At 38.7% G+C, this 287,519-nt stretch overlaps 20 protein-coding genes across 25 annotated transcripts in view; 5 read left to right on the top strand and 15 right to left on the bottom strand.

The window, feature by feature from the left end:
• The window catches only part of LOC144645698 (putative iron/ascorbate oxidoreductase DDB_G0283291), a 7,577-nt gene extending 7,073 nt beyond the window's left edge, over nucleotides 1-504 (bottom strand). The window contains exon 1 of the mRNA XM_078505251.1: nucleotides 500-504. Within this exon, the coding sequence (XP_078361377.1) occupies nucleotides 500-504 (5 nt within the window). The remainder of the gene's footprint in view (nucleotides 1-499) is intronic.
• Nucleotides 505-4,122: 3,618 nt separating this feature from the next.
• LOC144645678 (uncharacterized) lies at nucleotides 4,123-9,194 on the bottom strand. Its single transcript, XM_078505235.1, has 5 exons — nucleotides 9,111-9,194; nucleotides 8,333-8,675; nucleotides 6,139-6,295; nucleotides 5,338-5,585; nucleotides 4,123-4,652 (listed from the first exon to the last, which is right to left on the bottom strand). Exons 1-5 carry the CDS (start codon nucleotides 9,192-9,194, stop codon nucleotides 4,360-4,362), a joined length of 1,125 nt encoding a protein of 374 aa, XP_078361361.1. The 3' UTR covers nucleotides 4,123-4,359.
• Nucleotides 9,195-13,257: 4,063 nt separating this feature from the next.
• On the top strand, nucleotides 13,258-22,206 carry LOC144639725 (putative iron/ascorbate oxidoreductase DDB_G0283291). Of its 2 annotated transcripts, XM_078499055.1 has the most exons (5): nucleotides 13,260-13,641; nucleotides 15,827-16,051; nucleotides 18,527-18,692; nucleotides 19,158-19,405; nucleotides 20,474-22,206. In XM_078499055.1, exons 1-5 carry the CDS (start codon nucleotides 13,593-13,595, stop codon nucleotides 20,749-20,751), a joined length of 966 nt encoding a protein of 321 aa, XP_078355181.1. In that variant the 5' UTR covers nucleotides 13,260-13,592; the 3' UTR covers nucleotides 20,752-22,206. The 2 variants fall into 2 exon arrangements, with proteins under 2 accessions (XP_078355240.1, XP_078355181.1); XM_078499114.1 differs by lacking the exon at nucleotides 15,827-16,051 and having other exon boundaries at nucleotides 13,258-13,641.
• A 1,654-nt stretch (nucleotides 22,207-23,860) lies between these two features.
• On the bottom strand, nucleotides 23,861-33,525 carry LOC144638161 (RAB6A-GEF complex partner protein 2-like). The gene is made up of 7 exons (XM_078497392.1): nucleotides 33,015-33,525; nucleotides 32,814-32,897; nucleotides 30,772-30,921; nucleotides 29,452-29,592; nucleotides 28,358-28,485; nucleotides 26,479-26,662; nucleotides 23,861-25,270 (listed from the first exon to the last, which is right to left on the bottom strand). The coding sequence occupies exons 1-7, from the start codon at nucleotides 33,334-33,336 to the stop codon at nucleotides 25,035-25,037; spliced, it is 1,245 nt and encodes a 414-aa protein (XP_078353518.1). The 5' UTR covers nucleotides 33,337-33,525; the 3' UTR covers nucleotides 23,861-25,034.
• A 4,536-nt stretch (nucleotides 33,526-38,061) lies between these two features.
• On the bottom strand, nucleotides 38,062-40,186 carry LOC144636121 (cyclic GMP-AMP synthase-like receptor). Its single transcript, XM_078495290.1, has one exon. The coding sequence runs from the start codon at nucleotides 39,925-39,927 to the stop codon at nucleotides 38,062-38,064; it is 1,866 nt and encodes a 621-aa protein (XP_078351416.1). The 5' UTR covers nucleotides 39,928-40,186.
• Nucleotides 40,187-44,954: 4,768 nt separating this feature from the next.
• On the bottom strand, nucleotides 44,955-47,347 carry LOC144635859 (cyclic GMP-AMP synthase-like receptor). The gene has a single exon (XM_078495009.1). The coding sequence runs from the start codon at nucleotides 47,271-47,273 to the stop codon at nucleotides 45,378-45,380; it is 1,896 nt and encodes a 631-aa protein (XP_078351135.1). The 5' UTR covers nucleotides 47,274-47,347; the 3' UTR covers nucleotides 44,955-45,377.
• A 3,786-nt stretch (nucleotides 47,348-51,133) lies between these two features.
• LOC144641828 (alpha-ketoglutarate dehydrogenase component 4-like) lies at nucleotides 51,134-53,880 on the bottom strand. The gene is made up of 3 exons (XM_078500854.1): nucleotides 53,754-53,880; nucleotides 53,460-53,665; nucleotides 51,134-51,460 (listed from the first exon to the last, which is right to left on the bottom strand). Exons 1-3 carry the CDS (start codon nucleotides 53,842-53,844, stop codon nucleotides 51,443-51,445), a joined length of 315 nt encoding a protein of 104 aa, XP_078356980.1. The 5' UTR covers nucleotides 53,845-53,880; the 3' UTR covers nucleotides 51,134-51,442.
• Nucleotides 53,881-53,903: 23 nt separating this feature from the next.
• LOC144641621 (partner of Y14 and mago-like) lies at nucleotides 53,904-56,178 on the top strand. The gene has a single exon (XM_078500672.1). The coding sequence runs from the start codon at nucleotides 53,976-53,978 to the stop codon at nucleotides 54,498-54,500; it is 525 nt and encodes a 174-aa protein (XP_078356798.1). The 5' UTR covers nucleotides 53,904-53,975; the 3' UTR covers nucleotides 54,501-56,178.
• Nucleotides 56,179-57,844: 1,666 nt separating this feature from the next.
• On the bottom strand, nucleotides 57,845-69,261 carry LOC144638341 (uncharacterized). 2 transcript variants are annotated; one of them, XM_078497595.1, is made up of 7 exons: nucleotides 68,993-69,261; nucleotides 67,323-67,913; nucleotides 65,664-65,753; nucleotides 60,837-60,961; nucleotides 59,904-59,969; nucleotides 59,161-59,304; nucleotides 57,845-58,601 (listed from the first exon to the last, which is right to left on the bottom strand). In XM_078497595.1, exons 1-7 carry the CDS (start codon nucleotides 69,044-69,046, stop codon nucleotides 58,472-58,474), a joined length of 1,200 nt encoding a protein of 399 aa, XP_078353721.1. In that variant the 5' UTR covers nucleotides 69,047-69,261; the 3' UTR covers nucleotides 57,845-58,471. The 2 variants fall into 2 exon arrangements, with proteins under 2 accessions (XP_078353721.1, XP_078353768.1); XM_078497642.1 differs by lacking the exon at nucleotides 65,664-65,753 and having other exon boundaries at nucleotides 68,993-69,252.
• Nucleotides 69,238-72,022, top strand: LOC144641774 (cytochrome c oxidase subunit 5A, mitochondrial-like). The gene is made up of 4 exons (XM_078500801.1): nucleotides 69,238-69,362; nucleotides 69,732-69,813; nucleotides 70,758-71,035; nucleotides 71,847-72,022. The coding sequence occupies exons 1-3, from the start codon at nucleotides 69,299-69,301 to the stop codon at nucleotides 71,020-71,022; spliced, it is 411 nt and encodes a 136-aa protein (XP_078356927.1). The 5' UTR covers nucleotides 69,238-69,298; the 3' UTR covers nucleotides 71,023-71,035; nucleotides 71,847-72,022.
• A 768-nt stretch (nucleotides 72,023-72,790) lies between these two features.
• Nucleotides 72,791-88,486, bottom strand: LOC144635487 (uncharacterized). Its single transcript, XM_078494615.1, has 20 exons — nucleotides 88,073-88,486; nucleotides 86,537-86,608; nucleotides 85,865-85,936; nucleotides 85,657-85,728; nucleotides 85,371-85,442; nucleotides 84,462-84,533; nucleotides 83,970-84,041; nucleotides 83,634-83,705; nucleotides 82,297-82,368; nucleotides 81,736-81,807; nucleotides 81,310-81,381; nucleotides 80,578-80,649; nucleotides 80,106-80,177; nucleotides 79,386-79,457; nucleotides 78,748-78,953; nucleotides 77,498-77,761; nucleotides 76,280-76,609; nucleotides 75,136-75,243; nucleotides 74,210-74,559; nucleotides 72,791-73,162 (listed from the first exon to the last, which is right to left on the bottom strand). Exons 1-19 carry the CDS (start codon nucleotides 88,300-88,302, stop codon nucleotides 74,489-74,491), a joined length of 2,145 nt encoding a protein of 714 aa, XP_078350741.1. The 5' UTR covers nucleotides 88,303-88,486; the 3' UTR covers nucleotides 72,791-73,162; nucleotides 74,210-74,488.
• Nucleotides 88,487-96,435: 7,949 nt separating this feature from the next.
• On the top strand, nucleotides 96,436-97,944 carry LOC144640906 (uncharacterized). The gene is made up of 2 exons (XM_078500001.1): nucleotides 96,436-96,918; nucleotides 97,540-97,944. The coding sequence occupies exons 1-2, from the start codon at nucleotides 96,453-96,455 to the stop codon at nucleotides 97,899-97,901; spliced, it is 828 nt and encodes a 275-aa protein (XP_078356127.1). The 5' UTR covers nucleotides 96,436-96,452; the 3' UTR covers nucleotides 97,902-97,944.
• Nucleotides 97,945-153,288: 55,344 nt separating this feature from the next.
• On the bottom strand, nucleotides 153,289-159,086 carry LOC144645657 (afadin-like). The gene is made up of 4 exons (XM_078505214.1): nucleotides 158,979-159,086; nucleotides 155,915-156,107; nucleotides 154,679-155,607; nucleotides 153,289-153,603 (listed from the first exon to the last, which is right to left on the bottom strand). Exons 1-4 carry the CDS (start codon nucleotides 159,084-159,086, stop codon nucleotides 153,289-153,291), a joined length of 1,545 nt encoding a protein of 514 aa, XP_078361340.1.
• Nucleotides 159,087-172,220: 13,134 nt separating this feature from the next.
• Nucleotides 172,221-178,248, top strand: LOC144639344 (trace amine-associated receptor 13c-like). Its single transcript, XM_078498684.1, has 2 exons — nucleotides 172,221-172,580; nucleotides 177,065-178,248. Exons 1-2 carry the CDS (start codon nucleotides 172,327-172,329, stop codon nucleotides 177,792-177,794), a joined length of 984 nt encoding a protein of 327 aa, XP_078354810.1. The 5' UTR covers nucleotides 172,221-172,326; the 3' UTR covers nucleotides 177,795-178,248.
• A 397-nt stretch (nucleotides 178,249-178,645) lies between these two features.
• On the bottom strand, nucleotides 178,646-205,978 carry LOC144636207 (BOS complex subunit NCLN-like). The gene is made up of 18 exons (XM_078495397.1): nucleotides 205,699-205,978; nucleotides 193,466-193,659; nucleotides 189,488-189,632; nucleotides 188,627-188,721; nucleotides 187,776-187,859; nucleotides 187,288-187,361; nucleotides 186,578-186,607; nucleotides 186,098-186,186; nucleotides 183,468-183,592; nucleotides 183,227-183,238; nucleotides 182,900-183,084; nucleotides 182,414-182,501; nucleotides 181,971-182,009; nucleotides 181,175-181,282; nucleotides 180,749-180,804; nucleotides 180,520-180,573; nucleotides 179,182-179,260; nucleotides 178,646-178,920 (listed from the first exon to the last, which is right to left on the bottom strand). Exons 1-18 carry the CDS (start codon nucleotides 205,871-205,873, stop codon nucleotides 178,855-178,857), a joined length of 1,698 nt encoding a protein of 565 aa, XP_078351523.1. The 5' UTR covers nucleotides 205,874-205,978; the 3' UTR covers nucleotides 178,646-178,854.
• Nucleotides 197,491-202,744, bottom strand: LOC144627901 (uncharacterized). The gene is made up of 5 exons (XM_078502385.1): nucleotides 202,726-202,744; nucleotides 202,215-202,351; nucleotides 200,813-201,973; nucleotides 199,111-200,104; nucleotides 197,491-198,398 (listed from the first exon to the last, which is right to left on the bottom strand). Exons 3-5 carry the CDS (start codon nucleotides 201,944-201,946, stop codon nucleotides 197,491-197,493), a joined length of 3,036 nt encoding a protein of 1,011 aa, XP_078358511.1. The 5' UTR covers nucleotides 201,947-201,973; nucleotides 202,215-202,351; nucleotides 202,726-202,744.
• A 772-nt stretch (nucleotides 205,979-206,750) lies between the features above and the next one.
• On the bottom strand, nucleotides 206,751-210,713 carry LOC144641840 (RIIa domain-containing protein 1-like). The gene is made up of 4 exons (XM_078500862.1): nucleotides 210,407-210,713; nucleotides 210,239-210,315; nucleotides 207,988-208,034; nucleotides 206,751-207,157 (listed from the first exon to the last, which is right to left on the bottom strand). Exons 1-4 carry the CDS (start codon nucleotides 210,500-210,502, stop codon nucleotides 207,069-207,071), a joined length of 309 nt encoding a protein of 102 aa, XP_078356988.1. The 5' UTR covers nucleotides 210,503-210,713; the 3' UTR covers nucleotides 206,751-207,068.
• A 4,381-nt stretch (nucleotides 210,714-215,094) lies between these two features.
• On the bottom strand, nucleotides 215,095-224,840 carry LOC144637601 (acid phosphatase type 7-like). Of its 2 annotated transcripts, none has more exons than XM_078496694.1 (12): nucleotides 224,471-224,840; nucleotides 223,872-223,982; nucleotides 223,411-223,507; nucleotides 222,887-222,932; nucleotides 220,354-220,420; nucleotides 219,762-219,850; nucleotides 218,599-218,671; nucleotides 218,310-218,357; nucleotides 218,050-218,100; nucleotides 217,532-217,643; nucleotides 216,726-216,885; nucleotides 215,095-215,452 (listed from the first exon to the last, which is right to left on the bottom strand). In XM_078496694.1, exons 1-12 carry the CDS (start codon nucleotides 224,831-224,833, stop codon nucleotides 215,260-215,262), a joined length of 1,410 nt encoding a protein of 469 aa, XP_078352820.1. In that variant the 5' UTR covers nucleotides 224,834-224,840; the 3' UTR covers nucleotides 215,095-215,259. The 2 variants fall into 2 exon arrangements, with proteins under 2 accessions (XP_078352820.1, XP_078352889.1); XM_078496763.1 differs by lacking the exon at nucleotides 216,726-216,885 and adding an exon at nucleotides 216,117-216,273 and having other exon boundaries at nucleotides 224,471-224,838.
• Nucleotides 224,841-229,226: 4,386 nt separating this feature from the next.
• On the bottom strand, nucleotides 229,227-231,628 carry LOC144639900 (adenosine receptor A2b-like). The gene has a single exon (XM_078499199.1). The coding sequence runs from the start codon at nucleotides 230,301-230,303 to the stop codon at nucleotides 229,368-229,370; it is 936 nt and encodes a 311-aa protein (XP_078355325.1). The 5' UTR covers nucleotides 230,304-231,628; the 3' UTR covers nucleotides 229,227-229,367.
• Nucleotides 231,629-235,471: 3,843 nt separating this feature from the next.
• On the bottom strand, nucleotides 235,472-281,101 carry LOC144633479 (C3 and PZP-like alpha-2-macroglobulin domain-containing protein 8). Of its 3 annotated transcripts, none has more exons than XM_078492481.1 (37): nucleotides 280,881-281,101; nucleotides 278,577-278,763; nucleotides 277,522-277,699; nucleotides 276,707-276,759; nucleotides 276,548-276,568; nucleotides 276,197-276,248; nucleotides 275,035-275,108; nucleotides 274,650-274,689; nucleotides 274,126-274,210; nucleotides 272,955-273,060; nucleotides 269,911-270,159; nucleotides 269,074-269,274; nucleotides 267,993-268,094; nucleotides 267,120-267,194; nucleotides 266,699-266,944; nucleotides 265,744-265,893; nucleotides 264,812-264,985; nucleotides 260,221-260,300; nucleotides 258,643-258,825; nucleotides 248,942-249,173; nucleotides 247,642-247,878; nucleotides 247,075-247,126; nucleotides 245,894-245,983; nucleotides 244,849-245,022; nucleotides 244,470-244,551; nucleotides 243,478-243,634; nucleotides 243,070-243,144; nucleotides 242,089-242,248; nucleotides 241,250-241,482; nucleotides 240,882-241,037; nucleotides 239,973-240,044; nucleotides 239,600-239,754; nucleotides 239,008-239,095; nucleotides 238,586-238,660; nucleotides 237,037-237,133; nucleotides 236,899-236,958; nucleotides 235,472-235,811 (listed from the first exon to the last, which is right to left on the bottom strand). In XM_078492481.1, exons 1-37 carry the CDS (start codon nucleotides 280,943-280,945, stop codon nucleotides 235,801-235,803), a joined length of 4,527 nt encoding a protein of 1,508 aa, XP_078348607.1. In that variant the 5' UTR covers nucleotides 280,946-281,101; the 3' UTR covers nucleotides 235,472-235,800. The 3 variants fall into 3 exon arrangements, with proteins under 3 accessions (XP_078348607.1, XP_078348490.1, XP_078348546.1); XM_078492364.1 differs by lacking the exon at nucleotides 258,643-258,825 and adding an exon at nucleotides 255,371-255,581 and having other exon boundaries at nucleotides 260,225-260,300; XM_078492420.1 differs by lacking the exon at nucleotides 258,643-258,825 and adding an exon at nucleotides 249,939-250,134 and having other exon boundaries at nucleotides 260,225-260,300.
• Nucleotides 281,102-287,519: the final 6,418 nt, after the last annotated feature.

The following is a 287,519-nucleotide window of genomic DNA, read 5'->3' as shown; positions in this document are numbered from 1 at the left end:
AACAAGAACCACTTACGTTTGCGCAAAGGCGAAATGTCTATTACTGGCACAGAGCTCATGATCGGAGGTTGAAACTGAATGATTAATATATCGACTGGTGCCTGAAAAATCGTCAAGGGATATTTAATTAAATCCGTTCCCAATCTCTCGAAGGTTTCGCTCGATAGAGATCTGGGAACGAGATTGTTTGGAGTGCTTCGCGTAACGACGCAACAAAACTGCAATAAAAATTTACACGAGACATTGTCTTTACGAGGGGGGTGAATAGGAAAACGGATCGATGGATTTTGATAATATTTTTGCCCGGATTTCGGGTTCAGAGCCAATTTTTTAACGGATTTTCGGATCCTGCAATTGAAGCGGATCGCGGTTTCATCCAATTTTTGGGCCCGGATTTTGGATTTTGCTTTCAATAAAGTTCGGATCGCGGATCTCAACAATCCTCAGAAATGCTTTGCTTTGTTTTACTTTTTGGTTTTTGGTCACGCTCAAGACTTACCGCATGTCACGCAGTACGGAAATTGTAGGATTGTAGGGTTAAAACTAGGCATGAATAGATTGTGCCGGTAAATTCAAGAAAAGTTGCTTCAAAATATACCCAAAAGTTGCTCTAAAGTTGCTTAAATAGCAAAAAGTTGCCACCAAAATTTAGAAAAGTTGCTTGCTCTCTAGAGTGAATTTTGCGTTTTCTAGAAATTGAAGTGCTTGCAGGTTTACTAAGAGTTGCCCCAGCGTCTATTGACTGACTTATGGCCATAAGCCCTAAGTGGGCAAAGGGCCGGACATTCTCCTCCGCCATGCTGCACGGTCGCGGGCAGCCACCGCTGCCTCGTTCCACGAGCCGAAACCCAAAGCCGCTCTTTCTCTTTCAGCAGTTCTTCGCCAAGTCTCCTTCGGTCTGCCACGACTTCGCCTTCCCTCCGGGGCCCATGTTAATGCCGTCTTGGGATGTTTGCTTGGATCCATTCTGAGGATGTGGCCGATGAACTTCCAGCGCCGCCGGAAGATTTGCTCACTGATGGTGCTGATGTTAGCTCGGTTTCGAATCTCCTCGTTTGATATTTTCATAGGCCAATAGATCTTCATAATCCTTCTTAGACTTTTATGCAGAAATACGTCCAGCTTGGTCACATCTCGTTTAGTCATACGCCAAGTTTCACATCCGTATAACAGGACAGATACAACATTGGACTTAAATATCTTCAGCTTAGTTTTTAGTTTCAGCTGGCTGCTCTTCCATATGTTCCTAAGCTTGCTGAATGCTGCTCTGGCTTTTCCAAGTCTGCTTTTGATGTCTTCGTCTGAACCCCCTTCCTGGGTCACTGTTCCTCCTAGATAAACAAATTTTGACACCTCTTCTAGCTCTTTTCCATCGACCTGGACCTTTCTACCTGCGGGGTTGTTCCAGCTCATCATCATGGTCTTTGCTGTATTGATTCTGAGGCCTGTCATTTTTGCATATCGTTCCAGGTTGCTGACTTTGGCCTGGATATGCTTTCCACTGCTTGAGATCAGGGCTAGGTCGTCGGCAAAATCAAGATCTTCTAGGAAGTTGTTGAACTTCCATCTGATGCCTGTGTTTCCATGTTCGGTGGTCTTCCTCATAACCCAGTCCACAACAAGCAGGAAAAGAAACCCAGACATACAGCAACCCTGTTTAACACCGGTCTTGATCTCAAACCAATCATACACACCTGACCCATCCGTTACCGCGCACTCACTTCCACTGTACATCACTTTCACCATCTTCACAATCTTCTCAGGAATGCTGTAGCTTCTCATAATCCTCCACAGTACAGCACGATCTACAGAATCAAATGCTTTCTCAAAGTCAACGAAGCACACATAGAGGTTGGCGTTCCATTCCATCTCTAGAGTGAATTTTGCGTTTTCTAGAAATTGAAGTGCTTGCAGGTTTACTAAGAGTTGCCCCAGCGTCTATTACTCGCACTTTAAATGCCAAGATGGCCGGCGGCAGGCTCTATGATGCAGCGAGTAACCGGTGGATTTAAGCGCCCGTTAGATAGAAAGCCGCTGTCCAGATTTCGCGGGCGTAAAGCAAGTGTTATTTTATCGTCATTTTATTGTATATCCTTAGTTTTAATAAAATCAGTTTTGATAAAACCAGTTTTAATAAAATCCTTCGAAATGAAACGACCTTTTATGGTTTGGATCGGTTTTATATCAATTTGTTGCTCTAAAGTTGCCAAGGAAGGCAAAAGTTGCCCTAGGTTGCTGGTACTACAAAAAGTTGCTCAAAACGCTAAAAGTTGCTCAAAAGTTGCCGAGCACAATCTATTTATGCCTAGTTAAAACAACAGATGTCTAATGTAGAGGTAGTCCCTTTAGTTTATCGTTAATATTGTAAAATGTTGATTGCTTAAAACAACCCCAGATTCGTTTTTTCACAAATCCTAGCAACAAATAAAATTTGGATTCGAAAGTTAGACCTTTTTTTAACGGATCGGCGGATTTGGTCATTAAATCACAACGGATCGACGGATTCGGTCGTTAAATTATGACGGATCGGCGGATTTGAATACCCCTATTCACCCCCCTCCTTTACTATTTCTTTTTCTTTTTCCTTTTGTTATTGATGTTTTTGTTAATGCAGATTAAAGAAATAATGTCTACTTACAGGATTACCTTTGTGTGGGGCAAAGAGCTCCATACGTAAAAGGAGAATCGAACAGGATAGATAGATAAAAAATCTTTTACTCGCATTCAAATCTTCACCGTTTCAGAACATACGTACTAATGACTAATAGCTACTAATACATAAGACGGCCCGCTTTTTTTCAGTTGGCTCGTTTGTTCTTCTTTTAATTTGCTTGTATCTCTCATTGTCCAGTTTTTACTTTTGTAATTTTTTAATCATTTATCAGTTTGTTTTGTTTTATTCTCTCATAAGACCTTCTAAAATTCACTCCGGTGAGAGGAGAGTCTCCTGGCTTTAAATATCATCATCATCATCATCATCATCATCATAATCATCATCATCATCATCATCATCGTAATTGCATGTTCTTCTCGCGCTACAAAGTTACCTGTGGGAAGCTAGGGCAGTATTTTTTGTTACAGACCTGCGGACCGTACCGTTGTGATATCGTAGTTCAGTATTGAAGTTTACAATAAGTTTGACAGGCCCTCCGTTAGCTTGAAGCTCCTACACGTCTCGACGATTTTTCGACAAGCCTTTAAAGTCACCCTCACTAGCCAGAATTTAGTCAAATGGAACGAGTTGTCGGCGGTACCACTTATAAAGTATTCTCCTATTCTCCAAGTTAAACAAGGGATGAGAGAGCTGGTATGTGCATATTAAGTGACATTTTGTGAGCTATCCCGCACAGTTTGCGTTGAGTGGTGCTTTTGACTGAATGAATCGCATGCGTTTGCCCGCTTCAACACCTCGTTCCCAGGCGCCGGTCGGCCGGCCGGTTAAGGCGGTAAGGCGGGAAAGCAGGGAAGGCGGGAGTTCCCGTCCGCATCAGGCCCACAACGCTAAGCAACCGTGCACATCAGTTCCACAACGCCAAGCGAACCGTGCACAACCAAGGAGGAGGACGCCTGGGGACGAGGCAGCCGCTTCGATACCATTTATTACGTTTTCGTTGATGCAAGGCTTTTGTGACCCGTCTTGTTTGTGTTTAACGATATACAGAATAAAAATAGTGAGAAAATGAATTTTATTATACCAACAATGGGTAAACAACCATTAAACAACGCTTGAAATTCTCTAAGTTCCTTCATATACTGTAGACCATAAGATCTTAATTAAATAGGTGGGAAAGCTAAGCGCTTCCTGCTCACTATAGCTGAGGCCATGAAAATTTGTTATCGTCCTTAAAAAAATAAATAGTAACGTCCATTAATTAAACTAAGCTACTATCGAGTATAGTATAGTGTATAGTGTATTGTATTGTGGATAGAGTTCTAATTGGTGAATGTAGAGCTACCCTGTAGAGATGTTTCCAATAAACCATCATCATCATCATCCTATATATATTTATTATTATTATTATTATTATTATTATTATTATTATTATTATCAGCTTGCTTCAAGCTAAACACAACAGAAATAGATCTTCTAGCTGCCCTTCAGGATAGCTCGAACTGGGATCCAACAAAAACACTTATTAATATCAACTAAATTTCTCCAAAAACAATCCACAAGTTTGGCTTGGGATAGCCTGCCTCGCAGACCGTCTAAACCGACATGACCAGCTGCAACATAGCCTGGGCTTGGGCAAGCAAAGGATACAATCCAGTAGCCGGTGGGAAAATACACTAGCTCTAGGCTATTTAATCAGACTTTTTTTGCACACTGTTTAAGTTTTACAAAGTAAATTTATTAAAACTTTATTCTATTTTATTTTGTCTTTTGTACCAGTCATGGCTCTTCCCTAACAGTGTTTTAGCTAAATCACCATAGCGGAATGGCATCTCTATGCCTTTCACAACTTTAGTGAAAGTCAGATTTCTTGTTACGTCGGTCTCGATGGGCTCAATAATGCATCCAGGATTAGGGTTAAAGAAAAATGGCATTGAGTATCGGTCCTTCTTGATGGAACGCCTGACACGATGTGTTGTGGCTCGGTACAATCCTTTGGTCCAAGCCTGAAGGCAGTCTCCCAGGTTAACCACAAATGTGCCTGTTAATGGAAACAAAAACGGGGAATTACTTTATCTCCGGCTGCCATAGTAAAAGGGAAAGGCCCTTTGAAAGTGTAATTGATTCTCTTATTTCTTGTACTTTTATATTCTGCAGTTATTTTGCAGATACCTTGTTTTCTCCATAACATATTTCAGGTTTTTTATTGATTAAAGGGACTTTGTCACGGATTTTAACAATGAACAGCTAAAATTAATATTTGTGTCGTAGGAAACCTGAAAACAATGTCTCATTTCTATTAACAATTGCTATATTAGCGCACTGAAACTATTAACAAGCGTCCTTGCTGCTGCAAGCTAGGATATAAATGGATTACAATTTGAAAATTTGAGGCAAAACTTTTCAAATTGTCTCCGCGCGTCTTCAAAAATAAAATTGATATTTATAGCCGAAGTCTGATTTCTATCTACAAATTAAGGTTAAATGTTTTTTTCAAAGATAGTGTTTTCCATGGGTTAAGTTGTTTACCACTAATTTTAGAACAGCTTAGACCAAAAATCTTTGAAAACCCAGTGACGTATCTCCTTTCAAGGGAGTCCAATTACAATTACAGTCAGTTGAAACTCGGCCAAAACCCAGCCAGCTAACTATGTTGGTCTTAGAGAAGTATCTACCTTACAGGTTACAGTGCTGTCCGCTTAGAGAGAGTTGACTTTACACACTACCTGGTATTGGCTTCACCTCGACCCAGTTTCCCTCTGCTATCTCCACTTCCAAGCCACCAACATCATCTTGCAACAGAAACGTCCACATGCCATAATCTGTATGGGGCCCCACCCCCCAGGAGTCAGTGTCAGCTGGGTGGGGAGGGTAATGCCAAAGGGCTAAAACACATGTTGGAGGGGAGCATTTTTCAACAAAGTAGTCGACTGGAAGCCCTAATCCAAAAGCTATAGCTTTCATCATTGCAAATCTGTTGAAAGATAAAAGTAACCATGCATTTTGTCAGGAGACATTCATAAAACAGTGAAGAATGTTAGGATCTTACATACAGCTATAGTGAAAATATTTAAGGTGAAAATACAAAAACAAAGCTTTTGCTAATTAACGGTAATTACAAGTTTCGCAAATGATATGTCATCTTGTGTATAAATCATCGATTCACGATTGATTCAGTTTCCAGAGTTTCATCATCTGAAGAAAGTCATTTACTTTACTGATGGCTAGCGAGAGGTCCTTCTTTCATGATTTCGAAAAAATACTTCAGCAATATCGCGGCTAATCTTAAAGCTTCGTCAGATTTTTCTGCCCGATATCAGGCATGTTGTTGGAGAGGTATAATTTATAGTAAAAATGGGAGAAAACTAGGAATGGGACCTTTCTTAGCCTGTGTACAGCCGTCCCACTCCGCTCAAGAAAATTCGGGAGGGGTCCCTTCCGCGATTTTCTTGAGCGGAGCGGGACGGCTGTACACAGGCGAGACCTTTCTATACGGTGTCCGCTTCATACAGGTGTGATTGTCTTACCCTAATTCTGTGAGCTGAGCTTGATAAGCTTTCACAGCTTTAGCAAAGCCTGGTAAGTCACTCTCTTCTGGAAAATAATCATCCTCTTGTGGCCGAAATTTCTGCTCAAAATATATCCCTTCCCTGATATCTACAACATTTTTTGTTCTCTCAGCACCTAAAACGTAACAAAGCCTTGATCAGCCTTAAAAACAGTAACTTGGGTCAAAGTATATCTTTCAAAAATTTTCCATAGTAACAGGAATGCTCATTAGTTGCCTAAATTATTGTCTTTTTTGCTATTAGAAATGTAAGCTGCAAAAGCTGTAGGAAATGCGATGTGATTGGGAGTAGTCTTGTACATATGACCCCGGTTTCTGTAGCATCAAGCTTCTATGGGTATACCCTATGGGTATTTCTACTCCCCCTGGCTTTTTTTTACGATCACTTTCATAACAATTTGAAGGTGGTTTTCCCTTTTTAAGGGCTTCATTAAAAATCTTATAAACCGCTTGACAGTTTTAACTGTTTGAATAAACGTTTTCTTGTTGTCTCGACAAGTTCCTCTCTTTTTTTTTTGTGTTCGTCGCGTTAATTTTATTCATTTTATAATGTTACCCCCCTTCCCCCCCCCCCCCTTTTTGGGAAGTAATTTTTCCTTCAATTCGCGCTTCCTCTCTTGCTTAATTTAAGTCACGTTAATTTCAAATACCTTAATTAACACAAGCGTTAATTTCCTATAATAAGGTATATACCACCAGGAACAAGAAAGCCAGGCAGTGCCAAAAGACCCTCACTCTCGGCAAAGAGGATGAGTGAGAGAGGAAGATTGCGTAACGAGCCAAAGAACGCAGTCGTGTTATAGTTGGGTGAATTTGACAGGATAAATTGAAATTTGTCTTTTATTAGAAGGGGCTCAGCAAACTGCGAATAAAATTGTAGATTGCAGCAGTAGAGCAAACTGAACTCATTCTTGGCGCTTTCGTGTGACATTCACAAAGCATAAACAAAGCTACAAATGGACGAGCAACTTATGTAATAATCATTCTCATTTCCCTTACTCCAAATGGAAGAGAATTATTACGTACTCGAAAAATAATTATTTATTTCACTCGAGTTGTTATCGCTTGGTACTGACTAATTCTAAAACTGCACAGAATTCTAAAAATACTTTATCTTCATACACGCAATCAATGATCTCTTCTGTACGGGATATTATCCCGGCGCTGGTCGCAATCAAACAGAGGACTGTATCTATCTAACAATATTCAGTTTATTTCAACGTTCCACTCGTACACTTCCACAATCTAATCTATTCTGTCCGTACTTTTACAATGCTGTTTCATTTACTTAGATTACTAACATCACGTGATTACAACTGTCAATGAAATGTCAATTTACTTCGTTTATTCTTCAACACTCTTCGTCAAAACCTCAAAGATTTCTGCGAATAACAATATGTCACAAACTCAAGGAGGTAATAAAACAATTTTGAACCTTACTTTTTTAACCTTATTCTACCCGCTCTTTCGCATGAATTGCTGACAATTTGTAAATTTAGTTGTAACCGTATTGCATTACAAAAACACGCTTGTTGAGTTACAAAGCTACGAATCTACCTGCTCGATTTCCACTCGGTATGCATAACGCTGTAATATTATCCATGATGTATGTGCCATTTTTTAAGCACAAAACGTTCTACCATCACATTATCCCGCCATTTTGTTTTGCATGAGATCGAAGCCATGGTCGGCCAACCAGCCAGCCAGTCCAACATGGCGGCGAAAAAGCTTAAAAACGTCTGACACCGGATCGAGACCCGCGGGACTGATTTCGGAAAAACGACACGATAAGTATGCGTTCTCCCTCGTCGAACGATCAAACATACATCTTTTTTTTAATCTTTTACATTTGATTTGCAGTACACCATTGTTTCAGAGACTGGTCTTAGTTTTTTTTTTTACAAAAAGTCTGATTTGCGTGGAATCAAGTTTTACTGATTTCGTGTTTTTTTGTTTATCGTTGCCATGGAAATATCGATTTCCCTAAAATATATATTGTATAAATCTTCAATCCAAGATCAAATCTGGTGTAAATTTCATATTGATCTGAGTTTGGGCAGACTGCTAAACGACCAATTGAAAATGTTTAGTATGATCCATAACTATTAGATTTCCCTTCAAGTAAGCACATATCTAAAGAACCGATCAAATACCTGATTTAATGTATCCATTATAGAATGGGTTCTTGTCAATGCTGATGGCAGTTTTCTTCTCCAGTGGAAGAGCGAAAAACCCCTGTGTATAGCTGAAAAACAAGTCCAGGGTTGATTGTTCCACTCCGTGACCAGTTATATAAAAGAATCCAATATCTTTACAAGCTTCGTGAATTTGTTGATACACTTGATTTATAGCTTTCTGGTCCACTGAGTTGCTATCTGTGTTATAAATAAGAGGAATGGTGAAGCACACTGAAAGTTGTATGCTCCATGTATCCTTGTCCCGCAATCCACCCTCACACTGAAGAAGAGCTATGGCCGAAACGTTTGTGTTTGTGACCTGAACAAAATGACACATTTGTACATTTTTATCATTTTTCAGCATTTTTATATTTTCGAAAGTTAAATATATGATTTTTCCCTTGTTTAGGGGAATGCAAGTTATCCTTGGCTCTCTTGTGCTCCTTAGTCTAACCTGCGATCAGGCGGTTTTTTGCCTTGCAAAGATGAGAGGGGAGTGGTAAGTAGCGTGGGAGGGCATGATCTCAGGTTATTCCTAGTCTGGTTCCCAGATCTTCCCTAGAATGAGGCTTTAAAGGTAAAAAAAAACACAAATACAAGAAATGCTTACATAAAAACATACTACAAATGAAAGACCTCTGATCGAAGTTTACTACGGAAAGCATTCCTTATTTAAGTGCACGCAAACACTCCTTGCACATGGCATATAAGGAGCATTACTTCTATATTCTATCTGTAAATACCTAATAACTACTGTAAAAACGACAACTTCAAACTCGGACGGCATATCTGTCGCTTTGTGTCCAAGCAGGTCAAGAGCTAATGAAAGGCTCCGCATATTGAAGCTTTATTTTGGTTGCATGATTCTGCCAACGAGAAATGCTATAATCTGAAAATCGAAGCGAGTCGAAGTCTCGATTTTAAGCCGGTCATGACACCCACAAGACAAAACGCCCCCGACATAACACCCCGGCCCAGGAATTTTACGTAAAATATGTCTGCTTTTCTTCATGAATTAATTATTTTCTATGCACTTTATTTTTACAAAACGCCCCATTAAATGGCGCGTTTTGTCTTGAGGGGCGTTTTGACCAGTTACCTAAGTCTCAAATAAAAAGAAAGAAACCTAATCCCTGGAAATATACGGTATATATAGAAAGGACTGCATCAATATAGAGTTCTTATTATCATTAAGTATAACAGGGACCACTTACTTTTGCACAGAGGCGAAATATCTATTACTGGTACAGAATCCATAATCAGAGCTTGAAGCCAAAAGATGAATATTGAATACCTAGAAAAAAATAATCAAGAAATATTGTTATACCCTTAACCGAAATGCAATTTTCTATTGGACTATAACGTAACACGTGACACACGTCAAATCTGTCCAACTTCCAAGGGCGAACAAAACTCACGACAACAGCTTGAACCAGACTCGTTCCCAATCCCTACTTATTTGTTCCTCAAAGGTGTTGAAAGACTGGGGATAAATGACGTCATGTTGAAGGTAGCGGGGCAGGCTGGGAAGGGCGAAGAAAAGTAGATGTAAAATCAGTCTCAGGAGAAACTGGAAACGAGTCTGAGCTTGAACCTTGGACTTGCACGTGATCAGAACTTGCGGCTCGAAACCATATATGGTATTAACGCAAAGCAATTCGGAGTCGTGGACAAAGGCTAAGTGTTTATTCTTATTTTGTTCGTACTCGGTCTACCGACGAAAACCGACCAGAGTGATTCGAACTGCGTTAAGTATCTCTTGTAAGTCAAATTGGTTTTCAGGTTAAATCTGTTTTCAATCGATTTTAACCTAGGTTTATCTGTTTCAACCTGAAAATAACACTCTTTAAATATCATAAAACAATTTGCAATCATTTATTAGGAATTTTTTCGTGAATTCAAATGGTTTTTACAAAACAATTCTCATCTGCTTATGAGCAAAAGCGAAATACAATTACAATTTGTCTTTTTTTTGGAATTTGTATTCAAGCAAGTGTGATTAGTCATTTGATCAGTCACCACTTAATGAACAATCCAATTAAACGCTCTCGTTAGCTTTTTCAGTTTGGCTGGGCCAAAAGCTCCTAAAGACAAATTCTTATTTAAAATTCCCGTTAAATGAAGCCAAGTAACAACTACTCAGTAAACGAAGATGTTTTCAAGCCAACGTTGACGAACAAAATTTTCAAGCAGATGTGTCATTGTCTCCCGCGCGTTCTCGGCCTAACCCAACCTAAGACACCACCAGACATTTGAACCCATGCAAGAGCACTCCAGGTTGTCAGGGGCACTGACTGGTGTCCGTCTACTAATTTTTAACTTTGAATTTTAATTTTAAAATCATATCAAATCTTCAATATTTCTAACCGTATTTCTCTAAATTGTAATAATCCTTTGAGAAAAACTATCTCCTCCCAAACATACCCAAAAATCACCAATACATCGGTTCGTGTAATGAGCAGAGAGATTTTGAATTGCTTAAAACGCGATCGAGATAATAAGTCGATCGGTGGATAAACGACCTTCAGGTGTACCCCCGCCTTTAGTTTTCCGTCGTTATTTAAAAAGATACATTTTAAAAAAATATATATTTTTTTGTATTCACCTTGCCAAGTTTACAAATTCATTTAGTTTCCGACCGTGACAACGGCGGCTGCCTTTACAAGAATTCAGAATTAACGTGGCCGCTTGATCATAAATTTTCATATTATATACGCATATAGGTTATAAAATAGAAATGGATCATGTTTTCTCTCTCTTCTCTTTTTTTTAATTCTGGAAACGCGATTCATGTTTGATAATTAAAACGGAAATTCTTTTATTAAAGTGTCGAGCGAACAAATTACACGGGTATGAGTAATTGTGATTCACAAATTAACCACCTCCTGAAGTAAAATAACAGCCCAGCTGGTGTTACAAGAAGCGAATAACTGACGTAACTTCTTCTGCATCTGTGTATGTGGCGTCTGAAGGAGAGCGTTCAAAATTTCACTCCAGCGGTTTCTAGTATCGATTAATAACAACTGTAAAAAACACTACTTCCAAATTCTAATTCAGGATGGGGAAAACACGTCCACACAAGCTTCTGTGAGCTTTAAAAGACAACCGTGTTCAAGTAAAGGTAAGGTGACGTGAGAGAAAATTTCTGTTACACCATCAAGGATTTAGAGTAAACGATGAAAATTGATTTAAATAAAAACTGAGACACCCAAAAGATATCTTTTTAAATTTAAATTGCCCATCGGTTTTCGCATTTTCCACCATTGGAATTATTTACAGTTGGGTCGGCGACCTCATATGCCACTTTAAGGCCGTGCAAAGAATTGAAAACTAACTTTAGGTCTCAGGCTAATCCTACCTGGCGTAAGTGATCTTGGGGACGATTATTTGAATCGAGATGATAGTGGGGGATATGCTAAAACGTGGTCTTTCTATAATACTTATTGAAAACATCTCGAATTAGGTTATTGGTTGCCTAAGGGATCGGGTAGCAGCCCTCGCACGGTCTCACATGAATGGCTCGTTCCCTTCAAGAGAACAATAGAACAAATTACAGAAACAATGCCCCTAGCACCAGAAATTTACAATATAGCAACTGCTACACTAGAGGACTAGTAAAATAACGCTTCCGAGAGCTGCATGCTACACCACGTTTCCGCATTGCTTGTTTTTTTTTTTTCGACAATTCGTTAACATACCGACGAAGACCGACCAAAGTGATTCGAACTTCCTGAACTTCGTTCATTCACGATCCGAACTTCCTGACAGAGAGTTCGGAATCCTGGCAAAGATTCTCAGCTAATCCGCGATCCGCTGTACTTTCAAAATCCACGCATCCGCCCAATTTATCGCAAAAAATTCACAACCCGTGCTCTCTTAAGGCTCTCTTAGTTAAGCAGTACATCGATGTGTGAAGTTTACAATAAGTGCGTCAGGCCCTCCGTTAGCTAGAATTTTCACGTCTTGACGATTTTTCGACCTGCCCTAAAAATTCCCCACACTAGCTAGAACGCGATGTCGGCAGTACCAATGATAATAAATTCTCTAGGCCTCTTTGTAAAAGTAATGGTAAGTGCATATTAAGTGACACTTTGTGAGCTATAGCGCAGAGCTGAATTTGGGTTGTGCATTTACGTGGTAAGGCGTGAAAACAGGGAGCGCGGGGTTGATGGTTAGGGAGCGTTTTCCCGTCCGCATCCGTCCCACAACGCCAAGCGAACCGTGCACGACCAAGGTGGAGGACGCCTGGGAACGAGACAGCCACATCGATACCATTTAGAGTGGTTTTCACTTGAGTGTCGAAAGTAATTCGTATTTGCTTTGGTTTTGCATTACTACGCTTAGTGATTGGTTTAGAAAATCTCGCGCCACTTTCTTAACCAAACAGAGGTTGCACCAGGCATTGTGTTTGGCTTGCTATTAGTTTTATTTCTTTGTTATTTTCTTGTTATTTAACTCAGATAAACAAAGTAGTGTGGACTTACAGGATTTTTGTTGTTATTGTTGTTGCATGTTGTTGCTGTTGTTGATGTTGTTGACTCGCATAAACGAGCTAGTTACACCCGATTTCAGTGTTACATGCAAAGCGGCTATCTTTCGACATGCTAAACAAACACGACGGATTGAAATCCACCGAACACAGCCCACTAGCATGACCTTCTGAACTTGTGGCTCATTTGTATGAAACAAACACCAGAAAACATCGGTTTTGATTGGCTTATTTCAAACAGCACCTAAAAAGATAGATGTTGAAAGACAGCTGCTATGCACGTATTACAATGAAAGCGGGTGTAATATCGGCTTGCAGGATTCCTATAAGTGCGGCAAAGTCTCTACAGGCGGAGAAACAGGGAAATCCATGCGTGAAAGGAGAAAAGAATATGATAAAGGACATATGCTTTGCTCTTACTCAAACCTCCGCCCTTCAGTTTCAGAAGAGATTAATACATGAGTCCGCCCGCTTTTCGGATTGTAGGAAGGATATCAGTTGGCTCAGAACTCTCTGCTCGTAGATTTGAAAGAGCTTACGTGTTTCTTTGCCCGCGGGAAGAGCAGATGTTTTGTCATGGGTCCGTGGAGCGTAACATTGTAATATTGAAGCTCAGCAGTGATGTGTAAAGTTTATAGCCAGTGTGACAGGCCCTCCGTTGCTAAGCACTTTCTACACGACTTAATGACTTTTCGACTAGCCCTAAGTTTTTTCCGCACAAGCTAAAATTCAGCCAAATACAAGGAGATGTCGGCAGTACCAGTCATAAATATTTCCCCTCTATGCAAAAGCAATGGTAAGTGTGTGCTGAGTGGAGTTAAACAAGAACTGTAGTGTACTGATAAGTGCCTAGTAAGCAAACCATCACGGTTCGTGTCGATGTCAAGTTGCATGCATTTGCCTTCTTTTATGTTATCGATTACTCTTTCATCGCGAGCAGGCCTTTTTGTGTCCCTTCTTGGGTAATCAGGGCCGAAACTAGCAAGAGGTAAGACGACGCACTTGCTTCGTCTAGATTAGGTTTTATTGGGGAAATAATCCCCAGTTGAACAAGTTTGATTTTTCTCAAGAAATACCTCATGAAAAATGTATCTGAAAGAGTTTCAGAGCTTCTAGATTTCAAAATTTTCTGAAGGACATGCTCCCTGAGCCCCTTAGCAAGGTCTTGCCTCGTCTATGGCAAATGTCTGGTTACGTTCTTGGTAGTGTTTTAACAATACGCTTGCAGCCTATTTAATATACAGAAATGGCGGGAACATTAATTATATTATACCGACATTGGATAAGGAGCATTCTCTCAAACTTTGATGTTTATAGTGTTTTTTAACCAGCAAAGGTAAAAGCAAATACGGTAAGCGAGAGAGGATGAGGAGCGAGGTACAATTTACGTGCGACATGTAAATCTCATTATCTAAAAGTAGTTCAGGATTTAAGTTATGCTCAGGGTAAATACGTCAGTGAATGATTCACGCACGCATGCACGCCTGCACACGCCAAGTCTTGTTAAACCGAAATTTAAGGGTTTCCTCAATTTAATAAAAGAGATCCCGAATCTGTCGGTTCTGACTGTGTCAACTACCATAAGGTAGTCGAGTGAGGGTTGTGAAATAGCAAAAAACATGGCCTTAAGTCCCTTAACAACAGGAGCGTGATGAAGACGTAAGTGGTAATGCGTAGCTGGCCCCTTTGAAGCGTGAAAGTCCTTTACATTCGCGGTTTCTGATTGAGTCTTCAATTTCCTATCTTGAGGCATCCCGACGTTTAATCAAACACCATCGAACTCAAACGAACAAGATTGGACAAACGAACTCAATCTACCATTGATAGGTACGATTTATCGAACCCAGTCCTCAGATTGCATACAGCCTGAACTGTCATTGTTCGCCGATTAGTTTGATTGATCAAACTTATGATTGCGATCGATTACCGAATAAGTAATTGACTCGCTGACAGGTACTTGTGTCACGAATAGGGCCTGTTTACATGATTCCGGAATAAAAAACTCGTTTGAAACCTAAGGCGTTTCACGTGCGTGGCTTTCGCGCGTAGGCTTTTATAGATTGTGCTAGCATAATTTTTGGCATAATTGGAGCTAAAAAGCATAATTTGTGAAACGAGCACTGCCACGGCATAATTAGCAATTTTTAGCACTTTTTGGAGCATAAATTCATAAAATGTAGTAAATATCGGTGTACTTTCTACAGAAATAAATGAAATTTAGGTAGTTTGTTCTTGCAATGCGTGTTTTAGCTATACAATTGTGATTGTTAAGTCGTTGGAGGCATTTTACAAACGATTTAGAGATGCGAGCAGCTAATTTGGACAGCTGACGGCCGTGATAAACTGCCATAAACACAAATAAATTTACAACAACAGTTTATTTAAAAAACATCATAATTTGGTGTCGTTATTGCGCACCTCTATGTATAGAATCTACGTCATTTTGTGAGCATAATTTCGGAAATCAGAAGCATAATTTGGGAATTCTGGCATAATTTTTGCATAATTTGGCAAAATTTTGAGCACTGCTAGTAGCATAATATGCCACTTTTAGGAGCACAATCTATAAAATGCCTATTCGCGCGAGATCAAAAACAAAGATGGCGCATATTTTGCAATTTTAAAGAGCAATTTGACCATAGGGCTGCTTCTTTGGGCTAAACAGAAAATGCTATTACGTTTTTTCGCACTGAGTTCAAACTGTGGCCTCCGTATGCGGTTTCAAAAGATGCAGTATCATCTCGTAACGAAATTTGCGTTGTGTTTACATGATACCAGAATGAAATGTCATTCCACAACGAAAATTTCATTCCGGAATGAAAACCGGAATGAAATTATTCCGAAATGACTTGAATTTCGTCTCGGCGTCATGTAAACAGATACAGAGAAATATATGGGGATGGAATGAACTTGTTCCGGAATGAAAGTCATTCTGGAATCATGTAAACAGGCCCTAAGCTAGTTATCTTGCATTCGTACAGATTGTGATTTCATGGACCAACAAGCTACTCAAGTGATTCAAGAAATTTACCAAGCTTGTAAAGATGTTGGATTTTTTTACATCACTGGTCACGGAGTGGATCAATCAACCCTGGACTTGCTTTTCAGTGATGCACTGGAGTTTTTTAGTCTCCCTCTGGAAAAGAAAAATGCCTTCAGCTTAATTCAAAATGCCAAATCACAAAACACTGGATATGTTGAAAAAAGTACGGTATCGATTATTCATATTTTTACACAGTTAATTAACACATAATATAGAGCGGTTTTCACTTGACTGTCGAAAGTAATTTGCCTTTACTTTAGTTTTACATTACTACGCTCATTGATTGGCTCAAAAATCGATCTCGCGCCACTTTCTCAGCCAATGAGAAGTACAGTGGAACCCCGATATAACGATATGCCAGGGGAGCAGCAAAATTATATCGTTATCATCAGGGTTATATCGAGGAATCGTAATATCGAAACTTCCGATATTTAACAATTATCGTGCGAAATCGCGCGGAATATCGCCTGATACTTAGCCGACGAGGCTGTAGGCCGAGATGGCTAAAATCAGTCGATATTCCGCAAGATTGAGCAGGATAATTGTTTTATTATTCAACAAATTGTCAACAAAACACGTTTTGCAGATGGATAAACTTTAATTATGCAGCGCTTTACCAGACTTCGGACGAATTTTCGCGACCTACCTTATTGTTACTTATTTTCGCGGGCACTTAATTTCGCGAAAATAGAACAGGAATATTTCGCGTGACTTAATTTTCGCGATTTGGCCAAAAATACGTAATTAGCATAAAAAATACAATAGAAACCGTTTAGAATTAATTTTCGCGGGTCTTTAATTTCGCGATTTTCAAAAAATCGCGAAAATCGCGAAAATTAAGTCCCGCGAAAATAAGTAACAAAAAGGTACGTATATCGCAGGATATCTGTTATGTGCGGATGATAGATATCAATACCATTTTGACATATATGGGCAGCGCGCCATTTGTTTAATAATAAAACGATATGGCCGTAAAATAATCAAAAATATCGTTATATCGGGGTAAACCTAGCATGTGCTTTTTTACGGGATAAAGAACCTTAGAATACAGTTTTTGTATATCATCGTTTAAAGCTGTTGTCAGAAACGTTAGAGATTACTCGATGGAGTATATTATTAAATTCAATGTTTTGCTTAAGTTGTTACTGTGTACTGATAATATCGTTATATCGGGGAAGATTTTACGTTCGGTCCGCTAAATTCTCATCCGCCCATATCGGGAATATCGTTATATCGAAGATCGTTATATCGGGGTTCTGTCCCATACATTATACTGTACCTTTTGTTGGGACATAGAATATTCATCGTTATACCGGGACGATATCGTTATATCGAGGATCGTTATATCGGGGTTCCACTGTAAACCAAAACCAATTGTGAGTTTACTCACCTACGTTTTGGTACGCTTCGTGGCGACTATAACCACTATATGTAATTTATATTTCGAGTTTTGATTGGTTATTAAATTGTAAGTGTCTCTTGTGATTGGTCAAATTGGCTTTGGTTATACGACACTCACCTGAAAACCGCTCTATAGACTTGTTCTGATATCAAACTGGAAAATCTTATCCCATATATATTTTTTTTACCACCAAAGTGTTTGACTGACTGACTGTCGAAAGAACGTGTTTGGTTCTTTGCAAGAGAGATTCCTCTTGCTTCATTTTGTTTCAATCAATCAAATGAATCAATCATGATCGACTAACTTTGCAGTGCTCTTTATCAAGTAGAGCGTACAACTGGCTCTTTCTTTTTAAACGCAAACAAACCCAAACCCGAATCGTGACTTTTTGGGTACGTGTGTTTGTCCTGACTTGAAATTATTAGACATATTTTTGCTTTGAGATTTGATTGGTTTATTGCTTCCTACTGAGATTGGACAAAGTGACTATATCGGCTTTGGTTTTGGTTTTACGATAGAGCTACTTTTAGATCGGAGTACAAGATTGAGTACGTGTCCAACTTTTTAAACCTAGTGCTTATATATACTTTCGATTATCACGTTTCTCACTATTCAACGACTTCAACTGTCTCAACTGGTCAGTAACAAGAACAGGAGGGAGGACTCTGGGATCCTAACTGGATTGACATTCAAAAGTTGTACTTGTTCTCAATCTTGTACTCGTAATGCCTGTCGTAAAACCAAAACCAGGGGAATTACATCTAGCCATCGAAACCGATCAGAATTTAAACGGAGAAAGCATGCAAGCAACTGGTATCAAGCACGGGAAGACGCTTACAGAGCACAATGCACGACCGGAACTGCGTTGAGTTAATCCACAGTACGGAATAATCCTCAGTTAACACACGAAAACCCTAGGAACGCTTAAAAACGCACATTAATATTCTAAAAAGTTCAAACCTAACACACACAATTTTGTTAGGCAGGGACGAATTTTGCAAAAACATTGTTTTTCAATGTGTTCGATAAAACGAACAGCCGCCATTTATTTCCTTACGATGGATTCAGGTAGGATCCGCAACGTCAGTTACAATTCGCACTAGATGTTGGAGATAAAATGCACAGATTGAAAATTACTCGTACTCTTTAAAAAGGCTATCGCCACAGTCAATAACCACCTAGCTAACGTACGGTATAGCAAGATTCATAAGTCACTCCACTGTGTTCTCATTGCAGAATCTGAGAGCACGGGTGGAAGTAAAAATATCCGAGAGGCGATTTACTTTGGACCTGCAGATGAAAGTCCATCAAAGGAAGGCACGGACACATTCCCAGAGCCAAATGGAGTTCCTGATTTCGGAGATACTGTGAGAAACTACATGGAACAAACTAAAAACATTGGGTATGGCTTCTTAAAATGATCATTTTCTTCTATGATGAATTAGTTGAGGCATTTGTCTCAATTAACTTTGAGTCTGACAAATTTTTTAGAAAACATAAAAAACTGGATGGATATGAACAGAAAGGAGATTGTTTAAATTACAATTTATGACAACTGTTCTCCAAATGGCTTAAAAAAAACTCCGTAATGTACTTGAATGAAATAAAAACAGAAATAGTGTAAAGGTATTAGAGAACATAAATACTGCATGCGGAACATGCTTTTACAAGTGTGGTCTGGCGTTTCTTCAGCCACGTATATAAGAAAAGAAAGATTTTCGAAGGCAAGAAGGCTTTTTTTGTACGAGTTTATGTGTCACTGTCGCTATTTAGCTGGCCTTCTTGTAAGGCGATGCAAAGGGACATGAAAAGCCTCCGGTATTGACCAAATTTCACCTGTTAATTTTTTGTGACGCATCTTCTGTAGGTTTATCCTGATGAAAGCTCTTGCGGTTAGCCTGGGTCTGCACAAGGACTTCTTTAACGACAGCTGCTCTTCACCGTTAAACACGTTAGGGATCTTTCATTATCCACCCCACCCTGATGATAATGATTCCTGGGGGGTGGGGACACATACTGATTTTGGCTTAGTTACGATTTTGTTGCAAGACAGCATTGGTGGCCTGGAAGTTGAGATAAATCAGGGAGAATGGGTTCCAGTCAAACCAATACCAGGTAACAATAACTGAAGTAGTCAAAAAGGGAACATTAAATTACTTTCAGAATTGTTTTAAATTAGAGGAAAATCCTTACAACCGAACAAGATGATGGTACATGTAAGGGACATTATCATAAATGTTACCGTACCCAAATTCGCAGTTAGCCAATCAGAAGCCAGGTCTCCTGTCCCCCCCTGTTTTCCCGGAAATTGGCCGAATATGAGAACGAAAAATACAGCCTTAATTACCTTTCTGGTACGCTTCGGCGCCATCTTGTGACGTATCAATTTGATAACGGACCCCGGACTGATGATGCTTGCTTGGTCTCGTCATGGGTATTTTGGCGAGACGCAGTCAAGGCAAATACGAACTTTGGCTCAATAGCACTTCTTCGAATGGAAATCTACTTTTCAATACAAACAAAGAAGCTGATGGCTAGACTACTTTGCTTACAGAAATCTTACTTGGAACATCTCAACCCGGCCGCAATCATTGCAATTATGCTGTATTTCAACCAATCAGGAGTAGGGAAAGTAGAACACAAACCATTAAGCTTACTTGCGATTTCCCGCGCTTGGCGCCGGTTGCACGTTTTGCTACGAGTTCTGATTGGTTAATTTTGTTATTTGCGTTGTTGTGATTGGCGCTGGTTGAGTCGTACTCAACAGTCATAAGAACATATAGCGCTTTTTATTTGTTCGGAGAAACCAGTTGTTCCAGTGAAAAATTTAATGGAACGGTCCTTCCCACTGGAAAATTTTAAGAAAAAAAAATGGAATACCTTCAGAAGCATTTGTCTTCTTTTTTTGTTTTTACCGGAATTCGAATGCTCAGAATATAACTGCATCATTTTGCTTTACGTTTTTGCTCCTCGATGAACTACGCGGCTGTTAAGAGAGGATGTCCTCTCTTGTGGTAGGCTAACATAGTCCAGTCCCTGAACTCTCTCTTCGCGCGCCTGGGTTCAACCCTTTTAAAGGGCGCGCGGAGGAGAAAGTTCAGGGACTGGACTAAGGCTAAAATAGTACAACCGTGAATGAACGATATTGATTGGTCATGGTGTTTTTCTGTGTTATCCAATCAGGTTCGTTTGTGATAAACATCGGGGACTGTCTGGAAGTGTGGACCAAGGGTTTGTATCGAGCTACAAGGCACCGTGTGAAGAACTCGGTCGCAAAAGACAGATATTCAGCGGCGTTCTTCTTCAACCCTGATGCAAAGTGTATCATACAGCCACTGGAAATCGAAATGACCCAAAAGATGAGTTTCAAGACAAGCGTAAATGGAATGCAGATGCCTTTCCTATTCGGCGATTACAAGAATTACCTGGTCAATAAAGGCCTGGCGTCGAAGGAAGATTAGAACACAGTCGGTATCGACAGGGCCTTTTGGTATCGACAAGTTATGGAATAGCGGCCACAGAACAGTTTAATATTGATTAAAAGTACAAGTAACTGTGTTGAACTCTATCTTGCAATTTCTAAGTTCAGTCTTTTGCATATTCCTACCATGCACAAAAATAACGGCAGAAGGACTAACTGAAAAAATAGTCCTGCACCATTTTAGCTTTCATGCAAAGTTATAGCCTGCGTTGCAGACGAACAAAACCCCGGTATAATCTAATGGTGGATTTCCACTGACGCGTAAATTTTTACGTGCGTGTGAAAATTTAGAGACAATGTATGAACGACTAATAAAAAAAAAAAATTAATAATAATCTTTATTTCAACACGGTAAAAATCATCAGGACGAAAACGTGTACGCAAGCCGTTCATACATTGTCTCTATTTTTTTCACGCACGTAAAAAATTATGCGTCAGTGGAAATCCACCTTTAGACTACATGTATACCGGGATTTTGACGTCTGCAACGCAGGCTAGCAAAGTTACTACATTGTCCTTCTATTCACCCGTAGTTAAACTTGTTGTTGTTGTTGTCGTTATTGTTGACGTCTTTTCAGTTCAGTCTGTTATCTTATCCTCCGAAGATGATCCCAGGAAAAAAAATATATAAAAGGGACAGACATTGACGTTAACGACTAGACACAAAAGAAGAATATTACGGAGCTGGGTTCTGCCCGCAAAATTGCATTCTGGCGTGCCGATAACAGAACTACGGTAGTGGTCAAAATGGAACAGCGAGGGAGTATTAGCATAGAAAAATGTGTATTCTAATTGACTGAAACACAGAGATATGATTTTTCTATTAAAAGGAAACTAAACCAACGAAACTTGCCAAATTTTGGTTTGGTTTAGTCCAAAGAGTAATACTACGTTACACGTTGCAAAGAATTATATAGGATGTTTGAAAGATCGAGAAATGCTCTGGTTTCGATATCTGTTTCAAGGTCTTCTAATCTTAAGTCAAATCTACAGTCCTTCTATAGTCCAGTCCCCGATTTCTCCCTACCGCGCCCAATATACATAGTTGCCCCTGACATCAGTTTTTAAAATTCCCTAAAAATAAAATAGAATGATAAAAATAAAATTTCCCTGACCAACTAAATGCAAATTGTCGTAGTGACCTGAAATGCCTTTTTCCAGCTTCAATAGTATTAAATCAGAGGTGTTATAATTTTAATTTTCCCCAAGTCAAAATAAAATTTCCCGACCTTGAATTTTTTTTCCTGACCATTTCGTGAGCTGTGGCAATCCTGTATACATGTATTGGGGTTGAACCCAAGCGAAGGGAGACTCTTTCTTCTTGCAATGGGGGCAAGCCCCACACGAGAGAGTTCAGGGACTGGACTACTCCCGCCTTCTGGTGCTCTATAGCAAAAACAAGGAACCAAATCCTTTCTTTTCGTTTGTGATAGAAACGGTCAAAATAGTTTCCCAGCATAATATCCCTGCTTATCTCATAAAAAATCTACAGAAACACGGAAATGCTTCTCTAGTCGTTGAACCATTAATTAAAATCCTTTATCGTAATACCAACGGCTGCTTCATAAAATACTGTCATTTATTCTAGAATATAGTATTGTTTGTTACAGGTTATCTTCATAATACATACATGTATATAATTGTCAACAAGAACTCGTGTTATGGATTTCACTGGACAATTATATTAATAGTAAATTGCTTATTACCTGTACATACCGGTATGTATTTATTTACAAACAAACTCATACAGAAATGTCTCAATAATTTCCCTCACCACTTCGTGTACTATACATAAAACTTTTTTACATTGATTCAAAGAAACCTTGCAGTAATGATGAAAAAAATTCCCATTAGTTTAAAATCAGTAGTTTGACCAATCAAAGAACACAATCATCTCACCTTAAGAGGTGAAGTCAAATTATTTTATGTCATTCTGTCACGTATAAAAGTGACTGGTCTTAAAACCAGAAAATAATAATTTTTAACTGTAGAAAACAGAAAAGAAATGCAGTGCAACTAAAAAGGAGTGCATGTAATCAAACTAAAATAGATTGAGTTGATTTCTCTCATGCCATCTTTCCCTTCCCCAACAAAACATTTCCCTGTGGCACCCAAGTCATACTAAAGACGAACGTCTTCACAACCATGCAACAGTATGTTCCCAACTGCCTCCAAGAAGGCGAAGCAATAGTTCAAGTACAAACGTTTAACAAAAAGTCTATTATCAATAATAGTGGCCTTTTTTACTGTAAAAACTGCCATTTTAAAAGTTAGGCAGAGAGGGTAAACTACAATGTTTGCAAAGAAATTTACAAAATTGATGATGAATGCAACATTATTTAACTTCCAATGCATTTACCAACTTACTATAAACTCGAGAGTTTGCTGATCAACTTTAGGAATGTAGCCAGGCACACCACAAACACATCACTAAGGCTTAACAGTGCACAGAAAAAAAAACAATTATGCACATTTACCAGCATATGCACAGATCTCAAATTTCATCAGTAACATTTCTTGAGTTCACTAAGGCTTAACAGTGCACAGAAAAAAAAAAAACAATTATGCACATTTACCAGCAATATGCACAGATCTCAAATTTCATCAGTAACATTTCTTGAGTTCAGACCATGAATATATTTCAGAAATAATTATTAACTTTATGTAATTTATTACTACAAAATTAATACTGATGTTTTGCATTATGCTTATCACAATTTCAAAATGGCAGAATTTACTGTAAAAATGGCTCTGGAGCTCGCATTAAACAAACTAAAATGACATTCTTTAACTAGGCGCTTTCGAGAACGTTTACAGATAATACAAGTACATTAGTGTATATGCAATGTGACACATATCCCTAAAAATAGTTTACATGTATTAATAAAAAGACCTGACTGGAGAAATTCAAAACTTATGTATTAATTGAAATGGAAATCTTATTTAAATATAAATATACCAAGCAAGTGTGGAAAAAGAACTTTATATAATTCTATTATTAAACAAAGATTTGTCTCAAATAAGCCCCCCCCCCCCTGACATCTCTAAAATAAACCCCGACCACATAAAAGAACACAATTACACTCAAAAAGGTTTCTCAGGGTATATTTTAAGAAAATATACACTAACAGTTTAAAAAGTTTTGGTAAAATCTCAAGGAACAAACTTTGTGATATAAAAACAACTGTCTAGTATATAAAATAACCCATGAACCCAGGTTAGTCAAGTGTATAGCCAGAAAGCTGTCTGGGTATTCTGTGCATAAAGGTGTCTGGTGTCCTGTGAATGCCCATGTTTGAAGATGACTGTGGAAAATACCACTAACTAAAGATGTTTAATTAAAATAATATGATGGTGATTTCAGGGTTTGTTATAAGTTGAGAGAAGCACAATAGACAAGTTAGAGAACTAGACGAAAACAACAGCAAGCATAAAACTACAGCAAGACATGTGGATTTCCACTGGCTGAGGAACGAAAGAAGCCAATAACATTTTTCTCAAACACTGCTGGGAGTCTGGGTTCTAGTGTGCGTGCATGTGGGGAGGGGGTATAAGGTCACATGGCTCAGTGCTGGGTTCAGTTTTTTTTTTTTTTTGCCATCCGCCATTGCCTAACCTGCCCAGCCCACCCACCAGCCACAAAGAACTTGCCAGCCCAGTCCACCCACCCTTGTGTGTGTTAGTTCAAGTTTTTTGAGAAGTTGTAATATGCTTAAGGTGTCGCAAGTTCTTCATTCTTGTGAGCCTTTGTTGGGTTATAAGCTTTCTGCCAGTTTGCCCAAGTTTTTTATGTAAGGAATTTTTTCCAGTTATTTGCCCGATTGTAATGTTTTATTACAATGTTAGTATTAACAAAGGTCAGGAAGTGTGGTTCGGCTTGGCATGGCTCCCAGTAGTGTGTGAGAAAGGGTGTTTCTTCCTCAAGAGAACACTGATTGCACTGTAAGACAGCTGGTCTGTTATCTTATCTTGAATTATAATTAACGAACCCACTGGAACGCTTTCCACTGGATAAATCACTATCCAGTGGATAGCACAGTATGTTTTGTCAGCACTTATCCACTTGTTGGCAATTTATCTGTTGGAGAGTGTTATCCACCCTTTTAACAACCGGCACCAAATGGATACCCTCATTTCAAACTAAGCCATAGAAGAGTTGGAAATAATAACATACAGGGTAGTGTTTACAGTAGCTAATATTGCCAGAATTCTAATAATTTACAACATTCTAAACCCCTTCAAATTTGTCTCAATCATGATATCTTAAAAAACCATTGTACTACTTGTCCTGTGCATTGAACTTGAAGATGCATGCAGTGGATTGGTAGCGATAACTTTGACTGGCAGGTCCCATGTCATGGTTTCTGCATCTATGTCAGGGGGACCCTGCCATGTGGCAATGTCTGTATAAGGAGTCGTAAGCTGCACTGGGCTAGCTCCTGCTGGTAATGGTGATGATGCAAGAGTAAATTCAAAGTGAAGTCTCCATTTTAAGCAAACTGTGAAATAAAGAAATGGTTGCAAGTTTAATGTGTAAACTCAACCATTGCAATCTCCTGACTTGAGTCTACTTTTCTTTGATCAACCAAGAACATGGACTCGGGCCAGTTCCAAATTGATTTGAAGGTCCACGATTCACAATTTACAAACTTCTGCTTGAATATGATTGGCTGATAATGAACAAGCACTGCGCATGCTCAAAAAATTGGAACGGCCAGAGTCTGTGTTATTGGTGCTGACCCAGGGGTTTCATTAAGGGCCAACCACCAGGCAAATTGACCAGCTGTGAATACAACTTTGCCTGGCTGTTTATAACATCTGAACTGACTCCAGTTTACCAATAAGAAGGTAGGGCCTTGCTGATACTTTGCCCTTAATAAATTCCCTGCTGACCAAATGGAAAGCAGGCTCTGGAGATGTGATGTTTCTTAAGAAGAACTGTGAGTCACATTAAAAGAAATAAGGAAAATTGACATATTTTTGAGTTTGGGGCTAAAAGGGTAAAGGAGCTTATTTGAGAAAGGGATTTGCTTGTGACAAGAGGGACCAGTTTAGGTAAGGTTAAGGTAAAGTGTGCATTGAGCCTAGTGGCCCATACAGGCCAGAGCTTATCCTAGTTTCTGTAGCATGAAGCGACTAGGAGTATTTCTACTTCCTCTGTATGGGATGCTAGTCCATCGCATTAGTTCGCCGGTACCCATTTACACACTTGGGTGGATAGAGACATTATGAGTGTAAAGTGCCTTGCCTAAGAACACAATACAATGACCCAGGCTAGGGCTGAAACCCGAACCACTCGATCCTGACCAGATCCAGATCGTGAGACTCACGGTTTTCACTTCAATCTCACGACGAGAAACAGAAATCTCACGGTAAACAGAGTAACAAGTCATTTGATTAGCGCCTGGTTTTAGGACTCTTTTAGCTATTTTTGTCCGTCAGTTGATCAATCTCCCGGTTTTTACTGAAATCTCCAGATTTTTTTACCTCAATCTCCAGATTTCCAGTGCTTTGAGGTTGAGAGGTCTGCAGATCAGTGTAAGGTATCTTATAGCAGACTAGTAGGTAGATTTATATTTGAGGTAGATGTCACAAGGAAATACCAATGAAGATCAGTACAAGGTTCATACTTATTTCCTTGTTAAATCTACCTTAAAAATAAATCTACCTACTATTCTGCCGTAAGATATTAAAAGCCCTGGCTTACCTAAATCAGAAACAAATTCTGGACAGGCAGTATACGGTATTGGTAAAACTAGATGTGTTTTCTTGGTATGCAGACAGTTTTCTTGAACAGAAGTGAATGATGAGTATGTAATCTCTGGTGCCTGCTTCAATGGATTGCGGGAATCTTCAGGAATGTGTTCTTCACTTTGCAGGACAGCAGAAAACTGTGAAATACACAAAATAACAAAATATTATAATTGTGACCATAAAGCTCTGTGTTACTGATTTGGATTTTCTTTGCATGAAAACTATTAAGCAAATACATGTATTTTGTTTTGGTATATATGTCACTTACTGTCCCTTGAATCTTTTGTTTTACGACATTACTGTTGATTGCATCTACCTGTGAACGCACGCGCTAAAAACATGTTTTCAAATGGCGTCAAACTTCAGCGTTTCAGGTGCCAAACTTTGAAGTTTAGCAAATCGTAACGCAAACTTTTGCACCCAAAATACTCACGATAAACACTGAGTATGGGCGAAACTTTACACTAGAAATGATTCAAGTGAACCTACATGTATGTATGCATATCAACACAGATCAGCATCAGTTTCTCAGAAGAAGTCTCTATATCTAATCTTTCTGCCATTTCAAAAGCGGAATGTGTTAAACTTTCGGTGCGAAAGTTTCCGTTACGGTCTGCTAAACTTCAAAGTTTGACACCTGAAACGCTGACGTTTGACGCCATTTGAAAACATGTTTTTAGTGCGTGCGTTCACAGGTAGATGCAATCAACGGTAGTGAAATTTTTGTAACACAGAAATTGGCCCGCACAGTTACTGGCCTGCACATCAGGCTAATTTAGAAGGAGGCTGGGGAGATTTTGCCCTCCCCTCCACTAAAAATTAAAATCAATCATTTAAATCGTTATCTTTGCATTAAGACCCTGTAGCAATTTTCTGGGAGGTGCACTCGCAGCCTCCCTAAGTTTTCACGTCAACTGCAACAGTCCTGTTCCTGAATTTCCTGGACCCACTCCTGCTGGTGGCTATTGAATCAGGCTCATATGTCTACCTCTGCTATGTGTTACAAACACAGATTTGAAGGTTTACATAGGTACTAGCATAATAACTATTGAATCAGGCTCATATGTCTACCTCTGCTATGTGTTACAAATACAGATTTGAAGGTTTACATAGGTACTAGTATAATAACTATTGAATCAGGCTCATATGTCTACCTCTGCTATGTGTTACAAATACAGATTTGAAGGTTTACATAGGTACTAGCATAATAACTATTGAATCAGGCTCATATGTCTACCTCTGCTATGTGTTACAAATACAGATTTGAAGGTTTACATAGGTACTAGCATAATAACTATTGAATCAGGCTCATATGTCTACCTCTGCTATGTGTTACAAATACAGATTTGAAGGTTTACATAGGTACTAGTATAATAACTATTGAATCAGGCTCATATGTCTACCTCTGCTATGTGTTACAAATACAGATTTGAAGGTTTACATAGGTACTAGCATAATAACTATTGAATCAGGCTCATATGTCTACCTCTGCTATGTGTTACAAATACAGATTTGAAGGTTTACATAGGTACTAGTATAATAACTATTGAATCAGGCTCATATGTCTACCTCTGCTATGTGTTACAAATACAGATTTGAAGGTTTACATAGGTACTAGTATAATAACTATTGAATCAGGCTCATATGTCTACCTCTGCTATGTGTTACAAATACAGATTTGAAGGTTTACATAGGTACTAGTATAATAACTATTGAATCTGGCTCACAAAGAGCACAGTTGAGACAATTCACTATTCACAATAATGATAATTAAAGATCATTAGCGCAATTAACACAAGGGCTTGTCCAAAAAATCCAAACAAGATGTTTACCTTGAGACAAATAATAAGGGAATCAGAAAAGTCAAAAGATCCTACAATTTCTTCACCAATCCTGTATGCTGACTTGAAGAGGCAAAATTTTCCCACAGTTCCTCTGTTACTGACAATATTATATACATCTGCAGAAACCAAACCAAAAATATTTGGAAACCAAACCAGCAATATATGCAAAGTGGATTGAGCTTTTATAATAAACAATTATTACTATTAGACTACAAGCCCAAGTTTTTATGAGTGAGTTGACTATCACAGTCACTCATAGAAAATAAGGGCGAGTAGTCCAATTGTTTTAGTAGATACTCTTAAAAGAGAAAATTATTTTTGATTTTTGGCTTAAATATACAAAAAATTTGTTGGCTGTGGACTGCAATCTTGGGCAACATGTGCATTACTGTGTTCTATCACCAAACAGAAAACAGTGGGAGAACCAATCAGATTCGCAGATTTCCAAAAGAACATGCTGACAGTTAGCCTAAGAATACAGTCGCCTCTCTAGGCTCTGACCCGCTTAAGTGGGTTAGAGTGCGGAGAAGCGGCTGTATTCGCAGGCTAGCTGACAGTCTACTAAAATGTGAATTGAATTTTCCCTTGATACATTAAAGCATACCCCCTTCTTGGCTGTCATTCCAGGCTACTCTGTATATTTTTGTATACACAATTAGATGGAGTCTAGTTTCAGCTTGTTAGGCTGTAAAGATTTGTTTTAGTTCTCCTTTAAATGATTAACATTGTATGTCCATAGTTAGAGTGGTAACGACTGCAAAATGTCAGGGTTTTAACAACATCACACAAAATAATCAAGAGATCAGAGATAGCAGTAATCAAAAGAGAAAACAAAATAAACAATTAACAACTCTTCCCATATAACCAAAGGTTTCTTATGGTAAATTTAAAATGAAATCAATTTAATTAGTCTCACAAAAAATTTTCAGGCCTAACCTGTGGTAATTGGCAGGAGTAAGGTATCGAGAAGAAAAAATCAGGGGAGAAAGTAGAGGAAAAGAGCCCAGCTTTTTGTGGCACCAACAACTGGAATATAGTCAAATGCCTTGCAACATCATCATCTATGTACAGTGCATACTTACGAGAATTTCTTCTAGATGTGATTGTTGTTAAAACATCCACTGCTAAATCTAATAGAGAGGTTTTTGGACTGGAATCTTCTAAAAATGGATTATGCAAATTATTTTCTTGCTTGCTAAAAAAATGTTCGATTCCTCCAAGTCCTGAAACATAAATAAAATGATTTAGATAATGTAAGGTTTAAGTCCATAATTCTAATCCAAGGTTGCTACAACAAGATGGACAAATCACCCCAAATCACTGTAAAGACAAGTATTTCCAGCACTTTCCTTTATGTTTGAAAGATTTGGTGACCTGTGTGGGAGACTGAGAGAATTGAGTTTTCTTTGAACATTGAAATAACTATTTACTTCAAGAATGGAATATTAAAGCAAAGAAAAAAAAATCCAATTTCCAGTAATCAATTCATTAACTCATCCATGGTAGGAATGTTTGAGCTGTTTCAACTGTGTTGGTTCTTGCCATACCTATTGGTTACACCTGAGTAGAAATAGGCTGTTACTCAATAACAATAAACTTTCCTTCCCATGAGAGCACCCTGAAAGAACAATGGCTGGGCTCGGAAGCTAACTGCAGGCAATTCTTTTGGGATATGATCTTGGGAATTTGTAACCCAATTTGTCAGATGGTCTGAGTTGTTTGCTCCCTCGTTTCTCCCTCCTCTAGACAAGGCAGCTAGCTAGTGGACAACTTCAGTCTATCTTACATTATATACCTGGTATTTGATATAGGTGGTTACAGCAAGGCGCCCAAAAGTGTGACCACTTTTAATTTATTCACATTCTTTCGTGCAGATTTAATCCAATCAGAAGTCAACTGCAAGCTATCCACGGCTTTTATTGATTGGATTAAATCTGCACGAAAGAATGTGAAGCAATTAAAAGTGGTCACACTTTTGGACGCCTTGCTGTAATAGAGCAGGGGGCTTATTAAAAATCATGGTTCTCAAAGTTCTAAAGACAGCTATACATGTATCATATCAGTAGTAATAATACCAAATTTATTCGATATTTTAGCGCCCAACCTCAAATACAGTGTAAGCGCCCACCTCGAATAAGCGCCCATTCTGAAGGTAAGAAAAGTTAATAAGCGCCCAGCCTTGAATAAGCGCCCACCTCCAATAAGCACCCACTCTCAAAGCCCAAAAATTTAATAAGTGGCAGTGCCCAGATCGAAAAAATACGGTAAACAGACAGGAGGATTATAAAGAGTTACAATGTTGTAATCATGGTAGGATTCTCATTACCTGCCTGCTTGCAGACTATAATTTGATACATGACATTGTAATTGAAAAGAGTAATCTTGATTCACAGCATACCAACCTTGTAACACCAGTATTCTAATAGGTAATCTCAGAAGCTTGGATTGTCCTTGAACTCTGCTGGTGCCCACAGTGATCTTGTATGAATATTTCACTGCATGTCCTTTGTATGATGGAACTCCATCAAACGGGATTGTGTCACTATAAAAATCTAAAAGGAAACGAAACTTTGTGTCATGAAATGACTACTAATAACAGTAACTTGTAAAACTGTGATCTACTAGTATACTTATAATGCAAATGCTGCAGTTTTACTGGTTGAGCTATCATATACTATATTAGCCATAAATGTGCAGTGGCCAGCTGAAGGTCATCTACAAAATGAAGACAGTTTTGGAGGAAGTTAGGAAATTAATGTTTTCTTGCTTTCTAGGAAGGCTAAACAAGGGACAGTTACTGTTAAGCGAGGGTAAACAATGTCAAAACTAAAAGTTTTAAATGGCATGCGTGCATGTACATTGTGTAATTTCACTGAAGCGTGGAGTTCTATACTACATGTAGTTCATTTGTAGAGAAATTATTTCAATTGATTATAAAGAAGAAGTTGATTTAGAATTCTATTAAAACAATTATTAATAAAGGAGCTCCCAGCGACCTGTAGAGCAGAGCCCCATACACACAGAAAATTAACAGAACCATGCTTTTGGTTTTTCATGGTCAACATGGCTACAAACAATGTTTGCGGGCAAGTGTGTTGTATGACGCACGTACATCGCCCCAACATGGCAGCCATACTCCAGAAATAAGTTAAAATGTCAGCTTACATCTTTGATATTGGACATCCATGTTATGGTCAATTGACAGTTGTCGAAACAAGGTATCAGCTGACCAGTATCACATGACCATATCTTGGGTTCAGATTTAGAACTCACCGAGGTTGAATAGGTTTTTGGAGTTTACCGCTGACCAAGTCAGTGTTTGCATTGGATCGCGGGCGCAAGTGCATTATTATTCTGTCAATGGTCAGTTAATTCAGATTTACAAAAAGGCAATGTATATAACCGGGGAGCTCCGCTTTTAGCCTTGGCTAAGTCTATTTAATATTATTTGCTCTCAATTTCTATGTGATAGTTGATTCAGCCTTCAGTACTATTGCGTACCTCACAGAAATCTTGAGCTTATAATTTAAATATTGTTTATAAGTACAATGTAGCTTACATGTTTGTGATAATTGTCAGTTGTTGGTATAACAATTTGGGTCAGTCTATTTGAGACCGTAGCCGTGAGTCTTAATGAAAAAAAAATAGCGATTCTGTAGTCTGCTCAAGTGCGGAAATTTCTTCAAGTAAAAAACAAAATTAATTTTAGAATTGGTTGGCATTTTAAAAAAAGATTGAATACTCTTAAGAGATTTGAAAAATAATTTCTGTTGAAAAACTTAAAACTTCTGACTGCTAGGCATTTTAGCCTGTTTAGTCCCTAGTTGTCAGAAATATAGACACCATGCATACTAAAATCCCCTTCCTATAAACAATCTACTGCGCATGCTTGCCTACAAATGCATTTTTGTCTTCTATTTATGTATTGCTGTAGTTACTGTAATAGGAAAACTTTCTGCTTTCTAGTAGATTATACAACTTTTTATATACTATCATTTTCGACTCTTAACAGACTGGTAAACGAATTACAATTTCCATTCGTCCTTGAGTGCACACGCAGTACTTAATTATTTTGGCAACATGGATAATTCAAAACAGCTGGTCGACAAATTGAAAAATTATTGCCATTGATTAAAATTTTTAAGCTAAATGACCACGACGACTTAACGCATCACTGACAATGTAAACTAAGCACTTTTCTGGAACTAATTCACGAAATTCTTTGTTTTTCCGTTTGAATAATCAAAAACTCTGATACGAGCTATTTAAAGACAAAATGCACAGAAATGTATGCAATGCAATTAAACAGAATTTTAAAAACAACATAAGGACTAATATCAAAAGTGCTGGCTTGATATTCACAATACATCTTACGGCTTCAGTAGTCTTAAAAATAGCGCCGTAAGTTAAAAACAATTACGCCAAGGACCCGATGTACACTTACAGGTTCTAGATTCGCCCGGAGCAAGCCCCAAATCGCAAAACAGTATCTTCGGCTGTGTAGAAAGCAAACAGCGGCCCTCCTCACCTGCGACGGACACGACACAAATAAATGAAGATCAATTATTCACCATTTGTCTCCCGATAATAGCATACCAGTAAAATCCAAACATTATTCATACCAAAGAAGCGTTTGTACTCTAACCTCTTGACGGAATGAAGCTTGTACATGATGCATTTGAGTCTGTGGAGATTAGGTTCTGTGTTCGATCCATTCTCGAATTCGACACCAGGATTTTCACGCGGGATTCGTTTACCGTACATTGACAATGTATTTGCGCGCTCGCCCAAGCGAGCCTATCGATTTCGTAGCTCTGATTTGAACACTCATCGTTTGTATGATTACATGTCTGACTGCAAGTCTCTTTCTTGCCATCTGCGACGTTTGTAAAAGTAATTTCACACTCGATACATTCGCCAGCGAAGAAGACAGAACCACGAAGCAAGCGCGCCTTCACTTCGATCATCGTAAAAGCAATCAACAAACGGTTCCCTTCTTACATATATGTTCTGCGTTCATTTTAAATGCTATCAACAAACCACTTGCGATAGTCTTGGTGTATTTATACAACCCGATTTTTGGAACCATTCCCGAGGAAATGTACTGTCTGTTGCATCCGCCATAATGAAGCAGCCGACCTCTCTCAGAAGAAGCAGCTGACCCCATTGTTTGCAGACACAACTTCCAATGTTTTGGCGGGGACCCGTGGTGAACAGATGTGTTCAAGAAGAAACAAAGGAATGCAAATTCAGACCAAAACTGAACCTATTTAACAGATTTATGACCAAAAAGTCGACTTCTATACCCCATTTCACACAAAAAACAGCTTACAAATCATACTATTTGAAGCGGTACGTACATACTAGTTATGCAACGCTTTCGAGTGGTATACTATGGAATATCCCACGAGTCACTTGTATTTTCTCGGTATACATACGAGCCTTCAGGCGAGTGTGTATACCAAGAAAATACAAGTGACAAGTGGGATATTCCATAGTATACCACGAGAAAGTGTTGTGTAACTATTTTATACCATGCCATAGAAAATACGCTCACTAAATTTCATCGAGAATAAGATCGCAGCGCACGATGGGAAGGTTGGGTTGAATACCGTCGAATATACAACGGCTTTCCTGTATTCTGATTGGCTGTATTTTCTATGGCATGGTATAAATGAAGGTAGCATATACCGTATTTTCTCGATTAAACGTCGGGTCTCCAAGGTGGAGTTAAAAATAGTCCCCTCGAGCCATCAGGTATTTATTTGAGGTATAACAAGCTGCAGGCATATAAGCAAGATACAATTTTTTCAAAAATAATGAATAAAAACCCTTGCTTAATGAACATCAGGCTCAAATAAACTGCAGGAGTCAAATAAACACCGGGTCCACCAGGCCAAGTTTGAAATAAACGCCGGGTGCGTTTATAAAAGAAAATACGGTAAATAAGCTGATAAGGAGTAGGCTGAAAAGAACACTTACGCCAACAACAAATGCATACCTGCCAACTCTCCAGATTTCCCCGGGAGTCTCCAAGTTTTTCACCAAATCTCCCGGTCTGATTTTCGTAAACTATTCATACATTGTCTTAAATGATATCCTTACCATGCAAAGATTTCTAGACATCTCCAGATTTTTGTACTCTGGGGGTTGGCAGGTATGCAAATGGTTGTGCTGCAGACCGCTCTTTCCTGAGGGTGCAAACTTCAGGCGTGAGACGGAGCAAAAAAGAAAATTTATTTGCTCACGGAAACTGGAAGACGACTGTTGCACAGGTTAACAACAAAATGTTTTTAAAAGCGCTTGAAATTCAACAAACTAAAATGGTTTATCTCATCATTACAATATTTTATTTCGTTTTTACAGTTTAAATTACTACTAGCTAGACTGTGTACAGCCGCACGCTCTCCTAATAGGAACGTAAAAAAGGTCAAAATAAATTCAAGTGACGCGATGACGAAAGGCCATGAAAGTCTGGGCTGAAAGCCTGGGCACACAGCTGTCTACACGAACAATACGATATGGGATGTGTTTTGCATTGCTCTTCATTGCGGCGCGCCTGGCACTAACGGAAGTACGCCGGCTGCGTCCCCCCCCCCCCCCCCGCTCCTCCTCTCTCCCCGCGTCCTCCCCCAAAAGACCCAAGAGACATGTAGTGACGGCTGAAATTCAGGCTAGGCTTCCACTGATCTTAAAGACTGAAGTTTTCTGACGATACTGCTGTTTATCGGCTGGAAGAGATTTTTCGGTTAATATTTTGGAGCTCTGACATAATATAAATGTGAGTACAGAATATAACCAGGGGTGTTACAAAGTCAAGATATAAAGAGAAAGAGTAGTATACCATTAATTGAAATACCATTGTTAGCACTGAAACTTTGGATTGCCGAATTTTGTCAAATCATTCCACAGATGTAAAAAACAGGTCATGTATTGTACGATGCATTTCACCAATGTTAATTTTAAAACAATTTTTTTAATTACACGACCTTACACTGCACTACATTATACAATAAAGAAACCAGCCGTTCTTTTTTTACAGTTAAAAACTATTTTCTTAGTTTACTGAAAGTTTATTCAGTAATATTTCAATATCCTCTTTAAAGATAATGCAGAGGAAATGCAACAACTTTGCAAGTTCACAGGCTTCAAACGGCTGCAATGAAAAGTTGAAACTTGGTAAATTTACAGGACCTTTCATTCTTTCAGAAGCAATTTCCGTGAAAAGCTCTATTCTTTCCTTCACACTAACCGTTTCTGACAGAGTTTCAGGTTCAGGAAGAATTAGCTTTACTTCTACAGCAATTTTATCAAGTAAAGCTTGAATGTAGACGCTACAGAAATGCTCTTTTCTCTTGTCTTTGTTCAATGATTTGCTTGATATTACTTTATCTAAATCGTGACTAAAAACGTCTAATAGTGCTGCAAGCAAGAAATTATACAACTTCACTTTCTGACAAATCCATTTCAGACCTTTCACGACATTTTCAAGGCATTCTTCAAAGTTGTATTCTTTTCCACCATCTCTGATTGTTAATAGCAAGCTCAGAAGAATGGTTATTCTTCCAATAAAGGCTGTGTTATAAAAAGAGCGGACAAAAACACAGGGAAAGATTTTGTAGTCTCTGTAGAAAAAGCTGCTCAGCTTGTCATTTGCAGAAAGACGAAGGTTTCTAAGTATGTTCAAGAGGCGTTCACTCAGATTTCTTCCGGTCCACTGCTCATCTGCCGGGTTTTGCTCCCATTCAAATAACACCAGGGTTTTAAGAGCATAGGAAGAAATCCATTTGCTGCCACTGAACTGATCAATAGTACAGCCTGTGTAATTATGAGCGTGTCTCATCCAAGCACGAATCATCGACTGATCAGCCTCGCTTTTGTCATTTAAAAACTCAGCTAGAAAGCTGAGTTTCGTCATTATAAACAAAACGCTCTCTTTCAATGAATGGAAACATCATGTCACGCAACACCTTGAGCACCCTTAGACACACAGTTGGTCCACCGTCTGAGCCAAAATGGCGGAACAATGCCTGTTCGAGGCATGATTGGGAACAACGTAGACAGACATTATCGACACTAAGCTCCGTTACTGTGCCATCTAAGGCTAATGACCTCGCTAATGCTTTATATTCAGTGAACAATTCGGACGGTGTTTTAGGTCGACCATCAAACAAATGATTATACCTACTAACAGCAAAGAAATATGGCAAGGAATCTAGACAGGTCTTTATCACTTTACCAGCCGGAGTCTCCAAGTCCACATCCAGTGTCGAGGAGCGACAGTTAATCTTCACACACCCTCTTCACAGCTAAGGACAAATCGACACTGATCTTTAACCCTCTGTGGCGTTCTCCACCTGTCCATATGAGCTCCAAACAATAAGCAGGCCCGTGCCTTTGCAATGCCCTAGAGAGCACTTTCATTCCGTATGCCTCAAACCCCTTAGCTTTGGTGTCAAGTGTTCTAACAAATGGTGCCTTAACACTTTCCTTCCAGTCAAACCCCCAGCGTAAAGAAACTAGTTCTTTAGGCAGTTTTCTAAAACCTGACTCGCTGGGGATCACAATCGCATCACAATCACAGTAGAACGCGGTAGCTCATCAAATCGAATGTCGGCTGGTTCAGAGAAATTATCAAGCTGAACAAAGTAGTCGAATTCATCTGGCTGTCCAACTTTCGTTCCTTCATAGAAACTGCCACTGTTGATGAGCGTGGACTTTAAAAATGGATGTACCTTCTCTTCTTCAAGCAACAGAGATTTTAGAAGGTTTTCAACACTTGTTTGAATATCCGTGACTTCTTGGCAACAAACTATCTTGCCTTTCCTTTCGTCCAAGTCTCGTATAAAGAGATCCAGAGAAGACATTGAATCATCGACTGTCTTGTCTGATCTAGTGCGGTTCTGTCTAATCTCTTTCAGAGTGGCTTAATTAATAACTCTTCTAATCGAAAGCTGTTGAAATTTTTGGGCTGAACCACTTCCGCTTTCACTTTCGATCGAACTAGTATCCCACAATGCACCCCATGACGACACACAAAAGCCCCAGCTCTTCCGGTAAGAAATCCCATCTTACTGCGATTTGTTGCGATATTTTTGGAACTTTTTTTAGTAAGGGAATCCACAGCAACCAACCATAGGATCTCTGTTAGATTTAAAAACAAATATTTTTTAAATAAAATTTTCAGGTTTGCAGCTCATTCATGTTGGCAACTCTGGATTGACGAGGCCCTAAACTGCCAAAACTGACCTATCCTTACACATATCCATTTCATAATTATTTCATTTACTTTCGTACATAGACTAAACAAGGACTGATGCCCTGGTACCTTCACCCAGTCTGACTGGGGGTTCAATTTTACTTTTACTAAGCCTATACTCAAACATGATCCTTCTTGGTATTATTCACTGTGGATGCAAGTCTGAATAGTCAACAATACTCGGACGAAAGACACCAAGTCAAGTGAGACTACCTTAATACACAAAATTTAAGCAACATCAAATATTCCTGTTTTCGCGACTTTTTTATATCGCGAAAATTTCATGTCGCGAGAAAAAAGAAAGTAGCTTATTTAATAATAAAAATAATAATAACAATAATAATAACAATAATAAAAAAAATTAAGTGTCGCTCTTCCAAGATTAAATTGTCCCGAAAATTTCCTGTAATGAAGTATCTACCATATTTTTTGTTTAACAATCTGTTAGTTCACGACCTTCACGTAATAAAATTTTAATGTCTTCCTGAAAATGATCGAAAAGAAATTTCAGTAGTTTCTTTGGTTTGTCAGTTGTGTACTCGTAGACTGACCCTTCAAGCCTCCAATGCTCCTGAGACCAAAGACTGTAGCTCGGTAGAATGGCTTGACTCGCTGCCATTCTCCGTCGCGCAATTTTCTTGAATAGCTGTCCTGCTTGATTCAAACATTTGGCATCTTTCACATTAGTACTGGTCAAGATTAACGTCTCTTCTGGAGCGATTTCATCGAGCAAAGCTTGAACGTAGATGCCGAAAAATCTATTTTTCCCGTCAGTCTCTTCTATCACACTAGTAGCTCCCGGCTCCATCTCTTCCTTCTTATATTCGTCTGAGTAAATTTTTCCCAGGCCTTCCTTCCTCAGTGATTCCTCCACTGCTTTTTTCAAATAAGAATCATCAAAAAGAGTTTCCCAAAATCCAGCCAGCAATAGGGAGGTAAAACTCTTTTTCCGGTAGACAATCGTAGAGTCCCCTTTGATTTTCTTCATGCATTCTTCAAAGTTGTAATATTCGTTCATGTTTTTTGCGATGGACAACAATCCGTTTAAAAGAATAGAGATTATGCTGGCAGCATTTAAAAAATCCATTTCTTGTGTGATTGAAGATGGAAATATGTTGTAGTCAGCGTAAAAAAAGCTTCGCAACTTTCTTTGCTTCAAGTGAGCAACAAGGCTACGGAGTATACTGAGCAAGCGTTGACTCAGGTTGTTTCCGGACCACAGCTCATCAGCGGGATTCTGCTGCCATTCAAATAACACCAGCGTTTTGAGGACGTAAGAGGAAACTAATTTGCCAATGTTCTTTAGACAATCTGCTGCCCTGTCAACGTTGAATTGCCAAAAGCCACTATTGTTCGAGTTCCGTTTGATCTCAATTTCAGTATCAGGAAACACAATGTCACGCAACACTTTAAGTAATCTTAGACACTTGGATTGCCCGCTGTCTGGGCTAAATTCGTGGCGAAATAATGTCTGCTCAAAGCACGACTGCGAACAACGGAGACAAAAATTACTCAGTTGCAATCTGGTGTCAGTATATTTTGCAAAGTAATTTGGGTGGACTTCAGTGAGCACATTCCTGTTCGAGCCAACAGCAAAGTAGTATGGCATATTATCAAATAAAGATTTGAGTACTCTACCGGCTGGAGATTCAAACTCCAAATCGACATTGTTTGGTCGGTAGTTTATTTTCACAGCTAATGCTAAATCTACGCTAATTCTTAGCCCTTTGTATTGTTCTCCGCCGTTCCATTCTAAAAGTAAAGTAAATGCGGGTCCGTGCTCCGCTAATGGCGGTGATGATGGCTCGGTGTCGGTTGCTTCATGTCGTAATACTACCTTCATTTCGAATGCCTCAAACCCTTCAGCTTTCTTGTTAAAAATCTCATAAAAAGGTGTCTTGATAGAGTTTCTCCATTTAAAAGCGTCGACGTACAACCGGCCCCAATATGGCCAACCATCAGGGAACTGAAACTGCATCTTTCCGATAGTAGATTTGCTTGGACCGACTAATAATGTAGAACAAGGATGTTCTTCAAAGAGAATATCCCTTGGAGTAGAAAACCTGTCAAGCTGTACGAGATAGTCGAACTCATCCGGCTGTCCGACCTTCGTTCCTTCATAGAAACTACCACTGTTAATGAGCGTTGACTTCAAAAAAGGATTTTCTTTTTCTACTTCCAGTAACAAAGCCTTTACAATCTTTTCAACACTTATCCGAATATCCGCGACTTCTTGGCAACAAGCTATCTTGCCTTTTCTCTTATCCAAGTCTCGTATAAAGAGATCTAGAGAAGGCATTGACTCGATTACTTGACTGACCCGTGTCTCCTATTAAACTTGGCTTAGAACCCCTAAATTCATGTTAGATTCTTTAACGGCCCAGCCAAACCGTCTTTAACAACTTTCACTGTCGTGTGCGCTGCAAAATCACTTCCAGGAACATTCCCAGAGCCGCTTGCGTCTCTTAGCGGTTGTGTGACGATCGAAATGACGAAAGGTCCAGCCACGGGCCTTCCAGCTTTACTTTTCATCGGTGATGTACCGATCAAACCCTCTCTCCTCCGCAGCGGCCTCTTTCGTGTTTCTTGCGCTTTCGTTTCGATTCTTTCCAGGCTCCGCGCGTTAACTTTTCACCTCTTCCCATTTCCCAGCCCGTAAGAAACACGAAAGAGGCCTCTGCAGAGAAGAGAGATATTTCAATATCTTCATTTAAGATAATGACTTTGCTAGCTTGGACGATTTTTAAAACGGCTGCAATGAAAAGTTGAAACTTGGTAAATTTACAAGACCTTTCATTCCGTTAGAAGCAATTTCCGTAAACGTTATATTGCTTTCAAATCTCTAACATTCCTAACAGCTTTTGCCCGAGATTCAGGTTCAGGAACAATTAGCTTTGCTTCTACGACAATTTTATCAAGTAGGGCTTGAATGTACGGGGAGGCTCCGCCCCGAAGTCCAACCCCTTACCTTTTTTATACCATTTTGACATAAAAGGAAACCCTTTTGTATACCTATTACTGAGAAAAGGCACCCTTTCATATACCGAAAAGACAAGACACATGCCAAAAACAGAAAGTCTTGATGCCATTTTGATGTCGCGTTTAATAAATTTGAATGATACAGCCATAAGGTGCGTCAGTTCGAAGTATTCTAATTGAAAACCCATTTAAATACCTAAAGACCGATATCCCTACCCTTTCATGTACCTAAACTTGTGAAATCCCTACCCTTTTTTATACCTGAAGCTTGACAAGGTACCCATTTCGGGCGGAGCCTTCCCGTATGGGCCAAAGGTCTGATAGAGTGTGAAGCAAAAAATTATACAACTTCACTTTCTGACAAGTCTACTTTAGGTCTTTCACGACATTATTGCTAATATCACACTGAGAAGGATGGTTATTCTTCCAACCTTATGGCATGAATACACGGGATGAAACTTGATATAAATTATGTTTGTCAGTTGTTTGCTATTTCTATCTTCTACCGTCATTTGTTTTGTTTTCTTATTATCAGCCTATCACGTACCGGTTTGTCATCTTAGTTTATTTAAATTTTGTAACCGTTAATTTCCATATTCACTTAGCATTGTATGCCCCTAATGAAGGTTGGTTTTGTTCAACCGAAATATTGGTCCTTAGCAGTTTGATCAGCCCTGCATCTAAAGTTTGTTTATTCTTCCAATGACATCCGTTTTCAGCATGTTGCCCCAGCCAGAACGTGGGGATGTTTTGTAATCTCTGTAAAAAAAGCTGGACAACTTGTCATTATTTAAAGAAAGACAAAAGTTTATAGATCTTTATGATATCTGTGGAGCATGCAAACAACTTATATCTTATATCATGTACTGAGCCTCTGAGCACACTTCTTCTCCTAATGTTTTTGGACCTTTTTTTTTTCTTTTCATCGACCGACCAACCCAAAATCAGAGAACGCATTCGACGATAAACGAAGAAAAAAAGGGGATGGCCTTAAATATATTCAAGCCATGATGACGAAGGGTAAAGGATAGCCTGGGCTCCCACGGCTTTTAAAGACTGAATTTTTGTAACGCAGATTCTGTTAAAAAATTGTTTTGTTGGGAAACTTGGCTGTTTAATTGTTTGGGAGCTCTGATATGAAGGTGGGGACAAACATTCAACCAGGAGTGTAGTGTAACTGGATCAACTGAAAGAGAAAGAGTAAAAGTACTATTGAAATACCAATACTATAAATCAACCTCGTCCCCAGGGTCTTCTCGGCGACGAGTTTTCAAAATGGCGGTCTCGTCGTCTTGAAAGCGGAGTAGACCCTGGGAACGAGGTTCGCTATAAAATTAAAACTATGGAATTTGATGGAATATGGAAGTCAAAGAACAAATACGGCAGTAGGTAGCAGTGTTTTTTAGCTATCCCTTAGAAAAAGGATAAGGGATAAATTATTTTCACACGAAGTGTCATATTTTTCAGTTATTGTTGATTTTTTGGGTACAATTAAATACATAGAGGATATTACATGGTTGCGCGGAGATATGAAATTTATCTTCGAGTGTTCAAATCGATATCTCACAAGTGAGCGCAGCGAACGAGTGGGATATTGATTTGAACACGAGAAGATAAATTTCATATCTCCAAGCAACCATGTTATATTCTGTTTATTATATAAACCTACTAATTACGATGTTTTTGACGATTTTCCGAAGATTTCCGACCATTTTCCGAAGATTTCCGAAGATTTTCAAAATGTTGTCCGAAGGTCGTACGAATGTTTCCGAACATTTCCGAAATTTCCCGAAAATTCCCGAAGATATCCGAAGGTTGCCGAGGAAGATCCAAGGATGTTTCGACTTAATATCGATTTTCTTTGGCTCATTAAGCATTGAAACAGGGCAAACTTGCCAGAAAATGTTCCGAAATCGATATCTTCACATGTGAAAATAACATGTTATTTTCACGTGTGAAGATATGATTGTTTCGTGCGAAAGATTCCCTGGTATTTCACTGATGTTTATATAATAAAACATGTTATTTATTTTAACAATACATTCTACTAATATTTTCAAATATATTTTCTTTTTGTCGGTACTACACTGCAAATAGTCATTAGGTATTAGCATGTCATTCGCAGACTCGCAGTCCTTTTTGAAATACCAACTGCTCTTTTTTTGCAGTCAAAAATTACTTTCATAGTTTATTGAAAGTTCATTCATTAATATTTCAATGTCTTCTTTAAAAATACCACAAAGAAACTGCAACAACATAGCTAGCTCATGGGCTTCAAACGCCCGCAACGAAACGGTAAAACTTGGTAAATTTTTAAAACCTTCCATTCTTTTGGAAGCGATTCCCGTGAAAAGCTCTATTGCTTCCCTCGCTCTAACCTCTTCTGCCAAAATTTCAGGTTCAGGAAGAATTAGCTTTACTTCTGCAGCAATTTTATCAAGTAGAGATTGAATGTAGATGCTACAGAAATGTTGTTTGGCCAAAGAATTGCTTGGTATTACTTTACCTAACTCATTGCTAAAAAGGTCTAATAAAGCAGCAAGCAAGAAGTTATACAGGTTCATTTTATGACAAGTCCATTTTAGGTCTTTCACGACATTTCCAAGGCATTCTTTAAATTTGTATTCTTGTTCAGCATCTCTAGTTGCTGACAACACGCTGAGAAGGATAGTTATTCTTTTACTGATGACCTCGCCAAGCCAGCCTAACCGTGAAGATACTTTGAAGTCTCTGTAGAAAAAGCTGCACAGCTGGCCGTGGTTTGAAGTGACACGAAGATTTCTGACTATGTTGAACAAACGTTCGCTCAGATTGCTGCCAGCCCATTGCTCAGCCGCCGGGTTTTGCTGCCATTCAAGGAACACTAGGGTTTTCAGTGTGTATGAGGAAACGAAATCGTTGCCACTATACAGCCCAACGAAAGTATCTAACCCACTGCCAGATTTACTCATCCATTTATCCATTTGTTTACGGAACAACTCACAGTCCCCGACTACTCCAAACTCAGCTAGAAAACTCCAATGATTCATGACGATATTATTTGCATCACTACAAACCTCAAAAGTCTTTTCTTCTAACAGCATGTCACGCAACACCTTAAGCACCCTTAGACACACACTTGGCCCACTCTCTGAGCCAAAATGGCGGAACAATGCCTGTTCAAGACATGATTGGGAGCAACGTAGAGAAACATCTTCCTTCTTAGCTGAACCGCCTAAGTCTGACGCCTTAAATTTATTAAACAAGTCAGATGGCGTTTTAGGACAACCATCATACGCACTAACGGCAAAGAAATATGGCAAAGTATCCAAACAAGACTTAATCACTTTACCAGCCGGACCCTCCGCCAAGTTCACATCCATGGTAGAGGAATGAGTGTTAATCTTCACAGCTAACGATAAATCGACACTGATCTTTAATCCTCTATAACGTTGTCCACCTGTCCATTTGAGCTCTAAACAGTAAGCAGGTCCGTGCGTTTTCGCCGCCGAAGATATAACTTTCATTCCGTATGCCTCAAACCCCTTCGCTTTGACGTTGAGCGTTCTAACAAATGGCGTCTTAACGCATATTTTCCAATCGAAACCAGGTCTCAACGAGACTAACCGAAGTTTTCTCAGCTTTTTGTATCCCAATACGCTGGGAATCACTATCACGGTGGAACAAGGCAGCTCGTGACACAGAACAGCGTCTGGTTCAGAGAAATAATCGAGTTGAACAAAATAGTCGAACTCATCCGGCTGTCCGACCTTCGTTCCTTCATAGAAACTACCACTGTTGATGAGCGTTGTCTTCAAAAAAGGATACACTTTTTTTACTTCCAGTAATAAAGCTTTTAGAATCTTTTCAACACTTGTTTGTATATCCGTGACTTCTTGGCAACGAGGTATCTTGCCTTTTCTTTTGTCCAAGTCTCGTATAAACAGATCCAGATGAGACATGGACTCGCATCTTTCCTTACCTTTAGATTGATCCAGTGGAATTGAGTTATCTAGGATTTCAGAGTGGTTTGAATCCTCTAAATTCATGTTTTATCAATATACCCGGCTCTGTCGTTTGAAGTGTTTTTCCGCATAATCACTTCCGCTTTCAGGCTCGCCCTCGGTGTAAAAAACCTGTGACGTAAAACAAAGAACGACCAAGACAACAAAGAACCTCGAAACAATAAAGAGCAGGAAAACAATGGCTTCGAAACAAAGAAAGTTTTCACACTGGGGTAAATCCCGCTTTCGCTTTCGATTGCACCCTGTAACGACACACATCAAAAGGCCCAGCTTTCCACTGGTAAAAAGTGATAAATGAGATTTGATACGCGATTATTCAGGAGTCCTCCCTTAGGCTTGAAAAATAAGGTTGTCTAAGTTTGCATTTCATGCGTTAATGTGAAACCAAGCAGCCAGGATTACGCCTGGAACCTTGAATTCTTTTTGGGCAGGGGAACACGCGCCACCAGAGAAATTAAATTCCACATCAGGGATTTATTGCACAATCAAACTAGGACCAGAGATGCCAAAATTCTATATTAAAGGGAGGGCAAAATTACCCAGTAGGTCGGGTTTCAAACTATTTTACAGTGACGTGTTTTTCGGCCATTACAGGATCACTAATCGTCTTGATGCAAGTATTCGTTGAAGAAAGTAACTCGCGGCTCACTTTAAACATTTATACATCTTGTATAGAGTCAACAAAAGTTATTGTTCTGTTGTTCCCTAAAAATTGCAACAAGCAACAAGCTAAGAGATCCTCTCTTGAATGCTACAATGTTTTAGATCAACAATCTGTGAGTTCATGTAATAGAATATTAATGTCTTCTCGAAAATGGGCAAAGAGAAAATTCATTAGTTTTCTTGGCTCGTCAGTTGTGTACTTGTAAACTGACCCTTCAAGGCTCCAGTGCTCCTGAGACCAAAGACTGTAGCTCGGTAGAATGGCTTGACTCGCTGCCATTCTCCGTCGGGCAATTTTCTTGAACATCTTTCCTGCTTGACTCAAAGATTTTGTATCTTTCTCATTAGAACTGGTCAAAATTAAAGACTCTTCTGGAGCGATTTCATCGAGCAAAGCTTCAACGTAAATGTTGTAAAATCTGTGTGTCTCTAAATACTCTTTCAACACTTTTAATCCTACCGAAAGCAGGTCTCTAGATCTGTACGCGTTTGAGTATATTTCTCCCAGGCCTTCCTTCCTGAGTGATTCCTCCGCTGCTTTCTTTAAATAAAAATCATCAAAAAAAGTATTCTGAAATTCGGCCATTAATAGGGAGGTAAAACTCTTTTTCCGGTAGACAACCACAGAGTCCTCTTTGATTTTCTTCATGCATTCGTCAAAGTTGTATTCGTTCATGTTTTTCGCGATGGACAACAATCCATCTAGAAGAATGGAGATTATGCTGGCAGCATTAAAAAAGTCCATTTCTTGACTAAATTCCTTGTGTAATATGTTGTAGTCAGCGTAAAAAAAGCTTCGCAACTTTCTTTGCTTCAAGTGAGCAAAAAGGCTACGGAGTATACTGAGCAAGCGTTGACTCAGGTTGTTTGCGGACCACAGCTCATCTGCGTGATTCTGCTGCCATTCAAATAACACCAGCGTCTTGAGGACGTAAGAGGAAATCAGTTTGCCAGTGTTCTTTAAACTATCAGCCGCCCGTTCAGCGAAGAAACACCAATAGCCACTATCGTTTGAGTTGGGTTTAATCTCAATTTCAGCCCGGTCAGGAAACACAACGTCACGCAACACTTTAAGCAGTCTTAGACACTTGGATTGCCCGCTGTTTGGACCAAATTCGTGGAGAAATAATGCCTGCTCAAAGCACGACTGCGAACAACGCAGACAAAAATTACACGGTCGAAAACTGGTGTCAGTATTTCCTGGCATTCCTGCAAAGAAATCCGGATGGACTTCAGTGAGCGCATTTCTGTACGAGCCAACTGCAAAGTAACATGCCATATTATCAAATAAAGATTTGAGCACTCTTCCGGTCGAAGATTCAAACTCCAAATCGACGTTGTTTGGTCGAGAGTTTATTTTCACAGCTAATGCCAAATCTACGCTAATTCTTAGCCCTTTGTATTGTTCTCCACCATTCCATTCCAGAAGTAAGGTATATGCGGGTCCGTGCGTCGCTAGTGGCGGTCGCGAACAAGTGGTGTCGTGTCCTTCATATGGCAGCACTACCTTCATCCCGTACGCCTCGAAACCTTCAGCCTTCTCGTTAAAAATCTTAAAGAATGGTGTCTTGACAGTCTTTTTCCATTCAAAACCGCCGAACGAGAGGTCAAAATCAGGGAAATAAAACCTCAGGTTTTCGGTGGCTGATTTGCTTGGAACCACTGCTAAAGTAGAACAAGGAAGTTCGTCAAAGAGAATATCCTCTGAAGTAGAGAACTCGTCAAGCTGTATGAGGTAGTCAAACTCGTCGGGCTGTCCGACTTTCGTTCCTTCATAAAAGCTGCCGCTATTGGCTAACGTTGTCCTAAAGAAGGGATTTTCTCTCCTCACTTCCAGCAGTATACTCCTTATAACTTTTCTAACACGGCTTTGGATTAGTCTGACTTCTTCGCAGGAAGAGATTTTCCCGTTTCTTTCGTCCAAGTCTAATAGAAACAGGTCTAAAGGGCCGGACGTTACGATACCACCTTGATTGTATTTAGCTATAGAAAGCGCCATTTAAGTCATTGTTTAAGTGAACCTGGGATGATCTAAGAATTTATCTTTCTACCCCGGTATTCTGTCTCAGTTCTGGTGAGATGACAAGATATTTTTTTAGAGGTGATTGTTCCTGGGAGCTGGGACGAGTCCTATTGTTCTATGCGGTTGTGGGGAAAAAATTGGGGAAATATGATGTCAACTTCTTGGTCATGATGTGTTGGCGCTGATCAGGCATAAAGACATATTTTAGGAGTGAGAGAAAATAGCCACATTCAGACTGGTTTTAAGTAAAATTTTATGACGAGCACCACCATCCCCGGAGCAATATTAATGGCGTCTGCATCACTCCCATGTCGGGAGTTCCCCTCCCCCTCCTCCTCTGGAAGTTTAATGACCGCTGGCCCTGGTCGGCGAAATCGAAAGTAATTCTGCTGGGGGATTTGTCCCTTTAGGCCTTTACTTGTGATTCAGATTGTCCCCTGTTGAGTTTGTCTTGACTACTACCGGTAGTCAGATCATTTCACTTTCCGTTTATAGGACAAAGTCTCTTTTGCATGTAGATGTACCCAGACTCTATTGAAAGCGGAAGTGATTCATTGCAACACGGCGAAGCTTGTTTTCGCTTCAAACATGAATTTACAGGAGTCATTTCAGGCTATAAAAGACGTTCAGCATGATGACCTGTTAACAAGTGAGTACATGTCTCCTCTGGATCTGTTTATACGAGAGTTGGATGAAAGAAAAGGCAAGATACCTTGTTGCCAAGAAGTCACAGATATTCAAAGAAGTGTTGAAAACGTTCTTAAAGATTTGTTGCTGGGAGTGGAAAGAGAAAATCCTTTCTTCAAGACAACGCTAATCAACAGTGGCAGTTTCTATGAAGGAACGAAAGTTGGGCAGCCGGATGAGTTCGACTATTTTGTTCAGCTTGATTATTTCTCTGAACCAGACGCTGTTGTGTTTGATGAGCTACCTCGTTCTATTGTGATGGTGACTCCTAGCGAGTTAAGTATCAAAAAACTGTTAAAACTAACACCTTCCAAATTTAACCACTACTTTTGTATAGACAAGGATTTTCATTGGAAGACATGGATTAAAGCACCATTCGTTGAAATATTAAGTGACAAAGCTAAGGGGTTTGAGGCATACGGAATGAAAGTGCTCTCTAGGGCATTGGCAAGGCACGGGCCTGCTTACTGTTTAGAGCTTATATGGACAGGTGGAGAACGTTACAGAGGATTAAAGATCAGTGTCGATTTATCGTTAGCTGTGAAGATTAACACTCGCTCCCTGACCCTGGATGTGGACTTGGAGGGCCCGACTGGTGAAGTGATCAAGTCTTGTTTGGATTCTTTGCCATATTTCTTTGCTGTTAGCGCTTATAGAGACAGAGAATTTGAGGCCCCACTGGGTTGTGTAGATAGATTTCGCCTACGTTGCTCCCAGTCATGCCTTGAACAGGCATTGTTCCGCCATTTTGGCCCAGACAGTGGACAAAGTGTGTGTCTAAGGGCGCTCAAGGTGTTGCGTGACATAAGCTTTCTTGGTGATGATGATATTGACATGTTCCGTGACGAGAGTATAGCTGATTTTAAATCGATTCCAGTTCCTTTGACAAATGTTCCTTCTTTTAATCCTCAGTTAGACTTGTTTAAAGTTCTCTTGGAAGTATTACCCTTTATGGAAAAAAGCAATTTATTTAGCAAGTGGATTTCTTCCTATGCCCTTAAAACTTTGGTGTTATTTGAATGGGAACAAAACCCAGCCGATGAGCAGTGGGCTGGCAGCAATCTGAATGAGCGCCTCTTGAACATCCTGAATACCCTTCGCCTCTGTTTAAATCAGGGAGGGTTGAGCAGCTTCTTTTACAACGACTACAATGTACTACCAAACAAAGATGATAAGAATTTTAAGATACACAATTTTAATAGAGTAACCATCTTGCACCATTGCATATTGTCAATAAGAAATGCAACTACGTACAGATTTGAAGATTGCCTTGAAAATATCTTGCAAGAGGTGAAATGGACTTGTCAGAAAATGAAGTTGACACATCTTTTGTGCAATGGACTAGCAGACACTTTTCATCACGAGTTAGACAGAGGTTATCACAACAACGACTGAAGAAGAAGTATGACTTACTGATGAGTTTCAACAAATTCATTTTTTGTGACATCTACATTCAAGCTTTGCTTAAGAAAATTGCTCCAGAAGAGAAGTTGATCCTCATAGACCTCAAAAAGCTGAACAAACCACAAACAAGCTTGAGGAAAGCATTAGAGCTATTCAAGGACATTGCTGGCAAAAGAATGAAAGGACTTGAAAATTTACCCAGCTACAAGCTTTGGTCCCAGGGGTTCAAATCTGCCAGTAATAAAATAACCAAGTTGTTGGAGGTTCTCTTTGATGCCTTTAAAAAAGATATCGAAATATTACTGAATAAACTTCAGCAATATAGACTTGAGCAATCTTAAAGAGGCTTTGTCACGAGAGTTAACAATTTTTGAACAGCCAAAATATGTATTAGAGTTGTAGGAAAACCTAAAAATAATGGTCCATTTTTTTAAAAATATATATATATATGTACTATTCCTTAATTAGAGCACTGAAACTGTAAACAAGTCCCTTTGGCCTGTGGATGAAAATGGATTACAACTTTAAAAAAATTAAGGCTAAACTTTTCAAGTTGTTTCTGTGTCTTCAAAAAAGGATATTTCTAACCCTGGTTTGATATATCCTCCTTTATGTGGTTCCCGCCGTATTTTACGTGGTAAAGGGCGGCTGCGTACACGTTCGCGGCCGTCATACTTTCTCTAATTTTTTCACACACGTAAATACCCGTCAGTGGAAATCCACTATTAGATGTTCAAAGATTTTTTCATGGGTTAAGTTGCCTACCACTAATTTCAGAAATCTAACATGGTTGCCAAAGACATCAGTTTTCCCTGACTTTTCTTCAATATGTCAAATTCCCCTGACTCAAAATAAAATTCCCCGACTTTTCCCTGACCTTCAAAAATCTTTATTCCCCCCCTTCGCCCACCCCAACCCTTTAACAAAAAACCCATTTCTTGATCATCTCATGAATTTGAACTGTAAAATAGGAACAATTCAAGTGCTGTCCCAACATTGAAGAAATGAAGTTTTTTCCTTTCTCTTAGAAGTTTTTATTTTTTCACCACTCTTCAGCCCCCTCAAGCCGTGGCCAGGGCCATTATGTTCTGTTCTCGGACAAGAAAATTTACTCTTATAGTGCCTCTCTCCACCTACCAGAAGTTGTATAAATGGTTACTGGCAAACTAATGCTAGGGGTAACCCTGCTATGGACTAGCATCCCAGCCAGGGAGGAGTAGAAATACTTCTAGACACTTAATGCTACAGATTATAATAAAAAACAAACACAAAAAAACCAGACCCGACAAACCCTTACAAACTGGGATAAGCACCAGCGGTAACAAAAAAAAAAAAAAGAAAAAACCCCTAATAGACCTTTGAGAGTAGACACATGTATGCATCACAAACCTGGGTCGGGTAATCAACAGTAATCCAAGATTACTTGAGAAATTACATAGAAAACTGTCAATCTGGGATTAGCAATTGACAACCTGTTCTACCGCAAGGAACCCAAAAGTGTGACAACATGGATGCTACAGCCATAACTGAATTAAAAATCGCCACAGCGATTCAAACATGTATGGTCTACAAAATACTGTGGGGTGGTACTTCTTTTCAAGAAGGTGGATCGAAAATTGATCAGCATTTTAAAAGCATTTTTCGTACTCTAGTGGAACAGTTCGTTGTTCTGAAATGCACAACAGCAACTACAAGCCAACAAGGCCTGGTTGGATTATGGATTATACAAAATACTGGAGTGGAACTTAAAAGATTAAACTTTATTTAACATTTTTGTAATATCTTTGTAAAAAAACCAATGCATGTCTGATGTGATTTCAACAGTTCTGGTCAATATTAACATTGAACCATGAATAAATGTTACAGTACTTCTCATATAAAAGTGAATCTCCAATAATGTTCCATAAATGACTTGTCAGAAATTAAATAATCAAGGAATGACATGTTTCATAACATCCAGTGAATCTTTTTTTCCTTGAATATGGTTCCAACAGCCTTGTCACATGTTAAATAATTCACAATACAAAACATTTTCCAGCCAGCTGGGAGGTCATTTATTCTGGTCCACCTCTCTAAAAGTGAAGAATAGTTAAAAAAAACCATCAGTATCAACATTTGCATTTACAGCAATCAATCTGGAAATTTAACAATGTCTATGGTGGCTGATGTTCGACATATTGAAATGCAAACACCAATCCCAGCAAATAAATAAATAAATAAATAAATAAAAATAAATGTAATGTAATGTAATGAAATGTAATGTAAATACTTGACAACAGTCTTGCAGCCATACCCTGTATAGGACAGATTGAGGCCCTGTTTAGGACAGAGGAGCTTGAAATTATATGTACCTGTTCAGGGCCGGAGGAGTCAAAAACCATACCCTATCCAGCTGCACGTCCCCGTATAGGCCATATAGGGGAGTGCCCCCCCCCCCCCCCCCCCCAGGGTTATATCATATTTTGCCAATGGTACTTTTGGTTTTGGGAGATTTCAGAGCAGGTTCAGTTTAAAGGACACTTGATTCCACAACTTCCACATATGCAAAAGTATAAATTATTTGCATTTTGCACTCAAAATAAATAATAATAAATAGAGGCATAACAGGTTGGCGTGTGACCAACAGGCCTTCTTTACACTGTGTTATAGCAGTTATATATTTCACAGCTGTAATACTAGCAATGCTCCACACAGGTGTAACAGGTTTAATACAGGATTAACACATCTGTTAGTAACCGGCCGTTTCGCCTACAGGTCATTTCACTGATGGCCAGTTTGTTAACGCTTAATATATACTAATGAAAGTTTAATATTAACAACAGTATATTGCAATAAGTCGACTACCAAACTTTTAATTAATATTTTTTTTTATTTAGTGTTTTAAGAACAGAAAGTGAGAACCCTGAATATTTCTCATTCTTTAAGCGTGAGCAACTAGAGACTTTGTTTAATAGCAAACTGGCTATTAGGGAAACAGCTTGTAGGCGAAACATCTGTAAGTTGATCTGTCAATCTGTCAGTGTGACTGTAAATACCCAGCCTGCAGACTGCGAGTTGCAGACTGGTTTTACAATGTGCTCAAGCCTAAAAATCGTCACTGCCCACCACATATGTAGAAGTTTCAAATTTCTGCTTACAAGTCAGTATAATTTTGCTCACAACACTGGCTGCGGTCACATCTATGACATAACTAAAATTTAACTATAGTTATAGTCTCAAGTTACGTGATGTCATACCTAACTATAGTTCTAAAGTGCTTTCAGTCGTCTAAGCGGTCACACCAATGCAGTTAACTATAGTTAGTTCTGATTAGCTTTTGAATGATTTAAAATTTAAATTAGTTCATGACAGCCCTTGTTGTTGATCTGTGTCAAGTTGTTCCTCTATTTTTTTCAATTTTTGCATGGCATCTCGGCGTTGAAGAAAATAAAATGAAGTAAGGATGCTAGACACTGAAGAATTCAAGCATTATTTTTGCTTAAAACATTGGTGATATGTAATTTCTTGGCATGTTGTTTTTCTTTTTTTCCTTCCCTTCACGCTTTGTTTTGCGTATTTATGTTCATCTCTCACGTGCGAAAAGAATTGTCGTATTCTGATTGGTTTTTCATTTGTAAACTTAAGACTAACCCATGAACCTTGCTTGGCTATAACTATAGTTAGTATGTATTTTTTTGGATCAGCGAGGCGTAAATTTTCAAACTATAGTTAGGGTGAACAGGGAAGCGGTCGCATTAACGAAATAGCTAACTATAGTAAACGGGGTCTTAACTGTAGTTTAATAGTAGTCTAGATGTGACCGCAGCCACTGTCTTCATAAATTTAATGTCTATTAATTTCCATTGATAATCGATTAATTAACTATTACTGCTATCGAGTGATATTAATATTGATTGCCATTGATTATCATCAATAATCAATTTCATCCACAGGATATGCCAGGTTGTTAGTGATTAGCTTTGTTTTGAGGGTTCCGTTAAAGGGGATAGGGGGGGGGGGGGATTATTTTAACGAACTCCTCATCAAGTATTGGACGATGTTTGATCAACGATCAACTAATAAGTTACTAACCTCAATATATTCAATTTCATCTTGTGTTAAAGGCCGTCTTCTGTATCTTGCTGGTAAACTATCATAACTCTGTGCATCGTCTGAATAAGAAGCTGTTCTAGAAGAGGAGACACTTGTAGTTCGAGCCGCTGATCCTGTAGGTGATAATCTTCTACTGATCGCAGACAGAGTGGACGAAATCTCTGGAGTTCTTTCTGACGGACCGGCTACAGACGATGATAATAAAACAGATAGGCTGCGCTTAAGATTACATCTCCTTAACGATCAATAAGAGAGTCAGTTATGCTTACTTACATTCCGTCTGCTGTTTTATTCTCGCTGGAAACCTTATACTGGGTATATGTTTTCTGACTTGTTGTAAAACTCTACCGGTCGCAGACGCCATTTTGACTCGCAAATTACGCAAGGTGTTCTGGGATGTCGTAAGCTCGACGTTAACCGATTACCGCCCGAGTCAACGAATCGATTCCGAAGGATTCCGAAGTGTTACGACTGAGAGTCTCACAAGTTTTCAAAATGGCGGACGGCACTGGCGCTGGAGAAACGTGGATTCCTGCTTCGAGAAGACCTGATGGCACATGGCGCAAGGCTCGCAGAGTAAAGGAAGGTTATGTGCCGCCAGATGAAGTATCGAAATACGAGAGTAAAGGAAAAAAGTGGGTAGACAGTATTCCAAAATTACCACCGGGTGTACATGAAGAAGAAACTAAACAGCTTTCAAAGAATCAGAAAAAACGGAAGAACAAAAAGAAAGATGGAAGTGATAATCAAAGATGCGAGGTCGAAGAAGTAACAGAAAAAATGCAAAGCGCTAAAGTTTCTAATGCTGCGACGGCGGCGGGAACTGTGTACACAAGTAACCCTGACGATTTGAAATTGAAACGTGTTAAGAATCTCAGGAAGAAATTGCGACAAATCCAAGACTTGCAAGCTAAAATTGACTCCGGCGAGTTAGTGAACCCAGAATCTACACAATTAGAAAAGTTATCGAAAAGGGAAGAGGTAGAAAAAGAACTCGAAGAATTGGAGGCTGAAGGTTGAAACAGGATGTGAAACATTGTTTTTATTGTTTTAGTACCCCAATCAGACCAACGTTACAAGTGAATAATGATTTAAAAGTGAGTGTCCTGTGGTGCTGTGTCGAAGTTAAAATTAAGTGTTTAACCCATCATCAGACCTCTCAAGTCTCACGATTTTGTCGTGAGACTCACGGTTTGCACTTCAATCTCACGACGAGAAACAGAAAACTCACGGTAAACAGAATAACAAGTCATTTGATTAGCGCCTGGTTTTAGGACTTTTTAAGTTATTTTTGTCTGTCAGTTGATCAATCTCCCGGTTTTTACTAAAACCTCCAGATTTTTTGCCCTCAATCTCCAGATTTTCAGTGCTTTGAGGTTGAGAGGTCTGCATCATCATCATCATCATTTCTCTTTGCACCAGTAGCCCTGTAAAGCCACTACTAACCCGATGTTAATTTTAAAAGTAGTGTAATTGCTTTTCAGCACAAAGCATTGGCTTATCTAGTAAGCATAGAATATCAAGTGAACTGTTTGGCTGGCTATTAGGGAACAACTGTAAGGTAGCAAAGTGTCTAGCGCCTGTATCATGAATACCTTTCACTGGTTCACTGCAAAACAGTGGTTAATTTGCATCAGATTGGAATATGCAACCTCTGAATAGCCTGCAAAAGAGTTCTGTGTGACATGAGAAAAGGAAAAAAATTAGACCAAGACGTGTAAAAATAGGGCAAAAATTAGACTGATGTGTAAAAATAACCAGAAAAGAGACATTATTCGTGAATTCTGCTGTTTCAAGTATATGTAACAAGTGAATTTGGTTAAAATTTGTGTGTGAAACAGGATCACAATCCCTTTGCTACCATCTGAATAACATTCTGAAAAGAATGAATACATGGCATACAGTTTTTAATACCACAAGTGCAAGTTTCATTTGTAAATATAAGTACTGTTTGCCTCCTACTAGCTTCTAGCTTCTAGAAATTGTTTAGCAGTCTATGGATCCGGAGACAGATATGTACTGAACATGCTAACTTTCAGGTCACCAAATCTTCCATTTGGAGATTGGCATTTTTGCACTGTACATGCAGTTAAGGTCCTGCACACATGGGGACATGGAACGTCTTGGCAATAAGCAATAATTTTATTAAAATCCATTTTTAAAAATGATAGTGAAATTTAAATATAAAACTTTGAAACAAATAATCTCAATAAACTATATTTCTACACTGTATATTAGTTATCATTATCAATCCCCCTGTAATTCTCTTGCATACAGAATTTGCCTTTAAACTGTTTTCTACATTTTTGTCTTTTGCCATTCTTCTAAGCGGAGAACTCTCAGACTGAAAACTCCTGGATAAACTGTCCACAGCCCTCTTTTTTTTTGTATTTTTTCCATCGAAAGAGAGGCTGTGGACAGTCTAACTCCTGGAAATCTACATAGTACTGCCACTTCTATTCCACAGCTTATTGTTCAGAGGGTATAAATTCAGAGGGGGTACAGCTTTGTCAGAATGGAATAATTTGTTAAGAAAAACCTGGAAATGAAAACTATACACAGACAGCCCAGTTTGGAGCTTGTCACAAAATTCTAACAAGAAGAGATAGCGAATTAAAAGTTTTAAATTATTGTTCTGCATCTACGAAAATCTCCAATTTATTCTAAGAATAAAAAACATTATTTCATTATAGAGAATAACTATGTTCTTTCTATGTTTTCTAAATTCTCTTTTGTTTTCTATCACTGATCACAATAATATTCTATTGCAAAGGGTCATCACAAATTGTGAGGCAGCAAGGCCTGCAATTCATTCTGGTTAGCCTACATAGCACTCCCACCAAAACCCTGGTCAGCCTACGGTTTAAGGTAGCTTTAAGGTAGCTTTTTTATTTGGAGAAGGGATTTCTGCCTCGCATGCCTTGCTGCCTTGTCTAGCACGCCTTGCTGCCTCACACATTTGTAAATAATTTTCATTTCCAAGGTAAAAGAGCATTTTCAATCAACCAGTGTATTAACATAAGTGTGTGAACTGTGTGTGAACTAATTATGATATTGTTTTTCTATGAAAATAAATTTTCTCTATTGTAGTCAAACTTCAGTGATGCTTCCAAATTCTAATGATAAACTAAAGGTGATCAACAATATTTCAACACTGGTCTTGCAAAAAAAAGATAAATTTATGTGTCATTGTATTTCTTAAAATTTTAACTACCAGAGATATAATATTATTATAATCTCACAATCAACAACTTTATTAATGTGTCAGTACAGTTCTAGCCGAGTGTGAAACACTCTCTACTAATAGGGGACACATAAAATAATGAAAAGACTTAAAATTGATATTTACAATAAAACAGACTAAAATTTAACTACGCTATTTACAAATAATTTCAATAACAATTTTAAAATAAGTTAATTCGTATTTAAAATAAATCATGTTCTACATAAAACGCAGTTGTCACATCCATGTTCAATTTTCAGTGAAAGGTTATTTAATTAGTGATCTGTTTTTTTAAAGATTGCAGAGACGGTAAGTTTTTTAAGTTACGGTAGTTGGGAGTCGATTCCACAGCATAGGCCCGATATATCTTATCGAGTGTTTCCCATAGGTGACAGTATTAAATCTGGGAATGTGGAAATCTGCACCTCTAAGGTTGTAAGTAGAACTTTTCAATGAAAACAAATTTTTGACATTCGGGGGGCACAGATCATGCTTCACTTTGAACATCATACAGGCTATATCCTGTAGCCTTCTTTCATAAAGAGATTTTAAGTTAGCTTTCTTCAGTAGTTGCTCATATGTAGATTTGCTGTCTCTGAAGACTGCACGCAAACCTCTCTCCTTGGTGCGTTCGAGCTTTCTCTTGTCACTTGCTCGGCAGAAATGCCAGGTAAGATGGCAATAAGTGAGGTACGGAAGAATTGCACTTTAAAAAGGTGTAGTTTCGCAACGGTGGGTACTAAGTTCTCACACTTCTTTGAAACAGATAATTTTCATAATATGATTGGTACAATACTAGGCCTTATTCACAATAACCACCATGTTTGTTTGTATCCACAAAAATGTTTCATGAAAATGGGGCACATGATTTCTGAGGGGGGAAACGCGTAAAAAGCAATAAATGTTAACTAGGCTTTAGTATTTCTGATGCATTTTTAGTAGCTATGCTATGCTTTCAGTATTGTGGTCAAAAAAATTCTCAGTTTTAGACAATTTCGATTCAGCACTTTTATAAAAAAAAAATGACTTGCATAGTTAAGAAGTAAAAACTTTGAGTACCGTAATGATCGATGCGCCCGGTGGGCTCTTTGGCACCTCAGGGAGGGCCCGGCCGGGCGCTTCGGGACGGGCGCTATAATTTTTTGAGAAACAACCAAATGTTCAAAACAAAACTTTATAAACTTTATAAACTAACAATAACAGAAACTGTAACAGTAACAAATTGTTGAAATTTCATTTACTTTTGAAAGAATCGTTCCTTTTTGCAGTTAATATATACATGTATGGTACGGTGAATGTTCATAAGTTTATCTATTCGACATTGATGACTTCAGTATGGGCAGTTATCCACACTAGAGGCGCTTATTAGATAGGGGCGCTTTTAAGAATGGGGGCGCTTATTAGAATGGGGGCGCTAAATTGAATCATTACGGTAACTTTTCCAAACTAACCATAATTATAGTGCAATCAATATTCTACAATTTGGCTCTAAAAATATTAAATAAATGTGATTTTGGCACCGTCTCTTGACTTGATTTTCTGAGAACTGTCCTGTTTCTGATTTTTGCCCCTCCTGGCAGACTACATAGCTAATATAATTTGGATTACCGTATAAATTATGTGAAAACCATCACGCATGGTGGCTACTGTGAACACGGTCTACTGGGGCAGATGAATAACATGTCCAAAAAAGCACACTGATTGAGTGTTGCCCTTTGAATATAACTTACTACAGATAATTCAAAATAAATATCTCATTTCATTTGTTCTATTTATCTGTTTGATTTCCAGCTTGGAGTGATTGAAGGGAGAGTGGGGGAGGCAGTGCATCATGGGATAGTTGCTGGACTGTCCTATCAGCGCTCTCGTAAGTTAAACCTCCCTTTGCTTCCATTTCTCTGAAAATTAAAAGCAAACAAAATAAATGAGAGAAACATCTATTCATGGCAATATTACATTTGGTAGAAAAAATGTTGGTCAAGCAATGAATGGACAAAGAAAGTTGTGTCAAACATGCAGTGACGGTACTAATAACACTCCACAGTGAACTCACACTGACTTTTAACATACACAATTCCTTGCACACATTTTTATATTAAAGTCTAAAGTCTGTGTTAAGCCTAGTGGCCCATCAGGCTGGAGGTTATCCTGGTTACATGTAAATAGCACGAAGCGGCAAGGAGTATTTCTACTCCCGCCTGGATGGGATGCTAGTCCATTGCAGGGTTACCTCCCAGAAATTAAATTTACCAGTACCCATTTATACACCTGGGTGAAGAAAGGCACTATGAGAGTAACTTAGTGTCTTGCCCAAAAACACAACACAGTGACCCTGGCCAGAACTCGAACCCGGACTGTTCAATCTGGAGTCCAGCACACTAACCTTTAGGCCACCACGCCTCCCCAATTATAAACTAATTACATCAATGATATAAAGATGTGTTAACCAGCAATCACCTTGTAAATTCATCATGATTATCAATGCCATCCACTTCAGGAACTTGTGAATTTGGACGTGGTGTCAACTTTCCTGTGTCATCTTCACTGTCGTCATTGTCCTCTGTGGGTACTGTTGAGCGCCTTTGCTCCTTTGGTGAAGACCTGTTCAAAATTAATTATGTACATGATTGCTGCTAAATGGCTTAGGGGCAACCTTAAAGACCTCTGCTTGGGGCACCTTGTGGTTTGCATTTGCATTCACATGCGCCTGCTTGCTTGCCTTTAGCCTGCGTAGCAGGTGCCGTAGTTTGTGCACGCATATGGGAAATGCAAAAGATGCGAGGGGACCATGCGAGGAAAAAATCGATTTTTTTTTTTCCTCACATGGCCTCGCAATCGCGCACTCGTTAAAACGCATTAAAAAAAGTAAACAGACACCTGCTACACAGGCTAGCTTGCCTTCAAGTAAAGCCATTTTTACTGCCGGATTATCAAGCTTTTTCCCTCTCCACCCTCCCTTTGGCAAGTGTCAGGTTTGGTAAGTATCATATATTCCACTGACTGTGTGACGGTGCCTCTGATGGTGACAGCTTGCCAGGTTGCCATGGATACCTCCTTCCTATTGCTCTTTCCTTGTGCCTCCCGAGCTCCACCAAACTCTAAGACACAAGCTCCCAAACTCATCTATTGTCATAATGTTCTGTTATACAGTTAAATATCTAATGCATCTCTGTACAAACCACAGTGCAAGTTTCACTTACTTTTCCCAAAATCCCTGAATTCCAGACCTCAAAGAAGCTTGCAGTGATGCAAACAATCCTGATTTCCTAAGAGAATTCAAGGAAACAAATTCAGTGGGGGAAATCATTTATTCAAACTGCCCGTGGAAGTGAAAATTTGTCCTTATTAAAAAAAAAAGCGAAACTTGTCCTATATGGTAATATTAGCATTCTCCTGTTCAAAACCCATTGAGAACGACAGAATTTGATATTTAATATAGAATTAAGAATTTATTAATACAGTTAACAATAAATACAAGCGAAAATAATGAATGACGTTTCGGTGACATCCTGGCACCATTTTCAAGTTAAAATTCATATGCGAAAGAAAGTTATTTATACTAAGATAAAGGTGTGATAATGAATAAATTAATTAAGATAAAAATAACTGTTCAATGTTCATGTTCATTAATGAGAACAATGTCCGTTCAAGCCTAAACAAATACCTTCGCGCGAATTGAGTCCGACTGAGTGTTAGGGCTCGGTTTCTTCATGCGAATCCACAACATTTCGTGGATCAAGCAATCAAACTTTCCCTGACATTTCTTTAAGATCTTAAAATTGTTGGTCAGTTCGCCAACTTTATCAATTCGGTGTTCATTTTGAAGGTGTTTTCCAATGGCTGAAAATCGGTGTTCCTCAATGCGCTTTATAAAGGTGACGGCTGGTGTAACCGACGTATTAATTTTTTCATTATCACACCTTTATCTTAGTATAAATAACTTTCTTTTGCATATGAATTTTAACTTGAAAATGGTGCCAAGATGTCACCAAAACGTTGTTCATTATTTTTGCTTGTATTTATTGTTCAACCCCAACACCCATTGAGAACAACAGTATTTCTAAATTTAATCTAAATTAAGAATTTATTAGCTACTATATGTTAATTATATAAAATGTCTAATGTCTAGTAACCTTTCTGTTTTGTCCTTTGGTTTATTGTCTTTGTTTAACTGCTGACTTTCTCTTGTCTCCTCGTCATGATCAGATTCCTGACTTTCTGATTTCTGAGACAGCAGCTTCCTCTCTTCTGCCTTGGCCTGACAAAAAGAAGTTGTCATGTGAAGTCTGAAAATTAAATCCCAAGTAATTACTGTGTTTTTTGCTGCCATCAATTATATACTGTCTGTATAATAATTATGGGGACAGCCAACGAACCTTGAAAAACAGAAACAAAAAAATGGATTGAAATCTTCCAATCACAACCAACAGACTTGACCTTTTGAACCGGTTGAAGTGAACGTCTGCTTCTTGAGAGCCCAGGGGGGGTACTCTGGCTTGTAAATGACGGGGATGATCGAATGGAGGCAAAAATTTAGGACCCAAAAAAATCTCTTAGTCTTCCGACATTACCCAAAAAAATCCCTGGACCAAAATATAACCCCCCAAAAAATCCCTTGTCAAATTACCCCTAAATTGCCAGGAGGGGCAATAATATAACACAATCAAAGAAAATCATAAAAAATTGAACGCTCGTGTTTTTTTATTCAACATACCATAAATACTCCAAGGCCGTGCCAAGGCACTTTAGTTCGTTTTTAATACCCCAAAAAAATCCCCTATTCAAATCAAGTCACCCAAAAAAATACTTGCCAAATTTTCAAACCCAAAAAAATGCTTCGATCATCCCCGTCATTTACAAGCCAGAGTACCCCCCTGGGCTTGAGAGGTCTGCTTATAGATGATTGACAGCAGCGAAAATTGTAACTGCTGACTTCAACCATTGATTACAGAACAACTGCAGAAAGGCACAGTAACAACAAGTATACACCCAGGAGTAAAGGTGTTGGTACCAGTAAAAGTTGGGTCTACCTAAATTGGAAATTCACTGCGACGCAAAGGAAACTCACAAAGGTGGAGCTGTAGCAATCATTTATCACTGCTACAGAAAGTCTCATGCCTTATGCAAGGTCAGCTTAAATCATTGCTGATTGATCACAAGATATCCCTTTGGACTACTTGAGAACACAGTGGATGGCAGGAAGTGGATGAATGCTTAAGGACGTTCGCGCCAAAGTTTTCTACTCGATAGATTTTTTCAATATTTATATTGCAGCCAGATAATGAGTAACTTGTGTCAGAAATTTTAAAAAAAGTTGGGGTCACCGACTTTGTTTTAGAGATAAAGCGTGTGGAAAACTACCCTGATTTCGAAAAATTGGTGCGTGTAATTCAGCAGTGTTTACAAGGCTTGTAGTTAAAAATATCGAAGATTAGTGAACGGAGGCAAACGATCTTAGTCACATTTTGTAGAAGGGCATCTGTTACGTAAATAATTCCTAGTGTCGATATCCTTTTTGTAAGACTTAGCCCTGAAAAAAGGCATTAAAAACTCTTGTACGGCAAAACGAAAAGCTCAAAAAGCGGAATTCAAACGTCAGTCGGACAATAAAAACAAACTTCCACTCGATAGATTTTTTTCATTTTCTCGCAAAACGTAGATATTAATTAACAAAAGAAATCCGTTAAGAAAAAAGTAGGGGTCACCGACCATTTAATAGAGCAAACTCCAAACGAAGTGAGTGGAACGGCCACCCTTCCTATATGTGCTTAGAAACTTTTGTTTTAGTTGAAACGCTAAGGATTGCGTCCAAAACCTACAATATTGTGCACTTTAAAGACAAAATCAGAAAATTCCGCTTGAGCTACGGCGCGCGCTGTTTTCTTCGGCGATGAAATCAGTGGGAACCAATCAGATTCGCGTATTTCCAATAGAACACAGCTGAGTTTCTACTAAATGTGCTTAGAAACTTTTCACAGCGCGCGCCGCTCAATGTATGGCGTGGCACGACGTTGCAACATGAATTACGTGTGCAGTAAGGATGCACATGAACAATTGGTGCAAACGTCCTTAAATACAGGAATTGCTCCAAACGAAATATAGTACTCTGGCTGACTTGAATTGCACTCCAGTTTGCCTTAATAGCGCTGACTTGGTTTTGGACATTTGACTCCGACTTGGACTTGACTTCGGCTCAAATTTTATTTGAACCAGGGTGCATTTTGCATTTTTTGTTAACTACTCTATTTCCTTAATAAAGCATTAATTTTTTTGGAAATAACTCCTGACAAATTTAAATTTAAAAAATTCAAGATTCTGAGATGCAAATTAATTCTGAGATTCTGATACTGTTTGAAAGCATTCAATATTTGAGACTTGGCTAAAAATTTACCAAGGGTCCCCCGGGGGTGCGGGCCCCCCCCCCCGGGGGGGTGGGAATTGCCCAAACCCGCCCCGGCCCGGCCCGACCCGGGCCCCGGCGGCGCAAACCACCCCCCCCCAAAAAAATTTACCAAATTTACCACAATTTTGTATATGGACTATTGTAAACCTCTTATCCAAATAAAATCTGTTGCCATGTTGTGGAATAATACTATGGCAATATTTTTTGCAAATTAAATTTGAATTTTTCTTTTAAGTTTGAACTTAAACACAATAATATTGGAAGTGACAGGATTAAATTATTTAAAAATATTTTCATAATCAGTGGATACAAACTGGATTTAAAATTAAGATTTTCATGATTTGTAGACTGCAACAAAAACATTACACTTGTCTAAAGAACAAAATCACATGATTGATTTTTAGTTCTTAATTTTACAGACCATTTCTTTAAAATTATTTGGGGCTTTCTGAATGATCTTCAGATACATAAAGAAGTGATTTACTTTTTTTTAAAAAATAATAATAATAATATGTTTAAGAAAATCACTGGTATCCATAGGATTAGATTTATTCTATGAAAAATGTTCAGAGTTCAGAACTATATCACATATATCTTTTTTTTTTTATTTTTTTTTTTTTTTTTTTTTTTTTTTTTTTTTTTTTTTTTTTTTTTTTTTTTTTTTTTTTTTATTTATGGGGTGGGGTTTGGGTTTTTATATTTTATATTAAAAAAATTGTTTGGCCCCCCTTTCTTCGGGGGGGGGGGGAGAAGGGGGGGGAAAAAGGGAAAAAAAGGAAAAAAAAAAAAAAAAAAAAAAAAAAAAAAGAGAGGGGGGAAAAAAAAAAAAAAAAAAGGGGGGGGGGGGTTTTGGGGGGGGGGGGGGGGGGGGGGGGATATTAAAATAGGGGGGGGGGTTTTTTTTTTCTATATATTAAACTAAAAAAAAAAAAAATAAATAAAAAAAAAAATTAACTGAGATCAAAAATTAACTGCAACATATCCATTTACATAAACTGAAAAAAAAAAGAAATTTCTTGGTCTACAAAAATAATAAAAATAAAAAAATTATAATCCTGCTACAAACAGCTGAAAGATAGTTATCTTATAAATTGCCGTATTCACTTTGCAACTTCATTGTACCTAAAATCACATTTCTCACACTCAGAGTTTACATTCAATATTGAACATCTAATCAACGAATATTCATAATTTTTCTGAGCAAAATTCTCTACAGCAAGATTATCAATACAGAAAATACTGGCTGCCCCACAAACAGTTTTTCTAATAAAAAAAAATAGATAAAAGAATTTAATGAGAGGCAGAAAGTGTAATCCAAAAGGCTAGACAATAACAAAAGAAAACAAAATGGTTGATTTCAACCTACCAGCCGTGATGACATTGTCTCTGAAATGGACGATCCAACGGTTAAACGTATATGATTTCAATTTTCACTCAATTAGAATTTTTACATTTCAGGCCACAATAAAATTCTATAACCAATTCCCAATAGTTCTCCTTGATGAGATTTTTTCGAGCTTGAAATTTTTAATTGCAGAATGTTTTGATGCAGACTGGACACATTGCCCATCTGGTCATAATAATGACTGTTATTCAAGCTGATACATAAATTACTGTTCAACAAACAGAAATGTGTTTTCTGCAGCAACTCGATCTGCCTGAATTATGAATACTAAGTATTGAAATTTTTGTCAGGTATCAAAAAGCATATTTGCCAGCTCATGCAGTATTTGTTTAAAGGTTATTATGATTTTAATGAAAAAGGGGCAGACCAATCAAATTGTGGCAAGCCCTCCTTTGTCGTTTGACCAAACGTCAATATATTGGTTTTATGAATTTGCATGTCTTTTGAGCCTACTAACAGTGATAGCTAAATTTAAGATAACAATGTTTGCTTGTGAAATTCAAGGCCTTTAGGTAGTGTTATAAATAAAACTGAGTTCATTCAACCATCGCTTTTACAAGTTTGAACAAAATAAAGCAGAATTTTTTTTCGTACACATGTATCATCCTATCACAGTTTTACAAAATTTTATTTATTGTATTTGTCATGAAATCAAATAACAGATTTTTTTTATTGATAACCCAGAAATGCACTGCCAAAAAATATTTATTATTAATTACTCCAACAGCCAAATAGTAAACTAGCAAATAAGATTTTAAAATGTGAAAACTGACACTGTTCTGTACTGACATATTTGTACATGTGCAAAATTTTCTATAAAATTTCAAGCCATGTGAAGTACTGCAAAAATTAATAATCTTTGACACTGGATTGAACAAAATTTTACTCAGTTATATTAATTTTTAATAACTGAGTTTTACAGTGACACTAATAAATCTTTCATGCATAAGCTAACCTTGTCATAAGAAATTCATTCACATTAGGACTGTAGGACTGTAAAAAATTTTCAAATCAGTTAGATTTTTAAATTTAAATTGTTTCATATTCATTATCATAATCTGACACAAAGAAAAAAAAATCAAACTGGTTTGAAATTTTTTTTACACCAAATATAAATTTAAACCACAACATATATAATTATATGTTTTGTACCTTCAGTTTGTTGTGTTGACATTCAATCACATACAGTTCATGTTTTAGTTTTTCATCCAATTCAGCCATTTTGGCATTGAACTTCTTCAGCTGCAAGACAAAAATATTTTATAATTTGATACAAAAATTTATACACTCAAGTTGTGCTTGAGCTCATTGTTCCACGAGAGCTGAATGACACAAAACAAATTAATGTGTTACAAGTGGTTTAAAATAAATATCAGGTCAGGTCAGGTCAAAATAACTTCAGAATAAATTGATTCATGTTCTTCTTTGTTCTAGATTTATTATGGCAACCATTACCCTTAAACAAAGAAAAATAAAATACAATATTTGTTTGAATTATTCAAACTAATTTGAAATCATGTTGACCTGAAATTTATTTCACACTACAACAGACTCATGATTTATAACCAAGAGATTTGGTTTTTATACCAAATGACTACCGGTAAATAAATAGACTTGTAAATAAATTAAATAAATAGAATAACAGGAATTTACAGTAGCACATCCACAGTGTGGTTCTTCATCCACTGTTTCCAGATCAAATGGAATTTAGAAGTGTTGTTTTTTTGGAGAGAGAAGCCCCCCCCCCCCCCCCCCCAAAGAAAAACTCTTGGAGCAAGGACAAGAACCAACAACAAACTCAAGCCACATATGATGCCGGGTCTGGTAATCAAACCTAGGCCAAACTGGTGGGAGGCAAGCGCTCTCACCGCTGTGCCATCCCTGCTCCCCTAAAGTTTCATCTCGGGATAATCTGTTAAATATGTACGCATCTTTAAACCAAGCATGAGTGCTATACTGGGAGAGTTACAACTGGAGGTCTTGACACCTGGGGGGTGGGGGTGTGCCGCTGGGAATTTGAAACCCTTACTCTATAACAGACCATGTTCAGCTGATTTTGCAACCCTATACTACACAGATCAGTTTCCCTGCAAATACTACCCTTTTCTAGACCAAAACTCTCTCGTTTCTATACCCTATCCCAGCCTAAACTGCTTGAAAGCCATACCCTTCACAGCGGCACATTACCTATATAGCTCATATATGGGAGTGCCCCCCCCCCCCCCCCCCCCCCCCCGGTCTTGACAGTACAGACCAAGCAAAGGGAAGTCCATACAGAAATGACCGATATGGGTCAATTAATATTTATTCATGAGAATCATTCGAGGCAATACCCGGTCAAATATTTAACAGATTGGGCTAGCAATAATGCAATCTGATTGGTTAATTTAGTCATTGGCCATCTGAATACTTAAGTTATGTAAAAAAATCCAATATGCTAATAAGAAATGACAAATCATATCAAGCAGTCATGAGTCTACTCTCCACGATTGAGCCCTTGCCAGGTTGTTGTGGATATAGTGTTCTTGGGCAAGAAAAATCACTCTGACTTACAGCATTAACAACGTCAATTGACTTTAAGGTTCTTAGCAAACTGTTTAGGTCAACTTTACCAAACAAATTGCTGGCAGGTAACCTGTGTTGGTCTTGCACCCATCCAGAAAGAGCTGCAATACTTCAAGTATTGCTACTCCAAGCATGCTTGGAGTTACATGGCCAGTTACATGTACATGACTGAAATGCAGCACTAATGACCTACTGTATGACTTTAAAACAGATTAAAAATATATAAATTATGTGACATGCCAATACCTTGATTTCACTAGAAAACACAAGCCCATTTGAAGAAACATAAAATCCATTCCTCAGCTTGCCAAAACCGCTGTATATAGGATCTGGCTTGTTGACTGTTTTCTTACTGGGATCATCTAAAACATCCAACACAGAACATTTCTTGCTTGTCACAAACCCTTCCTCGTCCAATTCTTTCTCTGCTGTATCCAAGGGATTAGTCCTCAAGGAAAACAAATCAAAAAAGTGTCTTCTCCACTTTACCCCACTAAGTTCAATGGATTTCTTTTGAAAAAAGCTACGTTGCAACGCTTCCCACAGATGAACACTCTCTTGCTTTGCGCAACTTACGCAAGTACTTTCAGGGATGGAGTTGTCAGAAATAAGTTCACTTCGTGAAGCACAAGGTTCAATGTTACAAAGAATTGTTGCCAAACATGGCACACTAATAACTGTTTCCAGTAAAGGCAGTTCCTTGCATTTCATTTCTTTTTCAACTTCCTGATCTGGGAAAGCATCGCCAATCAGTGATTTAACAACGCTATGGTTAAGTCTTGTCCCAATCGCACTGTGTCGATAGTATAGTTTAAATGGAGACCACTGTAGTTTTGGCTATAGAAATAAAACAAAATATATAATAAGTCAACTTAAGAAGCCTGAACTGATAATTCACTTCATATTATTACATACAAAATTCAACAGGAAACTGCTCACCCCACACACAACTGTAATATGTAACCAACCCATAGATGCCTGTTTTTTTTTTTATCATTTTTGTAAACAAAGCCTGTAATTTGATACTATAGATGTCTATTTATTCTAGGGATTGCAGCCAAACTGTCAATAGCTTAATTTGAAGATGGAAAACATACAGCTGTAGGCCGTTTTACGGATATGGCGGCCATAATGATTTTGCCCCCTTGGCTTCCTATAATGCTCATTAAAATGATTTATTCTTTTATTGTGATAATTCCCCATTTACCATAATATAAGAAAAATATATACATGTATTATAGGATGCTCTGGGGGCAAAGTCGATATCTGTAAACGGCCTATTTCCTTCTTCTTCAAAGCAAGTCTGTAAGTTGTTGGTAATTTGTTTGGTAGCAACTGTCAATGATCTGTTGGCTGACAGTTGACCAATGGTCAGTGGAAGCCTGGGAGTTGTTCCCCACAACGGCTGCCACAATAACCCAATGTCAGGCTTTTAGTTTATTTTTTTATTTGTTTCTTTCTTTTTTTTTCTCACTGTCTAATGTGGCTTAGCTGGCATTGCAGTCAGTTAACACCTTGACCTTGAAACTTGAATTATGTAAAACGGATTTTGTTGTCCACAGACGTTACCAGAACATAGCCCAACCATCCGTTCATACCCTTCCTCCGAGAAACAACCGTCTGACTCTGTGCCTAAAGAAGCCCAGATCGAAGATCCATCCACCCCGCCTTCAATCCATTGCTTAAACTTCTGAAATCTTTCTTTTTGTTTTTTTGTAACCACTTTAAAAAGTCTTTGTAAAGTGCAATTAATGCCTTTGATTTTCTGTCTACCTAGTGTTTAGGATAATACAAAGTGATACGAAACAAATCTAGGTCAATAAATACAAAAAACAAAGCGTATGCGTAATCAGAAACAAAGCAAATCAATTTTACCGGGGTCATGATCAAATGTCATGCATTTGTAATGTACTTACTTCTTCGCATATGTCATCGCCGTCAAACTCATTTTCTCCTTCGGTAATGCTCATTTAAACCTTCGTAGCGTTTTCTTGGGAGTTATGCTACATCCTGACCAGCTGGAGACGCTAAAATTCTTCATAAAAACCAAATCTAATCCGGTTCTTGTCAACTTTTCGAAATGTCTCGAAATGTCACGTCCGTCCCTGCGTCTGCGAGTCTATGTTTTCTGTTCCAGCGGTTTCACACAGCTCGCAAGGACTGATGGGTACTAGCGTCTGGTCGCCATTTTGAGATTACAGCAAAAGGGAAAGTTGGAGAAAATGCTTCGTTGTGCAGCTCGACGATTGTTGTCTCCCTCTTTAAGAGGAGCTTCTTCCATGTTGGGTATGTCTCTTGTTTCTTTTTCTTTTATTCGTGGGACATTTAGTGGTGTTTGAATGATAAGGGCTAACCTTTCGTCATGCCGGCAGATATGACGCGTGCCTCAGTAGATATGAGACTTCCTTGAAGATATTTTAGATTGGTTGAAAGTTACCTGCATATTAGTTGTACTCGTAAAGTGTTTAAAAGTTTGTTTCTTTTCAAATGAACTTGAAAGAATAAAAAGAAGTTAACTTATGTTTATAACGTGAAAGCAATTACATGGATATTGATATTTCATAATCCACGATCAATAGTGTCAGATGCATACTTCCTGAAACTCTCCTCTGGTATTTCTTTTTTTAATGGTCATAAATTGCTTTTCAATATCAGGTGTTGCATCTCGAAAGATGAGTAGCAAACCAAAAGAATCAGATGAAGTTTTTGATGCAAGGTGGCAAGCTTATTTCTCAAGGCAAGTTTAACTACATTTAGCTTACACTGAGTGGTTTAAATAGCATAATAAATATTAATGCTAACGTTAATTTTCTGTATTGTAGTGATGGTTAATGGGAACTAAATTTCAGACTTGCAAAATAGCGAGACTAATAATAATATTTTCAACAACCCAGAGAGTCATATAGATGGCATTTGAAAAACTTTGAGATGGCAATACCCATGTAGCCTGAGTACAGCCAATCACTCCTCAACCAATCAGTACAGCCGCTCACTTTCTGCAACCAATCAGGACATTTTCCACACGTTCCAGGAAAAATTACATGGCTTTGAACATTGGCCACCAACTGCTCAAGTTTGGCTGCCAGTGAAAAATTATTAGTGGCAAAACCCAGACACCCTTTCTCCTGTATTTTAGCGCCGGGCTGGGGCTAAAATAAAAATACGCCATTCCAATAAAATGGTCTTAAATTGGAGGGTTGTTTTAACAATTTTTCTTGAGGAGAGTGGGCAGCGATACACAGGCTAGACCTGTGAAATTTGACCAACATTCTGCCAGAGTATTTTTTGAGGGACCATCACAACCTTAATTTTTTCAAGTATTGAAAATCCAAGGCACTGTGTGAAATGAATGCTCAAGAACATTCATTTAAATGGGTCATGTTAAAATTAGAGCCTGCTTGTAATTAACTAGTGGCATACATGAACCTAACTTGTGAAAAGTACTGTTTGTTCGCTTTTATGGTCACGCACTATGGTTACATCCATATGCTTAAAAGATTGAACCACTTTCACAGCATATTAAACAGCACCACATGAAGGTATTAATCTACAATGGCTTTCATTATAATGGCCTAATACAAGGGTTTTATTCACAGACTTGTGACATTAACCTTGTGGTTTAATAGTGGAAGTGGAGGGTTTTTATTGATGTATATTCATTTATCTACTTTTGTTGATTAGACCTGACATTGATGCTTGGGAGTTGCGTAATGGGTTGAATGAACTTTACGGACATGACTTGGTGCCAGAACCTAAGATCATCATTGCAATGCTACAGGCTTGCCGTCGACTGAATGACTATCCCATGACTGTTAGGGTTCTAGAAGCCATTAATGATAAAGGTGCCGGAAGTAGTGAAATCTACAACTACATTCTGAATGAAATCAAACCCACTATGGAGGAACTGGGGCTGTCTACTCCAGAGGAACTTGGCTTAGCTAAATGATGGTAATCATGAGGTAAAAGTGAATGTTTTTTGTCAAGTTTTTAAGAACTTTTAGAATGGCTTTGTTTATTGGTATTAAAATGCCATACAATCTGTCACTGTTTGTACAGTTTGGCTGTTGTAACCGCCAGTCTGTGGCACAGGTTCTGCCTCTTGCAATGTCTAATATAACAGATAGGTTGCATATAGAACCAAGAGGTGGACGAACCATGGTCACATTGTAGTTCCTAAGCAGATTTGACATTGAGCCTTTTTATCTTTCCTCTTTGACTGAAGATCCTGTTTACCCAAGCTATCTTTCATTCTGACATGAAAGTCATTAATTTTTTATGCAACTGAACCTCAGCTAACATACACCTGCTGTAGGTAGTAGATACTTAAAAAAAATAAAATAAAATAAATAGCCACTAACATTCACTACAATTTGAACCTCCCATATACGACACCTTCCAAGGGGGTTTCTGATGTCGCTCGTTTCCAACCCACCTGTCATCTATATGGTGAGGGAAACGTTATGCTGTCCTTCACCCTTTCGTGCTGTTTGGCTGTTGGTGCTCTGGAAATGTGCTCATTATTAGCTATTTGGAGCAGTCATCTGTTGCCTCCTAAGCCTCTTATACCTCTACTTAGTGGACACTTTTTCACATCCCAAGCGTGTCACACGGGTGTCCATTTAGGTTAGGTTTCACTTTATGGATCAAAATACGGTAGACCCTGAAACTTTTGGCCTCCAATGAATGCAACTCCAGTATGGTAATCCATTCCTTAGTCTTCATATTCAGGTATGGGCGGTGAATTAATTTACTGTATCTTGTTTATTTCAGATCATGTGGTTAAGGTGGTCTCAATACCATGACATTTGATGCATATGTCGCTGTGTTTTAAAAAAGTTTCCATAAGTTGTAAGCTGGATTATCTCAAAATATTGCTGCAGTTATAATATTTTGACGCGATAATAAACTTGACTGTGTAATTTTAACAATTGCATCTAAATCTTTAATTTTTCCTTTAAATAAAAAGAAGTGTGACCAGGACTGCTTTCATGTAGTACTACATGTAACACTTTTATGTTGAATCTGTTAGTATCTCAATTGTCACTTTGGATGCTTAAAAAAGGCAACAGTCTCGTTGCCTGGATATTTATTTCAAACAAAAAACCCGATTTCTCGGCATCTAGACCTCTCAATAGAAAAGGAACAGATACATTTGGCCGTGTTTTATTAAAACAACCAATGGTACATTGTCAACCTTTGATAATTTAATATGTTCACAGCCCCTGTATTTTTCAAGGTAAAGAACGTCAAGCAAAGCGAGCGCACAGCACGATGGGTGGGGGTGGGCCTGAATGGAAGAAGTTATCTGCCCCCACCCTGTCGCGCCTACTGTTTGCGCTGGCGTCCAGTCCTCTCCCGACCCTTTTCCTGCGTTTGACGATCAAAGTAACATATCAGGGACTGTGAACAGCCTGGTTCAATTACGATTACAATGAAGATGATGACCAAGGTGACCAAGATAATGATGACTAAGACCATGATTTAATTTAACTGTCAACTCACAAGAAAACAGTACCACAAGTGAAAACAGTAATACAGCCTAACCCCGCTAACAGGTATACTGCACTTTCCTTGGCGAACACTCGATCTTTACCAACATTTAATTTATATGAATCCTTCTCCACAAACATATCCAGGCGGGACAAGCAGGGTCTGTTGGGAGGATGGCGTGGTCAGGGACCCTTCATGTGATCCCCAAGAAATGTCCACCTATCGCAGGTTCCACTGTTATTAAACTTCATTGACACTTGGAAGAATTGCAAACCCTAGTTGTCTACAAAAACGCATTGAAATATCACAGACAAAAGCTGATTTGAAATGTAACAGCACTCGATATCTTGAGAGTATCATCTACGTCAGTTTCTGTCAAGAACAAGTTCCAGAATTTTGAGAAATAAGGCTTTGACTCCCGAAAAAACATCCGATAACCAAGAATAACACTGAACAACTAATCAGCTAACTTGCCGATGAAAGAAAACTTAGGAAGTTTTAAAGAAGTGCCACAAATTGCTGGTCTCGGTTTCAGAGCGGTGGAGCTTCCAAAGGATTTAAAGGCTGTCCTTCCACTAGTCGCGATTTGCCGCCCACTAAAAGAAAAAAAAAGAAAAAGAGGTCGTTTAAAACTAGAAAAGAAAAAACAGTTTCAACCAATCACAAAAACATGAACTAGTATATCGCTCCTAAAGGATCGCATAGTAGGCAAGGTTGTGTCTCTTGGATTTATCCGGTCAATGTTATGCCCAGGGATATTATCGCCACGCTTGGTAAGTCCCCGTCGGGTAGCCTCGATACACTTTCGGGTGGTCAAATTCTGTTTGCAGTTGATAGTTAAAAGGATCAACGCCCGGGGGGGGGGGGGGGTACTTGGGTCAATCTTAGTCACGTTTGGGTAATGTAATTTTCCGACCCCAACTTAGTCACTTTCTGGGAGCCGTTTGTCAAATATTAAACAACAGCGATATAGGATCACTTTTTCGGCGATCTTTCCTTTATAAATCACAAAAATCCGGGAAAAGTGTGGCCCCTTCTAGTCACCCTACAAAAAATGCTTGAAAGGTGACCCCATTTAAGTCAGTCCAGTCGTAAAAATGCGACCCCATCCAGCAGCACATCCCCATTAGCCCATTTGGTGCCCCCCCCCCGGGGGGACAACAAACGTCGTGTCTAAGACATACATAGCGTTTACGAAAAGATTGAATATCTATTCTCAGGGGGTAATTATTTTTGGGCATTATTAATAGGGGCCGGGTAGCAAATCTCTGACCCAGGGGGGTACTGGGATTTCAATGACAGGGATAATTGAAGAATTTTTAGGGTTTGAGTTAAGGAATGTTTTTGGGTATTAAAAACAATCTGAAGATTAATGGTAGTGTATTGGCTGCGTAGTTCTGCGAATAATGTACAAACAAACGCGTTTTGCTGTTGATTTTTGAGGGGGTAACTTTTGATCTAGGGATTTTTTGGGGTTATGTTGGAATCCCTAGGGATTTTTGGGGGTATTGATTTTTGCCCCCATTCGATCAGCCCCGTCACTTGAAATCCCTAGTACCCCCCTGGGGTCTCTGATAACTTGTGGATATGGTCGCGCATAACTTTTTTAATTTTATGGACGTTCCTTTTGTTCACATATCTACCTAATTCCCATGTCTCAAAACTCCCATCATCACTTTCTCCCCCAGCATGTCCACCACCACTTCCTTTCGGTGTCAGACCCAGGTTTTGTTGACGTCTCGTCACCAGACTCCTCTTGGTCTACGCCGGGTCCTTTGGAAATCGTAGGTCGTTCTCCCCCGCTCCCGCTCCCAGACTCCTGGTCAATTCCCGGTCCTGCGGTTTGGTGAATAGTTGACTTCGTGGGAGTCTCGTCGCCCGAACCTGATCCCTCTGATCCCGTGCCCGAGCCAGAACCAACATCAGGTCCCGAACCTGATCCCGAACCCGAACCCGCCCGTTTCTTCTGTCTCCTTTGTCGTAGTCTTTTTATCTGTGCGACAGAAAAGCAGCTTTTATTATGTACTCACATTTTACCTGTTCTAATGGTTTCGTCACTAAGAGAAACTGAAGAACGCCTGCTACGGTATTTGGGCTTCCCTGCAACTCTATGAACTCTGGCTTGTTCAGTTCTACAATATATAACTTCAAATTTCTTTCTTTTAAAACTTTTGCCCAAACTTGACATGGATTGTAAGTTTTAAATGTGTATTTAAACGATTTACCAGAAGCAACAAGTCAGGAAAAAAGTCTCAGCAATAGTTACAATAAGTAATTGCTTCCTATAACATTTCTTCTCAAACTCATTAATAGTTTATCGTGTTGTTTGGTTTGGATTTTTCCCTCTGTTTATTCCTTTCGCTTAAAATAACGTTAGCTACTAAATATTGAACGCCAGCTAATTGTCTACTTTCCAACTCCAAGAAAGTGTTAAAGCCCCGGTAATCTTTGGTTTGGATGAGTCTAAAGGCCTAATGTGTGAACTTCATAATCTTCGCTCAAATTTACCGTTTAGGACAGCAGAACACATGGTTAGCACATTCATATTTTTGTAATGCAGTGCGCTTACCTTCTACGCATTTGCTTCCTTCTTTGTGAAAGCCCTGTGTACAGATACAGTCGTACTTCACTGCGGTACAAACACCTCCACCTCTACAGCCACGAACACATTTAGCATCTGAAGGGCAATGGTCACTATTTCAGCTGGCGGCTTTTTTCTTTGACTATTTTACGAAACTATTATCTAAGAACTGGGCAGCAACGCCGAAGGGAGTAGTAAGAAAAAAAAAAAAAGGAGAAAGGGACCAACACAGGGTCCGTCTTAAGGAGGTGTCCGTTAAGAGAGAGTTGACTGAAGCTGTCATGTAGCTGGACCGCACCAACAATATTTGCTAGACTAACAAGGCTATCTGCCAGTATGTTAAATCATTTTTGCAAGAGGGGTCCTAACCCCTATTATTATATAAAGGGAATAATTATGGCTTCCTTATTTGATGGAGGCGAAAATTTAGTAATTACGAGGCGGATTTTGCAAGACTAAAAGTTCGTGAAAAATCGTGTTGAAAGCGCAACCCATAATAGAGCCATATGTTACAAGATATTGAACAGAACTTTGACAAAACAGAACTTAAAAAAGGCTTGTATGCTCGTTTGCGACAAAGGTCATCATTTGCTATATGTCTTCTCTGTTGTATGTTTCGGAAAAGGAGAGCGTGGCCATGGCAAAACATGTCAACAGATGCTAAGTTTTAAAATAGAATCTTACAGCATGGTACTAAATTTCGCGTCATCAATTTTCGCGGGAACTTTTTTCGCGAGTCTTTAATTTAGCGATTTTTTCTTTTGCAATTACGAATAAGGTAGCCCGAATGCAAAAGTCATAAGCACCGGGTTTCAAAGAAAGAAGGCTCAACCAACGACTATACGCTTTCTTGTGCCTCTAAACTCCCGCGTAGAACCCGAAAGCTCCCGGGTAAAAAAGCGTCTTCTGGGTTCTAGGCAGCCTTAAAACCTTATGATTGCCTTACACTTGTTACAATGTCGGACATGAGTGCACAGAACATTAAAATGGTTTACATCAAGTGTTTGTTTCTTAACAAGGACACAGGGAAAAGAACTCCTTGTTAAAAATGGGTCAAACCCTAATCTTACTCAGACGGCAAAACCATTGGCATTTCACACAAAGTAACAGTAGATACCAAAAACAAACTTACTCATTTCAACATAAAGACTGACATCATACGAAACTTTTCCAAGCTCATTCTCGGCCGTGCATGTGTAGGTTCCCTCGTCCTCCACGCGAGGGTCAAAAATTACCAGGGACCCCTCCCTTGTGACATGGTACCTCTTGCCCATAAACACCAAGGCACCTTCTATTGTGATGTGGAAGCGTGACTCCTCAGGAGTGCCCAGGATCAGCAGCCCGTCCTTGTACCACTTGATTTCGGGCTTTGGTGATCCTTTCGCTCGACATTTGAATTCCACTGGCTTTTGCGGTTCTCTCGCATCAACAGGCGAGGGGTAGGTCGTGAACAGGGGACGAGCTGAAAATAAACCCAAATACCATAAGTGGGACAAAGATGGATGACTAACTTTGACGCAGATGTCGAAGGTAAACAAGTCCTTTGATATCACCTTTGAGAGGGATTTGACGCGCGTCAAAGTTAGTAAAAGATTTGACGCGGATCAAAGGTACCTTTAACAAGAGTCAAAGTAACATTTCACGGGACTTTTGTCGCATCTTTGATAAACGTCGAAAGCGAACTATCCGTGAATAAAATAAGAGACGGAATTTGCTGCAAAGGCCTTTGACAAAGACGGCCTTTACCCCTAGTCAAGGTATAGGTCAAGCGCAATTTCGAGGCCAGGCCTGGGACATTGACAATGCAATGTAATAAGTCAAAACAATCAATCATAGGCTAAAAAATAAAACAGTCAATCGCTTCCTGCATCCTACCTATCGTGGCTACCAAACGCTGTATCAGTTGTCACAATAAAAATCAAGCTTGCATTGGACTTATGTTTGCATGGGTTCAATTTGTTCTTTCACAACGGCCTTCATAGCATGCATGAATAAGATTTTTCAAGTTTGGTCTACTGGTTCCCGTTTTTGCTAAAAAGAAATGCATTTCCTTCAAAGGAGATGATCTCCCATGTAGACGAAAAACAAAGTTAAGCAGAATCGAGAATCGACTGAGCCTTTGATGTTTTGGCACGTATGTTGCCAATCAACGAGACGACAAGACGTGTTCTTATGGCACCTGTCGTGGCGCCGGCCATGCTGATGACGAAAAAAATCCACCTTACTTGCGACAGTTCGAGTGTCTATTATATTGTATTATTGTAATGTCCTTTACACATGCGCGCTTTCCAACAGGGAACATACTTTGAATTAATTAACTAAATTATTAATCTTTTAATCCCATTCTTACCTCCAACTGTAACCATCGCGTGGCTAGCCCCAACACCAGCCTCATTCTGAGCAACACAAACATACTCTCCTAAGTCCTCCTCGGCCAAACCGTAGATCGTCAACACCCCCAGGGGGTTAGGGACGCGATATTGGTCCGCTTCCAATCTTGTGCCATTCAGAATCCAGTGGTACGTGGCTCCCATATTCGTTTCACAACGAATCTGAACGTTTTCTCCGTAAAGCGCCATGACTTTCTTTGGCTGCACCGATACTTTAAACGGCTCTAAATGAAAAAAAAGGAACGAAAAATTGTGGAGCGCGACTGATTTCAGGAGGTTTAAAAAATATATAATAGAGGTTAATGGGCGAGCGTTTGATGTAGTAGGTTTGAAATGTAGTTTCTTTTCTCTTATGATCCGCTAGAATGCTAAGTAATTTAATGTAATCCTTCTCCCTTAATAAAACAACTCTTGTGTAATGTTCTTGGTTATTGAACTTGAGAAATATAAGTTGTCTTGGATGCTGCAACAAGGGGTGCATGTTCGCCTCGGATTAAGTTCTCGTATGTCTACACTGATTTGACAAAAGGTGGACTCCGCGAACCGTGCTTGAAGGCCGACTAACCAGTCCCGCGAGAAAAATGGAGGGGGCAACGTCACGGAAGGTTGTGCCGGGTAGCTGAGTGGTAGAGCCAGCAGCCCTAGGGAGCCCAGGGTCAGGAGTTGAATTGCTGGCTTGCTAGGCGGTGGGCATAGTGGAGGTTTTTTGTGTCATTTTCACCAGACTTTGCCAGTCACAGCAAGCTCATGGTAGTATTTTAATGATGATTGTCTTGTGTATGTCAGCCATTTGCAGCCGTGTGGCAGCTTGGCTGTCACCGGGCTTGACTAGGCACTCCACCTAGCCCCCTGGTCTAGCCAGGGGACCTCAGGGGGAGGAAGGGTGGCTGTTAGTGAATTTCAAGCCTTTTTGCCAGCCGGCCGGGCACCTTTTGTTGAAACAAGGCAGATATATGCGTTGGTTATTTTTTTCCATTGACGTTTTGATTCGCACCGCAGCACAGCTTCTTGTTTAGCTTTCCAAACCAGAAACGTCAATTTTCCTCACTGGACCCCTTGTAGATAATGCTAATCTTTCTTGGAATCAAAAGTTTACGAGAGGAAAATTGTTGCATGATAGCGTAAATAACCTCTTTCTTCCTTGTTTCGCGTATTATGCATTTAATAACAAGGATCTTTCTTCCTCCTGAAATGAGGTTAAATAACTTACCACAGACAAAGTCCCTTTCCTTCATTTTCGTTACCATGACACCCGTTAACCGGGAAGGAGTGGCACAAGTTATGTCATCCAGATCTCTCTCTAGTAACCAGGCCTTTAACCAGCGCACGTTACAGTCACAATGAAGCGCACTCCCTCTCGTTAAAGTCGCATTGGGCGTCATAGACTGGCGGTAGGCTTCTGGGACATCCCATAATCTGGAAGAGCAAATAGGTTAATGCAAATACATTAATACATTACATTACAGCCAGAATGTTCTCTGAAAATGATGGTTGTAGAGCCTTTTCGTATACTGCCCCAAAAGTATGGACTGTGTCACGGTCGGATCATTGCTGAAAACTTAAGGTAGAAGGTTGGAAGAAGGGTAAAAAAAGTTTAGTCCCCCTCTCCCTTATTGGAACAAACAAGAGATTACCTTCACTCCAACCCTCCATACCCCCCCCCCCCTCATCCTTTGTTTCTGAGACGCAAGAGCCCATTACTACTTCACAACCTCTCTCCGACCATTTGAGCCGCCAATGAATCCATCTCTTCTCAGTTGGTTGTTGTACCTTGTAGCAATCATATTTAAGTCATATTTGATAATGTCCGTAATTCTTGATATTGTGCTTTTTTCCAGCCATACTTACAGTCGTGTTATTCTGCTTAAATGATCGAATGCTCCTTTTCCAACGTATGAAATTCTGTTAAAGTAGAGATGTCTATAAAAGAAAGCGAAACAGCACGTTTAAAAATCATTTTAGGTTTTGATTTATTATGGCTGTAAACAAGATTACAAACATGACACGGTCGGTTCTTAAATGACTTTTTATACATCCGGGTCATTATACATCCGGGTTCTGCGGGAGTGTAACATAGGAGTCTGTGAGATCAACGAGTGGTTTGAAGGGTTTTACCTTGGTGTAAAAACCTGTGATATTTTCCTTTGTTTTGGAGCTATTGTTTCCTGCTCTTTATTGTTTCAAGGTTTTTTGTTGTCTTTGTCGTTCTTTGTTTTACGTCACTGGTGAGTTTCACAGGTTTTTACACCGAGGATGAGCCGGTTTGAAGCTCCTGGAAAAGTACAACCGGTCCTAACAAGGCATAGAAGTGAATAAAACGTTGGGAGAAACACTCATAGAACTATCTCAAACTTTTAACTCTCACTGGCAACACAATGTGTAATATCTCTAGACTGTTCACAGCCCTCTATTTTTTCGTAGTTTTTTCGATCGATGAGCGCGGGAAAAGAACGGCGAGAGTTTGTATTCATTGAAAATTCAGTAGAGATTTAAATTGGGAAGTTAAATTTTACGGCGTGTATGCTTCGTCATGTTTGACCCCGCCGCAAACAAATTAAACTGACTTACAGATCTTTGACACTTGAGAGACCTTCGAACGTCCTTGAATTAAGAAGAGTGAGACGATTTGAGTCGAGATATCTGTGAAGTCAATAACAGCGCCTTTCAGAAACTGTTAGAATATACTGACTTTAGAAACAATTATTAGACAGGGAAACTAATTCAGTAACTAGATAATAACAAAATGGATGGATAATTTGATCTAGAAAATGCATAGGAGAGAAAATAGAGCGTTTTTGATTGTCTCGTAAAACCAAAACCAAAGTTATAACTATGCTTTGGCCAGTCACAAAGGACACAGACAATCTAATTAACCAATCAAAACCCGCTGTAAAGAAGAATATAGTCGCTTGCAATTCAGAAAGAAAGTAAAAAACCGTAAAAAGGAACAGCGCTAGAATAAAAGTAACTCGTAAAAAGATTTGAAAGCACGTGGGAAACAATCTGCAAATAATGCATTTTTCCTTATGAATTAACTTACAAAACGTTAAGATTTCCAAGATGTCGAAAAGCACCGTCCGATATGTACGTAATCGTGTTGAGACCAAGATGACTGTGGACACAAAACCAAGAAATCAGGTTAAATAAGTTAGTTTCCTCTCTTCACAACGCTAAACTCAGCAGCAAATCTCAAAGGAACTTCTCAAGTTTTTTCTATTACACATGTCCTCATTTGTAATATTTGTTCCACAAGCTACAACCTTTGAACAAAACGTGTCCTTGCGAACAAAACATTATTTGTTTAAGTACTTTCCAACCCTTTGAAGGACCCATTCCGTAAGGGAACATCTTCTGTCAAATGACGCATTGACTAGTCCCCAGTCTTCTCTTACGAGAGTGGACGATGGCTCCTTCCTATCAACCCATGTGTCTTGTAATTGTATGTCTTGGGAAGAGTCGGAAAGTCACGTGATGTCAAGGGTACGTTCGCCCTTTACTCTTTTGTCGAGAGCACAGGCCAACATACTCTCTCCACAACTTCCCGGTTATATGCGCGTCTCTCTCTGACCATTAGATAGAGGGGTACGCACATAATGCCAAGTCTGGCCCACCAGGTTGAGGGCTGTGCGTGGGACCAGCAATCCTATCCTGTAAAGTGCTAATAGCTACTAAAACGTGAACCTATTCCGCAAGGCAAAACGTTCTGGGAGAGGGAAGGGCCCACGGGTTTAAAATGTTAAAAAGTCAAATGAAATACTGAAAACATTCTTACAGGACACGGAGAGTTCTCAGATCCTCGAAGATGTTATCTGGAATGAATGTCAATAGGTTGGAATACAAATACCTGAAAAACAACAACAGTTTACACATTGGTTTGTTTGTTAGAATAACAACATATAGACTTGTTTTAACTGTTTTTAACCAAAAACAACACGAGGAATATGTACCTTTTACCCCCAAGAAAACACAAGTTAGAAAAAAAAGAAAAGAAATCCAAAAGCAAAGAAATCCACTTGGCTGCCACTAACAAAGAAAGTACTACAGATTTCAACGTAAACTGCCGGAAATTTAGAGACTTGAGTGTTATTTCTGATGTTTGTGCGCATCTTTTATTGATGCACTTGATCCAGACAGTGGTCACTCACTAATGATCCCTATACCCGATATTTCTTATCAGTCTTGCATACTGCATACTTACAATTGCTGTAATTTCCTGGTGGCTGAGAAGGTCCAAGGTTCAATTTTATTGATTCTATTTCGATGAAGGTAGCTGTAGAGAGAGCATGACTGATTATAGCTTTACTGAGAACGTGATCAAACCTCTAAACTACAAAATAATCATCCCATGATTATACTGTCTCAAATAGGGGACCGAATGTAGATGTAAACGGGCTAAAACAATATATTTTCTCTTGTTGCAATTTTCATAAAGAATAAAGGAAGGGTCCTAAATTACTTAGTTTAGAGAGGAAGCCACATCATTTCTATTGCCGGTTTTCATGCGGGTCCTCTATCCAGATAGAATTGAAATTTGGAAATTTGAGGGGGTTTCAGGAAGGAGGAAAACCAGAGAATATGGAGAAAAACCCTCGGAGCAAGGCGAGAAACAACAACAAACTCAACCCACATATGACAACATGTCTGGGAATCGAACCCGGGCCACATTGGAGGAAGGCGAGCGCTCTCACCACTACAGTATCCCTGCTAAAGGTGATAGGTAGCTTGAAAAGTGGGTTAAGTAGAAATTTCACTGACTTACAGTTCCTCGAGGTTTTCAAGTCCGGCAACAGTTTTCTGAAGAACGGAAGTGATCTTATTGTCAAAAAGTGACCTGTCAAAAATTAACAAATAATTCATTATTTCACCCAACAATACTTTGATTTTGAATCGTAACGCATTCATATTTCTGGGATCGCAGAACAAGTCCGTTTAGCATGTCCAACCAGTTTTACAGATCTTTTTTTTTTCCCTGATCATGCATGGTTTGGCTGGATTGATCGGAAAATGTGCAAACTTTTCTTAAACCTTTCGTCGTCGGACAATTACGAAGGGTGCCTGTAATTCGCCATTCGGGTTTTATAGACACGAATGGCAAAAAGCGAATAGTACGAAAAGCCACGAATAGTGACGAATGAGAGAGATAGTTCCCAGTTCCTCGCAGCAACATGTGATTTTCGCGACTATTCGTGCTATTCTGATTTTCCAGACAACCCAATTACGAACCACCTTCGGAATTTTATGAAGGTGAACAGAAGATCAAGTCTGTCTTGCAGTTGTTTCAGCTGGTCTTGGTACAATTTCCGAAATCCTTTCGGACGATAAATAAACTCACTCTCGACCAATCAGATTTTAGTTCTTCGCTAGGGTCATAAGAACATTCTGATAAAGAAAGATTTAGGCTATATTAACCCTTTCAGTGCTGAATTTCTCCAAAAACTGGGGTTTTTTTTACCGTTAAACTGAATTTTTGATGCTACGATCCTGGATTTCCCTTAACTTTACTTAAAAAGCACTTTTCCACAATGCAGCAAGATTTTGAGGAAGATTCCATTAAAAAATGTACAAAAATGTACTTTGGTGCATGCGCATAAGCCAAAATTTGGACTTGTTTTTTTTTTTTTTTTTTTTTTTTTTTTTTTTGCGAAATCGTTTCCATTTTTTTTCTTGCTCCTTTTCCTTTCGTTTCTCTTGGCTTTGTTATTTCCACTTCTTTCTACTGTATCCGTCCTTCCTTTAGACCAAAAAAGTTTTGATAAAAACATTGGTAAACCCTGTCAAGAGGACCTCGATCTTTTACAGGTGTTTTGGCCTTTTTAAGCACCGATTTTGCACTAAAAAGTGATTGACTTTTTCTCGATTAGCTCTGTTAGGATGCGACCGATACGCAAAGTGAATAGTTCTTTGAAAAGGTCAAACCTAGCTCTATCAGATGCTTATCACCAAAATCTGCTGACTTTCAAATTAATGACGTCACAAGTGGTTCATTGACTGCTCCTCCAAATGTCGACAAAAGTCGACTTTAGCACTGAAAGAGTTAAAGGCGTATGTAAAGATGTTTTGATTATTAAACTGCAGAACACACCAAGAGTTACTTACAGAATTTTGAGATACAGCAATCGAGAAAAGGCGCCTTTCTCAATAACTGAAATTCGATTTCGGTAAAGGTATCTGAAAGAGAGTGAAAAAAAGGAAAAGAAAGAGAATTATTCATCATGGTAGTCAATGAGTATTAAAGAAACTGGTCACCCAGTCTAAAGATAAAATGATTAGTTCCCCTGTTGATATTTTTTAGCAGTTGAAATCTAGCCTGCGTTGCAAACGAACTAAACCCCGGTGTTTTGTTTGTCTACAACCCAGGCTATTGAAATTAAGAAATCATTATTTTAAAGCCGTCGGTATTCATTTACCGTTGTATAAGCCTTCAGTACTTACAAAGAAGTAAGTGAGTATACATCTGCAAACAGGTACGCTCCAATCTTTGAAATCTGGTTTATATTCAGATGTCTGAAACGTAATACAACAGGATAAAATACAGCTCTATCAATGAACTGAAAGTAGAATTGCAAGTTTACATATAGAAGAAGAGTTTTTCTTCTCCTCTCCCTCCCTCCTATATACAGACTCTCTTAGTACAAACAGAAATTGGGATTTCAAGAAATGAATGAAATACCGTTTTTCAAAGCGATTTTTTTCTGAGGAAACTCAATGGCATTTTGTAAAAAAGGGAATTGAAGGGTTTAGTAAACCTTCGTTACAATGTCCGAAGAGTGCACTCACTTTTCGACTCTTATTAGAACTCATGAGCAGAGTGAACGCTCTCACGTCGTCATGGATACTTCACGTTACTTAGCAACTCGATAACAAAAATCGCGGGCTAAATCAAATTTCCACGGAAAATACCGCTGGTCGTGTTGATATACTCACAATGTCTTTAGACGATAGAGACCAAGGAACGATCCGTCTTCTATTTCACTGATCGAGTTCGAACTGAGGTCCCTTGATGAGAAGAAAAACAATCACTGTCGTTATCACTGAGTTGCTATGGAATACAGAGGTTCTAGTTTTTAAATCTTACCGGCCTCTTGTTCGTACAATGAGTGATTAAGAAACAGAATGCCTGAGCCGTAATCAGGTTTCCCACGTTTCTCCTTGATACCAAGCTTAGTGAGAAATAGTACTTTTGTTATAAATAAACACTACCCATCACAGTTACCGTGTCAAATTCACACATTACTAGTGTACGATTTACACGGTACGACTTTCTCGCAAACGGCGAGCTTACGACAGGTCTACGGTGGATTTCCAATGACGCGTAAATTTTTCCGTGCGTGAAAAATTTGGAGACACTATCCGGTGTAAGTCGTTCATACGTTGTCTCTAATTTTTTTCACGCATGCACGTAAAAAAATACGCGTCAGTGGAAATCCACCTTTTGGTCCATTAACACACGCACGCGCCTGTTGTAAGGATGTGGTAGGTTCAGACTCGACTGCAGAGCTCTTTCACGCATGTGCGCTGGGTCAGTCACATGCAAAAGACAAGAGCTTTGGGGTAGGTTCAGCTGATTTACAAGATGTGATTCGTGTTTTAGTCATTGTGTAAGAGTGTTGCATGCGAAAATCCTAGGCAAAATCGTACCGTCTAATTCGCCCCCAATTTTCACAACGTGAAACTGTTTAAGACTGCAGCGACGTTACGCCAAACAGCCTGTAAACACTTTATCTTTCACACGATCTTTATTGCTATAGCAGTAACAGGTTTTGTCACATTTTTCTTCCATGAAGCCGCAAATCCGTTCAACACTTTTCCCAGTGTCCATATGTCTCCACTTACAATTTTTCAAGTTGATCCAGACCATCAAATGCAGCATACTGAAGGCTCGTGAGCTTGTTCTTCGCAAGGTTCCTATAATTGAGCGGAAACCAAGTAATCAATTTTAACCCTTGTACTTGCTGTTGAGAATGATGTCAAAATTTTAAATAGTATTGTGACGTCATCACCACCAGTCATTTTTGTTTTCAACCCAGAGAACGTCCTTTGACCTGAGAACGAGGCTGTTTAGATCATTTGAACCAATCACTATCAGGAAAACAAATGTCATTCGCTGTACTCTACTCACAAAGTTTTAAGCCTTGAACAATTCCTAAATGCTCCAAATGCCACTTCTTCAATGCGATTTCTCTGTAAATACCTTTAATGGTAAAAAACAAAAAAGCATCTGACAAAGTGATTTTGCCTCTCTGAGGTGTTAATGATGACAAACAATCTATACAATAAGACAACAAATAACAGAAAAGAATGCGACTTCACCTTTTTAATCGACTTACAATGTATGAAGAGAAGGGAGATATCCTAAGGATGTCGATCCGATTTTTTTTATTCGGTTTCCTTCAAGGTCCCTGAAAGTAAACGGAAAATGGAAAAAATTTTGAACTGGCACAATTTTTGACACTTTTTCTTTTGGCTTCCAAACTTTTTTAGCCAATGAAAATCCGCAACAACAGCCGTCAAAGGTGGCTGCTTTTCTTCTTCTTAGTTTTTGATCGAGCGAGCATTGGAAGACAGCAACTGGCGAAAAACTCAAGTAATACCAAGAGAATATTATTATTTTCTCTTGGTAATACAGCATGCTTCACAGTATCACATTCGACACAGTCATATGTGAGGTCTTTTTTAGGGCTGTAGGCAGGAGGGCGTCCGCACCCACCCACGGGCCACAAAGGTCCGTCTAATCGGGGAGTGAAGGTTAAAATGACTTTCACAATGCAGGAGATGTGGACTTATAAACTTTATTTTACAAACTTTCTCAGGGGAAAATACCCCCGGACCCCGGGAGACGCTCACGCTTCTGGCGCACGCACGCAGGTCACCCATGCAAGATCCTGCCTACGGCCGTGTTTTTTTAGTTATTTTAAAGTATAAAAAACACTACAACACTTGTAAGGTCGTACAATAAGACAGACAAACACGACTAAGTAAACTCAAACGCAGTCACTTACAAAACCCTTAAGTATATCAGCCCGTTAAAATGCCATCCTTCCAGTCTGGAGATCTTGTTATTCTGAATAAGCCTGGTGAAGCCGACATTAAAAAAAAGAGAAATGTACACATCTTGATCAGTGTAGAGCACACAGATAATCAATTAACGTTTGGATGTAAACTCGTTGTTAAAGGTGGGGGATGGGGTAGGCTGGGGTTATTAGGAAACGGCGAAAACACCAATGAAGTTTAGCCCTTGATTTCAATTTCGTCCCCAGAACTGCGCGTTTTTGGTCAACGGTCTCCAAGCAGAGCGCGCGAGAGACAAAAGATAACCCGCGTAATAATTTTTCCATGTCGTTTCAGCAGATATTTTTTGGCGAGCGAAGAAAGATTGTTTTAGTAACCAAACGAATGTGCATAGGACGTTGTGTGCCACGTGATGGACATACTTTTGGGGGGGGGGGATGGGTAGGCGGGGGGTGGGGGGTGGGGTTGAGTGTCTTGAACAAAAAACGCTTTATACAATGATCGCTTTTACGGTTAATGAAAGGTAGGGTTGTCATTATTCAGGGCCTGCAGTATCGGTTCTGTTGCGTGGTTCCATGCGCTGGTGGTTGCGTGACGAGATTTCACGTTCATATTCTGCTCATGCGTAGTTGTGTCCACTTCCGAGAAAAATGGCAGCTCGTTTTCCAGAGATAAAGAAAAGCGGTTGTATTTGTCTACCAGGCTCGAAAAGCAACGAAAATAAAAAAAAATGGCAATGGAAATTCCTCTTATTGTATTTCGGCAATATCTGAAAGAAAGATAATTGGATGAAGACAAGTTCGTATTATCGAAGGCGAAGTTATGCTTCAGCAAAAAAGTGCGGTTTCGAAGCGGTTTCCGAGGGTACTTGTGCAAAACAAATTCAGTGATCGAATGATAAAACATTTATTAATCTCGGTTTTCGCAAAAAATTGTGATTTGTAACAAATCACGATGTTTTGCTCAACCTCGTCTAGTAATTGTTAATCTGAAAAATTCCGATCTCGACCCTCAACGCTAAAATGAGTTTTCTGGATTGTCCTGTTTTTTATTCCCGATAATGGTTGATATTAAATGGAAAAACAAAGATAAAGAACCAAAAGATATAAGACCTAAATGACTAAACGCTTGTAAAAACATTGATAAGTATTTAAAAATTGAGGTGTTAAGTGTCTTAATTCGCAAAGTTTGCATTGCTGTCATCAAGTCATATTATTTTACTTCGATATACTGTATTTACTCTGAAGTACTTTCTTTATGACATCTAATACAGCGCCCTGAGTATAGGAATAACCTTTTTATGTTCATAAGTCGTTCATCCGCATAGAGTACAAAAGCAAACTGACTTTTCGGTCGTTAATTCGTGCAAATTATTGATATATGAAAGCAATTAATTAATTAAGCAATCTCTCGTTACCCAATCTTGCAAACTGATAAATGTAATCCCTTTAGGAAACGTGCAACGCTCTAAATCATGGCTTCTCTTTGCAAATGAGAAATATATAGGATACAAAGCATTTACTTACAATGTTGTAGTAACTTGAGGAAGCGGCAACGGAAATCTCTTCAGTCTTCTTCCAGAGCAGTTTACTTTAGCTCCGACGCCTTGCGATTCATCGAAAAATTGTTCTTCGCAGACGCATTCCTTCGGACATGGAGTTATGACCTGAGCCAAGCTCAAGGCGCACAAAAGTACGACGACAAACACAATCATAAATGACTTCAAAGCCATGATTCCTGTTCCAGTTTGTCGCATGATTCTATTCTAGACAAAGATTACGGTGAATTATCGTGGTGAAAGTTGGCTCTCCTTCAAATGCTCTGTGGGATGCCGCGCAAATTATGCTTTGACAGGACAAAGATTTCATTCATCCAAGTGTCTCAAACTTGTTTTTTTTCTCGGTTTGGGTGCTGCGTGAATATTTGACCCTGTGGATAAATGGCTTTCCTGTATGAGTCGCGGTTATATTTCACAGATTAACAATTTGACAATGATAAAAAGCAGATAAAACGAGACATATAATAGCAAAACAGACATTCAGTAGAATGATGTGCCCAGTCTGTGCCAGAATCTGCGAACAACGTGAATTGAACTCATTGAGCGCCGAAGGCGCGAGTCGGCGAGCGAAGCGAGCCGCTAGAGTTAAAAAAAAATCGATTTTGTCTAAAGTCCATAATGACGTATTCGGTTTTATTAAAATTTACGGAAAAAAGTAAACAATTCATTTTTTAAAAGTCAATGATAAACTTCATATTTTCGAAGCACAATAGATGAGTCACTTTAATAAAATCATTAAATGGATGATAGCTGACGCCATGGTGTTAACGAGAATTTACAGAATTATTTTAGTGTTTCTTACAACCGTCTGTATATAACACACTAATAGTCATGTTATACTTAGATTTTAAGTGATGGTTACCCTAAAGGCAAAGGTGCCACGTGCCAGAAAACTAGATCGATAATACTTGATTTAAAATGTGCTCTGAAATAACTTAATGGTTTATATATTCCCATATTTGGCATTCTATTACAGCTACACTAATAATGTTGAGGTTAAACTTTTAGTACAACTTTATACAGGCTTTACCAATGAACAATTTTAAGTGACGTGACGTCAAAAATTGTTGCCATAGCAACGTGCAAAGTGGTCAAAGTTATCTTATATTTGACTTTTTAGGCTAAAATCTTAAAAACTAGACGGTGAAAGTTTTGTTTTTCATATATTTTTGTCTAATGGACAAAACAAACAATCTAACATTTTTAAAAAAAAATTCTGTAGGTTGAGTTCAGAGCCACCTTAAATTTATGAAAAAATAACGTAGCTCCGAATCCTGCCTACAGATTTTTTTTAAAAATTGACAAAAATGTTCCTTTTGTCGGTTAGATAAAAATATATCAAAAACAAGTACTTTCACCAATTAGTTTTTGAGTTATTAGCCTCAAAAGGTCCAAAATAGGGTATATTTGACCTCAAATGACGTTACCATGGCAACGAATTTTGACGTCACAATGACCTCAATTTGTTCATTTGTAAAACTTGCACAAGTTTGTACTACAATCGAAGCACTCGTAAGCGGACACCCTCGGGACGCGAAAAAAGTGCCCGGCCCGTAACTGGAGCTGGCCGCTTACGAGAATGGTTCTCCTAAGCAGCCACCAGACGTGTAGCAGATAAATGGCTGCTTAAGGGAGCCTGCCCAGCTAACAATAACCGGACGGACGTGGATAACGACAAAACAAGTACTGAAATATGGTACTGTAATTACTTTAAAATCATTGTGACGAACGGCGATTTTCTTTGGGGTGTCCGTTTACGGGAGCTTAAAAACAAAGAAAAATAGGTCACCAAGGGTGACATGAGTCTAATGCCGTATGGCATAGTGATACAGATTGCGCGGTTTTCGTAAGCCGGTTAAAATTGGTTAGAGGTTTGTGTTCGGGAGTTTAATTTAAAATGCTTATAGCAAGCTAGGGGCATCGTGGATGATTATGGAGGAAAACGAAACAGTCATAAATGTTATATGCTTCACAAAATTTAAAGTATGAACAGGAGTTGATGTTACTTCTTCCGTATTGTCCGTAAAAGCAGAAACGATTAAACATTTGGACAAGATTGCGTGACGATTTACAAAAAGCATGTTCATTACAACAAGGGTTGAAGAACTTCACATCGTTTTCGTTCAGATTTTTCACCATTTTGATGATGACTCTTGAAACAGATTTTGCAATAAAAGCACTTGAAATAGTGACTGTTACTCCATTGTACTGTAAGCACTTAGTGACAGATTTTCCTAAAAACGGGTGTAAATGCTCACGTCAATATAATGATGACCTTTTGAACGCTGGAAACTAGGCAATTATTATCGAGCTACCATACACAGGAGCGAAGACTGTTTATCATGATGTACAAATTTCGCGAATCATCACTTCCATATCAATGTAACCATTTTATGATTTTTCTAGCTGTAAGAAGAACGTAAGATCTCTGAGAGTCGTAAAAGCATGAAATTCGATTTCAGTGTATGGCAAAGGCCGGGACAGTGTAATACTGGAAAGCGGCCAAACAAACGCATTTTGATTTAGTCGCGTAACTTGATTTACATTTGTCCATGTACATCTTTTATTTTTGAAGGTTTTTGTTTGCACTGTAAAGAAAAAATTGGTCAAAATTCGAATGACTTAAATACAAAATACGAGGTAAAGTTTTCTATTCTTTTAAACAAAATAAATATTTGGTCGCATTGTGTAAATAAACGCGAGTCGCCGTCGAAATATTTTTTTCTCAAAGACGTCTTGCTTTTTAAGCAAGACGAAAACACAAGTGCTTAACTGAACTGAAAACGAAGATTTATTTCCACAAAAAGCTTACAAATGTCTTAACAGTCACTGACTGAGAAATCCAGACAGGCAGTCAAAGATGGGGGTCGGCCAATTTGCTTCATACTAACACCATAAATAGGTTAGGTGGACTTATGAATAAATATACTAAACTTGGCTCCTTAATCTTTTTTGTATAGGAGATATGAGGTCCACTATTTATCACCCCCATCAGGGTCTAGATTTACCAGTAAATTTGACCCAAATTTGCAAACCACTATAAACTACAAAATTAAACGAACGGTATTTTTATTTTCTGTGTGGCATAAACAGACATAGATCTACTTGTAAAAATCCAGAAATGTACGAAACAAGCACAGGTGAGTCTACACCGTCCACGTTTTAAACACCTACATTTTACATTTTCGAATGAACAAGATTTTGCCCATTTTCGAGTTCCCGTAGAACACACAACTATAACTGCAGAAATCATTGGATACCACAGATAAATGCTCTTACCTTCCCTCTATCATAAACAGCAATAATCTTTTTGGGCCATTGAAACAGCAAGATTTTAGAGCACCTCAATGTAGTTCATGTAGGCGATATCGTCTTCAACAACACACGAAGCAACCAATGTGTTTTAAACCACTCCTCGAGTCCACTTTGAGTTTTTCCCAGGTTAAATGAATGCAATTGACTGAATTCCTTCCGAAATATATCTTAACCCGTCGATTATTCATTAAACAGTGAAGAAAACGTGAAAAACACGAAGATAACAGAGCGACGCCATTTTGGATTTGACAACTCGCAGGGGCCTGGAATTCAGCTTTTACCAAGGAGGGTAGGGTGGGTGATTGTTTTAACAGGTGTATCACAGGTGGGTTAGAGGGGCTAGCATTGGACCGAATCAACGTTTATGCTATTTACAAAGGGAGTAGCTTGTTTATTTAGTTTTATACTATGACAGCAATTAAAAAATATATTTCAATAAAATAATAAAATTACGAACGAGTTTGAATAAAGTATATGTTGCTTTTTTGTTTTTTGTTTTTGTTTGTTTTCTGTCCATCCGTCTGCTCTGCAGATTCTTCAGTGCCAATTATATTTTTTTACAGCTACTTATTTTGTATTGATAAAGCCGGTTAAATAAATATATATATTTATATTTAACTGCAGACAGTACTGTTTCGGCCTATATATATACCGTGTATATATATTTTTATACATACATCAACGCGTCATACAGGCACCAGGTTTTGCGATGTTATCAACATAGCCGGCTTGAAATATAATGTACGACGGAAAACGAGTTGCTCATTCTCAAATGAAAACAGTGTGTGCGGTGCAACACCATACGCTCCAACCGAGCTTCATGTAATTCCTTTAGAAGCATGTAGCAAGGATTTAACCGAATATCTAACTAAATTCGGTGTCAGTGGAAGCCGTGGTGTTGGTACACAGATCACAGAGAGTGAAGTTATTCTCAATCGCGCTGGATTACATTCCCTGTCAAAGGAAGAGAGAGGAAGGATTACCGTGTGTCCAAAGCACCGATACGAACTGGCAACACATTACCAAAAGTTGTCATCCAGTTGCTGTTACCCATCTCATAGAGGCGAAGCGAAAAAATTGAAAAATCCTCGCCGGGTAAACAAGCAGGTGTCAGAGGAAATCTATGAGGTGTATCATGTTTCAGTGCCAATCGGTTCCGGTAAGTACAACAGTACAATAAAATTATTATTTAGTACAGCTTTTCACATGTTGGATTTTTCATGAAAGATTCACAAGAGAAATAATGAATACTATTATTATATTCGTGCTAATTATTTCATTCTTTTAGTGTGTTTCCATATATAGCTGCTTATCAGTTTGAAAATCTTTGCTAATTAGATTTACACGGTGTTTTGCTTACAGTGTAGAAAGTGTAGCATTCCAATTGAAACCAACATGTTTAGCTTGCCGTCGTGTTTTTCAGAAAACCTTATCAATACGTTTACATCTTTCTTTTTTCAGCACTGTGTAACACATGCCGAAAAGCCCATTCAAAAAGTAATGAAGAGACCAAGGTGAATATTTTGAATTAAAATGACAAGTTTGATAGCACTCGGCAATATAAATAGATTTTGCCAAACATAAAAGCGAAGCTCCTCGGCTATCCACTTAGCCTTTAACTGAGGGTGGGTTTTGCTGCTTCCCTCCCCCAGTCAGAATAGAGGAGTGGGTAATTATTCCCCTTTTATTAACACAAGCCTCCAGGTTTCTTCTTCGCCAACAAAAGCAAAAAATGCTGTGTCAATGTGCACATGTTTTACTTTTTTTTCCTAAAGCTTGGTAAGAAACATCTAGAGTTGTTTGGGAGGTCTCGTCGACAATGACTCTTACACTACTAATATTTTAGTTCCGGGGATCGAAAATGCCACGCCCTTCATACCTAATCCTTTATAATTCTTCACTTGCAAAAAACAGCAGAGTATTTATGGATAAGAGTGCATTCGATGCCGAACTGCACGCGTAAATAGTTTACATATTCTGAATATTACATTGCTATTCGTTTCTTTCAGGGGAAAGTGGAGAACGATGAAAATGAAGGCAGTGCTCTAAGAAAGAATGAGTTTTCAATAAAGGTTAATGGTAGTTTCATCTCAACTGATTAAGACTTTAAAGAGTAAATAAGGAAATGAATTAAATCGAGCGTCTTGTCCCCGGGGGAATGGGGGTACTTCCTATTAAGACCTACACGGCGAGGATCCGCCCGAAGGTCTGAAAGGGTAGGGAAATCTGACGTTAAGGCATTAAGATTTGCTTTTTATAAAATATTTCGAACTGACGCAACTGGCTGTATCATTTTAATTTACTAAGCGCTGTATGAAAATGACACGAAAACTCCCGGTTTTAATTATATGTCATGTCATGTAGGTATATAGAACGGGAACATTTTTCAATAAAAGGTTTACGGAAGAGGTGCCTTTTCTTTCAAAACGGAATATAAAAGGGTAAGGGGTTGGATTTCAGGACGCGGTGCCTCCCCGTATAAAACGTTTTCTAGTTTTGTAGTTTAGTATAGAAGTTTCATATCAACTGATTTAGACTTTGAAGACTAAATAAGGAAAAGAATAAAATTGAGCGTTCAGTCCCCGGGGGAATGGGGGTACTTCCTGTTAAGACCTATACGGCGAGACTCCGCCTGAAAAGTCTGAAAGGGCAGGGAAATCTGACGTTTAGGCATTAAAATTTGCCTTTTATAAAATATTTCGAAGCGCTATATGAAAATGACACGAAAACTTCCTGTTTTAATTATATGTCAAGTCATGTAGGTATATAGAACGGGTATATTTTTTCAATAAAAGGTTTACGAAAGAGGTGCCTTTTCTTTCAAAATGGTATATAATAGGGTAAGGGGTTGGATTTCAGGGCGTGGTGCCTCCCCGTATAAAACGTTTTCTAGTAACGCGCGCCGCGCACACTGTTTATACTTTCTATTGAATATTACATTTTTTTATTCGTGTCTATCCAGGGTAAAGAAGAGAACGCTAGAAATGAAGGCAGTACAGTGACGAAAGACGAGACTCCGGTAAAGGTATATAGTGTGTTCGACTCAACTGATTTGGACTTTGAAGAGAACATTAACTTGTCATTTCCTAACCCTTCCGAGTTTGAATACACATTGGACAGTACTGTTGCCGACAACGAAGAAGACGATGAAGATGTCAGTTTTTGGATCGATGAAGAACAGCGTCAGCATGAAAGACGCGCAGTCTTAAATGAAGCAGTAGGAAATATATCAGATGGAAGGGTTAGTCCGATAGCATCGACACTCAATTCGAATTGGGAAAGTATATCAAGTACACAAAAAGCCTACTATTTGCGGAAAGTCCGTCAAGTTCTCAGTGCTGTTTTGACAACCATTGCACCAGATCAAGAAGAGAAAGTATTTGATGCACTGAAGCATTCTTCAGACCGGGACGAAAACGGCAAATATGACGACAGAAAAGAAGTAAGCAAAGTTGAACTGTCAATTTTGCTGGGGGTGTATAATGAAGCGGAAAGTCGTCAAACTCGATTGCAAATTCTGTCGATGTTTGCTAAGCATTTTTCAAAGAAGGAGCTCAGAGAGATGATACCTGGTCTAAGTAATTGGCAAATAGATCAAGCCCGCAGCCATGCTACTGAAAAAGGACCAGGTCAACCAGTGGTACCAGTACCTATTAAAAGGACACGCCTTGATCCAGCCAAAACAAGCCACTTCGTCAACTTCATTGCAAGACCAAACTTTTTACAGGACGTAGCGTATGGAACTAAGGTGCTGAAGCTTGACTCTGGTGAGAAAATCACCATTCCAAATGTGATAAGAACAATGGTGCCCTCAAGAATAATCAAGCAATACATTGCTTATTGTCAAGAAACAGTGTTTGAGCCAGCCAGCGAAAGAACACTATATAGGATCATCGAAGTGTGTGCTGCGTCAACGCAGAAGTCGCTACAGGGATTAGATTATTTCTTAACGGAAGGGGCACAAGCATTCGAAATTCTCCATAGTGTAGTTACCACACTTGAAGAAGGTGGTGCCTCCCCGATTTGGGGAAAAGAGGCGAAGGTTATCTTGAAAGAAGCCAAGCGCTACCTCAAAACGGACTTTAAGAGCGACGTCGGACCCGATGAAAGATGTGCAGACCACTGCACTAGGTACAGTCTTAGCGATCCTCAAAACGACGCCTTGGCCCATCAATGTGATCACACTCATGATACATCTTGTATCTCATGCTGTCAACTAGATGAAGTTTTATCTGACATCACAAACAAGATCAATTCTCCAAACCTGACTCTTACCGACCTACAGCAAAGTCAAGTCAAGTTTGATATGGCTCATGCAGTGGAAGCAATCGGTAGTTGGAAAGCCCATATGCTTCGCACTGTCAACCAAGAGCAAGCCAAGGAAGACGCTCTTGGTGCACTCAACGATAAAAGCGTTCTCATAACGATGGACTGGGCAATGAAATATCTGCCCCAGCGATATAGAGAGCAAATGAGTGACTTTTACGGAAAACGAGGAAAGAGCTGGCATGTTGCTTGTGTTATACTTAAGTCTGATGAGAACGAATACAACGTGGAAACAGTTGTGCACTTATTTGACAGCTGCACACAGGATTGGTATTCCGTGGCATCCATTCTAGAGCACCTTCTTGTTTCAGTCAAACAAGAGCACCCTGATGTAGAGACGGCTTATCTGAAATCTGACAATGCTGGATGTTACCATAACGCCTCGCTGCTTCTTTCGCTGAAGTCCATTGGAGAGAGGACAGGCATCAGCATTCGAAGGTATGACTTCTCAGATCCACAGTCAGGGAAGGACGTATGTGATAGAAAGATCGCGCCAATGAAAGGTCACATACAAAGATGGGTAAACGAAAAGCACGACGTTGTCACAGTACGGTGGTGTACGTGGGTGTAGGAACGCAGTTGCTGAAGTGGATTTAGCACAGGCGGCTAAAACGATGGAATGGAAAGGAATTAGCGCGCTGTTCAGTTTTGAGTTTCTTGTCTCCGGGATAAGGGCTTGGAAAGCTTATGCTGTGGGGGAAGGTCAGATGTTTCTATACGATGAATTGGTTCTATCCCTCCAAGGTCCGACAGATCTCTGTATTGTCATGCCACTTACTTCTCTAACGCCATTGTCAAAGCCAGGACTTATGGTAAAAAAGCAGCCTTCTAACAGTTTCCAAGACATTTTTGTGTGCGAAGAGGAAGGTTGCGTGGCCACATTTCAGACACAGGCGGATCTTTATGCACACATGGATACTGGGCGGCATATAAGGGTAACTGAGAGGGAGACTGTTTACGACTTGGCACGGAAAGAGTGGGCAGAAAAGGTCACAGGAATACAGTCGTCCCACGTCGCCAGAGAGGCAGTGCACCTACGAGAAAGTACCCACGTAACAACAAGAAAAGAACCACTCCAGGGTTGGGCTTTGAAAGCCCAACGAAAGGGTCAGAGAGCAACCGAAGGCGTTAAGACGTTTCTAGTGGAAAAGTTCAATAGAGGGGTCGAAACAGGTAATAAGTTCACACCTAGGTATGTCTAGTTAGCAATTAACAGTAATGAGTGATCTTTGCGGCGATCTTGAGTAGCTGAAGCGATTACTTCATTCCGGGCTTAAAAGGAAGAAAGTTCCATGACTTATAGAGTAGTTCAAATCGCCTCGCACATTTCTTGTGAAGGGGCAGTTTTTTTTTATTAACCATGAAATAACCGAAGCTGTTATCCAGTATTATTTTGAATTTCATTACCCGCAAAATTATTTTGTTATACCCTAACTAATTATTAAAAAATTTATCCCTAATGCCTAAAATAATATGGTGAATTATCCCTTATTCCTAAACCTCCAAATTATCCTGGTTTTCCTTTCTTTTCAACACTATTAAAAAGTTTATTTTTAAGTGAAAGAAAGATCAATTGCTTTTTGACGTTTTGTCAGCTGCTCACAGTGAATGGGAAAAAACAAACGCACAAATTAACTGAAGGCCGACGACTTTTTTTCAATACTACAATCAGCCCTCTGCAATACTACCGTGATCTTCATTTTTATCACACTGTAAATGACTGTAGTGCGAGGCAAAACAGTTAACTGTACTGTGTTTGAACTATGATATTACGATATGTTTTATTTGATATAGGGAACAAAGAAGATCCAACAAAGGTGGCAAAAGAAATGAGAATCGCAAGGGACGGTGATGGCAAACTTCGCTTTGCCCCAGAAGAATGGCGAACTGCCAAACAAATAAGCAGTTATTTCTCAAGACTGGCAGCAGCGCAGCGTCAGAGTAAAGCACCCACCGCGCTAATTGAAGAAGCTGAAAATATCGATGAGAATGATCTTGAAGCCTGGGAGGCAGAGAAACATCTGCAGGAATTGCAGACAGCAGTGTACGAAGAGGTCGACCTGCGACATCCAATCGAATATAAAGGTCAGGATATCTGTGGTCTAGTTGAACGTGGCATGTTATATAAAAGTCAAAATTTAAGATTGCACAGTTGAAAGAACTTTGTGACCTCTATGGAATGGAGATTGATGGGTCCATTGCCCGAAAGGACTCTTATGTGAGACCAATCGAACATCTCGTAAAAACCTGCAGTTGTTCCAAGGAATGACTTTCTCTAACGTTACAGATCAGTAAATAAAATGAACGGTCGAAGACCACCTTCTTCGAGCGCATGCGTTTAATATCAACAACATGAAAAAATGAAAATGGAGCAGAACGGCAGTGCTTTTTATCATGTACATAAGAGATCAATCAGTCAAAGCAAATTAAAAGTGATGATTTTTTTTTTGGGGGGGGGGGGGGAATTTTCTTGCAATACTTTATTTTTATGCGATTTACTCATAAACAGATGAGCTGAGGTGGAAAACCAATCTTTAACAAACTAAACTAATTTTATTTATACTGAACGGACTGTCCCAACCTTTTGGGATATATATACCATATCAATTGCTTGATTAGGTCTGATAAAGCGCACGTTTTGACTGTAGAATTATTTAAGCTTCAGCCAGTCAAAGTCAAACTCTAATTATTAAATTTGCGCCGGTCAAAACGTAGCATAATTGTCGATTGCCCTTACTTCATGCTTGTTCATTTACTTTGACTGCAGTCTACGAAAAGATCGATCAAAGTATTTATGTAGGAGCAGTTAACTACATGAAAGCAATCTAAAAGGGCGGAATTACGGTAATAAGCTTTGTTTGTTCTTCAGTTTTGTACGGCCAGTGTTATTGGGTATGCAACTGTTGTTATTACAAGCATTGTCGTAAGGAAGTTAACGTAAAATAATAATAAAAAAATACATTTTTGTATTGTATTGTATTGTGAAACGCTTGTTGAAGGTATTTACAATAAAAATGTCACCCACCCTACCCTCCTGGAGAAAAGCTAGATCCCAGGCCCCTGGGAGTTGTCAAATTCAAAATGGCGTCGCTCTGTTATTTTCGTGTTTTTCACGTTTTCTTCACTGTTTAATGAATAATCGACGGGTTGAGATATATTTCGGAAGGAATTCAGTCAATTTCATTTATTTAACCTCGGAAAAACTCAAAGTGGACTCGAGGAGTGGTTTAAAAACACATTGGTTGCTTCGTGTGTTGTTGAAGACGATATCGCCTACATGAACTACATTGAGGTGCTCTAAAATCTTGCTGTTTCAATGGCCCAAAAAGATTATTGCTGTTTATGATAGAGGGAAGGTAAGAGCATTTATCTGTGGTATCCAATGATTTCTGCAGTTATAGTTGTGTGTTCTATGGGAACTCGAAAATGGGCAAAATCTTGTTCATTCGAAAATGTAAAAAGTAGGTGTTCAAAACGTAGACGGTGTAGACTTCCCTGTGCTTATTTCGTACATTTCTGGATTTTTACAAGTAGTTCTATGTCTGTTTATGCCACACAGAAAATAAAAATACCGTTCGTTTAATTTTGTAGTTTATAGTGGTTTTCAAATTTGGGTCAAATTTACTGGCAAATATAGGCCCTGATGGGGTGATAAATAGTGGACCTCATATCTCCTATACAAAAACGATTAAGGAGCCAAGTTTAGTATATTTATTCATAAGTCCACCTAACCTATTTATGGTGTTAGTATGAAGCAAATTGGCCGACCCCCATCTTTCGGTTTTTTGTAAAATTGCCTGGTTTTCTCAGTCAATGACTGTTAACTGGAAAATTATTACGTCCTGTTCAAGTGTTGAATAATCGTGACTTGAGAAAGAACTTTTAATTATGCGTGGGAACACGTGTCGCTGATTGGCTGTTTTTAATTGAAACTAATCGTGCGTGTCCGTACGGAGTCCGTTCTTGCAGCTGATCATTGTTTTCTACATTACAGCGAACGATTATCGATCCCGAACCATTCCCTTGGGATTGCTAACAGCTTTTTTCATATAACAAAGAGTCTAATGCGCATGCGCAAAGCGCACGCAAGCATTAGACTCAAAAAGTCAAAGTCGTAATCTCTGAAAGTGTCCGCGGCCGCCTACGGGAATGTCCGCTTACAAGAATGTAAAAATACAGAGTTTGCATGGGAGTTAAAACGGGGTTTCAAACAAGGCGGCCGTAAGTAGAGCTGTCCGCTTACGAGAGTGTCCGTTAAGAGAGCTCCGACTGTAAAATATTTTCCCAAACATAGCTGCGATAGACGGGTATATCTAATTCTGACTAAACTATTACGAGCCACCTAAAAACTAAAAAACCTGAATGCATGCTTAAATGTCAATGTAATGAACTGTTTGTGGGAGGAATTTTGATTGAGTGCCGACTTTGTTAGCTTCTTAAGCTTCTTGGAGCCAAAATAAAGTTGTCCCGGGTAGGTGAGTTATCCCTAGCAGAGCGTTTACAAGGCGCTAGGGTTACCCTAGGCTCAGTGAATCTTGACGAATATTCCCCTCGACTTCGTCTCGGGAAATATTCGTCGAGATTCACTTCGCCTTCGGCGAATAAGTATTGGTAATCAAATGGTGACGAGTGAAATTAGGAAATAATTTCACGCACGTTACGTCAAATAATTTCCCGAGCGTTTAGGTGAGGGAAATTATTAGCAGATTAAAGGTCAAATGAACAGAAATTTCAAAATGCCATTTTAACCAACCAAACGCTAAAACTATCCATTATTGAGTAAAATTAAGAAAATTTTTTGCTTTCCGAGCCTTAAAGCGTGAATTACAGCAAAAAATACGAAGATTTCCGAAGGCTTCACGAAAACGTTTTTGAATGTCTGCGCACTGAAATGGAAGGAATGGAACGAGTTTGTGACGTCATAATTGGTGTTTTTGAAGACGACCGCAGACCGATTCCGCAGACCGCACCGACGCCAACGTCTGGTGCAAAATGAATTTATATTTTACTTGAGAATCTCGCAGCTTTCGGGACGCATTCTGCTTATTTGTCGCTTTAAGAACTAGCTCCCGCTGAATATTCAAATAAAGCGTTCAACCCCAAATAGAAAAACCAAAATTTAGCCGTCGTGGCTGACATTGTCCAAAATACGCAGAATTTCGTCATTTCACGTTGTTGTTCGGCAGAGAACGGCTTTGAAGTGTACCAAAATTCAAAACGCACGTGCATAGTTAAAGCGCGAGCAGATAATTCTGCTCATTAACGTTAAATGCTAAAAAACAATAGAGATTCCTGATTTGTTTTCATACCAGCGTGCATTCTACCTATGTCTCACATGACATGTAAAACGACAGCAAACAAAACTTTAAGCTATTTTTGAGCTTTAGCTGTTCTATTTAAAACAATGAGCCTCTCTAAATAACAACCAACAATCAATCCACTGAAAAACGGCCGAACAGAACGAAATAACTGCTTGAAATGTCACTAAACACATTTATTTAGATTTTAAGGTGCCGTCTGCGGAATCGGTCTGCGGTCGTCTTCAAAGACACCAATTATGACGTCACAAGTTTTTATTTCCGACAATTTTCCGACAATTTTTCCGAGCACTCCACGATTATGACAGCCTAAAAAAAGAATTTTCCAACTTGCAATATCTCTGCGATGTAATGACCGATTGCTTTGAAACTTTGGGATATGTTTATTTGGCTCTTCTGTTCATTTGACCTTTAAATTTAGAAATACAGTTAACAATAAATACAAGCGAAAATAATGAACGACGTTTCGGTGACATCCTGGCACCATTTTCAAGTTAAAAAATTCATATGCGAAAGAAAGTGAACATTGAAAGAAACATGAACATTGAACAGTTATTTTTATCTTAATTAATTCATTATCACACCTTTATCTTAGTATAAATAACTTTCTTTCGCATATGAATTTTTTAACTTGAAAATGGTGCCAGGATGTCACCGAAACGTGGTTCATTATTTCCGCTTGTATTTATTGTTAAATTATTAGCATTTTGACAAAATGCAAGTGAAATTGTTTCCTAATTTCACTCGTCACCATTTGATTACCAATACTTACCGAAGGCGCAGGGAATCTCGACGAATATTCGTCTCGGAATATTCGCCGAGATTCACTGAGCCTGAGGCGAATAATTGTTTTAGTCTAATTTTCAAAGGTGAATATCAAAAACTATAAAATAAAGAACCAAAACACGGAAACAACAAACACAAGTGCTCGCTTGAATACGTGTAAACAAGTTTAATTTATCAATTGTAAATCAGAATTCACACTTAAGTTTAAGAAATAAAACGAAGCAAAACAAACACTACGAAAAAGACAGATATCTAGAACTTGTGTTTAATCGTTGGCGACTTCTGATCAATTTTGTAAATCCTCTTGAAATGAGTCGAGTAGCTCTGATCTGAAGAAAGCTGAATATTTTTTTGTCAATTGATCTGCCACTGAGTTTCTTTCTTTTGGCCGCGTGCGATCTCCAGAACCACCGTTCTTAGCACCGATTCTAATGCCTTGAGAACTATAACTTGAACGTATTTTCGGTTCAAAAACCTTGGTAGCCGATTTTCAAAATTCCAACTGTTTTGAATACTCTGGACTTGACGTGATTTCTTTCCAATGAACGAAAACTTTATCCAGCAAACACCGCCGTGTTTACTTGCCTGAATGGCAAAGGTGGCGTGGCTTAGTAACCAAGCCCTGAAATGTTATATTCACCTCCAAGCGAGGTGAATACATCGCATTCTTATATTCACCTCTTGAAATTAGACTAATAAAGGATATTCGGAGTTTGAGTAGCCAATCAGCGCGCGCTAAAAACGCTATCTACTGTTTTAGTATATACTAAAAGCTGATATTTGTCATATTTATCGTGGCGCTCTTTGAAAGATCTTAATTAGAACGCAATGATGCGATTCCATGTGTCCAAAAGAGTTATCTCCATAGCCTTTTTATTTTGCTGATTTTAAACAATTAAAATATTTTATTACGTTTTTCACATTTTTACAGACAGCATGTTAGACCCCTAGCTTTTACTAGCTCTGACTTAACATTCTTAAACAGCTTTTTAAAACGACTTTGATCTTATAAGATATAGTATTATGAACTCATTGAAAGAAAGATAGAGTGCATTTGTATTTCAATTCACTTTGACGAAATATGTTTATCATATATTTCAGGCCTTACAATGAAAGGAAAACACTGGCCTCCACTAGTACTACGGTGTAAGACTTCATATAATGTCCCATGCGTTAAGGTTCTTATTTCCTAAAGAAAAGTGTACATTGCTGCAAATAGAATTTTAAATGGTATAAGGCCTATTCGTCGTATAAAATTTGCATATATATACTACATAAGTGTTTATGTAAAAATGAAGCACTAATCATTCAGAACATGACATATACAGTCGAATCTCTCCGAACGGACACCTCTCTAATACGGCCACCTCTCTATTACGGACAATCTCCGATGTCCCAACAAAATTCTCATATATTTTCATTAAAAAAACCTCTATAATACGGACCCTCTCTAATACGGACTCGTAACGGACAGTAAATCTCAGCCCCAGGGAACAAATTCATATCAATTTAACCTCTTCATTTCGGACACTACGGTGATCAGGCAATGATATTTTGTCTTCGTAATGCAATCAGGTTAGTGTTAAATTTTTTACCTGCAGCATTGCGTTGCAGAACATTTCGAGTTACTAAATGAAGTCATAAGTGAAGTCATAGTGATGACCTCTAATACGGACACCTCTCTAATGCGGGCACTTTGCTCTGTCCCTTCGGTGTCCGTATTAGAGACGTTTAACTGTACATGAACAGTAAAGGTCGGGACACACTAGGCGACAAGTCGCTGCAACATGCATGTCGCGGCGACAAGTTGCTGCAACATGTTGCCTCGTGTGACATGGTGCATTTTTGCGACAATCTTTGTAGCTGCCATTAGTCGCACGAATTCATACCAGTTTGAATTCGTGCGACTGATCGCAGCGACAAAATGAGCGAAACATCGTTGTCGCAGCGTGTGCACAAAATATAAATTAACCAATAAAAGAGCGTCATGTAGTTTTTCCATATTGAAGTGGAAAACTAGTCACATTCCTCTCTTCAAAATTCGCTGTGTGTGCAACGAACAAGCGCCTTGTGGCATCGACTTGATTTGCCGAAAGTAGTACACACGGAGCGACTCGTCGCAGAGACCTGTCGCTGCGACTTGTCACCGGTGTCCCGACCTTAATGGCTTGTCCAAACTTATTTTCTCAAAAGTAAACAATTGTAATTTATTTTGGAAAATAAAAACCTGTTTCCAAATTTAAGGCTAAACAGGTTCTTATAAAAAGGGGTCTAATTTGCAAGTTTTAGCCTAACAGGTTCTTAAAAGTTAGGTTATTAGTCGTGAGTTTTAAATGTACCTAACCTAGGAGCTTAATCACTTCATTTGCAATGTAAATGCCATTGTTGAAAATCATAAAATGTTATTGAGCAACCACATACTGCTTTAAATTACTTTAGCAACAATGTAAATTTTTCTTCAGAAAATAAGAACCTATTAAGAACCTTATTAGCTTATGTTTGTGTTAATTACCTTTTCATGAAGGAACTCGTTTAGGCTTACCTGGAAAACTTGGGTTCTTATTCGCGGTTTTTACTGTGTTATTGAATACATTCCTTATTGAAAAATAATCTCTGCGCCTGACGCAAATAACTGTTTTAGTACCGGTATAACTTTCAGAGGCGAATACCAAGAACTGCAAAATGAATAGAAAACACAAGTCCTGGTTGCATGAACCAGTGCACTTCATTGATCGAAAATCAGAATACCCGAACATTTTATTCAGCAAATGCCGCAATGTTAAGCAAAGGCTGCATGACTAAGTAACCAAACCTTGAAATAATATATTCACTGCCTTGTGCGATGAACATTTAACAATTTTCCCATGAGCGCGCGTTGGAGATGAGATGGTAAACAGCCAATGAGGCATTTGTAAAATCTAATTTACATGTAGTTAAAAAAAACAACCTTAAATCATAAACTGTGCTATCCAATAAAGCTTTACAACTTAAATATTCAGATTATTCAGATATTTCTATGGGCAGTTTAACTTTACTTTTCAACACTTAAGGACGAAGGATAACCCGAATAAGTTCATTGTGTCCAACAATTCAGACCACAAATGAAGATCTTGATAAATAGATTGTAATATTTCGGTATAAGCTATACCATCATCAAGCTTCGGTATAAGCTATACCATCATCATCACTCTGATGATAGTATAGCTTATACCGAAATATTACAATCTATTTATCAAGATCTTCATTTGTGTTCTGAATTGTTGGACACAATGAACTTATTCGGGTTATCCTTTGTCCTTTATGTACTGAAACTGTCATCAGGTACTGGGTTTCAACACTTAAGGCTTGGAGCTTCTCTGTAAGCAGAAAACAAAATGACAAATTAGCAAAAACCTACCAAATTGTTACTGCATTATGTAAAACTTAAATTTTAAGCCAAAACAAGGGACTTAATCTTTGGAAATGAGGCATCAGATGAATTGAAATCCTGTATTGATTGTTACTAGTTTGCTAGTTGCAAAATATCTAAATGGCTGCAAAATGGCCGAACACGAAGTGGACTTTAGGTCGAAGAGATATCGAATATTTATTATTTTAATTATGCAAAAGTGTGATCCGTAAGCTTAACTTTCAGGCCTGGATAGACTTCTAAAAAATGTTTGATAAATATATTTGTTACTTTGCAATTTCAATCCAACTTTTTATCTTACAGCTATGCATTGATTCAAAGTGGGATGAAAGGACAATCTAATTTCACTTCAAGGATAAAATTTTAATTGCGGATACATGCATATACATGCATATAATAGTACGGTTAAAATAAATTCGTCGCCGAGTTGTCAAATATGTTATAGATTTGAAACATCCATGGCTAAAAGTCTCCTAGGGAAGACAAAACACCCAGGGATCTCACAGTTCCCATCTCCGTGGAGAGGCCTCGTCGTGGCGTAGATGTTTACTCAGGTCGAAAGTTGGGTAGAAACACCACAACAATTCCTAGCTATACAGGTGCACATGAAGTTCCCCAGGCTAATCACCCATTGATTGGATAACCATAGTTACAGAAACTAACACTACAGATTATGATGTAATGTATATGAAATAATTCATATATGAACTGCGGATGTATATGAAAGTGATATATGATCGTCGCAGTGAATTTCCAATTTAAGCAATTGGAATAAAGAAGCCTGAAAAAAATTCAGGGCTTCCCGTTGAAGCCCTGAATTTTTTTCAGGCTTCTTTATTCCAATTGCTTAAATTGGAAATTCACTGCGACGATCATATATCACTTTCACTACAGATTATATCAGAATGGAGTGAGTGAGCGAGCGAGCGAGCAAGTTATTGAGTGAAGTCGACAGTCACTTTAAAACCTCAATACCATGAGGTAAAAAGGAAATGTCTAAAAAATTATGAGCATCGATAGTACTTTGATCGACAAAGACAGCCTCCTACACCCCATCAGCCATCCTAATCTACATTTTCAGTCCGTCAATGCTTACTGATGTACATAAATACAAGAGTATTTCTACTTTTAATATCTTGACCTTTTAAACAACTCTCATAACATATATAGACAAACCAGTTTTTTGAAAAGCAAGCAGTGATTTTACAGATTTGTATGTTTTTGAAAAAAAATAAAGAACAGTCACTTGTAATTCTGCAAATCCATTAATTATTGAATTTCTTGGTCTTAACGATAACAACTGAACTATTTCAGCTTCACTCAGTTCCCAGTTCAGGAGCTAATGATACGCACGGCAAAATTAATCATTAGCGAACTCCCTCTTTTTATAAAACAGCACAGTAGTTACATTGAAATGCTTTGTCGCTGACTTTTTCATTGTTTTTAGACATCTCTGTTAATACCAACTTGCAGTTGTTAATAAATCTTTCCATGACATGAAGGGCAAGCTAATTCTGACTGTCAAAAATCAGGCACAGTGTACAACAAAATCGGTTGCACTTAGTGAATTTTTGTATCACTAGAGGAAAAACAGCAAGACTATTTAACACTGATTTTGCAGGACACAGAAAAGCGTTTCAAGTTTCACCAAATTCTAAATTTGCTGGCTGCGTGTCCACCATTGAATTAAACCACCACATGGATTCTGAAAACGTTAACTTTAGGACATTCGACTTGAGGTCAATTATCACGAGCCGGAGGGACGTTTCCTTGACGTCTGTCACTCTACGGTAGACCCAAATACTGGAACGATCACATCATAATCACAGAAGCCTACAAATGCACCACACGAGCATAAGACACACCAAAAAAGTTTTTTAATTCACATACCTATCAGTTTCGTAGCCATTAATGACAGCTATGTGGTTAAATTTTCCATGCCATCCAGGCCATAATAACTGGCAGCTTGCTTGGCTACCTGCAAAGTGACATTAGGTCCTGATTTGGCCATAAGCTCACTGACCCTACAAAAAGCAAACAAAGACGTTAAGTTACGGACCAAGTTATTTTTATTAGACGGGCCCAAGCCGCTAGTGGCCTCTGCCCGTCTCTTGCTTTCGTTTTTTTTTTTCTTTGTTTTTTTGTAGGAAAAGGTATTGAAGGTCACGCATTTTGATTGGGTTAGAATAAGTCATCTTTCATCAGCCACTTGAAATTGCCTGGATGGGGGAAGGGGTATGGGACGGAGCTAATATAATCACTTGTTTTTTAGTAAGGGCTTTCTTCGTCATTCAGTCTGTTTGGCTTACTACGGGTGATCTCTCATCGGCCACTTGAAATTGCCTAGATGATAGGGAAGAACGGTTTTATAATAACACATGTAATACGCATTTTGTATGTGTTTGACTCCCGGAGAGGGGGCACTCCCTTATTAGGGCTTAACGGGGACGTGCGGCCCCATAGGGTATGGTTTTCAGGCTTTTTTGTCTTGAACGGGGTATATATTTCACCCCTTTTTGTTCTAAACAGGGTATCTTTGCATGGACCAATGTCAAACAGGATAGGCTTATATGCCTGCAGAGTGTAACAAGCCAAATTTTCACAAATTTTTCCGTATTGCTGACTTACGTTGACTTCGGCATTGATACTTAGCTTAATTCACGATCACATCAAAACCAGTGAGGTGCTTGTTTATGTCTAAGACGGGGTATAAAAAATTGACATTCTGTCTTAAACAGGGTAGGAAAATCAGAGGTTCGTGTCTAAAACAGGGTCAGGGTTTAGGAGGCCGGGCCGCACCTCCCTACCCGAAATTATGTCAAGTACCCCCCCCCCCCCCCCGGGTTTGACTCAACAAGAAATCCTCGCTTAGGCCACAAAACAAAATAGAACCGGGCAATTAGAAATGATATAAACGAAAGAGACACGTTATATTTTACGAGTTTTAGCATTGAATGAAAACAGACATCTCTGACTCTTGATGACATGACCTCATTGACGGACGTGTATCGTATAGCGTATGTCACGCTTCAATATAACACAACTTTCGTTAAACAAAACAAAAGGAAATAATCGGGGGCTGAAGAGGAATCTATTTGTTGTGAGTGTTGTGTTGTGTGAGTGTTGTTGAGTGTTGTGAGTACCAAATATATGTACTACATGACTAAATCTTTATTCAAATCCTGACCTGTAATCAACATTGTCATCACTCATTGGTGACTTAAACATCTACTTATCGGTCAGGAATGAATAGGCCATTTCCGAGTTACCCTTTGCCTCTGTTTTAAAACGACTCTACGTGCGAAACGATTCAAATAAAAATGAGTTTCAAAAATTGTGTAATTGTAGTCAGGTGATGACATAGTTTGTTTGTGGTTTGACGCTGACTTCATTTGCATGAAAATGGACCTGCAGGTGAAACTCATTTTCATATGAATGGTTTCGCAAGTAGACTCGTTTTGAAACGGAGGCAATGGGTAACTCGGAAATGGCCTATTTACTGCAAACCACTTCGTTTGTAAAATTTAGAAACTTAGAACATTTTAAGAACGTGAACATTTTAGGCTCAAATTTTCGAAAAGGTTAAGAGCGTTCACCATCGGGAGAAAATTAGACATTCTTATATATAAAAGAGAGTGCAATGGCCCTTGACGCTACGTATCAGGCACGTCTGTAAAGCCTAAGGGCTTCTTGTTGTTTTTTTTCTGAGCAGAAATGCAATTACAAAAAATAGGATTTATAAGATTAGTTTGGAAAAATAGATCAGTTCCCCTCAGAGATCAGTTTCTTTATTGTCATAACCTGTACAGTTGAATTTTTATCAACATTTTGAGGAGAAATTATATGACGATCTCTGAAGTGAGTGACAGCATCTCCAGTTAAAACACTACTGGTAAACATGGATGGTACAAAAAGTATCTTGCAGAGAGTTATGTTGGTTAAAAAATACCAATGCTGAAGAAAAAAAGATGAGAACGTCAATTCTCACCGAGGAACATACATATTCCTTGGGCCCGGTTGTGACCACATGCCATGCCGCCACTGATTGGTCATGGGTGGATATATATTGAGCTTCCTAGATCAGATGTACTGTCTTTTCGTGAACTGCTGAAAGAATCACACATTGGTGACCCTCCCTCTTCCCCACAGCGATGACCTTCACACATACCTACTTGGAGCCCCCCCCCCCCCCCCCCAGAGTCGCCTCATTCCCACCACACCTTAACAATACCGGGGGTGAATGTGACGAAGAGTACCGATAAAAAATTGTTACAATGCTTTAATATTTCTTCCAGTAAGAAAGTTAAGTAACACACAAGAGAGAAATATTTCAGCGTTTGTTTTTAGGCGCTCATACTCCCAGTCTTACACAGTGCAATGTTTGTGCGTCTTGAGTTGCCTTTGAATTTTTTGTGCCATTAAAAGGAAAGTTGCATTTAACTTTCTTTAGTGTAGCATGGAAATCGTTTGCTTCGTTAGAAAAGTCAACTCATTAATTTATTTTCTACTTTTTGAAAAGCTCCCTACACTGAAAACATTGCGAGAATTCTTCAATAAAAGTTTTGTTACAATGGTGAATGTTCTCGTGCAACTCGTGCCACAACAAAACTGTGAGACACGAAAAACTTGAATGCCAAGTTTAAGAGTGCCTTTAATCGCATCTCAGTTGACATGCAAAAAAATGATCATACACTAACCGCTGTTGTGGAACGCCAACCAAGCTTTCACCATTCAAAGCTAAAACTTGATCTCCTACTTGCAAACGTCCATCCTTAAAGGAAAGTAAAAAGAATATACAGTGAAGGAGAAGAATACCTGATTATTTCGGTCATCACACAAAACTCTTTCAGGAGGAGCATCGCTTGACTATATATCCAATTAATGAGCGTCGACTGCATCGCACAATAATGATATACATATGCACAATTGCTTTCATTAATTTTACTAACCTGTGAGGCAGGCCCGTCTTTTGACAAACTTGTGATGAAAATACCAAGTTGGTCTTGCCCAGCGCCCTGACAATAAATTAAATGCATATCAATCATTCGCTGTTCTTGCATTTACCTTAGGCTTGCAAAACGCTCTAGAATTAAGGGTGTGCCTGTGGTACCCTTGTTCATTAATAAATTCATTACAAAAATTGCGTGGGGGTACTATCTTGGAGGGGGTGGGGCTTGTAAATCTTTGACTCTCTGAATTTTAAACATCTTAAACTTATCAATTATGTTAGGTGATAATGGAATAACATCATGATTGTCGTTTTACTGAGAGATGATGCCCATTTAATTTGCTGTGGTGTTTATTTTAAGCTCTTAGAGATTAAATTGCAGAAAATGGGATCTCGTGTCCAAGTTTTCAGCTAGAATACAAGGGAATGAAAGGACTGCCGGTGTATAACCAAGCGATAAATCATAACTTCTTTGTGTTCTGCCAGAACAAAATTCTCAAATTCAAAAACTGCTAGAAGTTATTGGCTTCTAAGAGAGAACTCTGTACTTTGAAACGTACTATCTTCTTTTTGAAAAGGGAATTTTAAAATTAGCTTTTGCCAAGACACAATATAGTACACCAGGTTTATGTTGCTCGTGATTTTAACTCCTTAAATTTGATATTGGCGAAAAATGCCAATGGACTGAAAACTGCTGGTTTTAAGGCTTCCGAAGACCTTCCAATTGTTTACAACAAAGTGTGGTACAAATGTATATTGATAGCCATGGAACTAATTATGATAATCCACTATGTTCCAGTGTACATGACACAAAGCTGAGAACAATGTATTATTGAACTATAGGACTTTAAGAAATATCCGCTTACACACCGAAATAAAGAATGACCGTTGAACCGTCAAAACGTAAGATTATGTCGGCTATTCGTGTTGACACTTGTACCATACATCGAAGAACATAAAGGATCGGCTATTGGGCTTTACATGAAAGAATTACATGGAAAGGAGCCAGACAACATCGTTAAGAATTTTAAGATTTTAAGGAAATGTAGCATCGGTGGGTAAGAAGGGTCCTGCGCGACCTAAAAGGGTTGTTGTGCGCGGTTAACATGTGACGTCTGCCTTTAGCTAGAGGCAGTATTTTCGAGTACTCCAGGTGCCATTTCACCTTTTATGGTCAGAATAATGCTGTTCGTTTAAAAAACCTACCATTGCAGCACAAAAGCCAATTCCCATGATTCCATATCCTATGTTCAAAGAGACGTCTATGATTTCAGGAGACTGGGACTAAAGAATTTCACAAGGAAGTTAATTGAAGACGGAAGTTATCTAGTTACTCAATAAGGAAGTGCATGACCATCAGGTCAGCTCATACATGTAACTGCAAGTATCAACCTGAGTAGTTCTTGAGATATCACCACGTGAAAGCTCTCTGTTGCGTAACACAAAAACACCCACTTTTATAAAACAACTTTGAAACTCTAACGGTAACTTGCCTGAAAAGAGAAAAAGAATATTAGCAAAAAGCTACTATTAAAAAATTACGTAAAATATAAATATTATTTTAAGCCAAAGCTAGGGACTTAATGAATATGATTGAGGCACAGATGAATATGCAATTTCTGAGTTACCCAATGCCTCTTTTTCAAGGCGAAACTATGTGCGAAACCACTCGAATAAAAACACATTAATTTTGATTTGCACGAAAATGGACCTGTAGGTGAAACTCATTTTCATATGAATGGTTTCGCACATAGACTCGTTCTGAAACAGGGGCAAAGGGTAACTCAAAAATGGCCTATTAGTCCGGCGGCATAGCTGAAAAATTGTGTCATTTTTGTTACTAACGTCATATTTTGCAAAACAATAGAGATATGCATGGTGATTAACTTCTGCTATAGAACCACTCTCAGTTCTTACCGTATTACCTTAGGGCCTGTTTACAAGCAGGTAGGGTAACCCTTGTGCTAGGGTTACCCTAGCAAGAGGGTTAGAAGATAGGCCGGGTTTACAAGCAAAAATTCGCAGGTAGGGTAACCCTACTACCCGGGTCAACTTACACCGGTTACGCTTCAGTTAACCTTGTAAATATAGCATGTAACGGGTAATAATCTTAGCGCCAAAACCGATTTTCGTTTTAGTTACGCACTTCACATATGCAGCACCAAACATTTTACCACAAACTTTGTCGTAAGAAGCTGTTATTCGAAAATAATTCCGTTCCAGTGTAAAAATACGACAAATTGTGAATGAACACGATGTTTCTTCGTCACAATTCGCTGATTTTGTCGGTATTTTTAAACATATTTAGCTTCTTGGAGCCAAAATAAAGTTGTCCCGGGTAGGTGAGTTATCCCTAGCAGAGCGTTTAAAAGGCGCTAGGGTTACCCTGGCGCTAGGGTAACCCTAGCTGCCTTGTAAACACGTCGATGAAAAAAAGAAGAAATGTGGGAGCGCTAGGGTAACCCTCCTGTTAGGGTAACCATAGCACAAGGGTTACCCTACCTGCTTGTAAACAGGCCCTTAGTTCAGTCCCTGAACTCTCTCTTCCGCGCGCCCTTTATAGGGGTTGAACCCAGGCGCGCAAAGAGAGAGTCCAGGATAACCAATCAGAACGAATGGAACGGGCATATAAATACAATAAAAATCTTTAAAAATAAATTTTCACAGGTCTTTAATCTCGCGATTTTTCGAAATTCGCGAAAATTAAGTCCTGCGAAAATAAGTAGCAGTAAGGTAATAAATACTACCAAATTAAAAACGCTGTCGTAGAAAAGAAAGTAAAGTGAAGGAAATACATCGCAGCAGCCAGATGATATTGAAATGCGCGCGAGATGTGGCATTGCTACTACGACTGTAAAGGACAGAAAATCCGTTTCTTTTAGGGAGGCTTAGCCTCTTTGGGCAAGCACCATAGAGCTAGTGTCCCCTATAAAGTGTAAAAAGTGTACAAGTTCTCTATCGCTATTGCCTTTCTTTGGATTGCACTCATTCCGAGGCGTTGATAAGTCACGCTATATAGCCGTAGAGTACGTAAATCCGGGACAAACTGTGGTTGTTGCTTGCGATCAGTCGCTCTTTGCTTTAGCAAAAACAGTCGAGTGGACTCAGAAGGATCGTACATGGGAAGATAACCTGGAAGTCATGCTTGATAGTCTTCACATCGAGCAGGCGGCGCTAAAGGCTCTCGGGACCTGGCTTGCTGCCAGTGGATGGGTTGAAGTTCTGTCACAAGCTAAGATCACTACAGCAGGAAGAGAGCGGAATCGCTTATCAACTGTGCACGTATTACGCGCACTAGGTACGCTCACCAGGAAACTGCAAAAAGTTTATTTATTCTTCAGCATTCAGAAACAGGAATACAGGAAGTATGTAAAATCTGTTCAAAAAGGAGATGAAGCTGATTCGATTTCCACGTGGAGAAGTAAGACAGAAACCACGATCCCTACACAATTTGAACTCATCATAGGGGACGGCGGGGCGATAGGCTTGACAGAGAATTCAAGTGTGTTGCTAAGGTGGATGGTATCTGGGCCTGAACTAGCGAGGTTGGTCAGACAGTTTGAAAATAGTGATGAACACAAGCACGTGCACGCTGCCCCATCACGAGCACTTTCAATGCAAGTAAAACAAGGTTCAAGGATCATGTCAGGCCCCTGGGCCTGAGGAGACCAGTCAATTTGATCTAGGAAAGGAACAGCCGAAATTCAAGTCGTCCCGAACAAATTGTCCATTGTTTTCCAAACGCTATATTGGTTGCCAGAATCGCGGAGGCAACCTCGATAATCAACATCTTTATCTGATAGAGGAACCAAGGTATCGCACCCAGAAGAATGGAACTGGACCTTCAGCGAGGAAACATGGCGACCGACACGGTGCTCACTGCCTGACGCTGCAATGTAAGAGCTCATCCTATGTGGCTGCAAGACCAGCTGTATGTAGCAACAATAGATGCGAGTGCTGTAGAGCTTATTTGCACTTCACTGTGTGTGTGTGCCTGTCATGGAAAATGTATTATAAGATAATAGTTTCCAGACAGCATTTTGATCTAAAAAGACACAATATCTATAGCTATGTGTATGTCACTAGAGCCGCTAGCGGTGATAAGCTATATCATCAACTCACAAGTTATCTAGGTTGCCAACATTGTACCTCTAAAGAGAAGTATTAAACACAACACAACAACAAAACACAACACATTTGCACCCTCAACTAAATTAAATTTATAATACAAGAAGAATTAAAATAAATTAAGTGTATGGCTGCCCAAAATAATCACCATTTGCTAATGATTTCTAAAATGGGTCAGGTACTTAGCACTATAATAAAATACAGCAACACACAGACACAAAGACAAAAAAATAAAAAAATTGACTTAAATAATTTAATAAAAACAAGCTGGAAATAGAGTATAATAATGGACAGATAAACTAACAGAAGAAAAAAATTAAAGCGTGAATGATGAGTGATTTGTTTTTAAATTTCCTGATCTGAACTTGCAAACAATGCATAACTTGCATAAATTAAAATGCCGTTACTATGGCGATAACATTTTATTATGTTGTACATCTCGGCAGGGCAGCTTCTGGCCATCCCTATACGCCTACACATCCATATCTCCTGCTAAACATGCAGAAAATCGCTTGCTTCATTTAGCTCATTTAAATGCAGTTTCCATGGAACAGCGTTTCTGTCGAGGTGGTTCTATAGCTTAAAATGTTTATCTCGATAGTCTCTATCTGTGTGCCAAATTTCAGACTGGTAACAAAAACTGCACAATTCAGCCGAAATTTTGAGCTATGCCGCCGGACTACTTCACACATTATTTGACATATCTGACACGCGCCAAAATAGTTTTCTTTGTAACGCAAACAGAAATTTGAAAACAGCTTTATCCTCTAATGCAACCAGCCGCATACTTTAACAATACCAACCGCAAATATAATATCAAAGCACACACCTAAATAAACATTCACACTCCATGTAACAAACTACCTAATTACTTCCTTTCCTCACGTGAGATCTTTATATAATCAAAACTATGAACAAAAGCAGCATATGGTAGATCAAATCTCCTTATCTCATTTTGCGACATTACAAAAGGCAGTACTTGTGTAATATATCACATTATACACAAACCATTATTTTCTTCAAAAGGGAAGAAAGGAGATTAACAGTACATCCCTTATAATCCAAACATTTACACTACATGTCCCACATGTCTAAATAAACACTTTTAAAACTTGACAAAGAGAAAACGCACAATACGAAGAACCGCATCCTGATGCATCTTATCAGCAAAATGTATATAAATACGAACAAATAAAAAACAGAAAGGCTGACCGTACAGTAAGCTAATAGTGGCTGACTTCATCAGGAAATGAAAAACTAAAGAGAACTTTTAGTTCATTCCTTAGTTGTTGTTTACTTTAAACTTCTTGATAAACTCTTTAGTTCTCTCTTCCCTGATGAAGTCAGGCCATGCTTGACGAAATTTTGGAACGCTGAAAAGAAAACCTCACTCCGTTACCTTACGTGAGTTCTTACACAAAGCACTATCCTGACCGAGCACATCAACACGATATTCTCGTGTTAGGTGACGGTCACGTCGTTTACGACGTGCCCGTCACGTAACACGGGACAAAAATTGAAACTTTACCCCCGGCTACTACTGTAACATCGTTAATCTATAATGTGCTAACAACTAAGATGCGAAAGTACTGCTGTGCCTTAACTACTTACAGTAAGCAAGTTGACTATCAGTTACGTATTTTTGCTTTTAGTCATAACCATATAACAAGCCCGGGTAGGCTAAACGCAAATTAGATGCCAGGCCCCAGACCCTTGTAATGTCATGGTCTAGATTTATTTTAACAAGAAACTTCAGCAGTTTATAACCGTGCGCGGAAAATGTTTGACCACCTCTTTCAGTTCTTTGGCTAGAAAGGCTCGCCGCCACAAAGTAAAAAATCTTTAGAATAGCAGTCACATGAGAAACACACAAGTGTGTTTGCGTGAGTCACGAAGTGTGCGTGAGATGAATTTCTTTTTGTCACGTCATCTGTTGCCCGGCCGGATAAATTCCTGCTTACGCATTCAAATATTTATTTTGTTTAAAATTTTGAATGAAATAAACCCAAACCAGTTCATAAATGGCATCAAAAAGAAGTCTATTTTATGCCAAAATAAAGAGTAGACTAAGGTCATCCCATTGTATTTCTCCGTTTAGCGTTGTCCGGCGAGCTTTTGCAAGTATAAATAGAGCATACATGTACCTGACTGTGTGATTCAGCAGGTAATTTCCCTGGCGCGATGACGTATTTCCCGTGCCTTGACACATTCTTGCTGGACTTGCAATTTTCGTTTGGATTCCCCAAATAACTCAAAACAAAAAGTGGAATATCCAGAAAACAAGTTGTTTCTTGCATATTCAACACGTTCCGGGTAAATTTTACGACTTGTACTCGCTCCAAGCAAAACGCTTGAATAACACAAAAATAAATATTTCACACAAACAGAGCGCAGAGTATTCGTAAATATTTTTAAAATAGGTGAATGATTTAATAGCTACATATCTACAGACGAGCGATCACGTGGGTCCGACGTAGTGGTAGTTTTAAATAGCTTGGACATATCCAAGTGGTCTTTGGTTTCGCGCTGTGTTTATTCAGCCCTTTCTCTGGTAAAGCATTCGAATGAAACAAAATTATACATTTCACTCTAAACAGAGAGCAGAGTGTTCATGTTAAACGAGTGATCGCTAGTAAACATCAAATCTTGCGTGACCGTGACAAAGGAGCCGGCTGGGCCGCATGGGTCTGGAACAATTTACCGACAAAAAAAATTCTGACACAGATTATGAACCGGCTGCGCATGGTTAATAACCTGTTATCAATAGCAACTTCAATTCACATACCTCCCGTTTCTACAGACGACATGATTGTCAGTAGGCCATCCAGGCCATGACAACTGGCAGCTTGCTTGGCAATCTGCAAAGTGACATTAGGTCCTGATTTGGCCATAAGCTCACTGACCCTATGAAAAGCATACAAAGACTTTAAGTTATAGATCATTTTATTACGGTACCTTTTATTTGTGGGGTGGGGGGGAGGTGCAATTGCAAGAAAGACAGAAGGAGGAAAAAATCGTGCACTGGTAAGCATGGGGAAAACACTCAATATCGCCTCTTAAGCTGAATGTTATTAACCTTTTGTCTTTTGAGTCTTTGGACCTCATTGGACAATTTTGGATGTTTCTGTAACGGGCTTTTCACCTTTATGAAATCCTTCTTTAGGGTGCTTTTATACGCGTGAAACAGCATCTTACAATGCTAATTAGTAAAGGTAAACAAAAGGAGACAATGAGAACAGTGTCTAGTACTGTTTGAGAGTAGTAATGGTCAAGTGATTGTATTCGTTTCTGTAAGAAAAATGATAATCTTTTGTAACAACGTATGTTTGTTTTAAAACATCCGAACTACTAGAGCTGGTTAGTTTTATTTTAACAACTGACTTTTCGAAGATGCTGCAAAATTTGCAGGATGTATTCTGGAATAAACTGGTTTTTTTTTACAGTTCACACACACGTGTCGCTTGACTTGCTTGTCATCATTACCCAATCAGAATAAAAGGTTCAATGATCTTACGACATTATTCACCAACCGTCGAACAAAGATTTTATAACACCTCCCAATACTCCGTGCGTCCCACTCCCGAGACTACTAGTGCGCTCATTCGAGTAAATACGGTATTACTAACCGCAAGTTTGGAACGCCAACTACGCTTTCACCATTCAAGGCTAAAAGTTGATCTCCTGCTTGCAAACGTCCATCCTAAGCAAAAAATTAAAAGAAAATTTAGGTCAAGGAAGGAATACATGCCCGATAATTTCACTCGTCACACAACACTTCTTCAGGAGGAGCCTTGCGTGACTATATCCAAATAACAAGAAGCTCTAAGAGCTTAAAATTACGCTGGTCACGTGACCACCCAAGGGGAGCCATGTGGGGAAAATTAAAAAAGCACCCCCTCCCTCATCTCCATTACCCGTGTGAAACAATGTTGCGACTGAAAAACAAAATGGTAAGAAAACACCTTGTGTGACTTTTCATGGTTGACTAGTTCCATCTGCAATTAATTATTTTTCTAAATGCTGGCCAAATTTAATTCCCACGATCCTGATCCGTGAAGCCAACAAATCTATTAAATCAGCATCCAGTGTTGTATCGAATTCCTGTTTAAACATTGAATAATTCGCTCCAAAAATGGAATATTGAAGCAAATAATTAAATCAAATTTGCGAAGAACACTAGAGTTGGTTTTAGCTGAATGGGTATTCCCCCGGGGAATTAATTTACCAATGACGTAAACCTTACAAGTCAGGGCATGTTTGTCTCGATGGTTTTCCTTCAGATTTCTGAAATCCTCTAGATGACACAGCTTCAAAAATACATAACGCTAAAAAATCGAACATTTCACGCTTAACATGCTAGGTTAGAGCCTGTTCGCACTACGCGAAATTTTGTTTGTTTTACAAAAATATCTGTCAATACAAAGCTTTTTTAAGTGCGAACGATTTTTTTCGCCCACCAAAATTTTCGCAAGAGCCACCAAACTTCAAAGATGCCATCGACTAGCTTTGGAGGCTGTGATTTTTTTTGTCTATTGTTCCTTGACAGCTAACCTTCATCGAGTAATCAAATGTCAAAATTGATCCTAAGCAAATCAATGTTTACGCCGCTATTTTATAGCGGTAGCTTACAGAAAATATGAATCTTAGAGGAGAGAAACACCGATTCCTATTCGTTTGTACCGAATGCATCCTAGGCAATTGTTCAACTCTGCTTCAACTATATATATAGCTATCAATTCGGCTCTCCGGCTGACAAGGTACGGTCACAGCATTGTCAGTTCATGCCAGCGAGTTTACGATTGGCCGTTTTTAGCTCATTCTCCAGAATGAGTAATAGAGTGCTACAGATGTTGACGGAAGTCTGCGTGTACAAAAATTGTGTGGACGGAAGTGATACAGATGTTGACGGAAGTGTGCGTGTACAAAAATTGTGTGGACGGAAGTGATACAGATGTTGACGGAAGTGTGCGTGTACAAAAACTGTGTGGACGGAAGTGATACAGATGTTGGCGGAAGTGTGCGTGTACAAAAATTGTGTGGACGGAAGTGATACAGATGTTGACGGAAGTGTGCGTGTACAAAAATTGTGTGGACGGAAGTGATACAGATGTTGACGGAAGTCTGCGTGTACAAAAAATGTGTGGACGGAAGTTGTAGAACGGAAGTAATTTTATATGCTACCCCTGCCCCCTTAGTAACGCCAAAAATAATTTCAGTGAAGCTCCGATGCAAATGTGAAAAGAAAGGAAATCATTGTATAGTGTAATAAATAAATTAACATCAAATCACATTTCGGAACTTTTAAAAAGGGAAACGTGTATCACAAAGTCGAAATGTTGACAACCTGGGGGTTTATTTTATCATGTGCTGACACACGTAATCAAGGTTCATTTTAACGTGCGCTGTTACACGCAATGAAGTTCCGCCAGGCAGCCGGAAGTAAATTTAATACGCTACCCCTCTCCTATTGTTGAGATTCTACATCTACATCTACATCTACATTTAATTTGGTCGGTAAAAATCTAGAGATATCGCGCCAAGATTTGTTCATGGAACTTATTTTTAACTTTTACTATGGAGTTACGCTTGCCATATGACTCGTCTAAATAAACGTTTATAAAGCTCACTGATAAAAACACGACTTCCGAGCAGCACGTTTTTGTCTTCTGTAACGTCATCTCATTTCCCGTGACTCACGTCATCCGTTTCAGTACACGACGTGTTCGTGTGCATCTTTCTCTCAAATTTCATTCGCTGCTCAATCCATGAACAATGATTGTCACTGCCCGGTAGATGCGTGCTGACAGAAAGGTTATTCAAAACGCAATTCAGTAATTTAAAACGGTAACAAATATTCATTTCATTTCTTTTCACATGTGTATCTGAGCTTCGTGGAAGATGTGAACTATTTACACACTATCCAACCAGAAGAAAGCTCGTAACCACAATGTCCACACGTTTTAGCAGTAAAAACATGTTCTTCAAATATCGAAATTATATTTGTCAAGAAGACGAAAAGCTTTGCAGTTTAATTACACAATAGAAATACCAAACGACTGCGATCCTTCTAAGATCGATTAAAACGATGTATTGGTGAAAAATATTGTGAACAGTGCGAAAGCCCTTTCCGTGTTTAATTGTTGAACAGTGCGAAAGCCCTTTCCGTGTTTAATTGTTAACAATTAAACACGGAAAGGGCTTTCGCACTGTTCAGAATATTTACATAACGGTTATGTAAATATTCTAGCTTTTCTGTCTATGTTGTTGTTGACTTTGTACATTTTCCATCAATAATAGCGCTAAGAAGAGCAAACAAGACAGGATGTCTTCGGATGTCTCGTGTTTGCTGACACGGAAGGGTAAAGGAATGTGCATGCATGCAAAAAACTTGACTGTTTCGCAATTCCTCCCCGCGTAATACTGATTCTCGACCTAGGATCTTCTCTTCTTATCATTTATATCTTTATTATGCTTATCGTACCGCGATCCGGAAACGAAATACTATTTCTTTTTTAAATAACTGCTTGTGGACTTTTACGTAGCGGGGAATGGGGCCATGTAAAATTACTTCCGGCTGCCTCAATGGACTTGATCGCTTGTGTCAGCGCGTGTTAAAATACGTGAAAATACGTTTAGGGTTCCTAAGGTCTAAACAGCTCGGCAACTTGATTCACGTTGCACCATTTTTAGAAGTTGTGAAATTGTGATTTCATTTCTTTTCACATGCGTATCTCATTTTGACTTTACAGGGGACTGTACTTGACTTAAGTAGACTGTACCAGTACATTTTCATTACCCACCACCACTCCCAAACCCTACCCCCCCCCCCCCCGAAAAAGGCAGAAGAATGAGCTGGCTCTAAGTGCCCTTTGATTATACTAGAGACGAGTTACCCGTCTGGACGAGTTTCGGCAAAAATTTTGTTGCTCGTCTGGTTATGCGTCTCTAGTATAAAGACGGGCACAAGACGAGTTACCCGTCTAGACGAGTTCCTTTTAAAAATGCGTCTTGAAAGACGGATACCGAAAAGAAGCTCGTCTAGACGACAACAACGTGCAGAGCAAGAACTGCGCAGCGCAGTTAAAAAAATAAACAACGTGCAGAGCAAGAACTGCGCAGCGCAGTTAAAAAATAAACAACGGGCAGAGCAAGAACTGCGCAGCGCAGTAAAAAAAAATAACAAAAAATAGATAAACAATGTGCAGAGCAAGGACTGCGCAGCGCAGTTAAAAAAAATAACAAAAAATAAATAAACAATGTGCAGAGCAAGGACTGCGCAGCGCAGTTAAAAAAAATAAACAACGTGCAGAGCAAGGACTGCGCAGCGCAGTTAATAATAAACAACGTGCAGAGCAAGGACTGCGCAGCGCAGTTAATAATAAACAATGTGCAGAGCAAGAACTGCGCAGTGCAGTTAATAATAAACAACGTGCAGAGCAAGGACTGCGCAGCGCAGTTAATAATAAACAACGTGCAGAGCAAGAACTGCGCAGCACAGTTAATAATAAACAACGTGCAGAGCAAGGACTGCGCAGCACAGTTAATAATAAACAACGTGCAGAGCAAGGACTGCGCAGCGCAGTTAATAATAAACAACGTGCAGAGCAAGGACTGCGCAGCGCAGTTAATAATAAACAACGTGCAGAGCAAGGACTGCGCAGCGCAGTTAATAATAAACAACGTGCAGAGCAAGGACTGCGCAGTACAGTTAATAATAAACAACGTGCAGAGCAAGGACTGCGCAGCACAGTTAATAATAAACAACGTGCAGAGCAAGGACTGCGCAGCGCAGTTAATAATAAACAACGTGCAGAGCAAGAACTGCGCAGCGCAGTTAATAATAAACAACGTGCAGAGCAAGAACTGTGCAGCGCAGTTAATAATAAACAACGTGCAGAGCAAGGACTGCGCAGCGCAGTTAATAATAAACAACGTGCAGAGCAAGAACTGTGCAGCGCAGTTAATAATAAACAACGTGCAGAGCAAGAACTGTGCAGCGCAGTTAAAAATAAACAACGTGCAGAGCAAGGACTGCGCAGCGCAGTTAATAATAAACAACGTGCAGAGCAAGAACTGTGCAGCGCAGTTAATAATAAACAACGTGCAGAGCAAGAACTGCGCAGCACAGTTAAAAAAATAAACAACGTGCAGAGCAAGAACTGTGCAGCGCAGTTAATAATAAACAACGTGCTGAGCAAGAACTGTGCAGCGCAGTTAATAATAAACAACGTGCAGAGCAAGAACTGTGCAGCGCAGTTAATAATAAACAACGTGCAGAGCAAAAACTACGCAGCACAGTTAAAAAAATAAACAACGTGCAGAGCAAGAACTGTGCAGCGCAGTTAATAATAAACAACGTGCAGAGCAAGAACTGCGCAGCGCAGTTAATAATAAACAACGTGCAGTGCAAGAACTGTGCAGCGCAGTTAAAAATAAACAACGTGCAGAGCAAGGACTGCGCAGCGCAGTTAATAATAAACAACGTGCAGAGCAAGAACTGTGCAGCGCAGTTAATAATAAACAACGTGCAGAGCAAGAACTGCGCAGCACAGTTAAAAAAAATAAACAACGTGCAGAGCAAGAACTGTGCAGCGCAGTTAATAATAAACAACGTGCAGAGCAAGAACTGCGCAGCGCAGTTAAAAAAAATAAACAACGTGCAGAGCAAGAACTGCGCAGCACAGTTTAAAAAAATAACAAAAAAATAAACAACGTGCAGAGCAAGAACTGCGCAGCACAGTTAAAAAAAATAACAAAAAAATAAACAACGTGCAGAGCAAGAACTGCACAGCGCAGTTAAAAAAAATAAACAACGTGCAGAGCAAGAACTGCGCAGCGCAGTTAAAAAAAATAAACAACGTGCAGAGCAAGAACTGTGCAGCGCAGTTAATAATAAACAACGTGCAGAGCAAGAACTACGCAGCGCAGTTAATAAGAGTTGACTGCATTACACAATGATATATGCACAATTGCTTTCGTTTTATGTCACTAACCTTTGCAGCAGGCCCATCTTTTACTACCTCTTGAATGAATATACCAACCTTGTCTTGCCCAGCACCCTAAAATAAATTTAAAGCAAATCAATCATTCACTGTTACCACAGTAACCGTAGGGGTTGCAAAACTGTTTTGAAATAAAGTGTTTTTGGCCATGGGTGACTTGTGCCTGGACATGGTTTTGCCTAATCAATGTACAATTTCACCTTATGTGGTCAGAACAATGGTTTTTATCTAAATAACCTACCATTGCAACAACTGCGACAATACCAATGGATCCATTTCCTCTATAGAAAGAGATGTCCATGATTTCAGGAGTCTGGGAATAAAGAAAATCAAAATAAAGTTAGTTGAAGGCGGAAGTTATCTAGTAACTCAATGAGGAGGTGCACTGAAATCTTGCAGAGCTTCTACAACACAGTGACCGTTACGTAAGTTTATAACTGCAAGTATTTACCTGAGAAGATATTGATATACCACCACGCTCTCTGTTGCGTAAGACAATGACATTGCTCAATTGTAAACGATTCAAAGCTGCTAGCTGCTCGTTTAATTTTTCTGAAAAAAGAAAAAATAACAAATTAGCAAATTAGCAAAATGCAACCAAAAGCTCATAGATGGAAATGATTTAGGCAAAACCTGTATTAATCACGACTCGCTTTCCGCACTGAAAAATATCCTAAAATGGTCGTTTTACATGCAAGGTTGATGTAGAGATCAAGTCTTTCATTAGTTTTCTTACACAAAAAGTGTGATCTCTCAGCTCAACTTTCAGACCTGGTTTGACTTCTGAATAAACGCATGCAGAAGCGATGACGTTTTTCAAGGGGGTATTGAATAAAATTATCAGGAAATTTGTCAAAAAAGTCAATGTGAAAGGGCCCTCATCAGCCACGCCTTTGTTTTTGTTTACATACCAGAGTTTCGATATTATATTTTATGCCGCGTACAGTGTATAAACGAAAGAGATAACCATAAAACTGTGTACAGTGTTATAAAATTTTGCTGCACCATACAATTTTCATAATAGTATTATTTCGATGGCATTGAAAATGGGGGAGGCTGACTAGCTGACAACTTGTAGTTACTGATTGTTTAACAAAAGTCGAACTACTACTGAATGTAGTAGAACTCATCCAAATGTCAATCCTTTCTAACTTCCCAGGAATATTTTGTTTTGTGTTTTTTGCAGCAATTTCTTGTTTAACTTGATCACCGCTTGTAGCATTTATTCCTGTAGGTAGTTCCCAGTCTCATTTGATTTTATTGATAGTTCAATCATGTGCAAATCCCCCCCGACCGCATCATGACAATAAAGTTCACTGCAGTGAGTGAATTAAAGACTTGTCATTCTGAAAGAAAATGGGTGATGTCTGAAAATGGCTATTTACTTGTAAATTAGAGTTAACAACTTCGAGCGATACTAGTACATGCTGATATTTTATTCATTTGACATTTGAACCTCACATGGTGGGCTGCCTACAAGTAGTTCTCAGCTGGTCGTCAACACTTGAGCTTTGTACACAAGAGATTGTATTACAGTCTCAAAGAACTGCTAAATGTACTGATAGCTGCGTGTAATGGATACAAAGCTATGGCTTATCACACTCTTAACAACAGTTGCATGTTTTTCTTTATAAACTGCACTAGATATGTATTGTTACATGGTGTAATCGATACAAAGTTTTGCCTTTATCAGGACTTTATACATAGTTGCGTGTTTGCGTGTTCTCAGTTTGTACCACACCTTATGTTGCCGTGTGTTCACAAATTAGTTACCTAGTCTACTGTATTTTGCTTTTCCCACCTCACCCATGCCCTTAATAAATAAAGCTGGAATACAGGTATGGGTGCACACCTGCCACTTAGCGTTGCACGTAGCAGGCTGGGTGGGACCCTGAGCCCACCTTACCCTTAGTCACTAGCTGGGTGTGGCATGCGCCACACTTGTTGGCTCATCCATTACTTGCGGGGTGTGTTGCTGCCACCCCCTCACTTATTACGCTTCAATGCGGGGTGTGTTGCTGCTGTCCCCTCACTTATTACCCTTCATGCGGGGTGTGTTGCTGCTGCCCCCTTCACTTATTACACTTCATGCGGGGTGTGTTGCTGTCACCCCCTTCACTTATTACACTCCATGCGGGGTGTGTTGCTGCCACCCCCTTCACTTATTACCCTTCATGCGGGGTGTGTTGCTGCCACCCCCTTCACTTATTACACTTTATGCGGGGTGTGTTGCTGCCACCCCCCTCACTTATTACACTTTATGCGGGGTGTGTTGCTGCTGCCCCCTTCACTTATTACACTTCATGCGGGGTGTTTTGCTGCTGCCCCCTCACTTATTACACTTCATGCGGGGTGTGTTGCTGCCACCCCCTTCACTTATTACCCTTCATGCGGGGTGTGTTGCTGCCACCCCCTTCACTTATTACACTTCATGCGGGGTGTTTTGCTGCTGCCCCCTCACTTATTACACTTCATGCGGGGTGTGTTGCTGCCACCCCCTTCACTTATTACCCTTCATGCGGGGTGTGTTGCTGCCACCCCCTTCACTTATTACACTTCATGCGGGGTGTTTTGCTGCTGCCCCTTCACTTATTACACCTCATGCGGGGTGTGTTGCTGCCACCCCCTTCACTTATTACACTTCATGCGGGGTGTTTTGCTGCTGCCCCCTCACTTATTACACTTCATGCGGGGTGTGTTGCTGCCACCCCCTTCACTTATTACACTTCATGCGGGGTGTGTTGCTGCCACCCCCTTCACTTATTACACTTCATGCGGGGTGTTTTGCTTTCATCATCCGTTCTTCATATTTTTTAGTCGTGCAGAAACGCGCATCTTTCTCTCGAATTTTATTCGCTGCTTAAAATAACGCTATACGTGCTGGAAGAAAAGTAAACATATTCACAAAACAAATTTACTTAATGCTAATCAAAGGCTCTTCGAGCAACCTCATAGTAATTCGATGACGTGCCGACCTTCGCATTTTTTCCAAATTAGCGTCCAATAATACAACGCAATCTCACTTTATAACTAACATTCATTACTAACGTGACACGAGATGTCGTGACGCGAAACAAAAACGCGCTGCTGTGGATGTCGTGTTAACTAAAACACGTCACATGGCAAGCGTAATAATAATTTATAATAATTTAAGCGTTACTGCGTATAGCTTATGGCTGCTGTCAATAATATCACAATCTCATGTAATTTGCCTTTGAATGTTTTCTTGCGTCAATGGGTCATTGATAGCTTTTTTTTTCAAATAAGCGTCCAATAATGTAAAACAATCTCACTTTGTTTGTGTTTGAATGTTTTATTTTTAGTGCAGAATGCACTATTGTGATGGTTTGGTGGGTTGTCGTCTGCTAAACCCCTAAACCACTAAACCACTAACCCACTAAACCGCTAACGCAGTGTAAACTTTTAATCACCAATTAATTAATTAATATCAATTAATAAATTATTTCTGTTAGGGGGTAGGGAGCACCAGACCGTGTGCCCTTGGTAGAATGGGAATTATATTTACGATACATTTGAAGAGCTCAAAGGTATATATTTGTTTCAGAAAGTAATATGCTCTCCTTGTGGTACTATTCTTTCTGGAAGATAATACTTTGTGCTAAACGCATGCGCAGATTAATAGACGTCATGAACATCGCGTAATTCCTCCTGCGGAAGGATTCCTGTAGACTCCGTGGCGCCAAGTTAAAACTGCAAATTAATTGAATTAGACACTAAGGCGTCATAGCAGTTAATGTGAAATAATTCTTGTTATGGCAATGCTGTTTTCTTAGAATACATTTAGATGATCTGTTGTAGCATCTCATAATTCAGAAAAACCAAATTCTTAAATTAATCGATAATATCTGTGTTAAAAACAACGGTATCATGTTACATTCGTTTTCAAGGAAAAGGAAAATTATCCCGTTTGCTGTTTCAATATCAAACTGAAATTCAAACTAACAGAAATTAAAATAGCAGGGACGTGTTTAGAAATTTTGTATCAAAGCCTAACGTGGTGTGCTTTTCAATGCGGTAGAATTCTTGTAGAATCCGTAGAGTTAATTTAATTAGACTTTAAGGCATCACAGCAGTCTACGAGAAAAACAAAGGTATCATGTTACAAACCTTTGTACGAAAAGCACAAATATCACGTTTGCTGTTTCAATGTCAAGCTGAATTCAAACTAACGAAAATTAAAATAACAGAGACGCGTTTAGAAATTTTGTATCAAAGCCTAACGCGATGAGCTTTTCAATGCCGTAGAATTCTTGTAGAATTCGTTGCGTTAATTTAATTACACTTTAAGGCATAACAGCAGTCTAAGAGAAAAACAAAGGTATCATGTTACAAACCTTTCCACGCAAAGCACAAATATCACGTTTGCTGTTTCAATATCAAACTGAATTCAAACTAACGAAAATTTAAATAACAGAGACCTGTTTAGAAAGTTTGTATCAAAGTCCAACGTGGTGTGCTTTTCAATGCGGTATGATTCTTGTAGAATCCGAGGCGTTAATTTAATTAGACTTAAATTAGACTCATGTTACATAAGTTTGCACGAAAAGTAAAAGTATCACGTTTGCTGCTTAAGTGCGACTTTCTAGAATTATCAACCAGACAGCGGAACAAATACTGTACAAATGGAACAAACGATTTCGCTCATATTTTTCCCATTGATAGGTCCTGGTTAGAAACCAAACGGACCGTAGTTAGTTTTTCCTAATACAGCTTCCTTTCGTAGAAATATGTCAAAAAAGATTTCGCCCCAATTAGGCTCAAAATCCACTTCCAGTTTGACTGATTTTTATGAAAGTTTGATCGCCTCGCGCGTTATACAGCAGCTGTTTGTTGATCATGTAATAATATTTATAATGTAATTAGGTCTTTATTGTATGACTAAGCGAAAAATAAAACAAATCAAGATTAATTTTAGCCTGAAACGGGGATAAATCCAAAGGCAAAATTTGCAAATGAGTAGCGAGCAAAATTATGCAGTAAAACTCTGCCCTTTATTTCAATGTGCGATAACTTAAAATATCGTAAAAACAAATTTTATGGGTTAACTAGACACTTATCTAATAGGATGTCCAAAAAATCTCTGGGGGAAAGGTTTTTAGTGGCCCACTTTGGCCTGTATTTATCACTAATTTTGCCGATAATCTGCCGTTTTTGCGTGACAGCAATTGCGTGACACAGGTAGTAAACAGCGAATGAAATTATCGTTTTCAATGCATGTTTGACGCTCTTGTGAGAATTCAGTCAAACAACCTATGCAAAGAAACAAGTCATGTGGTGAACTATTTAAAAAGGTAAAGGCAATATTAGATTTTTTCCCTTCGTCATTTCTGGAACCTTTGCGTGATCTCTACACGCTCTTGATGACAACATGCTAGATGGTTTAGTTCTGTGTTAATAGTTGTTTTAAGCTGTTGATCATTCGATCATCCACAAAAACCAGTCGTATAAAGGAAAGCATTCTCAGTTCAATTATTTTACGTAATAACGAGTCAATATTGTTTGGTTTATTTCTTTCCGTGATCTCTAGGAAACAGCGCAACAATTAAATTATAAGTATTTGTCGAGTGCGATGATGTTGTCGTTGTTGTTTGTTGATGTGTTGTTGTTTCCGATATTTTTTCCAATTCATGTCCTTTTAAGGAGAAAACTATAAAGCATAAGAAATTATTGGGGAGAATTGTATACGGCCAATAGATATCAACATTGAAGGTAATACTGACGATTTTAAACAATTTTTTGGTATAAGACAGATAAAACATAGCATTGCCTTTTTAAGTTATGTACAAAGTTCTATGTATTTTGTGCCCGAATAGTACGTTTCAAGGAACTGAAGCTTCGAATATGATTAGCGCCAGATTTTAACGCAATATTTGCATCAGTCCTGAATCCAGTGTCTTTGCGACCTGCAAATTGTATAATTAAATTATTTTAATCTTGATAACAAGTCCTTATCCAATTCCACACTTCGATCGGTAAACACGGCTCTTCGCTTTTTGTGGATAAAACAAGATGAATGCTTGTTGTTCTTTTAAAGTCCTCCTTTGAACGCAGCGACAGAAATCAGCCTACGGAGAAAGTCTCCCTATTATCATGCACTGAAAATATAGCACAGCACAAGTCACTCTGGGAGTTTCATGATATGGAGAGTGAAGTAAAGTTGATTCTTGCTCGAGCTACGATTTTTTACACTCCTCAAAGTGTCGACGTAACCCAATGACTGCTAAACCCATGGTCTCGGCTGGACAAGACGAACCTAAAGATGTAGGGTCCCTCAGGAGATACCAAAGCATAAAATCGTCAGTGGAAAATGTCCGAATGCCGAAGGAAGCTTAAGGGATGAACAAAATCTTCTCCAAGTTAATCATGAATGTCTGAATCTTCTTGTCTGAATGCAGGCATTTCGACATACAAATATGTCTGACAGTTTTCCTTCTGTTTCCATAAGGTATGTTGCAGCCCGTGCAGATCACGCAGGGAAATTTTTGCGTTCAATTTCCGAAGATGAGAAGCTGTCAAAATTAGCACCAGAGAACCTGCCTCCACTTGCCGTCGTAAATAACGAGGAGGAAGTAATTGAAATTCAGGATAACAAAAAAATGCAAATAATAGGCCTTTTCTAAAAGTAATTCCATAACGGTCTTAGCAAGTGTTAAGCTGCTTTATTTTGGACAATGGAAACATAACAGACATGCACAGCACCTCGAGGGGGTGGGGGGAGGGTACTTGGGATTTCAAGTAACATGGATAACGGAACCCCCCAAAAAAACCCCGAGGCCTTCCAAAAACACTCTAAAAAAATACCTGGACAAAAAAATTTACCCTGAAAATATCCCATGCCGAATTTCTGTCCATTAGATTTCCAGAAAGGGGCAATGATGGTAACACAAAGAAAAAATGGAAACTCAGGGGGGACGCTCGAGTTTATATGCAAAGCAAAGGACTGGAACACCATCGTTCAAGATTAATCATCAGTAAAAAACATTTGTTTGTACTTTATTCGTGAAACTATACAGCCAATGCACCACCACGAATGTTTAGATTGTTTTTTATTCCCCCCAAAATCCCTTCTTTATTCAGAACACCCATAAAATACTTTTAAAACATTTCCTAGACAAACAATTCCCAGAATTAAAAATTTCAAACCCCCCAAAAATCCTACCATCATTTCTGTCACTTGAAATCACGAGTATCACCCTTGGGCACAGCAAAGGGGTCCTTAAACAAATTTTTGAGAAATGCTCCAGTGACACTTGATGTAAAATGTTATTGTCAGCCCTCGTTATGGGCTCAGCGATAAGCCCTCTCCTCTCCCTACTCCTTTCAGTTTTCTTATCTTCGACAGTTGTTACCTTAACCCCTGCCGGCTCCAGCTATTTTTAGTGCATAATTTCAAGCTTAGCCCTTAAAAACAGGCTTAGAGCATTTAGTGACGTTTCACATTAAAAAAATCACCCTCATGCAACTGAAACCGTTACCTATAGGCAGCAAAAGGGAAACCAAAGAGACAGGGCAAACGAGCGACGAAGAAGGCAGGCTTTTGAATTTCCTTTCCTATATGAGGGGTGGGATACGATAACCCGCAAAAAGCCTTGTATGGATAATTATGAGTGAAAACTTGCAAATAAGTCGTCTGCTCTCCATCCAATATTTGAGCATTGGCAAATTCGTTATACCAGCATTTGGTGGAGACTATTATGTTTATTTAAGTAAGAGCAGTAATCGCATAATTTACATACATGAACTTTGTTGAAAAATTTTAAAATTCCACCCTGCAAGCTCCCCTCCCCCTCCCCCGCCCCCCAACCTTCTCAACCTCCCTTCTGGCCTTTGATTTTTCGCAGTCAGTTGTTGCAATAATCTCACCTCGTTTTGCCGATTTTTAGTGGCACAAACAAAACTATAGCTCTCCATAAAGAGGATAAGATTTTTTGGCAAGCTTAACATTGAAAACAATTTCCTTATTGGCTTATGCAACTGAAACCGCCATCAGTGGCCTGACATCAGAAGGGGAGGTGGGCATTCGCCTTTCGTTTCCTTAAAATGGAGTGGGAGGTGGAGTCTAGTTGGCACTGATTTTAGAACAAAATAGTCAGTTTTGTAACAAAAGATGAAGAACTGGTCGTCTCCGCTGGATTCACCAGTAGACCGAATTACATGTCTAACGATTTAACGTAAATATATCTGAAAATACTAACTTTCAGCGAACTGTACTAGAACAAAAAAAAAAACAGAAAAAAAACATTGTCGTGTTTTGTAATAAGCAGTATTATCACACTCTATTCTTAACTTCAGATCTAGAGCAGTTTCTAATGGCAGCCTGGCAGGCCATTTTTGATCGTTTGGTAATGCTTTATGGTGAATTTGTTGCATGGAACGAGAAAAACTACATTGAAAACATAATATTTAGCGCTCGTAACTAGTGCCAGTCCATGAAGGACCCCCCTAAACTCTGGCGACGTACATCGAAGGGAATTAGTGAGAGGCTCCGGCAATTATTATTATTATTTTTTTTTTTTCAAAAAATGTGCATTATTTTGATAAAAGAAAGAAAATACAAAACAAAATTCAAGTTCACAGCTTGTTTTTTTTTTCTAAATAAAAGGGTAGAAATGGTACCTCATTAGTACTTAATTGCATTGCCCAGCCCCTCACTCTCAGGAGTGTTGGCACGGAGTGGGAAAGGTTAATTTCGCTGTTTCTTAGTTTTTACCTTTTCAACCTTTATTTTTCAGTTATCTGGCTTCAACCTTTCTCCGCCGATGATATTATTAAAAGGGTTATTCACCGGACAATTCTTTCAGACAAAATAAAATAAAAAAGCCATCCAAACAAAATTATTTAATTGAACATCACTGTGAAAATAGGAGGAGTTCGGAATTACAATGGGTGGTCTGATACCACAACATCATTGCCGTGGAGCCTGGAAACAAAATCAATATGATGGCAATAAATATTGAGGAAGACAAGGTCGATGTGGTTGTAAAAATCAAACGAAAACACGGAGAAAAGAAAGAAGAACCGCCATTACTACTATTGAGTGTTAAGAAATGCCATTAATCTGTTGTGTTTGACTACTTCATTATCTTCCTCATAGCTCGTTTTACTTTTTTTAACGTGAAAATTTAAGTCGGTCAGACGACACCGAAGGGAGATAAAGGGTGGAATGGCTCAACACTTAAAAGACAAGCTAAATATCATGAAAATATGTTTAGATGGTTTTTCCCTCACAAAAATGAAGATCAATGACTTGTTAAAAACCGACTAGAGGACTAACAAATGTAACTTCACGTTTCCTTACAACGTGCTTTGCTGCAAATTTGTCGCAATTCTGGTGAGTAGTTAGCTAATAATGTTGAATAACTATGACGATACAAAGCAGGAATAAATTTACACAACGAAATCTTTAACTGTTTTTCCCCAGTTAAAGAAAACGAAAACCAGATTTATGTATGATTGCTAATTCTCATATTAAAGGATTATTACAAAACACGACAATGTGTTATTACAATTTACGACAGCTCGGAGTATTACAAAATACGGCAATGTGTTATTACAATTTGCGATAGGTGCGTTATTACAAATCACGACAATTGTTATTACAATTTACGACAGCTATTACAATTCACGACAACTGTTATTACAATTTACGACAGGTATTACAATTCACGACGTTTATTACAATTCACGACAGTACATACATTGCCTTGTTTTTAATTTCAGCTGAAGAGTAGTAAACAGCACAGCCAGCTCGCAGGGAAAGCAACACCTCAATAATAGGTTAAACATATATTCATTATAGGGTAATATAGCAAGAAAAGGTTTTACTTTAAGTACCCATTTACAACCGGCATGTGACGTCTACTCCTTTTCGTTTATTTTAAATGATTAGATTATTTAAAATACAGAAATTGTGAAACTGTTTACGGGTATTGTGACAAGCCGTGTAACGCAATTGTTTACATTTTAGCTCATTTACGGCAAAATTAGTGATAAACATAGGCCAAAGAGATTTTTCAGAGATTTTTTTGGATATCCTATTAGATAAGTGTCTAGTTAACCCATAAAAATTGTTTTTACGATCTGATTTAAAGTTATCGCACATTGAAATAAAAGGCAGAGTTTTACTGCATAATTTTGCTCGCTACTCATTTGCAAATTTTGCCTTTGGATTTAACCCCATTTCAGGCTAAAAATTAATCTCGATTTGTTTTATTTTTCGCTTAGTCATACAATAAAGACCTAAATTACATTATAAATATTATTGAAATATCAATAAACAGCAGCAGTATAACGCGTGAGGCGATCAAACTTTCAATAAAATCAGTCAAACCGGAAGTGGATTTTGAGCCCAATTGGGGCAAAATCTTTTTTTGCATATTTCTTCGAAAGGAAGCTGTATTAGGAAAAACTAACTGCAGTCCGTTTGGTTTCTCACTAGGTCCTATCTATGGGCAAAATATGAGCGAAATCGATTTTGCCAATTTGTGCCGGTGAAAGGCGATATTAGTTGATTTTTGGAGAAAGTCGCACTTAAAAACTCTCAAATCAACAAAAGTTTACGTAAAAGACAACGGTTCAAATGATTGAAAACTTCCTTTACTAAAAAAAATCGACTCTTAATTGTGTCAACTGGTCGGCCGCGTGTGTGACTTTTCAATAAGGGAAATCTTTCTCCCGGATGAAGGTGTCGCGTGATTTAGTTGTCACGTTTGGTCTTTCAACATCTTACAAGTACACATGAAACAGCGTTTCAGACTGAAAGGTGATCTCATTTGACTTATTCTCAAGCGAAATTACCCTGGAAAATTATTATCATGCTGTCAATTGTTGGCCATATTGCATTCTGCACTGTCCTTTGATCATGAGTCTCTGAGTTCATGAAAGCTGCGGCAGTGATGGTGCGTGCTTTCAGGTTTCGTAGCACGAATTCTATTTTTTCACCACAAACAATATTCAACTTTTCAGCATTAAGTAAATTTGTTTTGTGAATATGTTTACTTTTCTGTCAGCACGTATAGCGTTATTTTGAGCAGGGAATAAAATTTGAGAGAAAGATGTGCGTTTCTGCTCGACTCAAAAAGATGAAAAACGTATGACGTGACACGAGATGACGTGACGCGAAACAAAAACGTGCCATGAATGTCGTATTTACTTAACACGTCAGATGGCAAGCGTAACTGCGTGTAGCTTATAGCTTCCATCAGTAATGCCACAATTCCACTTCATTTGCCTTTGTATGTTTTCTTACGTGAATTGGTCATTGATAGCGTATGCTCTGAGGCTTCTGGTACGGCGAATTCTATTATCTTTTATCACCGGATCAGAGGATATGTGGAACTGATCCTCTTTCGATTTGTTTTGGGAAATTCAACCTTGTTCGCTGGAAGAGGTAGACCCTGGGAACGAGGTTGGAGAATAATTTGGGTTTTGATTGACATATGCTGAATGGCGTTTTAAAGAACCTTTCTGTCAGCACGTTTACTGCTAAATGCATTAATTAATTGAGGTTTAATATCAGAATGGAGTGAGTGAGTGAGTGATCCAATGAGTGAAACACGTGACTTCGAGAATGATCACTACACCTTCATTACCATTCGGTAATAATCAAAGGCTCTTCGAGTAACCTCATGGTAATTCGATGAATGAAGTGCCGACCTCCGCATTTGTTTTCTTAATAAGTGTCCAATAAAGTAAAGCAATCTCACTTTGCTTTATTTTTCCACGTGATATGCGTCATTGATGACTCGTGCTCTCAGGCTTCGTAGCGCTATTCAGTTTTCAAAACCAAAATATTTACCGGTCAGTGTATTATCTTTAATCCTTTTAAGCATTAAGTGAATTTGTTTTGTGAATATGTTTACTTTTCTGTCAGCACGTATAGCGTTATTTTTGAGCAGCGGATAAAATTTGAGAGAAAAGATACGCCCGAGCACTTCGTGTATCTGCTTGACTCAAAAAGATGAAAAACGGATGACGTGACACGAGGTGACGTGGCGCGAAACAAAAGTTAACTAAAACACGTCGCATGGCGAGCGTAATAATTTTTTATAACAATTTAAGCGTAACTATATGTAGTTCATAGCTGCTTTCAGTAATGTCACAATCTCACTTAATTTGCCTTTAATTTTTTTCTTGCGTGAATGTGTCATAGATAGTTTTTTTTTTAAATAAGCGTTCAATAATGTAACACAATCTCACTTTATTTCCCTGTGAATGTTTTATTTTTCCATGGGAATTGCGTCATGATGGTTCGTGCCCTCAGCCTTCGTAGCGCGAATTCTATTTCATCACAAACATATTTAAGTGTAACCTTTGATCCTTTTTAGCGTTAAGTAAATTTGTTTTGTGAATATGTTTACTTTTCTGCCTGCACGTATAGCGTTATTTTGAGCAGCGAATAAAATTTGAGAGAAAGATGCGCGTTTCTGCACGACTCAAAACGATGAAGAACGGATGACGTGACACGAAGATGATGTGACGCGAAACAAAAACGTGCATGAATGTTGTGTTTACTATAACGCGTCTTTGAATGTTTTCTTACGTAAATGGGTCATTGATAGCCTATGCTCTGAGGCTTCGTAGAGCGGATTCTATTCTCTTTTATCACCAGAGGATAAGTGTAACTGATCCTCTTTCGATTTGTTTTGTGAAAATTCAATTCAGTTCCCTGAAAGAGAGAGACCCTGGGAACGAGGTTGGAGAATAATTTGTTTAGACATGCATTGAATGGCGTTTTTATAGAACCTTTCTGACAGCACGTTTACCGTTAAATTCATGAATTAATTGCGGTTTAATATCAGAATGGAGTGAGCGAGTGGTCGAGTGAGGGAAACACGTCACTTCAAGAATGATCACTACACCTCATTACATTCGGTAAAAAGGATCAAAGGTTACACTAAAATATTTTTGTGATGAAATAGAATTCGCGCTACGAAGCCTGAGAGCACGAACCATCAATGACGCAATTCCCATGGAAAAATAAAACATTCACAGGGAAATAAAGTGAGATTGTGTTACATTATTGAACGCTTATTTGAACAAAAAAAAAACTATCAATGACCCATTCACGCAAGAAAACATTCGAAGACAAATTAAGTGAGATTGTGACATTACTGATAGCACCTATGAACTACATATAGTTACGCTTAAACTGTTATAAAAAATTATTACGCTCGCCATGTGACGTGTTTTAGTTAACACCACATCCACGGCACGTTTTTGTTTCGCGTCACGTCACCTCGTGTCACGTCATCCGTTTTTCATCTTTTTGAGTCGAGCAGATACCCGAAGTGCTCGGGCGTATCTTTTCTCTCAATTTTTTTTCGTGCTGACAGAAAAGTAAACATATTCACAAAACAAATTTACTTAATGCTTAAAAGGATCAAAGGTAATACACTAACCGGTAAATATTGTGGTTGTGAAAACTGAATAGCGCTACGACCCCTGAGAGCACGAGCCATCAATGACGCAACTCACGTGGAAAAATAAAGCAAAGTGAGATTGCTTTACTTTATTGGAGACTTATTTAGAAAAAATGCGGAGGTCGGCACTTCATTCATCGAATTACCATGAGGTTGCTCGAAGAGCCTTTGACTACTTAATGGGCCTCTGTTGATAACAGTTTTAAAATTAATGTAAAGCTAATATAGTTACCCTATTAAAGTAAAGGCTAACTTACTTGCTGTCGCCGGATTAACAGCAATTTTAAGTTCATTCAGGCCATCATCACTGGTACCTTGCCTGGCGGTAATTTGAAAACTGAGATTACAGTTTGTACCTTCAGCATGTAGGCGTTCTAATGTGGCCTTAAGCTCTGGCACCCTACAAAAAGCACACAAAAACGTTTAGGTAATGACCATTTCATTGGATGCACAAATTACTATGAAAAAATTCTTGCACAAGAAAAAAAGGGAAGAAAATTGTGCGCTATTGAGCATAGGGAAAAATTCAAGCAAGCTACACTTTGTGAACATGGATGGTACAAAAAAAAAGTTTGTCCAGAGGGTAATGTTGGTAGAAAAAATAATATCAATGCTGAAGAAAAAAATCTTACTCAGAAGAAACTGCCTGACTAAGCTGGGTTTCCAGGCCATCCAGGCCATGACCACTGGCACCTTCCCTGGTAATCGGCAAAGTGGCATTAGCACCTGATCTGGCCATAAGCTCTGGGGTCCTATGAAAAGCACACAAACACGTTAAGTTATGGACCATTTTATTGGATGGGCAATTACAAAAAAAATACTTGCAAAAAAAAAGGAGAAACAAATTGCGCACAAGTGAGCTTGGAGAAAAAGGTCCAGCAAGTCCCACTTGGTAAACATGGATGGATGGTACACTGAAAAATCCAACACTCAAATTTGGCCCAGTTTTGGTCAATCGGTAGAGATTTATCATAAAAGGTTAAATACCCCGAAAAACGTGGGGGTCACCGACCATTTAATAGAAGAAACTACAAGCAAAGTTAACGCAGCGGCTACCCACCCTTTACCACTACCCCTGTGTTCCGCATGATAAACAGTCCATAAACCAGATGAAGAATCTGATTGAAATGTCAGCCTGCACAGATCTGCAACAAAAGCATGTCTGGCTTAGCCAAGAGAAACAAAAGGACTTTGAGTAATAACTTCTTCTCTAGACTGTTCACAGTCTCCTATTTGTCCATGGATTCGTAGAGATCCATCGTTGAGTTTGAGGAGCCTGAACGCGAGCGAAAACTGGGAAGAGTGCAAATCCTGTGGGTAGCGGAACAGAGTGTCCAGCAGCATAGTTGTTTAGAAAAATATGAAAGTACATGTGTAGGAATTTCTGGATTGAAAAAAATAAATAGAAAAATAAGAAACGTTGTCTAAAAGATAGTCAAAAAAGTAGGAGAGTTGATTGTACGTTGATGGACAAAGAGAGCCTTCCTACACTCCATTAGCTATCCCAATCCACCACTTTAGTTTCAAACTTCTTCAGGGAACATTCATTATTTATGCCAGGGGGTGGGCAGGCAAGAATTAAGAGAGGGCAGGTCATGAAAAATTTCAGGTTGTTCTGAGGGGGGTCACCTTCAAATGTTGCAGACATTTGGGCTATCTGTTTCTCATTAACACTTCTCTTCAATTATGATCGTGTTTATTACAGTATTAATGTCAATACAAAAAAAAACAGTCAGTCTTGATTTCGTAAAAATGATGTTGCAATATTGTGTCCAGGTCATGTTTGGCGGAATATAACTGGTACCAGGGGAGTTTCCTCCATATTGTTTTCACTCTCCGAGGACACTGAGCTACTGTGGTGCACAAGGACGATGTCCTCCTCACTGTCACTTTCTCCTTCACTAGTGTTTTCGTCACTAGTTTGTTTTTGGATGCGAGCCTGCTACGCAGGCTATTTTGTTACAAAATAAACACTGGTTGTTAGTAGGCTAGTTCCTGTTGGGGGGGGGGGGGGGGGTCATTATGTTTTTCTTTTGTTTGGAAGGGAGTCAACATATTTTGGTTTTGTCTATAATTAATCTTGCCAGGCCACCCCCTGGCATAAATATTGAATGGTCCCTGACACAGTTCCCATAGTGGTCTTTACATAAACAAATCTGTTTTATCTCAATCTCAGATTAAAGCTAGCACAGACATTTTAGAGAAAGCAATAATATCAATACATTCAACATAAGTCCTATGAGCAATATAGGTCAAATAAAGAAGCTAGTACTCAGCCTAATATGGCAAGTTTGTTACCAGTAATTTAGAACATTCAAGTCATTAGCCAGCTTTATGCAAAATCTATCTCTGTTGCCTGTTTATAGCACCCAGTTTTTGCTTGCATTCAGGAACCAAGATAGCAGCCCCTTGAACTCAACAATCAATCTTTACGTCTTCACGGAAAATAGGGGGCTGTGAACAGTCTACTTCATTTGAGGACTTAACAGTCTGGCTGAACTACACTTCTACATGACGTCAATCTTGCTGACTTTAAAAAGAAGATGTGCTTTTGTTAATGGATTCCTTGCTTAAGGACATTCGCGCAAAAATTTTCTAACATTGCAATTTTTCTTAAACTTTCACCACTGCTAGTTTACAGGTTACTTATGTCAGAAATGTAAAACAAATTGGGGGTCACCGAATTCGTTTACGAGATACGATATCTGAAAGAAGGCGCTTATTTGGATAAATTTGACTTGACTTTTGGCTTCTGGCGACAAAACATTTTAAATGAATTAATGCAGACCTACTTTCTTTGCCCGAGTTTATTTAAGTGGGTCTATTGAACAAATATATTTCGCATTTGAGGCCCTTAAGGTAAAAATTGTCATTAAGAATTGCATTGCGAACATTTAAGACTACAAAATGTGACTGATTGGATCGCGCGCGAGAAGAGAAAATAAAAAAAAATAACAAACTTCCAACATTCAAATTTGGCCCATTTTTTGTCAATCGGTAGAGATTTATCATAAAAGGTGATTTAACCCGAAAAAAGTGGGGGTCACCGACCATTTAATAAAGGAAACTACACGTCATACTTTGAGCGCGCGCCGAGAAAAATTTCTGAGAACATTTAGGTTGTGTTGCCGTTCCGCTAGCTTTGCTTGCAATTTGCTCTTTTAAATGGTCGGTGACCCCTACTTTTTTCTTAACGGATCACGTTTGTTAATTAATATCCAAGTTTTGCGAGAAAATGAAAAAAAACTATCGAGTGGAAGTTTGATTCTTTTTTTTGTCACACTGACGGTTGAATTCCGCTTTTTGAGCTTTCCTTTTGGCCGTACGACATTTGAAAATGCGTTTTTCCAGGGTTTAGTTTTACAAAAAAGATGGCAAAACTTGGAATTATTTGCACAACAGACACACTTCTACAAAATGTGACTAAGATCATTAGCGTCTGTTAACTCATCTTCGATATTTTTAAATATAAACCCTGTAAATCATGCTGAATTACGTGCGCCAATTTTTCAAAATCACAGTAGTTTTACACACACTTTCTTTCTGAAACGAAGTCGGTGACCCCAACTTTTTTTTGCATTTCTGACCCAAGTAACACATTATCTGACCGCAGCAAAAAATTTAAAGAAATCTATCAGGTAGAAAATTTTGGCGCGAACGTCCTTCAGAGCAATTGATGTGTTGTGGTTCAGTTTTAATTACTATTGGCAGAGTTTGGTATTTTTCTTTGTTCGTGGTGTATGTTAATACGATAATAATGTAAAACAAAGGACCAGGGGTAAAATTAGACCACAACATAAAACGTTTCATTGTAGAGATATAAAATTTCGTTATGTAAGTGTCAGTATCCTACAACAACAAATGAAATTAACTAACATGAATTTGAACAACCGTATTTTCTCGATTAAACACTGGACCCCGACCTCATTTTTCAATAAACGCCGGGGGCGTTTGATTGAGGTCCTAGTGCATTTATTTGCAAAAATGACACGCAAAGCATAAGAGGCTTATCATCCAGGGACGAAGAGTTTCTTATCTTAGTCGACGACTGAACATTGCGAAAACAAGTGGAAATCGTATACATCTTATGACGAGCAATAAACAAAAGCGTGAACTTTATTATGCAATACAAGGTAATTCGTTTCGCTAACAAACTTTCAGTTTATTTGTTCCAAAGAGTGGTTAAATAAGGATCAAAAATTGTTTTCTCGAATCGTTGAATTTGACATAATTTGTTACTCGTGGCTTTATGGCCTGGAAATTATTGTTAGTTCATTTTGAATGTTATATTTAAGCCACAAAAAAATAAGCTTGCGCGTTGTCACCACGAACAATGTTATTTCCCCTAGGAAATATATATTCGACTTGAACTTGTGATTTTTTTTAGGACGCAACGGTGTCACACAACAAGAAATTCCCCAGCAAACGCTGTCGTGAGGAACATGGCACAATAAATTAAAAAAAGCCTAATTGTGTAGTCCATCGGTATCCATAGTCAAAGGAGGCAAAAAGGCTCCACTAATCTTAGATTATTGCTGTAAAACAAATTATGAAAGGCGAGGGCAGCTTAGTGAGAACTATTACTAGTTATAAGTTTGAGGGGTACGTTTATAAACGAGGAGGACGTTGGTGACGCCACCGTTCATGAACTGTTTACTTTGTAACCACAAAATTTACTTGCTTCTACAGTGTTCATTTTTGTCACAATTCAAATCTTGATTGCAACATGCATGTGCCGAATGCATTACTGTACCTTCACCCTTGGAGGCCCAGGGACACTATGTCGTCCCGTTTTGACAAACTGCCCCTTGGTCTCCGAGAATTGGTAATACCAGTAAAAATCATGAATTAGGGGAGTGCGTTCGAGTCAATTTTTTGTGCCTTAAATCTGCGCGCTTTATGCAATTGACCTACACACTTGGTATGTGTCAAAATCACACATACTGAAATGGCGCATTACAGCTGCCGAGTCTGAAAACAATTCGATATATTTACAGTGTGGGGCACATGCCGCCAGGCTAAGCAACTCAGTAGATTTCTTTTGTGGAACAATTGCTGCCGAGATAAACAACTCGCTAGATTTGTTTTGTGGTTCAATTGCTGCTGCGTCACGGTCACGGACTGTGGTAACATTTTAATTTTTTTTTTCTCATAAGATATTGTAATCTAGCTATTTTGAAATTTTTAAATATTTTTATTATTTTTTACTTATACTAGTTTATATTGTTTTTATGATGTATTTTAATTATTGTCATGCGCTTTTAACATGAGCCTCTGGCTCAGATATAGATGGCAACCTCATCCCGCGCCATGACATTAATAAATTGATTGATTGACAAAATATATCTACCGGTGGCAAGTATGCCTCAAAACATAACTACCCATTTTTTTTCAGCAACAAGTGTGCCACAAAAGAAATCTAAACCAAGTTTCCTCTTGAGTACAATGGCTGATCAGGACGTGCTTTCTTCGACATGACTCACCAAAACAGCATTACAGACGACAATTTCCCGTTTGATGTATTCACCTGACGTCGCACACACATCCCTAAGACTTTGATAAACCATTTTCAACATTACGAATTGAAAAGAGAGTAAATAAAATTTAATTTACCAACAGAAGGGGTTAACCATACAAATGTCCACATTGATATGTGCGATGCCATGTACGGTAAGTCCACGTGTGTATGCGCATTAAATCGAGGTCGATAACATGAAAGCAAGGCATTTCTGCTAACTCCAAAATCTCCCCTGGTATAATTATGCAGGACACCCAGTATGTGCACAGGACACCACATGAAATTAGGAATGCGTTCTCCTTTGTCGAACACAACTAAATCAACCTTAAAAATTGACAGAAAGTTGCACTTCGTTAATAAACACCCGGGCCCCAACTAAATCGGTGCCGGCTTCAAACAAACGGCGGGTCCACCAAGCCAAGTTTAAAAAAAAAGGCCGGGGAATTTAATTGAAAAAATACGGTACTTAGCACACACAAGCATTTGTAAAATGTTCTATAACAGGTTATAACAGATAATAAAGAAAGTGCAACAAAGGCATAAGTATATAAACTACATCGAGCCCGACCAGAATACAAAAATATGTGGTATTTATGCTTAATTTATACTTACATTTTCCTGCAAGTAAGTTCAAAAATTCCTTCAAACCAGGAGGGACACCGCAGACAGATGCTGCACTACAGAGCCAAAGATCCTCAGGAAGCAAGAAAAGGAGCTGAAGCTGAGGGTCCTCTTTCAGTGTCACCTCTTGACCCTGGTCACCAATGAGCTCGTCTGCCTCTCTGCTTGCCGTAATCTTTCTTCTTTTGAAAATCTTTCCAAAACAATAACATCCTGAAGGGGCTTTGTCATGGATTTTAACATTCTGAGTTTGACAAGCCAAAATGTTCATGTGCGTTATAGGAAACCTAAAAAGTAATTGTCCACTTTTATTTACAGTTGCTTTCATTGTTAGAGCACTGAAGCTGTAAACAAGTATCTTTGGCTGCAGATGGCAAGGACGCAATGTCAATAAATCAATATTCATAGCATTGGTTTTATTTCTTTCCGCAAATAAAGGTAAGTTGTGTACCTTCCTTTAGATGTTAAAGTAGATAATATTTTTAAAGGTTTAAAAGTTCCACTAGTTGGAATCTGGTTACCGGTCACCAATTTCACATTTTCAGTTACCGGTTACCGATTTCTTATTTGCTATCTAAACTTCCATTCTTCGAAAACAAAAATTCCGTATGGGAAGAATTGACAGGGATTTTCCTTATTCAGATACAGCAAACAAAGTGCGAGAACAAAAACAAAATGTATATTTTACATTTGTTGTTTTATAGCTTTTCTTGTCACGTTTTGTTCATTGTGCAGTGTGGTTCATTTGTAGTGTTATAACTTAGAGAAAACTAGGTTAAAAATCCGTTTCTTTTCAGGAGTGGTGGGTTCAAATCCCATGTGGAGCTCAGAATTTTTTTCCGAGTTTCCATTTAATGCTAAAGTCATCATGCTTTATTTCTTCGAAAGACTCATTTGGAGGTTGGATGGTTGCATCTCACGTATGCTTTAATGTGACTGCGCGATGCAGTTATGAGTCATGTGCCTGTCCTTATTTGACTGTGTGACTGCGCGATGCGGTTCTAGTCAATACCCACAATTCGACCTTGTTCACCACAGAGTTTCCAGTAGCTCAGTGTTAGAGCATCCGACTAGATCACGAAAGGTCGTGGGTTCAAATCTCATCTGGGGCTCGGAATTTTTTTTCCGAGTTTCCATTTAATGCTAAAGTCATCATGCTTTAAATATCTCCGGAACTTTAATAGATTTTTGAAAACAGAGAACACCATTTCGAATCTTTTGTCAAATACTCTAAGAAACGCTTAAAATTGCATGGGGTGAAAATTAGATCATACTGTACAGTAGTAGCACTTGAGACCAAAAAATAATTAACGTGCAAAATCAATAAGCAAAACATCACAAATTATTCTTATTTCTTTAGAGAAATTTGTTTCTGCAGCAAATTTATCTAAGTTTGCATGAAAGCAGACCTGTTTTCTGCTTTCTGTGCGTCTGCACATCCAAGGAACATTTTGGGAAACAATGCTTTTAGATCAGAATACTCTTCATTTGTGGGACACAAGGAGGGGGGGGGAGTCAGCACTTTTTTTGACGACATAGCGGTGCCGGGAAACGGTGAAAGTCTATATCAATCAAGCCGTTGCTAAGAAAGACGTCACCTAAAGTTTTGTTTTTCTCAGAAATATTTAAATATCAATGACTGCGTGCGTGTGAAATGCGGATAGTGGCGGTTTTTGCGTTTGATGTTTCATGCCGCTGAGATGTTTTTTGCATTTTCAGCCAAATTTCTAACCTGATGTTTCACGTCTCTGAGAATGTTTTGGCGGCGTGGAATAACAAGCGAAAAATTTGTCACGGTCGACATTTAACAACCAAAAAATGGTAAATCATTTCAGAACCATTGGAGTTATTTTAATTAGTATAATTCGCAAGCCTTACTTTGGCAAAATGGTGACCGTTATCACTGATTGTTGTTTTGATGTACAGCAAACTTCAAAGGAGCAAATAAAATGCATATAACTATTGTGTTTTGTGCACGTCAAGACCAACACATGCGTGGGACACTAAAAAACATGACAAAGCACTTCTTTCTGTACAATGACCAAATTCACAAAAATTAAACCCTGGAGAAAATAACCGCCATTAAGCAGATCAGGTACTTTAGAACAAAAAAATTTGGAGAAAAAATACCTGTCGCCAATATTATTTTAATATTTGATACAAACCTTGGAATAGCGCGTTCATCAGGGGATTGCCTGTAGTTTTGAAGTAGAGCAAGCAGTCGTACCGAGTTCACCTTGTAGCATACTGGCTTTGAAGTGTCAGTATCTGCCTATTATGAAATAAAGAGAAAATACTTAAACTGTAGACACTGCCATATCACTGCTTGATATTAATTTTTCTTCTTCATAAATGATTGTTTCCGGCGTCTGGTTTAAAATTGGGAAAAATATGTGTTGGGGTTAAAGCTTATCTTTGGTTAACATTTTTTCAAACCAGGTTACCACGATTTGCATTGATACGCGACTTCAGAAGTGGGTCGGGGGGCGGGAAGCAAGCGAAAGAAAAATAAAGTATACCGTCCACAGCCTCTCTATTTTTCAACGCAAAAAGGCGAGAGAATCGGCGAGCGAAGTGAGCGCGAGCGCGGGAAGCAAGCGAAGCTCCTCTATTTTTTTCGCATCCCCGCCCCCCACCCCCTTGCTTCTTGCTCTTTCCGTTTTGCGCTGGCGTCCAGTTCTCTCGCCGTTCTCGCCGCGCGCTCATCGATCGAAAAAAAAAAAAAAAAAAAAAAAAAACACGAAAAAATAGAGAGCTGTGGACAGCCTACGTACCAATGCAAACGGTGGTAACTTTTACTTTTTCATTTTCGTATATCCATGACCATTATCAGAAACAAAATAAGATAAAACCCAAACTTCACGTACACGTGACACAGGTATCACGGAAGGAAAATTGGCGTTTTCGTTCCAAGTGAAATTGTGTGCAAACCATCAATGGTAACCCCAATAAAGTATATATTTTCTGAAAACTTATTGAATAAAGATTTTAAAAATTAAAATTTTTGAATTTGTTTTGATCATATAGACCATGATAAGCAACGTCAGCATTTTGTTTGCAATTATGATGTTGCGTAACATTAGGTTTATTTGAGAACACATTTACGTGAGAGCCAAATTCTTTATGTGGAATTTGATCTACATATATTGGTCTAAAAAACGGTGTCTCACATTTTTCATTTCTTGCTCCATTAATTTTCTATGAATTTTTAATCCAAAAGAAGCCCTAAAAACGCCATTTTAAAGTTTAAAAATTTATAAAAAATAATGGAGCAAGAAAAGAAAAATCTGAGACATCCTATATTATTTTCCGCATGACTGGCGCGCTTCAGGGAAAAATTATAGACAGATGTGTGGAAAAATTAAAACGTAACTGAACGCTTTTAGGCGAATAAAAACTTTTGCCAAGCATTTTAACTTTACAGTTCAGAAGCTGTCCAGAATTCAATTTTTGTAAAAGATATTTGCCGTCGGATTCCCATACAAACACTGTAATTTTTAGCCGCTTTGCCTACTCGTCAAGATGGCGTCAAAAACCGTGATAAGGCCTATTGACATGTGATTTTCCTCGGTCGGTGAACTCGCTATGTTGTCAGTGTTGTATTAAAGGTATTTTTTGACATTAAACGTTGTTGGAATCATTCATTTTGCCGTGGTTTATCTGTTTATCTTCTCAAAACGTTTTTTCCAGTCTTATCTTATATATATGTAAGCATTAAAATAAAAAAATAAAAAATAAGTATTACATTGTTAGGAGTATAAACATTGTAATGCAAGTAAAATAGGTACTGTATTGTAAATATTTTGATGTAAATAGTTTAGGCGTCGTGTTGTAAGTAGCGTAAGTATTGTATTGTACTGTAAGCAGAATAAACTTTGTATAGTAAGTAATAATTAGTGAACGTCTGGCTTTGTAAGAACAGTTTTGTGTTTGTGTTGCAATAATAAAAAAAAAATTCCAGTCTTCCATGTGACAAAATCCTCGATCTTATATGACAAACTGCTGAGATTGACACATTTTCGCATTCTAATCATTCTTGAAAAACAGATTTTCAACTTTCAATGCTTTGACAAACTGTTTTGATTGACACATTGTTTGCATTCTGATTGTTCTTGGTGGAGAACAAATTTTCAACTTCCGCTTAGCGCCGGCCTCTTATAAACGCGTCATATGCAAACCACTGGTCACTGTCAAGATTAGGGTTGTGGGCCTCTCTTGGGCCGGCAATTTAGAATGTTATACTAATGCTGTCTACCCAGATTACCAGTGGGTCATATTGTTCATGGTTTATGCTTATTGAAAGGTAAACATGTCTTCAACTAAGAATAAAGTAAGGCACATCTTGCTTGCTAAAACCATTTAGCAACAGGCTCTGAGGGAGATGATAGGAGGATTCTTAAGGGTTAGAAATTTTCAGTACCAGGATTTATTTGGGTAAGAAAATTTGGTAAGTATTTTTAGGTTGGCTTGATTTAAGTAGGAATATTTTGGGTAATAAAAACAATCATAAGATGGCTGGTAGTGCCTTGGCTGCATAGTTCTGCAAATACAGTACAGACAAGATGTGTTTTTCTTATGCTTTTCTTTGTATTATATCATTCCCTCTTTCGGAAATTTTTGGGTCAGAAATTTGATTCAGAAATGGGATTTTCAGGGGGTAATATTTGGTCCAGGGCTTTTTCTTCGGGATTGTTGGAAGCCCTAGAGATTTTTTGGGGTCTTGATTTTTGCCCCCATTCGATCATCCCTATCATGATCACTTAAAATCCCAAGTACCGCTCTGGGGTAACAGGTAGGTTACCCAGGAGTATTTGTCGGTCTTTCACCATAATTTACAGACAGGAAAGACGCCATCTGCATGCAAATGCTAATTTAAATTCCCTGATCTGGAGGGTCTTGTTTTTTGTACCAGCCACACCCAGAAATGTCCGCCCACTGAAGACTGAATTGCAGTTTTATCAACTCACCTGCACTACACGGCACAAGTGACAGTCGGCCGCTAGTAATAGACCACGCTTCTTAGCCCAAGTTTCCACCCTTTCAAGTCTCCTGCTCAGCCTTTGATTCAAGTCTTTGGTGAACAGGCCCAACTGAGGTTGAAGAACCCGCTTGTTGAATATCCACATGATCATATAGTGGAATAACTGGGAAAACACTTTAGCAATTAGAGCTGTATTCACTTCACAATGGTGTAACAATGACATGGCAGAAGACAGTGTGTACAGAATGTCTGAAACCGTGGGTTTGCCAGACCGTTGCCGGCCACCTGAAAGAAGATCATGCGCAATTCTTAGGTAAGTTAATTCGAGTCATAATACTCAGCTTGCAAGTGCAGTCATTTTCAATCTTTAGAACTGAGAACAATACTGTGCTGTTCCACCTGTGTCGACCACTGCATTATAATGTTTAACTATAAGAAGTCAAGATTTCATCACAGACCTAATGCAGAAGTTCAAACAATCAACCCCATGCAGTGGCATATAACTACCCTTCCCCTTATACCAGCTAGCCCAAACCAAAGATAAATAAGACACTTAAGCAAGCTAAGCAAGCTCAAAAACTGGCTGGTATTATCAAAGTAGGTGTTGTCAAGGAAGGTGTAAGACTGGTGGTCGAGTATTGTCTTATTCTTTGCCCCATAGTAAAAACAATGATGATGATGATAATGATGATGATGATGTTGATGATGACGATGTTGATGATGACGATGATGATGATGATGATGATATGCAATCACAAAATAAGGGTATAGGTGGTCAAGAAACTTCCACACGGCAAAAACACTAATTAAAACTATTGAATCAAGACAAATCAAGAATACAACAGCTTGTAGAAGATTAGTCTGCTTGTAGAAGTTTCAAGGCTGTATGGTATTCCATACTCAAGTTATCTATCAAAATGTTCTACAAAAATGTAGTGAGCACAAGACGGAAATGCCAAGTTGGTGCCCACACGAATGGGCCACCACGCCTCCCATGGCCACTTACTTAAAGCAAGAGAGGGGGAAATTCTTTGAAGTCCTTCAAAGATTCTGTGTAGCAAATGGTAATAGGCAGCAAATAATACAAAGGTTTGAACCTGGACTGCTCGATCAGCAGGTCCAAGGCACTGACTATGAGGCCAGCACACATCTCAATACTAAGGCAGATTAAATTGTTTCTAAAGGAGCTATGTCACAGGGGTTTTGAAGATTTTTGGTCTAAACTGTACTGAAATTAGGGGTAAGCAATGTAGTTCTAAAGAACCAGACCTCAAACTTGCCAAATTATGCTGAAAAATGCACTTTTTACACGGTGTTGAATGAATGAATGACTTTATTAACGTGTCTAAAGTGTTTAGCTGAGGGGAAAAGTCCCCTCTACTAATTGTGGACACCTGACTAAGAAAAAACTTTAAAAAACTTAAACCTATCATTATACAACTATTAATAATTTAAAGTTAAAATAAGTTAAAAAAGAAGCTATTTACATAATAAAAACGGGTAAAAAAGTAAATCTATTTATGTGATAAAAAAGACTATATACAGGGCTAGTATTAATAGTCACAGAGGCGGCAATTGCAACGTTCATTGTTTAAAAAGTTATCGAAGTCACGTTTCCGAATCGTTTTTTTAAATGTCTTAAGTGACTGGCAGTTTCTTTCATCCGTCGTCAGGTGGCCCCAGAGCTTCGGCCCCAGGTATCTAATAGAATGCTTTCCGTACGTAACTGTAGTGAAGCGGGGCATCGAAAAGTCTGATTGCCTCAGCTGGTAGGACGACTGATGAGGCTTAAATAGCTGACGGATCGTATTTGGACTAAGCCCATTTTTAACCTTATACATCAGTATGCATATATCTTGCAATCGCCTGTTTTTGTGTTCTGCTGCTATTATGCCAGATGGCATAATGCCAAGCAGAACATATTGCTATCGAAGGAGGGAATGGAATGTATAAAACAATAGAAAGATGTAACAATGGAAAGATGTAACAATAGATAGCTGATACTTTCCTATTTGTAGACTTAGTAAAAAGGTATATCTATCATTTAAATTTGCTATCTTAACAATCAACTAGTCTACATCATAAAAATAAACAAAAATCAAAAAAATTCTCGGTTTCTGATATAAAAAAAAGTGCGTGTAAATACAAAGTTTGTAACAAAAGAGCGTAACAATGGGGAGTCCAGGCTCCTGCTAAGAGCTCTCTGTCCCGCTATATTAGTACGTGTGTGTACGACGGGTTTCAGCTGCTTTCAGAGTTGTGGCTCGTGACGTACGCAGTGGTCGCTAACGACGACGAATATGCGATCAGCCTTTTTTTCCGTGGAGTGAAAAAAAAAATAAACCCTCACCGCCCGTTAACGTGAAATAAAAAATAACCAAAGATCCCATCCTGTATACGTCCGAGTGAAAGCATAACGAGCTATCGACAGAAAAAAATATTGGATTGTTTTCAGTTTACACGTTTGCTATTTATACGCGCTGAAACAGACCTTATTATATTGTGGTTTGTGACGTACGCAGCGGTAGCTGGCATGTTGCTTTGCATGCACAAGGGTTACGACTTTTAAAGGTTTCAAATGTCATAATAACTTGCGTGACGAATTATCTTGGTGTAGGCCGAAAAACCGAAGACAGTTATCTGAGTTATCAATGTTGATACGTTATACCAGCAGAACACACGGACCCATTAGGGCCCTATTTTTTTTTTTGGCAGGTTTCGCCGACGGATCCAATCATGCCAATGGCTAATGCTGTCCATGAAGTTCATCTTACGCTTAGACCCCACACATCCGGGAGCATGCGTTATATGTATGTTAACGTAGTTGGTATCCTTTGCTGCAACAACAACAGAAAACTCTCTGGAGACTCGATTGTAATTTTTTAAAGTAGGTAGTTCTGCCCTCTTTAGTAAAACTTCGTAGCTTGATCGATCATCTTTAAAAACTGCTCTTAATCCTCTTTCCTGTATCCTCTCCAATCTACGTGTATCACTTGCACGACAGAAATGCCAGACTAGATGACAAAATATTAAGTGAGGTAGGATAGCTGCTTTATAAAGCTGTAATTTGGCTTTTGTTGGGATAAGAATTTTTAGTCTCATAATGACTCCTATTCTTTGGCTCGCCTTTTTGCATACAGAAGTGATATGGTCTCTAAAACTTAGTTTATCATCTATTGTTACTCCCAAAAAATTCAGGCTGTTCGATGGACTGATTTCAGTATTTTTTATCTTAATCACATCTGTGTGATACTGGTTGGCACCATTGCTACAGATGTTCATAGTCTGATACTTTTTGAGATTTCCTTCCAATAAGTTGGAGTCGTACCACTCGGTAGCGAGAGCAGCGCTTTCCTTTAATTTTGTGGTGACCGAATGTAAGTCTGCCCCCATTTCGTAGATCTGGTGGTCATCAGCATACATCGATAGGGATGAGGTTATATTATACGTCATATCGTTTTGGAAAATATTCCAAAGAAGGGGTCCCAGTGCGGATCCTTGCGGACATCCTCGACTTGTACATCTAAACGAGCTTGTAAGGAATCCTATTCTCACCCGATTGTATCGATCACATAGGTAGCTACGCAATAGGTTTATCGCATTATCTTCGAATCCGTAAGCTTTCAATTTACTTAGCATAACTGTGGAGGGTGGAGAGAGTCGAAAGCCTTCGACATATCTGTGGATAAGATACTGGTGCACTGGCGATTATCCATTGCCAGTCGCCATGATTCTACTAAGCTTACGAGGGTGGTTTCACAGCTGTTATTCTTTCTGTAAGCGGTGAGGCCATCTGCCAAACATTCTTCGAAATTTATCGTGATTTGCTTGGCCTACGCAAGAAAGTACTGTGACAGGTCGATAATTTTCCTTCACACAGCGATCACCCCTCTTAAAGACAGGTGTCCATTCTCCTTTTCTCCACTCGGTAGGCCATTTTCCTTCTTCGATGCAGGCGTTGAATATCACGGAGAGTGGACGAGCTAGTTCCGAGGCGCCAATCTTCATCATTTTTATGGGGATAGCGTCATATCCAGTGGCTTTGTTCGCATCGAGTTTTTCTAGGATCTCACATACTTGCTGTTCGTACGTCTGTTTAAAGTCAAACTTTCGAGTTGATCTCACTGAGTTCCTGATTTTTCGCACACTAGGGTGGCTAGCAAAATCATTCATGGTTTACAGTTTTGCTTTGTCGCCTCCAATACCGTCAGCAATTGTGGAAAAATGGTCTACAAGTAGCTCAGCAACTCTGTTTTGCTCCTTCACAATTGACCTGCCATCGTCCAGATGGATTTCTGTTTCTCCCGTTTGTTAAATATTCAAAATGCTCTGGTCACGTGACGGATGACGTCTTATCCCTCGTTTGGTAATTAAAAAAAAATTATGTTAAAAATTACTTACCCCCGAAGTTTTGTTGCCGTATGATAAAACACCGAGATTCTACAGCCCTCGGCCTAGTTTTCAGACTTTGTCGCTCATGTGCATTGCCCCCTTAAACTTGATATCCCAGGCGTCACCTAGCAACCTTTAAATGTCCCGCACAAACAAAACCTCAAATATGCTATTTGTTTTCAATTCGAGAGCGAAATCTTGTCACAGCAACCATAAACGCTTATTTGGAAATTGTCACGTGATCGATGACGTCATTTCCCTAGTTGTGACATGGGAAGATTTTTTATGGCAGATGTTAACTCGTGGTGGTCTGGTGGTCTTCTCGTATAAAACTGCCAAAGTTATAAAGCTTTTTAAAAACATTGCCTCAAAGGATTCTGGGAAATTTTTGAAGATACAGTCGAAGCTCTCGTAAGCGGACACCTTCGGGACGCGATAAAAGTGTCCGTAGCTGGAGCTGGCCGCTTAAGAGAATGGTTCTCGTAAGCGGCCACTAGAGGTGTAGGGGATAAATGGCCGCTTAAGAGAGCTTGACCTGCTGACAATAACCGGACGGACGTGGATGACAACAAAACAAGCACTGAAATATGGTACTGTAATTACTTTATAATCATTGTGACGAGCGGTGATGTGAAGTTGATTGATAAACACAAGATGCAGAGGTTGTTAATAGGATTTTCTGTGGGGTGTCCGCTTAAGGGAGCTTTAAAACAAAGAAAAAGTCTAAGTCGTTATCTCTGAAAGTGTCCGCGGCCGCTTACGAGAATGTAAAAATAAAAGGTTTGTATGGGAGTTAAAACGGGGTTTTAAATAAGGCGGCCGTGAGTAGAGCTGTCCGCTTACGAGAGTGTCCGTTAAGAGAGCTTCGACTGTTATTATAATTTACTTTTATAATTATTATCATTATGTTTAGGTTTCCTACGACACAAATATAAATTTTGGCTATTCAAAAATCTTTTAAATTCCACGACAAAGCCCCTTTAAGAGCATTGAGGGAGTCACTTCCACTTACCAAGCCAGTTGTCTCCACCTGTAATATTATCAATAGCATCAGGATCTATCATGGAGTCTATGTCACCATCTTCCAAGTCAGCATCCTCTGTGTGACCAAAGAATGCGGACATCACTTGTCGCAGCTCCTGTGTCACACACTGTACAAGGTGTGTGAATGCCATCTGGACTGACTGTTGCAATGCTTCCAGGTGACTGTCTTTCAAGTATTGTGATATGTCAACATCATGCTTCAGGAAATGCCGGAGCTCAGATGAGTTTGCCAACCAAAAGGCTAAGCTACCTGGAAGCTGACTGTTTTTCTATATGTGGATATTTAACTTCACACTATCAGGAATGCTAAAAAAAATTGTCCAAAATATAAGCTACACTTATAGATAAGCCGCACCCCAACTTTGTAAAACCTGGGTAAAGAAGTTGGTTGCTGTTTAGGATAAGCTTGGCCAAATCTTATGCTGTGTACTTGCTTTATTAATCAACTCTTAGAATACCTTTTATGTTACCCTCTCTTCAGTCAAATTGCCGTTATCTTTCAATAAAGATGCTTTATTGGCAAGATTTGTCTTTATTTCTTAAGCCCACCGTGAAAAACCACAACATTTGAATGAGAAAATTACAAGAACAACAACTAGGGAGGATACGAAACAACTGCTTAGTAACCATGCAGTCATTTAAAACATCTAAAACTAGCTGTCACGTTTGGTAAACAACAAGGAAGGAAGGAAGGAAGGAAGGAAGGAAGGAAGGAAGGAAGGAAGGAAGGAAGGAAGGAAGGAAGGAAGGAAGGAAGGAAGGAAGGAAGGAAGGAAGGAAGGAAGGAAGGAAGGAAGGAAGGGAGGGAGGGAGGGAGGGAAGGAAGGAAGGAAGGAAGGAAGGAAGGAAGGAAGAAAGGAAGGAAGGAAGGAAGGAAGGAAGGAAGGAAGGGAGGGAGGGAGGGAGGGAATGAGGAAGGAAGGAAGGAAGGAAGGAAGAGACTTAATCAGATCAACTTTAAGGTTTAATGGGACATACATGTAAAAAAATATATAAATATTTAAAAGTGCGTCCTGAGCCAACAGAGATGGTTTGCCAGGAGGATCCCGTAGAGATTCGCAGTCCAAACCTTGGCATTGGTAATGATAGAAATTGAAGAGAAAGACCAAGGACGGACAACTTCTGGCTAAGATGACATAAAATATAAAAATTTACTAAAAACGTTTCGGTCGTACGACCTTCATCAGTTTACAGCGCGTCTGTAAACTGATGAAGGTCGTACGACCGAAACGTTTTTAGTAAATTTTTATATTTTATGTCATCTTAGCCAGAAGTTGTCCGTCCTTGGTCTTTCTCTTCAATTTCTGTAAAAAAATATATATATATTAATTTTTATTTATTTACCTTAACTGTAGACTGTACCACGTTGACAATGTTCTCAACAGTGGAGGCCAAGCGTTCACCACGTTGATAAGGAAGGGAAAAGACGTAACGACAGCACATGTAGAGTGTGTAGGCCGGTGCCAGTTTAAAACGAACCTTATTACCATTGACCTCGCCGATGATTGCAGCAAACAGAGCATCTTCTCCTGATTGTTGGTAATCTAATCTTGCTGGAAGCTTGTCATCCATTTCATCATCTGGTGTGTCGTCGGGCACACCAAAGGATGACATCACTACATGTATGTCACTTTTAGGACCTGGTGAACTCTGTTTAACTTTCTCTTCTGAATCATAAGCTGGGTTGCAGAACTTGAAGGTATGACTTCCGCTAATCTTTATCACATTGCCATGGTTAAGCTTGGTTGACTCATAAATCCTCCTTCCATCCACATATACTTCTGCACTACAAGTCGGTTCAACAGAGACAATACCATCCACGTTGGTCATCACACAATAATAGGGCAGGATATGAGGTACAAATAACTCCAGATAACTACTGGATGTTGCTAGGGACTTATCACTGCCAACCTCAGTTATTCCCATGGGTAGCTGATAAATATTTGCTTTGTAATCCAAATCACGACCATCAGATGACGTCTCCCTCAAGTAGGGCAACGACTGCTCTGGACATTGATTGTTAAGCTTTTGTTGGTAACGCATTTCCGTGATAATGTCTGGGTTAGAGATGGTTTGCATAAAGCTGGTTTCGGGTATTTCATCAAAAAGTTTTTGTGTAATAGCAGAGTCATCGCTAAGAGTTGTGGGAAGAACATTTGTAGCTACGGGGGTTTCCTGATCACTCATAAGTAAATATCTCCCCTCTCTTTTATCTTTCTGCCATGACAGTTGGACAACCAAAGGTTTGTCGTCTTTTGAAAGTTTCCTGGACTCTGCAGATAAATTAATTTTAGAAGACAATTTATTATGAATGCAGTCAACATGATTGTATAGCACTTAATGCAAACAAAATAATTATTATGTCTCATTTCAAATGTACACCATTAAATTTTATAATTTCAATATTTCAGGAAATGGCGACATTTGTTGTAGGAAAAAAGCACTCAGAATGCCTCAAGAGACGTTTTACTGAACTTTTTACATAAATATATCCAAAAGTTAGCGAGAACAAAATTAATAACAAAATTGGCATTTTATTTGCATTACTTTTTCACAATACTAAGCAGTTCAAACATTTACCTCTGTTTGGATGAACTTCATAAATTGAGTAATTCGGATTAAAAAGCATTGTCATATCAAAGCAAAATTGTTTCACCAGGGTTTTTGTAATATCCTCTGCTGTTTGCACGCTACCAATGTAACGCAAATCTGCACACATTTTTTTTCTTGCATCTTGGAAGAAAAATGGCACAACTCCACTGTACTCCAAGTCCTGTGTATAAGAACACTGGAAATTGTGTAAATGCAAACACGAAGTGCACTAGCAGGGTATATCTTCATTTATAGCAGAATTAGATCATGAATGTTCAATATTAATATTAATAATAATATTACTAGCAGGACTTTATTATTAATATTAATAATAATATTACTAGCAGGGTATATCTTCATTTATAGCAGAATTAGGTCATGAATGTTCAATTTTAATAATTAACCCTTCTGCGACGGCCCCCAAAAAGGCTATTAATTCTTGACTTAAAAGAGTAAACTCCTTGGATTTGTAACAGATTTTGCCATGATAAATATTAATTTAAAGCCAAATAAATGGACATCAATGATGTGTTGTCACTTTGTTCACATTTGTTTTATTAACTAATTAATGCTAATTTATGCTAATTAAAATGTCCTACAGCATGTAGATGTAGTTTTTGCAGTAAATGGTCTACGAATGCCTCTCTTTGCATAAAACTGAAAAATGTTGTAGTTCGCTATATAATGCACTGTAACTGAAAATTTGAGTACATCTTGAAAATTGACAAGTTTGTGATTATAAACGCTGTCAATCCTTTCAAGTACAAAATTTGTTTTCGTCTACATGAAGCTGATGCTAGGATGTACAGTCAACCCAACTGTCCGTCAGGGGTCTTAGAGAATTGTTCGCCTTATAGAGAGTTGAGCTAACATGACACCAGTAATTCAGAGATAATGAAAGTGAAAAGCTATGCACAAGAAATACACGTCTTTTGTAAGTCTGTTTAAAGACACTTACTTTACCTAAACCTACAAACTAGGACAAAAAAGTATTATAAAATAGACTCGTTTGTTCATGCTTCTGAAAAGAGAGAGCAGTTCATAATGGCTGCGGTCACATCTAGACTGCTAACTATAGTTAAGACGGCGTTAACTATAAATAGCTATTTCGGTAATATGACCGCTTCTCTGTTCGCCCTAACTATAGTTAGAAAATTTACGCCTCGCTGATCCAAAACAATACACAATAAACTATAGTTATACCAAAGCAGGGTTCTTGAGTTAGTCTTAAGTTTACAAACGAAAAACCAATCAGAATGTGACAATTCTTTTCGCACATGCGAGATAAACATGAATATGCAAAACAAAGCGTAAAGGGAAGGGAAAAAAAAAGAAAAAACATCATGCCAAGAAATTACATATCACCAATGTTAGCAAAAACAAAGCATGAATTCTTCGGATTTTAGCATCCTTACTTCATTTTATTTTCTTCAACGTCGAGATACCATGCAAAAAAAGAAAAAATAGAGGAACAACTAGACACAGATCAACAACAAGAGCTGCCGTGAGTTAATTTAAATTCGAAATTATTCAAAAGCTAATCAGAACTACCACATGTCCTACCACATGTTTAATTTCGTGAAACAGGTCACGCTCATGCTAGATCGACATTCTATGCTTTCGTTGTCAGGTCAAGGTCAATTTGGTGGTGGCGTCATAATCTACCTCGAGTTGACAAGGCGGAAAAGCGTCATGATCGGAATGTCCCACTATGTGTCAGGGCCCCAGAGAGATTAGAAATTGATTGGCTTCGGCCATGGGCTGATGCTGAAACGATATTCGTAGTTTTGTGACAAACTGACACATTGTTTGAGCTGCAAATACGCCATCGTTTCGTTTCGTTTACCATAAACTTTGACCCCGATGACAATGAATACATCGCTATTGAATTAACCCCGGGGGGGCACTCCCTATATTGGCCTATACGGGGAGGCTCCGCCCGAAAGGGGTACCTTTTTCATGCTTCAGGTATATAAAAGGGTAGGAATTTCACAAGCTTAGGTATATAAAAGGGTGGGGATATCGCTCATTTAGGTATTTAAAAAGGCCTTGAATTAAAATATTTCGAACAGATGCACATTATGAAGGTATCATTTAAATTTATTAAGCGCTACATAAAAATGGCATCAAGACTTCCTGTTTAAGCATTTGTCCTGTCTTTTCGGTAGATGAAAGGGGTATCTTTTTTCAGTAAAAGGTATACCAAAGGGGTGCCTTTTCTGTCAAAATGGTATATAAAAGGGTAAGGGGTTGGACTTCGGGGCGGAGCCTCCCCCGTACAAAACGCTTTTGAGTACCCCCCCCCCCCGGGGAATTAACCTACGTTTAGGCGTCCCTTTTTTTCGTTTTCTTTTTTTCCTCCCTCCGCGAATAAAAAGAACGCCTGATAGCAGGTTAGGCTTTGCATTACCCTGCAGATTAGATACATGAAATTAACGCGAATTTAAAAAATTTATTCAAGTCGCGTTTATTTTTGTTAACGTTATTTTTCGCGCCGTTCATTAAGTGGAGCGTTAATTTCCGCGACCTTGATTTCCCGGCAATATTTTTACCCCAAACGTTCTAAACACCAAGGAAAAAGCATTATTTCATAAGGGTTGAAATCTACCGGTATCACTGAAACAGTGAAGAATGCTCGAATAGAAGCGCTCAGATTCCTTCGCTTAAGCCATAACTTTGGCTAAATTATCACGAACATTGTTTCCGTCTTGGATTATTATACGCCTAGAGTTGAAATAAACTTGTTCCTGTTGTCTCAACGTTACAACAAGTGTTTTTCTTTGTGTACGTCACGTTAATTTTCTTCATTTTGAAATGTTACCCTTCCTTTCGCGTTAATTTCCTTTATTTGAGTTGTAACTTTAATTTAAGTCGCTTTAATTAATTTCCTATAATAAGGTAGTCTCCTACTCATAAATTCTGTTTTATATCATACTTCTCGAGCAAACTACGAGCGCTTATTTGAAACGGTAAGCGCCTCCTAAAGTATCTATTAAACGACCCATCCGTGAACCCAGGCGTTTATTAATTGTGGGCGATATGCAAAACTCACCTCATTAGGTTCGCTAATTTCAAAGATCTCGATATGACTCGCGTTCCATTCGGCAATCGATTCTTGCAAGTATTCCCGCTCTTCTTGCCTCGTTTGAATCTTCTCCATGTTTGTTGGGTGTTCCAAGGCTTTTTTTACATACCAGAAAAACGATTGCCCTGCTAAACGAGTAATTCAATTCGATTCAAATAACAAATACGCATTTGCACACGACCGAACGAAATATCGCACAACCACTAAACACTCTCTTTCTTTTTCTTGTATACGACACGAAAGAGCGTGCGGACCTCCTCGTTCTTCCCCTCATTTACATAATTTCAAATATTATTGGTCAGTAACGCGTAGCATTTCGTTTCGTGTGCTTTAGCATGCAATCTATGTTTTCCTGTTTGTTGTGAGTGACAAATGTATGTACTAAATGAATCTGAATAAATCTTTATTCAAATCCTGGCCTGTTCTGTAAGATATAACTTTAATTTGTAGATACAGATCAAACTACGGCTATAAATATCGATTATTTAAAGACGCGCGGAAACACTTAAATAGGTTAATAAAATATTTTTGTGTTTTGCTTTGATCGGAAGAGAATGGAATGCGTGTAACAATAAGAAAATCAACCGCATGACCGAGCACTTGATCATCACATGAAATAAAATTATTCGAAGACGCCAATGGATACGTCCATGTGAAAGCACTAAATGTCACTAAAGCGACCTTCACACGACAAGGAACTAATCAGGCGTTCTTTTGATCGCGGTTACAAACAACTGGCCAACTAGTGTTGGCAAACTCAAGTTAGTGTGTGAACGACGCAACAACGGCAAACTGTTGGCGACAAATAGATCTTGTCTCTATTCTTTGCCAACTTGTGTTTGCCAACTGTTGTTGTGTCGTTCTCGCACACCAACTTGAGTTTGCCCACTTTAGTTTGTCGCGTGAAGGCCGCGATTGAAAAAAAAAAATGTAGGTTTGCTATTTAAACGAGCTTATATTAGGGTATCAATTCAACTTCTCTTCAAAGCAGACTTTCTCGATAGTATTATCGAAAAAAAGGTATTGGAATGTTTTATTTGCACGTTTGCCTCGATTTGCTATTTATACGAGACCTTATTCTGCTTATGTTGGCTCGTGAAGTTATCCAGTTGGCCTTCTTGACGCGGACGTGTGTTTGTACGCGTGCAATGAACCGAGAATAAAAGGTACGTCAACCCTCTTTATAGTAACAGTAGTAATTTACGATCCGCATCGCTATTTCGGAAATTTATAAAATGCAGTAAAAACCCGCGAATAAGAACCTAATTCTTTTCAGGGCAGCCTACACAGGTTCTTACTTAAATGGTAGTTAATTTAGGCTATTTAGGTTCTTAATAGGTTCTTATACTAGTAGTAATTGGAAATTAGGGGAGTGCGTTCGGTAGGGTGGGGTGATACGGGGGGGGGGGGGTGGGCAGGGAAACCTGGAGGCAAGGAGTGGGAAGTATGATATTATGTTTTCATATTCTCTTGATATTTGGGGTCTGTCCATGCAGAAAATGTATTACATTGCTCAAGCTGATGAAACCTGATCTTGTATTAACCCATCTTTCTAATTTACGCAGGGCCCCTTTTGATACCAGCCAAGTGCTGATTGGGCCACCCTGCCTAAATAAAAGTTGACCTTTCCCTTTACCTAAAGCATAAGAGAAGAATAAAGCCTCTTGATTCTGTCAAGCGAAGTGGCTAAAGCTCTTTAATGAATCCAAATAGAGTACAATGTATATCTAGTAGATACTCTGGAAAAATGTTTGTATAGTTATTTGAAACATTTACTAACGGTAACAAACGACTTTTAAACTGGAATGTAGCCATTCCAAGCATTTTGATACAAGTCCATTTGGAACAGTTTTTTGTTTTCTTTCAATCATAAAATACAATAGACGTGTTGAAAGACATTTTGGGGGTTGTAAAGTAACTCAACAGTAATTTAAAATGACTTCCACAACTTCAAATAATTTAGTGTAGTACGGTCCCTAGTTTAAGGACCATTTCCTTCAGTTAGATATATATCCTTTAAATAGGTTTCCTTGAATCCTAACTTTAGTGTTTCTTAATTTTTATTTAGTGCAGCTGCCTTACTATTTTGAGAGTGCAAACACTTAACAGAAGAGATGTGACCCTTCCCGTAAGAGAAAATTGCCCTTACCCCACGGACAGCCATTTAAGAGTTTTCCTCTTAAAAATTAAGAGATTTGCACTTAAAAAACTGAAAAAAGGGTCCTCCTTTTTGCAGTGCTATAGAGTCTCTCAAGTCTGTATAAAGACAGAAGTTGAATCTGTTAAGCAAAGCAGCTGAGCCGGTTGACACATCACAACGAATTGCAGCGTCTGTTTCCTAGAAAACAAACCACTATGTACAGTATGGGGCCCAGTTAAATTCTCGGCCACTTTTGACGTAAACTTGTATTTCTTACCTCAGAAGAACCGCAGGAACTTGAAATTTCGCCCAGAGTTAACTACATTATTCAGCTTTCTGTTGTAAAGCTATCGACCGGTCAATAATTAATTTGCCCGAGCAATAATAAAAATAAAAGCTCCGTTTGTGGGCCCAGTTCTCGGCCACCCGGACCCAGTTTTCGGCCACCAAAAAGCTTGTGCGTAATTTTCTGTATAAAAAGGCTCAATTAATTTCCACAGTCATAAAATCACTCTGTAAACTTATTTATGTTATGTCGATCCCAAATTATTTTATGAGACTTTTTTTACTTTGGAAAAGAAGGTTTTTAACGCGCCTAGTGCAGGGTCTGGCAAACCCGCAAAACTACGTTGTGTGACCAATGCATTTAGATGGTTTATTTTGCAGTGAAAAGGTCTTGAAAGAGTTAGGTGTTGTAGAAATATTAGAAAAGACAAAAGTCAGCTCAAAACTTAGATATTTAATTGAACTTTATTTTTAAAACATTTCTTTCTTTCACTATTGCTGCAGCAGATGAAATTATATTAAAAACAAAAGCACTAAACTGTGATAGCGAGCAGGGTGGCCGAGAACTGGCAAATACGCAAAAGTCGCACGAAAAAATTTCGAAGTAAGTTAAGACCAAAATATACAACGGTTCAACAAAAAGTTAACTTAAGCAGAAAGCTGAATTATTCTAAGTTTTTCATGCCAAAAATTAGCTCGTTTGGTAGGGGCTTTCGGACAAAATACGAATTTAACTACATCCATGAATTTTAAGGAGCCATAAACAAACAAGTTTTCAAAAAAACAAATTCACCTACCTTCGCATAAACTCGACGTGTGAGCTCTCTATAGCGAGTTGAAAGATCAAACTCAAGATACGAAGAGCACAAGAATCAGTCTATCGTTTGAAGGAAATAACTTTTACTTTTAATTCAACTGTGGCGTGAAAAAAAGCGTTGAACACAAAGTGGCCGAGAACTGGGCCCCATACTGTACACAGCTTTCTGATTTTCTGTATTTTTAGTCATATATTTTGCTACTGATAGTGATCAGACTTTGAATAAATAGTTACAACTTCACTTACCTTGGAGAAAAACTGCGAAAAATATTCGAAATAAGCGAACGTAAAGGATAAAGAAAGTACACACGAAAGCACAGTCGAAAGTACAGATGGATTACCAGCTCTGAGCCTGTTATCTCTTCTCCGCTATTGTTGTGTTAGCGAGAAGCAAAAATACTCATCATACAACTTTCGGGAACTTTTCACGAACGGACACTATTTTATGGACTTTCGGTGGCGGACTAAAACTCTACCGCCCTGGATAAAACCCTGTTATGCTTTCCATGTTATTTTCCGTATTATTTTATCTTCGGCTACACTCGAAGCTACACGTTTCGGCCATTTCTTCAAGCAAAACAAGTTTGTACCGACGCCATATTGTTCTGCATGGGATCGAGGCTACGGTCGGCCAGCCAGTTGACCCAAGATGGCGTCCAAAAGCTCAAAACCACTCAGCTTCTTCCTCAGCTTCAACGATATGATACCCACGTGACTGAATTCGGAAAAACGACGCGATTAGTATGCGTTCTCCTTCGTCGAACGCAATAAGTGGTAGTTAATTTAGGCTATTTAGGTTCTTAATAGGTTCTTATTTTCTGAAGAAAATTTACCTTGATCCTAATAGAACTTTTAGTGGTATTCAGTTTATTCCTTGTAAAACATTTGCATACCACATAAGTACTTACTTACTTACTGCCCTGTACGCCATCGGCGCTAAGGGCAGCGACAAAGTTTCTCCACACATGCCTGTCACGGGCTTTCTTCTCGATGTCTCCTCAGGTGTAGTTTAGGGTTTTCAGTTCAGTCTCTACCGTCCGTCTCCAAGTTGTTAGTAAAGCTATGTTAAGGGTCATAACTTCTGTCTTTTTTGTACGTATTCTCAGCCCATCTGATGCCCCTTGGTTGTCCTCAGTTGTTCGGAGCAGAACCCAGTCAATGACAATATTGAAAAGAGTTGCTGACATAACACACCCTTGTCTCACTCCGGTCTTAACTTTAAAGCCTAGCTCACACTTCCCGACACTACAGCTGAAATTAGCATACATACACTGGATGATGGAAACAATGCGTTGTGGTATTCCATTATGCCGCAAAATGCGCAAGAGGCTGTCTCGATGGATGGAATCGAACGCCTTTTCAATATCAACAAAGTTGATATGCAACTGCCTCTGCCATACTGAGCATTGTTCTACTATGTTCCTGCGTGTAAAGACTTGGTCTATGCAGCCCCTTCCCCTGCGAAAGCCAGCTTGTTCTTCTCTTAGCAATTTGTCGACAGATTCTGCGATAAGTTGGATTATTTAATATCTAGCCTAAGATTTTGCTTGGCACTGAGAGCAAAGCAATCCCCCGCCAGTTGTTACAGTCGGTTGTTGTTCCTTTTTGGGGGATCTTAACTATTATTCCTTTTGACCAGTCATCAGGAATCACCCGGGGGGTAATCACCTCACTTTCCCATATGTCAGTAAACAGTGGTGTTAATACTGTAGCTGGTAACTGTGGATCTACCGATCTACCTTGAAGAGCTCAGCATTCAAATTCTGAATTCTTTTTCCTCAAAGCATTTCGTGAAATAGTTCCTTTCCAATTTTTGTTAGTCGATTTGCTTCTTCAACCGAGAAATAATTTGGCCTAAGTTGGAAAAATTGCTGGACTTAATTGTCCAGCAATTTTTCCAACTTAGGCCAAATTATTTCTCGGTTGAAGAAGCAAATCGACGAACTATGAATTTCTTCGCCACCAGATGCCTGACACATTGCTCTTGGAAATCATGCATTGCGCGCGCAACCTACAGATTAGTGAATAATCTGCTAGCAGATTATTCACTAGCAGATTATTCACTAATCTGTAGGTTGCGCGGATTCCCAGAATTAGCTGTAGGCTCTTAGCCAATGAGAAGACAGCTAGTGACTACAATGTATAATAATAAACAATTATTGGATGAGGTTTTTGTGATATCCGGAATAATCAAGGTCAATGTAAGTGTTATCAGCCGAAGCCTTCGGCTTCGGCTGATAACACTTACCTTGACCTTGATTATTCCGGTTATCACAAAAACAGAATCTAATAATTGTTTTATTATACATTGTTTTCTGATAAGTAATAGTAATTGGACTGAGTGGAGTACAATTCAGGGAGTAATCGGGCGAGTAATTTCAAAATCGGCCAAGCGCGCAGCGCGAGGACGATTTGAAATTACGAGCACGATTACTCTCTGAATTGTACGACACGAGGTCCAATTACTAATTAATCGTATCAGTAACAAAATTCGAGGTTAGAAAGTTTTGAAAACCTTTTTTGTTTGAAAAAGTCAAAGGTAAATTCAATTCGTTGTACAAACAGTAGCAAAACAGCAAGAAAGAACCCATTTAAATGCACATGATTGACGCGCGAATGGCGTAGGTGTCCAATTACAGGTATCCAATTTGAAGTCGTTCAAATTGGATACCTGTTATTGGACACCCACGTGATCGCGCGCCAATTACGCGACAAATAGGCGCGCGCAGAACCAATCAAAATCGAGAATTTTGTTATAGATACGATTAAGAAAATAATGAAAAACGATTTCGCACTGTTTCAAAACTTGTACTTATTCCGGCTGAATGCTTTTTCCTCAAAGTATTTGGTAGTTCCTTCCCAATTTTTGTTAGTCATTTTGTGTTTTCTGAGACTTTATTGTCCAGCAATTTTTTAAACTTAGGTCAAATTATTTCTCGGTTGAAAAAGTGAATCGACGAACTTGAATTACCTTCGCCGCCAGATGCCTGACACATTGCTCTTAGAAGTCATGCATTGCGCGCGCAACCTACAGATTAGTAACTAAACTGCTAGCAGATTATTCACTAATCTGTAGGTTGCGCGGATTCCCAGAATTAGCTGTAGGCTCTTAGCCAATGAGAAGACAGTGAGTTACTACAATGTATAATAACATAAGATATTTAAGTTGCCTTTTTGTAAATTATTATTACATTACTATGAATCTGTAATAGAGCTGAAATATTGTGCGGCTATCAATTTTCTTGAAAGAAACCAAACTTTAGGTCTGCAATGGTATCATTTCTTGGCCTTGCCTCTTTCACTTTGTGTTCAAACTGTCAGATAGCTCTGCGTTACGGTACAATACATACGGAGAAAATAAAACAATTTACAACGGACCGGGTCGGGGACTCGAACTCAGGGCCTTTTGGCCTGCTCTCGATAAGCAGACAGTGCTGACGCACTGAGCCAGGACGTCAGACTCGCGTGTTACTCAAGTGACTGCCTTTGCTTATAATAATCTTTGCTATACTGTACCTTGCCCTTCAAGCAAAAACTAGTAGTTAAACATTAATGCCCCCAACCCATTTTCTTGGTGTCAGTTGACTCAACTGACACCAAGAAAATGTCATTTTTAAACATTCTCATTTACACAATTATTGTAAAATTAATTTATGTTCTTGTTAGAGAGATAAAGCTTCGCGTTTATTGTTTTTCACGAGAGCGGCAATAAACAACATTTTTTCCGTTTGCAGCCTACTACTTATACGGCAAAGTGGGTAGTTTCGTGTATAGTGTGAATAAGCAGAATATTTTCGATTTTTCTGATGGATTAATTCTATTCAATAATTAGAGGAAAAGTAAATAGAATCCGCAGCTTTCTGACCGTTTACCGTCAGAACGTGAAGCTTTTCCTGAGCTCCGTCCCTTAGAATCTGAAATAATGGCCAGGTCCTAATAGCCACCACTTCGAAAGTATTCTGCCATCCCTGAGAACAACTTTTGAATTTCGCTCATTTTCTTGTAAACAACAGCTGTATACTTTCTACCTCAGCTGTTCAAACAGGGTCGAAAATTAGTTACTGCTGTTTTGCAAGTAAGATGGATATGTTAATCACAATTGCTGAAACAACATTTTATAAGATTTTTTTATCCGTTTACTCCGTAGCTTTTGTTTTAATTGAGAAACCACAGGGGGCCCAGACAAACTGTTTGTTTATGGACTGTGCACATTTACATTTTTATAGAGAATGTATGGAATTTACCGAATGGTTTGTAGAATTGCGTGTAATGGCGCAAAACATGAACAAATTTGTGCTGAATAAATGTAAAGTTTTCCTACCTTTTGTGTCGTGTTGTTTTTTCGGCTCGAAATGGCGAATTTGAGTCGATTGAAGGATATTTTGCTTTCGCTGTTTACTATACATCTAATCCATATAATTAGATGTATAGTAAACAGCGAAAGCAAAATATCCTTCAATCGACTCAAATTCGCCATTTCGAGCCGAAAAAACAACACGACACAAAAGGTAGGAAAACTTTACATTTATTCAGCACAAATTTGTTCATGTTTTGCGCCATTACACGCAATTCTACAAACCATTCGGTAAATTCCATACATTCTCTATAAAAATGTAAATGTGCACAGTCCATAAACAAACAGTTTGTCTGGGCCCCCTGTGGAGAAACACAAGAGACAGTGTTTTTATCGGCTGTTCAAACACCTCGAATTTCGTCAAAAATACTCCGCTGCATGCGCGTCGTATTTTCATCTCTCCTCTCGTTGTTTGGATATCCCAATGGAACACTATCTCTTGTGTTTGATATATTACTCAATACGTAGAATTGTCACAGGAAGAACAAAACTGCAACTAATATATACGCTATATTCTGCATGTTCTGTGTTGGCAAAGTGATGTTCTTTTGAAAGCTTCCTGATTTGTAAAAAGCTTTATGACTCAAGAGCTTTTAGGTCTATATCCTATCCCCATATAAAAATTAGCAATTATTAGATTGATTTCATGCATATTTATGGTAAAAAGATTCAAATAACTGGATTTATAGAAACTAAGCGTACACATCTTCTTTGGTTTTGTTAATTTTCTGCATGAATCTGTCGGCAGTACTTTTTAAGGTGGATTTCTCAGTTAGGCATTTTTCAAAGCGACAGTAGGATTTTTAAGGGGCCCGTTTACTATCTTGAAAAAATAATCGGATATGATATTTGCTTTTGAGTGACGAATTTTAAATTAGATCCTATCGGTAACTAAGTTCAGAAAATCTTTAATTTTTTTTTTTTAAATAATGAATTCTCCATTGTTTACATTTTGCCTATTCACCCAGAAACAAACACCGAAGGATTCTTCCTGATTTGGCTTTATCAGGTTTCTCTGTGATAGTGTTAAAGAACAAAAATCGGAACTTTGGTAATACAAGTACAAAACGCGCGAAAATAATGTGGAACGTGATCAATAATATTTATGTAAATTGAGTTTTAAAAATAGAGTTGTAACGTTGTCGGTATCTTTAGAATTTTACTTTGATCAGGACGCGTTTGGTTTCGCATTGGAAAAGCAATCAACTTGTTCTACGAATTGACCAATTATATTCTTTCTCGAACTTATCGATAACACGTTAGGTTACTTTTCACGGGTTGTTATTCAATGCAATAAATTCTGGTATCGTATTAAAATATTTCTTAAGTTGTTTTTACCGTTAGTTCTGTTTTCATATTCCAAAATACGCCTGTTTTCCGAAGCGAAACCATACCAAACCATAACAAACCATAACATACTTAATGACTTATCTTTTTATTATCTTTGAATTCAAAAGATTGTACATTGATATTTACAGAAGTGATTGTTCTTTTGTTTTAAATATTGTATAATAGTACAATACAACTTGTAATTTATTTGTACACCAGGAACTTTTGGTAACACCTTTAAGGTCGCGGGGGACACCTTAGGCTCATCATTATGCATTTATTTAAAGCGTATGCACGAAGTACAACGACTGACATCGACAACTTTACGAGATATTTATGACTGGAGAAAAATATGGGCGCGTGCGCGTGATTTGTAAAAAATCCCTGTTTCTTTGATATTTTAACCAATTTAAAACAACACTTAGCGATATACGTTCATATAGATTGTAGGAAGTCTTTGTGCTTATTTTTATTTAAATTTGACTATTTCTGCAACTAGTGTACTCAGAGTAATCACAAAAATATTCGGCATAAACAATCGTGTCCTTTTTGAAAACGCATTGTTCTCACCATAAAAGCGTGGAATATAATTACCATAATTACATCTCTCCTTGGCAAAATGATCGTATTTAGGTCGGGACACCTTCGGAAATCTCAAAGTTTGGACTTTTCCGACAATTTTGTGGCAGAGAATACAGCGCGGATACAGAACTTCATGACTTGCCACTGCAGATAGGTAAACTATGAATACCGTAGTGTGTCATAACAGAAGCGGAATTTTAAAAGAGCGCTTTTAGAAAGAGGTAGAAGACATTAAATTCAAATTTGCGCACTTAAACCACAATAACTTGCTGGCAAACTTTAAATTAAAAAATCTGCTTCTGTTATGACACTCTAGAGGTATTGACTGATTAATTTTTGACAAAATCGTAGTGTGCTGTCTTCTACTCGTCCCGCAAACTCTGCCACAAAATCATGTTTTTCCCAATTTGGCACTAACGAGGCTATAACATCGCCGTAAAATGCAATCTACCAAACAAAAGATGACATTCACAATCTTTCATCATTTCGTTATATCTCTGTAAATTTTGAGCTTAATCTCACCCATAACAGCCGAGAAATAAGCGTTTTAAAAGATGCAGGTCAAGCAAAATTTCCCTTCATGAATTTATTCATGCTGTTGGTATCCCCCGCGACCTTAACTGGACCTAAACTCGTAAACAACTTAGTATTAAAATATGTATTTGGGCGTAACTATGCTAATTTGAAGAACGCCCCTTCTTCTCCGAAATCTACCTTAGACTTGTTGTTGGTTTGTTTACGTTAGTAACCTGTTTAAGTTTGGATTTTTCGTACAACCTTGTAACTTAAGTTAACGTCATTCTGTGAAATCATTCTCTGTAAATTTTACCTTGCTCGCGTGGTTTTATTTGGACCAGTGATGGTGTGCACGTTAGTGAAATTTCAGAAAACCGAATCAAAATTCGCACCTTTTAATGTTTTGGAAAGAAGACCTTCCCGTCCTGACACCTTCTCGTGGCGTGTTTTGCGCATGTCATGACATAGGATTTAATCAGTAATTTTGACATTTTGGATGAGTGATTGACAGCTAAGCTGGTCCCCGTAAATACGCGCGTGCAAGAATTATCGCTCAGAATTGTGAAATACTGTGAAAGTACATTATAGTAACCAGAATAAAGACAAGTTAAAAACGAAGCTGCTGATTCATTGCTGAAGCCGTTTAAAGAAGAAGCTAGTTCCCCCGAAAACGTGCTTTAGCAATAGAACGTTCCCATGAAAAATTGATAATCATAAATCATGACAACAATAAATCTCCATAAGCCTGACTAGATAAGCTTAAGATAAAACCTGTGGATAGATTACGTAACACCTAGAACAGAAATTCAACTACAAATGAATCTATCGGGTAGTGCTGTCAATTTTTCTGAACCGATCAAAATTAGTTCCCTTGAAAGCTGTTTTTCATATAAATGAACCAATTCTCAAACAGCCTCAAGCATTTTGTATTGGCGTAATTAAGAACTTAAAAACCCTCGTAAACACAGTTTGCACAGTTTGCCACTCGGTACACAAACAAAATCTGAGCTATATAGCTGGTGTAAAGAGACGGTTTGGCTTCATTTTCAGCTTTTGTTAATTGTCGAAAGGATCAAGACAAAGGACATTTTAACATAGAAATAACAGTTTTTGAATTGGGCATCCGCGACTGAGAAACAGCAACCGTACGTCACCGAGGACTTTGCTTCAGGTATGTGGGTAGAAACTAAGATTTCTAGTTTGGATTCTCATAGCAACAGTTTATCAAACTCTATCCCCGCCAAACCTCGGGTGCCAGTGTTTTTTCTCTTTTTTTTGGGCGGCAAATCCCCTATTTCCGAGCTGAGCGACGAAAAAGTGGATTTTTTTTTTTCGCGCGCCACGATCACGGTTTCGCCACAAAACAGAAATAAAAACTCTTGCTCCCAGGGTATCCTCACCAGCGACCTCGACCCTTGTTTTATTGTTGTCAAAAAACGTAAACAAATAGTTTCCTACGCAAATTACCGTAATTATTGAGTCAAGGTAAAATCAGTTCTATCGTCTTAAAGGCATTTCCCAAGTAACACGCAAAGGTAGACGCTTCTAGATATAGAATTTTGGTGCTGAAGAGCATAAGCGTAAACCAATTTATTGTTAAGCGTCAAAATAGATTCCGCCGTTCGAAACTGTAGCAGTTTTCTTTGGTTTTACGTTTCGCTGCCTTTTGAGAGACCAGAAGGCTTTCACCCCATGTGGTTAAATTTTCGAATACTTAGCAACATCAGAACTGGCTTTGAATCAGCACAGTGTAAAGATATAGATTAAGGGGGCACGTCATTTTAAACTTGCATCTTTGTTCCTCTGCAACTTACCTAGTCCAGTCCCTGAACTTTCTCTTCCGCGCGCCCTACGTAGGGGTAGAACCCTGGCGCTATGTAGGGCGGGGGTAGGGAGAGTTCAGGGACTGGACTACAACTAATCCTAATTGCCAACGAGACAGCCGAGCCAAGAGGTGAGGCTGTCGAGGCGGCAGAATCATAGAGCCGTGTGCGTATGAGTGTATAGGCAGAGAAAATCTTAAGTTCTATCCTCTCTTGGTTCTGCGTAAGGGACTTTTTTTTACCATATTTGGGTGTAAGTAAACCCCATATTTGGGTTGTATTGTTCTTCCCAACTGGTTCCCAGTCTCTCACTCCTTGCTAGAGAGCAAATGACCAAAATGGCGTCTACGCCGGGCTCGCTGTTAAAATTTTCAATGTGGTCATTCATCCCTTTACCGATAAATACACCTTTAGAGAATTATAAATCGAAAGAGAATACCCTACAGAATATTCGACCGCCGAAAAAATGAACACCAAGCTCTTCAAAGCGATGAAATAATCTTTCGACTTTGGAGTCCTTTGATTTACGATCGAAGAGAGACATGAAAAACAAAAGCGGACTGTTGACTTCAAATAGAGTTTTCTTGACTTATGAGAATGCTGAAGTCGGGTAAATGCTTCCTTTTAGTGTCGATTGTGTTTATAGTAATTGTTTGACCGATGATTTATTCCAAATCAAATATCGTTTATATTTTATTGGGCACGCATTTTCGCTCCGCGTAGGATTAACATCAATACAAAGCGACGCTCACTAAAATTACTGCATGTCGTACACACAAGAAAGTCAAAAGTTTTTTGCTTCTAACTTAACGGCAAATGTAATGTTAACTTGAATAAAAATTTTGTCTCCAAATAATCCTGACCGTTCAAGTTTTGTTTTCTGTTCAAATTTTTCAAGTTTTGCGTAACTGAACATGACACTTCGCATGCGAGACTGAAATCTGACCCGTGCATTACTGTCTCTGATTACTGAAAATTATTTTTAAAAAAGCATCTTAGCAGTTTTGATTTTGGGATTTCATTTATAAGAAGTTCTTGAAATGCAACTATCCCTGTTGTGGACGGAAACATTTTAACCATCGCGTGTTTGTATTTAACAAACAGTGATTAAACCTCATTTAATAGTTAATTATTGCCTTCATTTCGTGACATTTTAACGTTGAAGAGAATTTAAAGATTTGTCAAGAGTTATCAATCTGTCAAACCCGTAGCCTGCGTAGCAGACATCTCAGATTGAATGAACTTTCCCTTTATGAAAGCTCCGTGAAAAATGATTCATTTAATAACCCTTGACTTTTTTCTTCAGTAACTACAGCATATCCGACCGAAGAGACTGGAACTGAGCGATGAGCTTTAGAGGAAACATCACGTGCGAAGATTCCATTCCAGCGGTTTATTCAACAGGAATCTTTGTCACGCTTTCTGTAACTGGCATACTATCGGCAGCCGTAGGCAATACACTCGTTTGCATGGCCGTGTTTAAAACAAAGGCTCTAAGAACTTCTGCTAACTATCTGCTGGTCAGTCTATCCTTAGCAAGCCTGATGTTTGTCCCAGTATATGTTACTTACGCCGTTTCTCTTACAATGAGGGAGTGTGACCCGATGCTGAGAAGTTTGTGCCCAGGGTCTTCCAACACGGATTTTGTTTTATTCTGCGTGGTCATGCTTCATCTGGTCTTCATCTCTTTGGATCGACTTGTGGCTATAAAAAAGCCAATGAGGTTTGTTTTAGACTGACACATCTTTGAAATGCTGAAGTATTGTGGGGCGGTGTGGTCAACGTCATCATTATCATACGCTTTGTATGAAAATAGTCCAGTCAATATAAGCCATTTCGTTGTCTAACCCAAAACAAATTGCAACAAAAATAAAACATGCCTTATTCGACTTTGCATATATTGAGGAATAACATACTAAAAGTCACCGTGAATCGGAGTATTGGAACCTCGTCTTTTTTTGCGATATTTGAACTACAATGAAATATGAGAAATTAATTTATGCATAACTAATGTGATTTTTACAAGTAACATTGAAGGGTCCTTATCGACAGAAATAATCAAGCTAGCAAAACCAAACAACGACAAGCCAACAAATCAGTTTACAACAAATGTAGCAGTTATTACTTATTCTATTTATTGCGTGAAATGACATTACTATTCTGCCCTTTTTGGTACCTTAGAGAACGTACTACCAGCGGCCGGATTCTGGCATAGATACAAGTATAGTAACAACGTTCGCTAATCGGATATTTCATTAAAAAAGCTGAGTTTTCTTCAAAAATTAAAGATACTGAAAACTGATAAAGTATAATTATACCTTTTTGATGAAAGAATAAACGCTGGTCAAAAAAGTTACCGTCTGATAACTAGAATTGCGGCAAACAATTATGGCGGGAGTCTTGGATGAAACCCTTAACATAATCTGTCAGAAAACGTAATGCGTGAATTTGCTCCCCCAAAACCCTTTCTGCTTATTGGAAGGTGCCTATAATCCCAAGAATCAACACTGATTGATCTTTGCAAAAGTCCTCCGAGTGACTGAGCCGTCATAGACGCCGGGGACACAACCCCGGCGTAACTATGGGCACGCCTCCATCTCTGCACTTAATTCTTTTACAAAAGGATGAACAAATTCTTTCAGGAGTAGCAGAATGATTTTGGACAAAAGAAAAAGGGTTAAAACATTTGGAAAAAGTTTGGTAACAACCTGCAAATGACTTCAAATTATTTTTAAACATGAATTCAAATTTGATTTAAACCACAGTGACAAGTTTGGTATCACCCTATATCCACTCTACATTAGCATTTATATACAGTCACGTCAAATGCTATACAGTTTTGTACGACAATTAGTCCAGTCAAATTAGTATTGCACCCAAAACAAATTGCAACAAAAATTAACATGCTGTTTTTGACTTCAAATTTGGTGTAGAATACGCTGCTGAAAGTCACCGTAAATCTAAGCATTGGAACCTTGTATTTTTTATGACTTTCAAACCATTGGTGAAATTCCCAAATTGGCTGGTATGTAATTTGGCGGAACCAAATAAAATAAAGTTCTAGCGTCTGTAATTCCACGAATAATTACGACAGCTAAACCAAAATTGATATAACAACTGATTGATTCATTACCAATATATAGTAACACAAATTTTTTCATGTGTGACGTAATGATGGCGTCACAGATTTAGACTCTCAGGCTGTGCTACGAATAGGCATTATATCCCGACGTGTGAGTAGCATGCTGGGTAAAACTTTGCTGCGAAAGTGCCTCACTTGAAGGACATCCAGCTTTTCTCCAGGTTTATCATTTTAGAGACAGAAGAGGGAGTCAATCTCCTGCTGTAATAACGGCAACCCTAGTGGCTTGTTGGTAGTTAAATACTTCAGAATATTTCCTGAAAAATGCCCCATAGTCGAGTTTCTTCAAGGAAACAGATTTTTGAATGCCAATGCCAATATTTACTTTGTGAGTTAATTTATGTGCTGGTTCAGTCAGATCATAATTTATTTCCACTGCTCTTGAACAGAGTGAAAGGAGGCATGTATAATCTCCAACTATTACAGTGTTGCATCTTGTGACAACTGTATTTTGTATCAAAAGGACTTCGGCATTACCCTATGCATGTAATACTTCATTACTATGCCGTTTAAAATGCATAGGTAGTAGTTCGACGAACCTTATCTTGTTTCACATTTTGGAATGGAAATCTTTCTTAAGAACATACACTCTTTCCCGAGTGAATCTAACATCATGCATCGCTTATCCCACATCTGACCCTTTTATCGTGAGTCATATTTGGTGCGCTGGTCTTCTTCGATAACCATCCAAAAATACAGTGGCAGAGCCATATTTTTTGAAACATATGTAAAGTAACGACTGGAAATAACGTCATACATACAGTGTCCTAGTTGCACATGGCATGAGTAGGGTATGGCTTATGTCCTGCCGAGAATGAAGCTAGAGTTTGGCCGTCGGAGTTTTTCGTTCAGTTTTAGGAGCGTCAGTTTTTAATTGTTTACCGTCGGACATGAAAGCATTGAACTCTAGACTTCTTTTAAAACAAAAAGTTATAGAACATTTTTATTTGTAATTTTTATTCATAAGTTTTTATTTGTTTTTAACCGTTGTCTTTTTAACATTTCTAAACTTTTTTTGAACTTTGTAAGTCATCTTTTTAAATTTTAATATCTTACAGGACCCCTAAGATAACAGTACTCCAAAGTACTGATGGGTTAATCCTGTTAAAATATTTGTTTTATTTTTTATTTTTTAAAAAGGATTTTAAAACAGCGAGAAAAAGGCGTGTCTGTTGATGAGTTAATGCTTTCCACTGCAGTGGTTGAACAAATGTGACGATTGGCGTACAAAACTGTAAAGCATTTGACGTGGCTGTATACAAATGCTAATATTGAGTGGATAGAGTGATACCATACTTGTCACTGGCTGCCTGCCCTTTTAAACTCTTCAGTTATCTCAGGCCACCAGACCCTTAATTATTTATTAAAGTGAATAAAGTTGTTGTTTGAATTAAAAGTTTGAATTCATGTTTATCAAGTCATTTGCAGGTTGTTACCAAACTTTTTCCAAATGTTAACCCTTTTTTTTTGTCCAAAATCATTCTGCTACTCCTGAAAGAATTTGTTCATCCTTTTGTAAAAGAATTAAGTGCAGAGATGGAGGCGTGCCCATAGTTACGCCGGGGTTGTGTCCCCGGCGTGTATGACGGCTCAGTCACTCGGAGGACTTTTGCAAAGATCAATCAGTGTTGATTCTTGGAATTATAGGCACCTTCCAATAAGCAGAAAGGGTTTTGGGGGAGCAAATTCACGCAAGTTTTTTCTTAGTCAGGTGTCCACAATTAGTAGAGGGGACTTTTCCCCTCAGCTAAACACTTTAGACACGTTAATAAAGTCATTCATTCATTCATTACGTTTTCTGACAGATTATGTTAAGGGTTTCATCCAAGACTCCCACCATAATTGTTTGCCGCAATTCTAGTTATCAGACGGTAACTTTTTTGACCAGCGTTTATTCTTTCATCAAAAAGGTATAATTATACTTTATCAGTTTTCAGTATCTTTAATTTTTGAAGAAACCTCAGCTTTTTTAATGAAATATCCGATTAGCGAACGTTGTTACTATACTTGCATCTATGCCAGAATCCGGCCGCTGGTAGTACGTTCTCTAAGGTACCGAAAAATGCAGAATAGTAATGTCATTTCACGCAATAAATAGAATAAGTAATAACTGCTACATTTGTTGTAAACTGATTTGTTGGCTTGTCGTTGTTTGGTTTTGCTAGCTTGATTATTTCTGTCGATAAGGACCCTTCAATGTTACTTGTAAAAATCACATTAGTTATGCATAAATTAAATTTCTCATATTTCATTGTAGTTCAAATATCGCAAAAAAAGACGAGGTTCCAATACTCCGATTCACGGTGACTTTTAGTATGTTATTCCTCAATATATGCAAAGTCGAATAAGGCATGTTTTATTTTTGTTGCAATTTGTTTTGGGTGTAATACTAAGTTGACTGGACTAAAAGTAGGACTGTCGACAAGTTGCTTAAAATTTCTCAAAAAGTCGCTCGACAGTTGCTCCAAAATCCAAAGTTGTTCCAAATATATGCTAATTTTTTTTTGAAGTTAAGATTTCTAAGCATTTTCATGCAATTTCACTGCAACAGAAGTATCTAAATAACATTTTAAGGCGAAAATTTATTGAATCACAGATTTCTTTCTTTGAAACAAATTGTGAAGATATCGATTACGCCATGTTTGCGGACGAGCTTGTAATGTTTTTTTTTCACATGCCGAATAAGCCGAAACATTTTCGGATCCCCCTCGAAAATTTTCGGCAAACTTCGTTAGTCTTTGGAAAAGTTCAAAAACTGTTGGACACGTTCGTATGGCCTTAGAACAACACTTGGACAATCTCCGTAAATCTTCGGTGTAGAAATTGCTCAGAATGTAAAAAAACTGCTCGAAGGGAACAAAAAGTTGATCGAAATATGAAAGTTGATCAGTTCTAATGAAAAGGGCATTGGGGAACGAAAAACTCTGATTCGGCTAACTCTTCCGGCAGAGTTCATTGCAGACTCTCACCTCTTAGTGAACTCAAATCGAGTCGACACCACCCAACAAACCAACTTTAAATCCTTATACTAACTAACATCTTTTCTTTTTTTCATTTCTCGACAGATACCCAACTTTAGTGACCAAAAAGCGTACGCTAGTTTTAATAACTGCTCTTTGGTTTGTGGGAGTACTAGAAGGAGTTTCGCCAAACGTGATTGGGCGCAAAGCACTACTCGAGTTGATGCATGGATGTCTTCAATACAACAAAATCCCAGAAGAGAGTGAATTACAACCCATTGTGCCTCACTTTCTTGTCCTGATGTCACTGACAGTCTTCTTGCCCAGCGGTATTATGCTGATTTCGCATGCGTGGATTTTCATCATCTCCTTTAAACAATACAAACGAATCAGGACTCTGGAAGACGCCGTGTCACAAAGACGCGTCACTGAAATGCGCGCCGCCAAGACGGTGTCTATCACGGTGTTTTCGGCGTTAGCGTGCTTCGCGCCTCTACTTGTTGTGACTTTTATCACAACATTTGAGCCGCCAAGCGGTAGAACGCTAAACCCTAGTCAATTTAATGTGAAGTATATTCTTTTTCCGAGCCTTAAAATCCTGTATTTATTAGCGATAAGCTTAAACCCTTTGATTTGCGCTTTAAAAAGCAAGCCTTTCAAGGTGGCATTCAAGCAGATGCTGCAACCTTTAAAAAAGTGTCTATGTAAGGGATCGGACACACGCTGCAACATTGCATGTAACATTTTCGGTCGACGCGGCCGGCATACGCTCCAACATTTCGAGCTGAAAACTTCTAACTCAGCCAGCACGATCTTACGTTTACAACTGCAATAGCGGCATATTGCAAGAGCTACGTCACAGACAACCCATCTTAAAAAACTGGCAAGTTTTTTCAAGTTTGTCGTTCGTAATCCGTCTTAATCTTCGTCAGTCAAAATCATCCTTGGTTCTTTTCGCGTTTTTATTACTCCTTTGTTGTTTTTCTACATTACAAAACTAATATTTTGAGGTTTTCTTCAATTTGGAAGTAATCAGAAAAATGACTTTAGATATCGTGACGTTGCCCCTTTAATGATTAATTATTTGAGATTAATGCAACCCGGCTTTGCCAACACATCAAGCTAATATACACATATGTACATACGAATTATATTTGACTTCCTTCGCATATTGCTATTAGCTATAAAGCAGTAGATGTAAATTGCAACAACAAAGCTCGTGTACATATTTTGCAAATCGCTTTCCATTTAGCAACGTTTAGTGAAGGTGTAAATAAAAAAATACTATACCAAGACATGAATTCCATGTCTAATTATTACAAAGGTAGTGTGTGATGCCCAATTCTCTATGATATAGACCCTCACTTAAAAAAACAAAAACAAAAACAAAACAAAACGCGTGGCCGATGGAGGGGGGCACAGAGAGGGGGGGGGGTACCCTTAAAACAAGCAAGAACTAACAGCATTTGAAGTCGCCCTGACGCTTGCACCAGAACAATTCTGCAGGGGGGCCCAAAAACGACACTGCAACCCAGGTCCTACGAATGGTGCTCCGAAAGTATGTCAAATTGGCAGCCATCTAAAGATTCGAATGCGGTTACTAACAAATGGCTGATACCTATTCGGTGGGGCGCGTGACAATTGAATGTCACGCAACGCACATTTGAAAACAAGACAAAGACCAACTGTGATTGACGCATTTATTGCATTTGCTCTCCGCAAAAAAGGGTAATAAAAATGTGGATGAACGTGCAGTTTAACCAGACTTCATGCCACGACTACAACTTTATATTATGAAACAATATCAAAAGAAATTACACCATAATGGACACATGCAAAAACAATCCACTCATGAGAGCAGACAGGATTTTCACTTCTTCATCCCTGCTCGCATATCACTGCTGTTTTGGCTTTAAATTTGACACTGGTCTTGGAAGGATTTCAGTTAAAATGGAGAAGTTCTGTATCAATAAAAAAAGAAGATCTCTTTTAACCTTGAGAAACACTAAAATGTGTTAATAGAGCCTGCAGTGTAAGCAGGGGGCTGAAGCTACATTGTGCACACACTGTGCCTGCTGCAAGCATTGTGCCTATAATGCCAGGAAGTTTTTAAATTTGAGGTTGGTTGTGTCAAGAGGGTTTTACATGGCTGGATGGCAAGCATTGATCATAAACAATAGCAATATAATTAGCTATTATTATAAGAAATAGAACAAACATACCACAAGGGCGAGATAGAACATGCCAAGATACGATGCAATGCCAAGTGCAAGGAACAAGTCAAAAATGGCTGGCTTCACCCTGAAACAATCAATTAAAAGATATCATCTTTACAGTGAAAAGACTGCTTCTTAACTAGCCACCTTAAAGACTTACCTTATAAAAAGTTCTGGTTAAATGCTTATAGTAAACGTGTTTATATTAATTAACATAAATAAAATACGCGAATTTTTGAAATTCGCGTTAATAACATGTATCGTTAATTTCCAATAATAAGGTAACACTTTGTTCATGAAAGCATTTTTTTTAAATTTTTGTATACAAGGCTACCTCTAGTCAGTCCTGAAAAACAGTTATTTTAATGGAATATGTAATTTCTGACGTTTGAATGAATGAATTAGTCAGAAATTACTATTCTGCGGGCACGATTGAGAGGTTCGCAGGTTTTTATGGGATGTCTAGATATATATAGGTTTTGGCGGGAGATTTAGGTCATTCTACGTCGTCAGTCCTCTTCTTCGCTTGCTTTTCTTTGTTTGTTCAGCTTTTGTAACAAGTCTATTGAAAAATGTTCTAGCCTGTGTACAGCCGTCCCGCTTAGATTATTTAGTGCCCTTTCCTCTGGGTCTCGTGCTGCTGCATTAGATGAGAAATACGTTTCCACTTATTTTTGGCCACTTTTAAGGGCTTGTTTTTAGTGGTTTTTCGTATCTGGCGTAGCACACACCTTAATACTCTTAGAGCGAACTGTTGTTTTTTGCTAGATTCAAGATTGTAATCAGGATGCATTTTGCATCAAATGACTGTATTAGGATACATTTTGCATCAGATGACTGACTGACGCATCCTCAAACTCTTCACATTAAATGTTTCCTGTTAGTGTACCGTATTTATTCGATTTAGCGCCCAACCTCGAATGAGCGCCCACCTCGAATAAGCGCCCACCCTGAAGGTAGAAAAAGTTAATAAGCGCCCAGCCTCGAATAACCGCCCATCACCACCCCTCTAAATTGAGGGCACAAGAGGAATTCTAATTATTGCTGAAGTTGAGATTAAAAACAACTACTATTAACTGACTGTCCCTAAAAACGAGTTTTTTAGCTTTTTTACTGAAACTTTTAATGAATATTTAATTTCAGCTTTCGTACACCTTCACATTTAGTTATTATAATTATTGTTGTTTTCTTGCAAAATAAATGTGCTACTTGCTTAAAATGGTGAAAATTTAATAAGCGCCCACCCTCAAGGTCCAAAAATTTAATAAGCGCCCAGGGCGGTAAATCGAATAAATACAGTAGTCAGAATGTCATTTCTTGAAGAAGTCTATGATCCGTTCTCACCTGTAGGCAAACATGGTTGTGTCTGGCCTGTCATAAAACGCAAATTCAGGATCCCTGGAAAGAAGATCAATTATCATAAGCTTGATTTATTCAACAGACTTATTGAACTGAAATTGCCACAGTGACTAATTTTAGAGGTTTACCGTTTTGCATTTTAAATTTTTTAAGAAAACATGAAAAATGCTTCTACAAGCAATTGCATTATGTCGATGAACATTAAAATCCTCACCTTTTGTCAGCTTTTGCTGAGAACCTCTTTACATCCTTGACATACTTTGACAAACTCTGTAAACAAATACAAAAACAAAACTAACGCATTTCTTTTTTAAAACAATTAAAGAATTTATTGGCCAGTATTTAGAAAGAGGGTTATGTACATGTACCTGAAAAGCCCTTTGAACACCTTGTGGGCCTACATATAATTATGATGCTTAGTGGATGCAAGGAGATACTGATAAAGTATTTATACAAAATAATTATGTACTGCCAAATTATAGGAACTAAAATTAACAAAATGTATTGCATTGGTTATAAGAATTGATATTTCAAGCTGGTGTGCCTGGAAAGGTTAACCTCCCAAACAATTTAATCCCTAACAGCAATCAGCAACAAAATCAGGAAATAAACGGTAAAATCAACTGGTGTTTAATTTTACCTGTTCAAGTCCAGTGAGAAATGGATGATCCTTATGAAACAGCTGAGCTGCACGAGCTTGAGAGCCTAGATAATCCATCCATGTTTTAACAAAATGGGAATCTACAGCCTAAGGAAATGAAAATATGAAACATCATTCAGTTCCTATATACCAGGTTAGCTAACAGGATATCAACATTTCAGAATTTCAAAACTTTTGAATTCATTATCCAGACGAATAATTAAAAGTGTTCCTTTAAGAAAGGCACAGCCATAATTATTGCTACGAATGCAATGTAAAGCATTTGCACTACATGTATCTTTGTTATAATCTTTTTGTTCTGTATGCAGGGTTCGTACACTTTTTCAGGCCAAAAATTCAAGGACTTTCCAGGACCCTTCTTGGAAATTTGAAGGATTTTCTTTCCAAGAAATTTCCCCCAAATCAACGATTTCCAGTCTGTTGTGCCGTTGATGTGCTTGCTGAAGAACTAAAAAAATCGCTTATTTTGGCATTGCCTTGAAGCCTTTTGACGTTCAATAAAAAATCAAGGACTTTCAAGGACCGAAAACCAATTTTAAGGCTTTGAAATCGAACTCCTGAAATTCAAGGGTTTTCAAGACGCGTACGAACCATCTGTATATATTCCCCATCTTTCAGTCGGAAATGATTTGATTTTACCTTTTAACATGGAGTCAAATGACATGGTCATCAAAAACATTAATAATTATTTGTCAATGATTTTGCAACAAAAATTGAATGTTTTGTATTGAAGCCAAAGCTGAATTTTATTGTACACAATACATTATTTACTTACCATAGAAGCACTAAATATTCTCATATTCGTTGGAAAACCCTACAAAGAAAAGGATTCAAAATATTCAAGTTCAAGTTGTCCACTCTTTCAGTCAATACTACCAGATATAACTCCATGGCCAGACAGCCTTGTACATGTATGTCCAAAGATCATTAAATAAATTGTTGCAAAGTTCTCTTCCACTCAAGACAACAAATCTGCACAAGAGTGGCTTTTGACAAAGCTGTTGTTCTCCTTTCTCCTCTCGGCTCAGCTGAGGTACAGTGTTACCAAACTGAGTGCGATTCATGGAGAAAGGAAATACCTGACAAGTGTGACTGGACTGGCGATCACCTAACACTTGAAACTTCTGGCAAAATCACACTTCAGTACTGTTCGTAGTTAATTGATGCTATACAGCAATGAGAATTTGTGTATGTTGAAACAGAAGGAGAGGAGCTCACCTTTGTTGTTAAATTAAAAATATGCCTGGCAAGAACTTCAGCAATGAATTCTATATTTCGCTCTAATTTGTTATCATTTTTGGATGACCTGGAACAAGAAAGACAGGAATAACTGTTATGAAAGACACAAGTAATGTTAAAAACAATAACTTATTTCAAAAGGTGTGACCATTCAAGAGCCATTAAGGGAGCATGATGGCTACTTTTCAGCTACTCATCAGGGTGATAGCTACTTTCAGTCTGTAAATGTTAGTAAATTTAATTACTAGCCTGTGACTATCCAATCAAGAAGTAAAAAAAAACCTATGTGTACAACCCATTTCCCCATCAGGGTTAAGGCCAAAATGCAAGTCAAGTTACAAGTTGCAATAAGTTTAAGTTGCATTGTCTGTTTTTAATATTTTGCAAAACAAAATTTGGCATTGTTTTTCAATTTTGAACATTAAAAGGTTAAATACAAATAAGAGGCACATCGATAAAACTCACCTAACATCAAAGATTGATGACCTTCCTAAAACTTGAGGGTCTTCAAAGTGGGACAGAGAGCCAGCTGGCAGACGCTGCGTGTGAAGTGAAAATCTCTCATGTTCCCACGACAATGTTTCTTCAGCCAAATTAATTTTCTTATGGATCATGGTAAAGTTTAGTTCTTTGAAAATAGCTTCTGCTACCTGGTAAGGGAGTAAAAGAGTTTCATCAACATTTTCATACACACATGAAACACTGTCTCTCGTGTTTAATATATTACATAAAATAAGCAGTGGCAGTTGTCAAAACAAAGTAAATCACAGAATCTGCAGCGATTTAACTTACCGTTTTGAATTCCTGTCAAATTGAATGGAAAAAAATAAGGAGTTAATAAAATCAATGACATGTTTAACAACTTTGTTAGAGTCCATTCAAAAATGAGTCACTTCAATATAGAATTTGACATACACATACTATGCCAATATTGAAATAAAGCATAATACAAAAATGAAAATTATATAACCTTAGAAATGTTTGTAAAAAAGCATAAGTCAAATGAATTGCAAGTTTATCTTGTGATACGTACCTCAACTAAAGCAAAGGCAGGAGTTCCTTCCTTTGGAGGTTTGGAAACATGTAGGAACAGATTATCTGTCTTGGCAATGCTATCCAGACACAAGACATAGTCCACATCACTGAGAACACTTGTCTCTGTAAAATCACAAATTAAGAGGTAAGAGCAGTCATCACTACTAAAATTTATGTACTGGTAGATCAAAGGAGAGAATACTATCAATGAGTCAAGAGAAATCTAACAATTACCGTAAAAACTTGTGTATAAGCCGCACTCGTAGATACAGTGTAAGCTGCACCCCCAAATTTCAAGCATGATTTTGAGAAAAAAAAATAAAACCTGGCGGAAAAATGCCCAGTTGATTGTGAAAAAATGCTGGATTATGAGGAAATTTTAACAATCAATAAAGCTAAATTTGATTCCTTGAGCCTTTCCGATCGATGTGCAGGATGTACTATAAACACATAAACGGAAAACACTTCAGTCTTACCCAGAATTTTAGAACTTTATAGAATAAACATCATTTCTGCCAACTTTAACATTTTTGATCTTTTTCTGCCATTCTTTGACAGGTATTTCTTCGTTCATCACTGTTTTTACATCAAATTGCACCTGATTTTGCGCGGTGTTCGCCCGGCGTGCCCAATCGGATCATTCGAAAAATCGATTGTAATCGTAATCAACAAATCGTTGATTCGGTCGTAATCGATGAACAAAGAGTTGTGAGTATCGATTTTCATCATTGTCTCGATTTTTATCGATTATATCGATTGTCAGTTGCAACCTTTTTATAATGATTTCAGATACGTTTGCGCTAGGCATTGGAATTGAGTCTAACCTATTGTATTTTTTCCTCTTCACAAAAAGTGATCTGTTGTGCAATTGCTGCTTTTCCTCTAAATGTGAAAAATAGAAACATTGATTGAAAGTGTGTTCAAAACTCTCTTCGAAATGTTTATAGTCGAAACCCGTGATTTGTGGACAATACCCTCTAAATAGCCCTTCATATCTCTGATGTGAACAGGCACGGATTCGTTAAACAACGTTTTCTAAACGACTTCTTCAATTAAGAAGAGCCCGGCCATTTCCCCCTTTTCCACTATAGACTGACTTCCTCTGGGCTTAACTATCAGGTTCGCAGGAGCTTTCACTGGTATCCAACTCTACCGGGAACTCTATCAAAATTAACTCTTGGACGTTGCGCTCTTTTTATTTTGTTTAATCATGAAAAGGCGATTTAAATTCCATCAGAATGGGCACTCGTGGTAGCCCTTCACATAGCCTCTATTATTAGTACGTTCATTTCATGCTTTGGTTGACTCGCAGAACTTCGATTTGACTAACTTAGTGAAAGGATGTGTAACGTATCGCCTTACAAATGTTGAATTGATAAATGGTTCATTGATTTATTTTAACATAAAAGATAAAATCGAAAATAAAAAGAGGACGTGAATTGTGAGTACGATTTTATCGGGAACAATCAAATTAATCGATTGATTTTTATCGATTATATTGATTATATCGATTGGTTTCTGATGATCGATTTTCATCGTTGGACAGGCCGGGTGTGTTCGTGAAAGCGTTCGTAGCTTAGTAACCAGGCACTAGTATCCAGGCCCATCGCCAAAAGACACGTGGAACGCCTGGGGGTTTAAAATAATTATTCACGGACGAAAAGCCTGGTTTTCGTCGCTGTTTTGAGAGGAAAAACTTTTTTAAAATGATCAGTCTCCTTGTTATTTTTGTTTGTGAGGATAGTAAAGAGCTGCTTTGTCGCTTATATGGAGCAATTTTTCAGTTTTATGCGCAATCGCAGAAGATGCGTAGGATGCAGTGTGAGCGATTTATGCAGTTTATTGGACCCGCACGGCCGCACCACCGCATCCTGTCAGTGCCCTGTAAAATTGCATGTGGTCCCGTAGATAGCCGGACCCACGATGGCCAAAATCGGCAAAAAGGGGCACCTTATTATTATTTTCCGGTTCGGAACGGCCAACGCGGGACTAATCGCGTTTGGCCAAAAAAATAAATTACGGGAACTTAATTTCGCGAAAAGTGTCAAAATACTGGTTTACATAACAAACAGTAAGTCTCAAAATTGGTCCAACTGATTTTAATTTTCCACTGCAACAGTTTCCAATGACATTGAACAAAACATATAACAAAAAAAACTTTAAAAAATTAACATGTTCCTTTGCAACAAAGTAGAGCTAGTTTGACGACTGTACATGGTAATAGTAGTAAACTGACGTAACGTTGAATATCATAACGAATATATAGAACGGTATTAATTCGCGCTATTTTTCGCGAGAACCTTTTTTAGCGGGTCTTGGGAGTTTCAGGCCAAATTATTAAGATGAGAGTTTGAAGTTTAATACCAACTCTTGTTCTTGTTTGGCCCAGGGTTCACAAGTAGATGCATGTACTAAATGCAAGCAGTATTAATGTTTGCTGAGATGATTTATTCATTGTCCTTTTAATTTCCAGTACTTCCTACGACACAGATTGATGGTTTATCGCCTTATGGTCCAAGCTCTGTTGAAGAGTACCCCCAAAAAGGTGAATTAAGAAACAAAGTGTCACTTCAATTTAAAATGTCACAATCTACAAGGAGTGGGCCGAACAGGAACTAACATACTTACCTGGATTGTCCAGATTGTCTTCAAGCCATCTTTTAGTGCCTTGGTAATTAAATTTTCCACCACCAGATAAGAAGAACACCAAATTGTATCTATTTGTTGTAAAGATGAAATAAATAAGATTGTTAATCAGCTATGCCACTAGTGTGGGCAATCACTATTTCAAACAGAAATAATGATATAATTATTACCGGTATATATATATATATATATTTGTGTTTAAAACATCCCAAACCTGGCAACATACATGTACATGTACCATCAGTGGATAATCTGTAATGGACTGGAGTCCATTAGTCCAGGAGGTAAGCTACTATTTTCTATATTTTTAACACAACCAGGGGATAAGCTTTAGGGGATACTGACTGTAGAGCTTTCCTTGATTGAATCTACATTTTCTGATAACAACATTATCTAATTAATGTACAAACGTACATCACATACAATAAATGTCATGTAAAGGTTTGTGCTCAAAAATTATACCTTGCTTGCATTCTGGGATCTGCATACAATCTGAAAATCAAAAGAAGAAAAGAAAAATAGAAATTCAAAAGATATAAAAATAAAGTACACCTGTAAGAAAAATTAGCGAACTTATGAGAAAGCCTTATGGGGCCACAATGACTCCACATAACACCATAAAAGTCAAATACTAAAACCCAAATTTCCAACAGTATTTATCTGCAAATTAACTAATGTATGTTATCTGCTTTCCAAAATAATATTGTTGTGAGCAATGAAAGGGTTACATGAAAGTTAAAATACAAAATGTAGGCACTCCGTTCTAAATTATGAAAAAGGTTATCCCTAGTTGATTGTTTAGTTAAATCTTGAGTTATGCTCCCTAAAATGATTACAGTATGTACACTGATTCACTGATCAATACTATTATGAAATTGCAGGTCACATTCGCAAATTTAAAATATATATGTAAAGGCACAAGAAGTACAAGAAATAACTAGTAAACTCATCTCTGTTTTAATTAATTAAAGTTGATGTTGCAAAGTTCTCTTCCACTCAAGACAACAGATCTGCACAAGAGTGGCTTTTGACAAAGCTGTTATTCTCCTTTCTCCTCTCGGCTCAAGTGAGGCACAGTGTAACCAAACTGAGTGCGATTCATGGAGAAAGGGTGTACAGTGTACCAGTAATTGTAATCCACTTGTAGTTATAACTGGTAATTCATTGCTGACCTTGAAAACAGTCTTGCAAGTTCTAGAAATGCTACAACTCCACTACCGTTGTCATCTGATCCAAATGAAAGGCTCTGAAAAATAAAGTGAGTTTGTATGCAGGTTATGCAAGTGGGATAAAAAAATGCATGTACTGAGTGTGCATTGTAAGATATTATCAACAAAACTTGGAGAGAGCAGGCCAGGGAATTTAAGGCGTGAAATGCAAACATGATGATACTTGGAACTTTTATAACCCCAAAAAAAAAAAAAAAAAAAAAGACCCTTTACAAATCAGTTTATAACATCATCTCATCTGAATTGTCGAGAAGCAAGGGTTAGAGATGATTTATCCTGTACAGGTTAACTACTTACCCAATATTTGAACTGACACTGTTTCAAACCCTATTTTTTTGTGTTGTCTATGCAACCAAGCCCATTTTGGGGTATTGATAAAATTCTACAGCAATGTGTACCAGTACAGTATTATGACTTGTTTATCCCCTTACCGGTGCCATCCCAAAGGCATCATAGTGAGTGACAATGGCAATGGTTGGAAGCTGCTCATCAATTCCCATTCCGGGCAACTTCCCCTAAAAACAAGACAAAATTTAGAAGAAACCAAAGTTGAGGACATCTGTGGCTTCACTCTAAACAGTACAGACTTGCCATCCTGTAGCCTTTCATTTGCTTCTTACAGGACATGTACTCACTCACTCACCCTCTTCACTCCTATTGGTGGAGTATAAGGCTACATGTAATAATAATAATAATAATAATATAATTGTGTATTTGTACCGGTACATTTGTTTTATCATCTTCAAGAATGCATCTTTGGAGTATCTTGGGCAAGTGCATCTGGATATTCTTCAGTTAGCAACATACACCATGTTCACAAAATGCATGTTACACTGTACAATGTACTGGTACATGTAGATCAACAAATTTTGAGGTGTATAAGGTAAAAAATATGTTGCAAAGTTCTCTTCCACTCAAGACAACATATCTGCCCAAGAGTGGCTTTTAACAAAGCTGATATTCTCCTTTCTCCCCTCGGCTCAAGTGAGGTACAGTGTTACCAAACTGAGTGCGATTCATGGAGAAAGGAGTTTATTAATAACATACTGTAAACTTATGAGTGAATTGCAGGGGGCAGACTGTGCAAATGGATAAAAAATTACAAAATGTGACTGGCATTTGAAGGAAACATTTGTGTCATTTACTATTATTTATTGTTTAGTGTATCCCATTCCTACATGTACATACGGTGTGGCTTACTGTATGTAGGGGAAGCATTCCCCCCTGCAACCCATAGAAACAGTAATGTAGACCAAGGTCTTTACAAGAATAATATCAGTACCTGTAAACTTGTAATAACCATATCTTTAATCTGCTTGGCTTCTCCAACATTGACCACCATTTGATAGCCACTAGCAGAAGCTACGCCAAGTAGAGCTAAAGTAAAACAAATACATGTATAATAAAACTTTTATAATACACTGTACATACTAAGTTAAAGTAGGAGAGGTGTTTGATTGGATGCAGTTACCAGCCCTCCAAGTTTATTTTTTTCCTTAGAGGCCATTTGGCCACCGACTGCTCAAGTTTGGTCACCAGTGAATTATTTTTGTCGCTAAATTAAGCTCACGCTTTCAATCCTTCTTCTCAATTTTAGTCGCCAGGCTGGCGACTTCAATCCCAATTAAGTAGCCAGTTCCAAAATTTTAGTCACCATGGTGACTAAAAATAATGGTCTTACTTGGAGGGTTGGTTACAACTTTGTTATTGATAAACAAGCTTAAAGAATTTTAGAAGACTTGACCTTTAGAGCTGCTGAGAACTTTATGTGTATGTTGCAGGCCATGTTGTTTTTCAGATTTATTTGTTCAGTTTTTTCATATCGGGTTATGGGTCCTAGTCCAGCCTAAGTCAGTAAAAAAAAAAAAAAAAAGGAAAAAAGGGGGGGGGGGGGGGAGAAAAAAAGAAAGGGAGGGGGGAAAAAAAAAAAAAAAAAAAAAAGAAAAAAACTAACTAGTTATAAACAAAAATTGAACTTAAAACAGACATTGAATGAATTTGAAATTGTTTTATCCCCATAAAAGGATTGACTTACAGATGTCATAATGATTCAAACAGTCACCACTAAAATGCCAAGCAATCTGTTAAATTTTCTCAACTACACGCTTTGAAAAGAAGTCAGACTTTAGTGTAATGCACATACCTTCAAATGCTGAGCCAGCCTGGTCACTAGTGACAGCTGTTTTTATATCATCATAAATGTCAGTCAGCCCCTTGTCTTCGTAAGCAAAATAAACAGCTACAGGCACTTCAACAGTTAAAAGATCTCTCTCCAGCTGCTGCCACTCCTACCACAACAACAATAATGTTGATACCGTCACTTGCATCAAAGCTTGAATGCTTGCAGCCGAAACATGTTCTAATTGCCAACGAGACAGCCGAGCCAAGAGGCGAGGCTGTCGAGGCGGCAGAATCATAGAGCCGTGTGCGTATGAGTGTATAGGCAGAGAAAATCTTAAGTTCTGCGTAAGGGACTTTTTTTTGACCATATTTGGGTGTAAGTAAACCCCATATTTGGGTTGTATTGTTCTTCCCAACTGGTTCCCAGTCTCTCACTCCTTGCTACAGAGCAAATGACCAAAATGGCGTCCACGCGGCTCGCTGTTAAAATTTTCAATGTGGTCATTCATCCCTTTACCTATAAATACACCTTTAGGGAATTATAAATCGAAAGAGAATACCCTACAGAATATTCGACCACCGAAAAAATGAACATCAAGGTCTTCAAAGCGATGAAATAATCTTTCGACTTTGGAGTCCTTTGATTTACGATCGAAGAGAGACATGAAAATCAAAAGCGGACTGTTGACTTCAAATAGAGTTTTCTTGACTTATGAGAATGCTGAAGTCGGGTAAATGCTTCCTTTTAGTGTTGATTGTGTTTATAGTAATTGTTTGACCGATGATTTATTCCAAATAAAATACCGTTTATATTTTATTTGGCACGCATTTTCGCTCCGCGTAGGAATAACATCAATACAAAGCGATGCTCACTAAAATTACTGCATGTCATAAACACAAGAAAGTCAAAACTTGACGTTCAAGTTTTGTTTTCTATTCAAATTTTTCAAGTTTTGCGTAACTGAACATGACACTTCGCATGCGAAAATCTGACCCGTGCATTACTGTCTCTGATTACTGAAAATTATTTTTAAAAAAGCATCTTAGCAGTTTTGATTTTGGGATTTGATTTATAAGAAGTTCTTGAAATGCAACTATCCCTTTTTAGACGGAAACATTTTAACCATCGCGTGTTGTATTTAAAAAACAGTGATTAAACCTCATTTATTGCCTACATTTTGTGACATTTTATAAACGTTGAAAAGAATTTAAAGATTTGTCAAGGGTTATCAATCTGTCAAACCCGTAGCCTGCGTAGCAGACATCTGTGTACGTTTCTTAGTGTTTCATAGTTACTAACTATGGTTTAAAAGAGTGCGCGATCGCGAGAATACGCGCGCTGGAAACTACGGCGCCTGCTACGCAGGCTATCAAACCTGTGTCATTTATGAACACCAGAGAAATAGCACTTTTTTCGCATATTACCTAAAATACAATTTACCATAGTTTGGTCATTTAAAATATAGTTCTATCAAAAACCATTCATATCTGTTCTTATGAACAAACATGAGTATTTCGCTCGTTGGCACTTACCGATAGGTACAACTAGTTGAGTATTAAATGTGGCATGAGTTGTCATCAAACGTTGAAGTTTGGCAGACCGTAACAACAACTTTCGCGTCGACAGTTCAACACATTCCGGTTTCCAAATGGCAGAAAGATTGGATATGAAGACTTCTTCCGAAAAATTAATCCTGATCTGTGTCGATATGCATTTGCAGGTTCACTTGAATCAGATTTGGTGTAAAGTTTCACCAGTACTTAGTGTTTATGATGAGCATTTTGAGTGCGAAAGTTGCCATAACGGTCTGCTAAACTTCAATGTTGATGACTAATCATGCCACGTTTGATACCCAATGAGATCAAGTTTTGGCGGTGAGTGTTCACGCTTAGATGCAAGCAATGGAACATGTAATAAAGATTATCGAGTTTATCCACTGTATAAGCCAATGTTAAGAAATGTGTATTCAATATATTGCACATGTTCAATGTACATGAGAATTACATGAAGAGCTGGTAACCCAAACAAGAAGACCCTAGTTAATAGTGCCATCATATATATACATTGTATATGTTGTGGTATAATTTTTTCTTTGGTTTAAAATTTTTCAAACCAGTTTGATTTTTATTTTTCATTGTCTTATGTTCATTAACATAATCTCAAACAAGTTGGCAAAATTTGCATATGTCAAAAGTAATTTGAAACCTTTCGAATAAACTCCATCGTAAATAAATGTAACACAATGCTGCATGCAAGTATCCGATTTAGATTCTTTCATACACACGTAACTGCTTTTTGCTAAAGAAAACTAAATGACAGACAGATTGAACTTTAAGGTTTAATATTTGCGTCCTAAGTCATAACACAAACAATTCGCACGCGTGACATTACACACGTGCTTCATGTTTTGCCTGATCGCAGGTTATGTTTGTCCTGATTCGGCGGGACCGAGCTAACTCCAACTCGGTTTCTTCTTAAAGTTAAGAAGAAAAACACTAAAGAAACTTCCTCGCAATGCTCGTCTTTAATCTGATGTGGTCGAAGAGTCGAAAATATGCAACAGTTATTTTACATCTGCAGCGAATTCTGCTTTCGATGTCAGCGAGATCTTTCCGTGAATGTTTTGCGAACGCACTGTTTTATACCATTATGGACTTGGAACTTTCGGTAAGTAATAATGATTGAATCATTCGGAAATGTTTTGGCGTCCTTCTAATAGTTCTTAGACTAGCTGTGTATCATTTCTCATCCAATTTTTTGCTCAAAGCACATGCTCCAGTCGAGATGCCTTCTCGATCTTGGCGTGAAATGATAACTTATGATTTTAAGCTTACTTGGCAAAGATTTTCATCCTTTAGAATAAGTTCACAAGGTGAATGTTTTGATCAAACGTTCAAGTTTAGTAAGCCAGTCGATAGTTTGAACGTTTTAGTTGCTTCTCAAAGTATAGAAATCGCCAATGGAAGTTAGATTTGAAATACGATAACTTTCGCATTACTCGATCGACCAACGCTGTTTTATAATTTTCTCGCAAAGATATTTCATTTGTTTTCTCTAACAATACAACACAATGAGAACCAAGAGCAATGAATAACAAAGAACTGCGTATGTGCTTACGCTTCATTGCATACGCGCGTCTGCGTATGTGCGTATATGTGTCTGCGTATGTGCGTATGTGCGTATAAGGTGCGTATACGATGGACGCTTATTTCTGAGCGGTACTGTAGTTCTACCTACAAGTAACTTGATCAGTCCACTTCTTTGAGACCAGTCTGGCCTTATTAACTGTGTCAAATCAACCACTTTTATATACACATCAAGAAAACTGTTGCAAAGTTCTCTTCCACTCAAGACAACAAATCTGCACAAGAGTGGCTTTTGACAAAGCTGTTGATCTCCTTTCTCCTCTCGGCTCAAGTGAGGTACAGTGTAACCAAACTGAGTGCGATTCATGGAGAAAGGAAACAATTACTGATAACAATGAAGGCAACAAGTGAATTGCAAGTGCTAATGAGAACAAACTTGACAAGATGATAGCATTGATACGGTTAAGTCTAGGATATGTCATCATTTGCTGGGAAACTGATCAGTGGTATTAAGTCCAAAAAACAATAGCAAATCATCAGAGAAAGAGGCTTTCCTTAACATAAATAAAATCATCAAGGCAAGGTTGTTGACAGCTGATTTACCATTAAAAACACTAAATACATGTAGTAAGTCTAGGATAAGGAAGGGATTTTCAGTGTTTAGTCTGGCGAGGGGTTGCATAATCAGCTGAACATGATCTGGTATAGGGTAAGGGTTTCAGAGACACAGCAGCACACCACCCAAAAATATACAGAGTATCCCCCTGGACCTACATGAACATGTACATGTAAGAAGTACGGTACCCATCTTCAAATGAGTCAAGTAAAAAACATGATTGTCAGTTAAATATGTTTTACAAATGGTTACAAAGAGAAACAACCCTGGGGAGAGTAGCTTTCAGTTGGTTTTTACCTCTGTTTGTTCAAGGGAAGCAACTGATGTGTTCTTTGGAAGCAGTATTAGCACAGCCCCTGCCCCCAGAGTTTGCACAGCTTCCTTGAATCTCTCGACAGTAAGGTCTGATAACCTGGTCACCACACAGCGTCTTGTTAACATGTCAGAGGTCATGGGTCGTGCCTCCATATTCACCAATGAACTACGAGAACCTAAAGCACAATCATTTTACATGCATCAATCTGTTTTCTACTAATAACACCCTTAATCAACTATAACAAAAATCTTGACTCTGATTGGTTCTTTGCATGCTCAACTGGAGTGCGCACAGCTAAAGTGTCTGCTAACATACATGTAGTGTCCAATAACAAAGTGTCCAATAACAAGGTGCGCAATAACAAAGTTTGCATGCTGTGTATGCGCGTACTTTTTATTTGGTTCCTTATTGTGGTTAATTATCCTTGATATTTCAAAACCTTCAGTTTCAAAATGGCTTTTTTGTCAAAGCAATAATAAATCCTCAACAGGATTCACTTAGTCTTAATCTTTCCTTGTATTTTGTTATAGTTATGATTAACTGATAAAAGAACTTTCTGTTGTCCACTTGTATGATTACAGACAGAAATGGACTCCAGTAAGTCCTCTTACCATTATTAATTTTTTGTAAAATCACACTATATTTCTTATGACGCATTCCCCCACCCCACCTGGTCTTTAAAACGGGATGCATGCAAGCATTGTACAAAGCACAGTTTTTATGACAACAGTTATAAATAATTTGGTTTAACATAGACAATAAATTATAAACTACATCAAATTAAATTTGATGGAAATTATCTGACATCAGATTTTCATACAACCACCCCTGAAGATGACTAGAAGAACATCTATTCTTTGGTGGCTATCATGAGACCGAAAGCTTTTTTAAGAGGGGTTTGCTCTACGGACCGACTAAGGTATGCAAGATAGCAGAGACCGATTTTCCCAAACTTTGCCAGAATTAAGGCCTCAGTAAACTAGTTCTAAAAATATAAGTTTCGGATCCTTAAGAAATTTTTTGATTTTTTAGTAGAATTTTTAATGTTTTGCCCGTGGCGGCACGCTAAATCAACGCCGAAATAGCGACTTTCGTGAAAGCTGTTGTTCATATATTAAAAGCGTCCTAGAAAAAAATTACCAAGGAACTTAAAACCTTTCATTTCCTCTACCTACAAGTGGTGTCAAAATTATGTGGAACAAAAACTGGAATTTTTAACGGAATTTTTAAGTTTATACATTTTGACAGTCGTAGCAACAGCCGAATTTTGCCTAAATTCAAGGGTCAAAAAATCACTCTGGTACACGACTTTACCCTTTAAGACTATACGCCGTAGAAAGAGAAATTTCCCATCTACAGTTTCCACGAAAAAAAAATTGGGATAAACGAAACGACGAATTTTGAAAGCGTTTTGAAAATAGGTCACTCGAGTCATATGAGTGACCTTTCGACCTTCCGTGTCAATAACAACAACTAACGGAAGGTCTTCAAATGTTACGTTTCTTCGTTAAAAAACGTGTAATTTCCACTTTGTTGCATGCTTTTAAATAAAAGGAAACCTGGTTTTTTGCGGTGGAATTGCTTATTTGCTATGTTGGCGAATTTGTTCGAAACTTTCGCGAGAGTTTTGAAATGCGAGCTTATCTTCTGCTTTGAGCGGTTCCGGTACGTTGATTACCAAATTATACTTTCGAATCTGCTTTCAACGAGAATGTGGCATCTACAACGAAGTAAATACCAAATCACTGAGCAATATAGAAATATTTCTTACCTTTATGATTTTTCCTAGTCCAGAAACCACATTATTCGTACCAAAATACGGAGCGAAATGCCTCTTCACGCCTTCTTGTCGCACGCGATCATGTTTCAATGTAACGTCCATGTTAACGATTAACTTGGCAAAACCGCATAATTCAACAGGAAGTACAGTTCACTAAGGCTTTCTTGGTAGTGCAGCAGCGCATTTTCCCGATCTTACTTTGACATCTCAAATACTCGACGCTGTCAGCTGTGTTCTGAGATGTGATGTGAATGTGCAAAGCTAGACTGGATAACTCCAATTCACCCCGGAAGTGGCGCGGCCACGAAGCAAATTTTCAACTACCGATTATACTTGCTGTCACTCCAGTGCAGTTCATTTTGACAGAAACGACTGTGCCAGCTTTTGCATATGGCAGCGTTCACTGAGTCTTTCTTCGTAGTGCAGCAGTGCGTTTTCCCGGTGTTACTTGAATTGGGCATCTTAAATTCTCGACGCTCTCGGTCAACAGAAGTGGTCTTTTGCTTGTCTTTTAGGAATGTTAACGATTTGTAAAGTAAAGCCCAGGCTACCCAGCTGTACGTAAAGGTTGCTAATCAATTAAAAAATATATATTATACACAAAGGCAAAAACTTCGTGAGCATTTTGAGCACAGTAAAAGTTGCTTCATTGATCGACTTCATTAAACGGTAATTGAAAATATAGTTATATAGTAAGCGAATGTATCCAGGTATATGTGTATTTAGTATATTTAGTATATTTATTTTTTTTGACGTTCTTATTGAAATTATGTAAAACTTTACAGGCAAATTCCATCGTCCATGCGACATTATTCAGCTCTAAGAAACTGCGGTATAAAACATACCATCCTACATTGTACGTGCATTTAGTATAGATCCACAATGAAACATCTTTATTGTTTGGTTTATACCACATGGTCAGCAAGCTGTACAATTCAAGTGGAAAACAGATGTGGCAAATGTCTAAGCCTCTACTTACAGGCACTACCCTTTACAATTTCCTTAAACCAACCAGCTACTTCTCCAAAAAGCTAGCCAATTGTATTCAGATGACAATATGACATGTGTCTTACTCCCTACTAAGAGCCACACTCCTTTACAATCCCCTTAGCCAACACACCTATACAGTTCAATGACAAAAAATGACAATTTGACAGGTGTCTTACTCTCTACTTAGAGCCACGTCCTTTACAAACTACCCTTTGGCGAACAAGCTATACAATTCAAGTGATAGCAGATGACTTTTTGCAGGTGTCTTACTCTCTACTAAAAGCCACACCCCTTTACAAACTACCCTTTGGCGAACAAGCTATACAATTCATGTGATAGCAGGTGTCTTACTCTCAACTAAGAGCCACACCCCTTCTACCCTCTGGCAAACATGATATACAATTGAATGAAAACAGAAGACAATTTGACAGGTGTCTTACTCTCTACTTAGAGCCACACCCCTTTACAAACTACCCTTAGCGAACAAGCTATAACAATTCAAGTGAAAGCAGATGACAATTTGACAGGTGCCTTACTCTCTACTTAGAGCCACACCCCTTCTACCCTTTAGCGAACAAGCTATAATTTAAGTGATAGTAGATGACAATTTGGCAGGTGTCCTACTCTCTACTTAAAGCTACGCCCCTTTACAAACTGCCCTCTGGCAAACATGATATACAATTGAATGAAAACAGAAGACAATTTGACAGGTGTCTTACTCTCTACTTAGAGCCACACCCCTTTACAAACTACCCTTTAGCGAACAAGCTACACAATTCAAGTTATAGCAGATGACAATTTGACAGGTGTCGTACTCTTTACTTAGAGCCACACCCCTTCTACCCTTTAGCGAACAAGCTATAATTTAAGTGATAGAAGATGACAATTTGGCAGGTGTCCTAGTCTCTACTTAAAGCTACGCCCCTTTACAAACTACCCTTAGCAAGCGAACAAGCTATAACAATTCAAATGATAGCAGATGACAATTTGACAGGTGTCTTACTCTCTAATTAGAGACATGATCTTTTACAAACTACCCTTAGTGGACAAGCTATACAATTCAAGTGATAACAGATGACAATTTGACAGGTGTCTTAATCTCTACTTAGAGCCACCCCCATTTACAATCTCCTCTTAGTCAACAATCTATACACCCTTTCTCAATCTCACCCGGCCTAAGCCAACAAACTATACACTTAACAATCTTAGAAAACAGACCTCAACATGACTGCTGTCTTATTTGCTACAACAGCTGCACCCCTTTACAATCTCCTCTAAGGAGAAAAGAAATTCCGCTTTGCGGGTTGCGATGAATCCGTCCGTGGAAACGCCAAAGAACTCGCAAACAGTCTTGAGCATAGCTATACTCAATGCTTTCATTCTCCCCTTCTTGTGCATGTCACACAGGTTTAAGTTGTCATAAACAATGGGGTGTCGTAACTGCACGTCATCCAGTACAACCTGGCGGGCATCGCAAAACTCTTGCTCTACTTCCACAGCTCTAATATCTTCGTCGGAAGTTGCCACAGCGTTGCGCAACTTAGCTGCCGTTCTTGAAAAGAACGACCGTATCTGCTGTGCAGTTAGGAATTCGTCTTTGGAGAACAACCTCGACCCGTCTGCTTTCTTTGCAAATCGCATATCTTTAGAAACTTGCTCAGGGTTTTGTTTGTGACCAGTTTCCTGCCCAAGGTTGAACTTGTCTTCTAAGTACTTCCTTTGAGTTTCACTAAATCGTTTGGGCTTTTTGGCTGTTTTCAAGGCCCAACCCTGGGGTAAGCCTGCTCCCTCCGTCGCCTCAACTTCAGTTGTTTCTAGTGCTTTTGCGGAACTGACATCTTCTTGAAGGAGTATGTGGTATGACTTCTTTGCTTTGTCAAGCAATGTCTCTTTTTCTGGCAACATCTTGCATTTGCCAAAGGACATATGCTTCTCCAGACTTGAATACCTCTGATAAACCTTTACACAACCCTCATTTGGGCAGGAAAACAGGACGCTGGAATCTTCCACCGCACCACTGTCGTTTTCTTGTTCTTCAAACGTTTCATCAAGGCATGGCTTCTTTGAATTTTCTTGGGAAGCGCGGACGAAGCCACCAGGAGAGAACTGGCAGTCAAATCGGCAACTCTTCAGAATGTCAGGAACTATAAAAAAGGAATGTCATGGTTAAGTATTAAAATAAACTAAATTCCGCATAATTTTATACCCTAAGCTTAAAGTGTCTATGGCACGAAATCTTTTCTTGGCTTTTTTCTTTCGTTGATATGTTTCGATAAAGGATTCATAGTTAAAATTTGTCCATAAAAAAATTTGGGTCATTTTTTGCCGCCGAAATGTCGCACTCTCAGCCATCTTGAAAATTCATCAAACAAGTAGACGTCACAAAGCTGACGTGACGAACCTTTTGGCCGCGCCGCTATGACAATAGGTACGTCACGTCACTTTTGTGACGTCTACTTGTTTGATGAATTTTTAAGATGGCTGAGAGTGCGACATTTCGGAGGCAAAAAATGACGGAAAATTTTTTGGGACAAATTTTAACTATCAATCCTATATTTAAGCATATCAACGAAAGAAAAAAGCCAATAAAGATTTCGTGTCATAAACACTTTAACAGAGTGAATCAAGAATGAAAAGATACATACAAAAAAGACCCAGGGACTAAGATAACCTTTTACCACAAATAAAGCACACTGGTTTCTTGATTTCGCTTGTCGGCTCTCTCAGCTGCCTTAGTTTTGTGATAACTAGACGTATTTGATGTCTTGCAACAAACTTACTGGGTGTAATACGCGAAGTTGATCGTTAGTTGCGCACTGTTTATTGTTTATTTCTTTCTGTTTTCATTTTTCTTACCTTCAACTTTTGATTTGCAGATTTGCTTTCCTTCACCGACGTCAAATGCTTTCCATACTCTGACTGTGTCTCTTGAAAACTCGAAGTTGTTCAGCATGCTTATTCCATCGAGTTTAACTTCAGGTAGTGCGCGAGCAGCTACAGTAGCGTCAACAACGGCAACGCGGACCCCGGGAACTCCTCCATGCGACAAAATGGCCGTTTTTAATTCCTGGGCGTTTTGAACATCATGCCCTTCGTTCACGTACCTGCGTACGTGAGATTTAATCGTCGCTGCCTTCCTATCGCAGGCCCCCTTTCCCCCCTGTGGGTCACTGAAGTCCACTCTGCTAACATCTATCCCCGTATTAGCCCTCATGAGAGGGCATGATGCTATTAAGCCAGAGCTGTGGTAGCATCCAGCGTTATCCTGACGCAGGGAGGCAGTGCCGACTTCGGGATTTTCTTCCTTTAGTGATCTCAAGGTGTGTTCCAAGATACGCACTACATCAGTGGTCTCTTGTGATGCGTTTTCCACGATATGTACAAAACATTGACTTTCAAACCACCCATTCATCTTTCTTGCGACGACACTGATATGCCATGATATGCCTCTCTTTGCATACCAGTCAGATTGGGTCTCTCGGTACTTGAGTGGGAGAAATTTCATTGCCCAATCTAGCGTTATCATGACATTGCTCTCGTCCAAAGCACTTAAACACACTGTTCGTGCTGTGTCTTGTTTAACAGTTCTGAGTTGGTGTGCTTTCCAGGCCTGGATTGCCTGGACGGCCTGACTATGTATGTAAGAGAAGTCTTCCGCCTCCTCGGGCGCAAGCGTTGATTTAGTTAAATATCGTTCGATACAGCAAAGTACTTCACTGATACTCTCACACTTCGAACACTTGAGACTGTGGTCGTGGGAACACAAGGAACTCAGCTCACTGTTCTTGCTGTCGCTAAGGGCATAGCTGCTACAATGGTCTGCAACAGAGCAGCACTCGGATATGTGCACCTGTTAAAACAGAAAGAGTCGCAATTTACATACCTTATTGGTATTTAATTTCGCGGGTCTATAATTTCACAATTTTCGCGATTCTCAAACAGTCGCGAATTAAAGACCCGTGAAACGTATTTTTAACGTTTTTGATATATTTTTACTAGTTTTAACGTACGTTGTGACTAAATCGCAAAAAGAAAATCCCGCGAAATATTGTCTCGCAAAATCGCAAAATTTAGTACCAATAAGGTAACTTGTATGAATAAAACATCCACTTCCAATTTGGTTGCTTACAATGCACCTGTAGAAAAGAGACTGAGCAAAAACCATTAAGTGACAAAAGCGCTGGCGCTCAAATAAAGGTGGGGGGGGGGGGGATTGGTAAAGGTGTGGCTTATCTTCGGATTTAAATGTGCGTAACAAATACGTTTTGGTTTAATATTTGAAAAAGAATATGCTAGTAAATCAATCTTAGCCCGTAGGCTCATCTTTGGTAATGCTTATCCTATAATTGGGAAATATTTGGCTTCCGTCTGAATTTCGGAGTAGGGGTTGGGAGTATTTTCGAAATGTTGAGGCAGGTGCAATAATGAATACCAGACATATTCTTTTCCAGCCGTGGTCATCAAAACCTACATTTTTCGTAACGACAAAGTGGGAGCAATAAAGAGAGAAAAGCGCATCACAGAACAAAACAAAATAAAAAATAATAATTTGTGTTACCTTATAGTCAGCCTTCAAATATTCCTTCCCTTCCTTCAGGGATATCTCCCAGCCTTTAGCAGTCTCTCTGTCCAGTCCCCCTTTTTCTTTAAGCTGTTCCACCATTGAACACAGATCTTCAAAACCTTTCGCACCGTCTGCTGCAACGTAATCCAGACCCTGCAAGGATTTCCTGGTAGTAGCCGCACAGGCCGACAAGACTCTTAGCATAGTTGCCGGGCTGAATGGAGTGAAATCTGTTTCCACACAGTAAGTCTGGTATTGCTTTACTAGTCTGCTGGGGATCATCGTCCTGATGACATTTGGTGTTTCTAGTATCTTCCCAGAGGAGAGGCGTAGGTATCGCTGCCCAAACGGGATATCCTGGATGACATGCGGACTCGTTATGTAAGTTAAAAAGTGGTCAAGCTGTTTTCTTTCCACTCTCATTCTCGGACTTTTTGCTCGGGGTACTTCGACTCCACGCCCATACTGAAGAGAATGCTGTCTTGCCATTTTGAACCGGTATTCGGTAAGGCCTGGGATGTAGCTCTGGATGTGTTTGAAAGTTGTGAGGTCCGCCATGATTGACAATATTTGACGTCTTGTTTCCCAGGATGATGCGTTTTCGTAAGACTCTGCCAGAGCAACAAGATATTTTCGCTCCTCAGGCTCGCCAATACCGAGTTCTTTTTCGACTGACCCGGAATTTCTTACGGCCTCCCAGAGGTAGCCTGCATCTCCTGGGGCGATAACATTAAGGCCAGCCACAATTACAGACTTCGCCTTGGATACATGGTTAGCTCTCGTACGTACGGTAGCTTCCTCCCAACGCCGTTTGTATGGCCCGACAGTATCAGTATCACATGAACGTAAGAAATCATTCAGTAGTAAACGTTTCGTGGTCAGGCTGGTTGTTGGTGTGTCGCTGCCGCTAGAGGTTTCGCTGCTTGCCGACTGTGAGTTTGGTTGATATAGGCTAGTCTCCTCTGTTGTCAGTTGGTAAACTAAATCGCCAAGTGTAGAATCAGGCTGAGACAGATTTTCTTCTTCTATCGTCAGGTGACGGATTGAGTCATCAAGTTGAGAGTCGGGCTGGCACGGACTATAGTCTTCTATCTTGAGGTGGTAGATTGAGTCACCAAGTTGTTGCATGACTTCTGAACTAGCTGCATCTGCTCTCTGTGTTTTAAACAGAAAAAAATTATGTTCACTTGGGAATAAAAAGGCAATCCATATGGCTATACCAGCAAGTAAAATAGCTTGAATGATAACCTTTACTGCGTACAAGTGAAGATGAGTTAGTAGAAAATAACTTGGCCGGTGGATTTTAAAAAAAACCCATTGAGTTGCGGCAGCAGCAGCGACCATAGTTAAGATCAGCAATGAGTAACCTCCTCTGTAGCTGATGCATATTACTTACCTTTGCGATATTCTCTGATATGTCCTCTTCAAGTTCTGGGCCACATTGATCTTCGATAGGTGAAATTGCAGATTCTTGGGCAGTGCTTTCTATAGGAGATGACTCCTCCAGCTTTCTTCGACATTGTGTGCATATTCCTAAGGAGTTAAAAAATGGCTGGATTTCATGTTCTACCTAGCTAGAATGTATAACTAGAAAATCTTTGATTTCTTGTTCTTATTCATTTTTCTCCGTTTCGTGCTGAGTCAGTGGCCGATCCAGACCTTCAGCTAAGTGGGGCCCCCGATCATCCAGGCCCTGGAATAAGAGGGGGGTCAGCTCTGGAAAATAATCTTTCTAAACCCTTCGGGGCTTAATTTGGTCTCAATATAGTTAAAAAGCAACTCTTTATTTTGTGTATTAATCAATGCGTAACGGGCGGATTTTGACCAAGACTACCACTTATTTCGGTTTAATATGGAGTAACAAAAAGTATCAAACGTGTAAACGTGTTATAAGGCTGAAAACTTACGTGAGCCTACAGGAAGCAGTACTTGAGTTAAATGGTGGAGTAGTTTGGCATGAGAAAGAGATATTCCCCTTACTCCTGATACTGACTTCCCATGCGAAGACCATCCACTTGGAGCGGCACAATTTCTTTTATTTGAACGCCATCGGATGCCAAACTTGTCGCGGTGTCTTGGGCAAATTGTGAGTTTGAGATGATCTTCGCCCACATTGAAAATGCCTTTTTAAAAGAAAACAATCAAGGCACTGTGCTTAACAACATTTGACAATATTCTCTTGATAATTGTTTTTACCATTGATGACACGTCACTGCATTCATATGTTGTATCCTTTCACTACAGTCTAAGTAAGCTATTTCTCTTCTTTTGTGAGCTAAGCCAAAAGGAAACTGGGTACTAGAAACATAGTCCACTTTCGTCACGCATTTGTCACGCATTCGTCACGCTTCAATTCCACGTTTAAAAGTCGCTATGCACCTGCCAGGCGCGGTGATCCAACGGTTAGTAGCTCCGAACCGAGCGCTCCAAGTTCGAGCCCTTACCGGGGTCACTGTTGTGTTCTTGGGCAGGACACTTTACTCTCACAGTACCTCTCTCTACCTTGGGTACCGGCGAGTTAATAGAGAGGTTAAGCATGACGTTAACGGCAGACGGCAAACGGCAAAGATAACTTCTGATTTTGAGTTCTTTTCTTCTAATCCGTAAATAAAGCACACAAAAATGGAATAATGTCTCCTAATATTCATTGCAAATACAAATAATTTCACTCCACTGTACACACAACTAAAGAGACACGGCAAAAGTTTCAGTTTTGCCGTTTGCCGTTTGCCGTAAACGTCATGCTTAACCTCTCTAATGATGGGGATAACCCTCTGTTGGACTACCATCCTAATCTACCCATGCCACGGGAACCAAGATAAGCTCCGGGTGTAATTTATGGTCCACTATTTTTGTATGCAGACCTTACTTAATCTTACATAAAAGTAAAGATCAGTAAAAGTGTTATGCTTATTGTTGGTAATTATTAATTATTACTGTGCCTTTAACTGCTTCGTATTCACTTTATTGTTCTAAATTTTAGTCAGATTCACGAGAATCATACATGTCTTGGGTGCTTGAGAATAAAACTAAGCGGGTAATTATTAGTTACTAACATATCCGTACAACTACAACATACCTGCTCGTGCTAGTAATAGCTTTGGCTCCGAGTCTATAGAAGCGTCTCGAACGTCGTATGCACGCAGATGTCCTTGTATGTCTTTTGTACATTTAGCAATGACGACACTATTCGTATTTGCCGGATTGTCCACACTAGGACCACATTCTCCCCCTGCAATCTGTCCATATTCACACGCGGCCATAAGCAAAAGCCGGCACAGTCGTTTCTGTCAAAATGAACTGCACTGGAGTGACAGCAAGTATAATCGGTAGTTGAAAATTTGCTTCGCGGCCGCGCCACTTCCGGGGTGAATTGGAGTTATCCAGTCTAGCTTTGCACATTCACATCACATCTCAGAACACAGCTGACAGCGTCGAGTATTTGAGATGTCAAAGTAAGATCGGGAAAATGCGCTGCTGCACTACCAAGAAAGCCTTAGTGAACTGTACTTCCTGTTGAATTATGCGGTTTTGCCAAGTTAATCGTTAACATGGACGTTACATTGAAACATGATCGCGTGCGACAAGAAGGCGTGAAGAGGCATTTCGCTCCGTATTTTGGTACGAATAATGTGGTTTCTGGACTAGGAAAAATCATAAAGGTAAGAAATATTTCTATATTGCTCAGTGATTTGGTATTTACTTCGTTGTAGATGCCACATTCTCGTTGAAAGCAGATTCGAAAGTATAATTTGGTAATCAACGTACCGGAACCGCTCAAAGCAGAAGATAAGCTCGCATTTCAAAACTCTCGCGAAAGTTTCGAACAAATTCGCCAACATAGCAAATAAGCAATTCCACCGCAAAAAACCAGGTTTCCTTTTATTTAAAAGCATGCAACAAAGTGGAAATTACACGTATTTTAACGAAGAAACGTAACATTTGAAGACCTTCCGTTAGTTGTTGTTATTGACACGGAAGGTCGAAAGGTCACTCATATGACTCGAGTGACCTATTTTCAAAACGCTTTCAAAATTCGTCGTTTCGTTTATCCCAATTTTTTTTTCGTGGAAACTGTAGATGGGAAATTTCTCTTTCTACGGCGTATAGTCTTAAAGGGTAAAGTCGTGTACCAGAGTGATTTTTTGACCCGTGAATTTAGGCAAAATTCGGTTGTTGCTACGACTGTCAAAATGTATAAACTTAAAAATTCCGTTAAAAATTCCAGTTTTTGTTCCACATAATTTGAACACCACTTATAGACAGAGGAAATGAAAGGTTTTAAGTTCCTTGGTAATTTTTTTCTAGGAAGCTTTTAATATATGAATAACAGCTTCCACAAAAGTCGCTATTTCGGCGTTGATTTAGCGTGCCGCCACGGGCAAAATATTATAAATTCTACTAAAAAATCAAAAAAATTCTTAAGGATCCGAAACTTATATTTTTAGAACTAGTTTACTGAGGCCTTTATTCTGGCAAAGTTTGGGAAAATCGGTCTCTGCTATCTTGCATACCTTAGTCGGTCTGTAGAGCAAACCCCTCTTAATCATTTGGATAATTATTAGTTGGCACCACCTAAAGAAATGTTATCATTACAGGCAAACAAAACCAAAAAGTGCACAAGCAAACCTCATTTGATACTAACAATATTGGCCCTTTTAATAAAACTTACCAATATCAGTTAAGCATTAATCTTCACTGTAGTATTTTATTTTTCAAGCTACTCGAAATGGGCCAAACATGAGCAACGCGCATCACACTCCACTAAACCCGAAATCGAATTTTGTTAAAGTATAAATCATAATTCGTCTTTCAGCCACTCTTTGGCCAGTCATTGAATTGTTTGAGTATAACATTCTTAATTAATCGTAGAGTCTTACCGCTTTGAGTCTGATGAAGGTCAAATTGTTGCATTCTGAACACAGGAAACTCGTGGGCCGCCATGACAGGTGACGCGGGCCCACTAAGAAGAACTACCGGTACCACAAACAGGACTGATATGGACACAGGAAAGTTCCTGAACAGCTCCAGAAAATCAGGCACGTTCTCCCACATATTTTCAAGTGAAAAACAACGAAAATTCACAAGCTATTGTAGTATTGCCTCTACAAAGATTCACAAAAGCGCGCACGAAAAATGCTCGCGTACAAACTGAGCACGTGTTGATGCAGGTAAGCGGTCATTCACTAGTCCCAGTCTTCCTTAGCAGCCCGTCCATTTCAGACCATTTCACAGGGGTAGGGTCACAATATTCTTTTTCTTGGAAATTTGTTTTTTCAAATGCATCAAAAGGTTTTTAGACAGTTGGAACGCTCTTAAAAAAAAAAACGTGCATTAAGCACTCAGAAAAACTGCATCTCTCTGATGTGAGCTCTTATCAGTTGACTTGCTTTCCTAATACATTTTATATTTATAGAAGGGTCTGAATGGGCAAAATGAGAACTGGGATGTGGGCAAATTTTCACTGAGAAAATGGGATTTGGGTCACTGGAACTAGGAATCACAAACAAAAAACAATAGAACTGGGAATGGGATTTGGGAAAACAATAGGCTCAGAAATAGACTACAAGCAGTCCCTATTTTTTCGCAGAGTCTGTCGAGCTTGAAGCGAAATTTTTTTTCGAAGAGTTCGTCGAGTCGCCTTGCCCCGCCTCCTCCCCCCACGCGTAATTTTTTTCGCTATAAGCTCGACGAACTCTTCGAAAAAAAATTCGCTTCAAGCTCGACGGACTCTGCGAAAAAATAGGGACTGCTCGTAGTCTAGCTCAGAAATGGTATTTGGGCAAAATTTGGGCTGGGGAAAAAGGGATTTCTAGCCCCACCCTTCAGAACCATTGTCATAAGCACAAATTGGCATGATTTGGAAAACAGCATAACTTCACATTTTCTACATAAACTATAACCAAACCAACAGATGAAATGGTAACAAAAATTAATGAGCTGAAAATAATTTTATTCATACATGTACAGCCTTAGTCAAATTTATGTTACATTTACATTTTAAGAATGCAAGAAAATAAATAAAGCTAAATTTACAACAAATCAGAAAAGAAAACTGATAAATTATCAATTTTCTGTCACAGTACTTTAAATTAGAATTGAAGATTGCAAATAGCCATGCTACAAATTATATTATCAACTTCTTATCATAGTTCATTTTTCAATAACAGGATGGCAAGCTACTATGACCCACTAAAATCTAATTCTACAGGCTCTGGAATGTATGGGTTTCTGTCAGATTATTACAAGTTTATGGTCTATTTGTCCTTTTAAGTCTACTGTTCAACTCTGAAACTTGTGCTTCCACTTTGCTGGCCAACTCTGGATCTGAAAAGTATTCTATAAAAAAGTATGGATTAAATTTTGATAACTTACAATGCTATATCACTTGTAACTTGTAAGAAGAGTAAGTATTGTAAGTAGTGCAAATATCCGTGATGTAAATACCGGTTTGTTTTCTTTTTGTAGCTGTGTCGTAATGTGTACAGTGTAGTTTCATGCCTCCCCCACAGAAGGGATTTTTCCTTAGACCCCACCTCTCTGGAAATTTCAATTAAGCTTCATACATTTCCTTAAAATTTTGGCTTTTGAAAACTCTCCCAGGAATTTTCATTCCCTTCTGTGGTGAGAGTATGTACATTTTCTGGAACCACACAATAAAAAATACCCAAAAAATCACTTGTAACAGAATCATCATGTATAAAATATAGAAACTGGGCAGAAGATGAGCTTAGGAGAAACATGCTTGATTCAGAAAAATAAAAGGTTTTTTTCTTTAAAGCATCCCTTTTTCTAAGGTTTAAAGAAGGACTCTTTTCTCTTTTATTTTTTTTCCATAAAGGGCACAAACATCAGACACTTAAAATGTTTTCAGTTGGTGGGATAAAGACTTTTGTTTGAAAATATGTTCTTGAGGGTAACTTGTACACATGAATTGTATGTCACGATTTTTAAGTAATAAATGTAATTTGTTGTTTTAATTATTAAAACATGTCTAACTATGATTAAAATGATGCAGAAAATTATATTTGACTGGGCCTTGGAAAACAAAACTTGTAAAAAATGTCCCTTGAAAGTCTATGGTAATCTTTGTTAACCCAAACATTTAATTTTAAATAATGCACTGGTCACTAATAGACAGTGATGAATTTACAAGTCCAGGCACTTACTTGATGCAAATTCTCTGACATTCTCTGGTCTTTCTTGTAGGATACTCCTGTGAATTATATTCATTCAGTATGAATAATCAGTTATGACTTCTACTTACTTTTAAATAGTTCAAACGTGCAAGTACTAAACAATAATTAGATGTGACTTTGCAGCATAACACGAACTGCATTAAGATGGACACCGGATAGTGGAAGAAGGAAGAAAGGACGTCCACGGGAGACTTGGAGGAGGACGATCGAGGCAGAAATGAAAACAGCAGGGAAGACGTGGAAAGAACTTGAGAAGGTAGCCATGGAAAGGGAGCAATGGAAATCTCTGATCTCAGCCTTATGTGCCTCCTAGGCGCGAAGAGGATTATGTATGTAGCAGCATACAAATAAATTGTGGGAAGCATGGTATCCTACTGTTAGTGCACTGGAGTTTGGATTGAGCATTCCAGGTTTGAGCCTGGCTGGCCAGGGTCACTGTGTTGTGTCCTTGGACTCTCGCAGTACCCATCTCCACCCAAGTGTACCGTATATATTTTGTGGTTTAAATTCGAGTTTTATTTTTATTGCCCCAGAAGATCACAAACAGGAACTCTATCAAAGGACAGGACAATGAAGCCGTAATAAAGCAAAGAAGATGGAGGTGGCTTGGGCATGTTATCAGGAAACGCCGAGATAGCATAACACAAACTGCATTAAGGTGGACACCGGTTGGTGGAAGAAGGAAGAAACGACGTCCACGAGAGACTTGGAGGAGGACGATCGAGGCGAAAATGAAAACAGCAGGGAAGACGTGGAAAGAACTTGAGAAGGCAGCCATGGAAAGGAAGCAATGGAAATCTCTGGTCTCAGCCTTATTTGCCTCTTAGGCACCACAAGGATTATAAATATTTATACCATGCCATAGAAAATACAGCCAATCAGAATACAGGAAAGCCGTTGTATATTCGACGGTATTCAACCCAACCTTCCCATCGTGCGCTGCGATCTTATTCTCGATGAAATTTAGTGAGCGTATTTTCTATGGCATGGTATAAAATAGTTACACAACACTTTCTCGTGGTATACTATGGAATATCCCACTTGTCACTTGTATTTTCTTCGTATACACACTCACCTAAAGGCTCGTGTATATACCGAGAAAATACAAGTGACTCGTGGGATATTCCATAGTATACCACTCGAAAGCGTTGCATAACTAGTATATAATTTTTCATTGTTTCATATTGATTACCGTAATCTACAACAAAGGGAAATAAAAGTAAATCTTTGAAAATCTAAACCAAAGATAAATTTAAACCACAACACATGAACCCAGCAGCTGAGTGGACAAGCACCATGCCAAAGGGAGAAGTAGAAATACTCCTATAGGTTTCTTGACCAAGCTACAGAAACCAGAGATAACTAAGTCCCAACCTAATGGCTGTTTTTATATTAGAGATGTGTTACTCGTCTGGACGAGCTTGGGACAAACATTTTGTAGTTCATCTGGTAATGCATCTCAAGTATACAGATAGGCACAAGATGGTAACACTTCTGGTTGAGCTATCATTCATAATTCGTCTTTCAAGACGGGTCCGGCCTGGTCAACTTGCCTTTACACTAGAGACACATCACCAGAGGAACAACAAAATATATGGCGAAGCTCATCCAGAGGGCGGATAACATGTCTTTAGTGTGCTGCTAGTCTCGATTGCAGACAGAAGCTTGCATCTCCTTGGATACTCAATTTTCCATCACTTAAAAAGCATCTGAGATTTAACCCAGGAAATTGTATTTTGATGACATATAGCTTAAACGTGATATATGTAGTGTCTCTGATAATTTGTTTGTTACTTGCATGTACTTGCAAACAAATCTTTTAAACTGAGAAATACAGCCAATCAAACACACTTCACAGATCCTGTGAAGCTATGTCACCAGAATAGAATTTTTCTACATGTACATGTACTTCTCTAGGAAAATATGGAGAAATGAAGAGAGATGGCTGTATATAAAGAAGGGTCACATGCAGGTCAACGTAATGAGTGACTGCCTTTATTAGTGCATGCTCAGATGACAAAAAAAAAATTATCAATTTAAGTAAAATGACCTCGATGTAGTAAGCTTACCATTTTCACCGAACTCTTATGGAGAATTAACTCAATTTCTTTTGGATACCCAAAATTTTACCAGTGACATAAATGAAGGTCAGCTTTATATGCCATTTATCACAGTGAATTCCTCAATATTTATTATGCTACTTATTTTATTATTTACTCACCCTAAAAACCCTGTCAGCAGACAGGAGACCTCCGGATGTCCTCTCAAGTATTTTTCGTTTCCAAATCTTGTGTTGATCTGAAGGTGTCGAAGAACAAATTACGGGTGTAAATTGAACTTACGTCTCTGTTAATTCATATTTCACTTGTAAGAATAATAGCACAGTTACCTTGAAGTCGTTAAGCTTTTGCTGTTGTTCTGGAGTTAGTGCTCCTGCATCATTCTGCTCTAATCCGTTTATGCCGAACATTTGTTTCTCCTCCATGTTCAATGTTTACCTTTCCAAGGGTGTTTGCTCTTGTGTTTGAGTCGGTTGTCGCGGTTAAAATCTTGTCTAGAAACTCGTTTTTAGATCAGTCTTCAAATAAGAAGGCAAAATTTGCCATTCCAACGCGAAGATTGCGTTTAAATAAAGGAAGGAAGCTTAGCTAAACGATGTATAATTTGTTTTGACCATTCCTTCACGTACTCAAGTTGCTTAGGAACCGCGTCAAACCTAATTATTCCGGCTTTCCTTACTTTTAAGGGACTCGCGCTATATAGGGAAAACAACTGTCTAAATGCACGCGCAAAATGGCGTAAACAAACTGTAAAAGCGATGTACGCGCAAAATTACAAATTTATTGAAAAAACGCATCACGTTTGTTCTTCAGTTTGCTTGCGGTGTTGAAGCCTCAAATGTAATAAATGTCCCTAAATGTAATAAAGGTCCTAAGTGTAATAACTTTTGGTCCTAAATGTAATAAAGGTCCTAAGTGTAATAAATTTTTGTCCTAAATGTAATAAAGGTCCTAAGTGTAACAACTTTCGGCCCTAAATAAAATAAAGGCCTTCAGTGTTATTAAGGTTCGGCTAAACATGAAATCATGCACGGTGCTTCTCTTTATAAAAGCAAGGAGTTAAAATGTATCTTAGGGATCCAGATTATGATGTACTTTAACAACCAGTTACCGCTTGCCTTAAAGAATGTGCCAAAATCTATTTTATTTTGCATGTCTTATTGGACATGGGCCAACGGCAACAGACGCTTATACACATGTAGGTAACAACAGAAGTAGTTTACTCAAAATCCTCAATAGTGCAAAATGAGCAATTGATGGTTGTTTGGGCTTGTAGCCCGCTAAAACGCTAAGCCCCTTACGCCCTAAGGCTAAAGGTGTAAACTTTCAATAGCCAATTAATTAATTAATTAACTTATTTATTAATATCAATAATTATTAATTATTCCTGAGTAAGGGGGGGGGGGGTCCTGATCGTCTGTCCTTGGTAAAACGGGAAGTTTACCTACATTACTTTTCATATAAAGCGCACAAAGGTATATATCCAGCCTCCTCCTCAGGCGCTCGGCTTCGCACTCGATTCTCGCTGCAATAACACAAGGCGAGCGCGAAACGCGAGTGACTGGTGACGAGCGCGAAGCGCAAGGGACCACGCCAAGGAGAAAGAAAGTGCCCATTTCCCCAAACAAGAGAGAGGCGTCTGGGTACGAGGCAGGTATATATCTGTTTCAAAAAGCAATATGCTCTCCTTGTGGAACAAAACACTTTGTGCTAAATGCATGCGCAGATGAGTCTACTTTATATGCTGAGACACTTACAAACGTTGCATGTTTCTTCCTGCGGAAGGATTCCTGTAGACTCTGTGGAACCAACTTAAAACCGCAAAAAAATCAAATTAAACTTGTTTGCAAAGAAGATGAAGACTATCACGTTTACTTTTTTAACCTCAAACCAAAAAAAAATCTACAGAAAGTTAACATTACAGGGACGTGTTTAGAAAAATTTGGTTTCTTAAGTCTGACGTCGTGTGCTTGTTAATGCTGTACAATTCTTGTAGACCTGTGCCGCCAGTAAAACCGTAGTTTAATTAAATTGAACTTGGAAGCGTCAGAGCGGTTTAAAAGAAAACAAAAGTCTAGTACGTTTGCACGAAAAGTAAAAGTATCATATTTGTTGCTTCAATAGTCTTTTTAAAATTCGAGTTAACAAAAGTTATCATAAAGCACGACGGTTCAAACAATCGAAAACTTCCTAAAAAATCAGGTAAAAAATTGTATTCTAGTGTCAAGTGATCGATCGCGTGGATGAACGTTGTCACGTGATTTAGTTGCTTGCTTCATGACAAAATCGAAATAGCATCTTACAGTACTGGAAAGAAAATGAAGCAAGTAAACATAAAACAGGTTTCAAACTGAATATAATACATAGAAAAGCACCAAGCATGATTTCTTAAGATGTAACCTTTGATACACTTAGGACCTTTATTACATTTAGGACCAAAAGTTATTACACTTAGGACCTTTATTACATTTAGGACCAAACGTTATTACACTTAGGACCTTTATTACATTTAGGGACATTTATTACATTTGAGGCCTCAACAGCGGTTAGTTCCACTCCAGTTTGCTTGCGGTTAGTTCCACTCCGGTTTGCTTGCGGTTAGTTCCACTCCGGTTTGCTTGCGGTTAGTTTTTATTTGTTAGTAAGGGCAGCACTTTTTTAAAAAATTGATAACTGTAGCACTAGCGTAGTACTAATTTTGTTTACGCCATTTTGCGCGTGCATTTAGACAGTTGTTTTCCCTATATAGCGCGAGTCCCTTAAAAGTAAGGAAAGCCATTATTCCTTTCCTGAGTGGGGGAGGGGCAAGTGGGTTGAAAGAGCAGATAGGTGCATTAGCTTGCTCCAGGGAATTAAATATACTTATTTAAGGGGAAAAATTAAATATTAATACTGAAAAAAAAATCATGAAAAAATGGCTGAGACAGAAAGCACAACTGCAACACGAACGAGTGCACAAAAAGTCGAAAAAAAATATTCAGTGACCAACGAGCTATAGGGGGATGTGCCGCTGTGAAGGATGTGGTTTTCAAGCAGTTTAGGCTGGGTTAGGGTATAGAAATCAGAGGGTTTTGGCCTAGAATAGGGGATCATTTGCCGGGAAACAGATCAGTGGTATGAAGAATTAAGTCAAGTCTTGGTACAGTTCTTTAAAAAGCAAGTCTGGGATTGGGACTTTCGGTATCTGGTCTAGTATGGGGTTGCAAAATGCAGCTGAACATGGTCTGGTACAGGGTAAGGGTTTCAAAGTTCCTGCGTCACATCCCCACCCCAAAAATATGAGAGCTCCCCGGGAGTTCCTGTCAACATCAACCTGTCAACGAATAGCTATAGCTATTGAGCAGGCCCGTAGGGAGGGGGGTGCGATGGGTGCGTCCGCTCCCCCCCCCCCCCACGAGCCTTGGAAGTCCGCTCGTTGTGAAAAAAATATTAAAGTAAATAAATAAATAAAGGGAAATGGTATTTCTGTACTTCAACTATTTACATTCAACGTGGTCCTTTGGGTTGAAGGTCCACCAGTTTTAGATTCGTGTGGTATATTTTGGACCAAATTGTGTGATTCTAGGTTAGTTTCAAGGATACATTCTACCTACCTTATTATAGAAAATTAACGCTTGTGTTAATTAAGGTATTTGAAATTAACGCGACTTAAATTAACGCGAATTGAAGAAAAAATCACTTCCCAATAAAGGAAATTAACGCGAAAGAGGGGGTAACATTTCAAAATAAAGGAAATTAACGCGACGTAAACAACAGGGACAAGTTTAGTTCAACACTTGTAGGCGTATAATCTTAAACGAAAACAATGTTCGTGGTACTTTTCCCACTTTGAGCGTTCTTCGCAGTATCAATGATAGTGGCAAGAAAAAATTATGCTTATTCCTTGGAGTCAAGAACATCTGGACTGTAACGAAAAATTGGGGCCAAAATAATGGAAATTAACGTCATGGAAATTAACGCTCCACTTAATTAACGGCGCGGAAATTAACGTTAACAAAAATTAACGCGACTTAAATTAACGCGAAAATGTGAAATTCGCGTTAATTTCATGACGCGTTAATTTCCTATAATAAATGTCCTTCATAGCCGAACCGAAATCCCATTAATTAATATTCCCAGGCGGGCTCGGAAACACCAAGAAGGTTGGAGCTTACCACAGTGCTAAAAGATCAACAAACCGACTCTGGCTCATTTTTAAAATTACCCTTTGACACGGAAATGAAGAAACCTATCTTTTTCCTGTCTTCCTTCTATGTACCGCTATCATCGTTAGCTAAATAAATTGTAAATTACGTTTTCAAGGCCCTGTTTCGAAAAATGATTTGAATTGAAAAATGTACCTGAATTATTGTCGTTGTTACCTTCTCTTTACCAGCCTTTTTTCCTAACAAACTGTCTTCAAAACGCACGAAATGCTATATCAGATAACCTTCTTTTTCAAAATTTCCTGGGGGAAGATACCCCCAGACCCCCCTACGTCATCGCGCCTGCGGCGCTCAAAATAATTTCGCGCGGAGGCGCTCATACGCACCCCCCCCCCCCCTCATGCAAAATCCAGGTTACGGGCCTGTTGAGTAATGGATTTCAAGCTTTCTGATCTACTGTATGTCACCGATGGCATCGAATAAAAAAAGTTACACACAGAACAAGCTCAAACCTCGGACTAACTGCAACTCGTGTCAATCGTCAAGAGGGAGCGGAGGAGATAGGGGGAGTCTAAACTTCCCCTTTCTCGTACCTTTTACTCCCGGTTTCCACCCCTTAGTGGCCCCCGCCCCTTAGTCGGTACTTTCTCAGACCCTTTTGCTCAATATTAGGCAAAGTTGCCATTTTCCCCGATCTTCCCCCGGTTCCCGCCACCTTTGGAATCTCACTTCCCACTCTCCGTTCCCTCGCCTCCCGTAGAGTTCCAGTCCGTTCTGTTCCCGGGTTCCCTCTGCCGTGTCCCTGTCAATTCTGGATGGAAGTTTTGTGTAGGCCGAACCTCGATTAGCACGCACGGAAACAATATCGGCAGTTTATTTATTCAAATTCCAAGACAGAAACAACTCATTCGGTAAAAAGTAAACTGTAAATAAGCTGAAAAGCGGTCGTACACAAGGAAAGACACAAACAAATCTATGGGCCCCAAGAAAGAAAACCATAGTTTTCCTTCCACACGTTCACTTTATTGGTTTAAAAACTATATTTCAATGTCTTTCAAATCGTCATCCAACTCTTTCGGCACTTGGTACTGTTCTTCGTCGAGGTCCCTCATACCGTGGTGCTCTTGTACGATCCAAAGATAGTCCTGCATTACAGGACGTATGTTTTCATGGGTGTTCTCCCAGGTCCAGTACAAATGGGTCCTGTTAATGGCTTGCAAATGACCATAGCTTGACAAAGAAAAGAAAAGGTAATATTAAAAGAAGACAGCTTGTGTGTCTTATAGCTTCTAAATTGGCTTTTATAGAGATCAATGATAATGCATAATGCGTTTTTTGTTAATGCATTTTCGCCTAACGTCCACACAGATACGATCGGAAACGTAGCGTTTTCTTAAGCATCAGTTTTTCGCCGTCCAAATTCACCGATACGATAGGGCTCCGTTTTCAAATGCCTCCACACTGAACAGCGATAAAAAAGACAATAAGGACCTTCAGATCCGAGTACGAGTACAAGATTGAGTAACAGTACGACTTTGCAAAACTGGTGCACGTGCTTATGCTTTCGATTATCACATTTCACACCAATCTCGTACCGATAGTCTCCTTTTCAACTGGTCAGCAAAAGGGAGGAGCGAGAACTCTGGGAATTCGAAAAGAAAATACATGTACTCGATCCTGTACTCGTACTCTGATCTGAAGGTCCCTAGTAATTTCCCAAAGAAGGCATTCCGTCAGGCCTCGACGTTTTATCATGGACTGAAGTTCAAGCAGCCTTCCATATCGATTAAATATTACAGACAGGCCAAGAGCCACACTTTCCCTGCAGTCCCCTCATACCTTCCCCTTCCAAACCCTCCCCCTAATCTCCAAGCTATAGTGAGATTGTACTAACCCGTAGTCTTCGATGTATTTTGCCAGATCCTTTTTAGGCGCTGAACCGCTGGAAATCCTTTCTTTTGAGCCCGCAGATCCAGCCACTATAACCGTCATGTAAGCCGGGTTAACATAAACATGATCTTCCGTCTGGTTATCCAGTTTACCACCGTACGCTGGAATTAATACGGAGTGTCAGTTAAAGATGGCCAAATAGAGATATTTCTATATAAATTTGTAACAAAAACTGAAAAAAATGGAGCTTCATTCTGGCACCTGATATCTGGCAAAATACATCCACACGACTTATTACAGGGGTTAAGTTGATTCCCGTAAAAAGGAAAGAATACGAAAATGACGTCAGTGACATGATCGGAAAATTCCGAACGCACGAGTCTGCTTTTGTCCTCAAAGAGTCACAGTTCCGTCCCCTCTGACCTACCCATAGTTACATTTGTCAGTCCCTACTGGACTATCCATAGTCGCAGATTCACTTTCCACAGTCAACTTACTACCCACACCCACCGTCGGAGATATACTTCGACATCAGCCCACCCATAGTTGTAGATGCGATTCCCACCAACCTACCCACCCAGGCCGGCGTAGATACACCTCCCGACCAACCTACCCATAGTCGTAGATGTATTTTGCCGATAACCTATCAGGTGCCCGAGTCCAGTTGGAGAGTTTTTCGTGGGACCCCGCTGATCCAGCTACGATCACTGTCTTGAACTTGGGATTTACATAAACATGATTGTCCGTTGGTTTATCCACACTTCCGTTGTAAGCTATGTACAAAATGACAATAAAATAAATGATTGATTGATTGATTGATCGATCGATCGAGCTATTGAATGCAAAAAGATCGCAATCGGGACTGCGATATATATTTTATTTTTCTGTCTGGGTCCCAGGGAGAGTTAGTAGAGGCGAGATAAAGTCGAAACGGAGAAAAAAAGTCGTCGACGAAAATTATTTTCCCTGTGCCTTCTTTCCCGTTATTTTACGATATTCCCCGCCGTTTCCTCTATCCCTTGCCCCCACTTACTGCCCCTAGGTCTCCGAGGAATAATTTTTTCAGTGATACATAATACCTAATAGTTCGGCGATACCTAATAGTTCGGTTTTGCGTTTACCCAACTTTGTGACTGCTTCAAAATACAGAGTAACCTTCTCTCATCACAGGTACAAACCAAAACCAATCGCATTTGGTATCGCGCTTGGCACCGGGTGCAAGGTTAACGTTTTACCGCAAGCTCTGTTTAGTTCGTTACTAATATGTGTTGGTTGTCGATTGGTTGAGTTAATAAGGCTTTAGTTTATAATTATGACATGGTTGGATTTATGGCAGTGATTAAAAAGCTGCTGTATAGTTTTGATCCAATCAGAGCGCGCATGAAACAGTTTCTATTTATGACATGCGTTGTTACTTACTTGGGTAAAGCCGCTGGTAGTTATGTGCGTGGCCACATAAGTGTAGATCTACGCCATACTTGTGCAGAAGAGGACCGAAAGCAGAGAAGTTTGTCTCCTCCATGAACCACGCCTGAAGTATTAAATATGAAATATAAATTTAAGTCATTGGCAACAAAATGACCACTGAAAAGTGAATATGCCACGCATTCAGCTAATTCTAAAGCCGTGAGAAAAATCGACGTTTGCATGCGTAAGGGTTAATACAGGCTTATCAATTTCGAGCGTTACAGTTACGTTCTGTTTCTCAACAGATCAAGGGTAAAAACCAAAACATATCATGTCTTGGCTTATGCGTGTTTCCCGCGCTTTTGGCGTCGGTTGCACGCTTTTGATTTCAACCGTTCTGATTGGTTGTTCCGTTATTTGCTTTTTATGATGGCCAGACTTGATTACTGCAGCTTCTGAGTTGAAAACTACTTTAACAGGGAGGCAAAAGAAATCACGGGTTAACAACAAACAGAAACTGAAAACTGTACCTTGTGGGCAAGAGAAACAATCCATGGCGTCTTGTCCCTGTTTTTGTTGGCCTTCATACAAGAAATAAAAAATATCAGTCAGTATATTTTGGCTACCCAATAGATAACAGGGCGACAAGACAAACAAATAAACGAACAAGCAAACAAAAACAAAAAAAAAACAACAAACTTAAGTGGATACAGAGCAACCAAGGACTGAGATTAACTGAGGCGATCGCAAAGTTCATAACAGTTTCCTTTAATTTCGGATTTGATTTTACCTTGATCAGGTCAGCCTCGAGCCAATTAAGTTGTCTCTGAATTTGACCCTGCAGAAAAGGAAAAAAAACACTATAGTCATTTACATTCTAGCTTTTTATTAACAAAAGCGGTAAGTTGATATCAAAACACCATGTGCGCTGATTAATTTGAGGTAGTTAGGTGTGTACGGTTTCCATCTGTTTAAAATTCCGTCCTGGACATTTGCAAATCAGTAAATAATAAGTATGGAGTTTAACAGTAATTTCTTTACTCATGCTTGGAACATTTTCCGTGTGCGACATTTCATACCTTATCAGGGTAATAATGGTAAACTTCAGTGTCAAACCCCACGAAATGAATTAGACCTATATCCAAACTCCACCTAAAATGAAGACAAAACAGCCAAATAAAAAAAGAATCAACAAAAATGCCAGTTATGAACATAACCCTGTAAAGTGTTTGCAGTGGTGAGCGGTGAGCTTTTTTAATTAGCTAAAAAGAAAAACTCGCGGAACGTGCCCTGACCAATCACAGCAAACATGCTGATTTTTCAACCATTCAAGGACAATAACGAGCTGATCGTGACTTGTCTTATTCGCTTTTACCCGCGCTTGGCACTGGTTGCAACACTTCTTCGGTATGCCAGATGTATTCATCAATCTCGTTTCCAAAGGTCAAAGTATCATCGACCAGGGGCGGATCCAGGGGGGTGGATTGGGTGGCTAGCCACCCCCCTTGATCCACAAGAAAAAAGAAAATGAACACAAAAAAATAGAAAATAACGACAATGACACTGGGTAAGGCGAAAAAAAGTGTTAACCTTTTTAGCCAGTTTTCTTACTGTTTTCTTTGCATGAATCAAAATTGAACAAAGCGATTTCACAAGCAAAGCATTGACTCACCAAGTCGTCCCCAGGAAACTTTGCCAGGGCTAAAAATTTCCACGCTCGTAAGTGAACAAAACGACGCATATCTGGTCTTTCGTGACAGTTCGTAAGTTCAACTTCAAATTTCAATCACTGTTCTTAAGAACTAGAGTTTCTGTCCAAATATAATTCAATGTTAAACAAGGTAAGTTGAGGAAAGGATAGTTTTGTCAAATTATCAAGAAAAAACAGCGGTTTAATAGCTTAATTGAAAGATGTTTAAAGCTGCTCAGAAATCACGGAAATCACGTCTAAGAGGCTTCAACTTTTCAAAATTTTCTGGGGGATCATTCCCCCGACCCCCCTAGGGGCATGGAGTTTGCGGCCCATAATAATTTGGCACAAAATAATTTGGACTCCTACTTTAAAAATCTTGCCTTAAAGCCTGATAACCCTCCCCCCTCCATAAAAAAGGGGCTTAAACAAGATAGTAAACAAAAAAAATTGTCAGCAGCCACCCCCCTTTGAAAAATCCTGAATCCGCCCCTGTCGACGTCTGTAAATCTTTGAAAGATAGTTTCAGAGTAACAAAAAATAATGAATTACCAAAGACTGGTTTCACTTCCACTCGTCTGTCCAACACCCAGTTCCATGTTGGAGAAGCGGTGAAGGTAGTGAGTGAAGTTGTATTTTTTCTAGGGAAAGAAAGTATTATAACTGAAGTAAAGAAAAGCACTGAATGTGCAGTAGGTTTAGGGCTTGTATACATGAGCGTGGTCAAAGGGGATGGCCCGGTTTCCGAGATTTTTCCAATACGAACACTCCAGCCCGGCCACGTACTTGGACGAAAAAATAGCATCGCTTCCGCAAGAAAGTGGCCCTAATGGCATCGTACTGCCTTGTTTGATGTATTTTCTAGATCAGAAGATTGCTTTTTAGAAGCAGCAGTAAAGCCACAAGAGTTGGCAAAGGTACAATAGGCGCAAACAATAAAATTTATGTACGGTCTTATTAGTTTTCTCTCGTGAATTTCCCGTCCAAACTCGTCTCGCGCCTCTTTTCATCTCGGTAACAATGAACAAAAGACAAAATTCGACCGCTAACTCGGCGAGCCCTAAACTTAGCAATCCAAGTATATACAACGTGGTAGAAAAACAAAAATAGTAAAAAGGAGTTAACGACTTTCTTGAAATAGTACCTCGTGATTTCCAGGTAGAACCATATAAGGTACTTTAGTGGCGATGGGCTGGATAGACCTGACAAAGCTGCAAGAGTTGAAAAAACAAAGCTTGTCACTTAAAAGTTTCTTTCCCAGGCATGTATCTTTTTCATGTACAGATATGTTTTGGTTATAAGGTTTGTCCCTCATTGGGAACCTCCCGGTTATCGCAGTCCAAGAACTTAAAAACGTCTACAGGTTTCGATGTAGCTATGTGTATTCAAGTTTGTAAGTTAGAAGAAGTTTATAGTTACTAAGCTGGAGTACCGTAAATGATTTAATAAACGCCAGGGCGTCAATTAAATTTAAGCGGTCCTAGAAGGGGCATTAAATAGTTATGAGGCGTTTATTAGAGAGAACGTAACTGTAACAACGTCAGCGAAACAAATAAGAAGCGTAGTTTGCTCGCGGAGTAAGATAGATAACAGAGTTTGTGAGCAGGAGACGAATCTATTCTGCGCTAATGCTAAGCCTGAAGATACCGTTCATAGTTCGATATAAATGTCTTCATTGTCATTGGGATACTGAAACCATGTTGGTATCGTTGGCCTTTTCAATGTCCGAGTCAAGCAGTAAATTAAATAAATTGCGTGATTTTATTCTATGGAGAAATGGAGCGTTACACTGGTTTTCCAGGCGAATCTTGAGGGTCCTGAAGGGGTTCCTAAATCCCAGTTCCCAGCCAAATTTTGGTCCAAATCCCAGTTCCCAGGCTTCAAATCCCAGTTCCCAGGCTAATTTTGCTCCAAATCTCAGTTCATACACAAGAAATCCCATTTCTATAAGTACAGGTTAAAATCCTGTACATATAACGACTATAAATTTGGCTTCGTCGGTTCTGTGGGTAAAGACACCCCCTCTTCCCATTCTATGCCACATGGGGCCTCTTATCATATTGACTGTATTCTGACCACCAAGCTATTTCAGCATCCCACGAATATTCTGATGGGAATACATACACTTGCAGGAATCCTTGAAGGTACTTATAGAAAATCCCATTTTTTGGTATTTTCCCTTGTTTGACAAGTTTATCTAATGCAAAAGAAACTTCATCCGCTTCCTCAAAACATATAGGAAGCACATTGTAATCTGCGTAATTTACATCAAGCACCAGTATCTTGTGAAGTTTCCTCATCGAGGATTACAGATTCTGCATCAGTACTCATCTCTGTAGATTCCAGTAGCGGATCCAGACCCTTAGCTAAGTGGGGTACCCGATCATCCAGCCCTGGAATAACGAGGGGCCCACTCTCAAAAATAATTTTTCGCGGCCCTTCGGGTCTCTATTTGGCCAAAAAGGGGTGGGGAGCCCAGGCCCCCCGGGCCCCTCCCCTAGATCCGCCAGTGGATTCGAAATCAAAATCAAGACGGAATTCTTCTGTGTCATATTCACTGTCCAAACCACTAAGACTTTCATCAACTTCATAAAGATCAGTCAGAACATCACTTGAATTACGATATCACCAATCACGTGCTGACAAGTTTGCCATGGCTTAAAGGTATATGAGCCAACGTTTATCAATATTAATTTGAAACATCTTCAGACCTTCCTCGGAAATCTTCAGTTATCTTCGGCAATCTTCGGAAATTTCCTAAAAATTTCGGAAAATGTTAGGAAACATTCGTATGACCTTCGGACAATAGTTTGAAAATATTCGGAAATCTTCGGAAAATGGTCGGAAATCTTCGGAAATCGTCAAAAACTAGTAGGTTTATATAATAAACAGAATAATACATGGTTGCTTTGAGATATGAAATTTATCTTCTCGTGTTAAAATCGATATCTCACTCGTTCGCTGCGCTCACTTGAAGAAAAATTTCATATCTCCGCGCAACCATGTATTATCCTCTATTAAAGCAAACCGCTGATCATGGACATGTTATGACCGCAGCGTAAAGCCTGGAAAAATACTGACTTTTTTGTGTCATCAAAATGGGATAATTCGAGTATTTGTGTGAAATTATAGAGTCAGAGACTAGCAAGTCTCACAAAGAAGAGAAATCCCATTCCCATTTTCCAAAGTGTTTTTCCCATTCCCATGGGTAAAATCCCAGTCCCAGTGCACGAATCCCATTTTCCCAGCCCAAAAAGAGGCAAATCCCAGCTCCCATTTTACCCCTTCAGGACCCTCAATCTTAGTGGAGGCGTCTATTAGACACGGGGTGTTTATTAGAGGGGCGCGTCTAATACAAACTTTACACCCTCAAAGTTGCACCAGGCCACTCCTTTACACGTTTGAATGTCGATATCGTCGATATCAATTTTACAAGTAGACTGTACATGTTGGAAAAGGGTGGGGGGGGGGGGGAATAGAGGGATGAAACAAAAGAAATCGCATTCAGTGGTCGGTGAATGGGGGGCGTTTATTAGAGGCGTATAATTTGAGAGTGGGCGTTTATTAGATCATTTACGGTAAACATTAAAAAGCTTAAAGAATTTTCAAACAGTCCATTTTATAGCCCTCCTGTACTGAAATACAACACTATAGAGACAGGCATCTTTTAAACTTACTCGTCACCAGTTCCTCCGTCTGCTTCGTACATGTCATAAGCCATGTCTGGAATTTAAAATAAGAACTTTTAAGACCCCGCGACATTTTTGATAAAGATACCTCTCAACAAAAGTCATTTTCATTTTGTGAAAAACAACACTGCTTTCAACACTGCTTTGTACATCTGCAATGTCAATAAATTTTCAAAGGGACAGGGGTGCCGAGAACAAAGAAATAACTCAACTTATGGACATTGTCACGATGTGCTTAAACATTCACAAACCTTACATTAAAGTAAATGTTAATAGTAAGAAAGAGAACTGATGTTTCGAGATTGGGGCTGAAGTGGCGAAAATTGGATAAAAGGTTGACGGTATTCAACCAAGTCTGGCACCTTTTCGGGCACCCAAAATGCTTAGGGAAAGTGACTTTGACTGCTTAGGGAATGTGGTTTATTAGCCTCCTCTGGGCACCCTTGTGTGACACGCAACTGCATTTTTAAGACACGCAAAATCACGGATATGTGTGCAATAGCTGACTGTACCTCCGACATGAATTACGGCGTCATACCCTCCTTTGTTAACTTCCTGAATGAGTCGTTTCAGACTGACGGCATTTGTGTAGCCCATATCACCATATATCTAGCACAGAAAATAAGCATAACATTTCATTTCAGAAAAAAACGCGAGCAACGTTTATTTGCAACTTATCGCGCAACAATGTTGCATTGCAAGTTTAAAAGCGTTGTTGTATGTCTTATCACGCGTGCCGAAGTTTCGGAAATAGTTTGCACTATTACCGCAAAAGTGTGCGCTCGTGTTCTTACGTCTAGTGCACCTGACTATGCAACACGAAGGCTTGGTGTCCTAGCCCGTTATTTGAGTCTGTTCCCATGCAAAACTGCACATTGTCTTCTAAACTTCCGGAATTTTCCATAAAACGCGTGCGTGACAACCAGATGCGTGCGTGACATCAAAACAGGTATTAAACAATTGCTGTACTCACCGCGAAGACAAGGTTGCCATCTTTAGTTTGGAAAGACATGACTTCACTCGTTCCATTGCTCGGGTCACCAACTTGATAATAGTAGCGAGTGTTTGGTTCGAGACCTGTCAACTAATAATGACATGACAATGAGGAAATTGCGTGACAATTGGACACATCTGTAATAAATAGCGACCCTATCGTTTCTATTTTTAATTTAACACATTCAAGATGGAAAAAGTGTAAATTTGGTTTTATTTTCAAAGACGATGGTATCAGCAGTAACAGGGCTTGTGCATAAAAATTTGAAAACGTAATAGTTGACACCGGAAGTAGGGTCGATTTTGATTTCAACGCTCTGTGAAACCGGAAGTTGATCAAAATTTTTATGAATCGAAACTAGACACAAAAGATCTTTATATATAAGACTTTTACATCCTTTTCAGTTTCAAAGTCTCTCAACGATACTAAAATGAATATTGTTTCTGTTTATCACTGAGGCTTACAAATTAACAAAACACGACTTGTGAAGTGAAGATTTGCCCGGAAACGCACGTTCGCAATTCTTAAAAATTTCTTTTAACATGCCATAGACTCGTGGGAGAAAAAACACTTGATACCTTCACATTATGAATGGTAAAATTATGTCCTCCAGTACCAAACACGAACGATTTCCCCGAAGCTTTCTTGCTTAACTTGTCAGGACTTGTGCCGTACGCCACGACTGTCTCTGGCTTCAGGGTCGGCGAAGGAGTGACGTAGTTAACGATTCGCTCGCTGGAAATCCCCGTGAAAGCAATGTGTATCTGCTCGGGCTTGTTTTCGTCTGCTTCTCCGTTAGTGAAGCAGATGAGAAGATGAACGAGGAGTACAGCAAACGTAGAAGGCGTCATTGTCAAAGCAATCGAGGACTCGATCGTGTGTCGATGCGTACGCGCGTGGATCGCCTCTCCGCTGCAAAGACCCCACGGGAGATAGCGCATGTGACATTCATGAGACTGAAACATGACACTTATAAGCGATCGGTGTGCAGCTTGCCAGAAAACGCTGAAATCATGCTAAAACAGTTTCTTCACTCACTTAGCAGACTTAGCACCGATATTTTCGTTTTGCAACGCTAAATTTTTCAGTCACTTTTTGCTCGATCCCGTTCCCCATATGTGGGAGCCTGGGAATTTTGTAATACCTGTCATTTCACATGCACAGTTTAACGCGTCGGTTTCGTCATATTTTTCTAGAACTCTAAATAAAAAAAATTGGAGATAAACCTTTCGATATTCAAATCCTATCAGTATGCAAATTTTTTATAGTTCAATATCCTTCTCACTAAGTTTAGACAGGCTTAAACGACGATGACAACACATTTCATTTTTTTTTTGTTATTTTTAGAAGAAAAAAAAAAACAATGGTTCTCGTCCCCGCCCGCTTCATGTTTTGGGGCCGCCTTTATTTTTTTATTAATTGTCATTGGAAAAGTTGGAATGAACAAAAACCAACAGGCGTTACTTTTACTTTGTACCTATTTAAAATTTCTGTAAGACATGGCTTTTGTCTGCATTTTAATACGAAATCAAGCCAAAATTTGTACTGGATAGGCCAATTACTTTGCAGGATTTATTTTGCAAGTTCGCTTCTGGAAAATTTGACGATGGAGGAAAAAACATCGCTATTCGAACAACAGAGGTAAAGAATGCAAAAAAATAATAAAAATAAAAACAAAAACAAAAAAAAGCGCCCGCCCGCTCTCTTTTTTTTTATAGAAATCCGGACGAGAAACTTTTGTTTTTTTTCTTGGCCTTAGTAGTAAAGTATATCTGCTGTTGGACGGTTCAGTATAGCCTGTTCCCACTTCCAGGCGCTCGGTTAGTTGAGGAGCAGAGCGAGAAACGGCGAACGAAAAATTAGGGGAGGTTCCACTCGCCAGTCTTCGCACTTATTCTGTTTTGGCGCTGCTCCCTCCCCAACTAACCGAACGCCTGGAACAGGCTTGGTTTAGTACGGCATTTATTGCGCAGCTATATAAGATCATATAAGGTGTAGTATCGCGGAATAAAACCTTTAGTATCTTGTAGCCCACAGGCAGGCAGGAGACAAGTGAAAATGAATATCCAGCGATGCTTATCCATATGATGTTTGGCTCGTTGGCAGTACAGTAAAAACCCGCGAGTATAAAGAACCTTACCGTATTTACTCGAATAAGCGCCGCCCCCGAATAAGCGCTGCATTTGGGACAAAAAAGTTAATAAGCGCCGCCCCCGAATAAGCGCCGCAGTCCCGATGCGGCGCTTATTTGAAGAATTTCGTTTATCTTAAAATGGCACTACAAAGCAAGTCTAAAAACAAGCTTGAATATTTCTTTACATCAAAAGCGATGTTTTGCAGTTATGAGTGATTGTTTTATCGCTCTCCCGGGTATTCTCGATAAATGATTAATATTTCTTTAATAATATCAAAACGATAACCATTTCCGAAGCGTATTTAAAGGCACTTTGGCCGGCGGTCAATCGCACTTAGGAACGTTCGTCTTTCAGGCTTCGAGATCTGTTGGACGATGTATTAAAAAAGCCAACCACCCTAAAGCGATAACATTTACCAAGACTGCATGTTACGTTAGACGCTTCGATACTAATCTCTTCATCAGTACGAAATACTGTAGTCCCAATGACCTGTTAAATACAATCACTTTCGTTAACTGCGAAGATCGAGTCAAAGATAACCGAAAAAAATTTCTGGGCTAAAGTAGACTGAATAATGAATATTGAAAACCGAAAAGTGAATACTGCCGTCTTTTTATTACACGAAAAGCAACCAATCAGAATCTTTTATTGCCAGTCCAATATTTTTAATATTTGTTATTTAAGTATTGGACGGCTAAAAATTTTAAAGTTTTTTTTTTCAATCATAAAGTTTAGTAATAAACCTCTTGTTATAAACCAAGCTTCTTGGGATCGTACTGGGAGAAATCGGCCCTCGGTCTTTTCTGTACCGACGGACCAGTGGCCCGTTTCTCGAAAGCCCCGAAAACTTTTCGGGCCCGTAAAGCCATTTTAAATCATCTGTATTTTTTAAAAAAACAAAGAAGTGTATGGGCCTGAAACTTTGTTTTAAGCAAACCTCTGTTCATATGAAAAGTATCATGGAATTAAACAGCTTTGTAATTATGAGGTTTGAGATTACGCTATGGCTTTTCGGGTGCGAAAACTTTTCGGGAACTTCGAGAAACGGGCCCCTGGGCCGATATGTAGGACCGTCGCCTTGGCTAATAACAGCAGCATTGAATGTTTGAATGGTAATAAATACCGTATTTACTCGATTAAACGCGTTTCCGATGCGGCGTCTATTCGAGGGCAGCTTTTATTTCAAAATCATATTTCTTAAATCACTGACTACAAGTATGGTAAATCATTTGTAAATATGTGAAACTGAAAAATGTTTTAAGTTCTATTGTCTCGCTTTTTTGCTGAGATTGTGCAAGGATGGTTTAGATTACCGAGTTGTACCGTACTTGGTTTTTGTTGTTTTTTTCTTATAATCCTCGAATAAACGCCGCATTCTTCTGATTGGGTGCGGCGTTTATCGGTAATTTTGCTTCCATCTGTGGCGCTTATTTAAGGACGGCGTTTAATTCGAGTAAATACGGTACTGGCAGAGGTAGCCCAGGCTCGATAAACGAGTATCTGTCGAATGTCATTACGTAACACTTGAAAGATAGTGATTTGTATGGGGCGAAACAGTTGTATTCAAAACCCTGAAAGAATCAACGAGTATGGAATAAAAAATATCGTTTGTCTACGTTTCCCGTGAGGTTTTTGGATCAATTTATGGCTATTTTGGCAGTTTTCAGTACCTCTACTTTGCCCTCTATACCCTTCAAAACCACCAATTTAGCTATAAATTGAGCCAAAAACCTCACCGGAAACATAAAGACAAACAACTGAAGCGAGATACGATATATATTTTTTATTTCAAACTCGGTGATATTTTGAAGTGTTTGAATACAATGTACAACCGTTCTCCCCATACAATCCTTATATTTCGAGTCTACGTAATAACATACAGCAAATACTCACATATCGAGCTCGGACTACCTTGATACCAGTCGCAGAAAAACGACTTCCAAATTTCGATCGAAAAAGAAATTGAATAATTGCATTCCGCTTCAATCCCCCAAACATTTAGATAAATTTTATATTAAGACTTCTGAAAAGAAAAGATTAACACGAGCTGAAATATGCGAGGGTCTTGGAGCGGCACGCCGGCCTTAAGATATGTTCGACTTCATAAAATGTTCGTTAAAAGCTTTTTTCTAATAATTGTTTACAAAGAATAATTACTGATGAAGGTGAAATAATCAGTTAATTACATGTCACCGCCATTTCAAAGACTAACTTTTGAGGCCAGTGAAAGTAAACAGAGTTTTACCCACTCTGTATAAACTAAAAGGAAAATGGCAACTACTAAGCTTTTACTTCATTGAAAAAAAGTGCGAGGCGCCGAGTATTTTTTTTTTTTAAAAAAAAACCACCTGTTCCCAGATTCTCAGCAGGAGATACGGTCTGTATCGCCTGGTGGAGCTAAAATTAACTGAGATTTCCCGTGAATGTGTAAATTTAAATTTTTATAACATTCACTTTGATTAAAATTGAAAGCAGGTTTTTGTTGCAAGCAAGGTGGCATACTGGGGGATAGGAATACAAGAAATATATCAGTGTTACGTACGGGTTGTGTACCAAAACAAAGCGAGTATATTCATTAACTGCCTAACACATCAATTTTTACCGATGTTGTTTGGGGAAAAAGGAAATAATGCCAAAAATAACTAGAAATATAATTACCTTTTGTACCTACAACCAAATTATCATCGATTGGGGGTTGATATACTGCAACCTTATAAGAAATAAAAGCTCAATTCCCCGTGTAAACAATAAAACATTTCGCCGCAAACAAATTGAAGAAGTAACAATAAGTATGACTAGCCGTGATGACTAGAACGTGAAAACATCATAAATCAACTCCTTTGAAACGTTCATTTTAGTTTTTAAAGCCGAAACAAGCTGATTAGCAAAGGTTATCTCTTTTCACAAAGTAATCCTGCATTTGCGCTTTTAATGTGTTTTTGGGCGAGAAGACTTTTAAAATCGTTTATCTTCAAACGAGCGCACCAATCACGCGAGCAACGAAGGCCGCAATCGTGTCGCTCGAGGCGAGAATACGCAAATTGTAAATTTTTGAGAAAGGCAATAATTCGATTAGCACAGGCAGTAAACAGGTGAATAAGGCACCATTTCGGACTCCTGGGGCTATACCTTTCTCTTTTTGTTTTCATATTTTGATGAGGTTGACGTTTTAAAAGACATAAACATAACTACATGAAAGAAGGCTGTTTTTATTACCTCAAATCGTGTTTATCACACACAAACTACCTTTTCGGTGATGTTTAAAAAAATCAACTTTAACAATATCGAACATGTAATCAATCCTGGTTGATCGTTTCAGAGAGTTAAAGTTTGATATTAATTAAACACGCGTGCTAGCGGTGTTCCTTGAGAAAGTGAAACGCGATTTAAAGCTCGATGTCGTAGTCGATTTCAAGCTTGTACCGGCAGATCCTCTCCCGGCGAAACGCTTTCGGCGATGGAAGATGATATGTCGAATGGATTTGCGAAAGTCTGGCTTGAGAAACGAATAGACAATCGGATTGACGAGCGAGCCAAGCGCGATAGTGAATAGCGACACGATGCTAAGATCGGTCGGAATGAGTTCGGGATGTCCTATCTCGTGTACGATCGTCATATACTGCACAGGAAGCCAGCTTAGGACAAACATAACAGCTACTATTACAAATACTTGAGCGAGCTTGGCTTCCGAAGAATTCTTGTTTTTACGGTCCAAAGTTTTCCTTATTGAAGCGGTGATGGCTTTCTCACGCTTGACACTTCTTTTGACTTGTTGAAATATTTTGACGTAGCCTGCAAAAATCATCGCGTACGGTAGTAAAACGCACAGCGCCACCGCGCTAAGGACGTAGATTTTGTGCACGAGCAAGGTAGTATCTGTGCTCCAGATCAGCGGGATTAAAGATATGAAGAGCGCAAATAGCCAACTTGAGGTAACCATTCTCGCGAAGTTCTTTCTCATGATGTTCTCGTACTTTAACGCTCTTAACACGGACACGTAACGATCGAAAGTCACGGCTGCCAAGTTGAACACTCCCGAGAGAAGCGTGATCGACACTAAGTAGTCCATGACGGGCGAAGTTAGATGAGATAGCGCGGCGGGTATGAGCACACTTCCAATCAACAGATCGCTAAATGCAAGCGATACAACAAACCCATTTGTGTACGTTCGCATGCTCTTTCGCTGGTAAACTATGGCACACACAGTCAAGTTAGCAGCGACAATTAAACACGACAATATGATGAAAGTTATCGTAAGAGCTAGGTTTTCGCTCATGTCTGGTGCAATGTTCGCCGCCAGGGTTGGTTCTAAAATTCGCAGGTGTAAACGCACAGCAAAGCACAGAAAGATCCTTGTAGTTTGGTGTGGTGAAGTTCCACGGTGCTGCGAGTAATCGTAATCAAAATTAGCGCAGATCAAGAGCAAACTGAACCAATGTGTTTAGCAGTCTCAGAGGAGTTTTTACAAAGGTTCAAAGCCACGGCGTAAATCGATAAGCGAACCAGTGAGTTGTAGCAACTACGTGCCTCCTTTTCTGGGATTGAGTGATATTGTTCAACCAGTAAATAACAAAGGTGTTAAACGGTGGCACAATGTTATTGAAGCGCTGATTAATCCTTTCACAGTTTTTAACACCACAAAAAACAATACACACGGCCTGCCATGCATGCATACAAAGTCAATCTTGAGTCTTCACAACTGGATCAAAACTGAAACGTTCTCAACAATTCTCGGCAGCTTTCGAACCGTTCAGGAGAAAAAGTTTGTTTCGCCAAACCTGCAGGGGTCACCGAAACCAATACTTAAAATGAAGGGCAAGATAGTCCGGATAATCTTCGAATGTTTACCAGTGTAGCAAAACCCACAATCTTGTTACAATTATGGGTATAAGCCGATCTCTTGCAGGGAAGTCACCTCATGCAAAAATAACCGAAATAACGGAAGACACACTCCCATTTACATCAACCAAAAGGTGGAAATGATCTCGAGCGAAAGATGATTTCAAGGCCCACCTGCTTCAGCTGATTCCTGAAATAAAATATGTGCCACTGAAATTTTCCGTGATGGTCTACAAGACTCCACGATTCCGGATGTTTATTCTGTGGACGACTAATTTATGCCGAAGAAAATCTTTCACGCCTAGCTTCCCCAGGAGACCGCGAAAATTTATTCATGTGCGCAGCCGGCGGGTGGTCGAATAATAATCAGAATTGATTCCATTTGGGTAGGGGCTGTCCAATTTGGCTCCCATTCAATAATAGAATGGCGACAATTTTAATAAGCGGCGGCGAAGAACGACCTTATGCAATACGCCTTTTGTGAATTAATGCTTATTTTAATGTTATTTGATGCACGTTTTTTCTCTCGATCGTTCAAACATTGCTTTCCTATTGTGCTAACTAGGATAAAAATTGGCTACCAACGAAGCAATATTTAGACCTAATCTTTAAACATAAGTAACCAAACAAACGAAAAAAAAAATTAAATTGTTTAATTGTTTGACCCTCCATGATGTCAAATAAACATGGAAAGGTAACCTGCGAATCCACACTCGAATTCATAGTTGTAGGAAAGGAAAACACTAAATTCTGTTTAGCTTTCTTCTGTAAACATTTTTACACCGCAAATTTACCCAAGAAATTGGAAACATGGAAAGAAAATAAAACATTACATTTCAAATCTTTTGTTTATTTGAAGGTCTATGGTAATTACCATGTTTCTATTTGCTGTCCGAAAGGAGAACAATTAACTCATTGAAGTCGAATTTCCGACCCAAGGACGTTAAAAACGTTTCCAAATAGCCTTTTGTTTTCTTTGTTATTTTAAATACGGAAAAGTATATTTTTCCGTTTACACACGGAAAATTAGGTTTTGCCGTTCAAACACGGAAAAATATGTTTTCAAAAACATGCAAAAAATTGTCCGATCCATAGACAGTATTTCTTACAACCACATGATTTTGTAATCGATTGACCTTCACATTTCACTGATGTTCTTGGAAAAACGTGACAAGGATGTTAAATATTAGGTCTCGAAATCTTTTCAATTATATACCAACTGGTTGCTAAAATTAAACTCTACGAGATGATGGTTTTTCTTCGCAACAACGTTTTAATTGATCGCCCTATTTGCACAATTTATCCTGTGTCGAAAATTTTGAAGAAGAGCTCCTAAATAAATATAAAATAAGCTAATAATTTTGAACCCAAAATATTGTTATTGTACGTTTTGTTTCGAACAGGAAAAACTCTTTCAGTGTTCCGAAAGAGAAAACAGAGTGTAATATATTCCTTATTTCCTCGTCAAATCTACTTTAATTGTTTCGTTTACTATATTAAAAGTTTGCAATTATGATGAGGCTTGCGCAGCCAGCTCGTCGCAAGTGTTAAGTTATAATTGTTTTCGACCCAACTCGCAAATTGTTGATTGGTTGCTGCGGAACCGAGTGGCGAATAAAGTAAGAAAATGCCAAAAAAAATTATTAAAATATAAAAATTGGCTCGTGATGAAAGCAATAAGCTATACGCTTCACTTCGAAACTGAAAATACCAAAACAATAGTGTTTGACACTGTTTTATTTGGTAAGCACGGAATAAATTGGCAATGCATATAAAATTTTTTCGACAAATATTTCCTACCGATTAAAACAACTTGAAGCATCACATCGTCAGTGATAGATAGCAATTTGGTTTGAATAATGTTAACATATTCACAGCTATTTTTAATTCATTATAATCAAATATTTAAGAACAAGGGATAAACGAGACCGAGTTTTTGTCACCTAAAAACACGGAACATACAGTAAAATTAAGAGACGCTGAGAAAATATTACGAAAAAACATCTTTTTATTTAAGACGTTTCTGGGAAAATATAGACAAAAAACAACATATACAAGATCGAATCTGCATGAATTCCAGATTTTCCGACAAATTTGTGGGAAAATTTGTTTTCGAAACAGCAAGAGAATGAAAAGAAACTCAGTAAAATGCTGATTCATTCTACACAAAGACGACACAAAAGAGTAATTAGACTGCTTAAAATAAGTGAAAGTGCTTCGTGCGTGTGGAAGTTTCGGCTTTTGTTGAAGCGACACGAAAGCAGGGGCTGCCAGTTTCCCTCTGGCATGTAATTCAAAACTAACCATTAGGCGTTCGAATTAACGTCTTTCCACTTTCAAACCAATCCTGTTGCCATTGCCCTGTCAGTTGACAAGCGGCATTTTCGTTCCCAGGGTCTTCGTTCCCTTTGACCAGCCAACAGGAAACGCGCTCGTTTCTTCAAACCTGCACAGAAGGAACGAAGACTCGAGGTACGAGAATGGACAAGCGGCATCTGTCTTGAGCACGCGCGCTAGGTTTAAAAAGTCGTACCCTTTCTCGTGCTACCAGGTATCAACATTATACCAAAGTCTTGCAGCGTAACAAAGACACCTTTAAGACTTTTAATAAAATGAAACAGCAGCCTCCCCGACGTTAAATTACCTTTAAAGGTGTCACAACTTGTATTAAAACATCAAAGGCGGCATCTGGAACACTTAAAGATCAAATGGAACACTAAAGGCTCTGCCGCCTTTGATCTTGGTAGCAGCGACGGTTTAGTGACCGTGCAAGCTGATTTTCACGATGTAATGGCATCGTGCCGTGGTTCGTAACAGTGCCAACCAGTCATTGAATAACATTTATTTGTTAACAACAACAAATAATGTACTGAACTTGAAAGCAGTATACTGAATAGAAAACGATTACCTTGATTTTTGGCAGACATATTTGATTATACACATTTCTCCTGTTAAAGCATAGTTAGTTTTGGTGATGCTTCTCGTGATTGTGACCTGTTTTGCTAGTTGAACCCATAGTGCAGTAGGACCTTAGACTAGCCGAACGTTTTTCACCTAAATCATCAATTCGAACCAGGAACCCATTATGGGTTTCTGTTCGAACACAATAAAATATATACACAAATTATCGAAAGAACAGAACGAGCGATGTACAGAATGAACGAATTCTACAAATTGAACACCATTACTGATTACGGTCACGATCTTTCTGTAAGTAGATTCGAAACCTAAACTAATTCATCCTTAAAACCTTCCAATTAAAAAGCACAATTATTACGGTCACAGACTTTTTCTGTAAATAGATTCAAAATTTCGCCCAAAAAACACTTTTCCGAAAACGACCACAAGGCTTTTTGTGAATAATTTCAAAAGGTGGTTTTCTTGCATAGGACAACAATGCGTACCGTGTAAGGTTTTCTTGTAACATAATTAACAAATGGTAAACGTCAACATACAGATGCACGCGGGAGGTTGCTAAGCACGAAAGAAGCGTAAGAGTCGCCCGAGGCGATAGCCGAGGGCGACTCTTGCTTCTTGAGTGCTTAGCAAACCTCCCAAGTGCATCTGTAACTCAATAGTGCACGCTGTGACGTTTACCATTTGTTTTATAGCACAACTTTTAGGCGATTAATTACAGTTTCTTTGAGGTAAAAGTGATCGCGCTTATTTAAACAATTGCGTGTAGTGCGCGCGTAAACGCTGACGAAAAAAAAGAAAAAGAAAAAAACCAAACAAACAAACTTTTGAATTATTTCAAACTTGCATCATACCTCAAAGTCTTTCAGCATTATAGAGAAATGGTTTTCCTTATGTTTCTCTTTTCAAATTCACAGGAAAATCGAGTAAACGTGTAAAAATTCGTGAAGTAGTGGCACTTTCTTGTGCCATGTCGCGTCAGATCAGCGCGTGCGCTCAGGTTGAAGGCATAAGTCAGCGTGCACCTCAAGCGTGCACCCATGGGCAAATAATAGACGTTAAATTAACCAATCAGAACGCGCGCTTTACTTAAGTTGTGCTATAATAAAAAGTGGATTTTGCCTAACAACTTCTTAAATAACGTGGACAATACGTACGGTGTACATACAATTTCACGTACAGTAAATGCAATTTAAAACAGGAATTTCTTTTTAACAAAACATCGCTTTAATCCGCCGTGAAAACAAAGGAAAATTTGTTGCCAAGTAATGTGGTTTGTGACATGGGATAAAGGTTACAAAAAAAAAAAAGGGAAAGGCACAGGGTCTGGGATATTGACTAGATTAACAAACAAAGTTACACCACATCAAAGATAACCTAAAAATGAGGAACCCTTACAAATTTGCGACAATGGCAGGCAAAAAAACCGGTTGAAGCATACCAACTGTATGACTTTCAGTCACTTCTACCTGAAGTTTATAGACTGTCAATTTTAACAAGTCACAAATCAAATCTTACGGAAATTATTTTACTGAGACAGGACCATAAGAACTCTTACCAGATGTCAGCCTGGCACACCAATCGAAACATATCTATTTTTTTGTCAACTCAGCCGATCATTAAGTTCTGAAGAAGTGTGGTGGAAGTAATAAGTTTTCCCTACTCACTCAAACGAGAAAACAAAGCAAATAAGCCAAATAAGCTTAAAATTTATTCTGCTTTGCGACTACACCAAATACAGATTTTAAATTCATCTTTTTCGGAATATTAAAATCAAAATCTTAAAATCTTAAGTTCTTATAGTGGGAATACAAAAATTATAAGAAAACCTTACGTTATCATTCACAAAATTGAGTATAATAAATACTCCTATCAATGCTACAACTGGTACTACTTCAAATCAAAACAAAACTAATCATTAAGATCGTCAATCCTCTAACGAGTTGATATGATCAAAATCCAATTCTCAGCTTTCAGCGCTGGAGTTTTGAAGCTGGTCTAGGCCGTCTCGTCTGATTTCAAGGTTGATCTACAAAAAGCGTGGGTAAAATATTATTCATTTATTATTGACTGGTTTCTAGAGAAACAGTGAGTTTTGTTTCGCGGAGATCTCGACTTTTCCCAAGAGGTAGTCTAGGAAAACATCGAGAGAAACAAGACTGACTAGTTTTCCGAGAGAAGACCAGTCATTAAGGTCTTTCCTTTACAGCGAATAATCAAATTATAAAAGCTAAAAGAGAGAACGTTACAAGAATTCCGAAAATTTTCGAATTGTTTGTATCCTGCGCGGAAGACACTAAAATGCAGTCATAACCACGTGACTAAGAAACAGCCAATGAGGGGGCGTTTTAGATCCACATAATCTTCAGGGCGCAATTGTTCAAAGGGTGAGTAACGCCAATCGCCGAATAAATCGCTATCCAGTGGATAAGGATTGACAAATCAAACTACGCTATCCACTAGAAAGTGTGATTTATCCAGTGGATATTGTTATCCACGCTTTGAACAACAGGGACTGGCTATATAACAACGTCAGTTATAGTCAGAACGAGTTGAAAGTTAACAGGGGTAACCCTCAAGAGTGACCAACGACAAAATTCTCCTAACAATAGCAATACTTTATCAAGGGAAAAGGTTATGAGAATTATCAAAATTATCTCCAAAGGGAAATTGCATTTATCTTTTATTGGGTTTTCAGTGAAATGCGAACTCTGAAATTCAAACCTCAACCAAAGGTTTACGCTTTTTGCTGCCGTCAATCACTGATTTCCCGATGGGTCCGCTAAGATGATCTAAGCGGACCCATCGGGAAACAGAAGTTCACTTCAATCGGGTCAAAAGGTCACGACTGTCAGTTGTGATTGGTAGATTTCGATCCATTTTGTCTGTTTCTGTTTTTCATGGTTCGTTAGCTGTCGCCATAATTATGATTGACGGCAACGAAAAACGCAATCGTTTGTTCGATTTTGAATTACACAGTTCGCATTTCACTGAAAACCGCAATAACAAATTCTCCCAAGTAATACCGAAAAATTGCATGGAGATCAGTGAGGAAGATTTGTTTGTGGATATTGGTGACAACGTACTAATAAAATAAGAAGATTTTCACTACTTACCAATGGGATCCAACCCACACATGTCTTCAGTAATTTTGTACATCACTGTGGCGGAAAGATCTACAAAAGCAGGAGATGAGGCGGTCAGAACTGCAACAGGATTGATCAAGACCTAAACAACCATCACAGACTACTTACGGGTTTCGTAGTAATCATACACCATGACGGATGCTGGTTTGGTTTTCTTCACCATAGTCGACTGGTGAATTTTGAACGAGAACGACACCTTGTCAATCTGCAAAAACAACCAAAGATAGTACACGTTTGTACTGGCTTCCACGACAAGCTAACAGAATAAGTTTAAGTCTGTTAAGGTCGCGCAGGACCCTTGCAATCATTAGTATGTATTTATTTAAAGAGTATGCACGAACTGCCGACGACTGAAGACGACAACAAACGAAATATTCATGAGAATGTTTGTTTTAAAACTCTTTTGTACCGAGCTTAAAATTTACCATCTTTATTATTTACTAATTACTAGTTATTGTTTTCAGCTTTGTGCCACGTGCGCTGGAACATAGGAAATTATCATAAATAGATTCACAGCTTTGAATATATCTCACGTTGTTGTAAACATTGTCTCGGAAGTTCTTCGGAAGCCTCAAAACCTTCAATTTTGTGTCCAAGTTTTCTTCGCCGATATAGAATTTCAAGAGTTGATTCGCGAGGAACATAAACTTGGTGTACTCTATTGTGTTCTGGCTAGAGCGAATTTTTAAATTTTCTTCTCAAAATGAAGATAGCATGTTTCAAAGTTTAGAAGCCATTAACTTGTAGCAGTTTTTGAAATCGAAAATTTCGTTCTAGTGGGAACACAAAAGAAGTTACGATTTATCACTAAGCTATATAATCATTTAATTTGGTGCGCTGTGCTAGCTGAAAAATTGGACACAAAATCGCATTATCTTCAGTTAAACTTTTAAGGGCTTGTAACATCACAGACAACGATCATCTCTCAGTAAAAGGACAATCATGATGTAATTCCATCATCCCTTAGTATCCTTATTAAATTTTAGAGGAATCGATATTCAAAATGTAGCGAATTAAAGCTTTACAAGATAGCACTCCAACAAGAAATTTGACTAATGAATATATTAATGAGCAAGGGTCCTGCGCGACCTTAAAGGGACACTGTAACGGGATACTAGCGCTTTTTGGTAAAAAGTACTAAAATTGGCGAATAGGTCTTCTGGCATATAAAATGAACCTAGCACATCACGATCGAGATATAAAAAAAAAATTGGTCAACTTGTTGAAGGAAGAAGGGAGCCATAATAACTTTTAGGTTTTTTTCCAGTCCACAAGGACAAAACTTGAAAAAATCAGCCTGACTTTTTCAAGTTGAGATCTAAAGTTCCTGATGGCATCACAAAAATATCACTTGTTTATCACTTCAGTACACTTGCATGGTGATTTTTTAACAAAATTGGACCACTATTCGTAGTTTCCATGTGTCTTTAGGCACTTGAGTTTTTGAAGTGAAACTGCCGATAACAGTGTCCCTTGAATATGTTACGACTGATATTCTAGTCAATTTTTTTTAAAAAAAGTGCCATAAAATGTTACTTGCAACAGAAAAAACCAAGTAACATTTTATTTTTTATGTATCTGTCCTAACATTAGCAACCAAATGTCACGCATCGCCAGAGAAGTTTTCCATCCATTGATATGTTTATGTTTAGCTTACCTCGTCAAAGTACAGGATGACATGTTGACCCTCCATCTCGTATCGTTTCAAGCCAAGTTTAGGATTGTTCGTCAGCTAAAATACAAGTGACAAAAAGTTATCTCAAATACAAACCCAAATGGAATCACATTTTTTTCATGCATTTGTTCCCTGAGTGACTATCGTGACAGACAAATGCTACCAAATCCAGGGTAAAACTCAATAAACCAGTTATAACGTACTTTGCTTGTACGATCACAATATTCTCGACCACATTCACAGGAGAGCTTGTCCACAGTACAGTATTCCAGTGTTGACACTTTCGCGTCTGTTTACACCTGTTTCTTTCTTTCTTTCTTTCTCAAAAATTCAAGTGTGGGCATCAACTAGTGCCATGTTATTTTGTAGCCACCTTGTGCATGTACAAAGCAAGCGGAACCTACCTTGTCTAAGCTCTCTTCTTCAACCTGATATCCTGACACGAGTTTCACATCAATAACCGCCATGTTGGACGAATCTTCCCTCAGCCACCTTTACCAACATAATTTTTTTTAAAAAACTTATAAACATAGTTGGAAGAAATTGATAGAGTAAACACTCAAGAACTCTAACTAAATGATAGAAAAACTCATGTTGCAACACGACGTTTCATAGCAGTCCGAGACCAAAGTGTTAGTAATAAACGTTTCCCCCGAAGCGCTTACGTTGCCCCTGAAGAGAGAGCCTGCTCGTAGGCTAGTAATAAAATTAAATCATCTGTACAGTACAGTGTTTCTACTACGTAGGGCGGTTTTTGATTGAGTGTCGTAAGACAAAACCAAAGTAATCACTCTGGCCAATCGCAAAGGAACAAGATAATCCAGTGAACCAATCAAAGCTCGAAGCAAATACATGCAGGCGGCATAAAGCGAGGGGAAACACGTGAGTCATCATGTGTGACAACTGGTTTTGGTTTTAGCAAACGCGAGTTACTTTCGACACTCAAGTGAAGATCGCTCTATCAATGTACCATCAATCAAGTAGTAATCATCTTACTTGGCATTGATGGAGACGTCCAAAGGCAGACACAGAGGGTCACCAGTTTCTGTTGTGAGAATAGACCCAAATACATCTTCAGAAAGTTTCAAACTCACTTTCAGATCAAACGCTGGTTCCTCTTTGACATCTGGGATGTTGTACGACACGTCAGCCTAATAAAAATATAATAATAAAAAAATAATAATAAACATTGCTAGAATTGTAATTTGGGAATTCCTTGAATGACTTGGGACATCTATCCATCTCGGTATTGACACATCTATCAGACATTGAGGATAAAACGAGAGGCAGCTGTTGAAAAATGCATTTCCCCTAGTGTGAAGTGCCCAAGTAATTGCATGAATTTCCTTACAACTCTAGGATCACCAACCTGCATAAGAGCACAACCCTGTCCATCAACCTTCACGGGCAAGTCCTTCATTGGCAGAATATCTGACGGCACCTGAAAAAAAAAACAGATTACTTTATTATAACAGAAGGGTTTAAAGTGCACGGTCCTAATGTAAATTAAGAGCTGATGCACTGTAGATCTACTTGGAAAAGGTAGCTGTATTCAAATGATTTTTACAATGACTGAGCAAATTCTTGCGCACTAATTGGCTAATTTTTGTTGTCAATAAGAGTACAGACGCATGAAACTCGTTGCTGACGCAATCAGCGAAGGTTTTGTCAAAGTTTGTTGTAGATCCACTCGCCTAGCGGCTCGTAGATTTACAACACTTTGACAATGTCTTGACGCAATTAATAATCAATAACACGACAGACACATAAAAACTGATGTAAATTTGTTAAATGGATGACACATCTTGAGAATTTCAGCACAGTCGATATCTTCCTCAATCGTCTCTAATCCATCCATCCTTGCGCCTTTTAGGTTTATTTTGATCTCTTTGATGCCTCCTTTGGCAAAAGAAATGATAATTTTAAGGTTTTCTTCCATGTGGAGGTTAACTTTGTACAACCCAAAAACTGTTTATTGTGAAAAAGTTCCATAAGTGGATGTGTTAACAGTTTCCATAAGTGGATGTGTTAACAGTTTGGTAATCGCATGTTTCACCTTTTATGAAACAAGCGGAGTTCAAACTCTTTGAACAATTTAACAAATTAACCACGGTTTAGATTTTCGAGAAAAACGAGAGTTTTGAACGTACTGTACTTGACATTTTTGGTACGCAATGCATACAAAACGTAAAGCAGCTGTAGCCCTTTGTACGCATTGCGTGCTTAAATGTTCCTTTGATGGTGATACAGAGCATAGTTAGTAAACAACATAACCCACCTGAGCTCTCTGTGACACCAGTCTGTTGTTGTCTGTGATGCTGAACGTGTGGCTAAACTGGCTATTGTCCTCTCCAAACTGAACAGTAAGGTCCGTGGTGTTGGAATACACATCCCTTGCATACTTGCTCAAGGCTTGTAAAGCAACACATGTGTCCTAAACAACAACAAATGCTCTTAACTCAACAAATTCTCTTACTTTAACGTCACCCAAGAGGCCATGCCAGGGCTAAATTCTGACAAGCGCCACGGCCCCAAAAAGAAGCGACAAATCCATAAAATGACCGGAACAAATAAAATAACGTGAAAAGCTTCGCTATTAAAACAACATAAAAGAAAAAAAAACATAGTTTGATTATCAACACTGACCTGTGTTGATGAAAATCCTCCCAAAGCATTTCTCTGTTTAGTGAGCCACCTGACAATCGGCATGGCCTCCCCAATCAGCGACACATCATCTTGTGCCAAGAGGACATATGTCATCAAAGCATATGCAGTCATCTCAATGTCTGCAGCAGGGGCACGGTAGTATGGATTCCACCAGATATACTCACTTGGCGTGGGTTTAACCTCCTTCTCCTTTTCCCAATGCACCAATCCCTCTGTTTCACAATTAAATAAATTTAAAAACTTGTGTAACAATGGGATTCTCTGAGGTTAAAATGTTTTAAATACAACATTTCTGGCAATTTTATTGTCCTTCTTCAGGTAGTTGCAAAATGGCGGACTGCCACACAAAAAATGTAACATAATGTAATGGTTGTTTTAGGAGGTGCAGTGGTCTAATGGTTATTTTGCTGTACTCCGGATTGAGCGGTCTGGGTTCGAGCCCCGAGCCATAGTCACTACGTTGTGTTGTTGGGCAAGACACTTTACTCACATAGTGCCTCTCTCCATCCAGGTGTATAAATGGGTGCTGGTGGATTCAATGCTGAGGGAACCCTGTGATAGACTAGCATTCCATCGGGGGGGGGGGGGGGGGGAGGGACGGGGAGAAATACTCCTAGCTGCTTCACGCTATAAAAAGCAGGATAAGCTTCAGCCTAATGAGCCACTTAGGCTCGAATGCACACTATATAATGGTTGTTTATTACTGGTTCCACGGTATGTACTCTGGACGCACTGCAGGCGTACAATATACAATTGGTGAGCAAGGTCCAAGAATCAACTCCCACAAATGGAAATAAAACCTTGAATGATCTACTGACCTTTATTGATGGCTTTGGCTTGAAGTGCTTTGAATAAATCCGAGGCATCTTGATCACCAGCCAAAGTGAACGTGTAACTGAACAGAGCTAAGCTGTATGAATCAGTCAGGTTTGAAGATGCAGTCCTTAAACAGTTCAATGCATTTTGGATGACCTTGTCCTAAGAAAATTATTGAGAAAATTGTGACAGAGTTTGATTATATTGATACTGTACATATATTTCATATTGTCATTAATCAGATGCCATTAAATAAGTGAAGTCATGGCCAAACAGTAACGCAAGTAGTCGCAAGTTGAACTTGTGTAAAGAGTTGCGCCCGGGGGGGGGGGGGGGGCTCCCATATTAAAGGGACGGGGATGCTCGTCGGAAATTTGTAAAAGAACCCCTAAAAGAGACCAATCTGGGAGTGGCTAAAGCTATTTTAAACCTCTAAAAGATACCAAAATCCGGAAAAAAGAACTCATATTTGTTGTTTTCTTCGTGTGCAACCCTAAACGAGACCCTGACAGCTAAAAATATTGCCATTTTCCCCAGAACACCCTAAGCGAGACCCAAAGTCCGAAATTTATACCCCTAAGCGAGACGACGAGCATCCCCGTCACTTTCATATGGGAGTCCCCCCCCCCCCCCGGGGAGTTGCGTTGGATGACCAAACGGTAAAAAAACTCGCAAGGCATCTACTTGCGTCTCCGTTTGGCCAGGCCTTTAGGTTAAATCTTTTTACAACGTTTAGGAAAATGTTCGTTGATATTATAACACGTCATTGCTTCGCGGCAGCTACGTGTATTTCCTTCGAGTTTTAACTGGTTTACTGGATTGTGTTTGTCCTTTGCGATTGACCAGAGTGATTATACAGTTGATCTTGTTTGAATGACACTCAAACGAAAACCGCTCTCTAAGCACTATTTACAATTCGCCCCATAAAACCAACAAATACCATAAATGAAAAGAAAGATTCAAAACCAATAATTGTATCTCACCTGAGCCGACATTCCAGATTCCATGAGGGACACTGCAACAAATGCTGTTAGAGTTGCTTCTGTTGATACTCCACCCTATTAGGGAACAGTTTATCAGTGATCAACACATATCTTCTCAGACTTAAAGTGATCGACAACAAACTTCATGATAGTTTGCATCACAGTTAATTCTACTTGGGGTAGGTCCTAACACATATTACATCAACAGTGATATGATGTACATGTGCGATCAACGATGGATGTTTCTTGACGTGAACTGGACATTTAAATATGGGGAAAACGCAAAAAACTAGCCAGTTGGATTTCCCTTTGTTAAATGAAAAATGCTTCAGTGCCGATCAACTAAATTTAAGTCTATAACAAAGTAGAAGGGGAGGAGAGGAGGAGAGGGGAGGGGAGGGGACTAACCTTCAGACGCTTGTTGAAAAGTCGTCCATACTTGGGGAAGCAGCCATTTACAAGTTGTTTATTCGTGATCCAACTTTGTGTGTGCTTGAGTTCGTCTGAATCAACAAAGATAAAGGGACGCGCCTGGGCAAATGAGCGCAGCACAAATGCTGTGAGCCTACAAGAAGAACAGGCAACATGATTTAGGCAGGTGACACAGTATTAAAAAAATCAATCGCACAATTTATTGTTTTCGAAATGGCGTTCGACTTCTCTCTCGTTTTCTGGCATGTGTTACAAAAACTTAAAGAGCTTCTGAGAATACAAAACAATAGCATAAGAATACAGGGTACTGCCCCTCATCCCGGGGGAGGGGGGGGGGGGTGTATACTGTAGTAGCTTCTCTAAAGAAATCAGAGGTCAAGGGTGAGCATTGCAATCCAAGAAAACTTGCCGTGTTTGAACAGAAATTATATTATTATATTAAAAACCCCGATTGTGAAACACAAAGGAGCAGTTGCTATGTTCAACCATGATTCAGATCTTGCATCATAAGCGCATGTCCATAAAAATAATCATCAAATGAATTTTAATGCTGTCACTGTAGTTAGACAAGAGCCCAATTTTCACCAGTGAGTCTTTATGAAAGCCTGGTTGTCCATTAAATATCCTAACTCTGGAAACGACCACATTGCTATACCAGAGGTTTAAAAAACCCTTGGCATGTGCATGAGTCCCGCGCCTCATTCCATTTTAAACATAACGCGTTATTTTTGTAGCGCACACTTTCAATGCATTGCCTTCTTTTTTTAAATCATGTGAAACATGTTTTAGATTTTAACTGATGAAGGCTTAAGGACTAGCCAAAACGTCTTGAAAGTAACTTTAAAAAACCAGTCGGCGTCAACCACTAACAAATTAGTAAACTTGTTGACTCTTTGCAACACATTTAGGTCCCACTGAATTGCACACAGCATTTAAGTGACAAATTAAACATTAAGAAAAACACGTACCACATGTTTCCTTCACTATCGCTGTTTCCAAAAGCGCTGTAGGATCCATCAGTACGCTTGTAGCTCAACTCTCTTTGATATCCTAATATATTCATGAAAAGCATGTTAATGTTACATCACAAATGCAACAGAAAACAGTTGTGGTGGCCCAACGGTTGGCACAATGGACTGTTGTTCAATCGGGCCAGGTTTTAGCACTGGTCAACAGGGTTTTTGTGTTGTGTTCTTGCGCTAATGAAATAAGGATAAGCTTTGGCAGGCGAGGGCCACTAGATGCAGGAACAACTTAATTACCGGGTACCTAGGATGAAGTAACTGTGGGCTTGTCTGATCTTGACACAAGCCAATTCTTGCTCACTATATGATAGTTCTATCTCACCTGTTGTCATGATGTTCTTGGCTTTGTTTTCTAGTGATGTAGTCAGCTGTCCCACAGTTGACAAGTACTGCATGATGTAAATACTGGGAGCAAAGTTTACCATGTTTTGTTCACCACAGCCATAAGGGAGCCTCAAGAGGCTTCCAACATTCAAGGTTGGTCCCATTAGATCACCTGAATGGCAACAATGATATTGTTGAGTTAGAGAGGAGTTGCTACTTCTATGCAGGATAAACAGGAATTATGCTTGTAAATGAATAGATAATATAAAATGCCTGTAAGCTTTATATTGTATACAGTCGATACTCTCGTTACAGACACCTCTATAATACAGAAGCCTCTCTTTTACAGACAGTTCACCTGGTCCGCGAGTGACAAACAATCATATAAACTCTACCTCACTTTTCCCAGTAGCCTGCAGAACAGGCGGTTAGTTTTGTGGCTGCGCTAGCTGCGTCGAGCTTCACGCAACCCGCAAAATAAACCCGCCTGTTCTGCAGGCTATTTTCCAGTCACCTTGGTGTCCATATTAAAGAGGCTCGACTGTGCTTATAAAATAATTTAACCCAAAGAAACTAAAGATAAAAGTAAAGGAATGATTCCTGGGTATAGTGGAAATGCACTTTGCGCAGGGTTAGTTTACTTCCAGTCCACTCAAACAGCAGTAAAGGACCCAACTGGCACGAGGCAGACCAGTTGGCTATTACCAAAACAGCAGTTGAAGAAGTTCATCTCAGGACTAGCTAGTGCAGGGTATTGAGGCCTCCAGGTTAAAAGAGCAGCGCTATGAAAACACTGGCCGCGCCACACTGCCTCCTCTTATAAGTAATGTCAGCAACGGTAAAGTTAATCAAAAAACGTCGAGTGGTTAGATGAACTAACATGCAAAAGGTTTTTACCACATTATAAAACTTAAGGAACAGACTTACTGGCCTCAGTTAAAAAAGTTAATTAAAACCAGGCCACTCATGAATTTTTCCTCCAAAAATACCAAGCACCTTACCATAATGTTTTATAACAACTAAAGTCACTAAAGACCACTTACCAACAGTTGACACTACTGCATGAACAGAACCAGCAACCACATTCTTGGGCAGAGAGATCTCCATGCTGTCATTAAAATGTGATTCATCATCTGTGAGAAACAACAACAGGAGAAAATAAGAACTACCGTAGAATTCCGGTTATAAGCCCTGGGCTTATACAACTTCGTAAGGGGTTTTGGGTGGGCTTATAAGTGGAGGGGCTTATATTCGGGAGGGCTTATAAGCGAAAAAATGAATGAAAAAAAAAAAAAAAAACGTTTCAAAACGAGCCACGGGAGTGTTGATGGAAATACGTTTTTAAGTTAAAAACACATAATAAAGCAACATTTAGCCCTATTCAGTACTGTCATCTGGTAGAGGGGGGCTTATATCCGGGGGGGCTTATAACCGGATGTATTTTTTTGTTTCCAGGATGATGGGCCTATAACTGGGGGGGGCTTACAACCGGGGGGCTTATAACCGGAATTCTACGGTATTTCTACCTGCGCAAAGGTAGAAATACCGTTTCACAGTTTGGTCATTTTCGAGGCTTCACCTCAGTTGATATGTTTTCTTTAACATGTAGCTAAGACAAAAGGGGTGTATTAACCAAAAATGATTTACTGATTTTGTAAGTTGTCATGAAGCCACAAAAAAGACCTCTCAGTGTATCAGCCTGTCGAGAAGCAAATGTTATGGGTAATTTCACTTGCCGATCAACCATCTCAGACTCCCCATCAATGCAAGTCAGTAGAAATCAATTATATTTTTGGCTGTCACTACAGGCCACATTTCTTATTTAAAACTATAATCTTGTCTTAAGAGTTAGGGAAACTGTCCAACAAATGGTTTAGCTAGTGAAGCAGCAAAATGCCAGAAGAATCGACTCCAGCACAAAACTTAAATACAAAATATATCTGGTTAGAACTGAAATTTCATATAGACTGCACTGTATTTATTTAAACTAGACTGTAGTGCAATAAACTTTTCAGCATTTTACCTCCATGTTTGTTTGGTGCTAGACACAGATAACTGCAAAATATTTGCATTCTTTTTTCCTCTTATTGCAATAAAGTTATAATAAAAAGATAGTATTAGCCTCCCCCTCCTCGAGATTGATTAATATCATTCATTTACTACGTGACCTGGCAGTTTTAAATGTACAAGTTATCTTAGTGTTCTTGGTTCAAATGTTTCATACCTTTGAGGCATACAAAGCTGTTGTATGTATACTCCTGTCGAACTCCTTCGGGCTAAGTGAAGAGAAAAGAAAGTAGGAGCTCATTAGAGTTTTTGCCACCCAGAAATTTTGCACGTTTTGAAAGGTCATATCTCCATGAGGGAGGTGTTTATGCAAAGAGCTGAAAACTTTGCCAATTATTAAGTTTCACAAGCTCTTTAAACATCTGGAGTCAATTCGTATACAACTTGAGGCCTTCTCTACGCAAGGTTGTATGCTAAGGGAAGAAACATTATCTAGATAGGGCTGGTGGGGGTCTAAATGGAGGGAAGCTATGTTCAAATTTTCGTGACCCTCCCCTTTTAAGAAGCACATTTTTTGCTGACCACACCCCCTTGACTCAATCCCTTTAATGTCCCAAAAAGCGTGCATAAATTAATGTGGCCTCCCTTTTTCCCTGCATAAAAATCATTGACCATAACCCTATTTGCACCAGCCTTCTCCACCCTCTAAGACATGGCTTGTCCTTAATAAGGCGTAATGTAAACATTGATGTTAGCAAAGATCGTCCTATATACAATCATATACCTCAACAAGTAACTTCCTTGTCACAGCATCAGTGACTCCAAGAGCCATCTGTTCTACACCTTCATCACACACAGATGAGTTCACATCTTTGGCAATGACTGTCAGAGGAATTTCACCCAACTTTTTGGGAACGATGTTAAAGCGAACAGACCTGGCTTCATTGCTGCACACACAAACCGTATGAGAATAATTTGAGAGTATTCTGTAGTACAATGAGTCTTGCAAATCCAAGCGAATCTGCAAAGTAAGAAAATGTGTCATGATTTATGTGTCATTTATCTTTCCTTTTGTTTATTATTCTCTTGTTTTCTTATTTGTAGGCTTCCTGTAAAGTAGCTTTTAGCTAGGTGGAGTGCCACATTAAATAAAGTTCTTATCTTATCTTATTATTTACTTCAAGTATTACAAACATTTCACTCTCACATTTCTATCCTTTACCTCCATTTTAAACCATTCACATACATGTAATGTAACACATGTTGAGCTATAAAGCTGCGTTGGGGGAAGAAAGGACATGTAGGGCATTTTAGCCTAGCTGACATTTTCTGTTCAAATGCCTCTCACTAGAGCATTCAGGATGGCCAAAACTAGTCCCTAAATGTCATTGAAAACTAGTTGGAAATACTGTCGAACCCTGTATTAAGCGGCCACCCATTAAGCGGCCAGTTACTAAAGTCCCGAAAATATTGTCAGTAAAAAAAAAAAATTTTTCCTTTCTATTAGGGGGGCCCCCCGAAAAATCCGCTGGTCACTTCAAAAATAGGGTTGCGGGCCTCTCTTGGGCCCGCAAAAATACTGTAAATATAACCCCTTTTAAGTGGCCACCCCTATTAAGCCGCCGCGGCCACCTTTCTGCCGTCCCGATGAGCGTTCTTCTATTGTTTTTACCTCTATTTAGCGGCCAATAAGAATGTAATATACAATATTTAAATTAATTTCCAACAAGCTCAGACCGTGACAGCCCATAAAATCATTCAAATACAGGTTTATTGTCGTCTTCCTGTGATTCCGTTATTCCTTTTCACCTTATTTTGTTTTGAAATAATGTAACTTTTTAAAAAGACATTATGCTAATTTATGACAAACCCCTATTAAGCAGCCAGTTGCCATTTCCCTGAGGGTGGCCGCTTAATAGGGGTTCAACTGTACCTCAAAAATGGTCAGAAGTCCCTGTTATTGTCGTCAAATTCCCCACCTAAATCTTCCCTCAACCCTCCCTTGTGTCTTATACACTGAAACATTGAAGGGTTCATAATAAGACAGCAGTAAAATACTTATATTACATAATTATTACACTTACTGTAAGGCACTTCTTCTCATAATTGAAGACTGTTGTTATAATGGACACTTCCTCGCCACGGATCACCGAGTAGGGTAGGGTGAGGGAAACAAAGAAAGGTTGGAATACTTTGAGCGGGGTAGGTTTTGAGACGCCAAGCCCAGCTGCATCAGACATAGCAAAGGCACTTGCTATCCAGCTGGTGATCGTGTCAGGAACCTTGGCCATAATCACTGTCTTCCCTGTATCCTTGCTGTTACATGTAAATAAATATATAAATAAATAAAATAAACAAAAGGATGCATTGTATGTAATTAATATTCAGTACTGATAGCCAACTGACCAAGCACAATGTATAAGATAACCATCATTCTGACTGTAAAATAACTGATCATGATGTGATTTGTGTCTGCCAAATATTGGCAAAAGCAGATTTAGATCTGCACACAAATTAGGAAAGGCTCCTTGCCTGCTAACAATACAGTCCCTGCCAGTTTCCTCTTTTGGGTCCCTAACGTCCTAATATACTGTTATGTATGCCCCTTTAAGAGTATTATATCAGAGGTTGCAATATTCTAAAGTGTCACATCTCGAGGCTTGAACATCGATGCAAACGACAATATTACAGTACATATGCAAAAGCATGCAACTACAAAAATTAGCTTTAAAGATAAACCACTTATGTCCACAACCATGTCTCAAAAACATTCCTTAAAACAAAACAAAAAAACATATTAATCTTATTCTAGCATTTTGATTTGGATTGTAAATCCTTCTACAAATATTTGCTTTAGACAGCCTTAGCAAGACTTAATCCTCTATCTTACAGATGAAAAAAATCTGACGATTTGATGGGAGCAGTGGGAATTTGACCTGTTGGAATGCCTTGCTGATACTTTGCCCTTAAAAAAAATTATCTGGAACCCTGCTACTGGAAGTATTACAAGCTGAACGACAGATACCCCAACAACTAAATAACTATTATATTTTGTCATGGCCCAGTGCAATAAGGGCTTACTTGACCACTTCCTCAGTCCATAGCCATGTCTCTGGAAACTCCTTACGAACGTATAGAGGCTTTTTCTTAGGTTCCCCACGCTGGTTTGCATTCTTTGGATTGGTGGTGCGACCATCTGGAGATGGAGGGCCAGCGGGCCCATCAATACTCTCAAAAACTTCACGACCGCCACTACTACTTAAATGCATTTCAGCCACTGAAATGTGATGAGAAGAGAATGCAATGTGTAGACAACTTTGCTTCAGTTGTCAATGCAATTTTGGCCATCTCATTTTTTTCGCATGATCTGCAGACCTATGTACATGCGCACTACGTGCCTACTCCTCGTGTGTAGAGAATAAGTTCCTTGTGTTGATCTGGGTTTGTTCTCCTAATGTTTGTTCGAAAATCCTGACTTTTCTTGAATCTCTTAACCCAGCATTCCTGCTTAACAATGTATGGATGACACATTAGGAGAATTTAGACGATAAGACATGTACCTTATGTGAATAAGAGTAGGTGCTTAGTAGTTAGTAGCCTTTTCGCTCTTCGTTGTGGGACGCGAATGAGAGGCGGCTGTATTCGCAGGCTAAGTAGTTAGTAGCTGCAATGCATGAGCCAGTTGTGTTAGTCCATCAGAATACCTAAATTTTCACATTGTGAATACTCAGCTTCTAGTCACCAGGAGCAATTTTTTTAGTCATGCTAAAATCAGGATCAATGTTTTGTAGTTGAGAGCCTAGGTTATCAAGGGGACCTCTAAGCAGCAATTAAGACCCTAGACTAAGTTTTTTTTTAATGTGGCAAATATGTTCAAGCATTAGGTGCGAGCCCACTGAAGGAAAAAGAATTAAGGGAAGGGAAGGGGTCCCACATCCTGGTACAACTTACACTGAAAGCATGTGAAACAACAATGATGACGGCATACACATCACATACATAACATACTGAATTACATCTCCAAACATCTGCTGCCATTTGAGGTGATAAAAAGAATTCTTGTATTTTGGATCTGAGATTATGGTGTATATCACGATATCACTTTCGATAGAAAATATTACACTGATTAAGTGCAGCCATTTTGTTTCAACATGCTAATAAAGTTTCTGCCTATCTATCTGAAAAAAATCCAGAATACAAAAGATACCACATTTATTAACAGCTGCAGTTAGACTAGTAAGGTTGAGTTTCCGTTCAAGTTGCCAGCATGCAGCATTTTGAACTACCAAAGGTGAGTTTGGGGAATCCAGCTTCTCGGCTTTATATAGCCTTTGGGTTATTTCTTGAGCACAGTTAGTCATGGCCAGCTCCATGTATCCTTAATGATCTTCTTCCTGGCCTTTCTGGTTACATAGTTAGAAGAATTCCCTTGCTTGATAATCATCTGCACAATACATCTTGGGTACTTAGGAAAATTATGACACCTAAACCATCTCTTGAGGTTTCTTCACAATCATCTGTCAGCAATTTTCCCCAACAAGTCTCTTATCCCTATTTCTGTAGCATTAAGCAACTATGTGACTTTCTATTTCCCCTGAATGGGATGCTAGTCCATCACAGAGTTACACCAGCATAAGTTTTCTGTACCCACTGATACACCTGGATGGAGCTTGAAGCTCTATGAGAATAAGTGTCTTGCACAATAACACAACACAAGGACCCAAGCTAAGAACACGCAATTTAGCCATGCTTTTAAGTTTAGGATGCCAAAAGTATCTAAGGACGTTTTAAGTTTTCTTTTTTTCCTAGATCAATAACAGAGTGGAACTTACTGCCCGCTTACTTAGTGAATTGCAAGTCATTATCAAATTTTAAATTAAATTTAGGGAAGCATGTAAACAAGTAAATTGTAACTAAGTATTTTAATATCTTATTTATGCATGTAAATTTTGTTTTGTTTTTTATTTTGTATCTATTTTTTATAGTTGATGTGATGTCTTAAACGATGTTATCAACTTAATAAAATAATGTAGATGTAGATGTAGATGAAGGTTTAACCAGAGTGCTAACTATTTGGCTACCAATGTATTCTCCTATTAATTTTTGAAATACAGTAACTATCAACAAACAAATTCAAAGGTGGCCACCTTATTTTATTAGTCTAAAAGGACATTTTTTGAAAAAAAAAATTAAATCAGATCAGAACATTTACATACAGAATGATGGTTAAGTATACGGTGTAGGCAGGAGGCTTAATACAAATATATTAAATGGTTTTAAAAGCGAGGTCATTATTTTATCCAGTCTAAGTTAATATCATTATTAACAGGGTTGCATACTGTAAATACAGTCTGACCTCCAACAAGGGGGTGCCCCAAGGGCATGTACTAAAATCCTGAAACAATGAAACTAAAGCACTGAAAACGAAACAACTGAAACGAGCAAAACCACCAAAAAGACCAAAACAAAACTGCCGAAACAACCAAAACAAAACGAAATCACCGAAACAAGCAAAACCCATTACAATTATTAAGAGCTAACCGTAAACAGGCTAACCGCAGTACATAGTAGGTTAACCTATGTAAGTGAAACGTAGGCTAACCGGAGTGTGTAGTAGGCAAACAGAAGTGTATAGTAGGCTAACTGGAGTGTATAGTAACCTAAACAGAGTGTATAGTAACCTAAACAGAGTGTATAGTACAGTAAGCTGCAGAGATCTTGAAGTTTTGCTTGTTTCAGTGATTTTGTTTCGTTTCGGTTGTTTCAACGGTTTCGTTTCAGTTGTTTTGGTCGAATTTCAGAATTTGACCTGTTGGAATGCCTTGCTGACACCTTGCCTTAAAAAAACTTAACTGGAACCCTGCTACTGGAAGTATTACAAGCTGAACAAGAGATACCCCAACAACTAAATAATTCAAAATAACTATTATATTTTGTCATGGCCCAGTGCATAAGGGCTTACTTGACCATTTCCTCAGTCCATAGCCATGTCTCAGGAAACTCCTTACGAACGTATAGAGGCTTTTTCTTAGGTTCCTCACGCTGGTTTTCAGTCTTTCGATTGGTGGTGCGACCATCAGGAGATGGAGGGCCAGCAGGTCCATTATACTCTCAAAAACTTGAGGGCCGCCAACACTAGTTGAATGAATTGAGGCAAGTACTGAAATGTGATGAAAAGAGGGATGCAATGTGTAGACAACTTTCCATCAGTTGTCAATGCATTCTTGGCCATCTCATTTCCAAGCTTGAAAAAGTAATCTTCTCTAATGACCTCTTGTACTATAATCAATTCTGACTCAAACCATGTTTGTAAATCAAGACAATAATTATACTACCCTAATAATTGATGACTTTTTTTTACTCTTTATACCTGCTTAACAATGTATAGATGACACAGGGAGAATTTAGATGATAAGACATGTACCTTATAGGAAATATGAGTTAGAAGGTGCTTTGTAGTAAGAGGTTATATGTAGCTGCAATGCATGAGCTAGTTGTGTTAGTCCGTTAGGATAGACAAGGTTAAAGCTCAGAAAGGTGATGAGAATATTGAAGGTCAGAAATAAGGAGCTGTTATAATGTGCTGAATATGATTCCACACTAATAATATTTGAAATAAAGCTCTCCCCAATCTATAGAATGTTGTCAGATCCAAGTCTTCTCTCATGACCAGCATGTACATTTCTCTCCAAAACAATTGAAGATCCATCCAGTCCAGCTCAAAGAACCGTGATTGTGATGTGACTGCAGGTGTAGTAGGTTTTGCTGAAACATGTGTCTTGCGTAGTCCACTGAGTCTATGAATCAACTCAGGCAAATTCTTGGTAACTGTATGCAGTCAAAACACCATAACTGCATAGATTTCTTTCAATAAAGCAATGTTAACGAGTGCAGTTGCTTGGCGTTCTGGAGTTCATACAACTCACTGTGCAGTGGGAGCCCCCTCGTTACATATTCCAAAGTTAACTTGCATGCATGTACCATCAGAATGAGCTAGCTGCTTGCAAAGAAAAGATTTTCTTGCAAAGAAATGATGCAATGCTAAGTAACACATTTAGCTGGTGTATATTATAATTTTGTTTATATGCATCTAACAAAAAAGGGTTCAAAACAACAAAAAATACATTGTCTTATGTGGTCTTAAAGGCAAATGTACCGTAAATAAAAAAGGATTTAGGATTAAACGGTAACCTGAGGTTCTTTGTGATGTGGCCCCTTAGTTTTTTAAAGACATGGCTGTGGACTATGAGAGAACTATAGTATTGGCTTAATTTAACATACTAATTATACTAACAGCAAACAGGTGATTAAACCCTGTAAATGTATTTCGAAAGAGTAGGGTTGGGGATGACCAGTCTCTCCACATATGCATTACTATTATTAGTACCACTACCAATGTCAACAACCTGGTCATGACAGAATGTGAACAAAAAAACATAAAGACACAGAAATCAACTCTTATAATGCAGGGGCGGATCCAGGGGGCTGGATTGGGTGGCTGCCCCCCCTGATCCACCGTGATCATGATGAGGACATGCCTATCTCTTTTCGTCGCGGCCGTTCGTTGCGGCCATTTTCCCACTGGGGTTTCGCCCTGTTCGCTCCTCCTTTGCTCTCCCGGCCCCCCTCTCGTTTCCTCCGTTTTCGGCTCCGCCCCGTCCCCGCCACCCCGGGTTTCCACGCGGGTGAACACGTTTCTTCTCCCTCGCTCCTTCTCACTTCATTCTACCTCTCATGCCATTCAAGGGAATGGTGTTTTCTAACAGCTGTTGCTCTCATCGCAATCACGTCTGGGCTTCACAGCCACCCCCTAAACTGATCCCCCCGTAATGCTTAACTCCTTTCAATCATAAACGCACATTTAGGCACTATTTGGAGGCATGGTCATTGAACCACTAGCTAGTTACGTCATCAATTTGCACCTCACTGGATTTTTGTGATAAGAAGCTGATACAGCTAAGATTGACCTTTCCACAGCACTGTTCATTTTTTGTATCCGTTGCATTCTGACAGAGCTAGTAAAAAAAGAACATACCCATTTTGGTGCAAAATCAGTGTGCAAACAGGCCAATGCACCAGTAATTGATCATGGTCCTCTTTTCAGGATTTTCTAACGATCAGTCAAAACTTTTTCAGCCAGATGAAAGGATGTGAAGAGTAGAAAAGGAATTGAATGAGAATAAGAAAGCCGACAAAACGGAAGAAAAGGGAGCAAGAAAAAAATCAGAACAGTTCGGAAAAAAGTCCAAATTTTGGCTTTATGCACAAGGGCCAAAGTAAAATGTTGTACATTTTAACATGAAATCTTTATCAAAATGTTGCTGCAGTGTGAAAAAATGCTTTTTTTAGCAAGAAGGAAAATCAGGATCATAGAACCAAAACTTCAGTTTAACGGTTAACAAAACGCCTTTTTTTAGAAAATTCAGTAGTGAGAGGGTTAAAGGGCACACTGCATGAAGCTTACTGTTTGAATTCGTTAATTGATAGAGCCAGGGTAGCAAGTGAAGTCTTACTTGACTACTTCCTCTGTCCAGATCCACGTCTCAGGAAACTCTTTGCGGACCTTAAGAGGTTTCTGTTTAGTTCTTTGTTGTTTTTTTGCAACTGCAAGGTCTCCATCATCAACACTTTGAGTTTCTGCACCTGGACCTTCAGAACCCTGACCACCACCTTGCAGCGGGCCTTCAGAACCTCTGGAAAATTCAGGGACAGGGCCACGCCGGGCTGAAACATGGATTACACTGCATTTATAATGTGAACTGTTGTGTAAAAGTTAAATTCTGCAAATTTTTTTACCTCCATGAAGAGCAAAAGAACTGAAAGCAACTGACACTGAATTAAAAGAGTGGCACCATTTATGGCCATTATTATTTTTTAATTCGCATTAAACCCAGCAAGAGATTAGCATCAAAATTGCCTTCAGCAGAATACAATACATAATCACAAAGAAAAGATCATGAAGATTGAAAAAGTGATCACCACAGAGAAGTGATGTTGTCTTGATATTTCAACAACTTAATCTCCCAACTGCAACCAAAAGAAATGTGTAGAGATCTGTAAGGAAAATTTCTATGTTCCCTACACAGTGTGACATATCAAGAAAGGTCATATTACTTGATTAAATGTTCTTAAGGTTTCCAAAAGTTCAATCTTTACTATGAAGTGTAAAGTTCTTCTCTATTTTCATAAAAATGAAGTAAAAAATGTTCTGTCAGACCTACCAAACTGGTTTTCCAAAATAATATTGTTTTACCTAGTCTTTTGTGGGTGGCTATAAAATTATTTAAAGAGTTTCTTTTCTTCTTCTGCAATGTACTTAGGAGTAAAAAATATCACGATATAGAAGTATCAAGATTGGCATTGCTACGGCAAGGGATCTTCGGGGCTTTAAAGTTTTGCGATTGGGTGCAGAAAAGGCACATTACAATAAACATACTTGTAACTATAGTGCTAAAAAAAACATGCCAGTTTTTATTAAGTTATCATTTAGGGCCTCTCCCTCTGTTTTATGTCTTATCTTCCTACAAAAGAGATCACATAAATAGGGACTTTATTTTTTGCTCTTGGTCCATGACATCTTCACAAGCTCAGCTTTGGATTGACAGCTTCCAATCAACAGCTGAACAAATGAAACGTGCATGTTAGAGTTCCAGTGAAAATTGCAGATAACAAGAAAGTATGAGAAAACAGGCCAAGAATAGTAATTTCCACAGCTGTTTTGACTATTCTCCCAAACTATTGCAATGAAAAGGTTTCCAAACTCTGCATTATTCCAGAGTCCTCTAAAAAAGTGGAACAGTTGAAGCAGCACAAAGGTTCTTCAATGCATGATAATTATTGTAGATGTAAACCGAGGGCTAGGCCTTCGATAGTGTTGTTGTGCCCCACTGTCTGGATTGACGAAGTTCTCTGAGTGATTCACCGACAGGTGAATGTATCCGAGCTGGTTCAGTGGGATGTACGGGGAAAATTGATCAGATCAGCTGACTACGACGCCAACACGCGCATCAAGGAACTTGAGCAACAGCTTCGAGCCGATGCCCAGCCGACGCCGAGCCAAGATGCGCCCGCTGCCCCAAAGGTAAACCGGAACGACCTTGATGAAATGCATCGTCGCTATGGAAAGGTCCTGGCCGTCATCAGGGAGAGAAACTGAACAGTTCGTTGCCTATGCGTCGACATTGTTTTGGTCGGCGTTTATAGTCTTTGTCTTTCTCTTTGTCGGTGATGTGTCGGCCGACACGTCGGTAATGTGTTGGCCGACGCGTCGGTAATGAGTCAGCCGACACGTCGGTAATGAGTCGGCCGACGCGTCGGTAATGTGTCGGCCGATGCGTCGGTAGTGTGTCGGTGGTGTGTCGGCCGACACGTTGGCCGACGCGTTGACCGACGCGTTGTTTGGATTGGATTCTTAACCTTTTCCAAAAAACTTGAAGGTGTGCATTACGTATACTCCACAGTCCTCAAAACTAGTGGAACAGAAGGAAACATATGCTAACAAAACAAGATGACCGTCACTCATTATTTCTCTCTTGTGTTCCTTCTTCCTGCTATGCATTTGCAAACCTTTCAACGGCCTAAGCACTTGCTTCCACATGTTGGTCAACCCAGTAGTATTTATAATTATAATTATGGCATTTCAGGGCATAGAAATGCCACAAGTTTAAATGTAAGCTCCTGAGATTTCTGTAACAACATACCACAGAAAAATGCTAACTCTTGTTCCAACAGAGGTACTAGGTGTGTGCATTTTCCTAACTCATATAGTTGTGGCATTTTCCATTTATTTCAACCAAGAAATATGTACACGTACAGTGATGTTCAATCCCAGTTAAATTCATAATAATCATGGTGGCCACAGCTAGACATCAGTTTTCAAAATTCCCTGACTCTTCCCTGATAAAATTCAAAGTTCCCTGACCAAAAAATGCAAAATGTCAGATACAGTTGCAGCCCCCAGCCTCCATTTCCAAAAGAAAAACATTGCTGAGATCACATTGGCCTGAAATATTTCTTCCAGCCTTCAATGGTATTACATCAGCCGTGGCGGCATACAGTGTACATGTAATCTCAATTTCCCCAGACTTTTCTTCAATAATTATGTCAATTTCCCGACTCAAAATAAAATTCCCTGACTTTTTCCTGACCTTAAAAAATTATTTTTCCCTGAACATTTCCTGACCTGTTGCAACCCTCAGGCTCATGTGTACAAAATGCATTCAAGTGTAGTTCACATCTTTACTTAATGGCACTTTTCAAACTTAAAAAGTTATCAACAAAATAACGCTAGTTATGACCCATTATCCAATTAAAGGTTTTTTCTGGCAATAATTATCAACAAAAGCTTGTATGTTTTGCTAGTTATTATTTTATTATTGCTCATCATACTGGGAAGAAACAGAGACATGGTTGTGGACGTGCTGTAAACTTTTTTTAACCTTTAGGATATAGCTCCAAACCAAATAAATATTTTCCTTTTATTACCAAAATATAAATCTACGTTTAGTGAGAATTTTAAGAGCTGCAACCCATTTTTTACCCCTTGAAATACAATTTAACACAATTTGGTACATGCTTACACCATTTTTTCAGATCACTAGGCTGATATCCTGTTAAACATAAAATACATGATTCTTCATCAAGTCAACCCTAAAATTCCAGCAAATTTGTATGGAATACAGTTTCTCAGGCAAAATGTAAATATTTTTATTGTTATAAAACTTACAACATTTGGAATAAAAATAGAATCACTGTTGATCCACTTTACTTTTTGATACAAACAAACCTTATAGTTTCTTCAGTCCACAGCCAGGTCTCTGGAAACTCTTTACGAACACGTAATGGCTTCTTTGTGGAAGATTTTTTCTGTGAATTAGATCCTGTCTTCTTTCTTAATGATGTTGGAGCCACGATTCCTGACACACCTTCTGGAGCCTCTGCTTCCTCAACAAGATCATCTACCCGCCAACTGTTATTTTTGCTGTTTTTTATACAGTTGGAATTAGGTTGTGGGTGGTGATCACCACCCAAGATACAACAATGACAAACAGTGAAGAATAAACATGAATGAAACAATTACACAATTCTTGTGTAAGAATTGTGATATTGTTAGCACAACCAACAAAGATACAAACGTGGCATGGATCACGTCACACCAGAGTAGAATGAAACAGCCATCTTTGGGACAAGAGGGGGATATCTTGCAAGTTCTAGACAGTCTGTTCTACGTGAGTCTTCAATGAGTCACAGGTCTCTTGGACTTTCTCATTGCTTTTTCACTGCAAAATTCTCTACTATTCCTGTAAGTTTGCTGTTATAGTTGTTATTTCTCTTGACCAATACTTCTTGTTTGTGCTGACCAATAATAATTTACTGGTTGGCTGACTGACTGACTGACTGACTGACTAACTCTAACCACTCTAACCATACATAAGAATTAATTAATCTGACAATATTACTCTTTTATCTCTACCCCAGATCAACAGTTTCAAAAGAGTTAAGTGATCTGACGCTGTTACACTAAATTGCAATATTAATCTCGAGTTTATGAGAGATGTAATGTCACTTTTTTTAATACAAAGCAACCGCTCTAGCTGACAATTTGAATTATTCTTGATTAATTTGTGGTTTTAACTTTGTGTCAGAGAGTCTGCAGAAATATTTGGAGAGTTTCAGTACCACATACATGTAGCTTTAAAACACCTTGGGCAAATATAAATGATTTGACCTTTTTTTTTGGAGAAATGTTTTATTATAATACAAAAGGCTGCTTGAGACAAAGCTTTGACCTTCTTGGTTTAAGTCTAGTGATCACGAAAATGCAGAATATGGAAATTTGTTCCTTAACTAACAAGTGAAAATGAAATGGCATTAATGTTTTCTGTTAGCTAAAGGAAAGGCTACCAAGAGAGCATAGGATGGTTTGACAAAAAAACTGTATATACTGGACAAAGGTAAAGGTAAAATATTGGGCCGAAAACTTCAAGTTCTGCATAGTTTGCACACACGCCCCTTGCAAGAGTTTACAGGAAAGCAGGTTTGCAAATTAGCGAATTAGCAGGTTAATGAATTCTCTTCTTATCACTCAGCAGCCTTACTTGCCCATTGCAAGAGAGCAATATTATGCACTAACTGAAAAAGTACCCAGTAGGTAAGAAATTTGTTGTTGAATTAATGTCTACAAGTTTATAATAATGCAGGCTGTAAATTCAAACGAAATAACCTACTGAGGAAGCATTACTCATAATTTCTTGAGTTTGTTTTACATTCCCTTCCCTAAGCTTGTTTAAAATGACCACAATGCATTGACAAGACCAATAATAAAATTATTACTTCTCTGGAAAAAAAATAAAGGAAACACAACTTACAGTATGGAGGACGTCTAGGTCTCTCACATTGGGCCGTTTCAATCTTCAGATCAGAAAAATAAATGACTCCAGTTTCCTGAAAAAAAGTTATGAATTAATGTTATTTGGTATACAGTAGCGTAAAAAATAACCTGACTTCTGTCAACTGGTTTAATATCTGCAAAATGATGATTGACAGTGGAACCTCTCCATATGGATACCTCTATAATATGGCCACCTCTTTACGGTGGCTGCACACCGTGTCCGTGCACTCTCTGTAATTCGAGTCTGTGCGAGCTCGCTCAAGACTTTGAGACAAACAAAATTTAAATGTTGCGTGTGCATACAGTATTGTGCAAAAGTAATGCAAACGAATTTCGACGAATTTCCTGGCTTTTCGGAGCTTTTTCTTTCGCGCGACATTTCGCTCAACTCGATAATTCGCTGCGACCTTTCGCGCGATACTTCGCTCACCTCGACAATTCGCTGCGAACATTCACGCGACTTTTCTTTCTGTCAGTGTTTGCTTTTATGGCAAAGTTCGCTGTAAGAAAAATTCACAATCTTGTAATTATTTCGTGCGACCGTTAGAAAGTTAATTATAAACTGCAATTAGAACAGTTTCTTGAGGACAGAAACATTTAAAATGTGCCAGGCGAAATACGCGGTTCGAGTTTAATTTTTTTACGAACTGCACTCTCACGCGCCTAAAATGTTCAGAAATTATGAAGTGGTTTAAATAAGGTCTCAGACTTTAAGGTACAATTTTAGACACTCTGCACTAAGGCCATTTGTTTTTGTTTTGAAAAGCTTTTATTGTTGAAAATCGTTGCATAAAGGCAAAAAACAACAGGCAAAAGAAGCAGTAAAAATGTAAGGAGACTGGGATCGAGTAAACTACGACACGTGGTTCACGAGCAATCTCCATCGTTTGACGTTGAGAAACGTCAAAACAGTTCATTTAAAACCTTTGCTTCGCTATCGGATATTGCTTTTAAGGCTCAATTTAAACGTACTGCATCTGTTTGGGCTTTGCTTCCGTAACGAAATGGATTCGGAGTCTTTATAGATGAGGTAAGTTTAAGTTTATCTACAACGAACCGCCGCGAACTGCAGCGAATTTGCTTAAAACTTCTCGCAAATTTCATGTGCGATACTCGTATCATCTTTGCGACTTATTCACTTGATCAATGGCTTTTAGTAAATACCGTTAGATTCATGTTAAGAAGAATCAAAGCGCAGTTCCGAATAGCACATTTTTCGTGCACGATACATGACGTTGCATCGTGTCAATCGCCTGGCGAACTTAACTTGAAAACAGGCGAACTGCCGTCAGCTGTGTTACGAAATTTCGTTAATGGACTAGCGAACTATCGCTTTTGATCGCGAATTGTCGTTGTGCTAACGACAATTCGTTGAATTATCGGTCTTTGTTCTAGCGAAATATCGCTCCAAGCGTCGCGAATTGTCGTTGTTGTTCTAACGAAATATCGCTCATAGCGTCGCGAATTGTCGTTGAGGTACGACAATTCGTTGAATTATCGGCTTTTGTTCTAGCGAAATATCGCTCAAAGCGTTGCGAATTTCGTCCCGAATTAGCGAGCGAAATATCGAAGAAATGTCGGGAAAACAAAGAACGAAATTCGCGCTTTTCGTTTGCATTACTTTTGCACAATACTGTAGTTGATCAAAAGGTGCGATTGTGCATTTTATTGTCTTTCCAGAAAGAAAGCAATGAAACTGTTGATAACAAAATATCTTAAATTTAACAAAGGAATTTTAAAACATTCTAGGACATTACGATAAAACATAAAGCTGAGAAAAATTAATTCCCTATGTTAAAACTTTACTACCGGTACTTCAGTATTAAAATCTCAGAGTTTTTCCTAGTTTGTTGTACACAAACGATGAAAAAATTCTGATGACTGAATTTTCTGAAATCAAGCCGAATTCAACTTTTTTGGTTGATTTTTAATTAGCCGGGTTGCCATGGTAACATAACATGATATTACCTTACCAAAAAAAATTACAAATGCAGTAGCTGATCTTAAAAACTGCCAAATTTGAGCTTGTCAACTGCAACAGTTTGGGCGTGACAGCAATATATAGGATATATGTACGTATTCCAAATATCGGAAAACTGTGTTCAGCCACCTTAATATGGACACTTTTCCTGGTCCAAAAGAGTAAAAAACTCACATAATCTCTATAATAGGGACACTACCATATTACGTACACTCTTCCCAGTCCCTTTGATGTCCACATTAAAGAGGTGCTTCAATCTGTATTTGCAAATTGGAAACTTATAATGTGGAAATAATTTTAACTCTCAAGTTATTCTGAAAACTCTTTAATGGGTGAATGAATAATTTTTGGCATCTGTGGACTTACACAGCCATTAGGGATAATCACTTTGGCCATTTAATTCTGTGTCACACAAATGTTTTATGTCCAACCCTCTACTCTTACTGGCACTGCCCTCTTTCAATTAAAATCATAAAAAAAATGTAACCCACTGTGATGTCAATAATATTTAGTCAACCTGAATCAATCATCATAACTAATGTGTGCTAATTGAGTGCTGTAAAACTAAAACCAAAGTAGAAATTTTGGCCAACCACAAAGGGCACATGCATACAATCCAGTGAACCAAATAAACAAATAAAAAATAAAATAAATGGGAATTTGCAGTGGCACTTCCACAAGGTGGCTTTTTGTCCACTGTTCCCGATCAAATTGGAATTTAGAAGTGTTGATTTTTGAAAAACCCTCAGAGAGAGGACAAGAACCAACAACAAACTCAACCCACATACATGTATGACGCCAGGTTCAGGAATCGAACCCGGGCCACATTGGTGGAAAGCGAAGGCTCGGATCACTGCGCCATCCCTGCTCCCAAGGGAAGGGGAGCAGGGATGGCTCAAAGTGAATGGGCAGTTCCAGAAAATATCCATACACCACGACGGACGGCTTTTTGGAATTTCGAGGGCAAGGGGGGGCTCTTTAAACTGGAATTTCGAGGGCATGGGGGGATACTTACGATTGGAATTCCGAAGGCATGGGGGAGTTCCAGACCTTGGATTTCCAGAGGAGAGTGTGTTCAAGTGTGTTCCTTGAAATGCTAATTTTGTGGATTACTCATTTGTAAATAAAGCACGAACTGACGACCGCGTAGCAGAAGCAGGATACTTGAAGATACAAGACAAGTATCGATCGATCAGGCGTGTGTTTGCGTTCATTTACAAAAGAAAACAAATAAAATGTGGGTTGTACATCAAGCTCCAGAGGCCTTAACGTTGATGAATGTCTTCATTCACTCTTTTTTTTTGTCAAAGCGGATCCACAACATATTCAGCACATTCAGTGGAGCGCGAAACTTTTTTGCCACGCTTCGAGACGCCATTTTGAAGCGCGTGGGTTGGGAGCGACTGCTGACCCTGAAGGCTCAAATTCAAGATGGCGGATATGTCAGTGCACTCGATCCTATTATCTTCCGAAACCTGGAAGTACACACGTACATAACACGATATTGTTATTTTAATGTTCTGTACCAGTTTGGGACAATGTAAAGTTAATGTAGGTTGTATCTGTTGAACAAGGGTAAGGAGAAAACACTTTTTTTTACATTTTCATCCCAGCCTCTGTTAGTCCCTGTTACAGATCGAGTCATTTGAAATAATTTGATGTAAAATACGCCAAATTGGACATATTTGAGAACCCTGTCGGGAATTGTAAGGGACTTAAAGAAATAAACGGCATGCAATACATGCTGAAGCGATGACGTTTCACAAGGGGTTAAAAATACATTTTCTTCGTAGATTTGCTCAATTGTACAACTACAGTTATATATATATATTTTTTGATTTCCCTATGTTGTCTCAACAAAGATTACGTTATATTATAGGTCTTATAGCGTGACTTGCGATAAACGACATACGATACGCGGGAGCTAGCTTTTAAGCTGCGAGAAAGGTCAAACGGTCTTTTGCTTACAGTGGCCCTGTATCTTCTAAGAATTAAAAATCTCTGTCTACCAAATCTAATAGATCCCACCACATAAAATTTAGTCTCTTTCGTTTATACATTTTAGGGTCCCATTCTTACTGCACGGGAGTATTTTGCTTTTGTGTTCCACGCGGCGATTTCTTGTTATTAAGTTAAACTTGATTTCTGTTCGATTGAGCTAAACGGATCCGGTCGATCGGGTGCCTGCATTAAAGCGATGACGTCATCAGTTACACGTCATCGCTTAAAAAGGAAAAATCCGAACGGGAGGGGGGTTATAGATTATGGAATTCCGAGGGCATGGGGGGGTAACGCATTTTGGAATTTCCGAAGGCAAGGGGGACTTAAAATATTGAAGCCGTCCGTCGTGGTGTATGGATATTTTCTGGAATTGCCCAATACATGAAGCCAGGGTGAAGCACAAAAAACATGCGGAAGTGTGTCATGATAGGTTTAGTTTTACTTCTGACTGAATGAGAAAGAGGCTGGAGGAGCTTTTGAAACCTGAAGCAAATGCTAATCACTTTGACACTTAGTGAAAAGCACTCTAACTCACAAGATTTAGTGATAAAAAATACTTATGATCATTTGATTGACACTAACCTCAAAGGCTTTGGAAGCATCCAAGTCTTTTGTGGATCCATAATGTGGCATAACTGTTCTCTTGCTGCGTCGCTGCAATGGTCCCCAGAACCACCAACGAGGCCTGCCATAGCATGAATCTGGGCGATACCTTCCAGAGGGTCCAACATCCTGAGAGCTGAGCACACTGATCGCCTAAAACATAAATATCATGCTTTTCTTTAACATCTTTGTTAAAGAACAGTTTCAATTACAAAGTGTTGTTTTCTGCTGGCTGAGGAATGAATTTAGTGGAAAACGTTTTTCTCACACACATCTGTGGGTCTGGGTGCTAGTGTGCGGGGGTCCAGGTCACATGGTTTGGTAGGGTTCTCAGTTTCTTGATGCTGTTCACCATTGCCTGAGTCCCGCCCACCCACCCACCCCTTTTTGCAGTGTTAAAAGCTGTATTAGCTGAGAGCATTAGTTCTTTTTTTTCTTTTCTATTGTGTGAGGCCCTTGTTGGGTTCGCTGTTTTTTGGCATTCAGTCGGAGGACTTGTTTTTTAAGTTGAACATTTTCTCATGGTTGCTCGACGGTTGTCATTGTTTCAACCTAATTTTTCAAGTGTTGTAACAAGAGCTTTGTTCTAGTGTTGTAATGAGAGCTGTAGTTTCGCTTTTGTAATGTCTTGAATAACAGTCAGGCTGTGTGGTTTGGCGGCTTGGCTCCCAGTTGTGTGTGAGAAATAATAACAATTTTGCTCATTATTGTTACCGTGTACTTTACATTATTTACATTAAATTTTAATAAAAACCTAGGCCCAGTTGTTCAAAGGAAGGATAACATCGTACACCTGATAAATCACGATCCAGTGGATGTGTTGAAAAAACAAACTGCACTATCCACTAGATAGTGATTAATCCACTGGACAGCGTTGTTCATCCTTTGAATAACCAGGGCCTGAACCTTACATCATCTTGAGTCAGCTCATTTCCTCCTTTCAACAGATGAACACTCTTGTCGACAGCAGTAACAGCCACCTGAGATCCTGGAGCTGCTGTTATGATAAGCCTAGTTGGTTCACCTGGTTTTCTGATGCTGTCAGAAAAACGTACATCAACCTGTTGGTAAATGCAGATCCAAGTGTTAAATTGTAACACTGGCAGATAGGTAGATAGTACTGGCCCTGGAGAAGCCTAGCTCTGCTGGTGAAATTTTGGCCAATAAAGTTTGCCCTATTGCCATTGTACCAGCCTTCCAATCAATCTGCTTTTAATTACACTTAGAGTGACGTCTGGTACAAGCATTTCTTAAACAAGAGATCTGGCAACAGACAAGCCAAGTAGTTTTGTTTTTCGTTGGGTGGTCCCCTGCATCCAAACTGTTTTTGCAGTTAGGTTCTTACAGTGCATTTAGCACTGGATTCTTAAATTACAAACATTGGGGGACTGTGTTTTTTCAAAACTTTATTTTGCTAAAAGATCTATTTAATATTGTTTTTGTGTGGTCCCCTAGCTGCAACCAAACTGTTTTTGCAGATAGGCGCTTACAGTGCATTTAGCACTGGATTCTAAAATTACAAACTTTGGGGAACTGTCCTTTCAAAACTTTATTTTGCGAAAAGATTTAACAGCAGCTATGTGTAATAATGTCCAGTGTCCAATACATTACAATAGAGTCAACTCTCTCCTATTGGACACCTCTATAAAACAGACACCTTTATAAGATGGGCACCCACATTGGTCCCGTCCCTACCTTTTGTCAGTTATTTTACTTTAACTAAACTCCCTATAAGATGGACAGCTCTCTTAGACAGACAGTTGGGGCCAGTCCTGAAGATGTGCGTTTTAGAGAGAGTTGACTGTATACCAAATATCCAATTCAACACAGAAGTGTCCAATAAAGGTTCCACTGCACTACTTTTACCTTATTTTCTAAAGTGTCCTCCACATCAACCAGCATATTGTCTGCTACAGTCTCTTTGTCATCCCGCACATAGAACAGTAAGAGTCGGCATGATGGCACCATCTTCTGGGTGACAGTAAACTCAACAAATCCCTGGCTTATAAACATTTCTTCACTCTTGGAATTCTTAAACGTCTTCATTGATGGCTGATAATCAACTGCATGAGGTTTCTTTCCTTGTGCCACAAGCTTTCCACGACTAAATACCTTCATATCAGGAAATAACCCAGATTACTCATGTGAAAAAAAAAAAACTTCAAAGCTGGAATATAAGCTAAAAAATCATTGCTGGAAATCAATAACTTTATTATCTTTACATTCAAAGACAAACTCTCATGCATGGGCTTCAATTTGCATTATTAAAACACAGACGTGTACTCACTTGGTAGTGGAAATTAATGTTCTTTGTTGCTGTGCCAGTTGTGAAATTGAATAACACTTTCGCAGTTGACCCAACCTATTAAATCAACAAAAAGCTGTAAGTCCATTTTTTACTCTCTTTTTGCTGCACAAAGAAAATCACTTTAAACATAATGTTTAAGTGTGACTACTTTGGGACACTTAGAGCAAAACGTTTTATGTGGATCGGTGACAGCTCGGAATAAAGTACACAAAGTACAGGCCTCAATTGACACATTTAATCATTACTTGGAGCAAAGTTAACCGACTAGAATGTTAATTGAGAACAATATTTCTACAACAAAATTTGAAACCAAGTGAAAGGAAGCTTCAAAGTAAAGATATGTTTTACTTGAATTTGTACACCCATCGACTACTATTTCATCCAATAGTGATCTTGTGTTCTTCAACACAATTGGCTCATTTGGGAAAAAAGGTTTGGTGCCACCCTTAGCTTTGTCTTCTATAACGGTTCCAAGAAGCCCAGTTCAAGAAGTTAAACTGTAATGAGGACTGAATTATTTAAGTGCTTATGGGAGGCGCAGTGGCCTAATGGTTAGTGTGCTAGACTCGGATTCAGTGTTCTGGGTTTGAGCCCTGGCTGGGAAACTGCATTATGTTCTTGGACAAGACACTTTACTCTCCTAGTGCCTTTGTACACCCAGTATGAATAGGAACTGGCAAATTGAACGCTGGTGGGTGACCCTGGGATGGACTATCATCCCATCCAAGGGGGAGTAGAAATACTTGTGGGATAAGCTCCAGCCTGACGGGCCACTTGGCTCAATAGCAGGATTCACCTTTCTATTTGAGTGCTTCAATTTTAATATTATTATTAAGAAGAAATAATTCCAACCTTCTGTGGTGTGAGGATTCTTTCCATTGACATGTAGCTGCTACTTGGAGAATACCAACGCTTAGCATTATAATATGCCAAATTTTTACCCCTGTATTTTCCCTAAAAAATATACATAAAAATCAAATATTAATACTTATGAAGTAGGTAAAAATAATAACAAAAAATGATGATATGTAGTTAGATTTCAGGTTAAGAATGATCTAAATTCTTAAAGAGAAAATGGCCAAGTGGATAAGACTGATGTTGGGCAAAAAAAAAAATTGCAAATGGAGCGCTGACTAAGAGCTTTATTTACCAGTTAATAGTCAGTCGTTTCCAGAAAACCCCTTCATCAGTGTTTATGTTAAGGTTCCAGCAACAAACTCTTGTGCTTGCACCAATTATCTAGCCTATATATGCAGGAGACTGCCAGAGTTCCACCGGCTACTCAATTACCGTAAAATTCCGGTTATAAGCCCCCCTCTTATAAGCCCTCCCGGTTATAGGCCCAGCTACCTGGAAACAAAAAACTACATCCGATTATAAGCCCCCCCTCTGCGGATGACAGTACTGAACAAGGCTAAACCTTGCTTTATTATGCGTTTTTAACTTAATAACGTGTTTCGACCAACACGCCCGTGGCTTTCTTTCGAAACGTTTTTTCCATTCCACTTACAGCCACTCCCCCCCCCCCCCCCGAATATTAGCCCCTCCGCTTATAAGCCCACCCGCAAAACCCCTTACGAAGATGTATAAGCCCAGGGCTTATAACCAGAATTCTAAGGTATATGTTGCCAGTTACTTTGGTTATAGCAACCAGGCTGGCGACAAACAACTCAGTGTTGTCACAGCCGCCTACTCTTCCATGAGTTGCTGGCGCCTACTTCAAAAAATTTTGAAACCCCTGATATGTTGTTGTTCAACTTTACCATTGGTACAATTTAATAAAAAAAAAATTAAAAAATACACTGTTAGCCCTGGGCTTATATTTGCTTAAGGAAGAGAAGGGAATTAGTGAGTGGGTTATAATAATTATTAAGGTGGTATAAATTACATACTTTTATGTCAACATTCTTATAACAAACATAAAAGAACCAACCTCAAGTGAGAGGGTTTTAGCTGACTCTGGTATTTTTGAACTAGGAACCACAAAATCCACAATTCCACTTTCTGGGACCGTGAACCTTTCACGAAAGAATTCATCAGAATTACCCCAATACCACTGTGAAGATCGTGAATTCACAATAATCTCAACAGTTTCTCCCTTCATTGGACTTCCATCAGGCAGAGTGGCTTTCAACTATGTAAAAAAGGTAAAAGAAAAATCAAGGATACAAAATACAGCGAATAATCCTATTATTAAATACAAAGTTAACCCATTGGCTCCTGGAGATTTTTCAAAAATTCACAGGGGTTGTTCAGGCAAATTTCAAATGCAGAACAACTTCCTTTTTTCTCTTATAGTCCAAAACAATATTATTGCTTTTAATTGAAGGGGTGCATGGAATAAGGCCTTAGCTGACACTCGATCTAATATAAAATTCTCCCTTTGACTTGCAAGTTTACCAAAAATCTACTTATAGTTCGGTAACATTTTATATACTATTTGAAACATCTCACTGAAATTCATTTGTGTTATAGTGACCCCATGATAAAACTCTAAAGCGTTCTCGAGAAAATTAAAGTCAAACCTCATAAAAATGTTTAAATGTGCGCTATTTTGTTTTAAACCGGCGCAAGACGTCCGTTTTTATTAACTGAAATGTAGATAATTTCAAATCCATCTTTCTCTGGTGGGGTCAGCTTGAGAGCTAAAGTTTTGGTAGGTTTTTTCTTAGCTGTGCTCAAACTGTTTCCATGCTATGTGATCTCTTTGGTAACTTTATTTTTGCCTGTATATTTGCTCAAATGGTTGGCAGAAACCATCTTAACATACCTGTCCAGAATACGCCATGGCTGGTTTGAATGTTTGGGGTGTATTTGGAAGAAATTCCAGTTTTGCTGTTGCTCGGATAACCTGTGTCTCTGTTCCTGTAGCATTTTGGGAAACTCCAGTTGCTGCCTCCTTCACAGTGGCATTTATAGCAATCTTTGAAGAACTATAGTAATAGCTATAGTCATAGTGGTGGCGTAAATTTGTTTTTAAGATGTCTGAATTGATTGTGACATCTGTACAACCATTAATCTGTAAAACAACAACAAAGATTAAAAATGATTTTTTTATTAATGCACCCCCCTGGTGATGAGTTTTGTTATTTTCATATCCTTTTACCCATTGAAGCCTGTGCTGCCTGAAACCCCCTGTGTGAAAATGACCCTTAAAATGACTGTGCTGCCTGTTTTGGTGTAAACCCTTCTAAAAAAATCTCGATGATTTGGTAAGTGCAGAATGCAATATGGAACAATTGAAAGTATGATGTTTTATATATGTTCGTGTTTATTTGCTTTATTTTACTTTCGGAAAAACTGTTCACAGGCTACTTGTATTCTTTCCCAGGTGTTCCTTACGCTAATCTTTGCAAACGTAACACGACACTTTTGTTCGTTTGTAACAAAATACTTTTGTCTTCCTTGAAAATGCGATAACATGAAACTTTTGTTTTTTGTTTGTTTTACGGCGGCATCGATGACATTTGTTTAATTTAATTAAGTTACGGTTTAGACTGCACGAAAGACTTCTCAAAAACTAAAGAAACAAATCTAATCAAAAAACATATTTTTCGACAGGTTTTTTAAAACGCAGTACAGCTGGGATATTTGTTTCCTGGTTATCAGGTGTTCACGCCGAAAATCCCGGTGCAAGTTTTAATTAATTTGCGGTTTTTACTTGGCGCCAAGAAGTCTGCAGGAAGCCTACCGCAAACACGCAATACAAGCGATGTTCATGATAGTTCCAGAAAACAACGTAGACTAATCTGCGCATGCGTTTGGTGTAAATTACGTTGAGTAGTACCACAAGGAGAGCAAAGGGTTTTCTGAAACAAATATATATACGTTAGAGATCTTCATATTAACCCTCTCACTCCCAAGAGTGCCATATGGCACAAGATGCCATTACATGCTCAATATTTGGTCAATTTGTATGAAATTTGGACAGGAAAATGGTCTTGAACAGATCTTTCTTTTAAAAGCATAAAATCATACCCCCTAGCATACGAGACCCGATTAACCACCCCTATAACTTTTGCAACTTTTTCCTCTTTCAATTTTAAAATCAAGTAAATATCTGACAACAACCCACACATTAAGAGCTGCAAATTAAGCTATAGTTTAGGGGTATACCCAAAATATAGGCGGAATTAGATATTTTTTAATGATTTATATTTTTTGGTTTTGTCACCTTTTGAATTAAAACTTCTCAAACTCATTAATAATTCATGACGTTATAAGCCAACCAGAGCGCCCCATTCGGGTCAGGTGGATGAGTTGGAAACTCAATGAAACACCAGTTGAAAATCACTAGTGTTTCATCACGTTTTCATCACTAGTGTTTCATCACGTTTTCATCACTAGTGAAAAAATTGTTCTTAATCTGCATATTCATATATTACTCAAACACAGCTTTACATGAATCATTAATTTTTAATAAACAATGACCAGGAAAAACATTTCAAATTACAAACTGACAAGCCTAAGTCATTTGAAATTAAAGTTTACAGTACATTTCTTAAAGTCGCCAAAACAGACTGGCATAGTATCCATATCCACATTCTGAGAAACTTAAGCGGCGTAAGCGGCGTAAGCGGCTGAACTTAATGGCTTAACGGCTTAGCGGCTTAACGTAAGCGGCTGAACTTTGTGCAATTCATACTCTTTAAAAACTCCACCAACCTCGAGTATTGGAACATTGACACTTCGCACTCGTTGCCAATCCTCAAAAATCCCTATTGCCCACTTATTTTTATATCTGGTAGACTTCGGTACTGCTCTCTCTACGCAAAGTTCTTCTTCCTCGATTGTTTTCGGGGAGCGAAACCTTCCTTCGGCCATGGCAAAAACAATATGTAAATCCCTTCAAGTTCACAACGCTTTTAGAATACAAATTTGGTGCAACGCGAAACTATTGGATAATTAAAAACAAAAGCTCACAAATACAATGAATGCCGACTGAATACAACAAATCACACATACAAGGCATTAAAGAAAAATGGGAAAAAATACGACACTGCATAATTTTGTATTGTTTCTTTAGAGAAGTCATTTCAAAAACTCGTGCATCGTGTTTCATCACGATTTCCAAACACTCGAAAACAGATGAAAGCACTCGGCCGAAGCGGCCTCGTGCTTTCATCTGTTTTCTCGTGTTTGGAAATCGTGATGAAACACTCGCACTCGTTTTTGAAATAGTACAGTGACCTCCTCTGTGTCTGTTAGTATGATTTATGACATACCAGAAACAATACCTTTCAAATGGTATATTGCATGTGGTCTTTGGGTCTATAGTTACCGTTTTACAAAAATTTGGTATTTCCCGTGGGAGTGAAAGGGTTAAAGTAACGTAAATGTGCTCCAGGTTTTACCTAGGGGTACGGTCAGGTGCTCCCCACCCCCACCCCCTCCACAAGGAATAATTAATTAATTGATTAAAAGTTTACACATTAGCGCGTTAGGGGTTTATCACACGACTGCCCACCAAACCATCACAAAAGTGCATTCTGCACTAACAAGTGGTAGGCAACTTAACCCATGACTTTGACATTATCTTTAAAGATGTGGAAACAACTTGAAAAGTTAAGCCTTAATTTCTCAAGTTGTAATCCATTTCCCTGCTAGCCATTTGCAGCCAAAGACACTTGTTAACAGTTTCAGTGCACAAATGTAGCAGTGGTTAATGAAAATAGACCATTATTTTTAGGTTTTCTACGACACAAATGTATATTTCAAATGGCTGTTCAAAAATCTGTTAAAATCTGCGACATTATCCCCTTAAAAGTTATATGCATTATCAGGACAGCGGCAGCTTATAATAAAAACAAATACCTCTCCTGTTGTGGTTGTTTGTGCTTCATAGGTTCTGTACCACCTCGGCATTTTCAAGGCAAAGAGTGCTGAAAAACTTCCCTTCACTGGCTGTCCATAGGTGTAACTAATCAAAGATCAGAAAACTTTAATAAGCTAAGAAAAAAACTGACAGTATAACATACAAGGCTCAAACAAATCTCGAGACTTTTCTAAATATTTTCCAATCCATTATAATCAATCTTTCTAGACTCAGTGTAATGACTGAAATCATACAGCACAGTAAATGTAGATAGCTGACACAGATTTTATCATGACATCTACATGTAGAAACTTGTCTTTCCTCAGCCTGGCCTGGAGAAAATTATTGCAGACTTAGTTTTCCATACAGCTTCAGGCGGCTTTCCAAACATGTATCTCTTCTGAATTTAGGACGAAGGATAATCCGAATAAGTTCATTGTGTCCAACAATTCAGACCACAAATGAAGATCTTGATAAATAGATTGTAATATTTCGGTATGAACTATACCATCATCAGACTAATAAAATTAACATACAAGCTAGATCTTAAATACTGTGAGTGAGGAGACGAAAACAATAAGTTTACTCAGGAGAATAGATAGAGTTCTCTGCTGGATTTTAGTCCATTGTTTAGAGAAGGTTCCCTAAACAATGGACTAAAATCCAGCAGAGAACTCTATCTATTCTCCTGAGTAAACTTATTGTTTTCGTCTCCTCACTCACATTATTTAAGATCTAGCTTGTATGTTAATTTTATTAGTCTGATGATGGTATAGTTCGAAATATTACAATCTATTTATCAAGATCTTCATTTGTGGTCTGAATTGTTGGACACAATGAACTTACTCGGATTATCCTTCATCCTTTATGTACTGAAACTGTCATCAGGTACTGGGTTCTAAATTTAGCCTTCTTATTTTAACTTAAACTTATTTCTTCCAGGCAATTATCTCCTTTCATTTAAACAATGAATGATAAACCTTAAACTGCAAGTGACAGTTGTTCTTTGGGAGAATGTCGGTCACATGATGCAGAGGGAAGGCTGTTGGTAGGCTGTCGGTAACCTGTGGGTATCTTTCAGCTGACGTACAGCTGCCCGACAGTCTGTGTAGGAGAGCTGTTCTTCAACACACTAATAAAGGGATAAATGCATGAACTGTCTTTTCTTACTGAGCACATATGGTTGCTGTTATCACTTTGCTTTTCATTGACACAAAAGCTGGAGGTTCAATGGTCACTTCAAATTTTGGCAGCACTGTTATTGGAGAAGTAAACAAATAAAAATAAACTCAGTGAGCATAAAAACAAAACAAACCAAAGTGACAGTTGCATGTGTTGAGGTGCAAACTAATAATTATTTATACTGTGATGCACAAATGCCTAAACCTTATCACCACCACCACCACCACCACCACCACCACCCTTCCCCTGCCAAACAAAAAACTTCACAACCAGAGAAACATTTATCCCAGAACATGCAACATTTCATATACAATCGAATCTTCTGTCTACCTTCTGTGTAACTTAGTGTCTGCTAATAACAGATGTTCACTATGGGACTGAGTGTTGATCAAAAGATCTGAATGTACAGGCACAACAACTACAATACATCATAAGACCTCATTGGTTCTTTATCTAAAATATTATATTCAACACTACCATCACCAAATGCTAAAAATATTTTATATACCTACCATATTTATCCACTTTAAACACAAGTGTCTTCTTTTCACCCTAAAATGTACAGAAATATTTATTTTGAAAGAAGACAAGAATTGGGAACTTTTAAGAACAGTTTAGTGCGAGTGGGGCTTTTCTATGCACTTCTGTTGTGTTCCTGAACTATGTTTCCTGTGTGCTTAAAAATCACTCTGGCATGTCTCTAAATAATTCATCAATGTTGGGGAAACCGACTGCCCCTTAGAAAATTTACATTACTACTAGATTGTTGCTTAAACATTTAATTTCAGTTGTCAAGCAATTAATTAACACTGCAGGCCATCGACTACAAAAAACAGCAGTAACACTCTAGGTAAGATAGTAGAAGGAGTGAATAGATGTGTAGAATTTGTGTGATACCTTAAAAGTAGCTTCTATCTTCCAGTCTCCTAAAACTGGCTGGCTTGACAAAGGAAACTTTAGACTCACAATTCCTGTTGCACATAAAAAAATTAGGACTACTAGCTAGTACTGTAAGCCACTGAAAATAACACCCCCTGCCTTTAGCAAATCCTGAAAGAGATTTGCTGAAGATATTAGCCAGATATGAACATTATTTTCTTTACTAGCTGTCATACATTGTGTTTAATATTATCACATTATTAAATTCAGAACTTACAGTACTATGCCATACTAATATGTTCTGTAAGTACTGATATTCCCGTTTTTAGACTGATCAATCTTTGATCAAGGATGAAATTCTTTCATTTTGTGGCAATTACAACCTTAACTTATGTTTAAGCAAAAATAGAGCATTTTTCTTTTCTACATAATTCTGACTTGTTGTGTTCAACACACCCAAATTTGGTCTTGCTAAATCTCACAGCATCCAATACTTCAACGTTAAATTTTAACCCTCCTAAACCGATCTCAGCCATGACAGGTTTTAAGGGTTACAGCCCTTAACGACAGCCCTGGTAGTAAAGTCAAGTAAAGTGGTAGTTGTTTTTCCGTTTACTCCTTAGTTTTTGTTTCAAATAAATAAAATGAGGTACGGTGAATCCTGGGTTCGAGTCCCACCTGAGCCACTGAATTATTTTCAGTAGCCAGGATTCAGTGTCTCATTTCATTTATTTGTTATGACTGAGGATGATTCTTAACTAAAATCGAAACACTGTTCATCTGCATTTATTTGGTCTTCACATGTATTATATGTTCCACATGTTTGTTGCAGGAAACTCCTGTCCACATGTAAGTTCATATGGGAATCACTCACGCGCTGTTCCCATCTGTGGCTTTGTAGCTCGATGGTAGAGCAGTGGTCATGCAACCCAAAGGAGGTGGGTTCAAATCCCACCTGAGCCATTGAATTTTTTTTTTCAGTGGCCGGGATTCACAGTGTCTCATTTCATTTATTTTTTATGACTGAGGATGATTTTTGTTTCAATTCAGAAGATATAGCAAACACTCAAGAAAGTGTTTCATCAGCAATCCAAACACCTGGAATTTCGTCAAAAATAGTCCACTGCATGTAATTATATATACTTCAAATAATTAACAGGAATAGCCCTTCTTCACTTACCAACAGCAAAGGCACTGTCGTCCCATTGCATTGTACGCACACCACTAGGGCTCTACAAAAGCAAAGACAAATTTACAATAAAGCCACATGTACAGAACAGCCTTTTACAGTGCTATTACTTGACCTGGGCAACCAAGAAAATTAACTAAGGATGAAGCATACATCTACTGCAAATACAGTAAGTTGTTAAATTTTTATTGTAAAACAATATAATCATGAAAATTTGCTGCCAAGGATGGAAAGGAGAAAGAAAAGGACAGATCTTGAGTATAAAGTACATTTCTCTGCTATGAAAGATGATGCGCCATTTTACAAGAATCATCAACCACTTACAAGTAAATATTTACTTACAGTGATAGTAACTCTTTCAATCTGCAAAAAAAAAAATCAAAGTTTATTGAAGTGTTTATAAATTATTTTATAAGTGATAAGTGGCGAAAATGTAAGAACAGTTGTACATCAAGTGGCATTTTAACAAATGCAATAGCTAGAGCTACAGCAATTGTCTACCTGTCCTGTTAGCGGTTTTAGGTTTTCATCCACACCAACAATGCGCATATTGACTACAAAAGAGAGAATCAAGAAAAACTTGAATTAAAAGTTATTTCATTATCTTGATGAAACTTCATCAGAATGAGGATTACATGTATACAGTAAACATGAATTTTAAAGAGCACAAAAATATTTTGAGAGTTTCCGATTACCACATCTTCCAGGATGCAAACTTCTGAATTAAAACTTCAGGATCATTAGAAAAAGCCCTGGTCCTAGTCTAGTATACACAAACTGACTATGACTAGTAAATGCTGACAAAGCATAACCCACTGTACTAGCTTCTATAGTTAACTATTTGCATCAATGTACTGTAAAGCAAACCATATGGTTTGTATGCTTAAGTGTAGTCAAACCTCATTAATTCAGTTACAAAAGGGCCAGAGCTGAGTGTTCAAAATTTGTGGTGTCCATTATGTAATAGAGGAAGAGATTATTTAAATATTCTTGTTTCTCTGAGACCAAGTACATGTATAATAAAACTGTCTGTAAAAGGGGAGCTCCTGTGCTCAAGCAATTTTCATAATTTTCATAATTGCTTTCAATCCTTGACATTACTCTTTGTCTGTATATCCATATATCAGTTACAAGTTGGTACCATGCTCAAGAAATAACAAATAACTGTAGAGCACTGCCTTTAGTCTTGGCTAGATATCTATATTACAATTTTGGCCATCACTATAGGTTCGACAGTGCCTCTACTTTATTATTATCTAAACAAAACATTTCAACACTTTTCAATTCTCATGACATGCAGTATTATATATAGTTACCTGTCTGTCCTGGCTTGTAAATGGGTTTATCTGTTTGAATGAAGATTGAATTCTTTGGGATGTCGATGCTGATCATTTCACTCTTTTGAAAGGCAAGCTTTCCATCTGCTGGTCCTCCAAAAACTGTCAACTTTGCTCTTATACTCTGCTTACCATTTGTCTTCAAGTCCCTTGGTATCTGAAGTCAGAAAAAATGATAGTGCATGTCATTAAACATAACACTCCATAGCTCAAAGAATTCTTGCATTTATAGGGGAGGGAGCGTGGCCAAGTGGTTTACGGTGCTGGTGTTGTAATCTGGAGGTCCAGGCTTCAAAACCTCTACCCTGCCACTAGCTGGATTTGTTTCCGGTCGTCCTGAGTTCAAATCCTCGGTCACGTTTTGTATATAGCCAACTTGTCTGCCTCCTGCCAGTTGGGATTTCAATCATGTTACATGTTTATTTAGAATATTTGTTTCCTCTGTTTAGGTCGCATAACCACTATAAGCAACATTAACATATTTTTTTACATTTTTTTTTTTGCAGGGATATACTTTAGCTAAGAAAACACTAATCGGCTGACAGGGCTCAAAATAATTTTTGGATACTTGCCGGCCATGTTGACCGTCCAAACCCAGTTTAGCTCGGTCATGTGTCGTTTTTGACCGGTCAAAATATTGAAAATAGTAGTCACTTTTACATTTCGTCGAATCATCTTTGTTCGCGTGATAGAAAAGGACCCGCCATCTCCACCGTTTTGCCTGCCATTATTTTTTTCTATTTAGTTTCTTAGTACCCTTGTAAGAAAATAGCCAGCAACCGGCCCTTAGCAACATTCCTGATTTGGATAGCCTTACATAGAACCGTACAGGTATTTAGCATGGTCACATCAAATAAGTCACAATTATTGGGACTTGATGGTGTGATATGTACCGGTATACCAGGGACAATTACCTGGGAGACGGGGGACCTCCCATACGAAACAGGCATGAAAACAGTATCCTTTTAAGGGATTAAAAATTCCTAAGCTGCACCCAGATTGGTCTCCTTAAGGGTGTTTTATTTCAATTTTACCTTAAGTTTAAGGGTGCCATCAGCATCACTAGTGAATTGTGCGCCATCACTAGCAATCTCACCACCGCCATGTTTGTAACTAACTGTGGAATTGATAACCCACGGTTCATTGACATCAATAAGACTGATAGATAGTTCCTGAGTGCTACCCGCATGAAAACTTCTTGGAGATGTTACAAGGTAGCCACTGCAATGAAAGAAAGAAATTAATAAAAGAAGTTGAATGTAGCATGCATTTATAACAAAAATAACATCAGTCTTTCTCTATTTGACAAATAAAGGTTTCAATGGTTTTTGCATTCAAAACCTTGTAAATTACCCCCCTAATGGCGCTATATTTGTGAGCTTTTTTCATGTTCACCCAACACTCTGCGTGGATTAAATGCACCAAAAAACCCATATGCCAGGTTCACATTTGCGGCTAAACTGCAGAACACCCTGCCACTCCAAAGCGATATTTAAAACAGTGGCTAGGCAGCTTCACGTAGTTACACAGCCACATAGCCACGTAGCTACATAGCCACGTAGCTACGTAGCTGCATGGTATAAATATACCTTATTAATTATTGCTCTTCAATCCATGAGCCATGTAGCTGCGATGTATATGCAAGTTCAAAAGCAAGCAACATTCACATATGGTGCAAGTTCATACATGTTTTTTCTTGCATTTGCATTTGCATCACACTGTGAACCAGGCTACAGAAAGTTGGGTCTATCACTAAAACCTGGAAATCTTGATGGTGTGAACCAGGTGAATGTAAAGACAAACAATGCCAGCTGGCAACCAAAACAAACATCGTTAGCTTCTGAGTATTTTCAAGTTCTCTTTAGATTCCTTCCTTGCTAAGTTTGACAACAAACGAATTAACACGGCAATTTTTTTGACAGCCAACAAAGAACACTAAAATCGCAAAAAAGTTAATAAGGCTCATAAATAATTTATAAGATGAAGAAAGTGGGTCATCCTCGCTGTAAGAACCTGTGAAACTCACCAGTGACGAAAATAAACAACGACCAAGACAACAAAGAACCTCGAAAGAATACAGAACACAAAAACAAAAGCTCCAAAACAAAGAAAAAATATCACAGGTTCTTACAACGAGGCAAACCCAACAGAGTTGACCCTTACGCGCGCGGTACGCGCGCACACTCAGTCGGTTCTTCCCTTGAACTCTGCATACCGTTCGTTTAAATTAGAGAAACTTGTTCTCTAAAAACTTCACATAGCTTGTCAAAAGGTATCAGCGCTCTTGTAAAGCAATGAACTTCCTTTCTTTTGGCTCAATGCCAGCTCTCCAAAGGTAAATTCGACAAAAACTTCAAACATGGCGGGAGTTCGCCAAGCATCCCTTCTCCCAGACTCGTCCTGGGGACGAGGTTGCACCGACCTCGATCTACCGCGAAATGCGTCAAAAATGTTTTTGGTATTTTCGTAGTTTTCCTATTTCAAGCAAGAGAAATTTTAGAAAAAACCATTTCAAGGTTTTCGAGACATAGAGAAAAATTGAAAGAGTATCTTTCACCTCTGGAGAGAGTTCTAGATTATGAAAATTCGAGCTGAAACGTCTGATACCCGCTGTTCCGCTGGCATGCTACACTGCAAGCGCTAACGTTTATTTTCAGCGCAAAACAATAGAATGAAGAAGAAATGTTGTTGATAAAATTCCTGACCCTTTAACCCTGTCTACGATACCTTGCTTTATTATCGGAGAACTATTTAGGCAAAAACAATGGCAAAGATTTTAATCCAATGGGAATTGGTAACTTTTGGACGTGTAAATATTGTTCATTTCCCGATTGATAACACATCATTGCTATGATATAACAGATTTCCTGAAAGGCTAAAAGGACCTTCCTTTTGTAAAACCTTCAATTATACCGTTGTCAAAAATCACAGAGATAACAACTCTGCTCTCTACATTGAGCAGTGCGTAGTTTTATAAGCCATTGATAAAAAGAAAAAACAGAATAAATGTATGCTTGCATTTTAGTATATCGCTTTCGAGAACCTGTTCCAGACAAGGTTTTGCATGTTGCTTTTTTTCCCAAATCGTTTACTCAGTTGCGAACAGAAAGCCTAAGTGCGCATTGATCGCAAGATCGCAACGAAGCTTTGCCTTCAATTCTTGTATCTCTTGCGCACATTTCACATTTTGCGCTCAAACCGAACTCTGGTATGTCGAGTTATCAAGAACGCACGTACGCATTCAGTTTGTGGATAAGACTGACTTTTGCTTGAGCTAAACGTGATTGGAAAACTTCATTTGCAAAAGCGAGACTACACTATAAACACGACACGCTTACCTTTCAACAAGACTCACGGCGTGAGCGACGACCAAGGCAATCGATAAGGCGACTGTAGTCTTCATTTTGAACCTCTTGCATGCGCCTGACGAACAGACGTTGCTTCTAATGAGAGGGAGGAGGTTTTTTTCGTTTATATGAAGGAAGTGGTTGCGTAAAATTGTAAGTTAAGCTTACACACCCACGGGCTTCCGTCCAAAACGAGAGAGAGATAAAGAGAATGTGCGTTTTGGTTGCTGGCACTTAAATATGTAATTCAATCCACTGTTGTCGCAAACAATTAATCTGTTTGTTATTTAACCCAATAATAACAATTGATAATCGTTAAAATAATAAGCACATTGCTCTATCAGCTTGAACAGCAAAGTAAACACAAAAGCAAAAGAAAACGCGACAAACGTGAACGGATATGTACTATTTTTGGAGCACTGAAGCGAAGATTAGTTAGAAGAAGATTAGTTTCTGTTGAAAATTCAGTTGTCATGTTTAATATCTCGAGTTTCATTTCCTTTCTCTGTTAGACAATGGTTAGATATCAATGCAATAACGGGAACTTCCCACTTCCTAATTCAATTTTTTTTTTTTCACCGTTTTAGCGCTTTTAAGCCATTTTCTCTTTAATTTCTATGCGGTATCAATACGCATCTAGAATCTCCTTAAATGAGTTAAATAGCTACTAACTATTTGACTGGTCTTGACTGTATTACAAGTATCACACTTTATATCACTTTACCCCTCCTTTGACACTCGTACTAATAGAATGTTAACTGTTTTGACAAACCACAAACCACAAATTGAAAACCAATCTGTTTATCTCAGAATTGCACGATTTCTTGTTCACGTTTGCTATTCGGTCGATGAGGGTTTCGTTTTTGCTAAAGGTAAATACGTCTAAAATTAGAACTATTATCCAATAAGTTTTGCCGTGTACTAAATGTCCAACTGTCCATTGCTATTAAACACGAATGTGAAAATCGCTGAACGGGGTCATGCCCGGATGTGCCGTCACGCCTTTGTCACGCCCCGAGTTCGTCCACGTGCCTCTAATTCTCATACAAGCTCATCCATCAAGGCATCAACCCATGTGCGGCCGGCCACTCAATACTTTGCATTGTGCGGCCATGAAAAATAAGAGAAAGAGAAATCAAGTCCATTACATTTAGTGAGCGTAAATAAAAGCGTTATGTAAATGTTTTCAACAGGTTGGTACGTCATTATCAATATTATTGTGTGAAAACGTTGGAGCAGTTTCATCACCAGTTGATGGGCTCCTGCCAGTGGACGAAAGTTTGATTCAAGTCAAACTTGCAGAACAGTCTAACATGTTTCGCACTGTATCCACTGTATGCTCAGAATCTGAACGTTAGGACAGTTATCTAAAAATATTTCTCGTGATCACGCTATATTTGATTTTACAGTAAATAGTCATTTTTCTGATTTCTTTCAAATTGAAGGAAAGCTACTTTAAGTTGGTCTTGCACTTCAGAAACACCAGTGTTCTTTTGCAAATTATATTTCTTTGAGTGAAACACTAACATTCAGTATCTCTGAACACTTGCAAAAAGACTGGAAAGATTTCCGCTCTATTTCCGCTTTCGTTTTGATAACAAATTATACACACCCTTTTATGGTATTTACTAGACTGAAAGCAATATTAAGTAACCCTAAGAGTTACACTACGAGAAAATCAATAGTCTTCAGCTCTTATTTTCACCCTCCTAAAAAACCGGATGTTCTCGCAGGCTATGGTTTCAATTGTTGCACAATCTACGATCTAAGCTGAAGACGCCCACACAAACAGAATATTACTGTACGGGATTATGCCCGGATGTGACGTCACGTCCCGATCGTCGCCGAGAACATAGCTGCGTCGTAGCCGGACGTGTCACAAAACCTTTTGGTTAAGTTCGTCTGCAACGCAGGCTACCGAGAACAACGTGTTTAAACTTTTTTCGCCGACACCGGCATTTATTCATCAATTTACACCGGGTGCGATTTTGTTCAAAAGATGGGATCCGCTATCAATAAAACTAGTTGCCGAATTCGCGTCATATTGTTCTCGAAAGACAGAAAAAATTAGCCTCTAGCGCGCGGGGCGTAGCACGGAGCGCGAGCACGATTTTTGCAGGGCAGAGCTAGGTAAAATATTTTCCAAAATTTTATAGAAATCGCATTAAAGCCGAATACGTTAAAGGGGCTCATCGGCTTTGTCACGCAATTTTAGGCAATTTCGACACGGCCTCGAACTTCAGTGGCTCATGTAGCACTTTCTTTATCCACTGATTCTTTTGGACCTGGAGTGAAAATTAGGATGAATCCACGTGTTGGCAGTTTTCCAAAAAGACCCAAACTGTACATTTCAGGTCTCAAACTGGCCGGTTCTTCTGCATGTGGAGTAATATTTCACCACACGGGCCCAAAATCGTCATTTTTCGATGCTTTTGGACCTGGAGTGAAAAGTAGGATGAATCCACATAATGGCGGTTTTCCAAAAAGACCCCAACGGTACATTTCAAGTCTCAAACTGGCCGGTTTTGCTGGATCTGGAGTGAATATAAGATTAAATCAACGTGGTGGTATTTCGACAGAAAAGCCCAAAATCGTCGTTTTCAGTGGCTCATGTAGCACTTTCTTATTCCATTCTTTTTGACCTGGTGTGAAAATTAGGATGAATCTACGTGATAGAACTCAGGACCCAATTAATCGTAATTTTCAGTGGCTCATGTAACACTTTCTTATTCGATTCCTTCTTTAAACCTTGACTAAAAATAAGGATAATTAAATTCACGTGATGGCAGTTTTCCAAAACGACCCAAACTGTATATTTTAAGACTCAAAGTGGCCGGCTTTCCTGGATCTAGATTGAAAATAAGCTTTAGTCTACGTGATGGTATTTCAATACAAGGGCCCAAAATCGTCATTTTCAGTGGCTCATGTAGCACTTTCTTATCCGATTTTTTTGGACCTTGAGTGAAAATTAGGATGAATCCACGTGATGGTGGTCTCCAAAATGACCCAAATTGTTCATTTCAAGTCTCAAACGGGCCGGTTTTGCTGGATCTGGAGCGAAAATAAGATTAAATCTACTTGGTGGTATTTCAACACAAGGACCCAAAATCGTCATTTTCAGTGGCTCACGTATCACTTTTTTATTCGATTATTTTGGACGTGGAGTGAACATTAGGCTGAATTCACGTGTTGGCAATTCTCCAAAAAGGCCCAAACTGTAAATTGCAACTCTCAAACTGGCAGGTTTTGCTTTGTCTGGAGTAAAAAAAGCTTTAATCTACGTTACGGTATTTCAACACAAGGGCCCAAAATCATCATTTTCAGTGCCTTATGTAGCACTTTCTTTTTGGATTCTTTGGACCTGGAGTGAACATTAGGCTGAATCCACGTGTTGGCATTTTTCCAAAAAGGTCCAAACAGTACATTTCAAGTCTCAAACTGGCAGGTTTTGCTGGATCTGGAGTCAAAATAAGCTATAGTCTACGTGCTTGTGCTTGTATTTCAACACAGGGACCCAAAATCGTCATTTTCAGTGCCTCATGTAGTACTTTCTTATTCGATTCTTTTGGACCTGGAGTGAACATAAGGCTAAATCCACGTGTTAACAGTTTTCTAAAAAGGCCAAAAACTGTACATTTTAAGTTTTAAGTGCTACCGACTGGAATTTTCGAGAAAAGAATTTCAAAACTCCTAATTCGCATTTCTTCATATTCAGTCAAAAGAAACCCTTTGGTGAACTATTTACGAAAATGACATTTAAAATTTTCAAAGGGTTTTTATATTTGAGAAAATCGGCAAAAGGTTAAAAGGCCGTTTTCGCGTCCCCGCCGCCAAAAAATTTTGTCGAATTTTTGTGGGTATTCAAAACACTCGTACGGAAAGAAAGTTGAACGTATGAAATTTATCTTTGGCAGGTATGCAGGGCATCCAATATACTACACAGAAACCTAAAAATATTGCAAAACGATGCAATTAAACAGATTTTTTTTTAAAGCCCGAAAATTGGTATTTTGAGCACTTTGGTAAACACTTGAAACAAGGGTAACTTTGGTGGCAAAAATCGTGTCCTGGTACATCGAAATTTGGAATAAAAAATAGATCGGCGTCAATTACTATTATGGTACTGTAACATATAAAAAATCCAGCCCGGGCAATTGAAAAACCACCCGTTGAGAGAAGTAAACGCATAGTGAATATTTCATGTATTGACTACAAAAATTGTCACGGTCACGCAACACTCGTAAACACATTTCGATCTGATTTATTCAATGTGTTTTAGTTTTGCTCACTTTGGCTACAGTTTATGCTTGAAAAAGTCTACCTATCTTATGTATAATTTACTGTTTTGTATTCATATAAAAATTAATTTTAGAGGATGGGAGAATTGATCTGACCGCAAAAATACAAAGGTCAAGTTTCGTGTCATATTTACCGACTTTGCCGTTCACACTGTGTAACTCGCACTGTGAAAGAAATAAAACAATTCAAAGCGAAATGTCTTCACAAAGTAGTCTCGAAGCGTGTCATATTTTATCCTGGTGGTTCTGTTTCATTCAATTACTAACTATTTAACACTGGTAAAAGTTATTTTTAGTTCCGGCTGTATCGATTCTGTAAAGTTTTTCGAATACCTCAGTCTGTGTGTCAATAACATGAATTTTGCAAATACAGTATGTGTTCATAAACAAGATGATGATCTTATCGACAAGCGTATCTATAGGAGAACATCGAAAAATGAAGTAACTGTGTTCAACTGCTTGTATATTTTCCTTTTAAGAGTGCGGGTCCTCGACTTGATATTATACGCCAGAACTGATACATGTACATGTTTACCAAGAGCTGCAAGAACTGGAATTAGATGTCTGTCTGAATGTCTGTTGATTTCCTGTTTAACAATAAAAAACACTCTTGGCTATAAAGCAAAAGATACTATACCACCAGCAGCAGCTTACCATACATGTCCAAACATAACAAGTAACGATTCTCGGCTGGTTGAGCAAATACCAAACACATTCGAAAAGGCGATCTCCACAGCTGTTGTCAGCCGTCGTCACGCTCTCCACTTCGCTCCACTGTTCCTAAGCTGTCTGGCTTTCTCCCGTTTGCAATTTTTACACAGGTTCTCTGACTTTTTTCCGCATTCACAACCAATCTCGACTCACTTTTTGTACCTTCAGACTCTTAAAATCAAATCCCATCCTTTGAATAGCGGGGAAAGGGAAGGTTTTGATTGTCCCACGAAGTGACTGACCAGATTACCTGGTGTAATCAGTTACCTTAAGGTTTAAGATGGTAGTAATTTTAGCGATTTTTTTTAGCAAGATTTAGCGACAATGTAATTTAGCGATTTTCAGATTTTTTTAAAAAAAATCAGCAGGCCCAAGAAAAAAAATACCCAGTGTAAACCAGTATTTCATAAAGTAATAGCTAAGATGGAACACACTTGCAATATGAGGGTTTTGGCGCAAATCCAAAAAAATGCGTTCGGGGCTTCGCCTGGCTCGCCTGCCGGCTTCGCCATTCTCGCCCCTCACTGTTTTTTTGGATTTGCGTCCAAAACCCTCATATTGCAAGTGTGTCGGGGTTAGATGACAGCCTTTCAACCCATGCACATGTATCTAGGCAAAAAGGCACCCTTTTAACACTTGTTGAGGACTGTCCTAAAACAAGTGGCCCCCGCCAAGCCCCAAAGAACAGGCGCGCCAGAATTATTTTTCAATTGAACAAATATTTTTTACTTTGTATATGCACCAAATGGCTGCCGCAAGATATTCGTCAGAAGTTTTGCAAGCTATGATGGAGGAAAACCTCCGTGAATTTCAAAGAAACCCGCAAAGAAATTTGTCTTTTTTACTGGCCAACACCGATTTTAACGATTGGCTCCGAGTATGGAAAATGGACATACCCGAAACCGAAAAAAACAACAAAGATCTTTTAATTTTTGCAAAAAAACACAAAAAAAAGTTTTATGATCTTTTGGAAAGTGAAATTGAAGAATTGAATGACATAAAAGCAAGCTTCGGGCTTAAAGTAAAATTTTCGATGAAAAGAAACGGAGTTACGCAACACATGGAGCACTATTTCAGAGAAAGAGAACCGCGTCTTTTTACAAAAAACACCAAAGACCGAATAAAAAAAGAGTTTGACGAATTTATTGACAAAGCAAAGGGAGAAATCGAGGCTTGGTCGGAGAAGGGCTCGGGGTGGGTTGTTGAAAGAATAACAAGGGCGTACACCTATGTTGCGCGTTATCGGCCATTGCGCGGAGGAACTTACTTGCCTTTGCCTCCCAAACTGGCAAACAAAAAAGCAATTATTAACGTGCAAAACAGTGACAACCAGTGTTTAAAATGGGCTTTGAGAGCTGCTTTATTCCCGCCTGCGAACGGAAAAGATCCTCAAAGAACAAGTAAATATCCCGTTGATGACGGCATAAACTACAACGGAATCGATTTTCCGACACCCCTAAAGCAGATTGACAGGCTTGAGGCGCAAAACAGAAACCTTGCAATAAATGTTTTTGGGTGGCACTTGAAAGACGGGTGTGTGATACCTCTCAGACAAAGCGAAAAAGAAAACAAAATACCCCGTATAAACCTTATGTTGATTGAGTCAGGATTGAAACAGCAC

The sequence above is a fragment of the Oculina patagonica genome, chromosome 1, assembly GCF_052425735.1.
Source record: "Oculina patagonica isolate OP01 chromosome 1, crgOcupat, whole genome shotgun sequence".
Classification (NCBI taxonomy): domain Eukaryota; kingdom Metazoa; phylum Cnidaria; class Anthozoa; order Scleractinia; family Oculinidae; genus Oculina; species Oculina patagonica.
This window is presented reverse-complemented; position numbering and strand designations above follow the sequence as displayed.

Coding starts and splice junctions, on each gene's coding strand:
- LOC144645678 (XM_078505235.1), bottom strand. CDS start 9,194: ATGCGGAGCCTTTCATTAGCTCTTGACCTGCTTGGACACAAAGCGACA. Junction 6,296..8,332: donor TAATGGATACATTAAATCAG/GTATTTGATCGG, acceptor GTTACGTTTTAG/GTGCTGAGAGAACAAAAAAT. Junction 4,653..5,337: donor CGAGGTGAAGCCAATACCAG/GTAGTGTGTAAA, acceptor TTCCATTAACAG/GCACATTTGTGGTTAACCTG.
- LOC144639725 (XM_078499055.1), top strand. CDS start 13,593: ATGTCGGCAGTACCAGTCATAAATATTTCCCCTCTATGCAAAAGCAAT. Junction 18,693..19,157: donor GAACAAACTAAAAACATTGG/GTATGGCTTCTT, acceptor CATCTTCTGTAG/GTTTATCCTGATGAAAGCTC. Junction 19,406..20,473: donor TCCAGTCAAACCAATACCAG/GTAACAATAACT, acceptor TTATCCAATCAG/GTTCGTTTGTGATAAACATC.
- LOC144638161 (XM_078497392.1), bottom strand. CDS start 33,336: ATGATCGAAGTGAAGGCGCGCTTGCTTCGTGGTTCTGTCTTCTTCGCT. Junction 32,898..33,014: donor AAGCTTCATTCCGTCAAGAG/GTTAGAGTACAA, acceptor TGTCCGTCGCAG/GTGAGGAGGGCCGCTGTTTG. Junction 25,271..26,478: donor AGAATTTGTTTCTGATTTAG/GTAAGCCAGGGC, acceptor TTTATTTCACAG/TTTGCTTAAAATGGAGACTT.
- LOC144636121 (XM_078495290.1), bottom strand. CDS start 39,927: ATGCCTTCTCTAGATCTCTTTATACGAGACTTGGATAAGAGAAAAGGC.
- LOC144635859 (XM_078495009.1), bottom strand. CDS start 47,273: ATGGCGCTTTCTATAGCTAAATACAATCAAGGTGGTATCGTAACGTCC.
- LOC144641828 (XM_078500854.1), bottom strand. CDS start 53,844: ATGGCGTCTGCGACCGGTAGAGTTTTACAACAAGTCAGAAAACATATA. Junction 53,666..53,753: donor AATAAAACAGCAGACGGAAT/GTAAGTAAGCAT, acceptor CATCGTCTGTAG/CCGGTCCGTCAGAAAGAACT.
- LOC144641621 (XM_078500672.1), top strand. CDS start 53,976: ATGGCGGACGGCACTGGCGCTGGAGAAACGTGGATTCCTGCTTCGAGA.
- LOC144638341 (XM_078497595.1), bottom strand. CDS start 69,046: ATGAGCATTACCGAAGGAGAAAATGAGTTTGACGGCGATGACATATGC. Junction 67,914..68,992: donor GCGATGACATATGCGAAGAA/GTAAGTACATTA, acceptor TTATTTCTATAG/CCAAAACTACAGTGGTCTCC. Junction 59,970..60,836: donor CCAAAGGACAAAACAGAAAG/GTTACTAGACAT, acceptor GAATTCTCTTAG/GAAATCAGGATTGTTTGCAT.
- LOC144641774 (XM_078500801.1), top strand. CDS start 69,299: ATGCTTCGTTGTGCAGCTCGACGATTGTTGTCTCCCTCTTTAAGAGGA. Junction 69,363..69,731: donor AGGAGCTTCTTCCATGTTGG/GTATGTCTCTTG, acceptor TTTCAATATCAG/GTGTTGCATCTCGAAAGATG. Junction 69,814..70,757: donor TGGCAAGCTTATTTCTCAAG/GCAAGTTTAACT, acceptor TTTGTTGATTAG/ACCTGACATTGATGCTTGGG.
- LOC144635487 (XM_078494615.1), bottom strand. CDS start 88,302: ATGCGACAAACTGGAACAGGAATCATGGCTTTGAAGTCATTTATGATT. Junction 84,042..84,461: donor CTCTATCGTCTAAAGACATT/GTGAGTATATCA, acceptor ATTACGTTTCAG/ACATCTGAATATAAACCAGA. Junction 78,954..79,385: donor TTAAGCAGAATAACACGACT/GTAAGTATGGCT, acceptor TTGCTCTTCCAG/ATTATGGGATGTCCCAGAAG.
- LOC144640906 (XM_078500001.1), top strand. CDS start 96,453: ATGTTTCTATACGATGAATTGGTTCTATCCCTCCAAGGTCCGACAGAT. Junction 96,919..97,539: donor CAATAGAGGGGTCGAAACAG/GTAATAAGTTCA, acceptor TATTTGATATAG/GGAACAAAGAAGATCCAACA.
- LOC144645657 (XM_078505214.1), bottom strand. CDS start 159,086: ATGGAGAAGATTCAAACGAGGCAAGAAGAGCGGGAATACTTGCAAGAA. Junction 155,608..155,914: donor TGAAGTTCATCCAAACAGAG/GTAAATGTTTGA, acceptor ATTTATCTGCAG/AGTCCAGGAAACTTTCAAAA. Junction 153,604..154,678: donor TGGTACAGTCTACAGTTAAG/GTAAATAAATAA, acceptor ATCCACATATAG/AAAAACAGTCAGCTTCCAGG.
- LOC144639344 (XM_078498684.1), top strand. CDS start 172,327: ATGGCCGTGTTTAAAACAAAGGCTCTAAGAACTTCTGCTAACTATCTG. Junction 172,581..177,064: donor GCTATAAAAAAGCCAATGAG/GTTTGTTTTAGA, acceptor ATTTCTCGACAG/ATACCCAACTTTAGTGACCA.
- LOC144627901 (XM_078502385.1), bottom strand. CDS start 201,946: ATGCAACAACTTGGTGACTCAATCTACCACCTCAAGATAGAAGACTAT. Junction 200,105..200,812: donor ATTTGAAGGCTGACTATAAG/GTAACACAAATT, acceptor CTGTTTTAACAG/GTGCACATATCCGAGTGCTG. Junction 198,399..199,110: donor CTGCAAATCAAAAGTTGAAG/GTAAGAAAAATG, acceptor CCTTTTTTATAG/TTCCTGACATTCTGAAGAGT.
- LOC144636207 (XM_078495397.1), bottom strand. CDS start 205,873: ATGTGGGAGAACGTGCCTGATTTTCTGGAGCTGTTCAGGAACTTTCCT. Junction 187,362..187,775: donor ATGCCTTTGGGATGGCACCG/GTAAGGGGATAA, acceptor TTTATTTTTCAG/AGCCTTTCATTTGGATCAGA. Junction 186,608..187,287: donor CTTGCAAGACTGTTTTCAAG/GTCAGCAATGAA, acceptor TTTGATTTTCAG/ATTGTATGCAGATCCCAGAA.
- LOC144641840 (XM_078500862.1), bottom strand. CDS start 210,502: ATGGAGGAGAAACAAATGTTCGGCATAAACGGATTAGAGCAGAATGAT. Junction 208,035..210,238: donor CTGCTGACAGGGTTTTTAGG/GTGAGTAAATAA, acceptor TATAATTCACAG/GAGTATCCTACAAGAAAGAC. Junction 207,158..207,987: donor TGTCAGAGAATTTGCATCAA/GTAAGTGCCTGG, acceptor ACTTTTTTATAG/AATACTTTTCAGATCCAGAG.
- LOC144637601 (XM_078496694.1), bottom strand. CDS start 224,833: ATGCGCTATCTCCCGTGGGGTCTTTGCAGCGGAGAGGCGATCCACGCG. Junction 223,508..223,871: donor ATGGCAACCTTGTCTTCGCG/GTGAGTACAGCA, acceptor TTTCTGTGCTAG/ATATATGGTGATATGGGCTA. Junction 219,851..220,353: donor TTCTACCTGGAAATCACGAG/GTACTATTTCAA, acceptor TTCTTTCCCTAG/AAAAAATACAACTTCACTCA.
- LOC144639900 (XM_078499199.1), bottom strand. CDS start 230,303: ATGAGCGAAAACCTAGCTCTTACGATAACTTTCATCATATTGTCGTGT.
- LOC144633479 (XM_078492364.1), bottom strand. CDS start 280,945: ATGAAGACTACAGTCGCCTTATCGATTGCCTTGGTCGTCGCTCACGCC. Junction 274,690..275,034: donor AGATAGAAGCTACTTTTAAG/GTATCACACAAA, acceptor TGTACATTTTAG/GGTGAAAAGAAGACACTTGT. Junction 237,134..238,585: donor TCATCCTGTACTTTGACGAG/GTAAGCTAAACA, acceptor TTGTTTTTGCAG/ATTGACAAGGTGTCGTTCTC.